Below are 288,358 nucleotides of genomic sequence, written 5' to 3' on the forward strand. Positions count from 1 at the left end.
TTGCCTGAAATGAGCAGGAGCCCTTGCAACCTCGTTCTCCTGGCCTGTTGATGAGAGCTGATAAGAGACGAGATGGAGCTAAAAGCCCGCTGCTCTGAGGGGGCTTTCACGGTGAAGATTGATGAGCGGACCGCTATTACATGCGCTATCAGGCCAACACGTTGTTGTATTGTTTAGTCTGAGCTATGATTGCATTTCAAACTTTTCTCTTTTATCCCAGCTGATGCACAATCCTGAAATGTAGTCACATCTCATGTAGGCAAAATTGGCTTTTACAGTTATGTTGAGTTATTTGTCACAGTAGTTAATTAATAGAGAAATGGCATTACGTGATGTGAACAGAAAGCTAACAGCTCCAGAAGTGGATCATTTGGATATGCACTCACAGGGCGCTTCATTAGATAAGACTGCCAGAATGACATAACGTTTGATGATATCGGATGCATGGATAGATGATAAACAGGTGATAGATAGAACGCTAGACAGATGGATGTTCGCATATCTACAGCCAGAAACTATAGTGTGGAATCTAGTAACCCAGATTTGCTATTGACACTAATACAAATACAATAATATGAAATAGGGATGGGCAAATACCAATACTAGGTCTCAATCACAGCTCCGCTTCAGAAAACAGGTGAGCTGTGATTGGTCATTACCTGAGCAACATTAATGTCATCTTCCTTCGATAGCAAGTTGCAAAATGGCCGCTCCCTGAGATGGACAGAAACGGCTGGATTTTGTTGTTTAACTCAAATTCCACTAATGCAATATTAACCAGAATACCATATTTAGACCAGTGGGGCTGCATAGACCATATTGTCAAAAAAAAAAAAAGGGTTTGACTTCCGCTTTAAGGAATAACATAATTGGGCTATATAGACTCTTTAAAATTATCTTACATTGTTTTGGGGAAATTTCATGTATCACACGTAGCCTACTAATGTTGGTACATGGTATCGGTATCAGTGAGTTTGAGTACTTGTACCGGCTCAGTCTGGGAAAAAAGTGGTATAAAAAATCCCTAATAATATGAATGATTAATGTAGTTATAGTAGTGGATCATACTGAGAGCTGTGTTGAATATTTTGCCTTGTTTATGTAGCCAAATAAGTTAGTTCCTAGGGATGTAAATCTAAACTTGTACTGAAAAAAATGTTCCAATACCACGACGCCAATACCACGACACAGATACTACTTCACGTCAGATGTGAATACTTTAAAGTCAACATGGAGGACAGCACCTTGTTAACCTACTTGCAAAGTATGCTCTGTAAAGTGATGATGTCGAGCAAACACCAAATTTCACATATAGGAAATGCATTGTGTTAATTAAAAACTACATTTTAATGAAATGTGAGGCAAGACTGTTGGAAAATCACGAGCTGTTAAAATATCAGTAAAGAGAAATTGCTACTCTAAAAAGTGTTAAAATTGAGGGAAACTTTGGCCATATTCAAGGAAAGTATTTTTCTGAACAATAGTTGATTAATTATGAAGACGTGTTCATCTCAGGTGCAAGATAGCGTTACATTATCCAGTATTGGTACTTGGGATTGAGGACTCATACTTAGTATGGGGGGAAAAAAAAGGCTCATCAGTGCTGCCCTTGTATTATCCAATCAATCAATACTTCATGTTTATTTTGGTAGTTTTCCAGTGGCGTAGAACTGTGCAGTTTCACACTGAGACCCGTTTCTAATATTTTGTTTTTTTTGTGAACTATGAGAAGGAATCTCATCTCCACAGTTCTGTCAGAAGATCTTCCTGCAAGATGAATCCGTCCTTCAGGTGCTTGCACATAAATAATCAGGATCACCCCGTGAGCTCCACGTCAACGGCGATCACTGGGAGGTTGCGTTGCACGTTAATTGCAGTTGACGCATCGCTGAGGTGAGAGAAAAACGCTTTGCTTTTGAAGTGCTTTGAAAGGTGGCGAAGACGCGTGGCGTTTTCCTCTGCTAATTAACGGTGAAGAAGAAGAAGAAGAATAGTAGCGGGAGGAGGAGGAGGAGGGGGTGGACTAATCGTGGCACTTTTGCGAGGCGTCCAACTTTGAGGCTGTGTGAGCGCACACACAGCGGCCTGCTGGGATGACAGACTGTTGCGCAACGGCGAGGTCACGGGTCTGACCGTGGTGACCCGTGGCGGTCGGCAACACCTGCACATTTCGCGCCGTACCCTTCAGCGGAGTAACTTTTTGGAAGTTCATATGACAACACAATGGAGACAAAAGTCTTGGGACGTCATTCAGTTTTAAGGTCATAGGTGAGCTGAAAACTACACCATTTGTAAGTGTTACTTGGCAACTCTTTTAAACATCCATCCATCCATTTTCTTAACAGTTTGCTCCTCACAAGGGTCACGGGGGTGCTGGAGCCTATCCCACCTGGCTTCAGGTAGTAGGTGGGGTACACCCTGAACTGGTTGCCAGCCAATCGCAGGGCACACAGAGACAAACAACCACTCACACTCAAGCACACCTAGGGACAATTTGGAGCACACAATTAACCTGCCATGCACATCTTTGGAATGTGGGAGGAGACCAGAGTACCCGGAGAAGACCCACACAGGCACAGGGAGAACATGCAAACTCCACCCAGGAAGGCCGGAGCCTGGACTCGAACCTGAGTCCTCAGAACTGGGAGGCGGACGTGCTAACCAGTCAACCACCGTGCCCCCCTCTTTTAAACATCATCATCATCATCATCATCATCATCATTATATGTTTAAAAGCAATGTTCAAGAGCATTAATAAAATTCAGACATGAGCTAGTAAAATTGCAGAAATGTATTTTTTTTCTATGTACCATTATGAGTGTAATGAAAATTGTGTATGCCTATGAATTTCATGTACATACGCTATTGGCAAATGTGTTAAAGTGCAGTTGTATACACGAGCAGGATTACACAATTTCTTTTCTTGAAATGTATTCATTTACTGAATTAATAGTGAAATAAGTCAAAAGATACAAAGAATAAGGGGTAGGACTAGATACGTTTTTCCTACTTCTTCTTACTCCCTTTGAAATGTAAACTATCACTAATGATTGCATCTTCTTTTAATTTTTATTTGCTACTTGTTTATGTGTTTATATGTTCAACAAAAACAAACTCTTAGATTTGTTGATAAATATTCATAGTTGGTTACTGATTAATAATTTTCATGTTGTAAATTACTAAATTTTATGTAACACAAAAAAAAAAAAAAAAAAAAAATCATTTTCACAAGGTCGAGCTGCGCTTGAGTCCGGAACCTTTATGTCCACCTGTTTATGCTAATGCTAGCGCTCATGCTCCCAGTTATACTGATATTACAGAGACAAAGCACTGAAAGAAACATATCTCTTTTCACGGCAAGTGGCCAACAAGGTATTTATTTATTGTTCTTTTATTTACTTTGTTGCTTATAAATGTAGTTTATAAGCGGCGTGTGCATGGCGATGTGCAAGGCCGTGTACGGTATATCCAAGAGGATTACAAAGTGCCTAGTTTCTCCCCACTAAACATTGTGTGCCAGACCAGAGGAGACAAATTCTGGACTGGTCACCAGTCAGTCGAAGAGCACATCTACTGCATGCAGTTGACGCTCACATTTGCACTGAGTGGGTACTGAACAGACATTGCCTGCAGCGTTGGTAGTGCAGATTGGTCCGTTGGACAAACAATTCGTTTGCAAATTGTGTAGCCGAAAAACCGCTACAGCTGCTTATTTGTGATGATCCTTCTGCTCTCGTTCCTTATCCTGTTCTCAATACTGAAATAAATACATTTAATAATAAGATTAACTGACAAAGACAAAACGGACATTCAATATAACTGTAGTTAGCTTTATAAACATTAAGTTTTAGTTTCTTGTGGTTCTTTTTTCCAATGCATTTTCATTTTATTTTGTTAACGAAAATGTTTTTCCATTTTTAGTTTGTTATTTTGTGCACTACAATAACCTTGGAGTGAAGAAAGCTAGCTTAGCACTGAGCATTCCCACTGGTAGGTCTCCCTAATATTATGCTTCCTTCTTCCTCCAACTGTCCTTGCCATCTTTCCAAATACTTTTATTGTATAACAACGACAACAAAAACGAATCCCCACTCATCTTCCTGACTGTGTTTTGACTCCAATATCGCATCACATTTAATTTACTGCCCATCATTCTTGGCTGCATGTTGTTTGGCAAGAGCAGAGTAAAAATTTTCCCTCTAATTGGATGTTTTTGTGGATGCCGGATTAATCAGCCGTGGGGTATTTAATGTTGTTTGGGCAGCTGAGAGGTAATACAGCCAAGCCATTAACATATCATTAAAGAGTCCTAAGCACTGTAATTGCAGGCAGGATGCTGACGCTTCAGTCTCATTAAGTGGACACGGCGTGGCGTGGCGGTGGCAGCTTTTCTTTAGTGAGCTGTGGAACAAATGTGCGCAACTCAGCACACGGGCTGTCACACCGGGATGTCTGCGGGTCACACTCCTGGCGGAGTGAGCCAGCACAACGGCTGCGCTTGAGGCCCACAGACATTATTAAGAGAAAGGAAGACTTATTTTCAGGGTTAGTGAGTTATAGGGAACATGTGATGCCCAACTTGCTTGACAGTCAGACAGTTAATCATTAATATTGCTTACAATTAGATTCTTTGTCATAACCGTGTAGAAAGAAAGTTATCGTGCTGTAAAAAACACACTTCATCATATTGCCTATTTTTGCTGCACAGGGGGAAAAATATTACAAACAAATCAATATATTGACAAAAATGAGAGGTATCTATTTAAATGGCAGAATGTTTTGTATTAATGTCAGATCGTGAAGATATACTAGTGGTGCCAGAAAATATTGATATTGTAATGTACAAGTTATCAATAAAGGACTACTACACCAACATCAAATACCCATATATGGTAGCTAGGCAACCACTTTGTCTCGCTCCTGGAAAACAGAACATGCTGATAACTCAGTTTTTATGGGAACACTGTGGGAGAAATTTGCATTCCTTTATTTTCTTATACTTTTTTGAATGGTTCATTAGCAAGATTGCATGGCCTTTTTTTGCCATTTTTCCCAATTTTGATGAGCCAAGGCAAATATTTGTCCCTGCTCTCGATGTTTGCTATAGTGCCAAAGGTGTGTGACTGAATGTAGAGGCCATGTTCATATAGTATTTTAGACTAAATGGTATTCAATGTCAAATGAGATAATGTTGGGCTAATTATTCAGCAGACTCAAGATCTCAGCATGCATTTGTGCATCACAACAGCTTTTCCACACTCGTGTTGAGTCATCCGCATCAATATTTGACCATCTCCGTGTTTTAATTACAGATTCTGTGCACTCGCCTAAATTTCGGGGATTATCCAATTATCTCTTGCGTGCCGACAAACACGAGGGTCTCTTTGCCTTTCGGTAATTGGAATGAGGAGCTAGCACTCAAAGGAGAGGCCTATCACTGAGAATTATTGAACAGAGGAGTTAAAAAAAAAAAAAAAAAAAGTGAGGGTGTGTGTGGTCTGCTTGTGGATTTCCTCTGATTTCATCAGAAAAAAAAAAAAAAGATGGTGAGGGCGATTCCCTTGCAAACGCTGTCCAGCTGGTGTGTGGGCGAGCAAACAATCCTCTCAAGGCTTATGCCTTAACTTTGTAGGCAATCATGTAGTGCTGATTAAAGGCTTCTTTATTGTTTAATGAGGCAGAAGTTTGAAGTCGATTTAGTGCACCTATCAACGTGTCATCGCACTGACAGGCAGACTGAAACGCAGCTCCTAGTCACCGTTTTAATAGCATGGACTCAAACTTCCTGTGCGTGCTGCTTATAATGAAGGCTGCCAAGCAGACAACCAGCGGACCGCATACTGGCATTTGTGAGGGGGGGAAACAAAGCCAAAACGTCACGTTTGAGTGACAAATGAAACAGGAGATATGCAGCAGGTTGAATAGGCATTGTTCATGTTTTATTGAACAGCACTGACATTACAAAAACGGCAACAAATGAAGCAGAGAACACAAAAGAGCATTATTTATTACAGGCAAATCAAAGTCGAGCCTGCGGGGGGTTTGATACTGTACACAAACATCACATGCCTTTGCATTTGTCACATGAAAATTCCATTTCTCCGCTGTTGACGGTCGCCACGCTTTTGATTTGAAGTGGCGGGTCATGTGACCTCGCACGACTTGATCAAGCGTCATAACTCAAGGTCCTGTGCCGCCTTATCGGCACTCTGCGTACGTCTGTGGAAATGCGCTCGCGTTGTCTTATTTCTCAGATCGTTTTTGACATTCTCAACGTCGAAAGCAGCTTCAGATCATAAGCAGTGAAGGCGCACACAGCCACAGGCAAAGCAGGAGGACATTTGCAATCAATCTCCTTTTCGTGCTGTTTTCGACAGAAAAAAAAATAAAATACACGCTGCTTCCTGCACTTCCAAGACAGGCTAGCGTTCCCACCTTTAGATTTCCCATAGACCCCCTGCTAGTCCGGGATCTAAACGACCCCTCTCGGCTCTGCTTTGGAATTCTCTCAGACCCCCACGCGTATGAAAAAGAAACACCACGTAGGAGCGGGAACCTGAAAAATAAATTAAACCGATAATGCAAGCGAAAGAAACTTCCCATCCCGCCCACTGAATATTAGATCACAACAACTCGCAGCGCTGAATAAATCATTAAACCCCAGCAGAGCATAGCTATTGCAATGTCTTCTTGAATATTAATCCAACCTTGCGTTGGTGCAGAAGTAATGTCACACAATTGGAAGCATGTGTCAAACCGGTGTAATATACATGGATTCATAATTCAGCCTTTTGGCTTACGACAACAGCATGTTTAGGCTTTATTCAGATTGCCCTCCCGGGGGTGGGGGAGTGTGCAGGCGGGCGGGCGACACGAACAGACAGTTGACATTTAAACCCAATCCCATTGCGCCAAAGCGGACCCAACAGGAATGGGGTCATTTGAATTTTACGCTTAATTGGTTGGAAGTGAACTCAGCTCAAGGGGAGCTTTAAGGGAATAAATGCCACTCTTGGCAAAAAGTATTGAAAGTATGTATGACAATTGAAGTTTTCAGCAAAGTCTATCCAATTCATTTGCATTTTTTAACTTTAATATTGGACATGTGTTGCGTTTATGACCATTTTACAATGTTTTTCCAAGTCTGTACACAAAAACAATGACGACGACCTACCTCTAAGCATCTCATCTTTGGTCCGATTTTGTCATGAAAACTTTCCACTTCCTGATTGAGGCAGAATTATGTATTAAGGTGCATGTCGGTAGAAAATAAATCATAAGTGATGATAAACCGGACACCCACCATTTTCCTATGCACATTCACCAAACCCTTCTTCATTGATAAATCTGGCACTCTTGACCTTGAATTCAGAAAGTGTTGTATTCTTCATGCAGCGTTCTTTAGTTTTGCTAGATAGCTATGTGCTGAACTAGAATTGCTCCATTTGGCACTGCAAATCATGCAGTTCGGACTCTAACTCCCATCACTCAACTCTATTTATAGAGCACTTTAACAACCACTGCCGTTTTCTTAAGATGGAACCCAATGAAAACAGTAGAGGCCCCAGAATTGAACCCTGTGGAACACCATGTGTTAAATTATACATGTGAATTCATATTGCACATATTCATCCAATCACTTTCTTTTTAACCTCGACATAGTTTGTATGAAGGGATTACAATAATAAAGAAATCACACGACGTACCGTAACAACCATAAGTCGACTACCGAGCGCACCAAATTCCCTGCAGCTCAGATAGGCCAAGCTATTTAGTGCCATCCCCAATCATATGAGTCACTTGTGTGTTTCCACCTCCGCCGAGACCCTAAGACTGACTCACTAAACTCCTGTGGTTCGACTGTGCTAAACATTTAGCGCATCCCACCCCATTACGACGAGTATAGAGGGAAAAAAATAAAATCATTAAAATGTGCGTGACGTCAATGTTCGCTGCATGATGTCGGCCGTCGCGTTGAGCGGTCACCGCGTGTTTAGTGGCTTCTGCTCCTACATGAACCCATCGACCATCACGTAGGAATAAAAAGCCATAAGACACAACAGCAATCTCACAGGAGGGAAGAAAGAGAGGCTGGAGGCGGGAGGGAGGAGGAAGAAGCGTGGTGGCAACCAGGGGATGAGTCGTGATGCTATTAGCTAGCGTTAGTAAAAAGAATTCCAATTCTACTGTTCCTGATGGCTTTGATATTCAGCGATGCTTTGGTTGGTGTGTTATTGGCCCTAGCTATGAGCCCCAGGGACTCTGCCTAGCAACAAGAGGCCAGGAATGCAAAAAATTCAGCAGATCTACATAGCAGTGTGTTCTCCAGCTTGCTAAAAATGTTTATTTAAATGCCAAGTTACACAAAGATGATGCATTTTATTTTGGACTGAACAACCCCTCTATAAAATGCCACTGGGAAAGTGCAAAAGAATTCTACTTCGCAAACAAGGAGGGGGTTGCGCAATCAGGCTGAAAAAGAGGGGGGGAAAAATTGGGAAAACAGAGGGGGCTGGTACCCAGGAGAGCGAGGAGACAATGATGGCGTGGTTATAAAAAGTGGATTTTGCAGAAGCGGCGCCGCTCTCCCACTCATGCACAGCTAACCCACAGGTGACACTTGTAGTATCAAAGTCCCTGTTTGATTATGCGCGCGAGCAGATGAATATGTATTTGATTATCAGACGCTTGTGTGGAAATTACATTCGCTATGCTTGAAACAAAGCGCAACGACGAACCAGAGCAAGCATCCGTCTGGTGTTTTCAAATATGCACATTCCCCTTTACAGGGCGGCATCCTCCCGATAAATATCGACCCCTTCAAACCCGGCATGCTTCAGCTAATATCCACTTCACGGCGGCCGAAATGTGCCGCCGCCCGCGACAGATAGCCGGACACGCTTTGGCGCGCAAAAGGGGTTACAGTGCCAACGCGAGCCAGGCACGTCCGGATAAATATGTATGACTGCAACGCTGTGGGTTTCCTGCTTTCTATGCTAATGATCTTATACAAGTTTAATAATGCGACTGTGCTTCACCGGGGGTGGGGAGATGGAAGTGGTGGTGGGGGTCGGCACGTGGGAGAGCGGCCGCGGCGAGGCCTCATAAGACGTGAGACGTGACTGGCTAAGTAACGCTTCTTCTTTCTAAACGATGGACAGAAGATATGTGGGCTGGAAAGTGTTCAACTAGCTTTGTAACTGAAAAGGATATTGAAAGTTGACTTTTTTTTTTTTTTTTCCCCCACCGAAGCAACTATTCGGAACAGCTACAATTTTTGCTTTATTCTGAACACAAGATTTGCCTACCACTTATAGTAGGAAATAATGCATACATACCATACGTCCATGCAGATGATATTAAATAAAGTTCTTATCAGTTTACAATTTGTTTCTTCCTGATTCAAATCGGATTCGGAGGGTCAAGTTCAGGGTTCATGCGTAGCAGTGGAAATCCCATCCTGGAGGAGGAGCCTGTGACGACGACAAAGAAAGAGCACAAAATAGCAGTTAAGGTCTGTGTAGTGTTCAAGGCAAGCTGTGAATGTGAGACAACGCTAACGCCTTCTTGGCAAAGAGCTCAAACTGCGACTTCGGAGATAAACCCACATCTAACGGTTTCAAACCGCCATTACCCACCAAGCAATTATATCCCTTGTTGAGCAGCAACTACTTCTTGATGACTTGCACTGTTTGTGGCGTCTAATGAAAGGTTGCCAGCGCGCCGACGTCCCAGTGCCTTCTGAGTTGAAAACCGTCGCCCGCATGTTAAATTGGGATTGAGCCCGTGACAACTTGGAGAATAATACGGGTAGGGGAGACTGGGCCTAGTTGTATCATGGGAAAGTTGTCACGTTTCAATTTTCTTCTCCACTAGAGGACGCAACGAAAAAGTAGAAGACCAGTTTTCTTCGAATAAATGGTCAGGGGTTTGTTTACTGTCTGAGAAGAGAATAGCACATTGTGAGCTGAGATGAGGGCCAGTTAACCGTTTTTCACAACCCAAAGTAAAACAATTTTTACGGCATACATAGACAAATTATAGCAGCAATTCATGTGGACGTGTTAGAGGAGAGATTCAGGCATCTTGTCATGCCTCAGTCACTACCTGCTCCGTTTTAAGCTCACTTTAAACTGGAGCAACTTGTCTCACTCATTTTGAGGTTTGTTGTCACACATGCAAAGAATGTGCCAATGAAAAATGCACATCTGGCAACTCTATTTACGTTTGCAAGAATTGTTCTTCAGATAATGAGTCCGAAGAGTGGGGAATTTAGTTTGCTAGCTTTTGCATCATTGTTTAAAAATGGATTTTCCAGTTGTTGGAACTACAGTAAACCCACCTCAGGACTGGTTTAAGCTTCATGAGGAACCATCCATCAATCCATTAATCAAAATGCTTTATTATACATTTTTTTAAATTCAATTTAATCTCAAATTTCCAGTTCATGGGAAGCAAGACAGACATTCGAGGCTGAGAGCTATGGCCTACATGCCAGCAGTTCCTGAGTTTGCTCACTCACTATGGTACATTGTCAAGATAAGTAATAATTTCTCTGGCTGTAAAAACAAAATAAGTATGAAAATGATGTGAATACAAAAAATATACCTAAGACTATGGCCTTTCATCTAGTATACATTTTGTTTAAAAAATGATGTATTGATTCCACGCAATATATAAAAGTATAAAAAGTGCTGCAACAAACCTCCTCTCTAAGTTTAGCTTTGACTTTATCATCTCTAAAAATGCGGCGAGCTAACAGTTGGGGGTGGATCACACCTCACACAATGAGCTGTGACATCCCCATTGAACAATGATGGATCGTGCTGCCGGACCGAGCGGCTGTTTGAGAGGCAGATCACTCAAAAGTCAAGATGTAAAAGCCCAATCACATGATGAATGGTCTATTTAGTCGTCAGATGAGGACAGACCTGCACAGAGACACAACGCATGCTTCACCACCTTGAAGGGAGGGAGGTGGGGGCTTTAAAAAAAAAAAAAAAAATGCATCGATTGAAAAGAATTTGGACCGCAGTAGAGGCCCTAAAAGACCAATGAAAGTGTCAGCTCATTTGTTGTATTACAAAAGAAAGCCCGAGTTTGAGTTTTGGCTCAAAATGTCATCTCTTCACATTTTGCGCCTCTGTCGTATCTGCAGTTCAATCGCCGATGAGGAAGCCAAACAATTTCTCTTCGTGTTGAGTGAATCGACAAGGCGACCCGTAATTGATGGGCAATACATGTCGCCACCTTAGATCTGATAGGAAGAAGGCAATGATGGATCTCCAGATGAGCTTATGTGGAATAGGTGGGTGGTGTTGGCGGGTGAACAGATGTAGGGTGGCGCATCAAGAGAGGGATGGGGTTGCCTGTGATCGTTTCCACCCCGCAGCGAACAAAATAGCCCTCATATATCCCTGTAATCTGCATTAGCAGTGGAGCTCCAGTCAGGAGACAGCACAGAGGGGGATGAGTAATGGGGCTACTGCTGATTTGGCAGGCCTATATTACACCTCAAAAAGTGAGGCAACTGGCGAGAATATGAAATGTTGCAAATGAGCATCCTTCCACCCCCTCAATGTACAGTTTCAACCTCTATTACACCAATATCATTTTCACCTAAAGCTACAGCCTTTCTAAGTCGCTTTCCCCCCAGTGCTTCAGCAATATTTAATAGTTCCTGTTTTGACGGGTGCATTTTATCCGGCTTGCGGTCCCATTTCCGCCCAGCAGGTTGTGGAATGATCAATAGCGTCGGCTTTTGGATGTGGATTGCGAGCAGCCCACAGTGTAGGATGCCTCTGTTCATTTGCCACAGTGGGAAGTTTGTCCTTAAATATCAAAGCCAAAATAGAACTATTAAACAACACAAAGGGAGTCTTTTACTTACTTTCTCATTTATATGACACTGAACTTTAGTTATTTTCAAACTGGATTCTATTAGTTATATTTTAACAAAAGCAATAGCAGAAGTCTTAATTGCATCTCGAATGGCTAACTCCCAAGATGTGCGCCTATATAGATTGAGCAAAACAGAGGCTGGCATTAAACTCGTGTAATGGCTTGTAACAGGATATGCTTACTTGCTATCTGAAATTAAAATCGTAGATATCGAGTCCCTCTGGGCCAATCAAGTGGCTCGGTGTATTCCCGTGAGCCGCCTGTTTGTGTGTCGCTTTGCACATGTGAAATTGGCTTCATTTCCTCTCATTATTCAAGGTTTCCCGCCTTCATAGATTAGCGATTGTGGCACGCTCTTGTTTCTTTTCACAGATTAGCTACGCTGTTATTTTTAGTTTTACTCCACTTGGGCGGGAAACGCAATTAATTAATCAGCCCGACTTTTTCCCCCTCCATCAAGATACAGGCGACTCATTTAATCAGAGTTGGAGCCTGCAAACATTGGCATATGGTGACATTAAAGTAACATTATGGCATAATGTGCAACAAAAGCATTTGCACTTAAGCGGGCGTTTTTAAAAAGGCTGAACAAGCGTGCAGCAGCTGGTTTTCTACTAGTGGAGCGACAAAACACGAACTTAAGTGCTACCTTAGGTAATAGCTGGTTCATTGTGAATCAACGCGCGTCCATTTAAACTAAAACCCTCCGTTGACATTTCAAGGACTTTCATTAGACTTGCAGCAGCTGTGTGAGAAAATTCACTCTTTGCGGGCTTTATTAAGCTTTGTTTGTGGAACATAGTGCCACTGCAGGTCCCGGTGTCATTAAAACACTGCAGGATTTCCATTAGGTGACACGTGCATGTGCATGGATGACACTCTCCTCGCAGTAAGCCTTCCATTCTAGTTGATAGCCTCCACGTTTCTGCTGCTGCTGCTTTCCCACTGCAGGGGTTTTAGCGAATTGCTTCACCCGGTTCCTCACGTTGCTATCACGAAAAAAGTGCTGGCAGAAGCATCTGGCATGCCAGTAAAAAAGATTAACCCCTGAATAGCCAATCAGGCACAGCAGCTACCTGAGCAGCTATTCCAAGTAGAATAGATCACAACTTTGTCTACGCTCCGGTTGTTGAAGAAGCAACTTTTATCGCATTGATGGATTGATTCACCTCCCACATAGAGGCAAACCTTCCTCCTGGCACTTCAGGCAGCCGCATGTCAACAAGTCAAAAGTGAATCAGATTCTTTTGCATGCAGATTAAAACTTTCAAGCCTGCAGGGGGAATGACTTTCCACCAAGTCTCAAACTTTGGATGAGAATACATCACTTGTTTTGGGTAGTTTACACTGTGACAACAAAGCATGGTTGGTAGCTTAAGTGGACTATGAACACTAAGTCTAAATCTAAGGAATTGAAACCGAAATTGACACACAAAACCTTCGGATTTGAAATGGTGGAACTTTGACATGTCTTTTTCCAACCCAGATACCTACGATTAAAGATATATTTCCTGTATGTCATATGACTTTTCCCATTGATAGTCATCTGTCCGGAGTGAGCAAAATTGTGGCTACGGCTAATGCTAGCTCTGTTCAACTATGTGAGGAGGGTGAACTAGTGGAGATGAAGAAATATGGCTAGTCCGACTAGTAAGTGTGAAATTGCTGATCCACCAGGTTCATTTAGGTCAACACTATGGGAGCATTTTGGCTACCAGGAAATCGCATAGTTGACAAAACTCTCAACTACAAAACTTCCTCGAGTCACGACAATCTTGTTAATACACATTCAAAGACACCATCCCAAAATTGACATTTGGCACATTAGGAAAGGGTAAAAACAAAATAATCGTTAAAGCCGTGCGTAGGTAAGAAATAGAGATACGATTTGTATTGTTACAGCTCTATTAGTTATATGTTAGGATGTTACTATATGACTAAATTGACACAGAAATAACGGTCTTGAAAAAAAAAAAAAAATCTCCGTCAGCTTCTTTGTTGGCCCCTTTCACGACCACTCTCATTAATGGTTGAAGGTTTTCTCTCCTTATCGCTCTCACTTTCTCTCTGACTCCGTTTTCATGAAGGCAATAAAATGCTCATCAGGAAAGGTCTGAAATGATTGTTTTTAATATGACGACTTTTTAATGGGTACCGAAGGAGACGGCGCGTTTTTATCAACACGTGTCAGCGAAGAACTAATGGCACTAAAAGCGACAGGTTAGCAAGCTCGCCCTTGCTCTCTGATAATAAACTCACACACACTCACTCTATTTTGTTTGTTTAAACCGCAGCACACTTTATTTAGCTGTCAAATGTTGCAAACATGCATTTTGCAGCCTCCTGCCATCCGTCACTCAAACGTAGCTGCGTTTGACCTTTTATTGAAGATTTCTGCATCGGCCTCGTCTCTTTCATCTGTACGTGCTTTGTCATTGATTGGACGCTAATCTGAGGACTTTTATGGTTTAGCTGCATGAGGAAACCTGTCGGAGGCGAGCACAAAGAGCGAGCGTTCTGCCAAAAAGGTCACGGTATTGGGACTGGAGAGGTTCTGATAAAATTACAGATAAAGCCTGACACGTTCAGCACTCCAAAGAGTCGAGAGATTGCGCACTGCGGGGCCAAAAAAAAAAAAAAAGTACCTACCGCTTTATCGGGATTATGAAGCGGCTTTTCCTGTTTAGTGGAAATTGCCTGCCCTTTGAGAAGATGACCTCACATCTATTATATAGCAACCATGAGGTAAATTATTACCTTGAAAAGGTGAATGTATAAATTTGACTGGCGTTATACGAGTCAGACCTAATGGCGTGAAGCAAAAAAGATATGTTGTGATAGCGGCAACGATGCTCTGCTCATTACATCTGCATTATATAATGTGATGTGATGTGCCTATTACCCATTATACACACTACATTGCTTCATATTTTTTAATGAGGCGCTGGGTTTATGAGCTCTCCTCAACGAGGGTTCTGACTTGGCCGACTTTGCCGCCCAAGGTCAAGACGAAGGCGGTTTGAGCGCGAGAGGCCCCCTGCCCACCAGACGCTAAACAAAACCACTTATCTGCCTCCTTCCTTTTACCATACAAGGTCATCTCATGCTGGCTACGCCTCCACAATTAGCATGCAGCCTGTGGCGTGGCCTGTCTGGCAAGCGACGCGCGAGCGTGGCGCTCATCTAATGACATGCCAGTCAGGAGGGTGCCCTGATGAGTGTTAAAAGTTAAAGAAAAAAGCTCCCGAGGGGTTTTTGCATCACCTCATGGGCTGTACAGAAAGGACTAGACGAGGGCAGGGAGTTTATTGCATATGCAGCATGCTATTTGGTTGACACTTTCATCCAACATGTGCTCAACTTGGGTCGTTGATTACCAACACTTTGTCATGTGCCACGCGCCTGACACCGACATAAAGCACCTCATATTCAATGCAGAGGGCCATCAATTAAAGCAGCGCAAAGCCATTAATTTTAGAATGAGACGATTACAACATCAAGTGCATGCACAACCATTTGAATGTCACAGTTTGTTGGGCTAAGGACTGGACTGTAACTTAGAAATGACAATTTATGATATTAATTATTCACAGCAATAGGTTTCTAATGTTCTGCTCATCAATGAACACAAATGATTCCCGTACTAGATTACTTATGCCCCGAAACCTAATCACAACACTGAATTCCCACGCATGAAAGCAGCACTTGCAACATGGCAGAACACATTCCCAGGGTACGCAATCCAGGAAGTAATTACAATTCTCCACAGACATAATTGGGAAAACAAATTAGCATTAGGTAAATGTAATTTCCACTTGACAGCATTAGAAATTTCACCTCTGAGCCACGGTGGTTTGAGAGGCAGTGCGCGGGGATGCGCAAAGTCGTATCTATGATCACTGCTAACAAATCAAATCAAGAACGGGCAATGTTAACTTAGGGTTGTGAGTGAATACTCGCAGCCATTTTCACTGCAGCAAACCCCTTCGCTCCCGGCTGTTTCACTCAATTTGGACTGATTTTGCAAGTCCCCACAGAATATTGTTCTATTGCTATAAAAACATGGAGCCTAACAAAAGAGAGATTAGAGTCTCTTCTCTCATCAGGAAAAGTAAATTTCCTATCCATTTACGTTTTGTAGCAATTAGCATTAGAATATAGCCAACTTTAATCATGATTCACACTCCTGGTGAAAACTGTCAAAAAGAGCTTGTTGCAACATGGCCCGGGCTACTCGTACTCTTCTGCCACCTGCTGGCCTATTTTTGTACTAACCTCTATTGCTTTAAGCCACCTCTTCAGATCAGAAGCTGCATCAAAGCCTTCTGTCTGCTCTTGGATAGAAACAAATGAAACAAACGTATAAACACATTTTTGGGAGTGAAGGACAGTGTTTAAAAAAATGTACGTTTTGGGGTTTGAATGAGTTAATAGATTAAGTCAAAATATGAAACTGAACAAAAACCGTCACTGGTGTTCCAGTACTTTTTCGTAGTCGAGTTTAGTTTGATCTGACAAGATGAAAAAAACTGAGGAACCAGCACCTATGGATTTATTTATTCATGCTATGATAAATCGGCCATGCGAAATGCAATTATGCTTGCAATAAGATCAAAGTCGCTTCTTCAGTGTTTACCTAAAATCTACGCTCAGCCTCTTGTTCAACTTCGTCACCCGATTGTGTGCCCTGACCCAAAATTATCATGGATGACATCAAACCACACATCCCTGCGGCGTAAAGGCGTGAAGCTGCGACATGCTTCACAAAGCCGCCCCGCCTGCTAATGGCCCCTTCTCCGTATAGCACCGCTTGACGGGCTGCCAAGGGGCGGGGTGTTGTGTTATTGCGGAGCCAATCACCCACTAAGTATTTGCTGGCTCCTATTTCCTTGCTGCTAATGTGTGAGCCTCCCCGATGCCGCCGCTAAATCGACTCTTAACGCCCGACTTGACACCGCGCAGCGCCACGCGGAGAATCCCAAAGATGCATCGTCGGCGGGCAGCCCGACATCCTCCGTTGCCCCGGTTACGTTTATGGGCACGGATGCGCTTGGGCGGCTCATGATGCTTTTACTGCAACCCTAAATCACCGAAAGTGATGGCGGCCGATGATTAGGATGATGACGCTGACATGACCTTTGCAAGGGTGTTGTTCGGCGGTGATTGCTCAATTTAATGTCTCTTTGGACTTGAAGGTGTGAAGCCCTCTGTGTCAGTTCTTCAGTGAAGGATGGATGAGTCGGAGGATTTTTAAATAGCTTTTGGTGCAGGAAGAGGAAAGAAAAAAAAAAAAAAGCAGCTCGATGTGACCACTTTTAAAAATATTCTCATGTGATACAGATCTTCTGAGCAGTTTCATATGTCCTGCCAAGTAAGAAAAGGCTGCTTTGCCAGCAGGTAGCAACATCATGCCTGGACGTTCATCTCAATGGAGGTCTGCTAAACAAAGCTGCAGAAGCAAATAAAGTCGAATAGAGTCCTCAAGCGGTCAATGGGAATGGAGTATTATGTGCACGGCCAGAAAGCCCAGACACACTTTGCCCCCGCCGTTATCGGCCCGCGCAGATGTGCCTCAGCCTCTTCCACGGCGTTCCCGCTCACCACATCCATCAAAGAAGTGCATCTCGGGACACCGAAAGAATGGTGCAAGCGCCAAGCCCACCATCTGCCGTCATTTAGAAATAAATGACAGGCCCAAACCTCACGGGAGCCCGTCTCATTCCTCTGCCAACATCGTTACTGTGACGGGTACCGCCCGTCATCCGGCCTTCCCACTTTCCCTGAAATCGATGTGCGAAAGCACTGTGTGCTGGAGTGTGACTCCAGGAGAGGCTTGGAGTGGATTTGGTCGGTGAAGCACAGCCGTTTACTCAGAGGAGCCGGCAGGTGGAACAGCATGGTGAAACCAGCTGTCTCCCCGCTGATTACAGGAGCCAACACGGAGAGTTGGGAGGACTTGGGGCCTGCCAGTGGATTTAGCTGGAAAGTAGCTCCGTGTCCATTTTGATTTGATTAGGTTAGGAGTCAGTCAGGAGATGGGAGTTTACAACCTGTCTGCAGGCTGTGCTCCATTGCAGTACTAATAATTAATATTTTACAGTCAGGCAAACAATATTTACAAAGTCCACTCTAGAGGAAAGCAGGACTGCAATTTAGCAGCTCTCCCCAGGTGCATATTAAGGAAAATGAAGTAGTTAACCAAATGAAATTAACAATACAACTGTGGCGTGCCTGACAAATGAGCCACATAAAACTTACCTTATCATTATGGGGGGAAAAAACAAAACAAAAACTATAGCCCAAATGAGCTATCTCTCCCTAAAAATCTACCAGAGAAGAATTTCCCTTTGCTATGCAAACTGTAAGAACAGGCTAAAGTACAGTACTACTTCACGAGTGCTTGTACGTGACAGCTAATATAAGTTTGCACTCATAACTGAGATGGAAGGTGGACTTTATTAATTTCATGGATCTGGAAATGAGCCGTGGTGATAAGGCTATCATTCTCTTATCTGTGGATAGCGGAGGCGTAATTAAGCCAATAGCCAGCGATGATGAGGAAGTCATGTGAATAAAGACTCTGAGATATGAGAGTGGAATTTTCAGGGCTGGTTTACCAGGGGGACGATTAGATTGGCACTTAATTGCCACCTTTACTATTTATAGGGTGGGAGGTTCTCCCGCGAGGTAGCTCACACCTCCCTCTTCCAGTTATCCTCTTTTTGTGGCCAAGGTCAGCTCGCTGAATGCTTTGGTTAGATGGGCGGAGGTTACGTCGCGGGACCAAGTGGCAGCTGAGATTGAAAGCGGGAATCCCTCCGCCCTTTCTGTCCATGTGGATGTCGAGCAGATTGAGGTCAAGAGTAGGTGGATGGCTGTCTAACAGCACAAGATGCTAGAAATCTTCAATTTACACCTTTGGTCAACTTTTCTCTGAGTTCAAAATTGTTTGGCGGCAACAACAATCATTTCTATTGATCCGTTGCTGTCTCACTGCACCACTTGCTAAATTGTGGTGACAAAGACAAACAGCCCGGCTTATGGCCCGGACAAATTGTTTTTTTTCGACAATGCTATTTGAGTTGCCAGACATCAAACGCAACCACGAGAATTTGGTCCTATGCTTAGCTCGGTCCAAGTTACTGGCTAATATGCTAAAGGATATGATATGATAGGATATGATAAAGGATATATATTAATTCGGGTTACACTGATGCCCATGCCAGTATCAGTGCTCCGATATAACACCAGATACCCTTTAAAGAGTGCAAACAGTTTTTCAAATAGAGAAAACCCGTTTCCAGATACTAAATGATGCTCATAGTTTAGGATTACAGTAAAACTATGGCCTAATAAAAACGATTACAAATAGGCCTATGTGGAACCCAACACACTGGAGGAGCTTCATGCGGCAAAAGTATGCTAGCACTGGCTTAATGCTAACAAGGCAAAATGCTGACGAACAGCACATTGTCACACTATAAAAAGTTTAAATCAGGGGTCACCAACCTTTTTGAAACAGAGCTACTTCTGCTAATGTACAGCGCTACTCGTTTCATACACACTCCTGAGCAAATTTGCTAAAATTTGCGGGTAAAATGTTTTCATCCAAGTTTGCTAGCTCGCTAGCTAGCTAGCTTGTTTGCCTCCACGAATGCTATGGTTTAGTTGTGCACTACAGTACCGACCTTTGAGTATACAATACTGAAATATAAACATGAAACATTGTTATTTACAAATTTAAAACGCAAGTAAAAGTTAAGAATCAAACAGATGCAAAGTGACATTTTTTTCTTCTTAAGATGGGCTACTGAAGTTATATGCCATGTTTGGTACAAGTTTGGGTTTTTGAACATTTGATTATCATCAGAAAAAACAATGCCATTATCAAGTATTGGTACTTATATCGGTGAGTATACTAAAGTGCAAATAGGCCTACTTGTGCGCAGTCTCAAAAACATGATACTGGTGCACCCCTAATATAAAGCTATAAGACTAAAAGTGAAGTAATTGGTCTCATAGGTGCGAGAAATGTGCTGACTACTGTATTTGAACATATCACCAGTTGAAGTCCAACGTGGCTGCACAAGCTAGTGGAGCTATAGATTTCGATATCTACTATATTGAGTGTAGACAATACACGACAGAGGCTATACAGTAGCTCTTATTATGACACCACCACCTCCGGAGCTCTTGCCTCCATTGGGAGCAGTTAGCAATTGCTATGGCGACTTTAAATTGCCTGTCCACCAACACGAGGCAGCACACGTCAAAATTAATAAAGGCCTTTGCGCAAGACAGATACGAGAGTATTCTGTCATACCCGTGACACCTCTCTGTGTAAACCTCGTGCAAAGGGTTCCAAATAAGCAAAAGCCCGCTTGTAAAAATTGTAATCCGTGCTCCTCGGATAGACGCGCGGGAGAATAGAGTGTTATCACCCTGCTTGACACACTCCTGTGTTTTCTCCCTGGATCCTTGGGGCTTTATCACACCAGCATTTCATTCCATTATCCCGAGCACACCGGGACAGTCCTCCGAGCAGGGGAATGAGATGGCTTGTCAGGGTCGCAGAACAAAGAGGGAGCATGTCGAGCACAGGATTAGACCGACAGAGGCGAGGGAAAAGGAGGATGGAAGACGAGAGGGAACATGAGGGATGGAGGAGCTGCACTGGGATAGAAGGGAGATGTTTGGGGGATTTCCCTTCACACTGAGACTTTGCTATCTAGTAATTGGCAGTTGTGCTTGTTGGGAGTTGTGGCACACAAGAGGGATGTTTGTCCTAATTTAGTGGAAAATTAGTAAATGCTGTGCTTAACTCATTCACTGCCTTTGACAAGTATACTTGTCAATTGTATTTTTTAGAGCGGTGCTAAATGGGGGCGAATCTGAGCATGCTCCACTGTAAATATCAAACTTGGAAACAACTTTACTGATGCCCAACCACCGGTAGATGACATCATTGCCCCATTTTATAGGAAATAAACACAGTTTCAGAGTCCATGGGAGAAATGGCTGTATTTTGGCAAACCTACATTTTTCTGCTGTCAATTATAAAAGAACGGGACGGGACAAAAAGTAGGGAGTCTATTCTGTTATTTGGTAGATTCGGTTTATATATAATTATTGAATGTAATATCACGTGAGTATTGGAAATGTAAAAATTTTCTATAATGACTGGCAGTGAATGAGTTTTAATATATGGTTGTGGATGAGGGTTCATTGCTTTGGACTTGACTACTTCCTGCACCATCTAAATAAGTTGCATACCCATAGTCAAAATTTGACCCGCAAATTAGAAAAGTCCATTTGTGGAAAGATTCAACTTGGAGGGGGGGGGGGGAAATGTCAATATGTGTACTTGTTTCTATTTTTTGCCTGATTTTAACATTTACCTTAACTTTTTTTTTTTTAGATTATTTAATTTTTAGATTATATAATATATCAATTTACAGTGGTGTGTTGAGATAAGAGTGATGCACCACATTTTTCACATATGAGCCCTTTTTTGGTCTATTATTTTTTAACTAAAGATGTGAACAATTCTGTAAAAAAAAATAAAAAAAAATTAAAAAAAATAAAAATAAAAAAGGGGCTTGCCACTCCCGTTCAAAAAAATGGTGCTTCAACACAAGATAAATAAAAGAATACACAGACGTTTTCTTTATCCTCTGTGAAGAACGAATATTACTACGGTTCCTCGAGCCAGTTGTTGCTGATCAGGAGTCTTCATTTGTCGCCTCGACTGCATTATACTGCCCCCCGGTGGCTTAAATTCTTTATTGTATTTATTTATTTGTAATGTAAATAAAAAAAAAAGTGCCGTTTTGAAAATATACATTAAACGTTTTTGTTCTTTGAAACATATTGAATCTGTTTTGTAATGTTTCAAGATGTGCACGTTTCCAGCCAATGAAATATGGATCATAGTTACCATCTGCTTGTAAGGCACACACACATACAGTACACATTTAATACACACAGGTGCCGCATCATGCCACCGTGCATCCTAAAAGCTATAAAAGCACAGACAAGTGCACACGGCAACCCCAAGATCCCACACTTCATTAGGCGTCCAGCCAACCCTGACTGGAGTAAATCGATGCCGGATAATACCCGGCGCCCCTCATTCCGCCATCTCACCTCCATTCCAGCCTCCCATCAACATCCATCCCTCCTTCCAAAGCCTCACAACATCATTCTTGCTTACTTCTGCATCCCCATTCTATAATCCCGCCTGTCTTTGTGTTTCCACCTGACGACAGTCTTGCATCACCCCTGCATCCACCCATTTGTCTACATTCTCCCGCTAACAGCTGCCCCCCCCTCCCCCTCCCACACTACCCTCCCCTCCCCTTTCCTCTCCTCTCCTCTCCATCTCACCTGTCTGGTTTCATCAGTAGTATGGATCATTCCTCTTATCAGGCTCCCGTGCCTTTAACGCTGTTGTCGTATATAACACGTCTGTTGTGATCACTGACAGCTGGGCTGTGCAGCGTTGACAGCAACAGGGATAATAAGCTCATTTTGCATGCAGTTCTGTGTCACTTTTCTCTGTCGGGGCTGCTTCCTATAATTTAGGCCCGCTCCATCTCTGGGGAGGGACGCGTTATTACTCTGCCGGGGATTGGCCGGGGTGTTTAAGGATTCCATTTCATTAAGCATGTCGGTTTACACTCGCGCTACAACAAGTTGCCGCCGCTATTCCGCTTTGTAACGGCGAAACTGCCCTCATTTGACAAACTGTGCCGATGACGGCAGCCAGAGGAGGCGGGGTATTAACTGGGATGGTGAAAGTTTTAGCCATTTTTCAAACTAGCTTTGGAAATAATTTACTATGCTTAATGGCCCGCTGCAGGCTTGTTGCATGCAATTAAAGATGTAATCCATTACAGCTAGGGAAAAAAAAAAATCCAAATAGGCCTGTCATACCCACTTTATTCACTTATATGAGGCTGAAAAATATTTGAAATCAACAGTCCATATCGCTGCTGGACAAAATGGTCACGAGGGAAGAAGTTAATGCTATTTGTATATTCAAATTATGCTCATTATTATCAGCAAGGACTACACTTTGAAGTAACTTTTGAAAAACCACAAGAACTTTTGCCGTTTTTATACCAAGTCCTTTTTTTTGTTTTTGGAAAAGCAGCATTGTGTACAAACAAACTATAAAAGTGTTGTGTTTGTTGTGACGCACAGCAGGCAAGGCATCAGCCACTCTTCGCTCGGTAAAACCAGTTCTAAAAAATACTGAATTATTAATATTTACGCTCGAAACAACAACTCCATCTGTGATTTGCTAGATTTTCTGGTGACTAAACAATGATAGTGGCTTTAGAGCTGAAAATTGAAAGAAAAGAATTGGGGAAGTGGGGGGGTGTACGTGTGAGTGCATGAAATATTCACGGAAGCAACGATGAAAGGAGGTTCAAGCTATTGGAGACAGACATCTTACCGAGATAAAAGAGCCGAAAGCACACCCCTGCAATATTTCTCCCATTCACGGTGCAAAAATGTCCTGATGTGGCCTCTATTACAATCTCTATTTGCTGAATTATGCGCATGACTATACAACACAACAAAAGGACACTGGAATATGTGTTACATTGGAAAGGTAACGGCTTGAGAAAAAAAATAAAATATATATATATTATATATATATATATTGGAACAACAATATTTATTAAATTGAACTGACTAGGGGTTGAAACATTTGTCATGTCTCAACTTTCAGCATCTTTAAAAAAAAATTGCGGCCATATCACTCAAGGAATCTCTATTTTGAGTATAGTTTGAGGAGGCCAAAGTCCATTAACTTTTCACAACTTATCAGTTGCAGACATCATTTTTGAAAGTGGCAGGGAAAATGTTGTATATGTGGCTAAAGCAATTCCCCATCAGTCCTTGGCGTGATGAGCGTGCATTACCTCGTTTACCTCATGGAGGTTGGGGCCATGCTGGGCTCTTATAGCCGGAGGCGACGACAAATCAGCCTTCACGCTGTCGCAGCATGAGCAGTCTGCAGTGGGGGAGAGGGGGGGGGGGAAAAAAAAAAAAAAAAAAGGAAATCTGATCAACGACAGGAATATTTTTGGATATAAATGACAGCAGGTAAACCAACTCAAACTTTATGAATAGATGTCCCTGCCAACGCGGATATAAGCAAGCGTTTTTGGCGTGAATGTGACAAGCTTGCCATCTCGTCTTGACTTCACTGGAGGTGATCGCCAGTCAGACTTGATCATAAATTGACAAACGCAAGCCCCCGTGATACATGAGCCGCTTCACTCCATGGCTCAGGTGGCAGAGTGGCCATCTTGTTATTGGAAGATTGCTTGTTCGATCCCCCAGCTCCTCCAGAGACTCTCTTGAATGTGACGCCGAACACTTAAATTGCGGTGGATGGGGATGAGCATGGCTGACTTCATGCAATGTCAATGGATGAATGTTCTAAGTAAAGCGCCAATAGTGGGTGGCAAATCGTATTTTTGATGTTGGGTGTACATTCCGCGCGTGAGATTGATATTCCTTACAATAGGTTTGACATCCCAGCTCTCAGGAGATGAGACTATTACACTATAGTAGCGACTTCAGATTCGAGTTACCCAGCTTAATGCTCACACATGAGAATTGTCATAAAAGGGCTGAGGAATAGTATCGATGTGGTTCTGCTTTAATCACTTTAAGCAACAGATATTTGAACACAATTGGTGCAACACAGACTACGCACAATCAGGCATACATTCTTTATCCTCTGCAACAAACCACTTAGGTTTTTAAACTCTACTTCATTCGCTTCGGCACTATATTAAACTGCCCCCTGGTGCTCAAGTCACACACACCAGGAGCCACAATAAAAAAAAATAAAAATAAAAAATTCATTCTATTAAGCTATTACTATCTATTTTATATAGTACATTATTAGAAAGGGTTTTTTTTCCTAATGAAAAACACTTTTTGTTGGTTTATTGCAGTGTCTGGAATGAAAATTAAACTTGCATCTCAAGTATTTGTGTGCTGCATAAATGTCATTTTCTACAGTGCGCCTTAATCTGTACTTAGCACCACACCTTCCTAAATTCTGCCAAAAGCTTTGAACCCACTCTCAAAATTCTGGCTTGCTTCTCCCCAAAATGGAATATTGAATGTTGCACCATAAGGAGGCTACGCGGCTCATTCACGCTGATGCTAACATGGAGGATATGAAGTAGATGCATCAAGCAGAGGCTGAGGCAGAGCAAACACTGCGGCACCAGCTGCTCTCTGCAGCACCACCATTAAGCCTGGAGGAGGTGACATTCGTTGGAGGGGACTCGCATCAAATGTTGGATTGCTGGACCGCCTCGACATCTGCGCACACTCTGGGAGGAAAAAAAAAAAAAAAGTTTGCAAACATCTGTCCTCTACTGGCTTCCCTTTATTGTATTGACCACAGCACTGCCTCATTTATTTGCTCACATTTCTTCACTTTGTGTGATATGGAAAAATGGTCAACGTCAACTCAAAGAGATGCTGGGGACGACAAAAAGAGGGTTGAAGGAATAGCACCCTATGTCCCCTTTACAAGTTTTCTTTGGGGTCTTCATATAAACCAACCATCTATCTCCATTATGCCCCCGAAATTGCTATTTGTCGCTTTGCGGGGAAGAAATAATCAATATGTCTTGTGGGGGCAGCGAGCGCATTAGAGGAAGCAAATTGATGTCTCTCGCCCCAGCGCTCCTCACTTTGCACACTGCACCACAACTAATGGGAAGCCTCACTGGCTGCCAGACAGGGACCCGGCGAGTGTGGATGCGTGTGATTGCATGTGTGTGCGTGCACAGCAGCGAGTGGTGAGGCAATAGGTAATTTGTTAATGCAAAATGAATGCCAGTTTGTTGGCGTGCGCGCGTGTGTCCACTATAGCGTGTTTGTGTGTCCAGTGTTGATGCCGCCTTATCTGTCCCAGCCATCCGGCTTTAGGTCTTTGGGCTGTCAGAGGCAGATAGCCCTGTCACCAGCACAGCGTCCCCATTTCCCCGAGGGCCTTGAAGGTTTCCTACAGCGAGTGACACTTCCAGAAAATCCCCAGCTGATAAGTGCATCGCAGACGGACGTCACGTGACCTGCCCAATAGTCCATCTCCTCGCCCGGGCTTTTATTTCATTACACCCTCTCCATCGCCCTCAATCTCAGCAAGCAGGCAGTAAACACGATTTTAAGTCAAGACACCTCTTTTATTAAATCGGCTTCAAACTGCTAAATCTTTTTGTCACCAGCTTTGAGATATCAACTTAAACATGACGGGCACGATATGAAAGATTTGAAAGGGGATTGCAAACCTGGCGACACAAGCATGACAAGTCATGAAAAGCCCCAAAATGCAAAGCAGGATACGCAGAAGGAGGCAGCAGCAGCAGAATAATATCAGTGCCACTGCATTATAACATGAGAAATGAATATTTAAACAGTGTGGCTGATACTGTGACAGCCGCAGAATAAATTCATCTTTCTGTCATCCCCTTACAAACACTCACAAAATCAATCTCCGTCAGCGACATTGGAGTGCTCGGACAGCATCTCAAGACACAGGCGGGGTCGGGTGGGGGACTGCACAGGTCAAACCGGGATTCTTGATTATCTATTTGTTCGCGGTAGAGGGCATTAGGGGCACGTCAGTCTTCATTTAGCCTAGCAACGCTTGCACACAACTGGAAAAATGTCACACACGCTTGGTTACTTTCAGCACAAAAATCACCTGAGAGAGAAAATATTTGAATATGCTTGTTAGTGATTTATTCAGGTATATAAACATGGAATACATTTGTGGGTATTAATAGATTTTTTGTGTGTCCCAGACGTCATTCAAAATTGTTTTTTTCTTGTCTGGCACATTCCCAAAGCTAACAGGGATGTCAGAAAGGAGACGCCACAAATACACGCCATTTACCTGCAGACTGTGTGAATGAATGTGTGCGATAAGGCTTTTGTCACGGCGGACGCTTTAAGCCGTCATAGCGGAAAGAGCAAAAGGTGTTAATAATACGATTAGGCCGTATTCAAGTGTCCCACTAAGCCACGGCGGTGTGACATTGAGCCGGAATGTACAATGCAAAGAGCCGGAGTCTAAGCTGCTTAATGGGATTCAAACATCATTAATTTGCTTTTTTAGACTTGTGTTTTTCCAACTGCGACGTGTCAAATGTCTGAAAGATAGAAGCCCCGTGGCTGCTTATCTGCACACCGCAGCCCTGTGACAGCGTGGCGGCCGGTCCAAGGTGAACCCCCTGCGCTGTCCCTGCACACAACAGCTTGCAGATAAAGGTGGGATGTATAGAGGTAAGTCCGTGTCTTCTTCAAAAGCTATGCTAGCCATCATTCTCAGTTAGCTTTTCCCTCAAGCGACTTATTCTAATACATTTTCTACAGTTAAAGAGAAAAAGAGAAAGAACGAAAGAAAGAGAAAGAAAAAAAGAACAAAAGAAAGAGAAAGAAAAAAAGAACGAAAGAGAAAGAAAAAAAGAACGAAAGAAAGAAAAAAGAACGAAGGAGAAAGAACGAGAGAAAGAGAAAGAACGAGAGAAAGAACGAGAGAAAGAACGAGAGAAAGAACGAGAGAAAGTAATGTTTATTTGGGGGAAAACAGTTTTTTTTTCCACTCAGAAGTTCTAATACATTTTAAAAGGAGAGTTTTGAGGACATTTAATCTGTTTATATATTACAAAAAAAAAAAAAAAGACAAGTTGAGACAACCACTCTACCACCTGAGCCATGCCATTCCTGCTTTGTGTTAGTATATTGATGGTATCAGGTGGAATCTTCGAACCGCCAACACCCGTTCTTGGTCTCATTTGGGACGCACTAGCAAAGCAGTATAGACCCCTTCAAAGTTTGTAAACAAGGTGGTGCAATTTAAAGGGCGGGGGTTAGCTGGAGGCAAAAACACCTCAGTGGCGTGTGGTTCTAACACCGGTCAGCATACTTTCACAGAAAGTTCACGTCGAAATGGACGCGGAAAACGGCCATTTGAGTTAATGTGAGTAAACTGACTCCCCACGACAGTGAATATTACTTTAAAAAGTTAACTCTGACTGATGGGCTGATATTTACTGACCCCTACGCACTCACGCACTGGATAGATGATTTAACGGGACTACCCATCGTGCAATGGCCGGACATTTAAATCTACCTTATAGAAAAACTGAGCGTTTATACTAAAGATAAACTGAAGGCCTATAAATCAGTAGATGTCTACAACTACGTCTTGAATGGACATGTTAAAATTTAGAATATAACAACTTGAGCGAGGACTTTTGTGTCGCGGTCGCAAGTGCTGCCAAGTCAACGACAGGGACAGAAGACGAGGATATATGAGGCATGTACTTCTCCTAAAATTTTTTTTACAAGAAGTTATCGGAACCATTGCGGGGGCTGTCGCCTCGACAAAACTGAAACATACAGCTAACGTTTGGTTAGCTAGCGGTTAGCATTCGCGCATGTAAACACGGACTTTTTGTAACTCCGTGCATGTAAAAAGAATCCCACAAATAATGACTAACTTAAGTAATTTCAATCGCAACTAATTCTAGCCCATATTGTCCAGGCTGAATCTGATAGTTAAATTTACCTGATATGAAGCGTGCGCTGCAAACACGAGCATTGTTGATAGCCTCAGTCCAGTCCTGTCGCCTAATCGCGTTTAACCAAAGCGATTACTTGACTGGCAGAGACTGGGATGCGATAGAATTTCAAGTTTTTGTTGGTGCCTTTACGGTTCTGGCAACCAAAAACACAACAAAACGACATTTTCTACAGACAACCAGCGTTGTTTACTTCTAGCTGCACTTCCGTTGCCTGCAGCGGCAAGTTGTTCTTGCATCCAGTAAACACTGCGACGTCATTGTGACGTAGGCCATGAAGGGGTCCATAGTGGCAAACGGCAAGAGTGGCATGGCTCAGGTGGTAGCTGACGGTTATGAGTTGTTCGTTCCAATGCTTAAGAAACTTGGTAAAAATGTTCCGTACTCAAAAGTCTCCTTGTAAAATGTACTTAGAATTTCTGAGTGAAAAAAACATCACTGTTTTTCAAGTAAATATTACTTTATTATTATTATTTTATTTTTTTTTTTTTAAAGTGTCGAATCTTTGGTGAGAGTAAGATTTGTTTTTTTAGCACAACAGCAGCATTGCCAATTTCCATGAAATTTTGTATGTGTAAAAAGTTGAATTGGCTAAGCATTTTTCTGTTCATGTCTGCAGTGACGGGTCGTCTGGCGCAAAAATGAACACATTGTAGGAAACTGTTGGCTTACGCGACCTTGAGATAAAGCTCTGCTCGAGCTATTTCTGTGACTTTTGAATGTCAAGTCGGAACCCGCAGGGGCTGCAGAACCTGCCTACTAAAAAGAGCAAAACATCTCAAAAGTGTCTCTCTCTCTCTCTTTCTCTCAAGGCAACAATAACCACGCAAAAATAATTCCACTACCGGCGGCGTGTGACAAACAACAATTGCGTGGTGCTGCAGGTTAATTCAGTTCTTTGATGGATGCGGAAAGTGCGGGAGAAAGCCGTGTCAATTAGAAAAAGCCCAGTGTGAGAGTGCCGGCTGCTGCATGCACTGCTGGGCATAAATGAGTCTAGCAGCCAGGGCAACACAGGCAGGGCTTTAACACAACACCGCAGACACGCCTAAGACTCCCATTGTGCCGCTCGCTAATCCATTTCCACCCTAACAAGCTGCTGCCTTCGAACACAGGCATCCAAGCGCACGCTTGTCCACCGTCTGCTGGGTTTGGTTCAGATCCAGTGTGTTGACTTTCAGCAGCCATTTTAAGCTCCCTCTGGCAACACTCGCCCTCCTCCGTGTTGGAACAAAACGGGGATGTTTTAGGACGCTGCGTGTGCCCCTCTATTGTATTAAAGGAGAAGTCAACCCCCCAAATATTTCTTGACAATAATATATGTGACCTCTAGGGGTGTGAATTGCCTAGTACCTGACGATTCGATTCGTATCACGATTCACAGGTCACGATTCGATTCGATACCGATTAATCCCGATACGAATGGTCACGATTCGATACCGATTAATCCCGATACGAATTTATAAGTCGATTGTTGCGATTTTTTTTCATTCATATTTAGAAAATACTAATCAGTAAGCTTGTAGAGTGTAAGATTTATATGAAAATGTATTATTTATTTATCTGAAATTTCAGTCTTATAGAGGTTGTAATCTGTTTCATGTTTGAACAGCATTAAAATAAAAATATTAAGGCTTAATGTGCCGTTCATATAACATTCTTCCATGCTCAAGGTGTGAATCCTAAAAAAAGAAGAAGCTATCCGTTTGTTCAAATCTAACCTCCAGTGACACAAGGATGCTTATCACCTTTAGTAGTTTCCACTATCGACGCCCGCTAAGACAAAGTGTGTCTCACGGTTTGCCCCGCAACTGCGCCTCTTCTCCCACCTGCCATCAAAGTGACAAACTCGCTGGCGGGCTGCAACACCCACAAGGAGACAATGTGCGAGATGAGATAAAAATGCGAGAAGGGATCAAACGTGATTTGGGAACTTGAAGATAGCATGACCAGCTTCAGGTGTTTGCTATGCAAGAAAAAACTTTTAAGGACGTTAACATTTTGAGAGCCAAATCCTCAACTTCACTAATCTTTCAAAATCACTATCCTGTCCGGCATCCTCCTCTTGCCTGTGCTCATCTGTTCCTGATTTTGCCTTCCTCACCCGCGCCTCGTTATTCCCGATTACCTGTATACCTGATGTATTCAACTTTGTGTTGCCAGCTCGTTATACCTCACCTGCCTCATAGAAAGCTTTGACACCGTTTGATTTTTTACCTTACCACAAGGTCGTTGGGACTATCTTTTGCCTCAGAGTCTTACATTTGAGGTCCTACCTCATGTCCTGTTCTTGACGGCTATTTTCAATAATGTATTAGTACAAAACAAGAGAAAATGTACTAGAACGGGTGTCAGACATACAGCCAGTGGGCCAGAAACCAGCCCATCAGGGGGGTACAATCTGGCCGGTGAAGACAGAACACAAACTGCAGTTTTTCACTACAATTAACTGTTACTAATTTTCTGCATTGGAGGGTGCACTGAGAGCCATTTTCAGCAGTAAAGCGTTAATATTTTGTCTATAATTAATGTGGTAACTTCATTATTTTTCATGTACAATTCATACCTTTAAAAATAATAATAATAATAATGCTTGTACTTGCTGTCGTCAACGACGTCATCACCTGTGTTGAGGAAACAGGTAAACAATCATGGCTCAGTTTACTGGACAAACTCAGAAAACAAGTAAGCCATGATTGGCCGTTACCTCAGCACAGGTGATGTCATCAGTCGACAGCAAGTAGAAAAATTACTTTTTAAAAAGGTATTAATTGTACATGAAAAATAATGTTATAAAAGTCATTCTGGACAAAATATGAACTATTCATTGCTGAAAATTGTTCAATGAGTATCCCTGAAAATGACATTCTGAAACGTGGCTATTATTCATTATTTGATGTAAAAAAAAAAAAAAAAAAAATTATATATATATATATATATATATATATATATATATATATATATATATATATATATATATATATACACACACACACACACACCCCATCATCATCATCATAATTATTATACTTATATTTGTTTGCATTAATAATAAATGGGAATATTTTCAGAATATACGTGTAGTTATTTGCAGCGAAAAAAGAAATATTTTCATCTGTTATAGCTTATTCGGCTACATACTGATTTGGCCCACTTGAGATCCAATTTAAAATGAAGTAACAGAAATCAGAGTTATCTCACTGTAGTGTATTTCGGTAGGCTTTGCAAATACTAAGCTCTCTCTGTGGTCTGAATAGTATTTGATTGCATTGATTATGTAAAGTAAGTACAGAGCCTTGGACTGACTTTCACTACATCCCAATCTCCCTTATTGTTCTAAACCAAAGTGTTGCCACTAACACATTTATTGTAAATGTCTTTTGTGTCTCACATTTTGAAGCTTAAAAACGACTTGCTCCGATCAGCAACATCCTTGTCCCTTGAGGCGATTTTTCTCTGAATCCTCTCAAAATTAAAAAATTAATGGCACAGTTTGCCAACAGCTGAAGAATTCATGAAAAATACTCACAGGCGAAACACATGCGAGCATTAATAAGATTTCCACAGCATGTTCTTGCCTGGAATCCCACAGTTGCTTGTGTGGCTCCGAGTCCTTCACTGTCACATTGTTGAATGTGACTGTGCTGGCCCAAAGGCAGACACAGTGAATATGAGCAGAACAAAACTGCACACAATAAGAAGGCTGCACATCAATAACCGCTAGGCTGTAGCTTAGCGGGGGGGGGCTTATTGGTTTAATTCTCAAAAATAAGCAGAGATGGGAGGCTGCGTAAGAGCAAACAACTGAGGGGATTCGAGGCATTTATGTGTGTAAGCGCGTGCTCAAAATCCAATCTACCATATTTTTCCGCACGTACAGAAGGCCTCGTGCAAATATTAACACTGCATCTATTGGGAGGCAATCTGGCCATCACCATATTGTTGTTTTTTCTTGCAAAAGCGTAAGCAAACAGAGCTGAACAGACAGCAAGCATGGGCTGTGTTGTTTTTTTTGCCGCTCTTGGTAATCAGCAGTCAGTTCAATGGCTTCCATCCTTTGCTGCTGCTGCTGCAGCACGTCTGGCTTCTTGCGCAGCGCCCGGGAACAATAGCACGGTTTGTGCCGCGTTTCTATTGAGCGCCATTTTATTTAGAGCGTCAGTGCCGTGGAGGGCGGGCGGCATGGCAGGCTAATCTCATTATTCTTGTGTGGCAGCTAATCGTGTTTTATTTGAGTGACTTTTTTTCTTCTTACTGTGGACCGTTTTTAATTACACTTTTACATCTTTTTCCCTTCCCTTAGGTCATACATCCGTTTCATCTATCAAACAAAGAGTATTCCTCAGAGGGAGTTTTGTGTGTTGAAACACAATTGGAGGTAGATGAACTAATGAAGATCCTGCAATTGATCTTCGTTAGACGTTTAACACACAAAAGTGAACAAATCGCAATTATAAACGTCATGTCACTATTTTGACCAATTGAGCTCCTAAGATCCGACTCAATCCGCAACTATTTTCTTTTAAGCCATCAACGTGAGACCTCTTAATGAATATAAATGATGCTCACAACATTGCTAACACGCTGTATAAGTGCAAAGACACACGCCCACGTCTTGCTAAAGTTGTCGTATATTTTTACCCTGTTGAACAGATGACTTTGCCTCAGCGATAATGTGAAGCCTCTATCTTAGGCGGGAGCTGTGACGTCTATTAGATCTATAAATCATGTTAGCCGGTGGATGGGAGGGGGGCGCGCGGCGCCGAGAGCTCAGGGTCGTAAATCTCATTACCTGAGACGGCTGGCGAACCCCCCCGCCGCTACCTCACCCTGTCCTCAATCTCGCCCATTATCAGCTGACCTTGACCGCCAACGCAGACACTTACACTCAATCAAGGCTGCACACGTTTGCGTGTGCGCGCGCGTCTGCGTGTACCTGTCATATTTGTGTTGCGACATGAAGGGGCCCATTCCTCCACACCTACTCTTATCTTTAACGAGGCTGCAGGATACTTTAAAATGAAAATAGTTTATTTCTGCTGCTGTCATCTTGGGACTGTCACACAGTTGACCAATCTGTTTAAGCAAATGCCGTTCACGTTGATTAGTTAGTTCAATGAGCAAGGAGAGACTGCAACCTGAAGCGTACAAGTATACAGTTTCTATTGTCATCTTTCAACAGAAGGTGAGAAATTATCAAACATCATGGTAATTATGGGACGTCTGCTGATTGTTAATACTTTTACTGTCAGTGCAAAAATAAACGTGTGAGTAAAGGCAGCAATCACGCAGTCATTTTCTTCCTTGAAAGACCATCAATGGCTATTAGCGTCTCTAAAAATACACCACACATTGTTAGGTGCACTTGCATAAAACCTGTTGGTAATTCACTTGTGGAATAAGTTAGTACAACGTGTTGACAGGTATCACCATTGTAAAACATTACTCAAGCGTATTTTTTAAAAAGAAGTGTGGATCATATTCAGAAATATGAAAAGTACACCTAGACTAACGGCCAAATATTTATTATATGTAATGAAACTATCAAATCTCAAAAATAATCAAAAACATCAAATGCTGCATCGTTAAACGTTATATTGCTATATACAACGTTGTGCGCCAACAACACCATAATCATGTTCAATCGCTAATTTAATTTGCTACATAGTTATTACACTGTTATTGACTAGAACGTTACACGTCACCGCTGCCAGCCGTGCCCATCAAAGTTTGCACTTGTGTCGAGCCCCTGAGAAGAAAAAGGTTCTAGTATGCAAGAAACGCTAATGACTGTAGTTACGCCCTCCCCAAAATCTATTCCAAAGGCTTAAGATCCATAAGTGATGCAGTAAATAAATTAGGGGTGTCAGGTGATTCAATTTTTTATTATCGTAACTATAATTGCATGGCTGCAATAGTAAAAAGTGTAAAAAAAAAAATGTTAAGTAGAAATATGGCTGCATCTTTTAGTCATTGATACAGTAATTTCACAATAATTCATAACTTAAAATTAAAGATTTACTGTACCGTAAAAACCAAGTGGGATATTGATTTGTGTTGAGGTCCTTTTTCTGCCACTAGATGGCATAATTGCATTTGTAAAACACTCATATTAATAGGTGTCTAATCTTTAACATGAAGTAACTTGTGAAATTCTGCACCTTTTTAAAATTGTAAAATACAACTTGACCCCAATCTCCACAAATATATGCATTATTATTACTGCTAAATTTTGACGTGGATGTGTCTGCTGCGATGTGACTGGAATTCCCCCAGTAAAGGCTTTCCAAGTAAAGATTAATTGCGTGTTAAAACTTTAAATTCACTCATTTTGACACCCCTAAAATAAATAAATGCCTGACTGATGATGTAATAGGCGGAAATTGATCGGCGCGCTAACTTACTTTCGTAACTGATGGGCTTCCTTCTGGAAGGAAGCATTAATGCGATTGATTTTGAACAAAACAGGCCACTCAAATGTATCCAACCTAACCATTTTCACTGTTGAATAAAAAAAAAAAAAAAAAAAAAAAAAAAAATGCAGACTTTAAATCGAGACGGCATAATGCCGCAAGGCTTCTGCGGCATCAAGAAGAGGTGGAGTAATAAGACTTCTCAGGCAGTTAAAGTACCCAATAGAGTTAATAGATTTACTCTCAAGCTGTTTACAACACTTTGTATTGGTTATTTTTTTATTTATTTATTTATTTTTTTAATACAATGTGGGGATTCACTATAATATCAGTGACGTTTTTATAAATATGACTAGTCTCTCTCAAAATATTGTTGCAAAACAGTAAGTGGTTCTGCATCACGAGCAACACATTTCCAAAAGGTTTTTTTTTTTTTTTTTTTTTTTTACCAGATCACTGCCTGCTAGACAAAAACAGGAAGTAAATATGAGACTGGATGCCGAGGGAACATTGCAGTCAGCCGCATCGACACCCACTCAAAGTGCAGCAATATTTTTTCAGTCAGACCAGCGAAATAAAAAGTTAACAAAACTTTACCAAACAACAAATCTCATGTAGGTCACAATGGGTGAATGGCTTTTTGTTGTTGAAATAAAATTCTTGCCGATGCCCTTGGTCCTTCATCTGGCGGAGCCTAGCTCTCCAACTTCTCCGCTGCCTACAAGCGTCAGTCAAACAGTCATAATGAAGGTTCGACATCCAAACAGATGCGTTCGCCGCCTGCAGTCTTAATATCGCTTCCACTCTTCTGGCTCTGTTGTCCACTTCTGCATTGCCTATTTTTTTTTCTCTCCTTTTTCAATTTTCTTTGTGTTCTTCAGCTCGGCTACTCTCCCACTTAAAAGCATGAAAAAGATATTTTTGTGTGCCACTAGAAAATCATTGCATATAATTTCATCTATGGCCTGCGGAATATGATGGCATGCGCTTCTGCGCCCAGCTATATAGTCTATAAAAATTGAAATGATTTGACTGAAATGGAATGGGATTTATCAAATTAAAAGAGTCCTGGTGCAGACTTGGTGATAATTTCAGTCTTCCTCTTTACATCATTTCTCCCCTTTCCTTCCTCTTAATGGATTTTCATGCCTGGAGCACATTTGGGGCCCGAGCTGGAATTTTCAGCATTATGGTATATCTGTCTGTCTCCATAATAACTTATATGACAACACTCTCAGTTACCATCCATACCCCAAACTGTCACCGTTCCCCTACGGACCCTTTGGGAAGACGAGTTCACCCGTAATAATTCACCCGCAGAGAGCTCATTTGCCCATGGAAAGATGGTGGAAAGTGCATCGCGTCTAACTGGAGGCAACATTTGCTGGATGATGCCGACAACGTCCGTCAAATTTTGATGGCTGGACGATGAAGCTCCGTCGTAAATCCAGATACATGCCACCATAGAAGGAGTGCAACAAGGAACAGTGTTCCCTCGTTCATCGCGGGTGTTACGTTCCAAAAACTACCCGCGATAATGGAAATACGTGTTATTTAATTATTTTTTAAATTCCCGTTATATATATATATATATATATATATATATATATATATATATATATATATATATAGTTTTGGTATGAGTTTTAGTTTATTATGTATGATTTTTCATTCATCATTTAATTTTTTTCCATTAAAAGTATGTTTTTTTTTTTAAATTTACTTATACAGCAAAGTATGTTTTCCATCTCCGGAATACAATGTCTTGGAGCGACGGGACAGACACCATTGGAATGGTCTCGTCGAGACGAATGCGGTCAGACATAGGTTTTGGTCGCAAAGACCAAAAAAATAAACCAAAAAGCATGGAAAGAAGAGAAAAAAAATAAAGGCATGCTGTAAAAAAAATTTGCGAAACAGCGAAAGATGAACCTGCGATAAACGAGGGAATACTGTAATCCATGAACAGTGACATGCCAAAGGATTGATGAGGATTTTTGGCAATTTCAACGGTGGATGAGTTTGAAATATCGCAGAAAGAAGCAGACTACGAAGGAGATAATCCAGTGAGCTGTCTGATGAGAATCTGAAAGTGGCAGCCAAGTGGGTGGAGGAAAGAAGGGGAGGGGGGGAAGAAAACAAAAATCACCTGCCATTCTACCTTGTATGCCACTGATTCACATATCAGAATCATAGCATCAGACTCCTCCCCGAGTGCCACCACCTGTTGCGTGCCATCTACGATAAAGTGAGAACCTTGCTGGGATTCTGGAAAGCGTTTCTTTTGTCTAGTAGAAGTAAATCCCAGCACGCATCAAGCAAGGGTACACGTAATCACGAGTAACTTCCCCCTTTTTCCTCCTCCGACTATTCCTGATTGCAAAAGTCACTCATGGCACCATCATTCAGTTCCGCTCCGGCAGGCGAAGGAATACCTGAGGGGGCCCGAGTCGCTCATTTGTTTTTCCTGCGTCTCTTCCATCAGAGGGCAGCAGGCCTCATTAGCGTTTTTGCCCCTGTAGGGTCCCAAAGCCCTGCAACCTGCAGCAAACCAACCTCCAACGGGCCCTTGGGCTTGGCGCCCATAACACAACAAACCACCGAAAGAAAAGAATGCGCTAGCATCCCTAATGCCCAAATCTTTACCCTTCAAAAAGACAATTATGCTAATGCCAGGAATCATTTGCCATTCCATCTCTGATTTAATGCAGCCTTTTAGTGCGGGAAAGCTAATTAGAGGCTTTAATTAACATGTGCGACACAAACTGAAGAGAAGTGCGAAGGAGCCTGTCGATCACGCAGGAGCGCTGCAAGAGCCGGGTAAGGAGCAGGGAAAGGAAGTCTGAAAGCTATGCAAATGAGACGTGAGACCACCGCAGGGGAGGTGCGGATCGCTGCCGCTACAACGCTTTCTGTAAATATCACCGCGACCCGCAGACAGAACAGAGTCATTTCATTAACAGCGACGGAAAGGTGTCCCCAGCACCCTTGCCCGCCAGGGTCAACAGTCAATGATGCAACCTTCGCTAAGCTCGGGCGCAATCATTAAGCCCCTGTCAAAACACAGGATTCCGGGCTGTGATCCGTAATTTCGTTCAAATATGACATCCACGGGCAATTATCTGAGGATAAATGTCCAAAGTCACCAAGCTATAGCCACACATTTACAGATAACAGGACTGTATAAGACCTACCATGAGATACGTCGGTTTATCCGAAAATTGTTTCAGTGTTGTGGTCAGAACTAGACAGGTTCTTTCAGAATAAAATCATCCCACAAAACATTTTGAGCCTTCTATTTCAAGAATGCAGGGAGTCAGAGTTACGTCGGAGTTCCATTCCTATGTTAGCGGTGTAAGTCGAATTTCAACTTAAGTCAAATTTCCCCATTAAAGTCAAATATTTACATCAAAATAATTTGCAATAAAAAAAAAAATCATCTAAAATACATTTAAAAAAATGCTGTATTTACCATTACTGCTTAGAGGTGGATGGAAAAGAAGGGGTGGGGGCTGATGTGGAGGGGGAAACAAAGAAAAAAAGAGGGCAAAATAGCCAAAGATACTTCCACAAGTGCACAAGCGCTAGCACTAGCTAAGGGCTAAATAGCGGACGAGGGGAAAACACTGCAGGCTATGGTGGACCAGGAGCCAAAATGGTGGACCGGGCGTAACAGTTGTAAATTGAAAGGCCTTAGGTCGAGTGCACCTTAACGCGAGGACTCCCTGTATATATATTATTTTTTCCTCATTAAAACCCTGATGTATATTATCTGACACATGCATTGCACAGATAATCCATCAGATGGGAGTATCACCCAGCTGATGGCTTTTCCAGCAACTTTGCCCCGATTGAGAAAGGAGAGACATCCAATACTTAACAGTGGAAAATGTTTTTTTTTAAATAATATGTTTGATATGTCTGTTTATTATATTTTTGACAGTTATAAATGTACGAATTTGAAAGCATTGTGACCGGATGTATCAAATGTGACACAATAGTCATATGTGGAAGTTGATTTTCAAATTGTGTTTGTTCACAAGGACCAATAAGTACTCTATTTACAAAGAAACTGAATTTTCTCTCATACATTTCATGGTTCAAGCTTTATAGGGTTAAAATATATGGCAACACGTGGACACATGAATCATCTCAGTCAAGCAGTATTACTCACGGCAGTTTCTGCAGTGCTACGAAGAAATTAGATTGAGCCACAGGGAGAAGAAAGATTGCAGAAAGCTGATGAAAATAGGCAAAGTGGTGGAAATGTACCTTTTAAGGTGTCGGGCAAACAAATAGTCCGTTTTTATTTACTTTGACTGAGCTTTCAGCAACTATGGAATAGATTTACGCCTTCACTGGGATTGCTTCACAGGCAGTCTGATACTCAATTTAAAAGATATTTCAGCTCTTTATTCCCCTCCCTTTGTTTGCCTGCCTTAAGTGCTTTGTGTTTCTTTGGGTGGATTTCATTATAAAAAGGAAAGTGCAGAGGATTACATTTTCAGTTGTGCTGCTTCAACTTAGATTAGCTTAAGGAATGTGATACTTTTCTCGAGAATCTTTCATTTTCTTGTAAAGAAGTTTTATGGATATTAACTCTGTATTATGTTGGTTATTCCAATGAAGATTTACTTTTTTAAAAATAAATATTAGTTCTTTCACAGCCGTTGCCCCTCTGCTAAAGCTCTCTCGGCATAAATTTGTTTACATGTTTTCAGTTTTCGCATTTACCCTCCAGCTTTCTCCACTTGGGGATCCGTGCAGCAGCATGGAGGTCACCAGTGAAGTGAAAAGTGGAGATTCTTGGATGTTTGACTTTGTACCACTTTAAAATTCATAGAAAATTTGTCCCCTTAAGTCCTGGGTGTGGGTTGCTTTTTTTTTTCTCTCTCTCTCCCAGTATGACCTTTCAAGATACTGTACACATACAGCCAAAATAAATAATAAATGCATGTTTTCCCACCAGTACTGGTATTGAACGGAAGCCTGGGATTTACGACCTAATGAATACAGAAGCGGGAGACTCTTGCTATAAAGCATCATAAATTCGGCAAAGAATCGTTTGTCTTGTCACAACTGAGACGTCAAATGCTGCTCACACTCTATAATGGCTCATCTAAACTACCATCGATCATTTTGCATCCATTCCAGATTTTTCTCGAAGGAGCCAGTAAGGGCATTCAGGCCCACCTGTGTGTGTGCTCAGGAGTCTTCTCACTGGTTTCCGTTTCTTGATTGTGCTCCTTTGCAACACCTGGACCCTAATGGACAAAATTGCGCCGTTATTGCCATCATTTCATACAATTTGAAAAATGTATTTGTATGCAATTTTGTGTCAAACTTCAGTTTGGTGGCCGTTGAGTGTGATTTATGGATTGTTTGAAAATATGACAATCACGTCATACGTGTGTGAAATGTTCAACACTACTGTACAGCAAAGTGTACTTCAAAGGTATTTTCAGTTTATATTTCGTGAAATTCAGCAATAAATGGTACTTAGCTGGTTCAGATGAAAACTGAAGGGTTAGGACCGGTGAACCACTGGAGCAATAAGGCTTTCCTGTAAATGTGAAAAATGAGCTCTCGTTATGCAAAAATCCAATTTCCGAAAAAGAAGGCCCTCCTTTTATACAGGGCGCCTTCATTTTCATATCTGTCTGCGAGGGCAATAAGCTCAAGAGAATTCTCATTACATCGGTACACAGTATTTTATATAAAACGCTCATCTGGAAATCAATATAGTGTGCAGAGGCTAGGATAAAAAAAAAAAAAAAGGTTGTGTTGCTGCGGCTGGCGTCAGAAGGGCCTTTATAGTGAACTTGATTAAAAGAAAATTGCTTTCAAGTGCTCTCAGCAGGCCGGGAGGTTGAGTGGGTGAGCCCTTTCATGCAGTGCTGCTTGAGTTTCACAAACTGGGCTCGGGAAACAAGATGAAGAAATGCCGTGAAAGCGCCCAAGGACAATAAGTGTGTGCCGGCACTGGCGACGGGGTGGCGCAACATTAGCGCCGCCGCCGTCGTCAATACTTTTGCTTTGGTGTCTCACTACAGGATGTCGGGGAAATTGATTGAGTTTCTTCCTCCTCACATGAAGTGAATATTACTTTGTATTTATTTATTTTTTTTGCCTTTTTATATGAGCAAGTGTGCAGTTATTGTCTGATGCCCTCTGCAATATATTGGATATTCCTCAATCACTGTCATTCATCAGTGGAATTGCAGGAAAACAAACCGCAGGAAGACGTGTGCAAAGCAATATTTGTGAGCTTGTCACGAATTCACCTGACAGGAATATCAGATTCAAGGGGCCCTTAATTTTCTAGCTGTCAAGAATGTGGAATTTATTCCCCCTTAAAATCAGAATGACAGCGACATATCAACCGTCTCCCTGTTTTCCCTGAAACGTTCACGCAATTGGCTTTTAAAAAGGGACGGCGCACCAGTGAATAATTCAACTACTTCATTTTAAAGGAGTCTGATATCTTTCTTTTTTTTTTTTTTTTACTGCGAGCTGCCCTTTAGTATTTGAATATGATTGTAAATCCATTACGGCGCTAGTTTTAACTTTTACAACTGCTTTTAAAAAATTACTGGGAATTGCATTTGATTTAAATATCAGCCCCAGCTGCCATAACCGCCAACAGAGGGAAGATAATGGACTGTGACTAACAGGTGCTTCTGGACCGTTAATCTGCATAAAAATGCAGATTTATTAACACGTTTGTTGGCTTGTGACCTCACAAATAGTCCCTGCAAAACGCCTGAAAATAGCGATACCGCACCACAACACATTATCAGTACTTACCAGTCATACAATCACCAACATGCATGGCGGCCCCTATGAAAAAATTGGCACCCGCTGTTGGAAAGAAATACAAAGGACGCGAGTTATTTTTTGGCATGTTAATTTCAAAAGAATGAAAAACATGATGGCAGGGTTGAGCATCTAAACATGCTAACTGTTTCTCGTAATGCTAGGATAAGCTAACAAGTGGTTCGCATTCAGTGTTACGGCTAAGGAGAATGAGCATCCAAGTGTGAATCCAAAGCCTCCTGGCACTTGATTTATTTCAGTGGGCAAAGATCTTATTTTGAGCTGACACGATGCGCGCCGGAGCTGACAGTTGTACTGACTTGACATTAAGACAGAACACGTAGCCCGGAGACAGACACGGCGTTGGGGACACGGCGGGACACTCGAGTGACCACGCTCAGACGGGTGAAAACGCCCGCCCTGACAAACTCATCCCGCACGATCGATAGCTGCCGGGACGACGCGCCTTCTCGTCACGGGCCGGCGAACACGCCGCCGCCAAGGTCTGCGAATGGAAGATAGGCCCCCGGAGGGGAGGGAGGCTTGATTTACGAGCCAGCGTCAAAATGGAGGCACACTTGCCCACGTACGGCGGACCGTCTTCCTGCCTCATCAGTCTTCCCTGCCGTTGTACCCGTCGTACGCCGTTTTTTGTTTGCCTGGCTTGGTGACAGCGGGTGTAGGCTGAGATGAGATAGTTGACATTTTGAGATCAATGGACGCAACCCCGTTGTTGGCCTCATGTTCGAGGAAATGAAACCTAGGAACGGGGATATTATAGTTTTGGAATTTTTCATTTCAGTTAGTTTTTATTTCGTCTTGAGTTTTGTTTTTAAAATTAAGTTTTCAGGGAGGTCCTGATAGTTTTTAAGAGTTTGAGTTATTTAATAAATGCTTAGTTTTAGTATTATTTTTAGTTTTTTATGTGTATAATACTGTTTTTAAAAAACACCATGGGAACGACATCATCTGAAGGTGCTTTTGTATTGGCTGCTGTGAGATGACGTCACATCTGTGTGACACTTTCAAACGGCATTATTACGGTTAATGTCAAAATAAATCTACTTAACATGTAGAATCATCCCCAGTGGCTCATGCATTAAATTACCAAAGACTAAATCATAGGACAGTTTTGCTATAATCATAGTTTTAGTAAAATTAAAATGTAGAGTTTTCATTTTTTTGTTTATTTGTTTTTATTTCGTGAACGAAATTTGTTTTTGAATTTTATTTTTTTCGTTAGTTTTAGTTCACTAAAATAACCTCACCTAAGGAAGCAGAACCACGTCCGTCGACCAGATATTCTAAGTGGCAGAAAACACATGAGGATGACAAACATAAGAACTAGCGGTGACACCGGACTACCGTCGCTTATAAGCAGATTCTGATAGTTCAGTTGGTTCAACCGTTTTAACCCTAAAACCCAATCGACGACAACTCTGCAAGTACATTCATTTCTGGATTGTACTCGCTTCTCAGCAGATTCTGATAGTCCTAGAGGTTCAATAGTTTTAACCCAAAGACTCTTAAGGATGTCAAAGACGTCTTTGCAGGTACAGTGCCGACTTTCCTAATCAAGTATCAACCACTGGATCTGTTCGTTTGCAGTCAATCTGGTGGATTAAACTGCAGGCTTAACTAAAATGTATATATAAGGTCCCAAAGGAACTGATCAGTAAGCATCCTTTTAAGTCCCTCCAATGTACTTGATACAGCCACCCCACACCCATGGTGCGCAAAGACTCCCTGCCTCCCCATCCCTCTCCTGGGGCATATCAATATTCATAGGTCTGCCGGGTGCGTTTGCGCGACGACTGTCTCATTAGCCTTTGATTCCCGAGCACGAGGGCCTGTCAAGCGCCGGCAACACATGAGCGGCGTTTGAAGTGCGCGGAACAGCTGCTCGCATTGATCTCCAGCCACTTTCTTTGTGCGCCCAAGTCCACTCGCGCGCAGATGCTGCCCCACAGGCAACCATGAATACATGCATCGGTTAGCGTCGCACGCCGGGCCCGTCGCAACAGCTGCCAGGGATGTATTCCCGCCTCGTGGCGCTGTCACTCGAGCACGTTTCGCTTCGACGTGTCAATCATCGCATCTCGTTTGCGGGATAACGCGTCAAATTAGCTACATTAGTCATGCAGATGTGCCACGCGCGGGATGATCTTGTTCATATTTCACAGCCTTATCATCTTTATCATCTGCTATTAATAAATACAGGCAAGAAAGAAGCTAAAGATTCACATGTTATATGAGGTTGAGTTAAAAAAACAACAACTTCATATTTAAAAACTGGTCCAAGTGACCATCGACACTTTACTACTCATGCCATGAAAGAGAGGGCAGCCTGATGACATCATGACATCTGCACACTAGCGCCAAGACATTGCGCTAGTCCGCTCAATAATTGCACAGTGTTGTGCGCAATTGTATGGGCTGCATAAAGAGCACAGTAATAAAGACTGATTGGGGTGCACGGGTTGGGGCCATTGCCTCCCTGCAAAACAAGTTGTGCGGATCAATACGGTTGATAACATTAGGGCGACTTTAATAGCACTAATGAAGAGAGCGGTGGACAGATCGTGAGACCACATGAATGGTTTGTGGGCTGCGCAAACAATCACATTTGAACCAGGAACATGCATATTTTAAGACTGCGGAAAAGCATGCATTAATCAATCCTAACAGTGGAGTTAAGTTAGCACACACAAAACAGACATTCATCATTGACTACAGTATTCTTAAAAGCACGAGCAACAATGCAAAGTTTTCCGCTGGGAATGTTTGACTGTTATAAAATGCTATCAGTCTTGAAAATGACAATTTGATAAAATCAGACATCTTTTGCAACTCCACAACATTAGTGCGTTGATATGAGAAGTAGTTCATACCTCAAGAGCGGATGGCATTGCTCCTTCTTCAGAGGCGGGAAAGGCTTGTCTGGGATGGAGACTGAGGAGGAGATGCTGCTCCTTCGCCCTCGCCTCCTCTTTGCCTCTGACTCGGCTTGCGTCTCACTATCAAACCTCCCTCCGATTCACCCCCCCAACCACCCCACCCCCCACCACCACCACCACCACTCCCCTCCTCCAAACACCCCCTCCCCTTCTATCCTTTCCACCGACACCGCCCTGCTCCTCAAACTCTGTTTCACATGAAACTTACAGAAGCTTTGTTGCATTGTATTGTTCGAAAAATCACACCATAATAGAAATAAGTCTTATTCATTTGTAAAAATACAATGTTTGAGGGTTGGTTGCATCTTTATAATTAGTATTATATGTATCTATTGTATGTAATTGTACAGTATGTAACATGCCTGTTTTAATCAAATGGAGAAAAAAATAAAATAAAAATGACTTAAATTATCAATGGTCAGGGTACTATAGAAACCATTCTTGTATTTCATTTTCATTCAAATATGGCTCGATATAGTGGTGATAATTTGGCAGTAGAATTGCATAGGAAGTACAAAAGAGGTTGGAATCCGTGTTTAATGGGCTGAAAATTGGTGCTTGCATGGATTAATATAAATAAATAAAAGGAGTAAGGCAATTAAGGTTAAGCAGCAAAGTGCTTTGGGTAAAAATAAACCTCACTGCTGAGCCTTTCCTCGGCTATGAGTGGTGAATAAAATTCAGTTGTTACCTCCCAAATTTTCAGTCCAGATGTCCGCTGGTAGATTCCACAGCCCATCTCTTCTTTTCTGCGCTCCCTCTCTCCCATCGAGAGCCCTCCCCTGCCTCTGCCCCCGTTTCCATAGTGACACTTTCCCCGACTCCAGCTCCACATAATCAAGTGAGCTGGGGTGGGGGTTGCATGCAGGAGCGGAGAGCTGAAGGAATGGCAAAGATGAGGAAGATGAAGGGGGGGGAGAAAACGGGGCAAACAGCAGCAAATAATGAACACAGAGAATGTCAATGACGGTTTGTCTGCAGCAAACGGCGGTTTTGCTTCCGCCGCCTCATGTTGGGGTTCAGATCAGGTACTTAAGATGTTGCGGCATATGGCTGACATAATTATCATGCTCATCAAACAACAGGACGGCCACTTGCGCGCGGTGTCAATGCTCCCAGCAGCGAGGAGATAAATCATAGGACGTGATCAATCTGAATATTAATGACAACGCAGCTCAGCGTGCGTGCTCGGCGCCAGGTGGAGACGAGTGGAAACCTCCTCCAGTGAGAGGAATAAAATCATGCACATAACATGCAGGCAAGACTGATTCCGCTGCACCATTTCAAGGGACAAAATGTGGTTAAGTCACTCATGGTCCCCAGGAGAAGGACTCCTCATGACTCCTGATGATTTTTTTTTTTTCTAGCTCCTGGATGGATTGCATTGAAAATGGGGTTTGACATTCACAGTTTTAAGACGTTAAAACCCAATGACTTTCTGTGAGCTGCCGAGTCCCATCACCGGGGCCATCATCATATAAAAATGTTCACTAAAATATCAGCATTCATATGATGGGCTAAAAGCTAAATTGATACAGATGTGCTCAAGTCAGATTTGAAGTAGCATCACAAATTTTGAGTGCAACTAATAGCATATCCCCATTAGCCTCAGACTTTAAGTGAACGATGATGCATTTTGTTAAGTGCTAATTTGCAATCATGGACTTTATACATTTAAACCTATCGCAGTTTAGAGGTATTTTTGTAAGCTCTATAAAGAGTAGATGGTTAAAAACCCTGGCAATTCAACTGGAAATAATAATAGGAAATACCGGTAATATCAAATATGCACGCGTTTATAGATGCTATACAATTAAACTTACCTTTTAATCATTGTTGTTTTGGTCGTTTTAGAAAGTGTGACTGAGCTGGCTGCTTTGACTGAAAATCTCCGGGTAGAATCAGGGGGCGCTGGAGAGCACAGAAAAAGTCCATTAGTTGAAGAGGATGATAGGAGAAAACAACGTTGTCTGAAAAATACAATATTGACATATGCCAATAAACTTATATACATGCTTATTTTGGTTATTTGACAGTATTTACCACATAACCACAAACATGCACACATTTATACATTTCTATGAGTTGTAGTAGCTGCTATTAACATGTAGGGATGCAACGATAACGACAATGTCTGGATATCACAATATTCAAATTGCCACAATATATCATTGTCATGTCGCGACACTAAAAGCAGCCCATCTGTTCAAAAAGACAGGCTGATTTCCATTTGTGCAGTTCTAGCACCCTCTGGTGGTGAGTTTTTGTAGCGCAGTTTAATTTTCACAAGGCATGTTTTGGCCCTTCTACGTTTCAAATCCACACTAATGGTCAGATGAAGGGAATCGTAATATGCTTGTGAACAGAGTCAACATGTGGAGGAACGCAATTTATTGTATGTATTAATTTCTTAATTAAATTAATTATTAATTTTAATAAAAAATGTATTACTTTATTGTAATATGTGTATTAGTGCCTCAATATATATATAATATTTATATTCATATTTTTTTTATTGCTGTAATGTACAAAAACACAATTTTGTGTGTGTGTGTGTGGGGGGGGATTGTATGAGCTCATTTTTTTTTTTTTTATTATAATATTGTGACCTCCTCCCCACAATATCATGATATCGTATCGTGATGTTTGGCTATTGTTACATCCCTACTAGCATGTAGCCGCTAACATTGACCGCCCAGTACAGGTCACATCTCTCCTCTGCTAAAAGCTCCATTATTTACCACCACAGGAGGCCATTCATCTACTTTAGATACCACTGCTCCCCTTTTAAATGTGTCTCCGGGAGGAAAGGGAATGATTGTGTCGGCACAGATCATTATTTCGCCGAATTAATCACCGTTGGAAGGGATTATCGTCAGGCACCGGCTTTTCCGGCGTGATTAACGATACCGCGAGTGAACTTTTTCACTGTCGATCGATAGTACCGCGCGCACTAGTGTGTGCGTACGTGCCCCCGCCAGCAAGGTCAGCGTGGGCACGTGTGGGCCTGCAGGTGCAGATTGAGAGCAGCGATTAAAGAGGAATTTGTGCAGCGTGGATGCCAGGGGTTGTACGAGTATGTGCGCACGGGGATGCCGCAGTTTGCTATGAAACATGTCCGTTTGCAACCTTGAACGGCCAGCAGTGCCTTTACAAGCCGGGATGGACGTTCGGCATACCCTTGGTGCAATATTAAAACTGTTCACGGCTCAAAGTAGGCTAACAAAACTGACTGCAGCTCAGAACGGAATCATGCATCTTCAAAAATGACCACCTTCAACAAAAGAAAAAATTCTGGTCATTAAAATGATGTATTATTCACCAAAAAGTGGACAAAATAATTACTACAGCCACACCTTTTTTATTTTTTTTATCCAGATGCCCAAACCAACTGGCGAAGAAATTCACCTTGGAGGAGATATTAATGGGGAAATTATTCTTCCCCATTAAACATAATTAGCATTTTCCACTACTTTTGGGCACTCAAATTGGATTTGCATAGCAATAGTGTAAGTGTTGACACTTGGAAACAAAACAAAACATGCTGAACATAAAAACTGTTAAATGTGATTACAACCAGATTTATAGTTTTGCGTTTTGTTTTGTTTGTTTTGTTTTTCAAATTAAATTAGGTTTTAGGGTGGATTTCTCTCGTATTTTTTTTTAACACTTCATGTAGTTTCAATGTTCATTTTTATTATTATTTTTTTTTAAATATGAGTATTTGTTGAATGCATGAAAAAAAAAAAAAGTTTTGCTATAGTTAAGGGACGGGCATGTGACGATACTAGGAATCATTATCAGGCCACTACCTGGTCTTATTTTAGAGCATCAGTACTTGCTATCGGTACCCTCTTGCGGCCATGTTATGATCATGAACTACAAATTAGAAGAGAAAATTGCATGCAACGTCACAGAAAAATGCAAAATTGGGATGTATAGGTTTTTCTTTAAAATTATCCATCGTCGTTTGGAGGGGCAATTATGCCTTGTATCTTAAAAGTACTATAATATAATAGTATCCTATCAAGAGTTGAGTTCTCATACTGGTATTAGTCTTGGGGAGAAAAAAAAAAAGAAAGTTGTATCGAACATCTCTAGTTATAGTATGATATTTAAGTATGATTAAGTGAATTATCTGTCAAGAAAGCTACACACGTGACATAAGCAATCTCAATCCTATTTCTTTGGATTGGTCAGAGCCTAAACATCCATTTAGGCTGGGGATGTTGTCACTTATGTATATTTGCAGGAAAATTGCCCAAACGACAGGCAGAATTGGATGCCGGGCTCCCCACCCCCCAAACCAACAACATGGCTGTCATCCACTCCAGTAATAGCCCGACTACCTGGCCCAGTACAAACTTGTCTCTCAGATTTATGTCTGTCCAACTCCAAATCCCAATCTCAGCCTGTTAGCCATCCCCGGCTTTAGTTTAGCTGGCGGAGTGACTGACAGCCGGCTGATTGGGGCGCCGCGGATTCCGGTGCCCTCCAGTCAGATCGCGGAAGGATTGGACCAATTACCGCTCAAGGGCACAGAGACGAGGCACGCCGGGGTTGCGTGTACCCTCGGTTCACGCGAGGGATGCAGCAGGGAAGAGATTACAGGAACTCCATCAGCAACGGGCAGGTTATGTTCCAACGTAATTGGGTGGAAAAAGTCATCAGTGTGGCGAAGAGAATAAAGAAACAAAAGGAAGAGGCGGGCAGGGAATTGCCAGATAGCACGGTCAGCGTTTTTCTTTTTTCCTGAGCGTTTCTTTATCAGGCCATAAATACAAACAGACCGAATTAATTAAGCGTATCGCGCTAAACACTTGACATTATCATAATTGTGTGACTATCTATTCAAAGAACAACATGTTACCCTCCTTTTGAAATGCAATGCTCACATGCCATGAGTCAATATCATAAGTTGCCTTTGAGACATCCCCACAGCCATTTCAGTGAAAAAGAAAGAAAAGAAAATCAGATCTTTACAGAAGTGTATTGCATTCACTTTTTATAGAAAAAAATAACTATTTTTTTCCAACAAATTTTTTAGGGGAGCTTTGTTATTACTGTTTTTCTGATTTATTTTTTTTTTTTCCTGTTAGTATAAGGCCGGAGGCGGGGGCAGGGGGCTGTGGCCCCAGGGTGGTCACTATTTTTTATTTTTTTTTAAACAAAAAAAATAAAACAAAGCTGAACAAATCACCCACCCTGCCTCCAGCCTTATACTAACTGCCTACAAGCTGCATATGTCTCATCTGTACGTAGACCGTATAGTTGTAGTCTGCTTGCGAGATGGGAGTAACAAGATGGCCGCCCTGTGACTTCAACGGCTTGCACTAGCGCGTATGGGCTATCGGCTATCCAGTCATATGCACAGGTCAGTGGTCTGAAACAAGTCACTTGGAGTTCAGAGGTCTAAAACAAAAACAAACAAAAAAACAAAAAAAACAAAAAATACTCTGAAAAACAGAAGTTGGTGCTCTGTTTTTTGAAATATTTTTTTTTGTTTTTTGGTAAAAACTTTTTTTTTTTTTCCCTGTTTTCCCCAAATATTTTCCCCTGTTTCTCTGAATATTTTTTTCTGTTTTTATGATCCCCCCCCCCCCCCCCCCCCGCATTTTCTCTGAAATTTTTTTATGAGTGAAAAAACAAATATTCAGTAAAACAGAAAACAAATATTCAGAAAAAAAATACTGCAAAAAAGCTCCCCCAAAAAATTTGTCTGAAAAAGTTTTTTTTTTCCCCAATTAAATGTAGGATTTTCTATTGAACTTGATATTTATTGTATTATATAGATGTTACGTTGTTAGAAATGCATCCTGAGCAACCTGACACTTTTTCTTCAAAAAAGTAACAAACTCCATGATGTGTTTTCAGCATGTTATCATTAGCCAAAAATGCTAAAATTAGAGAAAAAAAAAATTGCTTATGTCCAGCCAGTCATTATTCACCACATACTCCTTGATGGATTCTGATAAGGACACCAAAGGCACTTTATAGTAATATTTGCCCTTGAAATTTGAATGAATGCACATTTTAGGATACGCAACACACAATATACAGGAGTGGGTCAAATTCTGTCAGCAGCCCTTTTTTTTTTTTTTTGTAAATGTGCTATAATGACTTCCGTTTCCAACAATATGGCTGAATTTGGGTCAATAAATACATACTTTATATTCAAGGATAAAGGTATCATTAACAGTCCAAACATGAAGTCCATCTGATCTCTGTTTTGTATTTGTGTATTTACTGCCAGTTTCGCATTATGTGCGCACATGTGCGTGTGTGTGTCTTCTTCCAAATGATGTCTTTCATCTCCCGACTTCAAATGTTGCCGTCACCTTCTTCCATTATCTGGCAGGATGAAGTGTGACACACAAGGCAGATTGTGTTGAGAACAAAGGACAAGTATTCCCCAACACACACACACACAGGTTGGAATGATCCTGACAACAGAAAATGATAACGGAATCACAGTTCTTCCTTGAGCTCTTGTGTAAATGAACAATTTGAGGACATAAAGCGTGTTCAGTTGTAATAATTAAAAAAAAAAAAAAAAAAAAAGATGAAGAAAAAAAAAAAAGCAACACATCTGCCGTGTTGCCTTGAAGGACTTCAAATGGAGCTGCCTGCTGCTCGCTGGCCAACAGCAGCAGACTGTGGCTGAGCTCAGAGAATATGTCCGCAGCCTATAAAGAGATGCCAGGAAAACCCCTCTGAGGATTTTTTTTATTTTTTTTTATTTTTTTTAAAGAAATCTAAATCCAGCCTGTGTGCAGTGCGGGGGGGACTTGCAATCCATTGAAATCAAAGCTACCCAAATCCTTGGCAAAGTAAAAGTGCATGGGATAAAACTGGATATTTACAAGGCTAGTTATCCCAGATCAGCTGTAAAAAATTCACACGATGACAGACAGTAGCAATCTTTCCAAATACATTTTGAGCAGATCCAGACACTGCTGTATTGGAGCACATGTAAAAATAGTGTTGAAAAGCTTCCTAAGTGCATCTTGCCAGCCACGTAATAGGAGTCCATGGCACTAATGTTATGATGCTTAAAGGGTTGATTTTCAGTATTTTGGGTAACACTGAAAAATGTGGAATATCAAGTATTTAAAAATGAGTCAATAGTTCTTGTGGTAGTTTTGAATGTTTGTCATAATGGAGATAGAAATGACACAGGAAAGTAGCAAAAACAGCAAGGTGTTTAAAAATGTTTTCCTTTTTTGAAGAAAAAAAAAAAAAAAAAAAAACTCATTCACTGCCTTTGACAAGTACCGTATACTTGACAATTGTATTTTTTAGACCGGGGATAATGGGGGAGACTGATTATGCTCCACTGTAAATGTCAAACTTGGAAACAATTTCACTGATGCCCAACCACCGATAGATGACATCATTGCCCCATTTTATACGAAATAAAAACAGTTTCAGAGTCTATGGGAGAAATGGCTGTATTTTGGCAAATCTACATTTTTCTACTGTCATTTATAAAAGAACGGGACAAGGCAAAAAGTAGGGAGTCTATTCTGTCATTTGGTAGATTCAGCTTATATATAATTATTGATCGTAATATCGCGTGGGTATTGAAAATTTTTAAATGTTCTAAAATGGCTGGCAGTGAATGAGTTAAACTTCTATAGCTAAATTTTTTTGTATGTTTATTTTAGGGGTGCTAAAATCAGTGTGTTAATTTAAAGTTCCTTTTAACTCCACTAATTTTACTAAATATTCGAAAGCCTGTATTAGGGGAATTCAAGTTGCAACACAGCGGCCACATAAATATGGGCTCAAGACATCACCCTAAATTTAAATACAACTTGACCGTCAAGTTGCATTTTACCATTTTAAAAATGTGCAGAATTTCACAAGTTATGTCATGTTAAATATGAATTTATATGAAAAGAAAAATGCACTGAGCTGTCACCAACATCTTACAAATGCAATTATGCCATCTAGTAGCAGAAAAATAAATAAATCAGGTTTTTTTTACAGCGTTTCTAAACTTTTAACAAAATCTTGTGAAAACATTGTATCAATGATGTAGCCATATTTTTTTATTAGTTTAACTTTTTGCCCCCACTTTTATGTAAACAGGAGTATGATCATTTGGGGAAAAAAAAAATTATTGCACATTTAGAACAGATATAAAATTTGCGAATAATCATGAGTTAACTAATAAAGTCATGCAATTAATTACTATTAATTTTAATAAACTGACATTTATTTTTCCCTCTTCAAATTTTTTTAACAGTCAAATTTGACCCCAAAATATTAGTAATCCTTCTCAAGACACATACAATGACCTAAATGCTAAGAAAATTTTAAATGAAGTCTCAGTAACTGCAATAATGTTCTTCATTTTACACAGATGGTAAAGAATATACACCTGTCATTATTGTTATCTGTCTGTCTGTCTACAAGACATGTAGGGAATATAACAACTCTAGCAAAAAGTATGTCGAGGTAGTACTGTTCAACAATGAGGCGGCATTCTGCTTCAATCAGAGAGCTGGGAAAAATATTCGCGCAACGGTCTCGTAGTAATAAACAGCAGTTATAATTTATAAAGATAAATGGAGGCCCGGGCCCCTAATCCAGAAGGGACACACAAATTAGTAAAACATAAACAAAATTAATATTGTGGAGAAAGATGGATGGAAGTGCATCATGGGAAATCCACAGCTCTCATTACAAAGCTCATCCGATCCCCGAGTGCAACCACTTTCTCTTGACTGCACCGACGTGGAGCATCACAGTGGACGTTCCGCCGCGTTTGTACGACACCGGTGCAATCAAGATGCCCATTAGCTCGTGCCACCGCTCGCCTGTCGTGAGTAACGAGCTTCTGAAAAGTGATGACTGTATAAGCACAACAGCCATTTCCCATGATGTCATTAGGGTAAGGGCGTCAACAGCCAACATTTGCATGTCACCAAGAGCAAGGCGTCTTCTCATGCTCATGAGAGGCGGGACATGGCGCAACCCCCAAAAAGATCACCCCAAGGATGGTGAGACAGCTTCATTAAAAGCGCAGCGCACTATGGCTTGTCACTCCTGGCAAAAAGGGGCGAGGCGGCCAAAGGGATGGCAAACAACAACACTGTAATAACGTTGACATTTAAAATAGGCTTTGGGTATCATATCCAATTTCTCCCCGTGCACCCTTAATTCCCTTTTAATTGCTTTGCCGTGCTGGTCGCCGAATGAGGCTGTCTCTCTTCATTTATGAGAGTGAGAGGACGGGGACACGGCGTGGATGCGTGTTGGCGGTGTGGGGGGTTCATCCGCTAAATGGGAGGCGCTGCCAAATTGCGCTGCCAATGCAAAGATAATTGGTCGCCCTTCCAAACCAAATCAAACACTTTATAAAAGAGCTTTGATGAAACACTTTTGGAGAGCCAACTCCATTTGATGGCAGTAATTAAAGAATTAAACTGATTGGGATGAGATGCATAATTAATGATCATCAAGTTGCAAAAACACTTCTGCATCTTCCTTAAAAGGAGGTGACTTAAATGGCAATCAATTCAACATTTTGGATGCCAAGAAGCGCACGACAATGATCAGTTTCTTGATTTAAAAAAAAAAAAAAAAATTCCCTTTCACCACACAAAATAATGGTGATATTTGCACTGATTGAACTATTTTACTATTCTAAAAGGTAAAGCACCCTATCGTGCATCTCTGCTCACTATACATACCACCACCCACACTCATTCCAGCCGTTTCATAAAACTCTTCCTTCTTAAAGTCAGCACTATTTTTGCTTGTATCTTTTCAAATGATAATCTGTTTTGATTGTCTTACCTGGACAAATAAATGTTAAATATAAACATAAGCGGTCCACTATAATGTGATGAAATTCACATCTAATGATGCCATTTTTTTTTTCGGCATAGTACAGCTGTCCCCAATCTGTTTCGCCCCATTCCCTGGTTTCACATAAGACATTTCGGCATAGGAAAACAAATGATTAAAAACTCATTTGCTCCCAAAAACGTATAAATACATTCTATTTTAAATGTTTAAAGTGTTCCAAAGACGTATTTATACATTTTTTAAGCTATAGTATCCAGAAGGCTTTGATGCAGCCTCTCAACTGCAAAGAACGTTAGAAAAAAAAAAATGGTTATTACACAAACGGCCAGCAGGTGGCAGCAGAGCAAAGGAGATTAACCAATAGATTTGTAAATAATGATGAAACTTAGATATATTGTAATGCTAATGCTAATTGCTGAAAAATGGAAACTGATAGAAATATACTTTTTTCCTGATGAAAGAAGAGACTAATCTTTCTTTTGGTAGGTTCCATGTTTTTATAGCCATATACAGTCTTCCCTCGCTATAACGCGGTTCACTTTTCGCAGTCTCGCTGTATCGCGGATTTTTTTAAGTGCAATTTTGCATATTTTTTTACAGTAATATACCCATTTTATAAAATTTATGAAGGTTTGAACATTGTCAATGTTTGAACAAGAGAGAAATGTGAGAACATGTAAATGCCTCAATGAGAAAAGTGTATAAATTGTGCGGTCGGGGATTTTAGAGCCTTAAAACATTTATAAGAGTTGTAAAACATAAAGCTAACTACTTTGCGGATTTCATTTATTGCGGGTATTTTTTGGAACCTAACCCCAGCGGAAAACGAGGGAACACTGTATGCTACAAAGAGGCGTGACTGTTTTTGCACATCAGTTTGGTTCCGGTTCGTTTTGCGACGTGTGGGCTGCTTCAAAATACTTGTGCTTCCTACTTTGTGCCCCTAGGTTGCGCATTCGCAACACGGACCGGAACCAAACTGATGTGCAAAATCACGCCCCGCCTCTTCCGTGGCATATACCCCATATAATACAATATTCTGTGGGCCCTGCAAAATAAGTCAAAATCCAACCCAGGATTAACATCCGGGAGTGAAGGGGATTGCTTCTGTGAAAATGGTTGCGAGTAAATAAGTTAAAAATACAACTCACCAGTATGCTCATTGTAGGCGTTGCATTGAGTGTGTGTCCATCCATTTTGTATTCAACAGAGATAGCAATCACTGTGACATAAACTTCTGTTTTCCTGTGAAATATCCTGCCAACGAGGCGACATTCTTCACACGTCTGTGCTGTAATAGCAGTTAGCCTAGCTAGTTTCGGCAATATAGTATAAAAAGTTCATAACAGCGGGACTCTAGAACAAGGGCAACGATGCAATGTTAGTGAAACACCGAATACTAAAGTCGACTTGTTGGCAGAGGTCGCGGGTTTAGTGAGAGATAGATGTTGTGCCCTGTAGGTCATTTATTGTTTTGTATCTGTGCTGCAGTATTGTTTTTCCTCTTTTCCGTGTGTGTATTATATGCGTTCGTGTTTGGTTAAGTGAAATTGGAAGCAGGTGTTGCCCATTCAGCCTCCTTGATTGCTGCGACGCGATTGGTCAGGGAAGTCCACCTGAACAGCCCGCCACCTGCACCCTCGCCTGCCCTCTCTCCAGCCAGCCCACCACCAGGAAAGGACAGGGACCGAAAATGTATAGGGCACTCAAAATTACCCACAATGCACTCTGAAAAGTAGTGAATGTGGTGTTCTTTAATCGAACGAATAAAACCTCGTGGGACAACTGTGTGCTGGACGATAGCTTTTACCGAACACTCGGTAATATATAAGAAGAACTGCGCATGTGCAATACGCCATAGCGTCTAGTGCGTGACCAAAGATAATCTGTTACCAACAAGATTGTACACTCAATTCGTTTTCACCACAGTGAACATCGACGTTTACTCAAACCGGGTTGATTAGACCACAATGCATTGCGAGTATTAAAAAAAAAACAACAACAAGCAAACACGAGAATCAAAGCGATGCATTAATATATACTACGAAAAGAATTTATTTTAGTTGAAAATATTTACAACAAAGGAACGAAAATACACTTTTAAAACATTTCTATTCACAATAAATAGTCGGAGATTTATGCGCCGGTGCGTCGTAACAGTCACTCAAATATCCACAACTTCTTCTCACGCATGTTCTCCATTTGTATTATAATTAAAGCGTGCTTATTGTGTGTATAAACAGAAAAAGATTTAAACAGGTCAATCAGCAGGTCTGCGGCTGCGAGTCACATTTGTCCACTTACGCCTTGTTCAAGTCAAGCTGCTCTCTTTCCCGCACCTGCACCAATGCAAAGTTTTGGTCATCAATCCCTTGCTCGGTGAGTGACAGCGAGGCGTGTGCGCTCGCGCAACTTGGCAGCTCCCAAGTTACTTTTATCCAGTGGGGGAAAAAAAGTGTGTGCTGGTTAATCAAAGCCCATCATTTCCATAATTCATGGATGCCCATCTGTTTGCCACTTCCTCGCCTGCCCGGTGCGGAATAAACACATTCAGGAGAGGCGGCCAAGGGGCTATTTAATGACAGTGTCAGCCAGGCCATGCACACACGCACACGCGAGCGCCAGAGTTATCCATCTTCATTGTAAACACGGTAATGTAATCTATCTAATGAAGCAATATTTGTCCCGTAAGTCAGAAATTACTAATTGATTTTATGGGTTACTGTGTATTGACAATCCTAGAAGCCATTTGGCTCCACATTCATCACACTTAAAGAGGACCTCGAAGCTCACATATCTCAATTTCACAACATTGCTTGGATTTATAGGAAGGAAAATGTCACCGCTTGTTACTTTTTTGTGTCTTGTGTGCCACAAATCAAGAGTTTCCAGGGGTGAAATGGCCACAGATGCAATCCAAGGCCCTTTGACCCCCTAATAAAAGTATGAAATCAAGTCGCGCTGCAACAGCTATAGGCTGGTGTGATGGGCAAAGTTTTGTTGCACAAGTTCCAAATTGAGCCTGCGCTTTTTGTTTGCGTTCTTGTCCGAGAACTGGTGTGCGCTCGGAGACACATTAAAAATTAAGATGTTTTCATCCTTTGTCCACCCGCTTTTTCTGGTCGGGTCAACAAAAAGGTTACCGCTTGTGTCTACACACTTTCGGGAGAGACCTCGAAAGTGTTCCCGCTAAGACAAATGTTATTATCACTACACCTTATTCTTGTATATTTGCAACTTTTATTGAAAATCAACATAGATGGCACAACAGAAATCGAGAACATTTGTACATGTGGAAAAACACCCAGCTTCGCATAGGCTTCATTTTATTTTATTTTTTTATTATCTTCCAAAGCAAAATGATTATTTTTGCATATGATCAGGTTTATTTAATGCATACTTTTAAAGTGATGCAGCTGAAATGTTATTTACACTGTCCTCGCAGTAAGGCATGCCGTTATTCTCTTATTAGTAAGTTACAGTGTCCCCAGTCAGTCACAACTATGACTACTACATAATACTGGATTTGCCCTCAAAGTGGATGTTGTCCCATGTGTATAAAAAAAATACATTCATTCAATTACATTTTTTTATTTCACGTTTTGTCACACTAGCTTTGGTTCATTGTCGACATCTTTTGTTAAGATAAAAACACTACAGTCCCTGCTTTATAGTCATTACAAGAGACACATTAGGATGCACTTTAATGCCTAAGTCATTTCATTTCAAAGTGAATAAACTGAGCGTTCAAAAACTTGAAGTCTGCATAATCTTGGATTTGCTACCACCTAGTGGCCAATCTGGGATGTTCACGCCTACAGGCTAGAAAAGCCTTTCGTCATCAATCACTCTCGTTTCTGAACTTGAGAGGGAAAAAAAGAAGCAGAGATTAATGGCTCTGGGGCTTTGCAAACCTAACTGGAGTGAAGCTAAATCTGTGACACACAACAGAACTAATCATTTTGCTGGTTACCTCCATTTTTCTTCAAACTTCAAATCAATACAAAAATAAAGTGACGGCTAAAGTTTCCCCTGAATTGGCGCAAAACCCTCTTTTCTCCAAAACCATGTGGCTGCAGCTACCTTGAGTTCACTTGATGTGCGCTTTCAACACATCACCGTAAGGCAATCAAATATATGACTATGGTTGTGCATGCGCGTGCGGATATGCTTTTTTGACATCCTGATAAGGTTCTCCGCTATTGATGGTTTTTAGCATTCCAATAGAAAAAAACAAAACAAAACAAAAAACAACATTCCTATAGTCAACAAAAATACATCTGCTGGCCTTACTTATATGTCTTTTTTTATATATACAGATTACATATGAAAAGTTGCAAATGCACTGTGTATTGACATCACTTGAAGTCCTAAAGGTAGCCCAGAAAAGATGGAGTCGTGTCCCACTCGAGTGACATCGGCCTAACCTCGAGTTCATTAGGACAATGTCGACGCGTTACCGCTTTTCAAACATAGATGCCTTCAGGGTTGAGGCCGGAGGATGTGGTGGTGCTCTGCAGGGAGCGCAGGTCGCCGGGTAAAAGACGTCTCAACAAATTGCCGCAATCCTCCTCTGCTGAAGCAAAATACACATGATGAGTATTTGAAAAAAGGGTTAAGGGTGGTGTGCAATTCCGTTTGCGTAATGCGGTGACACACACTTTAAGCAGCAGTTTTGCCACATTGAATTAAAATCTACATTGTTATATTGTGTACGACCACAGGGTGGCACTGTGCACACACGTGCAAGAATTTCTATTTTAACTTGGAAAATTGTGGCAGTGTTTCTCACACATTAAAAAAATGCTCTCTAAGTACGACCATTATCACCTACATTAAAATATAATAAAATAAAAGAGGATTTCATAGTTGAAAGGTCGATGTACTATCCAGCACATGCTTTATTCTCACTAGTAAGATAATTCAGTGCACTAGAAAAAACATTTAAAGAGTAGTCACCCCCCTAAAAAAAAAAAAAAGATATTGACAATAATAATATGTTCAATGCAGCCAAATTGGTCTAAATTTGGTATTCTGGTTAATATTGAGTTAGAGGAATATGAGTTAAGAAGCAAAATGCAGCCATTTTTAATCCATCTCAGGGGTGGCCATTTTTCCACTTGCTGTCGACTGAAGATGACATCACAGTTGCTCAGGTCTCAGGTAACAACCAATCACAGTTCAGCTTCAGAAAACAGGTGAGTTGTGATTGGTTGTTGCCTGAGCAACTATGATGTCATCCTCCGTTGACAGCAAGTGGCAAAATGGCCGCCCCCTGAAATGGAGAAAAATGGCTGGATTTTGCTTTTTAACTCAAACTCCACAAATGTAATTCTAATCAGAATGTCATGTTTAGACTACTGAGGTCACATATATTGTCAAGAAATGTTTAAGGTTGACTTCCCCTTTAAGATTTTTGTTCCACTTTTGCCATAACCTTATAAGTAAACTCCTGTGCTGCCTACTAGTTGGTCCTCGTAGTGTTACCACTACGAGGACCAACTAGTAGACATTTAACACATAATATTAGCAGTAAAATGCAGACTGATAGTTTTGCCTTACTAGCAAATAATAGTATTTTTCCCACTATATATAACATTTTGTTACGTGCCATCATTGTTGTCACGTTCGTCTGCATGTTGCTGAGCTGGCAGCACGGTGACCTTGGTGCCTGTCTGCTGAATGAACTGCTGCAGGTTGACCTGGCGAAGCTCTTTGGTCAACTGCTCCAGCTCCTGCTCTTTCTCCTACAAGGAAAAAAAAAAAAAAAAAAGAAGTACGTCAGTGAGTGCAGCCGTAACCTAGTTAAAAGTTAGTTGTGCAACTGGCTTGCAGGCAAGGGATTGCAGACTTCGTTCAGGCTCTAATAAGGCAAAGAATGCTGCAATAATCCCCACTTCCCTTTTCTCATTATGACCTCACACCCAGCGGGACCTCTTGTGTACATCGAGCGCTTTGAATCAAGTGCAGCGAAGGATCCGTCAGAGGCTTCCTGCAAAGCGGAGATTGAACTTGGCTTCCCCCGTCTGTGACCTAATGGGCTTAGATTTGCACGGTTCCACTCCAGCGCGGGAGGACGGGGATTTCTACACCCCCCCCCGCCCCACCCGCCAGCACCTTCCTCAAACAACGGTCTTTGTGGTGGATGTGAGAATGCTTCACGGTTGTTTTGGGACACCGACCTGGAGTCTCTTGCCGGACTGGCCCAGCGAGCGTTCCAACGCCCTGCAGCCGCTCTCCAGGCGAGCCGTGTGCTGGCTCTGCACTTCCAACTCGGTCGCCACCTTTTCCAGTTGGGCCTCCACCTGAAACGCAACATTTTTGCAGGCAAAGAAAAGCAGAAGTTAATCCTCCACAATTTGGATGAGTACCAAATTGTACACAGTCTCCAGCTGCATATGAATGAATTCAGTCATTAACTCATGCATTATTCACTGAGAAATGAAGGGCAAAGTCCTGGCTCGTCATTGTTTCTCAGTTCAATGTCAATCAAAACAAGGTACCAAAAGGTCCTTTCATATTAGGCAGGAACAATTTAAATTCAAATTGACACTGCAATGTTGTAGAAAACTATTTTCAAATTGCTCTGCTTCATTTTGCTCGGTTGGTAGGCTGAGTTATGTGCTTTAAAGATAAAGTCAAGCCCAACATTTTCTTCACAATAATATATGGTATGTATAAATGTGTCCCCACTTGTATAAACACGGCTTGCGTTTGTGTAATATGAGTTAAGAAGCAAAATCCAGCCGTTTCTTTACCCATCTCCGCAGGCGGCCATCTTGCCACTGGCTGTCAACTTTAAAAGATGACATCACAGTTGTTCAGGTCTCACATAACAACCGATCACGGCTCAGCTTCAGAAAACAGATGAGCCAATGAAACGGGTAGATTATTCTACTTAACTCATATTCCACAAACGCAATATTAATCACAATACTGTGTTTAGACAAGTAGGGATGCATAATAGATATTGTAAAGAAAATTTGTGGGTTGACTTCCCCTTTCAATGCAATCCACATTTTATTGTTTCATGAAACCTTCACCTAAGTTAAGTTGATGTAATAAAGTTACAGACTTGTTTGCATTATTGTTGTAAATGGAATTGGTATAATTTTATCACAGTGGATGCTTAAAAGACTGAAAGTAGATGACTGAACTATCTTTTATATTAATTAATTTTCCTTTATTTTAGCCTAAGTCTAACCTATAAGACCAAAATATTTTTGTGTAATAAATCTGATCTTGTTTATTGTCAAACAGATTCATTTATTGCTTGTTTGATTTAAAAAAAAGTACATGGAAAGAATACCTTGAAAAAAAATGACCACATCAAATCACATCATAGTTTAAAGTGTTTTGCAGTCCAAAATGAACTCATGTTACCTCCTCCTCATTGATCATGTGACTTAGTTCGTCGTCCTGCAGTAGACGTTCTTGCTCCAGGCCACTCTCCATGCTCTAAAAACACAAACGACACAAAAAGGAGTCTTTTTTTCCCCCCCCCCCTGAAAAAAATGTCGCATATTTTCCACTGCAGGCACTCAATAAAAGAACCTGAATGCGTGCTAAGTATTCCGAAAGCTTGGCCTCGCAGTCACGAACGCGGGCCTGCAGCTCGGCCAGCTGTTGCCGGAGTTGCCGCTCGCTCTCCTGCTCGATGTGCAGCTCGTTCTGCCAGAATTCCTCCTCGTCCATCTCGGCATCGTTCCTCCTCACCTGCTGCTCCAAAAGCAGCAGCTCCTCTTCGAGGCTTCCTTCCTGGTGGGTGGAAAATTAATTCAACTTAATAAAAAAGATGGCATGCAATGCCATTAAGAATATGTGGGATTGAGTCGGTTGCCGGGCAACACGGGTTGCTAATGAAACCCTCACCTCGCTGGCCTCCTCCCATTCGCGCAGCTCGGCCTCGCAGCCCAGCAAGCGGCTTTCCAGGAGCTGCAGTTTGTCTCTCTGCAAGCGCACCAGTCGGCCCAGCTCTCGGGCCGGGCTCCCCGGTAGCGAAGCGCCCCCGCTGCTCTCGCCGCCGCCGTCGAAACGCCTCAGGTTCAAACTCACGCCACGCTGCTGGGAGTGCTTGGCTGTGTAAACACAGGTGGGATGTTGTGCTAATTTTTATTTGCCATTTTTAAACTTAGTCTCAGTTTTAGTCCTGTTTCAATCACGTTTGTTAGTTTATATTAGTTAGTCAACCTCATCCCTAGCATAATCTAGCATTTTAGTCCAAGAAAACATAATTTTATTCGCCTAGTTTTAATCAACAAAAAGTGTCACAAAAACGTTTTAGTCTAGTTTTAGTCAGGATAAGCATTTAAACCCTGTATTATATATATATATATATATATATATTTTTTTTTTTTTTTTTTTTTTTTCAAATTATGTTGAACATTTCGGATCTAAACCTATTTCAAATTTTCTCTCATCTTTTTGATGAAAAACAACTTCACACACAATTACAGTATATCAATAAATGGCATTGGCTACTATGGCTCCATGCTATGAGCTAGTAAATAAACCCGCATTAGTTAGCGGTCAGATTAACATTATTTTTGGATGGTTATAGCTGTTAGATTACCGGTAATGTCTTATCTTATATCATCTTTTTTTACTTAAAAAGAATAAACTTTTTAACTTCCTGTCTATGTTTCTACATGTTGTACTAGCTAGCTGCAGTGTCACTGAGTGTCCTGACAGATTAGCAGAGACAAGATTTTACAAAACCATATATCGTCTCATTTTTGTTCATGAACTAAAATGTCCATAGATTTTAGTCCAGTTTTTATTAACTCTTTGACCGTCAAAAACGTAAAATCACAATGTATACCGCCAGAAACGTTAAATGATGTCAACTATGTTTTTGTTTTGTTTTTTAAATCAATGGGCAGTGCAATGTCTAAGTGCAGCGCTGCCTGGTCAATGGGTTGTGAACCAAAAACACCCACTAATTATGGCCAGCAGATGGCAGCATTGTAACTTTTTTCAATGGACTGCCGATGAAATATAAGTCACTGTTGTGCACAAAATGTATCTTTTCACAAGCTGTTTCCGCCTTATCTTTTCAATTTCCGCTTAATGTCACTCAAATGACCTATTTTCAAATGGTGATTACTAAAGAACGGAATAAGGTAGAAACATACTTTTTTTTGTAATGAAAGAATGGAATGCCATCTTTCATGTGGTATGCACCTTGAATGTGTAGTAAAAACACACAACATTCTTTTTGCCTTGAAAGATGAGTTAAAATGCTCGAAATTGACTGGCACTTTTTTTTTTTTGTTTTGTTTAGAACCCGTGGCAATAAAAGAGTTAAGTGAAGTACATTTTTGTCTCCTCTTCATTAGTCGATGAAAATGCATACTGATGTAGTCACAATTATTGTTAATTAATTAGGGTTTTAATCTAGTCTAGTCTAGTCTACTGTATTCTAGTGATAGTCCTGTGAAAAATGTTGTGTTGATGAAATTATTTTTGTTTAGTTTTCGTTGACGAAATTAACACTCGTGGCATGTGCGGTTGGGTTGAAATGTCACCGACACAACTAGTAGACAAACAGCAGACTACTCTTCGTCTTGTGTCGTAATGTGTCCGCTACCTTCCGTGTCTCTGCTTTTTCCGAATATCTCCCGCAGACCTCTCGCTCCTCCACTGAAGGTCAGAGACTTGCGTTTAGGCTCCCTGCGCTTGAGCGAGCGGTCGGCCGCCGACGGGCGCAGCTTGGCCAGCGGCGGCAGGCTCTGGCGGTAGAAGGCGCGATCGGACCCGCGGGCCAGCCCCTCCGAGGGGGGTCGCTCACTGACGGACGGGCCGGTCCGCTGTAGGATGAGCTGCACGTCGCTGGCGTACTGGCCCCACTTGTTGAGCGACACCACGGGGTTCTCGTGGGGGGCCAGGTGGCGCTCCGTGTCTCTCCATTTCTCGATCAGGGTGTACCTGCCTGTGCGGCCTGGGACACAACGAACAAGTGTCGTGTTTCAAATCCTTGTCAAAATAGATACACTTTTTCTAATGTCATTTTTAACTCATTCACTCCCAACTATTTTCAGTGAAGCAAACCCTCTTCGCTCCCGGCTGTTTTACTGGATTTTGACTGATTTTGCAAGCCCCACAGAATATTGTGTTCTATTGTGATAAAAACATGGAACTGACCAAAAGAAAGATTAGACTCTATTCTTTCATCAGGGGGGAAAAAAAATAAACATTTGTATATGTTTCGGTTTTGCAACAATTAGCAATGGACTATAACTAAGTTTCATCATTATTCACATTCCTGTTGAAAACACTGGCAAAAAGAGCTTGTTGCAACATGGCCCTGGCTGAACTCTTATACTCTGCTGCCACCCACTGTCCGTTTTTTGTAATAACTACCATTGCTTTAAGCCACCTCTTCTGTCAGCTGCATCAAAGCCTTCTGTATGCTCTTGCGGAAAAAAACAAACAAACAAACAAATGTGTAAATGAGATTTTGGGAGTGAAGGACAAAGTCTTAAAAACGTGTTTACACGTTTTTGGGTTTGAATGAGTTAATGAGAAAAATATCCTAATACTGTACTATGTAAAAATACAGTAATGACTTAAGTAAAATGTAAAGCATGTATGTATGTGTACCACCTTGGCCACCGGGGGGCAGTAAAATATCTCTATTACAGAGTCACGGTTTGGCATGCCTATGAGTAATATAGTTTGTGTTTAAATGTATGTATTTTTTTTTTCAGTTTAGTGTTAGAACACACAAACAGATGCTATACATTAGCCCGTGTCAGCATTTTGCATTGTTTGTTAGCACTGCGCTAAACTGACTCATCTTAAAGCAAAGCTTTGTGGTTGTTTTATGTAACAGATTTCTCTTTATTGTTTAGTTTGCCTATCTCAAGGCACCACACTACAAAATAAAAAAAATGGAACATAAATCAAAGGATAGGTACAGTTGTTATAAGCTTTTCATTCTTGTCTCATACTTGAGCCATAACTGTAAATGGTCAAAACAGCCCATTTAATGGTGGCCTTTTGCACAGCTCAACCCTGTCATTTCTTTTTCCATTCAGAGGTAATAAGTTCACTGTTGAGAACTCTTTTGCTCTAATGTTCCCACTACTTGAAAGTGTAAGAAGGTGGGCTGTATTTCAAAGCAATTCTTCAGCTAACTCCCCCATTGCCATTGCAGCAACGGGAAAAAAAAACACACAGTAAACACTAAAAGGATTTTATAGTGGGGAAATTCCATCTCAACAAAAGGTAGGTACTAGGAACTGAGTTCAATGGTTCACAGCTCTGTGAATTCTCTGTCTGTGTGTGTGCAGATGAAGTGTATGTGCGAGCAAAAGAGGCACATTCATCACCACGGACGTGCACAAAGTGCCGTGCTGTGGACAAAAAGGCACAGGCTGCACAAAGGATAGTGCGCGCCATAACTCCTGCTCCGCAGTCACCATTGGGGCCACCCGGAAAACACTATCTTGAGTGGGGGGTTGTGAGGGGAAAAAAAAAAAAAAGATAGAAAACGAAACCTTTCTCGGAGCATTTTAGGCCTGAATTCAGAGTGTACAAATGAAACAAGATTTCGAGATTGCAGGGTGACACCTTTGGGTGATTTTGTTTTAAGTGTAGTAAGCCATTAAGTCCAGCAGGTGGTGGTGTGCTATAATTAAAAAAAAAAACTGCCAAACTGCCTTACATCTTAGTGGAGTGTGCATAATAGTAATCTTTGTTCAGTATTTTTCGGAGTGACTTCATGAGGATGTTATGTTCCGAACTCTGCCTAGCAACAAGTATTTAGGAGAACCAGTTGAATCCTTTCGCTTACCGATGGCCTGAGCGAGCGCGATGACCACTTCCTGACACGTGGTGAACTCGGTGACGCCACACACGATGCGCTGCACGCCGTCCACCCACACTTTCAGCTCCATGGCCTTCATCCAGACGCCCTCATTCCTCCACACCACAAGGGGGTGCTAAATGCTCACTCGCCATCCTGATAAAGAGGGGTGGCAAGGGCGGGGAATTAGCCAACTATTACGTTTACGAGGCAATTGGTTTGAGGACCTGTCAAAGTGTATACCACGCACAAACCTGAGCAACTGTGATGTCATTTTCAGTCGACAGCAAGTGTCAAAATGGCCGCCCCTTGAGACGGATCAAAACAGGTGGATTTTGCTGCTTCGTTCATATTGCACAATCACAATATTAATCAGAATGCGGTTGCGATTTTGTTGCCAGTATTCTAGAGCATTTTTAGAGTAAAGCAACTGGGTCACTGCCAAGCAGCAATGAAAAGTGACATGAAGATATAGCAAAAGCGCAACTGTTTTCCTGATGCTGTACTTAAACGAGTTCTCATGTAAACAGCTCCTCTCTTTAGGTACACGCAACGTTTTGGAACAAAACAAGCACACAACAAAGCACCTGCAGTAGAAACCACCTGAAGGCCCAGTTGTGGAAGGAAAGCGGCAAGCACCAGCACGGCTAACCACGTTTGCGAAATTGTCCTTCGGGTATCAGTAGCAGGAAGATGGTGGCGAAACATGTCGGCCTCTTATGTAATATAATTAGTGATAATTAGACTGATGATTGTACAAAAAATGTGATGTGATAGAGAACATATTATTGAAATCAATAGTGGGTTTTAAAATGAATTAATTGCTAGTTCACCACTAGATGGCGCTGAGTATTACACACCGTCCCTTTAACTCATTCACTCCCAACCATTTTGATTGAAGCAACCCCCTTCACTGTTTTACTGGATTTTGACTGATTTTGCAAGGTCCACAGAATATTGTGTTATATTGCTACAAAAATGTAGAACCTACCAAAAAAAAGATTTCTTTCATCAGGAAATAAAAGTATATTTCTATCTGTCTCCCTTTTGCGGCAATTAGAATTAGAATATAGCTTCATCATTATTCACAAATCTGTTTAAAACGGTCTTTTGCAACATGGCCCTGGTTGATCGCTTATACTCTGCTGCCAACTGCTGGCCGTTTTTATAATAACTACCATTGCTTTAAGCAGTCTCTTCAGTTCAGAGGCTCCATCAAAGCCTTCTGTATGCTCTAGCATAAAAAAAAAAAAAACATTTGGAAAAAATGTATAAATACGACTTTGGGAGAATGGTAATATTTAAAATAGAATGCATTTATACGTTTTGGGGAACAAATGAGTTAATAAGCGATTTTTTTCAAGGTCCTCTTCCCATGCATTTTATAACACACACATTCAATTAAATAATCTGTACAGGTAAGTATGAGTCAGAGAGCTATTTAAATATCTTTCCTTACAAAAGGCCTCCCCCTTCTGGTGTGATTTCCATGCGGCAAAGCTAACAGCAGTTGCATGCACGCAGCTGGAAAGCTATTTCAAACTTGCTGACACAAGCATCTCGGCGGACTCATTATCAACCCGGCAGGGGCCGCACACAGCGGCGGGCCGAAGCGGCCGTACGGACTGCAGCGCAAGGCGGCGGTGCTTGACGCTCGGGCCTTTTTTTGTGTGTGCAAACCTCCCAGTTGGGCTCTCCATTGCAATGACAGGCTGGAGAGGAGTGTGTTACAATGGGCGCATTAGGCATCTGGCTCAGGCGCATTAGCGGACGATGTGATGATGTGTTGCATTTTCGCGAGAGCGATCAAAATGTCGGAGCTGGGTGTTTATTCTGAGGTGAACGGATTCACGTATCACAACGTGGTTATATCGGACAGGGAGAACACTAACTTATTTTTCACACATTTATAGTATGGACATACTGTATACACTTTTGCTTGGCTCATCTGTGAGAAATCATGGTCACATCCAAGGCTACAACTATTGAATGTTTAGAAAAGATTATTGTACTATTGATTAGATCAATTACCGTATTTTCCGCACTATAAGGCGCACCATCAATCAATATTGACCCGCAACAGGTCTCACTGTCAAGACGCTATCGGTGACCCTGCACGATCGGTGACGCGCATGCGCAGAAGATCCCGCCATCTTGGATCGCTAGCTAATAATACTTTACCTCAGAGAAAATAATAAAACAGCTGTTTATTCATTTGGGGAGTGAATGGAGTTGTCAGAAAGCTGGTTTGTAATCTATTAATAAAGTTTGACTGACCTATCTGACTGTTTTCTTGACATTCCTTTAGCGCAGCACCATCTAATGGATGCATAACGTAACCCCGGCCTCTACTGTTGCGCCTTATATATGGAAAAAGTTTTAAAATATGTCATTCATTGAAGATGCGCCTTATAATGTGGTGCGCCTTATAGTGCGGAAAATACGGTAGTCAGATAAAAAAAAATGCATTTTTAAACAATACCACTAGAAAATATGCATATAACATGTATTACTTTTGGCCATTTGGGGTTTCTAACTCATGATCTACACTAATATCTGTGACTGTGAATGTGTGTGGTTTTAAAAGGCGGGGCCTAGCCTGGTGAGTGACACGTGTGTCAGCAAATAGAGTGTAGTTGGCTTGATTTGCCCTAAACTTATGCCAATTGGCTTTATTTAAGTTTTATAGTGCATGTGGTCTATTGTCCTTTTTGACTTAAAATGATGCATATTGATAGTTATCTTAACCATATTGTGAGAAATTGTTAACGCTACATTGATGATAAGGTCATTTCAGAAGTGTGTATCCAAGTGGTAGCCTTTTGAACTTCCCGAGAAGTGGCTGCGACTTTCCAAAAAGTCGCTCGGTGATCCCTGGAAAATTGTGACTTTATGGCAGTTTTACCACCCACTTTCATAATAAGTAGTCATTTCAATGTGATTATTATTGTAGTGAGGTCAGCGACGTCTCAGCACCACATCCATGTTTTAAGTCAGCAAAGGAGAAAACTTTATTTTTTTAAAGCTGATGAGTAGGACTCAGGTGTTCTGTAATGTGCACAATAGGAGCCGTTAGATTCAATCAAACCAAACCGTCACTTTTTTGCCGAGTAGTTTATCGAAATTTGCTTTCATGAAACGTACAGCAAGGCCTGAAGCGTACAGGGAATATAAGCAGCTGTTGAGAGGCTGATGCTGTTCTTTTTTTCCACTTTATGATGAAAAGGCACTTTTATACCAACTAAATGGAAAAGACAGCACTCCCTTAAAAGACTCCCTAATCATATTTGTTGCGCGACATCACGAGCACTCCACTGTGTTTGTTCCCTTGCGGAAACGACTTTCGATTTTCTGCACTTGTGAATAGCTACACGCGCCTCCTTTAAGCCACTTTGATGCCAGCCAATGGCAGCCGACGGATAAATAAATCCCAGCAGACGTGGTAGTGAGTAAACAGCAAAGAACATGCTGCAGCGGCGTGCGAGTTTGTGAGTTCCTATTTTGGTGCAGCTTGCTTGTAAATCTATACAACCACATTTAGATGCGACGGTATGTCTCGGAACCTCAGAAGCTTCCGGCATTCCTCAAAGAAGACAAACAAAAATGTTTGGCTTAAAATGTTCAAATTAGACGTTTAATACTCTGGCCACAATATTAAGTACACATACAGAATAATACAACTCCAATCTGAAGCCATTATGAGGAAAAAAAAAGTCTTAACTTTTTTTCCCCTTCTATAATAATGACAAAAATGTGACATTTATGGCTGCCAGGTCAGCACGAGCCGGCCAGTATTTGAACACAATAGAACGAGCACAAACTGCATCGCCAGCAAAAAAGCCGCTACAAAATAGACAGCTGGACACACAGTATAGTACTTTGGACACATGTGCTGCCTGCGCGGTGAACAGAGTTAAACTTAGCTGTAACTTCAGTCTCCTTGCGCGTCATTCTCGGGATGCCACAGGAAGGCAGAGCGAGAGGGAGGGGAACAGTGTGTGGTTACTCTGCAAACGCTTATACAAGAAATGAAAAGGGGGTGATAATGACAAGAAATTCCCTTTGAATTATACCTTGGAATAGTTAACAGACACCGGAAATCAGGACACCAACCAAATATGAACGACTATATTCCAGGACATAAAGGTAAAGTTGTGTTAAATGTAAAATTCAATTCATCTACCGAGCAGAAATTGTCAATACAAGCGCTTTGTATTTTAAAGCACATAATTTTGTTTTAAAGCTACCCAATGCAGGCAACTGAATTTCAAATCACTATACTGCCACTTGTGGCCAGAAAATGAAACTGCACACATACACAATGCGCACATGACGTCACTTCCGTTAGACAGAGGGCGGGAAATTCGAACCCGAATCCAGTCTGAAAACTATTAGCCAGAAGCTTGCAGCAGTACCCGTTTTAACCAGCTATAGTGTTAATCTGCTAATTAGAAGATGTTTGACTCATAAACTGTCAAATAAAAAGGCAATTGTAAAAATATTTTTGGGCAAATTGCTACATAAGGCAGCTTTAAAGGCCGCTAGCTTAATGCTAACATGTAGGAAAGGCTAATGATAGCATATAGCAGTTTTACAGCGCTTTGAAGGTGCATTGTAGAGTTTAAAACACTAATATGCTTTTCTACATGCATGCATGCTGTCGAGTACTTCTTGGGGGTGGGGAAGGATGGAGTGGAAAGTCATGCTGGTCCCCAAAGACATGTTGTGTTAGCTAGCATATGACACAGTTGGGATGGAAACTGGGGGGGAAATAATAATAATAATAATGAGACTAGTTGCTAGCTTTGAGCACAGCCTCAACTCCTCCTCAGACTTCAAGAAAACCGAGAAAAAAAAATGACAAGAGTTTATTCAAGCACCAATACGGGCTTGACCCAGAGGCTGCAGTTTACGATTTAGACCAGAGGTGGCAGCTGCACGTACATTTTTTTTTAAACACAAACAGTGGTGCAGCACATCTAGACAGACTATACAACAATACTTGGGCATATATTCTTTATCCTCTGCAAAACACAGCCAATACAACCGCAGGAAGAAAAAAAACGCATTAGAACAGTTGTAGGCAGAAAAGCATGGCCGCAGTCAAAAACTAATGATGACATCACCATATCCCTCTTTGAAAAGGACAGCTTCGCTCCAAATTAGCAACACGCCGACAAAAGACACCACAGCAGCAGTGTGTGTGTCCACATGGCTAGCTCGCGGTGTGCCTGAATGCAAACAATTGGTCGCCATGGTGACGCCGCCCCCCCAGCCTTTTGTTCTGAGCCTTCCTCGCACAGCACAAATGACTGCATTGATTGTGGGGAAAAGTTGACCAAAAACAATTAAGAAGTAACCAGTACTGTCCTGTCACTTGACTACTGAAGAGCTTTTAACAAAAACGCAGAAATAAAAAAAAAAGGAAGCACATCACTCTGGTATGGGTTAGCAACACTTTTAAAAGAGTAATCTCGTGTATGTACACATTATTTTGGTGTAAACCTGTTCTTACTAAAAAACAAAACAAAACATATTTTACCATCAAAAACGTTTCCAAACAGGATAAATCAGTGTGTAAAGAAAGGATACAAAGTATTGTTCGAGAAACTAACATACACATACCTTAATCCGTGTGGGAAGTGAGAATGAGAATGCCACACAACTACAAGCACTATTAGGGAAACTTGAGTTCTTTGTACTCTTTCATGGCTATGATGTTAGCAGTACTCCGTGCCTTTTGCATATGTTTTGGGACAGTTACGCACATTCGGCAAGGATCCAATCAGACTGCTATGTTGTCAGTAAAGCGAGAACGCACAGTACTTGTCCTCCGGGGGACGCGTTTTGGTCATGCAAGCAATGTGGGATGACAGCAACACCGGGAATGTTCATGTCAGCAGTTGCTTGAATGTAAAATAAAATAAAGTCAATTAGATGAGATTGACCCGTGTCCCCTGGACAAGATATCAATTAGTTTGATGGAGGCACTCAGGCCGCCAGGGAAGTAATACACTTGTGACCTTGTCGTTTGAAGTTCAGGTTTATATCCCGCTGTTGTATCTCACATGAAACGGAGCAGGAGAACATACGGACGAGCACACAAAGATGACTAATGATATCCTTTGAGGATTTTCACATTCATTTACATTTTTCTAGCACAATTAGTATATCGCTGGCCGAAGTCACAATTTGGGAAATTTCACTTTTTTTTTAGGGGGGGTACAAGGTTTTGGCCCGACGCCAGCTGTATGCAGTTAGCAGCACTGATCAAGCCCATTTAACAGTTTTGGCCCATATTGTGGTCTCAAGTACTAAAAGTAAATCTTGAAGTGCATAAAACTTATCCGTGTTTGTAGCACCCAGTGAGAGGGCAAAATTGAAATAGCTCTCAGTAATCTCAGTGGAAGTGATATAATAAACAAATCAGTATAAAGTAGAATTTTCAATTGTAATGTCACACTTCTATTTTATATAATGTACATGATATTTTCAAGACCCAGCAATTTTTTTTGTAGTTAAGAAATAAGTCAAATGGCCTCACAACGGTTCCGTTACACAGTGCCCCTAGTGGCCAAACTGAGAAACCAAATCACTGAAATATCTTGTGCTACAGGCTACATATTAGTGACATATGTGGCAAGGTTCAGTAATGATAAGTTATTACTCTTATAATATGCCATGTTTAATAATTTTTTTAAACAGTATTTGATTAAAATGAAGCACATTGTTACCAGCAAGTATACTAAAATTTAAGTAATTGTACGTAGCATAACGTAAAGAAAAGAAAAAAAAAGTATTGATGCATCTAGCCACGAGACTATTTGGACTATGTTGACAGTAAACGACACCACGCAGCCTCGTAAGTTCAAACTAATCAGCTTGGTGGAGACAATAAGCCTGTAAGACTCGGAGCTTAACTTAGTGGGGAAGTCTGCAAAAAAGACACACTCCAACGGGATTAGTTACTCAACAGCACGACACTGAATGTTTACATTAAGTTAACCATTGGTTAAACAATAATAATTGTGGGAAGAGAATACTTTCCTTGAGTCATCATTCCCTGGTCATTTATGTTGTTTTAATGAGTAAAAACGTTAAACCAAATATATTTACATGAGGAGTTAAGAATTAGATGCATGTCCTCAACCCAAGGACAGATGACATTTTATTTAAAAAAATAAAAAATAAAAAATCAAGCAAAATATTTTGACTTATGGGGTCAATAGCAGCACAACACAACAAGGTTGCTCCTGTTCCAATTACTGCACAGCCACTCTGTATCATGCCATGTGCATGCAAAGTCAAAAGTATTTATATGGTTACAGAATGGATAAATATGCAGATATGAGCTAATCAGCCACCATAGGTTGACTTGGGCCCACCAAAACAAAACGTACCTTCTCACAGCGTCCCGTTATGCCCACGCATGCTCCCCTCTGCAGTTCATTTCCCCTACAGATTAAAAAAAAAAAAAAAAAAAAAAAAACGGTTCCCTGCTCAGGAAAGGCGGCAGGCTACTTTGCGGGGGATAGAGGCATAGATAGGAGGAAGGAGGCAGTGGGAGGGTATGTCGTCTGCTGCGGGCCGATGCGCGTCACGCTGCCGCCGCATGCGCATGTAAACACGGCTCGCTCGCTCCACTCACCGGACATCCGACACGGAGCGTTCAGTATCCGCAGCTCTCTCGCATTCTCTCACGCTCCCTCTCTCTGATGGTGTGTGCACGTTGGGGAGGGCGGCGGGATCGAGGGGGGCATGTAAATTACGTGGGAACAGAACTGGGGCACTGCAAGGCATGATGGACCCAGTTAAAGCTACAGCCACCGCTGCACTGGCCGGGACCTTTTCGACTGGAGACTGATGCAGCGGCGACAGATGGCGCCAGTTTGCAACTTTCTATTTTATATTCAATACAGAGCAGTGATTCATCCAGTGTTTTTTGGAGGTGTCGGTCTGACTATCTGTTCCTGTTATTTCATTGACTAGCATATTCAAATTTTATTTTTCATTGGAGGTGAAAAATTATGGAGGATCAAAACTGATTATTTTTAAATAAATACATAAATGAATAAATAAATAAATAAATAAATAAATAAATAAATAAATAAAAGCACAAATAAAAACAAATATAAAAATAAAAATATAATTCAAAAATGAAATACAAAAAATAAATACAAATGGAAATAAAAACAATATGAATAAAATAAAATAAATGTGAGAGCAGAGTTTGTATTTATTGAGTGATATTTAATTCTATTTACATTTTCATTTTTATATTTATTCTCTGTAGTTATTTTTTACTTTTATTTCTTTTTTTTTCATGTATTTTTTTAATTTAATTTTTTAGTTATATTTTTATATCCGTTTTTTATTTTCACTTTTATTCATTTATTTATTTATTCATTTACTTGTTTTTAATTTTGGCAGTTTGCTCCTCCATAGATAATAAGCTTCAAATTAAAAAAGAAATTATCACTTCTGGGCGGAAAGCACAATGTCTAAATCTGGTTATTATTTTTACAAATCAATACATTTCAACACAGTATTAAGTCCAAATTGTACAGTGAGTGGTTTACAATATTACTATTAATTTGGGGGGGACGAAAACCACTGTTTTATTTTTAATGACTACATACAGTAGGCTTCCTACTCTTCTGTAGTGAATGGTCATGATCATGGTACTTGAAAAGCAAAGCAAAAAATAAATAAAATCAAATTGCTGGTTCTGTCAGTGAACTTATTGGAACTATGCAAAACTTCTCAACTTTGATTATGTGGCATGAAAAAAAAAAAAAGATAACTACTCTTACAGAGGACGTTTTCTGCCTTACTTGCAGCTTTAAGTGCTGCATAAATATTGAAGACTTGAGAGTCCTATTGTGCACGTCTCAAAATGATTTGCCTCTCTGCATGTTAATTGATGGCTCAGAGATCTCCAACATTTGGAAACTTTCCGTGGATGTGAACGATGTGTTTAGAAAGATGACACGCTGAAAACAACGCATGTTTTATTAATGTCTACGGGACTAGAAGAGAACGGTAAATCACACTCTAAAACGAAATAAATTTTTCAGGACAGGAATGAGCTACTATGTATACCGTAACTTTAATTTCACTTGCACCCTCATTATCTTGACATTTTCCCTCTAAGCTTCTAAAATCAACCTCCCTTGAAGACAATCTGGTCACGAGTTTCTCAGACTAAAGCTTTAAAAAGTTCAAAAAGCACTCACTTTGTGGTTTCTGGACTGGTTGACCTGGCCAAACAGCCCAGCACGTGACCCAGGAGGCCCTCTGCATACCTTGGCTACTGTCAGTGGTGGTTATGCATTGGGGGCAAGATGGGAGATGTCCCACTAGATCCAGCAGATGGCACTGTGGTGGAAATAAAAGCATGTTACATAAATAATGATCATAATAAATATAGATAAAAGACCATAAACATGTACCTTTTTGAAGGAGTCAAGTCTTGATGTCACTCGACAACAGAAACAGACAATTATAAACATATTTAGCTCTTTTGTTTATTTATTAGCATATTCATTTCATCATTTGAAGTAATTTCACGTAACCCAACGTGATTTGGACTGAATGTGAAATCTGCCATCTTCTTTGTTGTTTATATTTGCCTCGAGCGCTTGGAGGTCAGAAGTGGGAGAATCCATTTTGGATCGTTGTATTGTAATTTGATTTATGAGGATTATGGTCAAGTTATGAGAAATCCATTTAAATTACCGTAGTCGAACAAATTTTGGGATTGGTTCTCAATGTTCTCCTCTTTAAAAAAGCTAATGTTCTTCTAATTCAAATGACTAATTGACCACTTTCTGGAAAATTATTCACTTTTAGCCACAGTAGCTAACTAACCATGCAGCTAATGCTTGGCGATTATTAGCCAATTTAGCATTTGGACTTTAAGTGAAGGAAAACATTGAAATTAACCAAGAACGAGTTGACTTGTTTTGAAAATTTAACATGAAATGTGTTCTCACTCATTTTTTATTTACATTTCTACTTTTCACAATGTAGGCTACATCAAAAGTTGTCACATTTAGCCATGATAGCTCACTACGCTAACCAGAACGTTAACACCCCAAAGTGGTTTCTGCCAGGGTCTGTCTTGACATTAAAAGGGTGGTTCTTCATTCCCCAAATTCTTGAGGGATCAAGTGGGTTCAAAAGACACAATTCCCTGGGAAATTCTCATTCCTTCTCCCATTTTCCTCTCAGTTCACTTTTTTTCCTTAGTGTCTAGACTTCATTAGCAGAGGATGAGCCTCTCCCCTCGCAAGCGGCCATGTAAGCTGCACTAAAAACAAAGAGGCCTATTGTTCAAAAGGATTTTGGACCATGCACAGCTTTTTTCCATCGCTTGCACTGGAAATCGCACACACACTGCACTGAAAGAGCTCTGAAACGCACACACAAAAAGTGAATTAGGAGATGATTAAAAGTTGACTTGAGCGAGTTCCGCAAATAGAAAGGCTGAAAGTTTAATCAAGAGTGTTAAAGCACTTCAAGCATATGAGATTCGGGGGAATTTATGCATTACGAGTTTAAGGCCGCTTGGGGACAAATTAAAGGACGCAAAAATTAAACTTCATTAAGAATGGTGCAGTACTGCTCTCTAGAGGATCCAAAAGCAATAGCATGACCTTAAATTGTGGGGGGATAGATCATATTCACATTTGAAAGCATTAGGGGGAAAAAATGCAAAAACAAGTCTACAGGACTGTCTCAGAAAATTAGAATATTGTGATAAAGTTCTTTATTTTCTGTAATGCAATTAAAAAAACAAAAATGTCATACATTCTGGATTCATTACAAGTCAACTGAAATATTGCAAGCCTTTTATTATTTGAATATTGTTGATTATGGCTTACAGCTTAAGAAAACTCAAATATCCTATCTCAAAATATTGGAATATTTCCTCAGGCCAAGTAAAAAAAGAAAGAAAAAGAAAGCCATAATCAGCAATATTAAAACAATAAAAGGCTTGCAATATTTCAGTTGATTTGTGATGAATCCAGAATATATGGCATTTTTGCTTATTTATTAGCATTCCAGAAAATAAAGGACTTTATCACAATATTCTAATTTTCTGAGACAGTCCTGTATAGAAATAGGTTTTCTAATTAACTGGCTGACCTTTTCACTGCTGTTATTCATTAGGATTTATTAAGTGAACACAATTGACATTAGCTATCACATACTTGTGTGCTTGGCATTTAGACAATGACATTAGGTGGTTGATTGTTTTGATGCACATCTCTGAACCTTAAAAAAAAAGAGACACTAGCTTGTTTTTAGTTGAATGATATAATATATCCGTAACTGTTTCAATGTGGTTACTTTTCTGTTGTAGTGGGTTAAAAAATAAAATAAAAACGGCAGTAATATTTTATGTAATATAAAAGGAGATAAAAATGACAAATGTCCGAGTCAACTACTGAATAAAATGTGAATTCACTTCTACGAAGCTATAAACAAAGAATAAATGTCCAGAGGTTCCACAAAAAAAGTGTTTGGCGTCTTGGCTTTAGCTCTAGATGGAGTTTACGGCCTTTGTGGTCCTTGCATTGATAAAATCAGATTTCCTGAAGCCACACTGTTGAATACAAGACAAACATTGTTAAGTACATGCCAAAGAGAGTCAAGGAATTGTTGCTCCTGAATGAGAAGGCCTTCACGAGTGCTCACCTTCTTGTAGGTCCCATGGAGGTCACTGTGATTCCACATGGAGTGCAGTAGGAGGCATGCTGCTACACCTGCTCGACTTGGGCCGTAACTAAAAAAATAAAATAAAATAAATAAATAAATAAAATAAAATAAATTATTTATTTATTTTTTACCCTACAACGCCAAACATCATACTAACTACAAGACATTTTGAGCCCTCTATTTAATGAGTGTAACTTTTTTTTTCCTATTAAAACATATAAATAAACATGATCTGACACATGCATTGCACGGATAATCCATTAGAGGGCAGTAATCACCCATCTGATGGCTTTTCCAGCGACCTTGAAGCTGAACAATGACTTAGACAACATTATAAGAAGTTAATGGGTGGGTATAATGTGAAAGTACTCAATATTTTTGGCTAAATGTTTTTGTAAAACCGTGTTAAAAGTATGCGCATAAAATCTGAAACAGTAGGTGTATGTAGTCATTTTACACTGAATCAGTCAACTGTTATTTTTTTTATAAATTTTTGCATACTAATAAAATTTTTAAATTACATAGTTGATCATTGATCATACATTGTTGATCATTTCCCAAAATGACAAAGACACGCAAGATGCAAGTTCTGCACAGGCCACTTTGCCTTTGTCTCCTGTAAGAAATGCAAAGTACACCTTTGCCTGAACATGAACAAACACTGTTTTGAGGCTTTCCACTATTCAACATAAAAAAAGTGAACCACAAAAAAAAAAAAAAAAAAAAAATAATAATAATAATAATAATAATAAATAAATAATAATAATAATAATAATAATAATAATAATAATAATAATGATAATGATGTTTCCAGTTATTTGGTGGAGTTTTCAAATCCTAATAGTTCATGATAGTTTTACTATACGAGTGGGAAATGTTCAGATTTTGGAAATAATATATTTGATATGTCTGTTTATGATTATATTTTTGACAGTTATAAATGTATGAATTTAAAGCATTGTGACCGGATGCATCAAATATGACACAAAATCAAAAGTCATATGTGTAAGATGATTTAAAAAAAACAATTATATATATATATATATATATATATATATATATATATATATATATATATATATATATATATGTATATATATATGTATATATATATATATATATATATATATATATATATATATATATATATATATATATATATATATATATATATATATATATATATATATATATATATATATATATATATATATCCATCCATCCATCCATTTTCTTGACCGCTTTTTCCTCACAGGGGTCGCGGGGGGTGCTGGCGCCTATCTCAGCTGGCTCTGGGCAGTAGGCGGGGGACACCCTGGACTGGTTGCCAGCCAATCGCAGGGCACACAGAGACAAACAACCATCCACACTCACACGCACACCTAGGGACAATTTGGAGCACCCAATTAACCTGCCATGCATGTCTTTGGAATGTGGGAGGAGACCGAAGTACCCGGAGAAGACCCACGCGGGCACGGGGAGAACATGCAAACTCCACCCAGGAAGGTCGGAGCCTGGACTCGAACCGGAGTCCCGATGGCAAAAAGGTGTCACAGCTGAGTTGTTTTTCTACATGACACCTTGCGAGTTTCTTGTTTTAGATACTTTAGTGATTCTTTTTTTGTTTTTACCTATAATTGAAATGTGATGAATCTTCAATATCAATGAAATGCTAACTAGCAGCTAGACATGGAATAAAAGTCAAACGTGAAATGAGATTTTACATGATAAACACAGAGGAGCTTCTGACTAACCCGTTGTCCTCCTTGCTGATGTTGCAGATCTTCGGGAGGGCATCCTGGCTCAACATGGCTCGGACGTTGTGCACGCCGCGCTGGCTCAGGTTGACGAGGATGTGACACAGAGACGCTGTCACGTCCGAGGGCAGGTCTCGTCCCATGTCGTTATTGGGCAGGAGGTCCACCACTTCTGGCAACACCTGTTTAACTGCAGGTCGACATTTGTAAGTAAGCTTCTAATGGTGACTTTTTTGATTCACGCGTCAACTAACCAATATCAGGGTGCAGCTCGGGGAAGCGAGACAGGTTTTTGATGAGCGACACGGCTGTCCTCTTCACGTCGCGCTCGCCCACCTGCAACATTTTTCTGACGTGCTGGAGGCCGTTTTCCCTGCGGACGATGGTGTAGGCGATGGCTTCGGTCACCTGAAGAAAAAACACAAACTGTTTGGAAAAAAAATACCTGATGGAAATTGGCTACAATGCTGTTAGATATGGTCTAATTTTTCCACTAGAGGGAGCCCAAACTTTGTCATTCTCTTTTGAATGTGCAACAAGATAGCGTCGGTATGAGCGCTCACCGCGCCATTCCCGGCAGTGATGTTCTGCAGAGCTCCGATGGCCGCCTCCTGCGTGTGGTGGCGCACGCTGCGAGCGATGAGCGACAGGTACATGCGGATGGTGATGGAACTCCACAGCCACTCCATGCCGCGGGGGTTGGCCTTCTCCTCCAGCAGCATGCAACGATGCTGCTCGTGCTGGGCACAAACGGATACATAATGACATTTGAGATCCAGTGGCATTGCTTAATTATCATTTATTTATTTATTGCTCCTAATTGCATATAGTGTATGGAGGACCAAAACTGCCTAAATTAAAAATAAATGACAAAATAAATAAATGAATAAAAGTGAAAAAAAATGGATATAAAAACCGTAATTTTACTTTAAAATTAAATACAAAAAATAAATATGAGTATAGTAAAAATAAATACAAAAATAAAAAACAAGATTCAAAAAAATAAAAATAAATGTAAAAATAACTTACAAAAATAAATCCATCAATCCATCCATTTTCTTGACCGCTTATTCCTCACAAGGGTCGCGGGGGGGTGCTGGCGCCTATCTCAGCTGGCTCTGGGCAGTAGGTGGGGTACACCCTGGACTGGTTGCCAGCCAATCGCAGGGCACACAGAGACGAACAACCATCCACACTCACAAGCACACCTAGGGACAATTCGGAGCGCCCAATTAACCTGCCATGCATGTCTTTGGAATGTGGGAGGAGACCAGAGTACCCGGAGAAGACCCACGCAGGCACGGGGAGAACATGCAAACTCCACCCAGGAAGGTCCGAGCCTGGACTCGAACCGGAGACACAAAAATAAATCTATAAATATAATTAAAAGCAATCAATAAATAAAAAAATGCTCTGCTCTCACATTTATTTCATGCTGCAGACGCTCTGTCAGGTTGAAATGTTATTTAAATGAGGGGGCGGTCCTAAGCATGTCTTGGGTTGGGCTCTGCTGTTGCAAACTGCTTTTCAATGGTCGAGTGAGCGAGTCGCTGCGATTGGCTGGCAACCAGTCCAGGGTGTCCCCCGACTACTGCCCAGAGCCAGCTGAGATAGGCGCCAGCACCCCCCGCGAACCTTGTGAGGAAAATGGCGGTCAAGAAAATGGATGGATGGATGGATGGAGTGAGCGAGTCGGCGAACCAGGAAGCTTCGCCAGGAGAGCTCCAGAAATGGATGACTAACGTTTCGTCCTGACAAAGTGTCTGCAGAATGAAATAAAGAAATGTGAGAGCAAACCGTCTTTATTTATTGCTTGATATTTAATTGTATTTATATTTAATTGTATTTATATTTTATTTTTTGTATTTGTCTACATTTATTTTTATATTTTTTACTTATGTATGTATATATATATAGTTATATATATATATATATATATAGTTATATATATATATATATATATATATATATATACATATATTTATATATAGTTATATATAGTTATATATAGTTATATATATATATATATATATAGTTGTTTTCCATTTATATTTTGTATTTAATTTTTTTAATTATTAATTTTATATCCGTTTTTTTGTTGTTTTTTTCACTTTTATTTATTTATTTAGTTATTTATTTATTTTTAATGTTGGCAGTTTTGGTTCTCCATAATAGTGTGAGTCCTTTCGTCACCTTTGATGAGCTCTAATCACCCGGGATTTACACCGGATGCGGTTGCGGTGCGGTTGCGGTGCGTTCCGGCGACGCAAGCAATTAGATTCCATTCATTCGAATGGTGCAGTTTACACCGCTTGCGTGTGCGTTGCGTGTTGACTGCGTCTCAGCTGCGGCGTGCCGCAGCCCTTCCGCAAGGATAGTCTATTTTCTATTTTTGCCGGACGCCGCAGCGGTAGGCCTCCAGCAAATGGCAAGCTAGCACAAAACACATCGAGCGGGACAGGAAGACCAACGCAGTTTCAAAATAAATTTCCGGTTACCTTTCAAGATAAAACACTCGCCAGCTCCTATTTCGCAAGCATGCTAGCAAAACGTGATGTGGGCGTAGACGGGCCTGGAGTTAACGTGCGAGGTGCTCATTCACGGTTTAGACACCAGCGAACATGGACGAGGAGAGGTAGAAAGCCACAAAATAATAAAAGTCCACCTCTCTTTCTGCTTCTCTGTTGAGCACAGACTTTCTGTGTGTTTGTCGTTGTTTTTAATGCCACATGATTGCGCGCGGTCATGCGAGACACGGCGGGAAGTGGTCGGCGACAGAGCTGCTGGACCGCAGCTGTGCGGAGCAGGTGTGGATTGGCCAAAAAAATTGACGCGTCCGGAGCACGCAGTCAAGACGCACCGCACCGCAGCCGCACCGCACACGCAACCGGTGTAAACCCGGAGTAATGCAAGAGTAGTGGGTTAGTGTCCGAGAAGTTTACCTCTTTGGTCTTAGCGCTGCGCTGAGCAAAACATCCGACCGCCTTGGTCTTGGGCGCCACGTGTTCTTGCGATTGCAGGAGATTGGCGGCGTACTTGTCGGGCAGCTCCGACTCGATCTGATAGGACAAGTTGTGCAGGATGCACACGCAGTTCTCTGTGGACTTTCGGGAATGAGAACAATAGTTTCAATATGAGAGGCGAGTGTCGAGAGAGGAGAGCGGTTTTTGACGCAACCTTGTCGTCAGCCTTGTAGTCGGACACGGTCCGTCGGATGTAGTAGACCAGAGAGTCGATGAGGTTCTCGCACTCCCTCATGGCTTTCCTTCCTTCTGGACCAGAAGAGCTCAGGTTTCTAGACACAAAAACTTAAGTGTAAGCAGCAAATGGCATTCTAATTCTGTCTGAAGCAGTTAAAAGAAATATAAATAAATATAAATACATATAAATTTATAATCACACGGGGATTTACTGGACCGGGCGTTTTACTTCCGCGTTAGCAAAACAACCTAATATGTCATAAAGAATTACATCTCCATGTTGTCAAAGGTAATATTTAATCATTATATGTCTATAGTTAACAGTTGGAAGGGCTTAAAATACCATGGTGTAATCTCTTTAAAACACATTAAAAATGTTTGATGTTTTTTGGGGGCTAGAATTGATTAATGGTATTTCCATGCAATGTATTTTCTCTTAACCGTTATTTATCCAGCAGAGTATTTATTATAGTAGTACTACCAAAGTCAATTTTCCAGGTATCTGCTTTCAACCCTATAAATTTCATGCATTGCGTTGGGATGGACTCATCAATAAATCACTCATGCGACGTACCTGAGGCAGCCGGTAGCGTTGTGGAAAACCTCGTCGTCAGCAAGCAGCTCATCTTTGGGGTTCTCCCCTTCGGAAAGGCCCGAGCTCGGCACCAGGACGGACTGCGTGAGAACCGACAAGGCCTCTCTCGACAGGTTTTCCTTCAGGAGGTCGTGAGAGGACAGGTTCCACAGGAGGCCTGGGAGGTGAAAGTTCGTCAGATATGGAACCGCATCCTGTTATCTCGGCAGAATTGCCACGAGGGAAGTTGACGACGGACCAGCAAGCTGTCTTCTGGTCTCTGTATCGCGGCTGCTCTTCAGCACACGCAAAATGACGGCCAGGCCGGCGTGGTCCTTCACCTCCATCTTGTTGTCGCTGCTCTGGTACACGACGTTGCGCAGGGCGGCGGCGGCGGCGCGCTGCACCTCTTCCTCGTCGTTGTGGAGCAGCTGCAGCAGTTTTTTGATGCCGCGCAAAAAATAAACCTGAAAAGATAACTTTTGTATGTAACACACACACTCACTTGGTCACAATATTATTTCGTATTATACAGCAATCCTCTGCATATTTGTGGTTCACTATTCTAGGATGGATTTTTTTCCCCCACTCAATTTTACAATTGCGATTTAATGGTCCTCTTCAACAATTTGACTTGCAGTCTTTGAAGTGTTTACTTCAACAACTCCACAAAATTTCAACCAAACAAGTGTGGTATAGTTACGGGTTCAATTATTTATAGAGGCAAGTAGAAACATTTTTGGGGGGTTAAATTACTGGCAGCTTTTCACTGTTTGCAGCCTATTAGTTTACTGTAAGTATGCGTGTTCTGTATATAACCCCGCCAAGGAACTTGTTTGCGTTTTGCCAAATATATAGCAGCCGCAGAGTGAGGTCAAAATAAATCTACAGGAACGTCTCAGCTGTCAGATATGTGGCCACTTGATATTTGGGGGTACTATGCTACACATAAAGGCGCTGTCTGCCAGTTTCACTCTGGAAAAGGCACTTTTTAAATACAGGATGCACAGACTTTAACTCCTTCTCAGTCTACTCCTCTAGGCTTAAGTTAATGTATGGTTGTGATTTTTTTAATTTACCCCCAACCTCCAGCCTATATTTTACCATTTTGTGTTTGTTTTGTCAACAACGGGACGTTTCTGGGTGGTGTCTGTGGACAGACGGTTGTTTCCCCCTCCACCCAATCGCAGAGCGGGGGTTGGGAGTGGGCGTGGCTGGAGCGGCGGGGGGCGTGTAGGCAGACGGGTTGTTTGTTTACGAGTAGAGTGATTAGAGTGATCAGAGGCAGGGGGGAGGTGGGCAGAGGCAGGGGGTGTGAACGTTGAGCTCGTGTGGGTTGAGCCATGGGAGGCGCCCATTTTGAATTGTTTGTTTACAAACAGAAACGGTTCGTTTACTAACAGAAACTGTCAACCTACTGACAGGCCCTTTAAAAAATGGTAATGAAATATAATCATCTATTTTATTTTTTTATTTTTTTTAATACATCTACTTAAAATGTGTTTCTGGATCTAGATAATTTTACACTCTAAAAACAGCTAATGGACTGATCCACTTGTTAATTTCGTCAACGAAAACTAAACAAAAATAATTTCATCAATACTTATTTTTCGCCAGACTAAAACTAGACTAGACCAGACTAAAACCCTCATTAAAATAAACAATAACTGGGACTAAATCAGTATGCATTTTCGTTGACTAATGAAGACGAGACGAAAATATCCTTCACTTAATAAAATCTAGGATGTAATGATATCCAAACGTCACGATACGATATTATCACGATATGAAGCTCACAATACGATAATTATCACGATATTGTGGGGAGGTCGGCGACATTTAAAAAAGGTCACAATATTGTAAAAAAAGTCAAATGAAAATGAGCTCATACTAAAAACAAAAACAAAAAAAGCACAATATTGTGCCTTTGTACATAACATCAATGTCATGTTATTATTATTGTTTTATTATTATTATGTTATTATTATGTTATTATTATGTTATTACAGTGGTACCTCTACTTATGAAATTAATTGGTTCTGGAAGAAAGTTTGTAAGTAGAGACGCATTTTCCATGTAAATGCCCTAATCCGTTCCAAGCCTCCCAAATTTCAGACATAAATGTTTTATAAAGCATAAAAATGCATCAAAACATGTAACAAATACATGTTACAATTAGATTATTGCACAATAAATGAGAGTTGTGCATAATGTAAATAACAAAGAATAGAGTAAAGAATAAAAATGATGGTCATTTACCTTTTTAACTGCTGTCCTCATCGGTTTTTTTTTTGCCCTCTGGTTCATGTTCTCCTCCCTCAGAAGTGTTTTTTTTTTTTTTTTTTTTTTTTTTTTTTTTTGCCTGGTGTTTTGTAAAGAACTGATCAGTGGATGTTTTTTTTTTTTTTATTTTTTTTTTTATTTTTATTTTTTTTATTTTATTTTATTTATTTTTTTAAACAAAACAAAACAATCCTTCGTTAATGTCCAATGCAAACATCATCTTAGTGAGCAAACGCCCGACTGGTGAACACTTTTTCTGGGCGATTCTTTTAAACAAATTCTGAAACTTCATGGAAACTTCCGGTATGGCGAGGCATCTTTTTTCCAAAAAAAAACAAAGGCCCGTCTCGTCGTAATTAAAAACTTACTGTGCCTTCATCAATCACCAATTGTTTGAATTTTTGCACAAATTCGTTGGCCGTTAGTGCATACATTTACGAAAAACTATCGGAACACCTCATGGGCCGCGGGATGAATGATGAGGACGCTGTGAAACCGATCTAGTATAAGCTCGTACCTATGGTAGCTCTTAGCCAATGGGATGCCAGAAACATGCACAAACACCGATCTAGTATTTACGCTCATAGGTACCTATGGTAGGAAATAGCCATAGCCGAAAGTATGTTGCGTTCGGTAATGTATTTTTACCTTTCGTATCTAGAAATTTCTTTCGTAACAAGAGGCAATATTTTCCCGTTGAGGAGTTTCGTAACTCGACAATTTCGTATGAAGAGACGTTCGTAAGTAGAGGTTCCACTGTATTATGTTATTATTATGTTATGTTATGTTATGTTATGTTATGTTATGTTATGTTATGTTATGTTAGTTCCTCCACATATTGACTCGCTTCACAGGCATATTACGTTCCGCATCTGACAATTAGTTTAGATTTTAAACATAGAAGGGCCAAAACATCCCTAATGAAAATTAAATTGCACTAAAAAAAAATTGCCCCCAGAGGGTGCTAGAACTGCACAAATGGAAATCAACCAGACTTTCCTAAACAGATGTGTTGCATTTAAATATCGTGAACATGACGATGATGATATTGTGGCAGTTTTAATATTACGATATCACGATATCGCGCTTATCGTTACATCCCTATTAAAAACTGGACTAAAATGTATGGACATTTTAGTTCATGAAAAAAAACGAGACGAAAATGATGATTTCGTAAAATCTTATCTCTGCTAATCTGTCACTGTGAAACTGTCATGTAACACACAGTGACACACCCCCTTTCAAATCTTAAACTAGCAAGTGCAACATGCACAAAAATATGCAACAAAACACGAGGTGGGTTCACGGTGAAAGGTAAAAAAAAAATCAAAAAAAATCATAGTTTTAATGTAACATTAATCCAACGGCTATAACGCTCCAATACTGTTAATCCGACCGCTCACTAATGCTGGCTAATTTACTAGCTAATAGGGGTGTGAATTGCCTAGTACCTGACGATTCGATTCGTATCACGATTCACAGGTCACGATTCGATTCGATACCGATTAATCCCGATACGAATGGTCACGATTCGATACCGATTAATCCCGATACGAATTTATAAGTCGATTGTTGCGATTTTTTTTCATTCATATTTAGAAAATACTAATCAGTAAGCTTGTAGAGTGTAAGATTTATATGAAAATGTATTATTTATTTATCTGAAATTTCAGTCTTATAGAGGTTGTAATCTGTTTCATGTTTGAACAGCATTAAAATAAAAATATTAAGGCTTAATGTGCCGTTCATATAACATTCTTCCATGCTCAAGGTGTGAATCCTAAAAAAAAAAAAAAAAAAAAAAAAAAAAAAAAAAAAATCGATTCTGCCTTTTATTGAATCGATTCGAGAATCGCGCGATGTAGTATCGCGATATATCGCCGAATCGATTTTTTTTAACACCCCTACTAGCTAATATAGAATGGAAAGCGAGTAGCCACTTGTTGTTATACAGTAATTGTATGTGAATTTGTTTTTCATCACAAAGAAGAGAGAACGTTTCATGTGAAATAGTTTTAGATCTGAAATGTTCAACATTATCTGCCAACAAAAAATATACAGGGGTAAAATATGATTGTCCTGTCTAAAAGCAGCCTAAAACGTTGACAGTTTTCGTTGACTAAAACTAGACGAATGAAATTATGTTTTCTTGGACTAAAACAAAGACTAAAATGCTAGTTTTATATAAAATGACCCTATTTTTCGACTCAAGTAAAGGATCTGACCAATATTTATGAGTTGTTTTACACTCAAGGACCATTTCTTGACTCAAAGTTGGGTCAAATAGAGGATCGGGTCATTTTTTACCCTTTCGAGTGTATTGTGCGCAACCACTTGATGAAATAAAAATGTTCAGTGGTTAACGGGGGATTAATGTATACGAAAGTGAGAGGCTCAAACCATCTTCCTGGCATCTCCGCTTTTGTAACACTGCGACTGGATGTGCGCAGCGGCGCTAATCAATGTGTCCTCGTTCTGCTGAGTCAGCAGGTTGACCGCCTTCTCCAGCGTCATCTCTGGAGGCTTCTCGGCCCTTCTGGCAGAGACAAGAAATCAGAATATCCATCCATACATTGAAATATGTCGAAAAAAATGAGCACGTACGAAGTTGAGACATTGTTGGCTTGGATTTGCTGAGGCTCCGCCCCCGCTCGCCCACCCATGTCCGCCTCCACGCTGTTGCCCGAGGGTGGGTACGTGTTCAGTCTGAGAAGTCTTTGACTTTTTGACATCCAGGGTATTTGAGGGGCGACGACCATCCCCTCGCTCTGCTGGAAAGCCGAGTCGTTCCAGCTGGACTCGCGCCCACGCTGGCGAAACGACGCGTCCGACCAAAAGCGGAAGCTCCCGTTAGCGGGCGTGGAGGCGTTGGTGGGCGCCCACCGTGACCGCGGGGCCTCGGAGAGGGCGTAGCGCTGATGCAAACCCGGCGAGCGGCCGAGCAGGGAGCAGTTCCTGTGGGACAGACTGCGGACGGGAAGCGTGGACGTGACCGAATGACGGCTGTTGAAATTGAAATGGCACCGAGCCTTGTCGGGCGTCCCCGGTGGGGAAACTTCGACTCTTCTGGATGGCCTCCGCACACGCTCGCCGCTTGACAGTGCGCAACTGAAGCCATTGACCTGTCGAAAACAACACACCTGTATCACTATGGAAGGTTCTTAAACTTGGGCTAGTTCATACTTAGCATTAAGAACAAATGGATAATGGATCCCACATGTCCGCAGTTTTTTTTTTTTTAACCCATCTCATGCTATCCCCTGAGAAGTCAGTTATCTGCTGTTTTTGTGCCATTTGGTGCTCAAGTAAGTTGAGGAGTTTCATTTAGGCAAAAGTAAGCCTTAACCGCCATCTTGTGGAATCCATAGATAATTACAGTACACTACAAACTTGTTTTTTGGGGGAGCGTTAAATGGCAGGGCTCAATCCCGCAATCAGCGAGGGTTTAACTGTACTGTATACAAAAAAAAGTCAAAATATGAATGTAAATATACTACAAAATTAATTAAAATATAATACATATTTTATAATGTATATCAAAACACATAAACTATATGAATATAAATACAATTAAAAACAATAAATACAATAAATAACATGAAACAATAATTAGATAAATAGTACCAAAAATTATATAAACACAGCATCAATTCAATTAGAATAAATTAGTAAAACATAGTTCTAAAATATAATAGAAATGCAGTGGCCCCTCGCAATTTGTAGGGAATAGGGACTGGGCGGACTGAAGTGACCAATAGTAGTTTTCCTTGAAAAACGAAAGATTAAAATATGTAAAAATTTGTTTTGGAGACAGCAAAAAGGTAAATATACTGGGGCCAAAAAGTGATAATGTGCTGTAAAAATAAATTAACTGAAATAATTAGAAAACATAATAAAATAAAGGATAATAAAAACTAAATAAAATAAAAAATCAAAGTAAATAATATAAATCCAAATATATAAATAAATCATAAACTAAATCATGTTTTTGACGGATAAATACATGAAGTGAAAAGTATCATTATCAGAGGCCAAAATACTCAGAAAAATCAGAAAAATAAAACATTTCCGCTTTCCAAGCAAATATATCATAAATATCTTTAGGTTTTTTTTTTTTAAGTCATGCTTTAATCAGTGATTAAAATACAAACACAAACATTACCGTGGTGTGAGGCCTCAGTCCGTCCGCGGCGTCGAAACTCTTGCCGGCGCTTCTCTGTAAGTGGACACCGCCTGAAACAAGTCGAGGAGGTTCAGCGGAGAGTGTTTGGTTACACATTTCTCTAATCACCTGTACGCATCACAACTTCCTGGGGAGCCAAATGTACGAATAAATGACCTAACACCTCACACGCTCATTTGCATGACAGGTATACAGCACACTAGATGGAATGATGTTCATATTTAACATCCAATGTGAATCAAATGAAGGTTACGTAGTAATTACACAATAATCAACATAGTATTAAAATAGCTCTGTGAAATTGTCAATCAACTGAGCTTTGGCTCTCGTTGCTGAACTGAATGTTGCGATGAGTGTGTTTAAGCGCAAGCGTCAAACAGGATGGCAAATAAACCAGAGTCCAAAGTCTGCTATTGCACAATCAATAAAAATTCCATATTTGATCCAGTTTAAGACAGTAAGATGCCTCCATGTTGCTTTTGGGCGGATGGATGAGCTTGCAGGAACCTGTTGGACCAGCAAAATACTATGTTGCGTGCATTCCACTGCAAAAATCAGCCTTGTGCTTGAAGTCAATGAAAGACCTCAATGGAAAGTGAAGTTTGCCTCTGCAATTAAAACACACCCCTTTTCAAAAGAAAAATAAACTTTTAGCAAAAAGTTCTCTGGCGCTGAGAGTGTGCTTCTTAAAAGTAAATCTGTGCACAGTATAACGTGATTAATTGCACTGTGCTTTGGTTAGTTTTGATAGTCTAATACTCATTTGGGCATGTGGAGGTGGAGTTTAAATGAAAGCAAAACTCAGCAGCCTGTGTTATCATCATAATTACAATAGTTTATGCTAAATCCTTCAAGGAAGTAGGGATTACCGTTGGAAAGGCTCCTCCTCGAATTCCGTGCGAGGGTGAGCTGAACCTGCTGCTGGACCCGCAGGCTGCGGTCACTGGAAGGAAGCCGAGCCGACGACCGAGCGCTCGGTTCAGCTGGCAAGGCCAAGGTGGTGTCGGTGTCCAGTCGGCCGTGGGCGAGCGCCGGCAGGGCCGACTTGAAGAACAAATCCTCCATTTTTCACCTCTTCACGGCCTCGTCGACATTATTAACCTAAGTACAGTACAGCGACGCCGTTCCCGGAGGACACTTTTTTTTTTTTAAATCCTGTTTGCCCTCCTGAAAATCCATCTGGTGACGTCATGCCGGGCGGAGCTAAATTTACCTGTGGTGTCAAGTGACACCGTTGTGGGCTACTTTGAGGTTTTTTGTTGTCGTTGTCGTCGTTGTTGTGAGTGTGACACGCCCAGCCCCAACGGGAAACGATTAACTGCTCAGTTTACTTTACTTTACTTTTATGTGCAAAATATTTGAAAGGAATATGAAATGAGAACGATCCACATTCTTACGTTTGGGGCAGATCAGATGGATTGATGTACTTTTTTTTTCTCTGCCAGATTTACTTTGCAGTCATTTCTGTAATATGGCGATATTACGTTGAATTAATTTTTATTGATTGTGTTACATACAGTATATTATTTAGACATGTAGCATTATTTATATATGTTTTAATAACATGTACATTTATTTTTACTCGTGACTGCATGGTGCATGTGAGGACATGCACTCAAATAAACCTTTTTTTTGGAGTCTGAGCTGGAGTTTGGGCTGTGCTTGAAGCCTGCCTCTTTTTGTTTTGTTGTTTTTTGTTTTTTTTTTGGTTGTTTTTTCGGTTTCCATCCCATTGTGTCATGCGCTATACACTACATGTCTGCAGTGATGAATAAGCCTTTAAAATCAATAATATAATTTAACAATACTTTGATATGATGTCACACCATACTGACTCTGGAGCCTTTCAGATTTTTATTTTTTTTTTATTCTAAATTCCTTTCTTAATTATTGACACATCCCAACCTCATTAAATATCTGACTGGATACGCAGTGGCCTTCTATCACCAACTTTGTAAGGTTCTCATGCTGAACGTTACTATTTTACTACAGGCTCCATTACTTTGTAAAGGGCCCTTGAATATTGCCCCTCCAATGTCATTGCCATTTAATACGGCGATAGAGTGTCAAATTTGTCCGCTAATAACAGGAACGTGAGAAGTGCAGAAATTGTTGGGAATATTAACCCCATCACAGGATGACATTTCCCCTACTATGAAGGGGGGGAGACAAACACCACAAGCGGTTACAATAAGAGTTTACCCCCATTTAATGTTTCTCCCCTCTCTGACACAATATTTCCAGTTTTCCACATCGTGGTGCATAAAAATCAATAACATGTCTCCGGGTTTCTTTGATTTAACATTCAAAGTTGCACAATGTGACAGAAAGAATGAAGCTTGCACCATCTTACATTCACTTGCATTAAATACATAAGATTTTAGGGTGACAGAAAGTTCCAGAATTGTTGCAAGGGGGATGTAATTTAAATGTACGATGCACTATTATTACATGATAGAAGTCATTCATTAGTCACACAGTAGTCTCGACACCACACTTTTTTCACATTATTGAATCAGTAAAAGTATTTTTTTTTTCTTTCATACATTACATGAAATGTTCAAATTTGGCACGATTCACATCTGTAGCAACACTTTCACGCAAACATTTTTGTGATGTTTCGATACTGTGCAAAATTAAATGTGTGTAACTCCAATTCTGCCAAATAAGAATTTGGATTCAAGGCTATTGTCATTCCATTAACGGCTTTTGTGAGTTTTGAATGTGACACATCCAAACCATCCTCAGGACTGTACAAAGCACACACGTGTGTTGTGTGGTGGTAGTGGGGGCTTCTCCTGTTATTTGCACATCGTTAAAAAGATACAAAACATTAAGTACAGGTTCATTCAAATTAAAAACGCAACTCCAATACATTTCCCAAGGCATTGACTAAACCGAGCGTCGTCATTCAGCCGTCGGTAGAAGCAACTTTACACTCTTGATGTTTGAAGTTTTCTTTATGGCAAAAAGTGTATCAAGCGCCTCAGAAGCTTCAAGCACCTCATGAAGGCTTCCTGGGCAACACCATATGATTAAAAACAAGAGCAGCTATAGTAAGTTGAGATGTCAAAACACAGGCCATCGATAAAGGTGTGTGAGTGTAAACACTCAAGCAGGAAGCAAGCCTGTGGCAAACACGCACATTTTATACTGCAGAGACCTTCAAATGATTTGAAAGGTGGGAACCAGGCGGCCTTTTTCTCGCGTGACATCATCGGCGGGCGCTTTGGCTAAAGTGTAACGACGAGCACAGGACAGCAGTGTTGTTGTCAGTAGACAGCATCCCCGACTCATCCGCTTGTTTACTTGGACTGAGGTAGTGATTCGCAGACAGCGGGTACAGCCTCGTGTGACCTTTGAACTGGACACCAACGGCCCAGAATGGGCCATATTTTCAGTTTGTTCTGTTAAGTATAGAAGCCCAAAGAAGTTTTAGGCCACAGTGACATGGCATGAAAACTACCGTATATGAGGAAAAAGTTGGGATTTTTGAAGGGAGGAAAAGTAAATTTTGGTAAAAGCCAAAAGAAGGGCTTGAGGAGTTTGTTTTAAACAAACTCTGTTTGGATTACAAAATTGTATTTTGTCATTTTTTCTTCTATTAAAAAAAAAAGAGAGAAGAAAACAATTTTAGAAAAATTGAAAGACATAAAGACTGACAATTTGGCCTAAGACAGTGGAGGCGCTGCAGTGTTTGTATTTAAAGCATTATATCTTAATTACAAAATGTTTTACTGTAGTTATTTTATTGAAGAGCAATGTTTTGGTTTTAGGAAGGTAAGTTTTAGAATGAAATAACCAACAGTTTAGTCTAAGATACAGAGGAGGCACTGCAGACGTTGTTTGACAAGGTGAAAAAGAACATTTTATTTTTTTTAACTTTTGTTTTTTTGTCCAACCTTTCTGCTCAGCACTTTGTTACAGTTGCATCTCCCCACCACTGAGTTGAGAAAAGTCAGATTTTTATATGATAATCTTCCCAATTTTTTTTTTTTACTCTTTTCTTTTATGAAGTATTTTCATAACTACTATATTCTAATAGAAGTTTGATTTTACCTTTAGAGACTTTTGAGTATAATAACTAAATGAAATGTTTTTTTCCTTTTCTTTTATGAACTGTGACAATTTTATTCTTATAAGGGTCCAACATTTAAATTTCCTCATAAAAATAACCACTTTATTCTCATATTATGACTTTTTTTTTCAATTTTGTTTTCCAACATGCCCTTAATACTGTTAAGTGTAACATCCCATATCTAACACCAACTCGCGGTCACTTTTAAACAGCTCCTAATGTAAAAAACAAAAACAAAAGTTAGGAAATCAGGTGCCTTTTATGTGGATGATGTCGCCACCATCCGCTAAAAGCCACCCTTGTGTCTGAAAACATTCCCCGCATGGTTATGCTTTGTGATTATTGACCACAGAGCGTGTCGTGTGTGTGTTATACCAACAGAGAACCGAAACATTCATATAAAGTACTGTAAGGCATGCCAGCTGAGTCTGCGGCGTCCTCTTGCTCGTCATGGTGAGGAAAAACTTGCCGCATTGAGCATTGCCATCTTAGCACTCAGTCGCGCGAGTCATTCTCAAGTTCTGGCAATGGCTTTGGTCCGTCCAGCAGTTAAGACTATGTACACACTTGTTGAAGAGTTCCATGCGAGGTTGTACAAAAAAAAAAAAACGTCATGGGTGGTTGCAGGCGGGCGGGGCTGGGGGTGGTGGTGGTGTCCTATCTGCGGGAGGAGGCCATCATGCCGCCCGTGGAGGGCGTGGTGGCCGTGGCACTGTAATGCGGGTAGTTGTCGTTAGCCGGCGGGCCGGCCAGGATGGAGTTGCCGTTGGTGGGCGAGCAGCTGAGCTGGAGCTGCTGAAGCCGCCGCAGGTACTCGGCGTGCACGGGCTTGTGGCTCTGCAGCACTTTGATGGCCTCGTCCACGGTGAACCACTCGCGCTTACGGCCTGCGGGAGGAGTGAGATGACAAACGTTGAGCAGCGTACGTCGACACCAATTACGGGCTGTGGCGCCATTTTGTGTCAGCTTAGAACATTATTAAAAGAGAACAAAAATAAGAATAGGTGAAGTTTTCAGCAAATTGGTGAAGATAAGTTGTAGATTTTTTTTGGGGGTTAAATTTCGGAGTGTGACAGTACACTGTGACGTCGAAAATGCACCTATGTTGACTGAGTCCTCCCAGGCCTCCAACGTCTCAGTGACGGTCAGCACGTACACGTACGTCCGATGCTTCCGATCTTGGTTTTGCTGTTGGGGATGAGAGCAAAAGACAACAGTTAGATTTCAAAGACACCCGGAGAAGTCTTTTTTGTGTGAATGCATCAATTCAGACTGTTGAGATGCTAAAAGGTCACTACTAGTGACAAAGGTATTTCCTGGTTCCCACGTAGCATTCCATTCTTACCTCAAACACGCCAAGCAGACGTCCTAGTTTGCCCTTGACACCAGCCTGGGGAAAATAAATAGAAAGCTTTTTATGTTTTGCTGCTTGAGTCCATTCGTGTTTCTCCAATGCTTTTGAAGATTTTGAAATTTCTTTTCCATTCACTGCCATTGACGGTTATAGACGTCAGAGATCCATTTTTACGGGGCTGGTAATGAATGAGTTAAAAACAAACAAACAAAAAAAATCAAAATGACATCCTCCCCAACGCCTGACATGAGACATGACACTTTGGAGAAATCAAGACGTGCTGTTCTCCGGGCGGGGCACTTGGCCGAGCTGGCCCGCGATCGCTCGGGAATCCTGCGAGGATCCAAGTTTAGAACGGCGTCATGCCTGAGAAGACAAGGGTCTCGGCCAGCGACACTTCGGACATAAATACTCTCAACCTCAGCATGCTCACCTCTGCAGCACCAAGTTGAAATGAATGTTTTTTTGTTTGTTTTTTTATAAATACCTCCACCAAGGAAATTATACACCCACTCATCTATTTTTTTATTTGCCAAGGAAAGGAACTAAGTTGAAGAGAGGGGAGGAGCTTCTATTTTTTTATTTAAGTGACATCCATCAGGAATTATAAACAGTTTTGGCGCGTGTGGCGTCAATTACTTTCATGGCGGCGCTCAGAGATTAGTGAATAAATAATAAAAAGTAATTTTTCTGTTGTTTCTCACCTCCTCAAAGACTTCCCGCACCGCTGCTCCACAAGGCTCCTCTTCGGGCTCCATCCCTCCTCCGGGCACAATCCACTGATCCGGGTGCCGACTGCTGCTGACCAACAACACCTGTGCAAAACAACAACAATTAATAAGCACAATATTGTTCAAAATGTGCTGCATTTGATAGACTGTACTGTTCATTTCTCCAACAGTTGATTTCCCAGTGCTGTGACCACCATGTAAACAAATGAGGCAAACCCATTATGGGCTGCCCAGTTTCTACCAGTTCATCAGGAGTGGGTGAGGGGGAGCAGGGGCGGGAGCTTGAATTACACTACAGCTGCAGTGTGGGCTGATGCACACGGATCACTTTCTGGGAGCCTCAGTGACATCGGCGGCACAATACAGCTGCTGTCAACATTAGCACACTTTGATAATGTAATGTAATATAATAATGTAATTGTACTTTAAAAAAATAAATAATTAAATAAATGCTAACAAGCATTTAACCCACCAAAATAGTGGTATTTCCGCCATGTCCTAGTTTTAAACACCATCGATTTCCACATTAATTAAACAATTTCACTTAATTGGTCCAAGAAATCTTTTAGTTACTCCAAATTATGCATATATAGTGACAGACAGAACCTGCATATCCATGTGTTGTTTTTCATAATACAGACTAATAGATTTGTGTTCACCTTAACATGAACTAAGCATTATTCTCTTTGCAAAGGCAGCAATTTTGCACCCTTATATAGTGCACATATTGACCATGGAGTGTATACACTACACCAGATGGGTCATGAGGAGCCAAAAATAGCTCAAGGACGCACACTTGCAGGCTTGTTACAAATTGCTGACTAAAGGATTTGCAGTGCAGTGTAGTGACAAATCCACTGTAAAATAGTACCCCCAAATATTCAAATTAAAAAGCAGCTTGCATAGAAGATGGTGATGTACCCACATGTGATCATACGTAATCAGAGGAGTTGGCGCCCTTAATGGAATCTGGGCCGGGGGGGTAGTTAGGGTGGCTGCAGGGTGCTTCCTTTTGGACACGTGCGGCCATATTTAGGAAAGTGTCTGTACCCTTACGGCTTCTACTGGAGCCCCAGCGTGAGATTCGGCTTGTGCGGTGGCCGGTGGGCCTCAAACTGGGGTCTGGGGACTGTAGCTTTCGGGTCCACATAGTAAGTTTGTTTCATGTGTGTGTTTCATTTTCGTGATCCTCGACATCACATTAATCTCACATCACCACATGAATATTCTTTAAGATTTATTTTTATTTTTTTAATACAGAATAAAGGCATCTAGTGCCTTAAAATGATAAAAATGGTTATGGGTTTAAAAAATTTTAAAATCAGCTTTGTTCTCATTACATTAGACTTTTTTTTATTCGAAAATAGTCAACATTTTAATTACAAGGCATTGCTTGCTATACCAATACCCCCTAAAAAAAATATGTTTACAAGTACACAATAGTGCAGGTCAACATGTTTAAAACAAAAACAAGATGGGTTTTATTCCTAAAAGTACATCTTAATGAAACTATAACGGATTAATTACTCAAGTAAAATGGATTGCAGTCAAGACAATTATAAATTGTTCCTACATAAACATTTAAAAACTGCAACTACAACTGATCTGTACTTGGACACTTACACATGCCACAAGAGGGAACCGCATACCACATTTTACCACCACTGTCCTTTGGCATTTATATTGGTTTTCATGGTAGTTCTATTTAATTGGTGTTAAGATTATAAAGTGGTGTGGAAATGGGGGTTCTTGGAAAACTTCCTTTCCCTGGAATCAAAAAGTTTGAGAAGGGCTAGCTGAGTGTGTGTAGCCAGATGGTACAAATTCCACAATGGTAGCACATACAGGTGTTTACAATGTGCAACAGGTGCTGTGTACAGTATTGGACAGGTGCACAATGGAAAAATGTGACCCGCACGGCGAGAATAAAAGGCCGCATTTGCCTTGTGATCACCTGTTCAAGTGCTTTCCCCTCGATGCATTCATTCATTTTTTTCCCCCTTGGGTTTTGGGTGTGTTCCCAAACACATTGTGTGTACAAAACAAAGACTGTCATGGACGGAACAAAACACAAACATCCGCTCGGTTTGTCAGGTGTGCGGGGACGACGTTTAGTTTGGCTGCAGGAATGTTGCCAGCCTAATCTACATACTACAAAGGGTGTTTAATTAGGACTCGCCATGTGGAGACGCATGCTGATGTGCGACATGGCTGGGATGCCCATTGGAAGCCAATTTAACGCAGGGAAACCTAAAATAAAACTTTATGATCATGGAAAAGAGGAGGAATGAAAAGTAAGACTCATTATGCAATACCATCACTAGACTGACAGTTGATGGGGATTTTTTCCCCCTCAGTATTGTGATTGCGAATTAATATGCAATTTTTTTTAGGCTAATGCTAAGAAACAATTAGTCTAATTGTTCAGTCCGAGTCGACAGTGTCCAAACTTTTGGTTGGCAGTGTACACACTGTATTCTGCTGTTAAAACGCTTTCGACAAAAACAAAATAACTCACACCGTCATGATAGATAGGTCAGAGGACAAGTGACAGCTGGGCAGAAACCCAGGTTAAATTTGGAAAGAGGGTCACCAAGGAGGGAGTGTCGAAAAAAGAAAAGAAAACGAAACCCACTTACAGTAAATCTCCTCAAGGGAGGGATGAAAAATGTCACTATAAACTTAGCGGGAACCACGTCACTTCTCACTATAAGCCACATACACATCACTGGCACTAGTGGAGGGCAGACAACAATACATATGGCGACATCTCAATGAAGATGTTTATCGAATTCAACACACTATACGATAAATGTCCAACTACACACACAAACAAAAAGTTGACTTCATATTCTATTTTCGATGCATCCAGCTATTTTATATTCCTTGTATCCCGTTGCAAAATATATCATTACCATTTAGTCGACTTCAAGATTTATAACGTTAGCTTTCAGTGTTATGCCGTTGATACTCAATTATTAACCTGCCAATTGTCACAGGCAAAAGCAATACAATATGTTGTTTGTTTTCACCATATAAAGGAAGCATTTGCATTGCCGGTACATTGCATTTGGTAAGTATCAGAAATGTCCGGATGTTCGGAATTGTCAATTGATTGAATTGTGATTCACTCAAGGGAGTTTTCCACAACTTCAATCTGGGACCGCTCCAATGCAATCTTCTCAGGAAAAGGCGGGACAAGCAGTACAATACTACACACACTATTGTGGCCCTCGTTTTCCTCTTGTAATACAGTATTATCAAGAAGAAAATGAGGGCGACCAGACCCAAAAACAAAGAGCTGACAGCAAACATAAAAAAACCCTGGGCTTCAAGGACCCCAGGGCAATGCCATGACGCATCGCAGCAATGATTAAGGCAAAGGGATTCCCAATCAACTACTGACGGTTGACATATACTTTTGAAAATAGCATCCATCCTTTTTTCCATGCTAAACACTGGAAAGTATGCATGATGATTTCTTCACAGTATTCTAATTTTTGGAAATCCTCTTTTCGTGGGTTTTACAAGCTGGAAGACCAAATAATATAAAGATAAACAAATAAATACTTGAAATCACTTAAATTGTGTGCCCTGAATCTATAATTTATCACTTTTTGAATGGAATTATGGAAATGATTCAACTTTTCAAGGATATTCTAATTTTTCTACATGCACCTATGCGTCCTTTGCCTATAACTAAGATTTGCAATGATTTTGTATAACTTGGACATATTTAGGACTGCCAACAAACAAATGCACTTGTACTCTACGGACACTGTTAAATCACAGCAGTTATACAACAACAGTGACAACAAAACTTCTGTGCAGGATTTTCTGGACGCCATAAACACCCCGTCCAATCAGATGAAAGGAACTGTAGCTGTCAAATACAAAAACGGGGCTCCTAAATGTCACACGGCAGGTGGAATAACGATAAAATCTCCACACTTTCACCTGGTATTTACAACTAACAACCCAACTCGAATAGTTGATGAATCAAGAGGGTTACGTTTTATTCCCATCATGCAGAGTAGCAACAGTCAATGTGGCTCTTCTTTCACAACATTTGCCTCTCGTGTGTCCAGGCCCGGGCATTGATGGGGCAAAGTCCAACATCTAAGGCAGCTTTGGCCTGAAAAGGAGCTCTTTGTTAACAACTTAGATCACAGTCTGCGCTGGCGTCAAAGCAAAGTCACCTCTGCGATTACATGAGAGCCAACTCAATGCCAGGCTCATAAAATCCAGGCGGTCACATGTCCAAACCTAGTATCCTCAGATCAGACCTTCCTTAAATTATTTATGTCCTATAGCAATGACCATAGCGTAACAATCCTATCTAAATCAATGAGGACATTGTCACTATACTTGGGAGTAGTATGATTAGATGTAAATGGGAAAAGTGGTCATTCTAGTTTGTGTGCGACTTCACTTTATGTCCCGAGGTTGCACAGAAAGTTCAAGCGCTTCTTCTGCCAGTTTACAAACGTGATGGACCGTCGACCACTAGGTTCTTAATGTCAAGGGAAAAGTTATTAGAATCCAGACGTGTCAATTGTTCATATGCAATAACACATACTCGCTTGAATCAGACAACAATGTGATTGTCTACTGCTCCATATTATGTTGGTGAGTCATTTTTGAGAGGGCGCTTCTTATTGTGAAATCTTGCTGTGAGTCCTTTATGGTTGCCTTAATAGAATTATGGCATACTGTATTATTACGTGTTGACATCCTCTTTCAGGGGTAACTACAGGTCAGAGATAAGAATATTGACGCAAGGGGACAGCTTTGAAGTCACAACAACTCCTGCCTGTCAGCTCATGTTCGTTATTTACATGCTACGGCCCCTTTAAATCTCCATACGCACGGACGCTATGCGCCAAACTGGCGGGTCGACGTGCAGTAAAAGACATGAATGAGTCTAACCACCAGTTACTACAGGCTCAGGTAATTTTATTATCAAGAACGGGTGACACATGAAATTACTTTTCAATTCAACACTGATATTACACGCTAATTACACGTCAGTACGTGAGAAACCCCGGTGGACATGCAATAAAGCGCCTCGCCCCCTCTTCCTCCGTTCCGACAAGTGTGCGACAAGTTTTCGAGGAAGTACAAGTGTCACTATTCAAAATAAAAGCTCTACGCCACAGCGAGACACTATCCCAATATGATACAAGCGGGGGGAAGTGGATTAGTTTGAAAATCTAAACAGGTAGCAAAGCGTTACCGCTTAGAGACCCCGATGACGACGCTCGTTTTTTTTTTCTACCGACTCCTCAAACTAGCCCAAACTGGATGGTCCAAGGCGCATCAGTGGAAAATGAAGGCAAAACATACATGAAAATGAATTAAATTCTGTTATATTGTACATTTCAAAAGGCTGTGACGCATTTAGTAAGAATCACACTTAACGTAGCCTACGAATTGATAAAACAAACGACATTGTTTCAAGTCACGACCCCAGTTTGTGTGTGAGGAACGGCACGTCGTCTGGGGAGGGAGAAGGCCCCAAAAGTAGAGCCGTGCGCGGCTCGTGTTCGTAGCGGAGGGCAGCGCACTGCCAAGCGGCTTCCCCTTACCTCCTCTTCGCGCTCGTTCTTGAAGCACAGGCACGCCGCCCGCTTCTTGAAACCGTCGCCGTCGTACGTCCTGGTCTGGTTGGGTTTCAGCTTCATCTTGAATGGAGTCTTCACCCGAGGTAGAACCGGCGACAATTAGCAAATAAACAGCGAAAAGAAAGGTTAGCAATACCGCCGCCGCATCACCATCGCTGTCTAAATCCGTCTGAGAGAGGGGGACTAGTGAAGCTCCAAGGCGCTTTTTAAGTGTTCCTCGGTTGATTATATGTCAGAAAGATAAGTTAGATCTCCAGCTGCTGGTGTAAGTTGTCTGGTAAGCGGTGAATGGAGACCCCCGCCCCCGGCAGGGATTTTATGTAGACGGTCCTCCTCTGGATCCATTTGCGCATGGCCGATGACTCCGTCCACGGCGGAGTGGAGTTTGACACATACAAGCCACGCCCCGGCAGAGATAAGGTGATCTCATTGGATGAGCTAATGAAAATGGGCGGTGCTCATGTCAATTTAGCGTAATCTGATTGGATGCTTCATCGAAGCTGTGCTCTCCCGGCGTTCACTGGTAAAATGGCCCAAAAGATGTCAATTAATGGCAACCATAGCAATCCCCGATCAAATCATGACAATAGAACACGCAAAATTACGAAAGAGATTTAAATGCAGTTGCACGTAATTACTACTCATTCAGTATTATCAGAAATTTAAACACAATAAAAAAGTAATATACCGTAAAGTGTCTGAGCATTCTGATTGATGTTTGACTCTAAGATATTTGACCAATTCCATGACATCATTGCAGCTTTGATCTTCTGGGGGAAAATGGTATTTCTAAATTGAAACGGTTCAAACTTAACTTAAGAACTTATTAGGAATGATGCATGGAAATAAGTGTGACGTCTCGTACACATCCATCAGCAATAAAAAGCTTTCACTTGCTTTGCCAATGAATAAGCCTCAGGCCCTGCTTGTGTGCAAATGCCAAGAAAATGACATGAGTAAAACATGTATTTGTCAGTCAAATGTGACATAATTAGCACTTTCTAATCAATTCTCCATGTTGGAAGAGTCTAAAAGTTTCACTAGAAAGCTTTAAATGTCAACTGCTAATATACTGCGGTACTTATTTTTGTATTCAGACACTATCATGCAGTTTGCTCTGTAACCCAGAAATTCCCAACTACTGTACTGTGAGATCATCGGCTGTGCCGCAGGAGATTATTCACTTTCACTGACAGTAATTGGTCCCAAAAAATATTATTTCATCCAAACAGTCTTTGTTATATATCGGTGCCAGCAATATTTAGCCAAAACAAAAACAAAAATTACAACTTGTTATGCTTGCAATGTGTGAAAATTGTACATACAAGCCACACTGTGTCATCTTGACTCATAGAATCAATGAGTTAATCACTGGAGTTGATTCGTCAACCTAACAAAAACAAAGGCTGATAATTGCTGTGTGCTATCTAGTCTGCATTTAACTACTGATGAGATCAGTGGCTCACATATGTGTCACAAGCGCACAGTCACCACTCCTAAAAAGAGCTCCCGCTGACTAAAGTTTAAATATGTCACACATGTCATGACACTCCCATGTTGCACTTAGTGTCAGGTAGAAGCTATGTGATAGCGGATGATTGAACAATGCCGCTGTCGCACTCATTAACTTCAGTCACATGTGGGCTGATAACAAGCGTGGAACACAGATGAAAATGTGTGAAGGTGCATGCCGACCCTAAACCTCTGTTAACCTTTCACCTGTCGGCTGAGGAGGATCCACATCATAAAAGTTTAGATAGGAGAAGAAGTAAAGGCAGACGGCCCCTGTGGGAGACAAATAATTGATCAAAAGCGGGCCATAGTGTGAGACGATCGACTTGTGGAGATTATGAAGCTGTAGGAATGTAGGCTACACAGAGAAAAGGCCTCGATAGTTATGAAAATAACACACTTGTCAGGAGTGTATGCACACTCCCCATCATCTATGATCCGATCAATTGTGGCTTTCTAATCCTCTTAAACTCAGCCTGTACGCCCCCGCAAGTATGTCTTGTTGACATTTTTTTTTTTTTATCTTGCTCTAATGCTTGTTCCAACAGGGAAGTGTTTTTTTTTCGCCCATTATAAAAACAACTGTGACATACTTGTGTGAAATATACAATAGACATCATTAATCCTATTGCATAACGGTGTAAGTCAGTGCAGATTCTTCTTTTCACTGTTGCCAGGCAGAATTCTTGGTTTAAAATCATGTGCGCCCACTAAAACTTGAGTCCTTGGAAATCTTGCCTCTGCTCACATCACAAGTTGCCAACACTCACAAATGGCGCATCATTATTGTCACTTTCGCTCAGCAGTTTTGATCTCATTTTGCGGCGATGATCCACTCGGATTGAGCAGCGAAATCCTCAAGTGATTAGCTCAGCCGTCCATCTCCTCTATGAACTCGGTGGCCTCGGACGGTAGGTATACCTGCATGATCTAAGGTCATTGAAAACATGCACAGGAAAACCTCTTTCCACGACGTCTGCCCTGTATGACACAAAACTGCTGACTGAATGTCACACTGAGATGCAGAATGTAGCGGTGGACGAGAGCTATGATGTTTGCACTATTTTCAGCGCGTTTCCCCGTGACATGACTTGACCTCTCATCAGTAATCACACGCTGCAGCAAAAAAGCTCCCTGTGAAGACATTTTGTCTCTGCCTCATCCCTCCCTGAGGTGTGGTGCTGATTTATGAATGAGCTGTTATGTAAGGAGGAAAAAAAAAGACTTGAATACAGGCGATGCATGGATGGAGGTGGAGGAGGAGGGGGCTTGAAAGTGTGTCTGGAATTCCAGTGACATGTTCAATTGGATTGCGTTTTTTTTTTTTTTTTTTTTTTTGGTAATTGTTGATTTGCAGCTTAGTGACAACACCTTTGTGCTAATCATTACTTGTGATAACATTATTCAATTTTCTTGACCGCTTATTCCACACAAGGGTCGCGGGGGGTGCTGGAGCCTATCTCAGATGGCTCTGGGCAGTAGGCGGGGTACACACTCGACTGGTTGCCAGCCAATCGCAGGGATGTCAACACAAGGGCTAAGAGTGCTTGTCCCTCTTTCACATTTGGAAAAGGGGTTAAGAAAACGTCAATTCACCAACTTCTCCACTCGGTGGTGCTATTCAGCGGCTATTCAGTTTATTTCTATTGCGCAAGCGTAGCTGTGGATTTGGAGCAGATTGGGATACCTTTACCTAATATTGGGTAAATTATTTTTGACCCAGCAAATTGGGTTGGGCAGGCACTGTTTGGGCATCTATTGGGTCCTTGTGAGTTTGGCGTAGCGGTCGAGCGAGAGAGGAAGAGACTAGAGAGAGTGACTGACCAGTGTGAGGGTCAAGACGCTATTGGTGACCCCTGCACGATCGGTGACGCGTATGCGCAGAAGATCGGCCATTTTTGATCGCCAACTACAGAGGTCCAAACACGTTCACACACGCAAAATAAAACAGACATTGCGAAAGGTCCAGAACATGTTTGTTTTCTGTTTATTTTTTAAATGAAATGAAACCAGTTTTGTACCCAACCATGTCTTTTAAGAAAGCTAGTTTTTGACACATACTGTGTTGGAGCCATATTACAGTGTTTATTATTATTATTGTTATTATTATTATTATTATTATTATTATTGTTATTATTATTATGCTTCTCTTCATGTGATTTCTGAGTTTGGCCGCATGGTGGCGCATGTGCCCCCAGGATTAAATGAAGATAAAAAATAGTATTAAAAATAAGAATAGGATGATTAATAAGAATTAATAAGAATAATGAATAGGATTAAAAAATACTTATTTACTTTAAAATGCATCAATAATCTAGTTTTTTTTTTTTCATGTTGTATCGTGTTTTTACAAAAGGCCGTTTGTGCCATTAAAAAAAAGTTTAGTTTGCGCTGCTCGTGTTTTGCAGTTTTAGCAATTATTATTATTATTTTTTTTTTTAGGTCATCCAGAGTTCACCTCCGTATTTGGTCTCTTCAACTATTTGGAAATCAAAATATATATATATATATATATATATATATATATATATATATATATATATATATATATATATATATATATATATATATATATAGAAATAATTTAATTATAAATAACGATGTGTGCATGTGCAGATTATTATCAACATTGTCATCTTTTGGGATCATAGTAACGCTCTTTTCTCAAAAAGAAATCACTGCATTTTAAATATCCATCCGTTTTCTTGACCGCTTATTCCTCACAAGGGTCGCGGGGGGTGCTGGCGCCTATCTCAGCTGGCTCTGGGCAGTCGGCGGGGGACACCATGGACCGGTTGCCAGCCAATCGCAGTTTTCAAATGGCACTTCATTTATATAGCGCTTTTCTACCTTACAAGGTCCTCAAAGCGCTTTACATTTTGACTACCCATTCACCTACTGATGACGCAGCATCAGGAGGAATTGGGGGTTCATTATCTTGCTCAAGGATACTTCGACGTGGTCACAATGGCATGGGATCAAACCCACAACCGCTGGGTTGGGAGACGACCACCATACCGTAATGTCAATGTTCTCGCTGAAAACAACCGTTTCAGCGAGAACATTGACATTACGAATTGTGCAATAGGGCCATCAAACCAATTCAGGAGAATAATCAAAAAAGGAAATCGTGTCTTTCAGCTTTCAAAAGTGATCACAAAAACAACACACACGCACACCTTGGAGGAATCGCTACATTTTGAGTGTGCACGACAGGGGGAAAAAATAAAATAAAATAAAATAAATAAATAAATAAAAATAAAAAAAAATAAAAAAAAAGAGTTAACAAATGATGCATGTATTAAAAGGACAACTTTAATGCATGATGATTTTGTACCAGTGTGCGCCTGGCTTTTCCATGATACTGTACAGTATATGAACAAACTAGGGCCCGACCGATATGCATTTTTTGAGGCCGATTCAGATTTGTGGCAGAAAAAAAAAAATGATTACAGATAAATCTGCTGATAATTTTAAATATGTCTAAAATTGCTCCCCCCATTCCTTTTCAATGGGTGTCACGCACGAACTTTCGCTATTAAGATTTACTTTGTTTTATACTTCATTGTTTTTGTCAAGTACAAATTGTTAACATCTGAACTTCAAGCCTTTTGCATTTTTACTACTCATTTCCATTATAAGCATGAACCTTTTTTTTTTTTACTTCTTTTTTTTTAATCTTGTGTTATTTTCACAAGTCTTGGGCCCTACTGGGATCTCGGTGATTGTATTTCTTGACATGTCATGTGGAAATGTGTGTTAAGAGTCGACATACATCCTTGAATTTTGAGAAAATAAATTCTTTCAATCCTGGAAATATCAACTTCAAATATAACTTAAAAGGACTATGACAAAATATAACAAAGTAAAATAATAGAAAATACTAAAATAATAACAACTGGGGGGGGGGGGGACAGAAGAACTACTGACTGCTCCAGTGAGTTTTGCCCTCTTGGGGGCAGTGTGGTCCCATGCAGCCATGGTGTACACACTAAAAGTGAGTACATTAGAATGTTACGATTGAATGTTATTAAAATAACTCGTTTTTCCACACATTGGGAAGAATTTGTGTCTTTGCGTAGTGTTATCTTACCTGTGGGTATGTGTTCCCACAGTACTGGTATGTGAATACTCATTATTTGAAGGGGGGTGTACTCCTGAAGTCGATGCTAATTTCCTGTTAGCATTTGGATGGGATTCTCCCTTCGCTTTTAGCATTAGTGCTAGGCTAGTGACATTTTAAAAGAAAAGAAAAAAAAGATAGATGTTTTGTATTTAAATATACCGTGGTTGTAATTCTTATTGTAAGGTTTAGTTTTACAGTAAACTCCAACTGGGGTGTCATTCAGCAGGTTAAAGGACGCTTAGGGACAACAGAATAACCAGAATTACATACGCTACAGTGCTACACACTTGCTAGTTGCTAATGCTACGCAAACAAAATAAAATGGTGTATTCAGGGTACTTTCACAGCGTCCGAAACGTCGGTTTTCTTCAATTATAACATTTTAAGGCGAATATAATCGACCATTTGGCCAAATTGGCCAATTGTTTTGGCAGATGTTTGGACAATAATCAGCCGATTAATCGGTCGGGCGCTAGTAGAACAAACATTATTCATCTTAAGACTGTAGTGAGGAAGGTGTCATTCTCTGGCCATGCATTTAAATAGCAACACAAGGGAAGGCTAGGGGTGGAAAGGGAGGGAGGGGTGGAGAGGGAGAAAAAAAAAAAAAAAAAAAAAAAAAAAAAGGGTAATACACATGAAACACATCTTACAAACGAGAAAAAAAAAAAAAAAAAGTCACCCCCAAAGGTCTGCAACAGTAGATTTCTTTCAAATAGATGTGGACTTATAATCTCATTTTGTCCGTCAAATTCATGTTGACAGTTAAAGGAGTACATGTCGTGGATCACATTCAGACGCCAGTGCTGCTACTGTGACGGTGGTCGTTGTTGCAGTTTGCGTACATCCTGGTCCATGCTCGGGCTGCGAAAAAGACGAGTTGGTGAAAAATGATGACGGGTTGCTAGTGAAAAAATTGCAGCCTTTTCAACTTAAAATGTATGTTCTACTACATTGTGATGTTGACTTAAAAAAAGAAAGAAAAAAAGACCTGTCTCAATGGCGGCGCTTTCACTCTTCTTCCACTGCTCGGCGACGTCGTTTGCCAGGGGGTCATCTGGATTGGGAGCGCTTAATAATGCCTGGATAGATAGCAACACTGTGCGGATTTGCAAGGCCGGAGACCACTTCTCTAGAGGGGGAAAACCACGGAGGAAGGGGAACAACCTTTAAAAAAGTCACATCCAAGAAAGCGACATGGCGGGAGGAGTAAGATGCTCGCGTGTACCTTTCAAAATGTCTAAACATATTCTCCCCAGTCGGTCGACGTTTGGATGGTAGATTCTGGTCATGAATCGCACTTTGGGGGCTGCCATGGGGTACTCCTCCGGGAGAAATAGTTCAAGTTTAAACGTGCCCCCTTCGAAAGGCGAGTCTTTGGGTCCCCCGATGTATACGTGGAAGTAGCGTGCGTTGCCTTCGTCGGGCGTCGCCGTGATGCCGGGTACGGGCTCCTGCAGCAGCCGCTGCGTCTCCTGAAGACGGGTCAGACGCAACTTAGGGATCACCGCACGGAACGCGTCATGTCCCGGGGACAGTATCAAAAAGATGCCACATAAGAGGGGTTTATGAAATGTATACGGTAAGGCTGGGCAATAAATCAAATTAATTTGATTAATTTGTCCATTTAAGGTACCACAATGTGAAAATTGGCTAAATCGTGAAATCGAGGTACTTATAAATACACATCAGCAAAAGCTGTAAGTAGCTTCTTTTTTTTTTTTTTTGCACAAGCTATGTGGCATTTAAGTTATGCAAAATCTATAAGTTACTTTTTTTTTCCCCATAAGCTATATATGGCATTTAAGTTGGACAAAAGCTATGAGTAGCCTTTTTTTGCACAATCTGTATGGCATTTAAAGTTATGCAAAAGCTATAAGTAGCTTTTTTTTGCATAAGCTATGTATGGCATTTTAGTTGCGCAAATCCTATGAGTAACTTTTTTTTGGCTCATGCTATGTGGCATCTAAGTTATGCAAAAGCTATAATCAATCAAAACTTCAATCAAACATTATTTATATAGCACCTTTCATACATTCAAAATGCAACTCAAAGTGCTGAACATCCATAATACAATGAAAAGTAAAAAAAGAAAAAGCCTTAAGTAGCTTTTTTTTTTTTGCACAAGCTATGTATGGCATTTAAGTTGAGCGAATCCTATGAGTAGCTTTTTGCTCAAGCTATATGGCATCTAAGTTATGCAAAAGCTATGAGTAGCTTTTTTTTTTTTTTGGAAAAATCTATGTATGTTAAATCTACGTTAAAACTGATTCAAAATCAGTGTGCGTTATTGTCTGAACAAATTACACAATATTTATTTTTGAATTAATCAAATCTTGTTTTTTTTTTTTTTTAACTTTTGATTAAAATCGATTGAAATCGTAATCGTCCAGAATGAGATCGAAATTTTATTTTGTGGCCATATCGCCCAGCCCGAGGAAACGGTTATCTTTGACGATTTGCAAATCATCAGCTGATAACAGGCTTGTTTGACAGCCAACGGTAGGGTGGTAAACTTCTCAAGATAATGCAAAGAAAGGTCTGGATTGCGATTGGCAGTGGTGGAAGTTAACAGCTGGTAACGGCTAGCTGATCAAAGTATCGAATATTTATCAAATATTTTATCATTTGATTTGTATGGATATTCTTCGCTCACATTCCATACTATATATAACTTCTGATTTAAAATACTAGTCAGCCACTTACTGGATTTATCTTTTTTGTATTGACAATTCTAAGATGACGTCACAAGTCAAAAATGGCGGTCAATTTCCTGGAACGAAAATCAGCCCGCTCATTGACGAGCATTGGACGTTGGATCGTTGTAATTTGATTTGTGAGGATTTTGATTTCAAATGTGATGTTGTTTGACGATGGTTACTTAGTATGATTGTTACAGGCAAAAGCAATACAATCCGTCGTTTGTTTTTACCGTGTAAAAGAAGCATTTGCATTGCGTTGCATTGGGAAGTATCAGAAATGCCCGGATGTTTGGAATTGTCACTCGTCACTGATTCGTGATAGTGTAGTACAAGGCAGTCTGGGCTTGAGTCAGTGTTAAAGAATCACCGAATTAAAATACTTATAATTTTGAATTTGAAACAAGAACATTTCTTGTTTTTTTATGAACGCTTACGACTCCTATGTTACTTTTAGTGTCATTATGGTGATAGTTGTAGAGTTAAGTACTGTTTTTAGGTAGTACTTGGTTTAAAAACAGTGACAACTCAACATGAATTCGACAGAATGATTTGAGCTTTTCAAAGTGCTAAACAGCAACAAGGAAGCGGATGTTAGATTGCGTTTGTCAGTTAGCTTTGTTACACTAATAATCGCCGTGAAATCCTGCCAAACTTGATTGAAAAGGCTGTAGTGGTGGAGTAGGCTGGTGGGCCTGGGCCAGTCCTCCCCAGTAAACTATCCCGACTGGGCCTTCATATTTAACGTGGAATTAAACTTTGCTTAGCAATGTTAAAATATCAGCAGTTATGTGAAGGCAACACAGTTGCTGGCCTGCCGAATCCAATTCATATTCATAGGTCCATTCGAAACGTGTCATTACATCCGTGTTCACACCGGATGTTCACGAGTTTATATTTCAATGATAAATGTTTAAAGTATATATAATCTGTCGTGGATGAGTGAGCGTGAGGGAAGAGAAGTGGCTAACAAAACATTTAGGCGAGACAAGCAGTTAGCTGCGGAGCTAACCGTGCTAACGTCAGGGTCTGCGTCCCGAGGGTAGCAAAAAATACGCCTTCTAAATATCACCGCGGCGACCCCCACGCGAATGCGATTACCACCCACGTTCAACGGCGTGTCGCTGGCGTGTACCTTGATAATCCTACGAGGCAAACCGGCCATTTTGTGTTGGCTATTTTTATTTTTTTGCTTGATATTTTAAGCAGAACAAGTCGCCTTCTCTTCAGGCTGGATGGCTTGAGCTGCCTGGGCGGGGCCCACCACGCCCGCTTCCGGTTTCGCGTGACGTCACATGAAAAAATGCGGCCTGTCAGGATCATCGGCTTCCTTGGGTTTTCGATCACCTCCGTTTTCTGATTCAACACAACTGCTTGTAAACGCGAGTAAAATGAGATTTAATAAAATAGCACAAAATTAACCGTACTTCTTTCTATACCGTGCCGTTCATGTTTTTGTTCTATATTTTTTCCTTCTTCCTCAAAACATGGATGAAATCTAGGTAAGATTAAAAAAAATAAAAACAGGTGTTGCATACTGGTATATCGCAGTTAATAGTCCAATTATGCAACATTAATATCTCTAAAATTTATTACAATTTGTGAATTTATATTGATAAGTTATAATATACCTAATATGTGCAGTGTATGAAACAACTGCTGATATGCATAAAAGTAATTCCTTTTTATTACTGAAGAATGTCAATAGGCACAGTGCGTAACATAACATTAGCATGGGGATCCTATTTGAAAAGCAACTTTTAAATTCATTTTTCAATCTAAAATTGAGCTTTTACTCGACTTTGTTTCGTAATACTAAAATTCTGAAAGTAAAATCAAGGTTTAAAAAAACAACTGTTGGGGGAGTATTCATTTATGTTGAGCAAAAAATTTTTTGCATCTGAAATAAAAATGTAATCGATTGTTAAATCACCCAACGTGGAGGAGTGTGGAGGAGCTGCTCCTCCGCGTTGAAAGGAGCCAGCTGAGGGTAGTCGGGTATCTGGTTCAGATGACTCCTGCAGGAGGAGAGGAGGCCCCGGGGACGACCCACGACATGCTGGAGGGACCATGTGGCTTGGCTGGCCTGGGAACCCACAGGAGGAGCTCGTAAAAGTGGCTGGGTAGAGGGAAGTCTGTGCTTCCCTGTGAAAGCTGCTGCCCCCCGTGAGCCGACCCCGGATAAGTGGTAGTTAATGGCATAAGGATGCAATGGATTATATCACCCCTCACACTGGTTCTTAATTTTTCTTCACCTTCAAAATGGCTGAGAGTGATTACTGTATTTTGAACTGCTGACAACAAATTTGACAGATCATGACAGACTAGGAACAAAAATGTACACTCAAAGCAAAATAATATGCACATATTTGGTAGTTTATTACATAGCAACATGGTCATAAGATATACATATTAACAACTATCTGTCCTTTGGCGTGTTCTTCTTCATGCGTCTCATCCGGTATCTGTAAACAGCGGGGGAAATCAACAGAATGCACATTTAAAAAGATTTGATTCCCCATGTTAGTGTGCATTTTGTGTTGACTTACTGTCCAACTGGATACCATCGGTGCTTGGTGGTGAAAAACATCTTGCTCAGCTCCTCAATGGTGGGACCCGGTTTATCTCTCAGCACCTCCTTGCTGAGGTGGGCCTTCAGCACCTGCTCGTGGGTCTCGGGCGGGCTGCACAGCGTGTCGGGCCTCTCGATCGGCTGCAACAGAGCAACGAGAAGGTACATTCGATAACAACGCAATGACTGTAATGTGAGTTATGTCGATTGTACTGTATTCCCCTCCTACCTGAGTGAGCTCATAGGGAATGTCCACAGTTGGATGGTAGCAAACAACGGTCTTCCCGTCTGACGTCAAACCGATCTCCACATCACTAATAAGCACAAGAGACTCAACCGATGGCAATATATTACAGTAAAAACAACACAACATACCTGCAGTCATCAATGGAAGGACCACGGATATTGGACCCTTCTCGAACTGGCATTAAACAAGCTACAAAACAAATTGCGAGATTACATTTATAGTTAAGATTGGTTAGTTTGCTATTAAAATGTAAATTTTCAGTATTACAAGTGTTAACGCCAACGTCTAGGTTAGCTACCGTTAGCTTCACTTGCAAGCGTTGAAGGCCTACAACATACTGTAAATACAAACGTAAATATTACATTAATATGAAAAACATAATTAGTAATTACCTTGGACATGCGGTAATCTGCTACAGTAGGCAACTCTCCTTAGTAGACTGTTTATTTTGCTCAAGTGACCTAACGCCATGCTGCTACTTCCCCGTGTACGTCACTATGTTTCCGGGTGAGGAGGGTTTACATTCGTTCCGCAACACATTTCGTTAAAAAACAAACAAACAAAAAAAACGACGGTTTTTAAGTTGCTATATAAATATAATTGGATCCGCATTAAAAATTGTATTTTTAATAATCACAAATTTAATTGCTAGTGAAAATGGTAACCAATTTAATGAAGCGATGTTGCTGCTGCGAGCCCACCCGGATAAACAAAACTGTACACTACACCGGGAAATTGCAGCATGACGTCCGGTCACTTAAGCGAAGAGAGAAAAAAACTAAGTAATCGTCTGTAAAGCAGAAAAAAAATGTTATTTTAATACGATTAAGTTAGCTTTTTATTTATTTACAAACACACTAATTGCGTATTTTGCGTGAAGAAATTCACTTACCTAGTTGTAAATGCACATTTATGAATACATCTTAAAATGTCTTTTTTGGATTTATTTACTTAAGTACCTACTTTACTAATTTAACTTTCATACTAAAAATACAATTAAACTGAAATCCATGTTATAAAAAATACACAAGAGCAATTTACTGCAATAGAATATTGATCTTTTTAAACTTGATATGCTTTTCAAAATCAGTAATGCTCAGATTTAGTTAACAGGATGATTTATAATTTAAACAACAAATAAACAAGGGTTTTATTGCACTAGAGAATACATTTCCATCTTTAAAAGAAATAAAATGTTCCTATATACCCTTGATAACAAAATGATTACAATGTATCCACTTGTACAGAGTATTTCATTATGACTTTTTTTTTGCAACTTTTTTCCCCCACTCTATGGCTCTACCACTGCAACAATATTGGTGATAAATTATATAAAAACTCAGCCAACAAAGAAGAAAACATGACAAAATATGAAGTTACAATATTCAAAAATTGTATTTATACACTGGATATACATCATTTTGTCAAACACTTATACCAGCAGCAAACATGTATGTTATATTACAAGTTTGGCATTTCTGGAAATGTACAAAGGATTAACGGCCTTCACCAACAAATGGGCAATTCCAGCGACGTGAAAGCACATATTCAAGACGTATCTTTGAGGGTCGAGCGAGAATTTTACCGTGACAAGCACTTTTTTTTTGTGAGAGGAAAAACTAACAAGAAATGAACAGATAGTTGCTCTCCCACTACAAAGTGTCCATCGCTGCTGCGGCTGCAGCACTGGATGTTTCAGATCCTGCATTCACCACCAAGCGCTCCCGATTGCCGAACACCGTAGCCACTAGAGGAAAATATCCAAAACAATTCAAGAGGATTATAACAGAAAGGTTGTTAAGTCATGAGAGAGACTAAATCTGAGGTTACGTTCACGCTGTGGACAAATGTGACGTCGTCTCTTCTTCTGCGCTTGTGAGCCTCTTTTGGGGACTTATTTGGTTCACAAAGCAGACAGATTGAGGACTAGGGCTGGGTATTGCCGCCAACCTCACGATACGATACGTATCACGATACAGGGGCCCACGATACGATACGTATCGCGATACATATGTATCCCAAATAAGACACATTTTATTTTATTTTTAAACAAAATATAGGAAAATTGGTACAATGAGACACGTGCCATGTTAAGTTTATCAATAAATAAATGTTGACATTCTTCCTCTGCTTTCATTTTTCTTAGCAAGACACAGTGTCCAATCACCGGTGAGCTATTTTTGCATTAATTGAAGGCAATTAACTTCAAAGACGCTTCTGGTTTTTATTTTTTAGGTACAATGCAAGCCGCAAAGGCAAACGTGAACTTCCGATTTAAAGTTAACAAGCAATATCGATTCTGGCGCCTGCGTATCGATACGTGTATTGTGATGAGGCCCGCAACGATATATTGCCGTATCAATTTTTTTAGCACACCCCTATTGAGGACGCAATTAATATGCAATATAAATAATTATACAGACACACAAAAAATCTGATTTAACCAAAAAATCTGAATTGAACATTAAGCCCTGCAGTGTGAACCTAGCCTGAGAGATTTTTGGTCAAACCTGCTGCGACATCGCTGATATCCCAAACCCGCAAGCCGTCCGTCTGTCCTCCGAAAGCATAAGTGAAGGGCCGATCGGGACAACATGCTGCGCAGAACACTACACCCTGCGCACACAAACATGAAATGTTGCACTTCTTCTTCTCCATCTGCATCATTGAAACGATTCCACAAAAAGTCCTACCATGTGCATGTCCCTCGAATGCAACATTTTGGGCTTGTCGCCCAAAATGTCCCAGATCTTGACGTGTTTGTCTGCTGAAGATGTGACCAAGCAGCCTTTAATCTGGCTGCTGAGATCCAAACCTGAAAATACAGAATGCAAAAGTTTCTTATAAAGTACAAATACTCCATTACTTATAGGCAAGTAGATTTTTTTCCCATGCATACCTGACACTTCATCATCATGTGCCTTCAAAGTGAAAACGGGTTTATCGGCACGAGCGTCCAGACAGTACACAAAGCCGTCTTCTGTGCTGGCCTGAAACACAACCGCAGGTCACCGCAGCTGTTCCTAATTCTTGAGACCTGAAATCACTCAGTGGCACCGACCAGGAAGGTGCATGGCGAAAAGTGATTCCACACCAGACGCTCGACTTGACCGCTGAATCGCCACGCGCGGCAGTCATCCGGGCTACGGCAATCGTACAGCAGGGCCGTCCTGCAAACAAAGCGTAGCTTCCAAAAAATGCACTCGGGCAACAAGTCGAACATATCACATACTTGTCGTAGGATCCTGACAAGAGAGTCTGCGCCTCGAATGGGTGGAAAGTCAGTGTCTGAACCTAGAAAGAAATAATAAGAGCAGGGTTAAGTCTATGGAGGACAAAAATGCCAAAATAAGTGATAATTAAAACAGATTAATTTTTTTTTTTTTTAAATCAAATATTAAATAAAAAAAATATAAACGGAAATAAAAACAACAAAAATACATACACGTAAAAATACAAAAAATAAATATACTTAAATATTTATCAATAAATAAAAATGCTCCACTCATATTTATTTATTTCATGCTGCACTGTCAGCCTGAAACCGCATCATGAAATGTTATTCAAGTGTGCCTTGGCTTGAACTATTCGCCTATTGGTCGATCAATATGTCAGTCTGTCAAACTTCGCCCATCCCACAGCATAAGACAAATCACAAAAATAATGTACTTTGTTGTTTACAGGAAGTCGTGTGAAGTTGTCGAGCAACTCAAGTCGCAAGTTGCGGTGGCAGTGGACAAGATAGTCGTCCATTCATGACCCATTTCATGCCAACGCAGTCTGCGGTATAAAATAAATAAATATGAGATCAGAGCATTTGCATTTGATTGATATTTGAATCTATTCATTTTCCTATTTATATGCACATTTATTTTTTGAATCTATTTTGGTTGTTTTTATTTCCATTTATATTTATTTCTTTGCATTTAATATGTGAATTATATGTATATATCTTTTTATTTTCACTTTTATTCATTTTTTATTTTAGCATTGCCCGCCAAAAACGTTTAATAATGTTCAGTAAAGTCATGATGTATGCCGCCATAAACATTAAATTCTGTTATCTACTTTTTTTTTTTTTCCTTTTTATTTTAATCAATGGGCAGTGCAACATCTAAGTACAGAGCTGCCTGGTCAATGGGTTGTGGAATCAAAAACATCCACTAACTATGGCCAGCAGATGGCAGCATTTTATCTCTTTTCAATGGGCTCAAGGTGTATGAAATTGCAATGAAACATGATTAATCGGATGAAATCAAATGTTTTCAAGGATGATGTGAATGATCAAAACCTTTGTAACATTAAATCTAATTCACAGAGCGTCAACCAAACAAAAAATATTAGTGTCAAAGTTACATTTTCACCACAAAAGTATCTTTTCACAAAAAAAGCTTGTTTTCTCATTTTCAATTTTCGCTCAACGTCACTCAAATGACCGATTTTCAAATGGTGATTACTAAAGAACGGAATAAGGTAGAAACATACTTTTTTTTAAATGGAAGAATGGAATCTTTCATTTGGTACTCACAATGTGAAATAATGTAGTAAAAGCACACAATATTCTGTTTGCCTTGAAAGATGAGTTAAAATGCTCGAAATCGGCTGGCACTGTGGGTTGTTTTTTTGTAGCAGTAAAAGACTTAAGGTCCTCCATATAGGTCTACGACTTGGATTCAATAAATGATAAATCCATCTATCTGTGTCATACTTTTCCAGTGTGTCTGTGTAGGGTGGTGGCGGGTTTGCCTTGCGACAGATCCCACAAGATGACCACGTCGTCAGCTGAGCCGCTGGCCAACACATTCCTGAGAAGAATGAAAAAACAAAACAAAAAAAACGGACGTCAAATATGCAATAATGGCATTTTGGAATATTCTCTCTTAAATCCAGATTGATCATGGCAACAATGACTTTTTATGCTAATAGGTTTTGCTTTATTGATGCCTCAAACATCTGAACAGTCCTTTTGTTCTATAAAATACCACCACCAATAGTGAAAATGTGCTTTTGATGACAAAATAATGCATTTTCAAAACAAGAATTTTACATTTGACAAACTTGACCAACGTCGTATTTATTTGGTCATGTGTGTGCATGAGTGAATGCGGGTATAATATGGATGTGCGTACGCGCGCTTATGTACATGTACATAACGTCATTCTTTCGATTGCTAAATTTAAATCATTTCCGCCTGTCTGCCATCTGATCTCTGTTTTTTTTTTTTTTTTGACACTTTTGGAAATAGATTTAAAATGACAAAAACCTCGATCAGTCACTATGTGCAAGAAAATGCTGTATTTCCTAAGTATCAGCATGTTTAGTTTTGATTTTTTGCTTTTGTTTTTTAGTAGCCAATGGCATTGCTTTGAGAGAACGTAGTTTCATCCAAAAGCCACAATGCTGCCATCTGTTGGCCATAGTTAGTCTTTTTAAATAAATAAATAAATAAATAAATAAATAAATAAAAACACAACTCATTTTGAAACCAGAGCTGCCCGGGACCCTTTTCTTCACCCAATGTTTAAAAAAACAAAAAAACAAAAAAACGTAGTTGACAGCTGATAACGCTCCATGTTAGGGTTCTGTTGACACCAATTGCCGTTGAAACACATTGACTTAATTATCTTGTGTATGATGAAATGTGCTATATAAATAAAATTGTATATACAAATGGACTGTACTGGATAAAAAATATTAATAAAAAAATAATAATTAAAAAAAAACAAAAACGTTTGAACTTTTAATTCAGAAACTAGAGGGAACCTCCCACAATTTCAGAATTACCTTTAATTTATAGAAAAAGCCATGGCAAAAATAAGAATAAAATGTCCATCAAAACAAGGCACCAAAAACATGTACAATTGAAGAAAATCTAAATAATAATAACAAAACAAAAGTAGGTGATATAAAGTGATGATGAGACAAGGTTGACGTTTGTCAAATTGTTGAATTTGAGTGACCTAAAATTAGGGATAGACCGATATTGGTCATTTGACGAATATCATCAGCCTTTTAAAAAAAAAAAATCTGATGGCCGATCAAAGATAAATCTAAAACCATTTTAATCTCAGGTAACTATTTAAATTTTCAGCTAACTTTATAAGAGATGCTGCATACTCTGAGAACATTCTGAACCTTTTGTTTTTGTTCAACATTTAAAAAAAAAAGAAAAGTGAAAGTTTAAGATTTCAGGTATTTTTAAATTTTTGGAAAAAAATATTTATTGTAGAAAACTATTGAGAGCTATGGTATTTACATGTTTAAGTTTCCATTTAACTGTTAAGCCGGACTGATAACCTTTGGGGCTCCCTAAGCGTTTTGTTAGAAATTTAAAAGGATATCTATTGTCTAAGATTAAAAAATATATATTATTTTGAAAAGTCTGAAAATTTGTTAAATAAACATGCTTTAAGACATTACAACAAAGTCAGGATTGGCATGTGTCTTTTAAAACATTTCAACGCCAAGATATTTTTACTGAAAACAAATATCGGCTCCAAATATCGGTTATGCCCTGAAATAACCAAAAAGGTCTATCTCTACCCAAAAGGCACTTGACTGGCCAAACGACTGCATTTAAAAAAATAACTGTTCAAGTAGACAACTGTACACCTTTATATTCCTATTTTACGCCATGTCATATTTACTGACCTGATCAGTTTGTTCCAGGACAAATCCAACACGGCATCGGTGTGCCCCTCCACAGGCTCTGCTGATGCACCCTAAAATCCACCAAAAGATGAATCCCACTCAAATAAAACACTTTTTGCTGGCAGAAAAAAAAAGTACTTGTACCTTCTTGCTGTTTTTCTTCTTCTTGGCCGCTTTTTTGCTGCCCAGAGTGAAGACGGGCTCCAGGCAGTCCACCACGTCCAGGTCCCACACGTCGATCTGCGGCGTCATGTTGCCTATGGCGGCGTAGTTGGCTATGCACACAGGGAAATATTCAACCTCTCCACAAAACCGTTTAATACCAAATGTGACAATCGAGGTTTTTTCTTTACATAGCTTCTCTTCGGGGTTGGGATCAAAGTTGAGCCACTCGATGCTTAGCGGGTACGCCGGCAACAGGATGTCGTGGTGCACGTACAGGGAGTCCTCTTCGGCGTTGTACACTGGCAATTTTTGTAATACAGATTAATTAATTGCTAGTGTTTGTTTAAAAAAAAAAATGGGAAGAGGACCTTGAAAAAAATTATCGCATATTAAATTTCAATCACAGTAAAATAAAGATTTTTTGTTTTTTTAAATAGATCAGTAGCTTGTAAATCAATGTATTATGAATGAGTTACCCAATTAATCATTCCAAATTTATTTGATTAGTCTCACTGGCTTTATATGTTAATTACCGTAGACTTCCAGGTTGCAGCAGTCTTTGTCAACCTTGCCAGACAGGATGAGGTTGTCGGTGGGCTTGATTTGGAAGTCCTCTCGCTCATATTGATCCTAAAAATGATGGTTTGTTATATTCAAAATGCTTCATATTCACTGAGCGTTCAACTCACAGTGTCTTTGAGCGTGATATATGGGTCATCTTCATTAGAGCAGAACACAGTGAGACCTGCCAGGCTGTCCCCAAGGTTGGTCGTCGCTATATTTTAGAGAAACAAGACCTAGTCAATAGACTTAAACAAATAAAAATAAATATTCTTAATTCTTCAGAACTGAAGAGGCTTGGCAGTGAAATCTTGACGCTTGTATTTCTTTAATATTTGTATGCATGTTCTCATAAATGTCTTTGCTTACAAAAGGTCGACAACAACCTTACCTATATCTTCCTCGTCATATTTATCCAAGCCATATTCTGCTAGTTCATCATCTTCATCATTTTGTGCTCCGGCAACATCCCCAGTATCATCGTCTGCTACAATGCCGCCATCCTCATCTTCCTCTTCATCTGCTGCGTGTTCCCTATTCGAAAAAAAATACACTACGTAATTGAGAAATGTCAGCACATCCTGAATATTTCGATTAAAAATACTGCACGTCAATGCACCCCAGCTCCTCTTTTGCCTCGTTGATGATGCGTTGCAGCTCCTCCTGGCTCAACTGAACCTGTAAAAGAACAATATAGTCAACTTCATATGACAAATTATAGATAAACCATTCAAGATTATGGAAACAGCGTCCGACTTTCTTGTTGACATTAGCGCTTGACAGGCTAACGCAAGCGAGCTAATCTTTCTGACTACTTTACTTACTTTATCCGGCGTTTCCTTGGCGGCACCCCGCTTCACCCAACCGATACAAGTAATTTGAGAACTCATTATGTATGGAAAAACTCTTGTAAAGCCGTAGCTAAACTACTGTATAGAAATGATAAATTCTTAACCAAAATACGCACACGGAGCTAAATCTGCCAACAAACCATGTGGTTTGTGCGCACGTTGATGACGTCAGACAATTGCAAAGGCACGCCCGTTTGATTATGAATGTGGAAAATGTGATTAAAAGTTAATATTAGAATTTAATAATGTATTTTGTGTTGTGTAAAACCTGAAGACCTCATACGCAATTAGTTAAAAGGACAATACTGGTCAAGGAAAAATAATATGAACCAAATGTGCTTTATTACCCCCATTAATGACATAAAAAAAATGACTTACAGCACACTTTTTCTTAATAAAACAATTTAATATCTCTGTATAAAAGAAGACAAGCATATACAGAAGCGAGAGGCCCTTATAGTGGTTATAGTACCATCATAAAATGTGGCAATAATACAGCACAGGTATTACAAATAACTAACACAGGTTCCAACATGCAGTCAAAAATAATGTGCAGTGCAGTGGTCACATAGTTGGAACTGTGTCCATTTAAAAAAAAAAAAAAAGTGCAGCAGAATAATTGGACTTTTCAAATACAAAAATCCTTATTTTGACAGAAACGTAAACTTTGGCAAAGTGACTGATCAGACTTCCTGTAAACATTCAATTGGACAGATTTCAAACAAAGACTATTTGCTGCTAAAACTATCCAAATGTCTCAACACTGATATACATTGTTCATATTATTACACCTTTCTCTCATGGATTGATTGTAAAGTAAAAACAAAGTGTAATCTCTATGGCTTTCAATAATACTGAAATATGTCAGAATTTAAAAAGCGTAAAGCTTATCATGTGACCTGTCTGTAACACAAATAGCAACTTAACATCATTTTCTGCTCGCTGTTTTCCAGCACATGAGTGTTTCTCCTTATATTGTCCAACTTGCTTGCTTAAATCGTCATTTAAAATTGTCAGTTTTGTTCACTTTCAGTCTTCAAAAGTCTAAATCCAGCGCAAGTTCCTCCTTTGCGGGCTTGCCGTGGGAGTTCCTGTGCGTGACGTCGTGGGTGGGCTTCAAGCGCTTGGTGACCAGCTTGAGGTTGGTCTCGTGCAGGATCACCTGGGTCAGGTACTTCTCCCGCTTGATTTGCTCTTTGACGGCGTACGGCACGTCGGGGATGACGTATGACAGGATGAACTTGGTCAGGTAAACAATGTGCTGTCGAAAGACATCCACCAGTAACTCAAAATGTTTTTTTGTTTTTTGTTTCTTTGTGTTGCTTACCTCGACAACTATAATAAACGCCATTTTGGCAGCAATCACATGCCAGTAGTAGATGTTGTACTCATACTCCTTCGGGTGCCCGGGAGGGTAGCGGAAATCTCGATACCTGAAAAAATGGGTTTGTTATGGTGGTGAGAACAAAGTAGAAATAGTTACTGTACTTATGCAGATTTTTCATGGCATGTTTGTTTGTTAGTTCCTCTTCGTACCTGCAGGTGGTGATATTGTACGGTGCGCTCAGCGGCCTGCTGTAGTTGGAGAAATCGCTGATGTTGAAGATGGACAGGGAGCTTTCGATGTAGCCCTGCATGGTTTGCGAGTCATGCTCCCCATACGGGTACACGGAGAAAGACCAGTAGTAGACCAGTCGCGGGATCATGTCGGAGGTGAAGGCGATGATCATAGCCTGGACTCAACAGCGAGGGAACCACGGTTGATGACGTCGCGGATCGGGGACGTCAAACTCGCCGGGCGGCAACTCACGTTGGTGGCGACGGCCAGGATGGCGACGCCTTGAAGGATGGGCTGCCAGGCGCCGATGTCCTGGGCCTTCTCGGGAACGATGCGGCGGAACTGCGTAGTGATTTTCCAGGCGTCCACGCGGATTTCGAACAGGTTGTTGACTAGCGCCAGGACCGGAGCCAGGGGGAAGGAGGCCACGAAGAGCGTGACAAAGCCAAACTGGATGACTAACGTGAGTGGGAAAAATATATTAGTGTGTCAGGCAATTAGAATTTTTAATCGTCATTAATCGCATGACTTCAATAATTAACTCACGATTAATCACAAATTTTATATCTGTCCTAAATGTACAACAAAATGTACAATACATTTCTTCTAATTTTTCTTTTTCTAACAAAAGTGGAGAAACATGTTAAACAACTAGAAATATGGCTGCATCTTTCAATAATTGATACAATCATTTCCTAATAATTAATAAAATTCAGTTAAAATAAAAAAAGATGTGCTGTACTGTAAAAAACGATTGTGATATTAATTTGTGCTGTGGTCATTTTCTGCCACTAGATGGCATAATTGAGTTTCTAAAACGCTGGTGACAGCTCAGTGCATTTTTCTTTTCATATGAAGAGCTATCTAATCCTGAACATGAAGTAAGTTGTGAAATTCTGCACATTTTTCAAATTGTAAAATACAACTTGACCCCAGTCTCCCCAAATATATGTATTATTATTACATTTATTCCTGCTAAATTTTCGATTGGAATTTCCCCAGTATAGGCTTTCCAAGTAAGGATTAGTCAGTAAATGCGCGTTAAAAAAAATTTGTGCCGTCAAAGGAACTTTAAATGAACTCAAAATTAACGCACTAATTTTGACACCGCTACAATATATTCATATCTACAGCATACAAACTATAGTAGACTGTATGAAGGTATTGCATTATTAATCGCTCAACACATTTATATCATCCAACCATAATTTTTCCTTATTGTCGAGTATTATACTTGAACTTCTTTATACAAATCTGCATTAAAAACATTATTAAGATTTGTTAGTACCTTACATGTGTCAGTCTTGAGTAAAAGTGCAAGAAATGAAACATAGTGATCTGATCGATGCTGTGGTAAATTATAAATGGGACTTGTCGATTGCTGCAGAAAAACCTTTTTCAACGAGTTTTACCACAGGGTCAGGATATTCCATATCAACCAATGAAGTGATAGGCAGTCCTCTAGTAGGCGTGGCTGAGTAGCTCTATTTTAGTCAAAATTATACTTGTCGTCTTTTACGCTTGAACGCTTCACTTCTTCTTACCCATTTCCAGGTACTCATAGAAGAGTCCCAGTTTGGACATGGACTGCAGCTGGTAGTCCTGCTCCCAACGAGGAATCAGCTTTTGCGACGACGCACGCGTGCAGTAGCGGAAGATCAAATTTTTCACCCACCTGTGAGATGCAAAGACGTTATCATACTTCAGCTGAGCTGGAATTGGCATGATTGGTGCTTTTGTGTATTTTGGCTTTCTTACGGTAATAGGACCTCTTGGATGTTGTTCCAGATGGCTTTGCCGCCCATGATGATTGACAACTGAGTAGTCAGTTCAATCAGACAACCACCAGGATCACACTGATTTAAAAAAAACAAAACAAAAAAAACAAAAAAAAACAGAACACAAATTCAAACATGTTCGAAGTGTAGATAGGCAACAAGAGGAAAATGAATCTTACCTCCTCGTTACGGTATTTTCCCACGAGGTACACGGGTCGTCCGGGATAGCCGACGGCTTTCCCTTTGGCGAAGGCGATGTAGAAACAAGACGAGTAGTAGTTGACGAATTGGAAGAGGAACATCTTGAGCGTCAGGCTGTTCTCATAGTCCGTCTTGGTCCTTGGCAGCTCTGATAAGTGAGAATAGCAGGTAAGGACAAAATCTGAGATTTGACCCTTGAAAAGTTGAGGAAGTTTGACCTCTCAACAAATAAAATCAGCCTCAAAGATTATTTGGGTCATTCCAGAATTGGAGGACATTTTACATCCCGCCCATCAAATTTTAAATAATCCACACACAAAATACTAAAACATGCAGTTTCTGAGTACATTTACTCGTCCTGAGACCAAATCTTAAAAAAATGAATAAACTTAGAGAAAAGAATGTTTGATAATAGTTTTTAAATTCCAAATAAATCCGGATTACCCCCTAAAATACAATTTTTTTTCTTGTTCCACCCCACCTACTGACTAGATGGAATATCAAATAAAACAGTTCAATTTTGATTTTTGTATTACCCGTACTTGTTTCATTGGTGTCTCTTGCAACTAGGGGGACATTTGTTTTTATAAGCATAATGTTTCAAATAATCATTATTCATGAAATGTGTGTCCCACAAAATGCACACTACCTTGTTACCATAATAACCTTTTTAGCAAGGTAGACAAGGAAGCAAGCTGTTAATAACATGATAAACTGGATTTAACAAACAGATTTCCAAAAGAATGGGCAGAACAAAGGTCTGTCCTCTCTTCGGTTTTTCAGATTTTTACACCATAGTTAGCCTTTATTGAATGTATCACTCGACACCATGTAAACCGTGTTATGCATAGGATCAGAATCAGACTTTTTTTTTTTTTTCTTTACTTAACTCATTTGCTCCCAAAAACGTATAAATACATCTTATTTACGTATTTATACTTTTTTTTTTTAATTTTATTTTATGCTAGAGCATACAGAAGGCTTTTGATGCAGCCTCTGAACTGAAGAAAATGGTTGAAGTAATGGTTGTTTTTACAAAAAACGGCCAGCAGGTGGCAGCAGAGTATAAGAGGTCAAGCAGAGCCATGTTGCAACAAGATGTTTTCCCCACAGTTTTAAACAGATTTGTGAATAATGATGATACTTGGCGATATTCTAATGCTAATTACTGCAAAACAGAAACAGACAGAAATATACTATTTTTTTTTTCCTGATGAAAAAAAAAAAAAGAGACTCTAATCTTTCTTTTGATAGGTTCTATTTTTTTATCGCAATAGAACACAATATTCTGTGGGCCTTGCAAAATCTGTCAAAATGTACTAAATCAGCCGGGAGCGAAGGAGATTGATTCAGTAAAAATGGCTGGGAGTGAAGGCGTCAATTTAAAATTTTTACTTTACATAAGTAAGTTTGACCTCTTGGTCAGCAGTAACATCTAGCTAAACAGCAATAGCATCTACTCCAGAGAGAAAGCTAACATTCATCCAGATTTGCAATCCAGTTACCTGGACCTGCAGAGGATAAAGAATACAAGCTTCAAGTATTTTGATATTATCTGTCGCCATGTATTGTAGTTTTTCACACCGTTTCATTTCAGCGACCCACCAAAGTTGGTGATCCAGATGGCGACGCGCTCGTATAACATGTTGAGAATCATGATGACCACGAAATTGATGAGCGATGCCGTGACAGACGTGGCCATCTGCGGCGTCACGTACTCCTTAAGGGGCTCCAGCTCCTTCAGGTCCTGCGCGCGCAGCCTCGCTGAGAAGGCAAAGAAGGCGGCCAGGCGGTACACGGTGATGGCCACGATGGACGCCACGATGAGCAGGATCTGTCAGGCAAATATCAAGACCTCATCAGGGAGGGATTTTGACTCGAAGGACCATCAATGGAAAGGATTATATTACCCAGAATAAAACTGTCCCCATTCCTATTGACACTCGAACACAGCGTCCACAGGCCGTGTATGGCACTTTTTCCTTCACCTAAATCACACACACACACACGCACGCACACACGAGACTACTGAAACTTCTGACATATTGTGATGACCAAGGTGAGATGAAACAAAGAGCGCAATTCACCCCCGTGACTGGGTTTTTCCTCTCGTATATACATTTGGCCTCGTACTCAGGCCGAGGCGGCTCCTCCTGCTCCAGGAACTCCACCGTGTCCCACTGGTATTCCAGCTCGGCCTGGTAGCGCTTCCAAAATTCCAGGAACAGTGTCACTGCAGCGGGGAAATGAGGACAAACACATCTGCTGATTAGAGGCACAGCTGAGTCATATTTAAAAAAAAAAAAAAAAAAAAAAAAAAAAAAAAAAAACTCAAGCCAGAGTGACTTACCCCAGATTGCCATGAAAACTGCAAACACCAGTGTGCCAAAATTGTCAAATATGCACAGTTTCTACAAAACAGAAGCATCACGGTTAAGACCAATATCCCTAAGCCAGTGGTTCTTATCCTGGGTTCAATCGAACCCTGGGGCTTCGGTATGGTACATCGTGTGATTCCAATATTATTGTAATCACTTCATACTGACAACGTCGAGCAAAACAAAAAAGAAAGTGGTCGGACAAATATGTGCAATATGAATTCACATGTAAAACAAAACGTATGGTGTTCCACAGGGTTCAATCGTGGGGCCTCTGCTGTTCTCACCGATTCCAACTTAAGAAAACAGCGGTGGCGGTTTTAAAGTAATCTATAAATGTGTGTGGGAAGTCCGTCGGGACTGACAGATTGTCGGGACGTCTAGTCTCGTCTATTCTTGTCCAGCACACCTCGATATCTAACAAAACTAAAGGAACACGTCTTTCAGCTGCATGGAGATACGGAAAAACTACAACACAACGCTTTTTGAATTCAAGTTGAAGAGAGCCAAATATAAGGAAAATGCAACTCTCTCTGTTCATTATGTTCACCAGTAAATTATATACCTATGTCTTGAATTTTGAGGGTGGGATCATATTTATTTTTAAATAGAGGATTCGGTGAATACGCATCGGAAACAGGCGAAGTTCAGTACCTCCAACAAGATTAAGAACCACTGCCCTTAACTTTTCATATCGTATAATATGAGCCACCAACAGCCATACAATTACTAACTGTACATATATGCAGTACTGTTTACTGACCTTTGAAGCTTCACAGGTGCTGTTTAAGCGCCAGTATTTGCACTCCTGGTCACACTGCGGGCACATCACTATTTTGCCGCCAATCTCCGGGTCGCACACCTCTTTACTGCAAACATCGCACGATTCATGTGCAGCAATTTGTTGACGAATAGCTTGCAAGCCACTCTCAGTAGAGATTAAGATATGTATACGCGTGATGAGTACCTCCATGTGCTGGTTTCTTGCGTTTTGTATCCGTATATGAAACAACTGAGACCAACAACAGCAGCAAGAGCCAGCATGATGGTGTAGAAGCCCAACCAGGCGAAGTAAATACCAATTTTCTCCCCGTAGTACTTCCTGTGAATTTTTTTTTTTTTAGAGCAGTGTTTTCTATCAAAACTTTCACATTGTAAAAATGACACAACAGAATGTCAAACAACAAATGACACAAAAAGAATTGTATACGAGTCTTGTCTCAAATTACTGATATATTTACTTTGTCAGTATCAAATATGTAGGCCTGCTGAGTTAAACAAACTATTGTTCAGTTGTAGGTCTATTGTATCAATCAGATAAATACTGATTTAGCATTATGAAGCAACAAAATATACATGAGGTGAAGGTTTTTCCTGCTGTCTACTTGGGGACTCCATCCTCACATTTCACACTGTAATATCTGTGACTGAGTGTGTGTGGTTTTCAAAGGCTGGGGCCTTGGCTTGATGAGTGACGTGGGAGCCAAGGTTATTATAGTTTTCAAAAAAGAAACAAAGTAAAGCTAAAATCTAAAACAAATTTAACTGAATGAAATAAAAATGTGTGCTTAAAAAAAACTAACTGAAACTACATTTTTATATTCATAAAACTAAGACTAACTGATTATTGCGATAATATCCTTTGGTTTTGTTTGTCAATTAATTTAATACATACTTCTGGGGTTTATTACATGCATTTATTTCGGTAGTACTGTGGCTATACAGAAGCAGGAAGGTCGAACAGACATGTTTGGGAATGTAGTTTACTTCACATTATTACATGAAGTGAAATTTTCTTTTCAGCTTTAATGCCACAAATTTGCCTTATAAAAAAACTAAAACCAATACTAAAATTAATAAATATGAAACCAAATGAAGCATTTTTGTAAAACTAATAATCATCTAACCCATACTAAAAACTAATGAAAATTAAGTGGATTTAAAAAACAAAAATCAAAACAAAATACAAACTAACAACAATGAAAAATCCCAAACTAGCAAGTGTATGAAGTCACCTGATGAGGTCTAGAGGCTGCATCTTGTAGAAACTTTTGGGGTGAGCCCATTCGCTGTAGAGGCGGAACCTCTCGTTGGGGCAGCCTTCCTCTTGCGACTTCACATTGAACCTGCACTGTATCAACACACAACACGGGATAATCATCCAAAGGAATGTCCTCCTGCGAGCAAAACGTCACACGGGTGACGGCCAACACTTACATCATGGAGAGGGTAGGCAGCTTTGTAAACGCCGCCGTCTAATAGCTTTCGGATGCCAAACTTTTTCACGCTGCCTCGTATCTCATAGGGCGCTCGACTCAGGATGTAATAAGCCTGGAAGAGAGCATCATTGCTTTTTTATTGCAATGCTGTTTGAACGCCATTTTGAGGCGCAAACTCACCATCCGGCTCCGCATGGACGACGTGAAGAAGACGTCCTTGTCCTTGACGTAGAAGTAGTCCAGGCGATCTTTCTCAAAGGGGGCGGTGAAGAACTCGGCCTCCTTGCTGATGAGGCTCTTGTCCGGGTAGAACGGCTTGGTGATGGCGGACAGCCAGTGCCACCACGGTGAGCGCTGCGACGACAGGTCGTTAGGCTGGATGGGCAACTTGATGTGCAGAACTTCGGCGTACGTGCACAGCGTGTCCCACGGCATGTGCACCTTGACGAACACCAGGTTGTCGTCCCCCACCTGGATCGGCGCCACATTCAAATTCAGGTTTGGGAAAATATGTCACACAGTCCACTTACAGTACAATATGCATGAGTCTTTTTATTTACTTTCATTGTGATTGTTATTGTTCGAGATGAATAAATATCAAATCAAATCAAAACGATTTTCTTTTTTTAAACTTCATTTACAGATGACAAGACGTAGCTGTCTGGTTTAAAGCTTAAATATGAATTGCCCACACCTGAGTTTGTACTGAAACTAGTCGACAGGAAGTCGCACACAAACAAGCAAACCTAAAAAAGAAGCCACTTACAGATCGCGTGGCCTCCAACTCCATTCCCATTTTCATCAAGCTGGCCTCAAAATACTCTCTCCGTCTCTGCAGAAGACAACAACGGACTTGATCATTACTTGTTTGAAGTGAATTTGGGACGAATTTAATCTTTTGACTTCCACTGTGGCCCAGGATATGTTCACAAGTCTTATTGTGATCATCCCATGAGAAGGAAGAACAACACAGAATACCATCGCTGTTTATTTTGGCTGGGCTGCTCTGAGGCAAGCCCTTTAAGAAATGCATTTCAAAAAGCTAATAAGTGGCTGAAGTAGATTCCGAATGGCAAACTTGGCCAAGAGATCTCCTTGAAGGGATGCGTTTGGCAACTCTGCTCTTGTACATAAGCACACAAGCTCACAAGTACTCTGCAATACCTTGCGTGCACCACCCTGTTATTTCATAACAATAGTATTCAAGAAAAGAGCAGGTTTTGGATGTTTCACCGTCTCCAACACAAAGGATTCATATGATCAAAAATACCTTTCGCCGTGCGAACGTGTGTCTCTTCTCAAACTCCTTCCTGTCCTCATCCTCGTAGACCAGGATGAAGTCGACGCGGCGGACGCCGTCGTTGAAGAACAGCGAATCGGGCTTGTCGTTGAACTCGGCCTGCGGGCAAAAGCGCGGCTCGTCGGGTAAGTCAGCAGACTGAAACTCGTACTCGTCCTCCACATGCATGTTTGGAGAGCAGAAGACGTCTACCCCGTGTGCTACGGGACGCTGATGCCACTGAGGGTTTTAAATGTCATTGTGGTTTATACAGGCAATGTGGGATGAGCAAACATTAGGACAGGCCTCCACCGCCACTCAAACATTCAAATGTGACAAAGCACGTGTAGCAACTTTCAACACTGTGGTTATTAGAGTGGATTTAGTGGTGTAAATCATCTAATTGAGATTTCCCCCCAACCCCACCCCAATATAGTGAGTGCAATTTAATATATTAATATTTAAATGATTTTTCTGCCTGTTAATCAGAATGCCATGTTTAGACTAGTGTGGGTGCATACAAAATATTATTGTAAAGTCCATTTTTGGGTTGGCATCTAACTATTAAGTAGGAATTGGTCTCCTGAAATGTTTTTTCGTATGTGTTTTAATGAATTGGTATAATATAGGATTGTAACTTTTTGTAAGTGAACTGGTGAAATAAAAGAACTTTTACATGATGTTCTGCTTTTACGGAGATGCACCTGACCTGTATGGAAATTTGTGATATGCAGAACTCACCAGTTGCACTTTAACGACCGTCGAGCCTTCCTGAATTCCGTGGTATGTTGGCAGAAACTCCTCGGGGTAAACTGTAGAAGGAAACCAAAGGTTTATAAAAAAAAAAAAAAAAAAAAAAAAAAAAAAAAAAAAAAAAGATGGATTGCTAAAAATCAGATATGAATGCACTTTGCTGTAGACGGCTAACGTGCATAAAATATCTACTGTTTCAGTAAATATGATTAGCTACAGAGACATGCAGCCTAACCACTTCCTCTCATGCACATCTGCTTGCCGCACAACAATCTCACACTAAACAGTGATGCAAACATATGCATTCTTTGAGTGTTGGTTATTTTAGCCCAGGTTGCATGTTCCAACATGCAGCATGGCCTGTTTGATGTCCTCCCAGGGACGTTTCACACTTTCACATTTTTAACGTACCGGGTGAGATGCTCTTCCTGCAATTGCTTTTTATTAAAGAAGCCTCACCTTTCATTTCATTAATTTATCTGCGACACGGAACTAAAACAGAAATGGATTTAAGTGATTCGGCATCAGAAAGATCCACATTTTATTATCAGGAAGGGCCAGCAGGCAAGTCTAGAATAACATTTTACCTCCGACAATTTTGTGTTGGGGTTAAAGTGTCAGATGCCTGAAATCCGAGGCTGTTCCAAGCCTTTTTCCTCGGAACAACTTTACACCGGATCCTACGAGGAAATCTATGCTTGATCGATGCTGCAACTAAACGAGCCCTCACCGAAAACTTAGTCATCCAATACATATTGGGATTATGACACGTTCAAAAACAGACATCACACATTACCATCATCATCATTGAAAACAGACGATAATACTTAAATAAGGTCCTCTATAGGGGGATCCTTTATGACGTCATTGTTTATGTTTTGTGCGTTGCATCACGGGAGCTGAGTGGCAAGAAACGGAGTGTTTTACATGTAGTTTGATGGTTTTGCACATTTGGAGTATTAAGAGAGGCAGATGGGTCATTCTTGTTGTGCCATCAATTGTAACCGTTGCGGACCTGATAAAAAACTTTATCGCATTCCCGTTGAAAGGGGATGCGAAAAAAGAAAGAAATGGCTGCAAAGTAGAAAAATGCATACCCTTTCGTTTTGTCTTCTTTATTTCCCGTGATGGAGTTTTCTTGTACAATGCTAGTTTCCATATGAGCAAAGGTGATTTGGGGCATATGCTTGAGATATTGTACAATATACTCTGCAATCCATCTTGCTTCTAGTGCTAAATATAAGGACCCGAAGTTGATTGAATTACCAGTGATGACGTCATTTCCGTTTTTTATGTGGGGGAAAAAAAAAAAAAAAAAAAAAGGTCCATTGTGAGTACTACTTCCTGTCTGTGTTTCAGCAGGGAGGGTCACACTTTTCTATACTGTTGTCATGTTTTCAGTCTTAATCATTCTTCCAGTGCGTGAGTGTGAATAATTGATAAGCCATTAAACCAAAGTGCACTCACTGATTTTGGTGGAGGAGGTGGATCAATAATACATATAAAATTTGTGTAAAATGAGCTACGTCATACAGGACATGCGCACAATCTCAACAACATGAGCTGTTCAGAAAAATTCAAAGAATGCATGTGGGTAGAAAGGCACAATTTATGGCACCAAAAATTGTCTGGAGCTTTTTATGTATTACAATGCAAAAGCATAATTCTGAGTGTAGTTGCGCGACATAGTTAGTAGTTAGAGAGAGAGCGAGAGAGAGAAAAAACATAGGTGCCACTATATCTTATAAAAAATGGTTTATATATTATAAAGCTTTTCTAGAAACACGAAGATACAAATCAACTATGTACAACTAAAAGTATATTGCGGTGAATAATTCAATTTTTGAAGCAAAAAAATGGTTTCTTCTACTTTCTGCTCTGTGTCATGTTCAATTTTTGAATTTTAATACCCCCGTTTCAAAAACAAGCAAAGGGCATCGAAAACGGCTCTTGTTTTGGTCCGGAATGTGGAGATGGGTTTTGGTCGCTGTTCAGTCCAGGGGTGGATCTAGTCTCGTGGGATATAGGCCCGAGGCCAGCCAAAAAATTTTGCCCTATCACTTTAAAGTCACAGTGTGTAACCTTTAGCTAATAGTGGCATCTAGCATCACAGCTGGGGCCTGCAGGTGGTCGTTGTTGAGTCCAGCGATTCGGACCCCCGTCACTTGCCACCTTCTGCTTTACTCAAGCAAGTTTTTACTAGCTTTTTTTTTTTTTAAACTAGCTTCTCCTGCTAGCCGCTCTTGCTCCCCACTCTAGCCCATTGTTCTGACTAACTCCCACTAGCCTCTCTAGTTAGCTGCACCGGCTAAATCCGTCTCGCTCGATCTTTCTGCGTTGTTTGCTGGGCTTCACATTGGCTGGCCAAGTCGCCGTCGCTCACCGAGATACTCGTTTGCTCACGCAAAATAAGAATTGGTCGTAGGCTTGCAGAGTGTGGTCTCTTCTGAGGCATCGTAGTGTGGCGTGCGTCTAAATGCATGTGCTTTGGCTGCATTCTATGCTATAGTGACATCTGGTGGTCACGTACTACACACTGTACCTTTAAACAGAAAGTTCCTATGTAGTAGTTTTCAAAAATATCTACAAAATATAAATAATACATAATTGATTGCTTTGAAAACAGATGGACGAGTCACTAACATGCCCACAAAGCAGCCGCCTGTCAGTTGCACAAACGAACAAGTTTCCTCTTTAAAGACAGGTTGGACTTCATTCTGTCCCACATCTAAGTAAGATGCAGAGCGGTTCCTGCACTCATGGAATGGAAGCAACAACAAACAAGCTGTTGCTAGGCAGAACCACAACATCCAAGAACATGTCAGAGGATTGACCCATGTGACATCCCTGAGGGACACGAAAGGGCTTTTTTTTTCTTTCTTTTTTTTCCCAGGGCATGCAGACACGCCCCCACTGGTTTAAAACGTACAATAGTTAGTGTTGCCAGCTAGTCACAACAACAGCGTTTACTGTAAATGGTAATCCACACTGATTTGATTTCAACACACGTTGATAAAGTCATGACTCACGGAGCATGGAATTGACTTCCCCTGCCACATCACATGTGCGCTTGCGTGGCCTATTGTCTGATTAAGTTTCCAAACAAAATAATATTCAATAAAAAGTACAATAAGCGTCTCAAGTGTTTGTCTCACCGACGTCTTCCTCTATCATTTCCAAGCGGGCATCTGCCTCTAGTTCTTCGGCGTCAGAGACGGACTCCATCTCCAGGATGTCGTTCTCCATTTTCGCCTCGGAAAGTTTTCGTTTACGCCCCCCGGGCCCTCCGTAGCTTGTTTGGATATCGCAGCAGCTTTAACGGCGCCGGCCCGCGTACATTCTTAAGTTAATTTGCCAACACTGACCAACCGTTCAGTGCACTTTGGACCAAGTTTAGACTTGAGAGAAGCGGTACGAAACGGGTGGGGTCGAAGGAGGAGGAGGCGCGACGTTCCATTTTCCACCGGAAGTCCAAATTTGGTTAAATACGATGACGTCAGAGCCAGTCGGACAACCAAGATGGCATCAGGCAGCCTCCGTGAAATCATTCGTGATTAGAGTGAAATATTTTTTTTTTAACACTTTTAAATGTATATTGCAGAATCACGCTCTAATTATAGCCATTTAAACTTGCTTCCCACAAAAATCAAAATTCGTTATTGACTTGATGATGCGTTGAAGCTGTATGCCATTCATAAAATGTAAAACATTTAGAAATTAAAGTGTGTGTACTATTTATTTTTTCTTTGTTGTAATTCTAGGTGATTCATGGGACATTATTGGATAGGCAATAGTAAGCCTGGTGCTTCAGCCTATTCCTTTTTCGAATATTAATTGATTGGTTCAAAAAGATGTTTGCGTTTTCGATTCTGTACTATGTGTGGAACTGAAATAAACTATTATTTTTTAATAACCTTTTATACCCTATAAATCCAAATTTGGAGTTAACATGACAGCAAGTTGGTTGCCAGCTGCCTCTGTGAATGCTCATAAGCTGTCTAACCCCCAACCCCCCTATAATCTATTCACCAAAATCCCTCCCAAATGTTGCTCCTGAACTAATTAAATTATATTTTCACAATCGTGGCTATCACTTCCATCTTGTTGGCTCCGTTTACTGTAGCAATTCTAAAGTTGTTGCTCCCACAGTTTAAACAGAATGTTCAATTCCCTATGTCATGTTTTGTGTTTGCATACATTTGATCACTGTACTTTTACTCTCTAATACAATATTTAAAATGAAAAAAAAAAAATCTACCTTTACTAACGTGACCTAGTTCAGCATACTAACTTTGTGGGAATGGCTTTCGCTAAAGTGATTGGGAGATATGTAGGGTGCATATAAAGAAGAGTGTGAGCATAACACAACCCATTCTCTAGTGTCCACTTTTATTGCAATGTATAATACATGAATGGTATATTTACAAAAATGGTTAAAAATAAAATGTGAAATTCCTCATTTCACTGGCATATCGTGCCTGGGTGAGCCTGACACCCAAGCTTAAAAGATACAGAGGCACCGCTGCTTGGTGAAAAAGCATCATCTGGAGGCCTTGCCATTTTCATGAACATCCATCCTGAAAACAGGAAAAATGCAATTAACTTCTTATTTCAATTTAACATCCAAGCATTTGCAAGTCCATTTTTTTTCATTTTTATTTATTTATTTATTTATTTTTTGTAATTTTCCCAACTCACCCGTTTTCATCTTTAAGGTGCTGGTACAGCTCAAACTTGCTGTTGACTGAGTGCGCTCTGCCCATTAACTCCCGGCGTTTCCTGGACTTGGCGGTGATCCTATTGGTCCACAGAGAGAGAAGCGAGACGGGACCTGGCGACAAACATTATTAAAGATGCAGTGTGGAGTTTACAATGTTAATGTTAAAGATTTTTCTGCATCGTTCATGCTCCAATAATGCCCAGATGCAGTTGGGGAAAGAACAACACAACCCTTATTCAAGTACCTTTTGCGCCCTCTAGTGACTCCACCTCGTCAGTGCACAGACGTGGTTTCTTGACAAGTGGCTCTGGTGAGTCCGGTGAATCCTTGATGACTTCCGAAACCTGATCCTCTTTATCCGGCGCACTTTTCACCCTAAAAAAAAAAAAAAAAAAAAAAGTAGAGTCAAGCGACGATTACTTAATAAACTGTCAAGTTTGCGTATGTGTTAAAATAACTTGCCTCTCTGACTCCTTCCAGCTTTTGTCTTCGACATCCTTGCCCCCGTTTTTGTCTACCCGCTCCTCCCGGTCCTCCCTCTTCCTGCCCCGCTTCTTCCTCTCCTCTTCCTCGGGAGGTTTGCTGCGGCAGGCGACGATGCAGTCCAGGACCCTCTGGTGCCTGTCGGTGGCCCCGGCGTGGGTTTTCACCAAAGTCTCCAGCTCGTTCCACATTATACGGTACTGCTCGTCCCTACAGGGGACAAACATCTTTTGAGCCCACGTCATTTCTTACATAATAAACAATGCAATTAAATATGTCACATTTGTTAATCTGTCATTATTTAAACAATGACGATTTCGCTATGTGAGCTTCATTTATTTATACTACCTTTTGGCTTGACCTGACTGTTGGCCGTACGAACAATTTTTTTCCACGTCTCACTCCTTTTTTTTTTTTCTTTTTTTTTCTTACTAAGCAAAAGTCGATCTTTTTCAGCGGATACCGATTATCTAGGGCCGAATGATTTTGGAAAAAAAAAAAAGAAGAATAGCAATTTTCTGACAGATATTGCAATTTCGATTCTTCAAATTAAGTGGCAGTGCAATAACATCACACAATCAAAAGCTTTTCTCAAGTTATTACTCTAATGCAGTGCTTCTCGAATAGTGGAGCCTGGCACCCCCAGGGGGGCGCCAGGCTCCATCAAGGGGAGCGCGTTTGACCTCGGGGAACATGCTTTTTTATTTTTTTATTTTTATTTTTTTTACTGTCCTAGAATAAAGTGCAATGCATCTCCACTACATTGGGGGGCAGTGGCGCTCATTATTGGCAGAGTGTGCACGGGGAGCATTCGCTCGGTGGTGTAGGGGTTTTGTTTGCACTGAGCATGTGCGTTTTGCACACAACAACAACAACAAAAAATCAGCAAAAATGATTTTATATTTTTGTTTTGCAGGTTAAAGTTTTTTTTTATTTATTTGAAATACTGTGCTCCTGAGTTAATGTTGGTGATCAGTTTGAATGCATTATTTATTGATTTTATGTAATTTTATTTTTCCGTATGATATAGTTTGACATGGTCAGTCAAAAAATGTTTATAGTTTAATTAAGGATTTAATTTTATTTTTGAATTTCAGATGCACTTTAAATCTTTTTTGTTACAGTTAATAAAGCTATTCTTTGTTCTAAGTTGGTCCATATGTCTTTCTTTTTTTATTCTCTTATACATTAATACGGATACAGTGTTATGGAGAGGTGTGCTTTTAACAATTTTATAGACAAATGATACTATTTATAGTCGTGTGGGGGTGGGGGGGTGGCGATGTTTTTTTCTTACTAAGGGGGGCATGACAGAAAATAATTGAGAAGCACTGCTCTAATGAAAGGACACTAAAGAGGTTGTGTGGGAGGTCGCCCATTTTCAAGCTTTTTAAAATGGTTCACTTAAAAAATAATAATAATAATAAAAAAATAACCAAAAAATGATTTGCATTTTGTACTAATGTACATTTCTTTGTAAATACCGGTATGTGTAAGGTCATATGCAAATATCTTTTCCCGTATTTTTGCTCCAGACTTTTCACTGCCTTTGACAAGTATACTTGTCAATTGTATTTTTTAGAGCGGTGTTAAATGGGGGCGAATCTGAGCATGCTCCACTGTAAATATCAAACTTGGAAACAACTTTACTGATGCCCAACCACCGGTAGATGACATCATTGCCCCATTTTATACGAAATAAACACAGTTTCAGATAGAGGTGGGAATCTTGGGGCACCTCACGATTCGATTGCGATTACGATTCAGAGGCTACGATTCGATTATAAAACGATTATTGATTTCCCCCCAGGCAGCAGAAAAAAAACAATGTATTTTGGTGCTTTTAATGTTTCGTACATTAGTTACAAAAATAGTACAAAAGTCCTCTCAGGCCTAAATAAACTACTATTTCAGTATCAAGTTAACAGTTCAAAACAGTAAATAAAATACTCAAGTCCTCATTCTGTAACAACAGCTTTTAAGTATTCAGTCTTCAACAGAATAAAACATAGCATTGAGCAAAAATATATTATTTTTATCCACTCAAAAGTGCACTGAGATATAAATGAAAGACAATGTGAACTACTACTTCAATACAAATGCCTAAAAAAAAAAAAAAAGTGCTTCCCTGCTTTTTAAGTTGTGTAAAGATGAACATGTAAACATTAAAGTTTCTCAGAGGTACAAAAAAAAAAAAACCCTCAAGTGCTTTTCTGCTTTTTAACTTGTGAAAACATGAACGTGTAAACATTAAAGGGATCGTTCGGCTTTTTTAACATGAATCTCAATTTGATCCTCACCTCCCGTGTGTGCGATCAGCACTGACTTCTTTCTGACAGCGTTCGGTGACACCAGTTCTGGTTCGACGTTGGACGAGAGGAAAATAGTCCAGCAAGCTGGCTGGGGTCTCGGAAATAAAGCGTTTTTCTTCTAAAAAAAACTATTTATTTTCAAAAGCGTGATACATTTCCACCACAATACTCTTTTCTGAATAAAGTCAGACGCCATTACCGCCAGCCACTACTTTTCTGTTCGTTCGTTCGTATCACTGCGCGGCGCCCTGTAGAACGCTAACCGACGCACTGCAGCCAGCTAGCTGATACTTCCGCCTGAAGTTGTTTGCCTTTTCGGAGCAGGTCTGATCGGACGAAGAGGTGGGTTGGTCAGCTCAGCCATGCTTGTTGTTGTTTTGAATGTCGAGGCGTGAGTTGTGGATGTGTACTCTCGGTCCGTCCCATTAAGCGTCCCGAAGACCGCGCGCGCTACTGCGTTTCAGTTCCGCGTACTTTTCGCTCCGGTCCACTTTTAGTTTCGGTTCCCTTGGCATATTTATATAATCGGAATTTGGACTTTTGTGAATCGTTCTCGATTGTTCCACGGCCGAATCGTGAATAATCTAAGAATCGGAAATTTTGCACACCTCTAGTTTCAGAGTCCATGGGAGAAATGGCTGTATTTTGGCAAACCTACATTTTTCTGCTGTCAATTATAAAAGAACGGGACGGGACAAAAAGTAGGGAGTCTATTCTGTTATTTGGTAGATTCGGTTTATATATAATTATTGAATGTAATATCACGTGAGTATTGGAAATGTAAAAATTTTCTATAATGACTGGCAGTGAATGAGTTAACTGCTTCAAACAGAGACTGAGGGCTTAGCAATATGGCCTGAAATTTATATCATGGTATTTTAACTGAATCTTTTGGTCGTCACAGTAATGGTGAGTTTAAGGGGCTCGACACACGGGAGGCGACGTCGCTCGCTCTCCATTCATTTCCTATGGAAGCAAGGCGACAAGGCGAAAATCGCCTTCCTCCCTCCCCCTTGGCGACACGCGACATTCGTGTAAGTGAAAAATCGCGCGCGGACACATAGACGTGCACGGTAGGTCCGCGACGCGATACTACAAAGTTGAAACATGTTCAACTTTTGTCGCGTCGCCGAGGCTGTCGCTGAGGCTTCAACCAATCAGCGAGGATTTTATTGACGAGCCAATAAACGCAGAGTATGCTAGGCAAAATGGGAGGATCTAATTTTAGCAGTGTCCGACCATCCAGTTTTATATTTCATGTAATGATTTCCGTGACGTGGACAGGACACTTAGCAACCAACAATAGTTCAGTTCATTCCAGTAATATTTTGTGAATCTTCATCCTCAAACTATGGAGTGGAACATTCCGTTTACAATGGTTCCCTCCAATTTAATAGCCAATTAAATCTGTTGTCAACAAGCCGCGCTAGAGGGTGACGTCAGTCGCAACTGCTTGTCGCTTCCCGTGTGCGGCGACAAGTACCTCGATACGTAATTCGCTGTCGCTTGTCGCCTAACGTGTGCCGAGCCCCTAAAAGTGTAAAAACCATAATAGAATTATTTCTGGTTGGGTTATTTAAATGTGAAAAGGTAAATATTTACTGTTAAAAAGGTCAGAAAAGCATCACATGCATTCTTGTCTGCTTCTTTTCGAATTTTGCATTTGTTAGGGATATCCTGATCTGATCACGTGATCAGAAATCAGATCATGTGATTTTCAGCTCATGCGGTATCGGGTGAAATTGATCGGAGATTTAAACACATTTTAAAAAGGTGACAAAGCTACAAACTAATCCAAATGTGCAAGTATCTTAACACATATTACAATTGCAATTTCCGTCCTAAAACGATCAATCGTTCAGCCTGACGATCTGCTCAAACTGCCGTGATTGTCCCTGATTTCTGATCATGTCACTCTTTATGTATCGTATATGAAAAACAGCACACAGGAAGTTATTTACAAACCGACCTTTTGGGGCCTTTGCCTCTGGAACCCACAGTTGATATAGGAAGTGGGTCGTTCTTCCTCTCCATGTCCACCAGGTTGTAGACTGTCTTCTGGCACGTGAGAACGTCCTCCTCAGTCAGAAGTTCCTTCACAATCAGGTTAGCCAGAGGAACCACCTAATAAGATGGGAGAGTAAAAGGCGAAAACATTACGCTGAAGGATGCCAGATTGATTCGGGCGGCGATGGCGATGGAAGAGGTGCTCACTGCCTGCATGTTGAAAATGGTGGTCTGGGAGATAATCATGGGCCAGTAACGCGTGTGGCGTTCAAGCTGAGCTTTGGCTCGCTCCGCCGGCAACTTCGCTGCCGGATGATGCAAGGCCTCAGAAACGGGAGTAAGGCGGTTTTCCTTCATGAACTCGCCAAAGTCCTAAAAAGAGACAAAAGGAATCAGAAAAAAACAGGAGACTCTTGGGTGGTATTCTTTAGATCAAACATACGGTGATGCGATAGTCTGTCACACGGCCGCCGCAGCCCTCGCTGATGGAAGGCGGGTCCTCCAGTGTGGAGCGATTGCTGTTGAGCACGTGCAGGAAGATCTCGCCGCCGTGGCTGCTGAGCATGTGGCTGATGATCTTGGACCCGGACTTCCTCGGCTGCTCCAGTAGCACCGATCGACCTGGAGACAACCAAAGCACATATGGATGGAGAAGATTGAATTCAACCAAAGTTCTTAAAGAGATACTTGACTCATTGAGCAATTATCAACAGTGAAAAGTTAATATTTTGTCCAGAACGAATTTGATAACTTCATTGTTTTTCACGTACGATTAATACCTTTAAAATGTTTTTTTCCTACTTGCTGTCGACTGATGATGACATCACCTGTGCTGAGGAAGTAGGTAACGGACAATCATGGCTCACTTTGCTGAACAAACCCAGAAAACAGGTGAGCCATGATTGGTCGTTACCTACTTCCTCAGCACAGGCAATGTCATCTTCAGTCGACAGCAAGTGGAAAATTTCCTTTTTAAAAGTATTAATTGTACATGAAAAATAATGAAGTTAGCAAATTCATTCTGGATAAAATATTAACTTTTTCTGCTGAAAATGGCTCAATGAGTCTCTTTAAATAGTTCTTATGGAATACATTCATTCTGTTGCTGTGAGGCAGAATCTCCATACCTATTATTTTTCAAGAAATAGAAAAAAAAAAAAAAGGCATCGCATTGCTGAAGTTCTCGTCCATGTGGTGACTGACAAATAGACAAAAAACAAATGTGACCAACTTTGGCCATTCACAAAAAGGTATTGTACTACAAATTTAATAACACTGAACTGTACTTAGGCAATGATTATTTGAAGTAACACTAGTAGTAGTACTAGTAGTACACTGTTGAGAACCATTGCCTTATTTGCAATTTAGCATTGGCTGCCTGTGAATTGAGCAAGTCACATGTTTTACATTCGAAAATTTGCACATCACACTGCCAAGCAAAAACATTTTAATTTAACAATGGTGTAACTGAGAAAAAATAGAGTTTAACGGTGTAATGGTGCAACCAAACCCGATACAAGGGAATCTTGACATTGCATGAAACGCAAACTTTGGTTTGGCAACGGACACATGTATCATGGACTCAGCCAATCAGAGAGAGTGAAGGACGAAAACCCCATCTTTATTGAACAATGAACACTGTAAAAAAATCCATATATTATATACATAAATAAATCCATATATTCTTGTGACTTTTTTTGTGTGTGCCATTATGATATACATTTCATGTCGGTCGGTTAAACTGGTGTTGGGAGTGAAGTGATTTTTTATTTTATTTTTTCCCTAACTGCCAAGGCCACACTAATGAGGGAGGTTTGGGGAGTCGTTACTCCCTTAAACATGTGTGCTTTTGAATTTGATGTGTTTATGCATTATGGCGATTTAAACAGCCTAATGCTTGAGCCCTAACAGACCACAGTAAACCACCATGGCGGCCGACTTACCATTCAGGAGAAAGTTGGTCAAACATGACGAGGGACGACTGTTGACGTCAGTGGGGGAGATGCGATAAGCTCCTGTGCAGTAATGCAGTTCTAAATGGGTGGAAAGTAGTCAAATTAGGACACCATTTCAAAATCATTCCACCCCCCGTGGTGAGGCTTGAACGCACCAACGGAGATGGTTCGCGGTGTGCACCATTTCAGCGTGACCGTTTCTTTCAGTCCATTTTCCCGTGTGCTGGTGCCGGCCATGTGTAAGTCTCCTGTGCAAGAAAACGACAAATGACAATGAATAGAAATGTGGCCTCGTAAAGTTTTGAAGCGATTTACGGTTACCCACCACTTTTAATGAACTCCATGTGGGCGTCCTTGTGATGCAGCAGCTCCACGTCGTAATTGGCCGACGTGTTGGCGTGCTGCTCTTCCTGGCCGGCCGCAAGAAGAGACACAAACAAAATACAACATGTTCGGATCAAGTTGAGGAAAAGAACACACGTTCGCACACACTGCTGTTTTCATGTTCTGGTTCAGGAATGAGGCTTTCAATTAGAGGAGTTGGGGAAGCTAAATATTAAGAGATAAAAGGTGTGTTTAAACACTGAATTGATGTAGTCAGGATCACACAGTGGGTGACGACTGTAAGTGGAAAGTGGAGGAGGAACAGACAGACACTGAACACACTTAAAGATGAAGAAGAGGCAACACTGGTCCCAATGATTTTGTGGATCACACAATGTATTTGCTAGATCAAACTCATTCCAGTTGAACATTTACTTTTTAGCACCTAAGACTTACTAGTTGCAAGACTCACAGCCTCTTGGGTGGGGGGGAAAAAAAAAAAAAAAAAGAGCCAAACCCGATTACAGGGGTGAATGATTATGTATGTATGTATATAGGGGTGTTAAAAAAAATCGATTCGGCAATATATCGCGATACTACAGCATGCAATTCTCGAATCGATTCAATAGGCAGCCAAATCGATTTTTTTAACATCCATTTTTGATGGAAAAATATTTTTTTTAAAACGTCTAACTTTCACACCTTAAGCATGGAAGAATGTTATATTAATGGAACATTAAACCGTAATATTTTGTTTCAATGCTTTTCTAACATGAAAAAAGTTACAACCTGTTTGTTAAATACAGTGGCTCACAGTTATAAAACTGAAGTTTCAGATCAATAAATAATACATTTTCATACAAATCTTACAATGTACATGTATAGGTTTACTGAACGGTATTTTCTAAATTTGAGTAGAAAAAATCGCAACAATCGGCTTGTAATCATATCGGGATTAATCGGTATCAAATCGAATCGTGACCTATGAATCGTGATACGGATCGAATCGTCAGGTACGACACCCCTGACGATTCGATCTATATGTATATATATTAGGGGTGTTAAAAAAATCGATTCGGCAATATATCGCGATACTACATCGCGCAATTCTCGAATCGATTCAATAGGCGGCTGAATCGATTTATTTATTTTTTTAAAGAGCTCAGAATTGTTCATTCGGTAGTCTTACCGATTCAACGTCTTATCATCATTGCCTTTTTTTTATTTTATTTATTTATTTATTTTTTTTTATTTTTTTTTTTGTGTGTGTGAATCGATTTTTAAACTTCCATTTTTAATGGAAAAATATTCAACAAAACGTCTGACTTCGGGTTAGGATTCACACCTTGAGCATGGAAGAATGTTATATGAACGGAACATTAAGCCTTAATATTTTATTTTAATGCTGTTCAAACATGAAACAGATTACAACCTCTATAAGACTGAAATTTCAGATAAATAAATAATACATTTTCATATAAATCTTACACTCTACAAGCTTACTGATTAGTATTTTCTAAATTTGAATGAAAAAAAATCGCAACAATCGACTTATAAATTCGTATCGGGATTAATCGGTATCGAATCGAATCGTGACCTGTGAATCGTGATACGAATCGAATCGCCAGGTACTAGGCAATTCACACCCCTAATATATATATATATATATATATATATATATATATATATATATATATATATATATATATATATATATATATATATATATATATATATATATATGGGCGGCACGGTGGTTGACTGTAGGGATGTAATGATATCCAAACATCACGATACGATATTATCACGATATCAAGGTCACGATAGGATAATTATCACAATATTGTGGGAGTGTTGGCGATATTTAAAAAAGATCACAATATTGTAAAAAAGAGAGCTCATACTAAAAAAACATTATATTGTGCTTTTGTACATAACAGCAATGTATATAAACCACCTTACAATCTCTAATAACAATATTGAGGCACTTACTTGGTAATGCAAGCACACATTGATCGCTTCACAAGCAAATTACGTTCCCCTTCATGTGACAATTTGCATAGATTTTAAACATAGAAGGCTAAAACATCCCTAATGAAAATTAAATAGCACTAATAAACTAGCCACTAGAGGGTGCTAGAACTGCACAAATGGAAATCAACCTGACTTTTTTTTAACAAATGTGTTCCTTTTAAATATTGTGAACATGACGACGACGATATTGTGGCAGTTTTAATATCGCGATATCACGATATTGCCCTTAACGTGATATCCCAAGTTGACTGGTTAGCTGGCACATCCGCCTCCCAGCACTGATGACTAATATAATATAATATAATATAATATAATATAATATAATATAATATAATATAATATAATATAATATAATATAATATAATATAATATAATATAATATAATATAATATAATATAATGGCACGGTGAATGACTGGTTAGCACGTCCGCCTGTCAGTACTGAGGACTCGGGTTCGAGTCCAGGCTCCGCCCTTCCTGGGTGGAGTTTGCATGTTCTCCCCGTGCCCGCGAGGGTCTTCTCCGGGTACTCCGGTCTCCTCCCACAGTCCAAAGACATGCATGGCATGTTGATTGGGCGCTCCGAATTGTCCCTAGGTGTGTCTCTGTGTGTAGATGGTTGTTCGTCTCTGTGTCCCCGCCTACTGCCCAAAGCCAGCTGGGATGGGCTCCAGCACCCCCGCGACCCTTGTGAGGAGCAAGCAGTTGAGAAAATGGATGGATGGATAATAACAGTGGCCAAAGAGTTCCTACTGCAAACTCAACTGCAATAATGAAGTATCCACCAGAGGGTGCTACAACTGCACAAATGGAATACAACCTGCCTTTTTTTTCTTTTAGAGATTTCTAAAACCTGCTGGCACTCTGCGACCAAGATTGGGGAAGTCTGTACTACACTATGCTATACTACCATTCCTAATACTGGTGGTACTTTACTGAACAGTAACTGATTTAAAAAAAATAAAAAAAAATAAAAATAAAATAAAAAAACTTGACAAAAGAAATTGTGTTGCTTTCGGGGGTGATGGATTGGATGAATGGATTTTCAATTCATTTCAATGGAGACAACCCAATTGAATCCGACAATGTGACCATAGTTGCCTTTCTTGGAACGTCTCACGTCATTCAAATGAACATTTGCAACAAAAGAGTCTACAACACACACACACACACACGCACACACAAAAAAAAAAAAAAGAAAAAAAAAAAAGATACACGACACATGACTCGGACACTGCCCCTTCCTCCTCACGTGCGTGTGTATGTGCGAGAATCGAGTACTAACCTGTTCGCAAACATTTAATGTGGGCTAGCAAAACAGAAAATACAGCATGAAACCAGCAGCAGGGTTCAGTCGCGTCAACATGCAGGTGAGATGTACCAAAACGAATAAAAAAAAAACAAAAAAACAAAAAAAACAGAGTGTGAAATAAAGCGAGTGGCTGGACTTGAGGAGGGGCTCGCGCGTAGAGAGCGAACATGCGAAAAGAGTGAGAACTCAAAGCGGACGTGAGTGGAGCAAAGCATGCAGCTCATGAGAACATGCTTACAAAGCAAAGACATAAAGTGATATTTGAATGTGCATGTGGGTGTGGATGCCGGGGGTTGTCAAAGGGCACGTACCTTCATGGGAATGTTAGTGATGGTGGTGGAGGCCAAGTCGAAGTGCTGCTGGACAAGAATGTTCAGCTTGGTGGCCAAGTGCCTCCCCGCGCGGACACTGTGAACCTCGGTGGTCAGCAAAGGCGACACCTGAAGGAATCAAGAATAAATCCTTTCCCATAAATCGTCATAAGGAAGCTTTTTAAGCACTGTCAGGGTTACCTGTTTGACATCTATTAAACACAACACAAAAATGAGAGAAGACACTCAGTTCAGGGCTTGCGAGCAGAGAGGAGAGGAACTGACTGACACAATTCACTCCTGCACTCTGAAGATTCCTCTCCTCACCCTCTCTATCTATTTGGTTTTCCACACCCCTAGTTACATGGGTGTTCCAACCCTAAAAATGCCAACGCAAGGCATAGTTGGAACACAGTGTACTTGTTTGTCTATGTGTTGTGCATGTGAGTGGAAGATTGCTGATTACATGTGTGGTCAAGTTTGCAATTATTTCTTAACAGAAATCAGGCGACCTCAGCAGTCTGGCTCGATCCATTCTGTTGCGTTAGATGTTGTGGTTCTTCAGCTTTTTGAGTCATCTTCAAATAGTCAGGGTATGTGAATGTGAGTGGGAACAGAGCAAAGCATTCTTCATTGCAGCAAATATATGATAAGATAACATATATGGCTAGGCTATGTGAATGTGAGTGCAAAGCAAAGCATTCTTCATTGCAAGCAGAAGCAGTTCTTCATTGCAGCAAATGTATGATAACTTATTATTCACAATTATTCCTACAAGCACCTACCTCTTTCTTGGGCCGGTCCGACACCAGCGTGTCGTCACCCTGGGGGTAAATGTGAATGAGGACCAGCTCACATTGCTGGATGGCCATCAGCCTGAAACAGACAATAAGGTGCTATATAATAATAAATAAAATGTAAAGGTGCGATGTACAGTGGCTATTAAAAAAAAAAAAAAAGACGTCTACACACCCCTGTTCAAATACCTTTTTTTTGTGGTATAAAAAATGAGACAGAGTAAAATAGCCAGGAGCCATTGAAAATGGCTGCTGGGAGGGAATGAGTTAATAACATGACAGAGGGAGTCATAACACATAAACACATAATATGGTTTTGGGAGAATTTGTTTTGGACTGATATAACCAATGCTGAACTTTTTACTTGGATGCAAACGTTGCTCATCATACAGAAAAAGAAGCATAATAATGGGTCCTTAAGTCAAGGGTGAGGGAATTATGAACAACTCAAAATTATAGTCACTGTTAACACAAAACCTTCAGGCATATGCTAGAAAGCAAAAAATAAACATGTCAAACGTTATCTGAGGTTTATCGGAAGCACTTGAAATGGTGGCAGCTGTGCACTGGCTCTCATTTAAATGAGTCGTAATGTTATTTTTTCTTGATCTCATTGTTTTATATAAAAAAAATTGCAAAAATTTGAACTTTTTATATCCACTGTATGTACTGTACAACTGTGTGCGTACAACTTTCCTTAACTATACATTAAGCCCTCGTTCATCAATGGAGATACACGACAAACTACTTGCAAGTTGCAAATAGTATGAAATGCATCAGCGACTATGGATGTCCAGTAAGTCAGCATGTATACAAAATAAACTGACCTGTCCGACCCTGCTGCCAGCTTGTTTTGCTCCATGATGGTCTCCTGAATGCAGTCTTCCAGCATGCGTACATGAGTGTCACTGTAAAAAAAACAAAAAAACAAACAAACAAAAAAAACACTAGTTTTCATTTTTAAATGATGATAATAAAAAACATTTCATCACTGTGTTAGTTTACCTTTTAGCATTCGTTAGACAAATAATTCGACCCCGGTTGGCTACCCACTCAGCCATGTCCATCAGTGCGATACGCTTCTCGTGTTGCAGCTCGGTGATTTTGCACAGCGACTCTACTGCTGCCACCAGCCCGTGCAGGATGCTGCAGCACTCGGGGTCCTCTCGCGGGTTGGGGGGCCCCACCGCGGCCAGCGATGACATGAGCTGTCCAACAAGGGAAAGTAAGTAGTCGTACGTAGTCCACATGTGAAGTTGTGCAAAATCGCGGGCTTGTGATTAAAACAACGCTGTGCTGTGAAGAATTTATTAAAATGCAGTACTGTACACTCAATAAAAGTCGAATGCAACTAACCTCGTGAGTGCTCTGGCATTCACGTTTCCAGCTATTCAAGAGGTGGAACTCCGAGTCACTCACAATGTAGTTAATCTGTAAAGAAATATAGATTTCACTTGAAAGCATCTGCTTTCTCCTTGCAGGAACAAAACCGAAGGACTCGCTCACCAATTTGTCCAACGGGTAAATGTCATAGAGGATGCGGCAGTATTCCATGGAGCATTCGACAGCGCACGTCCACAGAGACTTGGAGACTGGGGCCAGAGGGATGACTCCCTGGCCTCTGCTCTTGGTTAGCACATCACACTCCACCTGCTGACGACTGGACTCAGCCATGTAGGGACAGTGGTCCACGACAAAGACAGTCTTGTGGGCTACTGAGAACATCTTCATCTTGTAAGCATAAGGTGAATGCTGAACTACAAGAACAGTGGGACAACAATCAAATGTAACATATCTATATCAGACACATCAATATTTATGTTTTTATTACTCACGTGAGGAAAAACTTCTTAAAAGCTTCCCGGTCAGGAAATGGTCGCTTGAAACATAATTACACTTTTTACAGATAGATAGGTTTTACATGTATAAATCTCAAATTATTGTAAAGACATGTTAATGTCACTGACTACAAAACAGAGAGGCTACATGCTAAAGTGACTATCGCGCTAGTCATCAGTACGATGGCCGATCGGAGCTTTTTCGTTTCCCTCCCGCTCCGATTCACTTTTATGACCAGCGACTAGTGGATGCTCATCACGAAATTAAATATGTTCATTTTTATCACAGTCCTCCATGATGGTTTCCAAAGTGCACCGCAGCACAAAATACAGTAGTTAGGATTGTTATTAGCGGATATAGGGCCGGCGGTGGTCCGTCAAAAACCATCTCCCCAAAATAATGCCAATCGTTCCGGCCTCAAATGTTCCTACCGGAAGAGACAGAATGACTGTACGTACATTGATTTTGGAATGAATAACAGAAAAACCAAAAATAAATAAATAAATAAATAACGTAAATAAATAATAACAAACTAATTGAACAAACATTTCTATCTCATTTGTGTGTGTGTATATATATATATATATATATATATATATATATATATATATATATATATATATATATATATATATATATATTCTTCGATATGAGATGTCACTGTGTCTCCTTGACAACAGACAGTCCAGTCTGATGATTAAGTTACAAACTAATGTGGTCTCATACTGATAGCTGGCCATAATGACTGGGGAAGGTCTCCTGGGGAAGGAAAGGAAGTGACTCACTCCTTGTTGATAGTCCACTTGCTTTTTTTTTTTTTTTTTTTAAAGGCTAGCCCACATTATAGCGTACCACACATAAAACTAAGCATTAATTCAAACCATGCGTTCCAAAGCCACCAGATTCTCGCTCAGCGCGTCAAACTTCAAGATCCCTCTACTAAACAAGATATCTTTTTTTTTTTTGCAAAGGCCGGTTTTAATAGTGAGAAGTAGATGCAAGGGAGCATCAATTAAACATAAATGGCAGACTTGATTGGCTTATCTTGAAACCCCAAAGGAGTGAAGAAGGGGGGCAAAATGAAGGACTCTATTAAAATGTCATCAGGACAAAACATTTTAAGTGTTAAGAGGAGGATTGCCTCAGCTACAGCCGGAAGGATTAATGGTCAACGTCTTCAGTATGAAGATGAATGAGGATGCAAAATGACAACAATTATGTAATCCTTTGCTATAATTTTTAATATTCTAAGGTTACAGACATATGTGACAACTTCACCACATTTGCTTAAAAAAAAAAGAAAATGCGTAATACTATGACAATGAAAACTAGAGTCAGGTTACAGTTGTAATCAACACACTCCCATCTAATAGAAAGCAAACTCCGTTCCAAAAAAAAAATGCTGAATCAGAGCTGTGCCGTACTCAAATGTTAAGAATACAACACATCACAGTCAGCAGTCTCATGCACTGGAATATAACAACAAAAATTTTCAAACGTTTTATCTCACGTTTTGTTTTACAAATTAAAGTGATTAATAGCCATGCTTGCCTTTCATCTCAGTAATTGCGTACGAAAAAAAACGTTAGGAAAGAAAATCTATTAAGAAGCAAAGAAAAAAGAAACGCTAAGAAGCTGCCGATCTAACTATAAAGTTGGAAACCAAATGTCCGGTTAAGATTCTTTTTATGCCTTCACCTGGATATACCTCAAGTGCTTTACAAAATAAGAGTGATGCCTTGTGACACGAGTTGAATTTGTTCCATTCCACAATAAATCGCTTTAAAGTATATTTTAATGGAGGAGAAACAGCACTCCAAAATATTGTACTCTATACAAAACATACAGTAATGACATAAGTAAAATAGCAACAACAACAAAAAAGCTTTAGTCGCTGCATCCATTGAATGGACTGGCCTGACTTGGCCACTTAACTCTTTGACTGCCAGGCGTTATAAAAACAAAACAAAAAAATCCACAGTGCCAGACGCTTTTGAGCATTTTAACTCATCTTTCAAGGCAAAAAGAATATTGTTTGCCTTTACTACATATACAATGTGGCTACTCAATGAAAGATCGCATTCCATTCATTGGAATTTTACTAATCATCATGAAACGTCTTTGGCAGTCAAAGAGTTTTAATAAGGCAGTGTTCAAAAGACAGACAAATACTCATTAAGATGTCTCAACTTTTCTCTCAGGTCACTAGTACAACGCTAATAATAGTTTCTCTACGCAGAGGATAAAGAACAAACTTAATAGACTCAGAGCACTGCACAGTATGTTGCTGAAATGTTTTCTGTTCAATCTGTCACTTAAAGGGTCAAAGCACAGCAACACAGATGCTACTTAGCAATAGCAATAAGTAAGATATTAGTGGAATTCTCGATGGCTCGTATCTCAAGGCCCCGCTGTCCTCCTTCAATACTCATCGATGGCTTCCTCCTCCTCCTCGTCAAACTTCCTCTTGAGCGAGCTTTTCTTCGGCTTGCCCCTGTTCTTGCGCTTGGCCACGTAGTCCGGGTCGGCCTCGCGCAGGTGCACCAGCTCGTGGTTCTTGAGCAGGCCCGGCACGGTGAAGCCCTTGCCGCACGCGTCGCACATCCACGGCTTCTTGCACGAGTGAGTCCGTTTGTGGACATTGAGGTGCGACGCCAGCTTGTACGTCTTGCCACACACGTCACAGCTGAACGGCCGCTCGTTGGTGTGCAGCCGGATGTGCACCTTCAGGTTGCCCACCTGCGTGAAGCTCTTCTCGCAGGTGGAGCAGCGGTACGGTCTCTCCCGGGTGTGGATCCTCAGGTGTACCCGCAGGCAGTACTTGCTGGAGAACTTCTTCTGGCACACGGGGCACGGGATCTTGGCCTTGGGGATGTGGTCCTGCTGGTGGCGCTTGAGGTCCGACAGGTACACGAAGGTCTTGCCGCACTGCGAACACAGGTACTGCCGGTCGCCGATGTGGTAGCCCATGTGGCGCTTCAGCAGGCTGGGCACCAGGAAGCGCTTGCCGCAGCGCTCGCACATGTGCGGCCGGTCGCGGGTGTGCCAGCGCTCGTGGTTGGACAGCTTGAAGGCGGTGGGGAAACTCTTGTCGCAGTGCTTGCACGGGAAGGTCATCTGGCTGGTGTGGCACTCCATGTGCCGTTTGAAGTAGGTGGACTGCGTGAAGCCCTTGTTGCAGACGTCGCAGTAGAAGGGTTTCTGGCCGCTGTGGGCCAGCATGTGCTTGCTGAGGCTCTGCAGCTTGGCAAAGCACTTGCCGCACTGGCCGCAGGCGTACGGCCGCGCCGCGCTGTGCGTCTTCAGGTGGTTGTTGAGGAAGGCCTGCGTGCGGAAGCTTTTGCTGCACGACGTGCACGCGAAGGGCTTCTCGCCCGTGTGGATGCGCTCGTGGTCCATGAGTTTGGACTGGTACGGGAAGCTCTTGTCGCACATGCTGCAGTTGAAGCGGTCGGCGGGCGGGCGGATTGGCTTCTTTCGGCGGATGCTGGGCTGCGAGTAGTCATCCTCGGCGAACCTGTCGAGCGGGAGCGGCGGCAGCGCCGGGAGGGATATGGTGTTGGTGGCGATCTGTGACACCCACTGGTGCAGGGTGACGCGTTGCGTCTGGAGCTTTTGGCCGTCTTTCGTCACGGAGGAGTTGGCCGTTTTCGCCGGCACCGCCACCACTTTGAAGGGGATGGATTTTAAGGGCGGTCGCGGCGGGTCTGACTTTTCTGCCGCCACCGCCGCCTCGTCGACTCCTTTGCTTTGCCTCGCATTCCCATCGGGAACCACCGTTTTGGGGACGCTTTTTGCCGTGCCGCTGCTGGCTGCGTTACCAACCTGGGAAGTGGTGATGAGAACCACCTCGTCGTCCGAGTCGTTCGACATGTCGCCGGAGTCGTCTTGGTCGGCGAGCACGAGTGGGCTCGCCATCGGAGGGCTGACTGCGGGCGGCGGCGTAGGAGGAGGAGGAGGAGGAGGAGGCGGCGGCGGCGGCGGAGGAGTCTCGGCGGCTTTGGGTCGGAAGGCGAGTGATGAGAGCACGCAGTCGCCCACTGAAGACGAGATGGTTGCTGCACATGGGTAAGGTTTGATTAAGATCCACAATAAAAACAGACGAATACTCGAAAAAAAGTGAGTAATTTACTTTTACTCACGCCCACAACGGTTTAATTGCTTGTATTAACTCATTTGCTCCCAAAATCGTATAAATACGTTCTATTTTAAATGTTTGTGTCCCAAAGACATATTTATACGTTTTAATGTTTTTTTTTTGTTTTTGTTTGTTTATGCTAGACTAGAGCTAGACTAGGCTTTCATGCAGCCTCTCAAGTGCAAATAATGGTTTCAGAAAAGGTAGTTATTCCACAAACGGCCAGAAGGCGGCAGCAGAGTAAAGGAGATCAACCAGGGCCATGTTGACAAAAAGCTGAATTACTCAAAATTCTAAAGAGATTTGAGAAAAATGATTAAACTTAGCCATATTCTAACGCTAATTGCTGTAAAACGGAAACAGGTAGAAATATAAATTTTTTTCCTGATGAAAAAAAGAGACTCTAATCTTTCTTTTGGCAGGTTCCATGTTTTTAAAGCAATAGAACACAATATTCTGTGGGCCTTGCAAAATCAGTCAAAATCCAGTAAAACAGCCGGAAGTTAGGCTGACTGCTTCTGTGAAAATGGCGGCGAATGAATGAGTTCATAGTTTAAACAGGCAATTCAACACAAATATATTTTGAATCAATTACTCCATCAATAAACAAATTATGTGCTACTAAACAACATCAGCATGTGAGGTGCAGATGTTACTGTTGTCCACTTGGAGTTGCCATTCTCAACTTCCACACAATAATATCTCTGACTTTGAGTGTATGTGGCTTTAGAAGGTGGGGCAAATAAGTGTCGAGTTGGTTGGTGTTAGCTCAGGTTAGCGTCTGCTAACAGTTAAACAGTGCATATCAACGGGCTATTTGACTCCTTTAACCATTTTCAGCAGCAATAAGTTAATATCTTACAAACAGTAATTTGATAGCTTCATTATTTTTCATGTACAATTAATACCTTTAAAAACACATTTTGCCACTTGTTGTGTACTGAAAATCACATCCCGACCAATCACGGCTGACCTGTTTTCAGGGTTTGGTCATGTGACGTTAGCAAACTGAGCCATGATTGGTCATCACCTGATCCTTGAGCAGGTGATGTCATTTTTAGTCGACAACAATGGGCAAAATGTGTATTTAAAGGTATTAATTGGACATGAAAAACAATAAAGTTCTAGTTCTAAAGCGCTGATTTCATGAAGGCGATGTTGGCGAATGGGCAGGGGTTTACTGTAATGGTGCCATTTTGTGTTAAATCTGATAATGTGCAATGGAAGCAAGCTAGTTCATACCTTTCCCAGATATAAGTCCTTTGGACTGCTGGTACTGGAGGAGAGTCTTGAGGTCAGCACCTACGGGGATGACGCCCCCACATGCCTCCAGCATAGCGGGCTCCGATGAAATCATGGAACTGAGCTGAGGTGGAACAAGATGACTCTGATAACGTTACAAGGCCTTAAAATGCGAATGACCACATTTGGCATGGAATGTTCAGTTGAGGTAGTGCAGGCGACTCGTGGCCGGCCTCATAATGGAGAGGTCCTATGTGGTGTGTTTTCGTGTTTTTTTCCCGTTTGATGGAATGCATACCTGGGAGAGATTGGGAACAGGAAGCAGTTGCTCCAACTTGCACACCAGGCCCGCGATCAGAGTCTGCAGCGCCGTGTCAAACTTTGTGCCATACTGAACCGGGAACACTTCCTGTGCGAGGGAAAGTCCAAAGCGTGAGCTTCACTGACAGCGGAAAGCCTCAAAAGTGGGAAGGCTGAGCAATGCAATGCGGTTACTATGGAGATAGCTTTTGTTGCTATTATTATTTGTAGGAATAATTGGAAATATAAGTCATACATTTGCTGCAATGAAGAATGCTTTGCTCTGCCTCACACTCACATTCACATAGCCTAGCTATATGTTATCTTGACAGAAGATGAGTCAAGAAGCTCAAGAACCAGAACATCAACGCAGCAGAATGGTTAGAGCCAGTCTGCTGAAGCAGCCTGTTTTCTGTTAAGAAATTATTGCAAACTTGACCACACATGTACTCAGCAATCTTCCACTCACATGCACAACACAAAGACAAACGAGTACAGTGTGTTCCAACTATGTTTTGCATTTGAATTATTAGGGGTTGGAACACCTATGTAACTAGGGGCGTGGAAACCAAATAAAAAGAGAGCGTGAGGAGGGGATTTTTGTAGTAGTAGTGAATTGCATCAGTCAGTTCCTCTCCTTGCGAGCCTTGAACTGAGTGTCTTCTCTCCTTTTTGTGTCACGTTCAATAGATGTCAAACAGGTAAACCTGACATAATTATACACATTTATTATTATATCCATATTATCCATGGCAACTTGGACCCCAGCCCAACAATGTATTGTTTCAGTAAGGCATCGTGTACCTTAAAGAAGAGCTTCCTCTCTGCGGGGCTTTTCAGCAGATTCTGGACCAGCACCATAAAGTTAGTTTGACATTTCTCCACTTCCACGTCCTATTGTGACAGAAATGATTCAATGTTTCACGCTGCATACACCTCGGAAAGAGAGAGTGTTCGCATTCTTACCCCTGCGGGTGCAATCTTCAGTTTATTTATTAGCGTTTGAATAGCGCGGGAGTCGGGTTGGCCCTCCACCTGGAGCAAATCCAAAATGACCTAAAAGAAAAAATTAGTTATTAGTTGTTGAATAACTCGTAGCATTTACTCTAAATAGAGTCAAATTAACACTACAGAATTTACTGCGTACCTGCACCTCCCATGCACATTGTGTTTAACAATGCAAAATCAATTTGTATCCAATTACTTGGGTAGATTTATTATACTATAAAACTATTATTATACTTATACTGTTACATTTATATTTGATAGCTGCAGCCCTAATTTGTTGCCTTTCTTTTAAGTTATGAAGTCGCTTCAGTTGGGGCGACCGTTGTGGAGCAGATTAAACTTGTGAGTCAAAGTACCACTGTAGGCTACTATATAGTAGTTGGACTTGTGTACATATGGGCAATAAAGATACCATCTTACCCTTGCCCGCAAACCCAACACGAGCTGGGCCGTTTGCTTGAAACTCAAAAGCTCTGGAACCGTCTGCGTCACCATGGTGACAAATTCCTCCACTTTTTTGTACTGTCTGATGTTTCTCTGGCGGATCACCTGCCACATGAACGAGTACGTCAGCTGCAGCGGTGAGGCCATCAGTTGAAGGGAGGCCAGGGGGAGAGCACATCCGGCACCTGGGCGGGTCACACAACAAGGAGTTAGTGGGCAGAAAATATAACCATCCATGTACTTACTTTCCAGAGCACTTGTCCTCATTCGGGTCATGGGGAAAGACTTTGCTCAACAAGCCAATCACACCGCACATACACAATGGTGGTTTCTGGCATGTGCATTATGTGCGGCCGCACAGGGCACGTTTTACGGTCTTTTGGAACTCTTATTTTGTTTCCCCTTCTTTTCTCTTTTGGAACCCTAACACAGACTGGGCTGCTCGCAATGCCTTCAAATCCCCACATTACCTTTGATATCATGAATGTAGGCTTATGGCCAAGTATGTATACAGTATTGTACAAGTTAATTAAGTTAATTATGCAATGTAGTGACGTCATTGAGCATAATATGCGCAGACTCTTATCTTGCAAAAACCGGAAGCATAAACTGTAATCGTTGCAAATCATCGCAAGTGAGCCGAGCCATGCACGTTGAACGAAATTAGTACAAAAAATGCATACAATTTTTAATTAGCAAACAAATGTTCGAATTTTCTTTGATAGTGCATACAACATTAAGGGACGCAGCAAAACCAACCATGCAGCGGCCGATCGGAACATCCGGGCAACTACGTTTCATTTTAATCACGCGTGCAGGGACTTGTGTCGGGTTTTACTTCGCATTGCTGCCCATTTTAAAGAGTTCGGGCAACATTTATGGTCGTGCTTGGCTGTCTGTATCTAACGCCCAGCGACAGATTGAATGCGTCACATTTTATTCAACTGTTCTTGGCGGCAGCTGTTAGCTCGCTATGGTTAGCTTAGCAATTTACCGACACCCTCGGACCGCTTCTCCATTCTGTGGCCGCTGGTCAACGTTGCAAACTCACGGGAGTAATAATCCAGTTACATAAAAAACTGAATACGTGCTGTTTGTTTAAAAATATTCGATAAAAGTAAAATAATAGTCTTTTTCTCGAACGTCAAGCCAGGAAGAATAATGGCGACCGTGGCTAGTAGCTTTCCAAAACAAAAGCTCCAATGTTTCCGGCGGAAGTGACTGTATAAAATAAAAGCATCGCACAGTTGAAACAAAATGATGCGTTTAATGACTTCGGGAACTGGATGGCAGTACAGTATCAAGTTGTCAAAAAATTACAGTATTTTATAGTTCAAAACGGGAAAACCATAACGCCAAGAAAATTAATTAAAGTGTTTACAGACTTGTCAGGTGCTTAAAAAAGCTTACCTTTATTGTCTAATTAATTGGCTCTATTTGTCATGTAATACAATATGTATCAGTGGATCAATGACCTGTTTCACATCAATGACATCTCCCAGTAGTAACAGCAGATGATTACAATTAGCATTTAAATAAGAATACATTCAAAAACCATTCAGTCATGTTTTGCCCTTGTAAAGTCCCCCAAACACTGCAAAATAAAGCTCTCAAGACCAACAACAAAATGTTGTGTAGTTTCTGCAAGACGCGTGGTCTTGCAGAAACTACACAACACACGCTGTATAAACGTTTCAACCATGAAAGTTTTTATAAATGCACAGTTATGTAGTTAATAGTGTTAATGTTTTCCTTAAAGTCAATCCTAATTTGGCAATAAATACATCCAGTGAATGCAACACTTATTAAACCATCCAATACAAAGATAAGTTTGACACGTTCACTCATTGACTACCAACACTCCCAGTTACAATGCATATTTGGCATCTATAGCCGTCAATAGCAACAATAATAATCATTTGAATGCATTTGTCATTATTGTGGTTGTAGTTGACAGTAGTGTAGAACTGCACTGTATCAAACTTAGCTCTATATAATACTTTTATACTATGGTTAAATAATACAATTAGAATATTAGAAACAGAGAGTTGGCCCAAACATTGTAATAATTTCACACTTACCAATTTATGACGATACATGTGTCTAAAGCCGGTAAAACGGGCAAAAACAAAATAAAATAAAAATGGGATGCACAAATGTGCTCACAGTATTTTGTTGCTGAACGACTCACAATTACAAAAGTATAAAATACATTTCCTGGTACATTCAATAAGCATTGTAACTCATTTCAAGTAAAACACATTGGAATGTACACTAGTGACAAAAAGTTGAGGACATTGGGGTCAAATTTAAGGGTGAAACTGAAACATTAAACAATTGGACATTCCAAACTGTAGATGAGGTCAAATTTTGTTGACTGTTAAAGGTTACAGTGCATTTGAAGGTCATCGAGAAATTACACCAATATCCCGATTTTCTTTTTTTTTTTTTTTTGTGAGTAGTGTCGAAATTGTCTGTTTTAGCGATTTGCAATTTGATGACGTGGTTCCTTGGAAAGCAATCATTGGAATACTAAAAAACCTGTTATTGGAATATTAATCATCGGCCGCCGTTGCGTGCGGTCGGCGAAGATTCCTGGCGCGTTGATTCATCGCGCTCCGCCGACATCAGTCGTGTTGGTAAGTGGCATTTCCTTCCAGCCTACGGCCACGTCTTTTGTGGGCCGAGAACAAGCATCCCTCTTATGCTCCTCACTGAGCTCATCCGCCCTGTCTGTTTGTCCGTCCGTCCGGATCTCCTCGATGCTCCTGTGTGTGTATGTGACGCATCCTCTCTCCACACAGTCATGTTCTCATGACCGAAAACGGGCTTGACTCAGTGAATGAGGCATTACAAAGTCCAGTGCTCGGCGGCGGAGGAGAAGGAAGAAGAAGAAGAAGAAGAAGCGATACATGACGGGTGGAGAGGGCGACACAATGGAGGGGATTCACAGCCAGTCTGGCCGCGGCTATCTTTGCCATCTGCTCCGAGCTTTGATACACAAAGTGGGACCCTTGTTGAACCGCAGGCGCAGTGTTGTTTGCGACCGGCGGCTTTGCCATCTGTGACCGATCATCGCAATGTCAACAACAAGTGCAAATGGGCTCCAATGCATCACTTTGTATGTGTTTACAATATGCTGCAGGACATGCAGAATGCTATGCTAATGGCTATAATATTAGAAAAAATATTGAGAGACCAATATAGTACACTGAAAGTCAATTAATTGATGATGTCATTGCAAGTCCGACATAAGGGATGAATGACTCGAGTCAAGTCAATTAACTCATTCACTCTGAGCCATTTTCACTGAAGCAACACCATTCGCTCCCGGCTGTTATACTGGATTTTGACTGATTTTGCAAGGCTCACAGAATATTGTGTTCTATTGCTATAAAAACATGGAACCTACCGAAAGAAAGATTAAAGTTTATTCTTTCATCAGGAAAAAAAAATATGTTTTTATCTGTTTCTGTTTTGCAGCAATTAGCATTAGAATATAGCCATTTTTTACTTTTTCATTTTCCACAAATCTGTTTAGAATTGTAGGGAAATCAGCTTGTTTTCAACATGGCCCCGGTTGATCTCTTATACTCTACTGCCACCTGCTGGCAGTTTTTGTCATTACTACCATTTCTTCACCCGTTCTCTGCAGTTGAGAGGATGCATCAAAGCCTTCTGTATACGCTAGCATTAAACACAAAAAAACGTATAACTACGTCTTTGGGACACTTAAAACATTTAAAGGCGCAGTCTGCCAGTTTCACTCAGGAAAATGCACTTTTTAAATACAGGATTTAAACAAACAAACTACTTCTCAATTTACAGATCTAGGCTTTTCTTCACGTGTGGGGGTGATTTTGTCCTAAACCCCCATACCCCCAGCCTGTATTTTGCCATTTTGTGTTTGTTTTGTAAACAGCTGGACGTTTCTGTGGAAAGACATTGTTTACACCCCTCCAGCCAAGTAAAACATATTTATACGTTTTTGGGAGCAAATGAGTTAATGATGTTTATTGAAATCTCAAGCAAGTCCTACATAGGGTTTTAATGGCTAAAGACCTCGAGCAGTCGACTACAATCTGCCGAATGTTGAGTCAGTCGATTAAATTTAAGCAGGTCTTGAAGCACTCAAATTTTCAAGTCCACTATAATGTGCTGAAAGTTGAGTCAGAAGTCAATTTATCGATGACATCATTGATATCTCAAACAAGTCCTAAGTTGGTCTTCTATGAATTATTATTGTAGCTACTGTCAACTTCAAGCTTTAAATATCGGTGGTAAAGTCGGCTAATGGCGTCAACCCTTCGTCCCGTCATTTTACCTTGCGAAAAGTCAAATCAAGTTATAGTTTCTCTCGAGTCAAGTCAAGTAACCTTATTATTGCATTATCTGGTTTTCATGAAAAGAGAAGGTCAGGTGATGATTTTTTTTCCGGCCAATTTAGCTAACCAGTATGTAGGTAGACTCTAAAAGAGAATTGTTGACCAAATTAAAAAAACAAAACAAAATAAAAACACTTCAAACGGTAACACACGATTGAACTAAGTTAATCCAAAGTCAATATATTAATGTCAATATTTATTAAACTTAATATATTGACTTTGGATTAACTTGTGCTACCATTTGAAGCGATTTTTTTTTAAAGTTGGTTCAATAATTCCCTTTGTCGAGTGTATAATCACTCATCTTGTCTCAAGCTCCGTCTCGAGTCTTTCAGTTTTTCAAGTCAAGTCGCGTCACAAGTAATCAAAACAATGACCTTTGCTGACAGGACACTGGATTCGAAATCCGTATGTCCACTCCTCCAGAAGAACATCCAGTCCCGGCATACTTTACTGTACTTCCTGTGCCAGGAACAGAACGGGCCTTTCCCCATAGATGCGTGTTTTTTCAAAGCACCTTGTAGCATTGTTGACTGACGCTCTCACCTCCGTTTTTATATTGTGTCATAACTCACCCTGGTTGCTTGATCCATCTTGTTGCATTAACAACCACTTGGATAGTGGAATATGTAACAATTAAGTGGTGCTGCCCACTTCCTTCCGTCCATATATGATTTGTACAATATGCGGCCCAAGACAGTTTGTGCGTCTCGATAACCACACGCTCACCATGCGCAGCAGGTGGCGTCGCCTTGACTGACACGCCACATTTCGGAAGTGAGCCATCAGAACCTTACAGATCCTTCCCCCCCTTTTTGTCTTTATTCTTCATCTGCTTTCATGCCCGGCGACACCGACCTCCTCCGGGAGAGCATCGACGGCGGGCTTTTGAAGCGGGACGGAAACGGACACGCTCGGAACGGAGTCACAAGGTGCCATTTCGATCTCATCGGCGGGACGCGCTGGTAAATGTCTCGTCGATGTGACCTGAAGAAAAATGACCATTAGTTTAATCACCAGGCGGACATCATTAGGTGACCTCATCGGGGAGTCTCAAAGTACTGCTGAATATTTCATGAGCGCTTGTTAACAGGAATTTCCTTTCAGGAAGTAAGACAAGAGCACATCATCATTCGGGTTTTGTTGAAGTGGCCCTTGGAGATTTCATATAATGGGATATCTATCTATATCGACTGTATCCCTCTCATCCCATCCACCAACCCTTCCGTCTATCCATCATCCATCCACCAATCCCTCCATCTATCCATCCATCAATCCCTCCATCCATCCATCAATCCCTCCATCTATCATCAATCCATCCATCCATCCATCCACCCATCCATCCATCCACCCATCTATCCATCCATCCATCCATCCATCATTCCTTCCATCTATCCATCAATCCCTCCATCTATCCATCACTCATCCATCCATCAACCCATCCACCAATCCCTCAATCTATCCATCCACCAATCCCTCCATCTATCCATCCATCAATCCCTCCATCTATCCATCAATCCCTCCATCTATCCATCAATCCACCCATCAACCCATCAATCCCTCCATCTATCCATCCATCCATCCATCCATCCGTCCATCCATCCATCCATCCATCCATCCAGCCAGCCATCCATCCATCCATCCATCCATCCATCCATCCATGCATCAATCCCTCCATCTATCCATCCATCCATCCTTCAATCCCTCCATCTACCCATCACTCCATCATCCATCCATCCATCAATCCCTCCATCCATCCATCCATCAATCAATCCCTCCATCTACCCATCAATCCATCCATCAATCCCTCCATCTATCCGTCAATCCATCCATCAATCCCTCCATCTAGCCATCAACCCATCCATCAATCCCTCCATCTATCCATCAACCCATCCATCAATCCCTCCATCTATCCACTAATCCATCCATCAATCCCTCCAATCTGTCCACCATCCATCCATCTATCCACCAATCAAACCACCATCCATCCATCTATCCACCAATCTATCCACCAATCCCTCCATCTATCCACCAATCTATCCACCAATCCCTCCATCCATCCATCTATCCTCAATCAATCATTCCTCAATCAATCATTCCTCAATCATACCATCATTCATCCATCCATCAATCATTCATCCAATCAATCAATCATTCATCCAATCAATCAATCAATCATTCATCCAATCAACCAATCAATCAATCATTCATCCAATCAACCAATCAATCAATCATTCATCCAATCAATCAATCAATAATTCATCCATATCAATCAATCAATCAATCAATCAATCAATCAATCAATCAATCAATCAAAATCCATCAATCCATCCATCCATCCATCCATCCATCCACATTTTTTTTAAGAATGGTGTGGTCCAAAAAGCAACGATAATCTGCGTCCATTTTCTATTATTCAACAATTCAGCTCTGAGACATATTCGGAGTAGTAATTAATTGATATGAGCTCCAGTTTGAATTGAATGACATTAATTTGTGACATGTGTTCAATAGGCGACAGGCAGATCAGGAAAAACATCATCCACTTCATAGATAAACTGCAAAACGGCTTCAGGCAAAAGCTTTGAATTGTGCAGAGAGGGGGCGTGTCAACTACACTACAATAAATACTAGCGATGCCACAAAAAACGAGTCCTGTTTCAGTTTGGATGCTTTGAAACAACTGTTTGCAAGGCGATTATACTGTTTGCATAATGTTAATATGTTCCAAATCCAATACACACGGGTAAAAAAGCTACAATAAAAATAACTGCTTGGAATCATACAAGTCTTGCCTTGAGACATTCACATGGCGGTCAGGTCAGATCACGTGAGTAAATACGACTGACGCAATTCTATCCACTCACCCGCCATATGATGAGAATGATGCAAGCCGTTACCGGAATGAACACCAGCAGCAACGGCGTTCGTTTCCACCATCTGTAAACCCGACCTTCCATTTGACCCCCTGTGAGAAGGACATGTCATAAGAAAATATTCAAAGAAATATGATCACGGACAGATCAATTCCTCTGACCTGATCATTAAATATTGAACAACTGGTTCGAGCATCCATTTGTACTGTTAGGAAAATTATTTAAAAAAAAAAAAAAAAGTAAAAAATTTCTAATACAGTGGTCCCTTGTTACTTTGCGGTTTACTTATTGTGGAAACACTCTATTGTGGATTTTTATTTGGGTCCATAATTCATACATTACAGGCTGTACCTTGATATTTCGTGGGTTTTGCAGAGATTATTTATTTATTTATTTATATATTTATTTATTTTCGATAGTGAGTACCCCATAAAATTATTTATTTAGCTATTTTTGTCCTTTTTAAAAAAATAAAATAATATTTGAGTACATAAAAACAAGTCTCTCTTTCATTCAACACAATCTATTACATCTTTTATTTTTTTTTAAACAAAATATAAAATATTTGGTAAACTCAGAAACTTGTACCATGATAAGTTTAAAAAAAAAAAAAAATGTTGATTTTCTTTGAATTCTTCTCAGCAAGTAAGTGTCCCATCACTGGTGAGCTATTTTTAGAACAGACGCCAGTTACTCATATATGCTGGAACCAACCTACACAAGAAGAGCAATGTGAATGTCTCACTGACCACCATCCCACCCTCTTCCCACCTCCTCCCAGTCCTCCATGCACACGCATGTGCACTCGCAGGAGAAGTAGAAAAACAAGTTAATTGAAAACAATTAACTTCAAAGAAGCAACTCGTTTACATAACTCCACAACAAGAGCTCATTAAGGTGACAGACAGTGTTTTTTTTGTTTTTTTTTGTGTGTGTGTGTGACCTCTATTTCATGGAAATTCACCTATCGTGGGCGGGCATGGAATGTTATCACCCGCAAAAAGTGAGGGAACATCGTATTCATACTACTGGAAAACAATTTTAGCTAGTTAGCATGCACAGCAACATGGAATTCACCCGTCTGATACCCGTTACTGGGCAGAATTGAAGGCCTCAATCGTAAATGCACCTTAGACCGGGGTTGTCCGAGCTTTTTCATTTAAGGGCCACTTACAGAAAATCAGATGCAAGGGTCACATATGTTTATAAAGAGAAATTGTGTTTAGTCCTAAAAAATGTATACAAATAATTTTAAAAAATGCTACAGTATAGCGCTGTGGAATTCATCGAAATTTAATTACAGTGTCAATTATTACACTTCAAAATGATAAAATCAGCATAATCGTAAAAAAAAAAAAAAAGATTATCAATACAAATTTTTGCGTTGTTTATACATTTGCACCTTTTTTTTTTTTTTTTTTAACATTTTTAAATAACTAATTTAATACATTTTGTTTAATCCAAAAGGAGCTTGCATAATTATAGTGTTTCAAAGAATTGTATTTCTCTTACTATTTTTTTTTATGTTTTTTTTTTTTTTACATTTAAACATTTTCTTGTTTTGTACAAAAAATAAATAAAAAAATCGACCGAGTGCACAGTGCACATGCTGCACTCCAACTAAAAGTTTTTTGCCAACACACACACAAATAAATAAATAAATAAATAAAATAAATAAATAAATAAACGGTATTATAAATTTTGTTTGGTCCAAAAGGAACTTACATACAGTAATTATAGTGTTTCTATTTTATTTTTTTAATTTGTCTTAATATTTTTAAATGCTTTAACATTTTCTTCTTTTGGACCAAAAAATAATCATTTGAAAAATCACAATTTCAATTATTGTCCGAATAATTGTGATCATTATTTTTTTCAATAATCGAGCAGCCCTTGTTACCCAGGACCTTAAACAGGATGTTAGTAAGAAAAAACACTGCACTAAAAGGTCACATTTGGCCTCCATTTTTTTTTTAGGCACCTTCTGGAAACATTCATTCTCACCATTCATGTTTACCTGGTGCATTTGCCGCATTGAGACATGGCGGTGGCTTGCAGGAGAAGCTGGACGCTTCTTGACCTGCAGCCCGGAGGATCTTCTCAACGTAGTCGAAATAGAGTTCATTCTTCAAACTCCCCTCCTGGTAGTGACACTGGAAGACTTGCATCGCCGTTTCCTGCACGCACGACAATGCCTCGTGACTTCCCGCCAACGGCTGAATCGAGAACGGCGACTTGCTTACCAGTTCCTGGTGGTCAAATGTGAAGCGCAAGCTCTTCAGCATGGCGATGAAGACCAGGATGTTTTCCTTGTTGGAGGAGACGGCGCCAAACATGTTGGCCAGGTGGCGAAGACTTTGCTCCAATGGGTAGATGTTTAAAACCACCCAACATGCACCAGCCTAAAAATAAATAAATAAATAATAACGTAAGAAGAAAACAGTTGATTCACTGATAAGGTCCTTTTGCTGCATTATCCACCACGTACTTACCACTTTTTTGGGAATGTAATGAACAGGAATCTCATAATCGGAAGGGATGTTGTGTTTCTAAAGAAGAAGTAACAATTATAGTGCATAAGTTTAACACAAACTCACATTCATGTACATTGTAAAGGCTCACCAGTAGTGTTACTTTTGTCTGCCATTATTAGTTTTAGTCCAATTTGGTAGTTTTTATCACCATTAGACAACCTCATCCCATTTTTATTTAGTCTATTTTTAGTCGACTATAAAACTAGCATTTTAGTCTTTTAATCCAAGAAAACGTACTTTTATTCGTCCAGTTTTAGTCAACAAAAAATGTCAACATTTTAGTCTAGTTTTAGTCAGAACAACCATTTTACCCCTGTATATATATATATTTTGTCAGCAGATTATATCCTCCTGACGACCAGCAATTCAAATTTGTCCTCTGTAGTGGACCTTTTGAAACTTGAATATCTCCCACCCAGTGCATACGATTGAATTAACTCCTTTTGTGCTCTATAGAGGAAATTCAGAGCTTTCCAATCATACCAAATGTGTAGGGGTGGGGCATTGCTACTTTTGATTGCATCATAAAAAAAATGGCTTCCCTCAGTGCAAGCACTTTTTAAGGAAGAGGAAAAGTAAGTGTATTTTATTGAACAAATTTAGGCTTTAAATGTTAGCATGTTTTCTATAAGACTCTTAAGAACACATTGAAGTATTGTTTGAATTATTTTAACTGTATTTGAGCCTAGCATTTAAGTTTTAAAAAATGTCCTCTGTATTGGACACATAGCTTAATTAAAAATCTAAACTTTTTTTTTTTTTTCAAAAAAATGTTTTGCAGTATTCAAGTTACTTCACAAAGATTGGGGAATATCAAAATTAAACATGATTGGACAATATTTCTTTTCCTGTTAGTCAGGAGGATATTGAACCTTTTCGGATCTAAAACTATTTCACATAAAATGTTCTCATCTTTTTGATGTAAAACAACAACACACAATTACGCTACTGTGGCTCCATGCTAATTGGCTTCATGTCAAATTATAACTATAATTTACTTTTTTTTTAAACAGATGTGACAGATTAGCAGAGACAAGATCTTACAAAATCATATCATTTTCATCTCATTTTTGTTCAAGGACTAAAATGTCCATAATTTTAGTCCAGTGTTTTATGAAGTGAAGGACATTTTCATCTCAACGTCATTAGTCGACGAAAAGTTATTGTTTATTAATGAGGGTTTCAGTCTAGTCTAGTTTTAGTCCGGTGAAAAATGTGTGTTGACGAAATGATTTTTGTTAGTTTAAAGAGATACTTTACTTATTTAGCCATTTTTGGCAGTTAAACATGAATATTTTGCCTATATTTTTCAATATTTTCATTATTTTTCATGGACAATTAGTACCTTTAAAAACACATTTTGCAACTTGCTGTCGACTGAAAATGACATCACAAGGGCTCGGGTAACCAATCACAGCTCAGCTTGTGAATGTCACATGACCAAACCTAAAAAACAGGTGAGCTGTGATTGGTTACCTGAGCCCTTGTGATGTCATTTTCAGCCGACAGCAAGTTGCAAAATGTGTTTTTAAAGCTACTAATTGTACGTGAAAAATAATTAAAGTATCAAATTAATTATAGACAAAATATTATCTTTTTATTGCTATAATGGGCTAAATAAGTGAAGTATCTCTTTTAGTTTTTGTTGGCAAAATTAACACGACTCACCAGTAGCGACAGCTTGCTCACATCATCAGTTATCGGGGTCCCAAATTTCCCACAGCACAGATTCAAACTTGTCAACAGACTCAGGAGGACACAAGGTGCCTTGAAGATCTGCCAATTTGAGGGACGCAAAAAATGCTCATTTATTTTGGAGTTGTACTGGCACAACGAGTCAACGAAAACAGTCAATATTGTCTCACTGCAGGCTTAACACAAGCTCATCTGCTTTTGTCAACATGATGAGTGACAAAAACAAACGTCAGCTTTCTGCTTGAAGAGATACCCTTCTTTTTTTTAACACAGGACGCAATTGTCCACACATACTCCGATGACACAAGTACATTAATAGATACGATTCAGGCTTTCATCTGGCAAACAAATGCCAAACGAATCCAAACAAAAACATAACAAGCAGACTTACTTTCTCCCTCATATGGAGCACAAATGCGAGGCTGCCTTGATCCTCTGCATGGAGATGCGTCTTTATAATCCAAAGCTGGAGAAAACTGTGAACCCTGTTCGTGCGTGCGTGCGCGTGCGCGAGGTCCAAGCAGCGACACTTGAGGATGGGCCAGCCGTCTGCCTGCCTGCCTGCCTGCCTGCCTCCAAAGCACACAGACTTGGTGGAGACTTTTTTTGAAGGGCTTGAGGGGCCGCCTACAGGCTGAGTCACCGTGTCACAAGCTGACCACGTCTGAGAAGTCTCCCACGGATCCAATCGGCTCGTCAGCGGCGTGTGGGCGCTCGCTCAGCTCCGTGCGTGCATGCGCACACAGGGGTGTATTCCACTCGGGATATATGACAGGGTTATCCCCGAGACGAGCGCTCATACTCTTTTGAATGTAAATGAATGCAGGATGGAGGAATGTGGTGGCTTTGATATTCAACCAGGCTGTTCTATACTTCCAGCAGACACAAATTATGTCAAGATACATAAATGCACATTTGCAGAGTAGCTTCGTAATGAAGGATGTTACTAAATACAACTTTGCGCTCCACTTGAATCAATAGCAGTCAAAAATGAAAGGAAATCAATCCATTTTCTATATAACTATGCTACAAATGTGTATACAAAAAGTTATTGTAATTTTAATAAAACATCATAACAAGATGTGTTTTGATCATTTTGTGCGGAAACGAACCCAAGCTTTGACATTTACATGAATACATCTCAATCGAAACTGAGCATTCTTATCTTTGAAAGGTCGAAATGTTTGGAGACAATAGAGTATATCAATGTCATATTTGTATTGCACACAAACATGTTTCTCATGATATTTTCATCAATATAGTATTGTTTTACCATCTGCTCTTTCTCTGTGTGGCTTCCAGACCATTTTTCGTTCACCTGCATCCTATTAATTTAATGAGTTGCATTTGTTTGTCAAACTTAGTCACTTGTTTGTCTCTCTCTCTCGCATAAAACATGTCAATAATTTTTTAAGAATTGTGACGACAATCTCTCTCTCTCTCTCTCTCTCTCTCTCTATGGAGAAAAATCAACTGAATACACGGATTGAAATATATATATATATATATATATATATATATATATATATATATATATATATGTGTGTGTGTGCGTGCGTGCGTGCGTTTAGATTTTTTTTAATGTAAATTTCCAGGTGAAACATTATTTTTTTTAAATGCCAAAACCTTTTTTAACAGTAAAATCTTGAATTAAGTACTTTTTATAATTGTACATTTTCAGGTAAATCATTTTTTTTTTTTTTTTTTTTTTAATGTCAAAACTTTTTTTTTTTTTTTACAGTAAAATCTTGACTGGAGTATTTTTTATAATTGTAAGTTTTCAGGTAAATCATTATTTATTTTTAAATGCCAAAACTTGTTTTTTTTTACGGTAAAATCTTGACTTAAGTACTTTTTATAATTGTAAAATTTCAGGTAAAACAATTTTTTTTTAATGGCAAAACGTTTTGAGTTTTTTTGACAGCAAAAATCCTGAATGACGTACTTTTATAATTGTAAAACCAACAGTGTCAAAACATTTTTTACCGTAAAAGTAGAAAACGTGTTACCGCAATTTAACGGTACATTTTCGGCAACCACAGCTGCCGGTATTTTACTGTAAAATCTGCATTTTATTTTTACAGTGTATGTATAAATTAATCACATGACTTCGATAGTTAACTAACTCACAATTAATCCCAAATTTTATATCTGTTCTAACTGTACAATAAAACGTACAATAAAATATTTATTTTTCTAAGTTTTCATGCTGTTGTACACATAAAAGTGGAAAGAAAATTGTTAAACTAATAGAAATTTGGTTGCATCTTTTAGCCATTGATATATTAATTGAATTCATAAAATTGAAAAAAAAAAAGATGTCCTATGCTGTAAAAAATAAAATAAAATAGTGATCGGGATTCTGTGTGGTCATTTTTCTGCCACTAGATGGCATAATTGCATTTGTAAGACAGCTCAGAGCATTTTTCTTTCACATCTAATCTTTAACATGAAGTACCTTGTGAAATTCTGAACATTTTTTAAATTATAAAATACAACTTGACCCCAGTCTCCATAAATATATGCATTATTATTCCATTTATTATTGCTAAATTTTGACATGGACGTGTCTGCTGCGTTGCGACTGGAATTCCCCCAGTACAGGCTTTCCAAGTAAGGGGCGCTCATTAATCGTGTATTAATTTTTTTTTTACTGGCGATAAAGGAACTTTGAAGGAACTAAAAATGGTGACTCTACATGCATGTGTTCGTTCCTAGTTTTGATACCTTCAGTAAGAATCTACAATGTAAATGGTAAAGAGAATCAAGCAATTGACACATTGAATGAGGTGTAACGACAGCTATTCTGTCGCTGGGCAGAATTGCCAAAGATAGGTATTCAGGGGAAACCGGCTCCTATATCAACCTATAGCATATCATAACCAACTCCAGATTACATGAAATATGCCCACTAGTGGCTACAACAGGGATAACCAGGAGAGGTTTGTTGACGGACATGCAGCGACAACTTTTTTGTGATGCCGTGTCTGCATTTGTGCTATTGCGTGTTCTGTTCTTGGCGATGAACAAAGCCACTCAGGCATCGGTGACACGCCGCATTGATGACAGGCTTGCAGCCTCTGAGCTCACATGCTTTTCATGGCTCCGTCCACTTTGGAGAGCAGGCATCCCAAAAAAAGACGCAGCATCATAGGGGCCGCCACTTTTTGCGACACGCACCTCTGATCCCTCTCTTAAGGCCGGAGCGGCAGCTGGGAGAGATTAGACAAGTCAGTGACACCGGCGTGCAACACCAGCAGAGTTCTGCCTTAGACTGGACACCGTTTTTGACATCGCCCCTGCTTTTACAACTACATAGTCTATTTTTTTTCTTTTAATGTGACCATTCTGCGCTTGATCTCACTTTTGGTGATGAGTTGCTTCGGATACCGCCGCGAGCTGAGCAAGTACGAAGATGTGGACGAAGATGAGCTCCTGGCATCGCTCAGCCCCGAAGAGCTGGCCGAGTTGGAGAAGGAGCTGGTGGACATCGACCCGGACGCCAACGTGCCCATCGGGCTAAGACAGAGGGACCAGACCGACAAGACCCCGACGGGGACCTTCAGCAGAGAGGCGCTCATGAAATATTGGGAAGCCGAGACTCAGAAAATCCTGGAAAACGAAATTGCCGGCGCCAGCCCGAAAATGGTCAGTGGCAAAGAATGACGGACATTTTTGTCCTTTATTAAACTGGTTTGGATAAAATGTGTTTCGTTTTCAGCTTCTCACTTTTTGAATCTGGGCTCGGGCCTTCCCGCGTGGAGACGATCTGATCAGATACAATTCAAGAGCTGTATGGAAAATTCTATTAGAGGATTGTGTAATATATACTACGAGACTGCCTTTAGATTTTCTCTTACATTCCAATTAGGGATTTAACGATAACGGCAATATCGTGATTTTGCGATATTAAAACTGCCACAATATGTCGTCGTCGTCGTGTCACGATATTAAATGCAGCACATCTGTTAAAAAAAAGTGGGTTGATATCCATTTGTGCAGTTCTAGCACCCTCTTGTGGCTAGTGTTTTAGTGCAGTTTAATTTTCACAAGGCATGTTTTGGCCCTACTATGTTTAATATCCATGCTAATGGTCAGATGAAGGGAAACGTAATGTGCTTGTGAACCGAGTCAACCCAATATGAGCATGTAAGTACCTCAATATTGTTATTAGAGATTGTAGGTGTTTATATGCATTGCTGTAATGTACAAAAGCACAATATTGCGTGTTTTTTTTTTTTAGCACGAGCTCATTTTTTTATAATAGTGACCTTTTTTCTACCAACCTCCCCACAATGTTCTGATAATTATCGTATTGTGACCTTCATATCAAGATAACATCGCATCGTGATGTTTGGATATCGTTACATCCCTAATTCCAACTGACAAGACCAACTAAGAATGTACAGTAGGTGGGCAAAGGCGATGAATTTTTCACAAAAATGATTTAGTGCGTGCAGCACATTAGGATGGTGGTGAGCATGTTTGTGTGACAGTTCTGAGGTTCTGCGTATGAGCAAAACTGACCCATCGGTCAATGAAAAAAAAAAAATGCTTTGAATGTCAAACTAGGGCCAAGCTAGCACCTATATATTTTTTTTATTTGTTTTTTTTTTTTTTTTTCATTATTTTGTACGGTTACCTTGAGTGTCTTGAAAGGCGCCTATAAATAAAAAAATATTATTATTATTATTATTATTATTATATGTACACTATTATGCTCCCACATCCCCCATAAACATGCATGTTAGATTCCTTGCGCTGCCTTTACCCCTTGATATTTGGTTTTTGGCCTGTTTTACTACCTCTTCTCTTCTCCACCTTCCCCTAAGTTGCAATCAGTCAATTGAGGCGTTTACATTTGAGGTCCATTGAAGACTATAAATTGTAAATACAGTGTTCCCTCGTTTTCCGCTGGGTTTAGGTTCCAAAAAATAGCCACAATAAAAGAAATACGCAAAGTAGTTTGCTTAATGTTTTATATTTATTATAAACGTTTTAAGGCTCTAAAACTTCTCACCACTCAGTATATACACTTTTTTTTTTTTATACACTCATCGAGGCATTTACATTTTCTCACATTTCTATCTTGGTTAAACATTCTCAATGTTTAAACCTTCATAATTTTTTTTATATAATAGGTACATTACTGTAAAAAAAAAAAAAAAAAAATTGCACCAAAAAAATCTTCGAAACAACGAAAAGTGAACCGCGTTATAGCGAGGGAGCACTGTACAGTAATGAGTGTGTGCAAATGTTTGCTCTCCATGTGTGTATCATGCCTCTCGCCCCAAAGTTAGCTCGGAGAGCTCCAGCTTTTAAAAAGTAACCATTATGAAATGTGTCTTGACATATAGGATGAAGAAGACGAGAATGTGACAGACAGAAACAGCGAATCAGAGGACGAAAATAACGACGAACGTGAGAAAGAGCAGAAAAAGCCAAAAGAGGACGAAGAAGAGGAGGATGAAGATGAAGAGGAAAGCGAGGAGGAGGAGGAGGAGGTCGTAACGGAAGAGGAAGATGACGAGGAAGAGGAAAACGCTAACGTCGAGCCCGTAGCAGCGCCGCCGCCGCCGCCGCCTCCGATCAGCGCCCCGCGGCATCTGAAGCCGCAGAGGGCGGAGCCTCCTAGACTGACTCCTCCCCCTCCACCTGCGGACCCCAACGCCAGCGGGAACCCCACAGTTGTGGACGAGGCCCTGCAGCGAGCGCTTAGCGATGACCCCGAGCTCACAGAGGTCAACTTAAATAACATTGACGACATATCGCAGGTACAAAAAAAATAAAATAATAAAAAATAAATAAATAAATAAATTAAAAAAAAAAGAAAAAAAAGACTGTATGTCTCCAAAAATGGTTTGTCATATCTATAAATGACTAATAAACACTTGACTTGCAGCCTTTTAAACGTTTACTATGACAACTTGACAAAATTCTCTCAAACAAATGCAGCGTAAACACAAGTCAGATTACAATAATAATGCAAACTAGACTAAGTGCAATTTCTGGAGAAATTGCGTGGGAATGCTGAAAGCACATCGAGAGATAAATTATGAAATTATAACCTCCAGGTTACTGGACAATGCACTTTACCAACTGTGCCACAGAGCAGTATCCGACACCTGGTAATAATGATAAGTTATATACAGTATATGAAAGTGGGCGTGGAAAGTGATACTTAGAAAAAGTTCAGTGACTGTCCCATTGAAAATGAATGGAGAAAAGTTGATATTGCAAGTTAAATTGTGCAAATACTGTAAGCAATGTGGAATCAGGTGATTATATAGCCTGAGACGTGTGAATTTTTTAAGCTATTTGAAATTCGAACAATGTTGTTAGGTGGCAAAAAAGTGTGGAGAATGAAAATCACAATAACATATGTGGGAACGCTTCAGCATTCCCACAACAAACCTAGCTGCTCCGCTAAAGCACTGAATTTATTATATTTTTATTTAGACAAAATAAATACATAAAATATATTTAGAGATATATTTCTTTTTCTTTTTTAGTATTTTTATTCTGAAAACTAAGACACCTTTTGGGGATGTTGTTTTATTATTAAAACCTAAAATAGCAGCAAGCCGTGTTCATGACACATATTGTAAACGCAGTGGTTAGCTTGAAGTGGATTGAATGACATACACTGGCAAAATCATCAGAAATTGTTTAAATTTAGGGATAGACTGATTATCGGCTGGGTCAGTTATTGGTGCCAATATTTGGCATTTATGAATCTGAAGACCGATAAAGCTGGTATTTTACTGAATGCTTGCGAACATATTGAATTTAGGGTTTTCATCAGGATTTGTAAGATGTTTACAGACAGTTTTTACTTGTCGTAAAGACGTTTCAAACATATTCAGACAATTTTTCACTGTCTGCGAAGATCTTTTGAAATCTTTTACGAACCCTGACGAAAACCCCAAATTAGCGACGTTCACATGCATCTACATTCGCATGCATTTGTCGCTCAGTGAGACAGGGAACTTTTTCATTTGTGAATTTATTTAAATTTTCACTTTATAAAAAAAATTGACACTGAGAACTCCAGACACTTTTTCTTTTTAAAAATTAAAAAAAAAATAACAACAAAAATATGAAATTATTAATGAAATTAAAATTAAACTTAAAAATTTAATTATTAATCATTATTATTATTAAATGAAATTAAATTTAATTAAAAAAATAAAAAAAATCCAAGGAATAAAGTGTTCCCTGCATTTGTCGCTCAGTGAGACAGGGAACTTTTTCATTTATGAATTTATTTAAATTTCCGGTTTATAAAAATAAATAAATAAATAAATAAATAAATAAATGATGCTGACACTGAGAACTCCAGACACTTTTTAACTTTAAACATAAAAAAAAAAATAATAATAATAAAATTAAGAAATTATGAATGACATTAAAATTAAAGTTAAAAATATTATTATTATTATTATTATTATTATTATTATTATTATCATTATTAAATTTAATAAAAAAAATAAAAATAAAAAAAAGGAATAACGTGTTCCCTTAATTGTTTAGTTTTTTTTTAGCAGTACATATAAAGCATATACACTGCTTAAAACAATTAAGGGTACACTTTTGTTCCTTTAATTTTTTTGAGCAGTACATTTAATTGCTTAATTTTGAATTTCGCTTAACATTGATGATCATGGAAGCGACTTGTAATTTTTGTCATAATTATTATTATTTTTTTTTTTTTTTTAAAGGTGTCAATTCTTTATATGTTTGAAATTAAAAGAATTTTTTTTTTTTTTTATTGATTTTTGACAATTTTTCTCTAACTACAAATGAATATCGGCTTGAAATATCAACCTCCTTGATTATACTAATAATCAGTACTGATATCGACCTTGGGAAAAAAAACATATTGTCTATCACTATTCCAAACAACCAAACAAGATCATAAACAAACCGAAAAAAAAGATGACTGTTGCTTTCCTAGGAGACCCTAATCCGATTTGCGGAAGCCCTGAGGTCCAACACGCACGTGCGCGTCTTCAGCCTCGCCAACACCCACGCCGACGACTCGGTGGCTGTGGCCATCGCCAAGACGCTGCGGGACAACTCGTCCATCGTCAGCCTCAACATCGAGTCCAACTACGTGAGCGGGAAAGGCGTCATGGCGCTGGTTCAAGCCCTGCCCGGCAACAAGACCCTGACCGAGCTCCGGTTCCACAACCAGAGGCACATTTGCGGAGGGCAGGTTGGTTTTTTTTTTTTACAGCTCCTGCTGCTACAACTCAACGTCCCTTTAAAATCACAACGCGGCTTTCTTTCTCGACTTCAGGTCGAGATGGAGATGGTGAAGATACTTCGGGAAAACCAAACCTTGATCAAGCTGGGCTACCAGTTTAACCTTCCTGGTCCTCGGATGAGCATGACGGGGATCCTCACCAGGAACCAGGACCGCCAGAGGCAGAAACGACTGCAGCAACAGAGGCAGCAGCAGCAGCAACAGGGGGCGCTGTTGGAAGGAGCCGTCAACCCACGGACCACCGTGCTGGTAAGGTGACAGACGACAGCGTTAGTGGTATTGCAGTACTTGATCACAGGTGTCAACTCAAAAACTATGCCCAATTTGAACCATCTCACGATATGGAGATACCGTGATTATCGATATATTGGTCAGGTAATAAACGATAATCTATGATTAAACTACGCAAGACATAAACTCATGTTTTTTTGTTTTTAATGAGAATTCTTTTTTGTACCATCACTGAAACACAAAATATAAAACTGGTGTTTTCTTCACAGTGAGTACTTGAAGTGTATTTAAAAAAAACAACAACAACAAACAAACGTCTTCTTAATTTTCTGTGAACAAATTTGTTTCTTTATTAAACATTATTGTCATGCAACATATCAGTCACATAGTCAATTGTTTCATTTTATAAACTGTGACAATTTTTTTGTGTAACATTGCAAAAGTAAATAAATTTATAAAATTAATAAATATTAAAGTGATACTTGACTCATTGAGCCATTTTTAGCAGTAAAAATAAATAAATATTTTGTCAATAATTAATGTGGCAACAGTTTATAATGCCCTGTCGATGCCAAAAGAGGTTACCGAAGCACTACTTTTGATTAGACAAGGTTTTGGTCTCATAGAAGTGCCTCCCCTCACTTGAGAAGAGCTCGTTGGCACAAGATGATTCACGGATAATCTTGACTATTAGATGATGCTAAAAAGCACTAAAATGAGTACTTTGGTGCCATCTAATAGGTATTTTGTTTGTTTTGGTTGTTTGTTATTCCTGTTTGTAGAGAGCCACTCCCTCCAGCTCACCTCGATCCTCTCCTTGGTCCTCCCCGAAAGTCCCGCGGAGCAACCTGCTTAAGAAGCAGGCACCTCCTGCACCGCCACCACCACCTCCTCCACCTCCACCACCTCCTCCGCCGCCGCCTCCCCCTCCTGCGCCACTGCGTCCCTCTCGCCAGGAAAAGAAGAAGCCGACCCGGACCATCGCAGAGGTGATCAAATCCCACGAGGCCAGCAAGAAGGCCAAGAGCAAAGGGAAGAAGGGCAAGAAGGGCAAGGTGAAGGACGAGACCAGCTGCATCCTCAAGGAGCTGAAGAACGCGCTGAGGCCCGTGGCGGCGGAGCGGCGGGGGGACGAGGGCAGCAGGCCGTCCACGCCCATCAGGTCAGCCCACGACCAGCTGATGGACTCCATCCGCAGCAGCAGCATCCGGAACCTGAGGAAGGTGAGGGAAAAACGCCATTATGCACGTCTTTTTTTTTTTTTTTTTTTGCATTAGAAAAATCTTACCTTATGCCATTAATTTAAATAAATAGTCACAAAAGGACTGACAGTAGTTTTTTTTTTCATTATTAAATAAATTTAGTTAATTCCCCAGACCTTTGTGAGGAGTAGGTGATTACAAAGATGAATAAATTCAAGTTAATTAATTAAATTAACAGTAATTAATAAACATTCAATAGAATTGTACATTATAAAAAATAGTTATAACAATTATATTTATCTTAAAGAGGCAAATGATCATGATTTAAATAAATAAATAAATCTGTCAAAACCAAAATAGCAAATTGGCAATAACAGTTTTTAGAGCAATGAAACAATAAAATCAACGTATTTTTTAAGTAAGTCTTTGAATTTGTAGGAAAAATATTTTATTTTATTTGCATTTTTTTTTTATCTATTTATTAATCAGGGGCAGATATCACAAGTTTCATTTTTTTTTTTTAAAGAATGAAAAAAAATGTTTGGAATAGAATTGCAGTTTTTCAAGCCTTTCAGTCAAATTTGACTGATTTTTGCTCACAACTCAAGACAAAAAAAAGAAAAAAGAAAAAAAAAAGTAATGTCAGGTCACTCGTAAGTCAAGTTACTAGTGTATACTAAAATAATCTAGAGCTGTCAAACGATTCAATTTTTTAATCAGATTAATTACACCTTAGAATTTTGATTAATCACGATTAATTGCCTAATTAAAAAGGCTTTTTATCAACATTTTTTTTTTGCCCGCCAAATTTGAAGAGCACCTGCTATGTGTTAATTCTTTCTACATTTATTTAATGTTATGAGGACGTCTTAAACATTTTTTTATTTATCCACTACAGGCGCTCATCCTCCTCTTTTTCTAATCAGTTAATTACTTGCATAATTTAAAATGGGGGAAGAAAATGACCCGATATTTTGACATGAACAAATATTCGGAATGTCATACACAAACATTTATTAAATGCTTTAGTTTAATGCATGCTAAAAATTAATAGTGTGATTAATCTATGTTAATAAATGATTAATGCAACATTTTTTTGTGATTGCTTAATTAGTTTAACGCTTTAACTTAGACAGAACTAATTATTACATACATTTTTTTAAACCATAGACAAATGCATCACATACTGTCCACACATGTTGAATTAATGTTTGCCACTAAAATAGTTGGATCACTTTTCAATGGTGGCGAGTGTTTTGCTACCTCGCGTGTAGTTACTGTGGGGGAAAAAAAAAAAAAAAAAAGTCAGCTCTGCCCCCAGCCGTGAAATTCCTGCCACTTAATGCTGCTATTCATAGCAAGTGTTCGGCAGAGGTTTGATAAAGGCAGACGTAGCAACAAAACAAAACACTTTCAGTTGATGGTTAATGCAAAAGATTGCTGCAGAAATATGTGTAGCTGAGGGTATATATTTGTTTTACAGGTTGAACTCCCATTACACCTTCGATAATATATAGAAGAGGAAGTTGCCATGGTAACTGGCTGGGAAACAGGAGGAGCAACATTGGTAAAAAGAAAAAAAAAGTTGGAATTGTTTTGCACTGCTACACTGTCATGATTTCTTTTGTAATTTTATTTTTAAAACCTATTGTTTACCGATAATTGTTCCTTTTTTCTTGTAAACTTGTAAATATGATGTGCTGTTTGAATGATGAGTTCATTTCTAAATACAGATCATTTTGTTTGTCCATTGTGTCAAGTTACTATTCAAGACTCTCATATCCATTTTTCCCCCAATTCTATATTTAACAGCTGTGAGTCAAGTTTATTGTGATGCGGATGAACCATTCACACATCTCACATTTTCAGCTATTCACATTGTCTGATGAGTGACAGCCGATAACAATTCAACACCCCCATGATTGATGTAAAGGGGAGGATATTATCATGAGATAGATTTAGGTTGCAGGAAATAGGAAATTCTTTGTATCATTTAACAAGACTTTAGAAATTAGATGCACGAAAAGGATGCATTCAGTAGGTGTGAAGTGCCCTAAAACCTGCCCTGGACATGTGTAAAATAGCTTTTGAATTCTATTTCCCAGCGCCAACTACTGTATTAACTTTGCCTCCCACTGACTTGACAGCATTCTGCATGTTTTATTCGATACTTAAGGATTTGTAACAACACGCGTATACCCTCCCTTCAGCGTGCGTGCAATCCTCGGCATGAGTGCTCCTAAGAATAAAACTTCGTCGCAGGAAGTGGAGCACTTTGTCATAACAATCCGTCCAAGTGCCAATAAGGAAAACCCAGTGGGTGACCTCAATTAGATCGCCTGTAAAGTGCGGAGACTTCCTGATTCTAAATGCGGTCAATAATTATCCCTCATGTAGAATTCAGAGACACGATTGTGCATACATACAATTCCCCATTCCTTTGAAGCTGCTAAATGGAACGTTATATGTGGCTGTAGTTTACATGTTTGCGTGTCACTATGTGTCCAGAGTAAGCGGAAAGTGACATACCTTTGCTCTAATCCCGCTCAGAAGTTCCACAGCTGAGATGTGATACAGGGGCCATGAGCTAAAAATAAAACGGCACATAGAATTTATACTGTTGTTATTGACACTCTTGAGTAAACAATGGCAGGTCCAAAACATGGAACAATGAGTTCTCTTCATACTGTGCGGCGTGAATTAAGAAGTTACAACTAAAAAGACACTTTAGAATAGAAAATGTCCAAACTTAGTTTAAAAACAAGCACATAAGGCAAAACATGTCAGCAGTATGTACAATAGTACAATGTACAATAATGTAATTTCTGGAGAAATTGCGTGGGAATGCTGAAAGCTGAATACTAAGATTTGAATGCATGTGGAATGCTTATGAAGTAAACTGAGATATATTATGAAATTACCTCCTCGTTACTGGACAATGCACTTTAGCAACTGTGCCACCGAGCAGTATCAGACACCTTGTAATGATAAGTTATATGCATGGAAGTGGGCATGGAAAGTGATACTGTACATTGAAAATGAATGGGGAAATGTTATTAAACATTTGTGTAAATACTCTAAGTAATGTGGAATCAGACAATATATACCCCGAGAGGCGTGAATTTTTGAAGCTAGCTGAAGTTTGAACAGTGAAAATTGGAAGTATTATGTGGGAGTTGTTACGTGGCAAAAAAGTGTGGAGAATGAAAATCACAATATCATATGTGGGAATGCTTCAGCATTCTCACAATTAAGCTAAATTAGCTGCAAATCATTATTCCCTATGTAGGTATGTATGGAAATCTATACCAAAATAAATTCCTGATACTTTTAGCATTAGATACTACTTGTATAAAAAAGGCAAGTCAATCAACAATAAAGCATATAAAAGTTTGCTAAATTAATTGCAGCCTGATTTTGAATGTGTGGGAAAACTTACCACTGCACCACAAGTCTTCTTATAAACACAAATTAATATCCAATAATGGTCATAGAAAAGTCATTCATTTTGTTACTAGTAAATATAAGCATCAGGAGGTGTAAAACTAAACATGTCTTTATTCCTCAAATTTTACATGATCATAGACCCAATTCCAACAAATAGTCAAAACTCTGCTTTATATTGTAAAATAGAAAAAGATGAAGAAAAAAAAAAAGATTCTTTAGTGAGTGAAAAATCCACTTGTAGTGTCATGTTTTAATACAGTAGGTTAAAAAAAAAAGTTTTATGTCAAATGGTTTGAGATAATCATGGCATGACCGTGTCACAAAATATCACTTATTAAAATAAATTTTATTATAAGTGTCAGTTTATGTGATGGAGTCTACATCTGTTATCGATGCCGCGTTCGAAGCAAATGTACACAGCTCGATAACCGTCGATACAACTGCTTGCAACCACATTCTTCCTCTTTTCATGTGAGACAGACCTGTAACATGCAGCGAGTCTCCTCTTTCTGTGCAAAACAAAAAATATAACCAAGACTCACATCTGGAGCACATTTTACAGAGGACAGCAGCTCAAGCTAAAATAACCCAAATTAATTTGTTGTTTAAGAAAATCACTGCTAAACTAGAATCATTAGAGTAAGCAAAAATAAACCGCAATTAGGGTATGAAAATATTTCTTTTCCTTTCTCTCCCTCCCACCCACTGAAGACTTAAGAAGCGGATTTGTGGCAACTCGCCTACGATAACTGTCAAGAAGATCAATGACAGCTTGATGTCAAAATTGCACGTTATTTTGGGAAGACGAGGACAAGCGGGAGAGTGACAGGATGGCGGGAATGTGCAATGACAAGCGACAAGTGACAGATGGTCTGACGAGAGGCGGAAACGAGCCGAAGAAGCGGAAAAAGAGACAGACGTCATGCAAACAAACACATATGACACGACAACGTCCGACAGATTAAATGAGGTATTGCACAGATTAATACAAAAAAAAAGCATGAAGGCAACAAAAAATATACAGCAAATTGATTGAAAATTTACATTTTTGTGATTTGAAATTAAAGAGTTGTCTTTTAAGTAAGAAAAGAATTTTTGCGTCAATCATCCAAAGGTATGGGAGGGAATACGGGGAAAAAAAAAAAAAAAAAAAAAAAAAAAAAAAGAATCCCTAGTCATCCCATTCATCCTCATCTTCAAAGTCCTCATCATCTTCATCATCGTCGTCCTCATCTGTGAAAGAAAAGCTGACTTGAGTGAGGCAGACAAGACTGGACACTATGGAATTGTGGGAAATGTAAGAACAGTGAAACACCAAGTACCTAGGGCTGGGTACCGAAGACGGTAATGTTTTGGTGTGGACCGATTAATCCAATTACAAATATGCTAATGAGGACAAAATAAAAATAAATATCACTCCCAACATTTATTTGTATACAGTGGAGCCCACGCTTTGTGACAGCTCAGGCTGTTTGAAAGCGCTATATAAATAAACTTGAGTTGAGTTGAGATTATACAAGTCCCATGTACCCCATTGTGTGGGTTTATCTAGAGTTTATTGTTAAAGGGACAGCAACGTCAAAAATAAACCTTTTGGAGCTTTTAGCCATGTTAAAAGGCTAATTCCTCACCAAACATGACCACAGTGGGTGTTTTGTTCCATTCACACCTCTATGAGAAATTCTAGGTGATTCTGCTCTCCAAGCACTTGCCCCTCCCAACCCGAGAAAACAAACCCACTTTATGACATCATAAAGTGCGGATCCACCACCCTGCACCGCCCCTGTGGACTAAACACACGCACGTTTTCTCTGAGACCTCCATGGGATAATGACAAAAGTAGCACCTCACTGGTTCGAAACCAGCACAGGTTTATTTTATTTTTTCCTCCTCCTTTCCTCTCTCCTGTGCTCAAACACAGAGCTACAACAGCAGACTGCAGTTGGCTTGCCGGGGGCGCAGCAATCACACACAATTGCCATGGTGTCAAAAGGTAAGATTTAAACATTATATGGCTACAGTTAACTTTTGAAGGGCTTAAAATACTGTGGTGCAATCTCTTTAAATAAATTAACATTTAATAGCACAAACTACAGAACAAAAGTACCAAAATTTGCACCGTTCAGTACCGGTATCGATTCCCAGGTACCGAGCCGGTTCAAATGCAAAAGGTACTCATCCCTTCAAGTAACCGCCATGCATTTTGACAGAAACTTAAAAGTTACCTGAAGAATGAATGGCCTTGCTCCTCTTCTGCATGACCTCCATCAACGCCCCCACGATGCCAGCTGAGGGCGCCAGGGAGGAAGGAGGCGAGTCATTTGTTTCGTCCCTCTGAGGATGAAGAAGCAGGTTTCAAAGGTCTGACCAAGAGCAGTTGGCTCACATTTTAGCGTCATAGGAAGAACTCACAGGTTTGAGTTGGATTCCTTGTCGGATTTGGTCCAGAAGCGCGTCTCGCCCGGTGTTGGATGCGGGCTGGTCTTTGCGCTCCACTTTCTTCAGATGAGTGCCTTCGCGGATCTGACTCAGCAAGGCCGACTTGTTGCCGGCGAGCGGCAGGCCGCCATCCACAACTCCGTTGGCCTCAAAAGATGCCGGCGGGGGTCCCGGAGGGGGTGGAGGAGGAGGAGGCGGCGCTCCCCCAGCGGAAGGAATAGAGGATGTCGGAGGTGGAGTCGGGGGCGGCCCCGGCGCCGAGGCGTGGGCCGGAGGCGGGGGCGGGGGCAGGGAGCCTCGGCTGGGCGGAGGAGGCGGCGGTGGAGCGGTCATGCCCGGCCGGGACGGAGGCGGCGGCCGCGGTGTGGAGACAGGGGCTCGGGAGGGCGGAGGGGGCGGCGGGGTGCCTCGCCCGCGGGCAGGGGGTGGTGGTGGCGGGGCTGACCCATGGTGAGGGGGAGGGGGAGGAGGGCCGCCTCGGGATGGAGGGGGTGGGGGAGCTGGAGATGCAGAACAAAAAAAAAAAATTCAATCTGTGTATTCAGGAGATTTTTCTCCAGGTACTCAGTAAAAAAAAATATGGTTGGCAGGATAAACAGGATTTTTTTTTTTTTTTTTTTTTGAGGCACCATGCAGTTACACCGCCACACCACTCAAGGGCAGCATTCACTCATTATGTTTCATTTCATTGTTACCCAACATCTTCTGTGCGTTTTTTTTTTCCAGCCTGATGGGAACCAGCAAACGTTTCACAAACTCAAACTTTACAAAGCAGAGCACTTAATAATTTTTGTGCAATTTTATAGTTTTGTGGAATAGTTGGAGTTGACAAATGACAAGACTTCTTTGAAAAACATTTTCAAATTAGCCTGTTTAATAGCTTAAACAGGGGGGAATCCAAAAACTAAATTGCACTGAATGCAGAAAAAATGGAGATGTCTGCCTTTGCGTTTGAACATTTCTATTTTTTTTAATGAAAAATCCTGTGCTGATCTGAACTGACATGAGTGGTATGTCACAGCAGACCATGCATGGAAACGTACCACTGCACCTGGGAGGCCCAAAGGATAAACCCACCACAGCGGTTACGTCGCCGTCTTAAAAGTGAATGCCCGTGTCAGTTTTCATTTTTATTGCGACACACACACATACACCGCACCGTCTTGTGACCCACCTTGTCGCCGAAGCTCATTTTTGACTGCTTCCACTCCTCCCTTCTTCTCAATAAAGTCATAGATGACCTTGGAGGTCTCTTTGTCCTTGAGCTGAGCCTCGGAGATGCCGCACATGTCAAAGAGGTTCTTCAGCTCAGGGTCCAAGTTATTTAACTGTATGGACAAAACCAAACAGAACGGTTAACCATGTGAGTGTTATTATAACGTCTGGCTGCTGCATTATGTGACTACCGCAACAGTGATGCTAGTTTCGACAGCCCATCTATGTTGTTTTGCATTGTGCGTTAGCATTAAGCTGGTCGACTATCATAAGTTATGCAGTTTAATTAAATACACATGGAATTCTCTTAGTTCTACATTTAACTTCAACTGTGGATGGCAATAAACTGCTAAAAGCAAGCATTTTTTTTTCCAAGAACTGTTCACTTTCTTCTGCTTGTTGTAAAGCTCACTGCTGCCATCTAGTGCTCATATTTGTAGCGTACTGTTTAAATAAAAGCATGGTTAACAATGAATTTTCCTTCAACTAAAATTGTGCATTATTTTGTGTCAATCCACTTCTGTAAACCAACAATTCATTTGAACAACATCATCCATTCCTAATCAATTTCAAGGCCGTGAAAGCATTGTCTTGAAATGAAATGAAATCATCTGAATAACAGCCTGGCAATGCCAACGCTCATACTGGGGATGCGTTTTGGGAACAATTCCAGGGATTATGCAAACACAGGTTGCCGTGTCTCCCAAAATCTCCTTGTGTAACCGCATGGCGTGCAGCGAAGATTAATATTTTGGAGCCAATGGTTAATTTCAATCATTTGTAAGTCTGAGTGACACTTAGTGAAACGACCGGGGCTTGATTTAAAAAGCATGTGGAGTGTCACGCATTCATCATCTTTATTTATACACGGCAAAGTTACATTGTTATTGTTTTTTCTTTTTTTTTAATCCTTTACTTACGTCAAAGCCTGTGTTTGGGTCCCATCCTACGTGCCCAATGTGCCTGCACCAAAGCAGAAAGGCTTGAGTCAACAAAACCACAGGTGACACCTTCTGACACGTTGTTTTTGTATCCAAGTGTAAAACTCAAGAAACAAATGGAGCCCGGTGACTCACTGGAAATTGCTTGGCGTGCCGATGTCGGCCTTGGTCAGCCTCTTCTTCTTGCCTTTGCCCTTCTTCTCCCTTTTGGTGAATGTGGAGTGCATGATGTTGTTCACCTGAGAGTTGCTGTGGAAACGGTGCCCCATGCTGATCTCGGGGTTCTTGATGTCCACAGTGGCCATTGGCAGCGCTGGGCCTGGAAGAAACATTGAGAGGCAGCGTTATTTTTTTGGAAGCGCATTATTGATTCCCTTGCCCACGGCTTGCTAGGTGACTTTGGAGCAGGCTTTCGTTAACCATGGCTATTTTTTTGGAAACTGGATCAGTAAGGCAAACCACCAGCACAACACATACCTTTCACACTGTCACTACCGGGACTTTTTGGCGTTTTGCTCGGTAAGGGCGACGCGGAGCGACTCCGTCTCCTCCTCACCCTGTCCCAAATCCCCCCGCTGTCTCTATCACGGCACTCGCCCGCCCTCATGTCCAGCAGCATGTCGCCGATAAAGCTGCAAGCGCGCACTTGGCCGGAGGACGGCTCCGAGAGATTCGGGTACAGTTCGTCCCGGGGGAGGACCAAGCAGTGCAAGGTGGACAAGCAGCTCGCTGGGCCCAAGCCCCCGACGCCGTCTCCCGCCCCGTCGCCGCTTTCGCACCCAAGGTCCTCCGAGGGAGCCGATAAGAAGGTGGTGCAGAACATCATTGCTGCGAGGGAGACCCCGGGGAAAACCTGCACCGACTCCAGAGAGAGACCATTTACTCAAGTCAGAAATGAGGATTGGTTTCTGGTGGACGCATCACATCCAGGTGAGGATCATCTCTTGGGGGAGGAAAAAAAACAAACAAAAAAAACTCAACTCTGCCTTGTCTAAAAAGGTTTCCAAAAGACAAGAGCCACAACACGTCCGTGTAGGAAGCCAACTTGGATTTAGACCTTAATGCCCTGTTCAGACATCTGGGAGAGCGGGCTGGTGTACTGTCTGAGCTGAGGGGACGCGCATCCCGTTTGTTTGGACAAGTCCTCCATCGGGCAGCTGTACTCCCTGCTGTTATTGTCCATCTACACACATTTGGACCCCTTTTCCAACCGACTTTCCATCGCAGCGGGGCACACCGTTAAGATTATCACGCCGGCATTGGCTCGCCGCTGTCATTTCTCCGCCCACTTTCACTGGTTTCTCCTCCCTTTCCCCCTCAAACCACACATACTCGGGGCTCTAATCCCGGCATATTATTTGAGGATTTAGCAATGGGTTTTATGTAACTCTTCATGCCTGCCTAATCTCAGATTAATGCTTCGTTCAGGAAAACATGACGAAGGTCAGGAGAACGTAAAAGGACAGAGAAGATGCAAATTACGACGACTGGGGCGAAAATCAAGTTACCTAAAAATATCAAACAGTGAAAAATGTCACTGCTTGTATGTGTTGTGATGACAGGAAATAGTGGACAACGTACCATTTGGAGGCTCGCGTCTCTTCTCTGTGAACACAGACAAATCAAATAGTTACAACGTTGCGCTCAGTGGCGAGACGCGAAGGCAGACGGACGAAGAAGAGAGGTGGTGAAAACGAAGGACTTGGCGAAGTTGGGAGAGATAGTGAGCGAGGTCCTGAACACACACACTTATTATTATAGAAAGTGTGGGAAAATTCCAAGAAAAGATAACTGAATGAAAAGATTCTGCTGTAATATGGTATGTTTTCCAGAGAACAGAGGAAAGAAGCCTTGTGAGCAAAGAGCAAAAAGCTTGAAGAGGGAAGTGAAGGATCCATTTAAAAGTGTGTGGGACACTCTATGACACATTTTAATATGTTGTTATTAAACATGTTAGTAAAAATGAAAGGTTCCTAAAATCAAGTATTTGTTACAGCCACGTTACATGCTGGCACCATTAGGGCTGAATGATTATGGAAAATAATCTAATTGCTATTTTTCCCCCAAAAAAATTGTGATTGCAATGTCATGTGATTATTTTTTTCAAGGTCCTTCTCAATGATTTTTTTTACCCAGCAAGGAATTAATAATAATAATAATAATAATAATAATAATAATAATAATAATAATAATAATAAAAATAAAAAATTACATTTGGAAGTGCCTTTCAAGACCCCCAGGGACGCTGTACAACAGTTAAAAACTAAATTTAAAACAAAAATTTTAAAAATTAAACAGAATTATGACTAAAACAACTAAATTACATACAAAATAGAGTATCTATTATAGATCACAGGTCTTGTAAGCATTCACCATGACAACATAATTCTGACACCCACATGTACACTAAGTACATTTAATGAGCTGCTGCTAGAATGAAGATGGGGATGAATGTGTAGTATTTTGCTGTGCGATTACATGCTGGGAAAATAACACATTTAGATGTTAAAATCTTCAAAAGCACTTTGCAATTGATTGAGCTGATTCATAAACATAGAAAGTTAAAACCCAAGATAGGAATGCGAAGCGTGCCATTTGTGATGTGTGAGGTGCAATAAGGAACTTAGTACCAGTTTTCCTTTGCCTTTTGCCCAGGAGCTCTCCCAGGTGACCTCGGAACCGCTTGGCCTCCTCCTCACTCGCAAAGTTCAGGCCCACTTGGCTCGACTGAAGGTTTTGGGTGAGGATGGGAAAAACATTAGGATGAACACAAAAACAAAGCAAGGGCACAAGTCCTTTTCATTTCAAATCATACAACACAGATGACTGTACAATGAGTGCATTAATGTCCAAATTTGATTTTGATGATGTGCACAATGCACACAAGTGTAGAGTCCCTTATCACCACAATTTACTGTGCCACATACCTCATGGTCTGCTGTTGCATCACAGATAAATTGGGTCAAAATGTCAAGGTAGGCAAATCAGAAGTTAGAACATTGTTCTCAGGGTTTTTTCCCCCAACTATATACAGGGTGTCCTAAAAGTCACTTTAAACTTCCCTTTTCCGATTTTGTTTCATGGATTATTTGGACAATGTGAGGCAAAAACGGCAAAGACTAAAGTGGGGATGTAAAGTTTGGGAACCCCAAGTAAAAGTTTGTGAAAAAAGAAAAGAAGGTGAAAGTCAACTCACGTCTCCAGCAAATGTGATGAAGTATGATCTGGAGGGGTTTACGTTAAAGTTGTTGTACAGCTCCTGTTCAAACAGCAACTTACCATCCTGTTATAAGACAACTTCGTTAGGTGTCTGATGTGCTGCAGACGCGCAACCGTGACGCACGTGCATACCTTGATGTCAAAGACTCGGATGAAATAGGACCGCTGTGGGTTGTCCTTGATCAGACAGGCCACGCCGCAACATCTCTTGGTCCAGGTGGCGTTCCGGTCTGCGATGAACACTTGGACCACTGCCGAGGACAACGTCTACATGGGGGAAGGGAAATAAATAAACTTTTTTTTTTTTAAATCTTTAACTCATTCGCTCCCAGCCATTTTCACAGAAGCAATCCCGTTCACAAGGCCCACAGAATATTGTGTTCTATTGCTATAAAAAACATGGAACCTATCAAAAGAAAGATTAAAGTCTCTTCTTTCATCAGGAAAAAAAAAAGTATATTTCTACATGTTTCCGTTTTGCAGCAATTATCATTAGAATATAGCTATGTTTAATCAATTTTCACAAACCTATTTAGAATTGTAATTGAGCTTTTTTTCAACATGGCCCTGGTTGATCTCCGTTGCACTACTGCCACCTGCTGGCCGCTTGTGTAATAACTACCATTTCTGCAACCGTTCTTTGCAGTTGAGAGGCTGCTTTAAAGCCTTCTGTATGCTCTAGCATAAAAAAAACAAAAACAAACAAACAAAAAAAAAACGTATAAATACATCTTTGGGACACTTAAAAAGTTAAAAACATTAAACATATTTATAAGTTATTGGGAGCAAATAAGTTAATAAAATGCTGAGGTATCGGATCAGGACTCGGAATCGGCCGAACTCAAAATTGAGTGACTCAGATCCCAAAAAAGTGTGATTGGTAACATCCCTATTATTTATTTTTTTACTTTACAAATTATTCACCAATCTTGAGTGTTGAAAATCGCTTGCTTTGATGATGCAATGTCAATGATTGAACAAACATTCAGTTTGAGGATGACGACAACACAGCACATCAGCAGAACTCGTCACTGCATCACCGAAAGCACGACACCATTTAGTAAAACAAAAAAATAAAAGATAGCTGTAATATAAGTAGGGTGGCGCGGCAGCGCACTGATTAGCACGTCCGCCTCGCAGTTCTGAGGTGCAGGGTTTGTTTCCGGCCCCGGCCTCCTTTGTATGGTCTCCACGTGCCTGTGTGGGTTTACTCAGGGTGCTCAGTTTTCTTTCCACGTTCCAAACCAAACATATGCATGGTGGTAGGCCGACTGACCACTACAAATTGTCCGTAGGTGTGATTGTGTCTGGGCGAATGTATGGTTGTTCGTCTATGTATGCCCTGTGATTGGCTGGCGACCAGTTCAGGGTGTACCCCGCCTACCAGCATGCCCGCGACCCGCGTGAGGATAAGCAGTTCAGACAATGGACAGATGTAATAATAAGTAACAAAAGAAAATAATGATTCCTAATAAAAGAAAATAATTCATTCACAATTAATAAAACATATTATATATGAAAAATGTTGATTTCATCCCATTTATTAATAACATTTTAACTGAATGAATTTGAATTTGATTTGACTCTACCCCACAGGATGTTGAATTGAATTTGAATGACAGGATGAGGAATTGAATTCACAGCAATTCGAAGAAATTCTCATCACCTATCAATGGGAATGACACGTACATTTTTTTGCCCTCCCCATTGGAAGTACAGACACGAACATTAAATATAATTTTCCTTGATGTAGGAAAGCTTAGCATTCTATCTTTATTTCATAGTAAATGATGTTTTAGTAGTTGGGGGCAGTGTGGCCATTGGGAATTTCTGACGCCCGGTACATTTTCAGGATGGTTGCGAATTGGAATTTAGGGGTCATTCTCAATTTTGCTCAGCCCTGGTAAAAACACTGGACTAATACATTTTTGCACGTTTTAAATGACTATAAACCTTTTCTTGTGTGTCATGTTTGCTTGTTTAATATTTGTAATTTGCATTTATTTTGTAAATAATGTGTAAGTAAATAAAGTTCTTGAAAACTCGTAAACACATGCTGAGATGATGTAATTCACAGCATGCCTCATTCAAATTTGGAATAACAGGTCAAGGATGGGGGTGTTTTCTTCCATGAAGGCCACTTCCATGAAGTGTCATCTTATCTTGTGACTACTGACTAGAACAGCTTATAAGGAACACAAACATTGATTCCTGTTTTAGTCAAATATTGACAGACGTGACAACACGTACTGCTCATGATATCATTTTGAAGCATTAATTTGCCATAATAACAGTTGAATTGCATGATGGGAGTCCATGCATGACTGCGCACAAGGAAATGAGACGCAAGCTATAGCAGCACAGCCACAGACATTACATCATGGTCAGCATGAGTGAATCAGCTAAATTACCAAGCACCGAACAAATACTGAGTAATGAGTATGGTTCATAAACACCAATTTATTCTTGCTGATTTGTTTACATACCCCATTACAAAACATCTTCAGAAACGCCACTTTTAGCAATTCCTAAATAATATACTTAAACCTGATTCTCTTGGCAGCAGTGAGTACAAGAGCGTAAAAAGGAGGCTATTTTAAGGCATTTTAAATGACGTCAGGACTTAAGAGCCCGAGGTTTCATCTGTCCAACGAGTGCTGATAGTTCCTGACAGGGTCAAAGATGGCAGGAAGTGAAGCTACACGCGCTCGCTGGCTTCTTTTGTTCAAACCAATGACGGCAATTTTTCATTTCTATCCTCCAGTACAAGGAGACAAGAAAGTTTGACCTCATTTGTGCAGGACACAGAAGTAGATAATAACTGCAGTTATAATTAGTTTGTCTTTTTTTTATTTTTTAATGGGGGCAGGCAGGAAGAAGATAGGGCAATATTGAGTGGAATCCTGTTCCACTTCTCCAGCAAAAATCACCAAAGGGGGACTGACCACAGGACTTCCTGTATGATGGGGATTGCTGATCAAGCAGTCTGCGCACACGCGCACGCGCACACTGGACGTCTGCCATGTTTTTCCGAGTCCGGCCGTACTGCTAATGCTGGCGGTAAGAAGCGAAGGAATACCAATGAGCATCTCTGCACGTGCATGAGTCAAAGCAGTGAAATTGTGTTCCTCTTTTTTTTTTTTTTTTGCACTGACTAAGCAATGAAACCACACTTGACCTATTTTGCACAGTCAACCAGGAATACAATCAAGATGCAAGGATATATCCAGACAAATCCAAGAAACCAAAGTCAACAAAAGATACTACATAAGAAAATCATTAAACCACTGACGGCCATTTTAATGATATTGTTAAGGAGACTCACAATGTCAGAGACACAATACTCTCTCCCTGCATGCACAGATCGAGTAGGATTGTAAGGAATGCTCCCAAAACCCCCGTGTCATGCCGAGTGACACAATCGGCAAAGCAGCGCCCGAGGAATGTCGTTGTGGCATTTCTGAGCGGGCCTACGTCAACCTACGGCACACCCCAGAAAACCTGTGTGCTCATGGAAAAGGACAGAAGACAAAACAAGCACATGCACGTCTGTCGGGGGTCACGAGGCAGGAACTGCAACAGAGGTAGCTCACTGCTGTCAGGTGAGCAACAAAAAAACAAAACAAAAAAAAAAACTTCCTCAATCGTAGTACACTTCACTTTCAGGAATCAATGAATACTTTGAGGAAACAATCTCAGATGAGGCCACGTCAAAGTCAGAGCATGACACGACAAGCACAGTACAACACAATAGCGTGGCTGATGCACCAGGAAGACACTTTTAAACCTTTTTTATCGAAGGTAATTTTCGAAAACTTTGACATTCCAGATCAGTCATTCCCAAACACTGTGCCATGGGAAATTGGCCAATGTTTTAATTGATCACAAATAATGTATTTTAGTTCATATATTTATGATAGAAAGATATACTGACAGGCTAAACAATCAAACGCTTCTCTCACTAGAAGGAAGAAACTACAATCTACCTGGCATATTCACCTGCCATTCATACAAAAGCTTTGTTTTCAACTAAACAGACCCACATTCCACGAAGACAAAAGATTTGTGAATCAATAGATGATGACATCGTTACTATTTCAGTATATTGTATGTACTTTCTGTGATATTTTTGTTTTAGGTGAGAGCCTTATGATGTAAATGTGCATATACAGTTTGGGAATCACTGCTGTAGCACCAATAATTTTGACAGCGCCATTTTTAAACAAATTACTGTAAAATGGGCTAAAAACAGAAAAGTGTGACATATCCATCTTAACCAAATTAGCAGTTACCACAAAATGGGCTAAAAACAAACTAAATATAAAGAGTAGAGGCAAATATTCAACAAACCACATATTAGTTGTACTCATAGTGGTCTAAAAATTAAATTTGTGAACAGTGAAAGTGGTTCACCAAACAAATTTATTATTATTATTTTTAAGAAAACCTTTCTGATAAGCAGTAACAGGAAGCAAAATTACAGTATTACTTTGGCACCTTCGGGTGTCATCATGGTGCCATGGAACTGCTGTTGAGTTGAGGAGCTTCATTTTCACCAAAACAGTCCCTTGTTATCTTGAGGCAGTCAATTCCAATACAGTATAAACTAGGGATCAACTGATTTAATGTTTTAAGCACAAATACTCATATTTGAGCATGCATCGATGCAAAGTACTGTCATTACGTTTTGCAATTGTGAAGATAATTTTAACCAGACGTTCAAAAAACAAACTTTTCTTTGAACGTGGCATGAGATTCACCCACCTAACAACATTATTGATATTTTAACATACAGCAACATGTTTCTAAATGTCTTGACTCACATTTGACTTCAATGAAGCCTGTAAAACAAGGCATTTCAGTTATGTGGTGCCTCAGTCTAAACACTAAGGCGAGCGGCCGGCTTCAAGAAGTTTGGTGCTCGCCGCCCAAGAGGAAGGAGCTCATTATCCATGTTACAGAGAATAATTTCAAGTGGGTTAAGAAAATGTCGACCGCGTTAACCTCCACACGGCTGAAATGGCTCATGAGACACCTGCTCTTAGTTTCGTGTCCGGATGGTAACGTCGGAGCAGACGCATTATGTTTTTCCTGGCTCAAAACCAGGCAGAGGTCATATCATCCTGATGATAATGGGTGACTACTGACTATTGATACCAGGTATCGGTATTGGTGCCAATACCTGTCTTATTTTAAGGTAGTGGCACTCGCGGCGGTGACCTATACCATTATCGGCCGCCCTCCCACAGCCATTTTAAGATCAGGGAGTAGAAATGGGAAAGTATATCAAACAAAGTTGCCTTTTTTTTTTTTTTTTTTATAACTACAATCATTAAAAATTCATCCACTAGTACATATTAAATTGTAAATATAGTTCAGTGTTGTTGTAAAACACTAGAGATAGACCAATTTGTTTTTTTCAGGGCCGATACCGAAACCGATTATTAGTATTCAAGGACACTGATAATCGATTTTTGGAGCAGATATGCATTTTCATTAAAAGGGGAAAATATTGGCATCAAATTTAGAAAAAAAATGCAAATTCCAGCTCTTAATTTTTTTTTTTTTTTAATTTTGAAGCATATGTTTATTGAGCAAATTTTAAGGTTCATAAAATATTGGAGCTTTTTTTTTTTTTTCCTTCATCTTAGTCTATAGACATCTTTGTTTTTAAAATTTAACAAGTTCCGTGATGTCCCAGCATGTTTTCAAAACTTAAATAAAAACAAACAATTGTTTTCTACACTAAATAAAGTATTCAAAAAATTCAAAATATCTGAAGTATAATTTTTTTTTTTACTTATCTTAGTTTTAATTTCAAACAAAAACAGAAGGTGCAGAGAGTTCCCAGGGTCAGCAGCACCTCTGAACATTTAAATAAAAAATAAAATAATGAAATAAATAAATCTAAATTAGTTCCTTGAAGTTAAGTCTTTTTTTTTTTTTTTTAAATTGGATGTATTATCATCCATATGATTCTTCAAAATGGCCGATGCGGATTTTCGTCAAAATGCTTAATTAATATCAGCGCCGATAATCGGTCTATCCCCAACTATTATGTTTATTGTATATACCGTGTTTTTATGACTTTGGCGATGGCTGGCGTGTGCCACCTCTGCCTCACAACCAGGAAATGGACATGTGCAACGGTTGCTCCATGATCTGTTTTTTCTTTGGTTGTTGCTATAGGTCTTTCCGGTGCACTGCTGTTGATTATAGCGTCTATAATGGCGCAACACTGCAACTGCAGTTAAAATGTGCTGCTGCCAAGCTCAATCAACACAGCTGGAGTGCTGTGTTGAGCGATATCAGTGGCTCAGGCTGGAGGTGTCCGCCTCTGTTTTTTGTACACAGGAAAAACCCTGGTATAGTACCTACTTTTAAGTGGGGCTTGGTCCCCATCACTCACAGATAATGGAGTTTACTATAACTTAAAATTGAGATGGATCACTGCACTGCTTGTAAACTGATAGTGGTACAGTAACTGGGAGACAAACTGGATAAATTAAGTGTTGAGTAGAGACTTAAAAATGATTTGTTTTACTGTAACTTTAGAATGTGACTGATAGAGCAAGACTTTTTTTTTTTTTTTTGTGAGGGGGGGGTGAAGGTGGGGGCCCAGATGAGTTCTCACTAGTCAGCGTTGTCTCCTGCCAAGCCTTGTCGGCACATTCCTTCAGTGGACACGCTTCCTGAAAACAACCAAGTTCGGCTAACATTATATAATACCGGCACACAAACCTCTTTTTTTGCAAGCTGTTGATTGACTTAGCAGCAAACTGAGCACGGGACGCCATTCTCGCCATGTCAGCTCAGTTGCGTCGGCGCTAAATGAGAAAGAAACATTTTCCTGGGTGACTTCAGGTGTGTCAAGCGCCAACTTTGAGGCCTAAAGAAAACTGGATTACAACTCAGTGCGAGGCACTGCGAGCGTCCCGAGCGAGGTTCGACGTCGCCGCTCGGGCTGTCAAAACAACCCTCCCCTGCTCCCATAGGAAAAGAAAAAGGAACAGTAACTTCAAACGAGCGTTGTTAAACAGGAAGCGTGGCGCAAATAAGACAACATAGTGCAGGTTATAATTGAAAAAAGGCTTTGAGGAAAACTTACGATGCATTTCCTGCCAAGGTGGTTAAAAAGGTAGTCGTTCTCTTGAGGCGTCAGGAGTATGGAACCGACATTTGTTTGCCGTTGCTGCTTATGAGGTCCACTCATTGTTAACCAAACGATAACGTTTACTCTAAGAAGGTAAACTCAGTCCGGAAAGATCCATAAACAATCCCCGGGTCATTCGTGGTCTTCCTCCGTCCGATTGCCGCTCTCGAGTCAGTCTAAAGTCGCTTTCACGCGATAGTGATGCCAGACGCGTTGAAGAAGAAGACGCCAGATCTCGTTTTATGTGCGAAAAAGGCTCAAAAACAGAGCGGAAAATGACAAAAAAAAACTTTCCTGGGAAGTCCGGCTGCCTTAGCGCCCGCAGCCAGGTCCATCCAACATGGCAGTGTCAGGACGAGTACATTCTTGTGGAATGGGGGGAGGGGTCTGACGTCTTCCTACGGTTACGTCCCACGCACTCAAAAATAAATCAGTAAGACACAAAACACACTTTAACAATATAATTTTACAATGAAATATGATTATATCACACTTGAAGCTCGGTAGCTTTATAATTATACACAAAATAGCATCGGTGACGATATCCTCTTCGGTGCGTGTGTGGTACGGTCCTGTCCGCCCCTGGCTTTTATGACAGGAATGTGTGCAGTGCAGAATGGGAGGAGGTAAGACACAAGGTGCATGTTGCCAGCATAATAGTGTGAGCTACTTGAAGGACTTTGGGCTGCAATTAATGCAAATCCAAAAGCACTTTTGAAAGAGAGTTATTAAAATTCTATTCCTCAGATATGATTGTGTTGCTTAATTCCATCAGAAAGGAGGGTCTGTGCTGCGGTTATCTGGGCACTGTAGGATTCATTCTCCCTGGATTTAACAAGACTTAATTTTCTCCCTGGACCACCAATGCTGCTAGGATGATTCATCACAATGCACAAAAAAAAAAAAAAAAGTCCACAATACACTGAAGTAAAATTAAGACTGCTCCAGTTACTAAAGGTACCCTCAGGGGTATGAGGACCATGCTTGGCACATACATTAATACATTTCGTGAAATGGTCCTACAACATCCCCTAGAGTTTACATTTGTATCATCTTCGTATATTCCCCACAAATGATATTGCTCAATAGTCATTTGCAAATAGAAGTATACATTCTTACATGCATGACTCATACTTATTTCAATAATAAGCCTGCGGAGTGCAGATATTTTTGCAACATGCTCAGTCAGGCTCATCAATGGGTGTTACACAGAATGGTGGAACTTAAAAAAAAAAAGAAAAAAGAAAAGAAAATACACTCCAGATGTTTTTTTTTTTTTTTTAAACCACACACTTTATTTATGGCACTTGTAAAGACAGTTTGTGCTTTTGTACTCCTAAACACGTCGCCCAATGTCCCATTTCAAGTGGCTTTCAGTTTCTTGCCCAACAGGGGCCCTTAGGGAGGTAGGCAGAATGATTTTGCTGTGTTCCATATATGGTGACATTTACATGTACAGTACAGCACTTTGGATGTTGTCAGAAGCAGGCTAATGCCAAAACACACCAACTGACAGGTGGTGGTATACTGTACAATAGATGTAAAAAGTCTATACACCCTTTGTAATGCCAGGGTTTGGCGATATAAAAATAAGACCAAATAAATAATTTTAAAACCGTTTGCACCGCTAATGTCACCAGTACAATTAAAAATGAACCAAAATACTGCACATCCTCTTTTATGACTGGGATGGGATTAGAATTATGTAGACTGTTTATCCACTCTAAATCTGTTTTTTTTTTTTTTTTTTTTTGTCTGAATAACAATAAATAAATGTAATGTAATCAATAAACGTATGCTTCCACATGGTCTTTGGTCAACCCAATTTCACTGCACTGCACTAGATGCTTGAGCAACTTGAAAAACCTGATTTACAAGTGGGGGAAAAAAAAACCCAGGAAATGCGGCATTGCTCCACCTGGTTTGATTTATAGATAGCCACACCGAGTGAACACGAGTGGCTTCACTTCCTTTTTGATGTGTGGAAGTGACTTCTGAAACAAATTAAACTCTGCTTGGGTCCGCTTTCATCTTCGAATACCTCTAAGGTAAATTACGCAATAGATATAGTAGAGGTGATGCAGAACTGTCCACGTATTGGAAATAGTTAGTATGCACATACTCAGGCAGCCATGTAAAAGAAGAATGTGTCAGTTAGGGATGTAACAAATATTAAAATTGCCACAATATCGTGGTCGTCATGTCACCATCGTAAAAGCAGCAAATCTGTTAAAAAGGCGAGGTTGTACACTATTCCATTTGTGCAGTTCTAGCACCCTCTGGTGGCTAGTTTATTTGTGCAGTTTAATTTTAATTAGGAATGTTTTGGCCACTGTGGCCGTTATTATGCCCATAAATTAGTCAGGCCGGCAAATATTTTCCAACATCTCTGCCTGCTTCAACCAAACACAAGATCGTGAACTACACAGACATAATTACTTTGCACCGCTGACCCAATAGGAGCACATAAAAATAAACAATGTTGCATGACATAACACGGCCAAGCCTATTTCTTTGTCACTTCAGTTATTATGCACAATACAATATTGTGCTTCTTTTCGAATCTTTTTTTTTTTTTTTTTGAAAACAATATCGGGAGTTTTTAAACAGTATATTGTGAGCTTTTTTTTTTTTTTTTTTTAATATCACCAACCTCCCCATAACTATCATCATAATTGTCATCTCCTGAAGTTGATATCGTGATATTTACCGTATCGTGATTTGTGACGTTTGTGTATCGTTACAAGTGTCCATTGTGTGGCTGCTTGGTCGTGCTGTGTTTTAGTGGCGACACTTAGTATAAGGGTCACCCTCATGAAAAATGAGCCTGACCCACAAACAAAAAAAGGAGGGAAGATGGCAACATGAATATTATATTTTGGGTCGTGGAACAAGATGTGCACTCCAGGCTTTCACATACATATTTAATTAATCATGTTGGCATTCGTACAATTTGTCAGTATGCCGTACAATGGGGAAATGGGTCTTCAATAGGCACCACAATGATGGGAAAAACAAAAACAAAACTCCACTAAACTCTGAAAGTTAACCACAAGAGGGCAGCATTTCACTATAATAGCACAATTGTAGAAGAAAAAGACAGTTAAGGAAAACTTCAAGCTTTCTTTTGTCAAACATGCATTGTTGTTTAATTAAAATACATTATACACGTATATTTTTTTTGTATAGGATGTATGTACGTATTTTTTGCAACAGCATATTTGGGAATCTTACGGATAAATTTAATTTAAAGATTACATATTGTTACACCGAAAGTACTGCTCTCTTGATAAGCTTTTTATGGTTGTATAAAACAAGCCATACATTTAGTTAGTGAAATAGTTTGTGTTGCTCCATTTACAAATATCTTCAGGTGTTAACCTAACCACAAAAGAGCATCATTACACAAGGCAAACTGTTTTTGCATCAAGTACCACATCATAAATTACTCAGCTCTCCATGTATTGACCAATATTGAAATAAAGTAGGCCTAAGTGTCCTTTAAAAATGAGGCTGAGATTTTTACAGTAATCCTAAAAAAGTGCATTTAATATTATTGTAAGCCTGTAACATTATATACAGTTGCAACATATACCCACTTTTAAGGAAAACTAATAATAATAATTATAATAATAAATTCCACTAGTGATTAAATTCAAGTATTGCACATGAACACAATTGTACCTAAATGAATGTTTAAAAACTAAAATATAAAATAATTTGTGTTTTGTACGCTTTGCTGCATTGGCTTTCAGGTCGTGTTTCCACTGCTTGGTCATTTTTGTATTGTCTTCAGAGGAATAGCAACATGCAATCATGATTAAGTTTAACAGAATGTTTCACCAGAGAACACAAGAACATTTCACATTTTATTTCATTTCATTTATTTATTTATTTTTTTGCCACAGTGCAAGTCAACGTCATCACATCAAAACCGGTCTTCCTCACGTGGTCTTCAAAACAAGTTTCTCATGTTGGGACTTGATTTTGTGTTTGTAATGACGAGTAGCTTTATGAGAACAGATGTTACTGGGTGGCTTAATTCATGGCCCGTGCATGCAACGACAAGTAGTTAAACTGGATTTTCTAAGATTTGGTTTGATCACAGTGGAAGGTTTATTTATTTACTTTTGGTATGGATAGTATATCAACAAGTGGCTACAATGGCTCCATGCCATGAGCTAGTAAATTAGCCAGCATTAGTTAGCGGTTGGATTCAGCCATTCGATTAATGTTACGTAATAACTATAATTTACTTTTTCAACCTTTCACCGTGAATCCACCTTCTGTCTGTCCCATGCATTTGTACATGTTGCACTCGCTAGCTAAAGATTTGAAAGGTGATGTGTCACATGACAGCGTCACAGTGACAGATTAGCACAGGCAACATTTTACAAAATCATATGATTTTCATCTGGTTTTTGTTCATGAACTAAAATATCCATAGATTTTAGTCCAGGTTTATTAAATACAAGTACATTTTTGTTTCGTCTTCTTGAGTCGACGGAAATGTATACTGATTTAGTCCCACTTATTGTTTAAAACTCCTTCACTGCCTTTGACAAGTATACTTGCCAATTATATTTTTTCGAGCGATGATAATGGGGGATAATCTGATTATGCTCCACTGTAAATTTCATACTTGGAAACAACTTGACTGATGCCCAACCACTGGTAGATGACATCATTGCCCTATTTATACGAAATAAACAGAGTCCATGGGAGAAATGGCTGTATTTTGGCAAACCTACAATTTTCTACTGTCAAATGTAAAAGAAAGGGACGAGACAAAATGTAGGGAGTGTATTCTGTAATTTGGTAGATTCGTTTTATATATAATTATTGAACGTAATATCGCATGGGTATTAAAAATTTCGAATTTTTCTAAAATGGCTGGCAGCGAATGAGTTGGTTTTAGTCTAGTCACGTCTAGTTTTAGTCTGGTGAAATATGTGTGTTGACGAAATTATTTTTGTTTCATTTATGTTGATGAAATTACTAGTTTATCAAAGGCGTCAGTGAGGGGGTTAAAAATTCTACGACTTGACTCAGGAGCGGCAGATCTAACAGAAGCAGTAGAATGAAAGTCGACATCAAAGCAAACAGCCATATGATCAGATATCACGTTTTCCACTATTTCTAGATTTGACACCGGGAGTCCATAAACAAGAACCAGGTCTAGAGAATGACCTCTTTCATGTGTGGGACCAGACACACACTGCACGAGGTTAAATGAGTCAATAAGTCTTAAAAAGTCCTTAACCAGTGGTTTATCAGTACAGCACACATGAATATTAAAGTCCCCCATGATGAGGATATGATCATATTTTAGCATGATTTCGGCAAGAAGATTCACAAAGTCATTTAAAAAGCCCTTATTGTATCTGGGAGGTCGATAGATGACACAGCACAGCACAATGACGGTTTGGTTGACTTCAAAGAAAATGGCTTCAAAGCTGTTGATCGGTGTGGTAAATAGACATCGTTTACATTTAAAATAGTTTTTAAAAATACTCGCCGTTCCTCCACCTCGGCCCGACGCCCTCGGAACGTCAAAGTAAGCACAGCCAGGTGGTAGTAATTCAATCATAGCAGTGGAATCACCGGCGACAGACCAGGTCTCCGTCAGGCATAGGAAATCCAAGTTGTTGGAGAGGAAAAACTCCCTCAAAATAAGCGTTTTGTTTGTCAACGACCGCACATTTAATAGCGCGATCCTTGGACGGCTCTTCCGTTCGACGGTCTCGGGGAAGCTCCTTGATAGGCTGGAGGTCGGCACCGCAGTGAAGCAGAGGGGGGGCACCTCGAGATGGAAGGGGCGAGGGAGCTGGAGATGCAAAAAAAAATATTCAATCCGCGTATTCAGGCGATTTTTTTCCAGGTACTCAGTAAAAAAAAAAAAACTTTTGCAATGAAGTAATCACGTTTTCTCAAATCGTGATATTATTGCAAATGCAATTAATTGTTCATCCCTAATCTCTATTTTCAATTCACAAACATCACTTTATGTACACAGTAAGTAAATTTAATGAGCTGTTGCTAGACAGAAGATGGTGATGAATGTGTAGTATTTTGGTGTGAAAGTACATGCTGGAAAAACGACACGCTTAGATATTAACATCTTCAAAAGCACTTTGCCATTGATTGAGCTGATTTACAAAACATGGAACGTGAAAACCCAAGACAGAAATGCTAAGCGTGCCATTTGTCCACAGTGATGTGTGAGGTGGAATAAGGAAGTCCGTACCAGTTTTCCTTTGCCTTTTGTCCAAGAGTTCTCCCAGGTGATCTCGAAAACGCTTGGCCTCCTCACTAACAAAGTTCAGGCCCACTTGGCTTGACTGAAGGTTTGGGATGAGGGTGGGAGAAACATTAGAATGAACACAAAAACAAAGCAAGGGCACAAGTCATTTTCATTTCAAATCATACAACACATGAATCTGTACAATGAGTGCATTATTGTACAAATTTGATTTTTATGATGTGCACAATGCACACAAGTGTAGAGTCTCTTATCACCACAATTTACTTTGAGTCTCGCTAAAGACTTTTCTTTTTGACAAAAATGTATCAGAAGTTGGAACATTCTTCTCAGGGTTTTTACCTTTATCCTAAAAGTCACTTTAAACTTCCCTATTCCTATTTTGTTTCATGGATTATTTGGACAATGTGAGGTAAAAAAGGCAAAAACTACAGTGGGGATGTAAAGTTTGGGCACCCCAAGTAAAAGTTTGTATTACTGTATTGTATAGAAAAAGAAAAGAAAAAGGGATGGTCAACTGTTTTTGTTAGACATTAAAAACTGGTTTCAAATTGATGATGTGTGTCTTTGTCAGTATGATGCAAATGGTGTCTCCTTCAAGCATCCGGGCTGGAATCATAATAATACATCATCAATATGGTAGCGGGGAAAAAAAGAAAAGAAGGTGAAAGTCAACTCACGTCTCCAGCAAATGTGATGAAGTATGATGCGGAGTGGTTGACGTTAAAGTTGTTGTACAGGTCCTGTTCAAACAGCATCTTACCGTCCTGTTACAAGAAGACTTCGTTAGGTGCCTGATGTGCTGCAGACGCGCGACCGTGGCGCACGTGCATACTTCGGTGTCAAAGACTTGGATGAAATAGGACCCCTGTGGGTTGTACTTCATCAGCCTGGCCATTCCGCGACATTTCTTGGTCCAGGCGGTGTTCCGGTGTGCGATGAACACTTGCACCACTGCCGAGGACAACGTCTAGATGGGGGAAAGGGAAAAAGCAACAGAGTCAAGCCAAGCTGTCAACCCAAAGTGGTTCTCAAACTGTGGCACACAGGCACCGTCTAGTGGTAAGCTCGCAAATCACACAAAGGTAAAGTTGTTGTACAGGTCGTATTCAAACAGCAGCTTACCATGCTGTTACAAGACGACTTCGGCCGGACTCCTCGTCGGATTTGGTCCAGGAGCGCGTCTCATCCAGTGTTGGATGCGGGCCGATCTTTCAGCTCCACCTTCTTCAGATGGGTGCCTTCGCGGATCTGACTCAGCAAGGCCGACTTACCAACGGCGAGTGGCAGGATGCCATCCACGACTCCGTTGGCCTCAAAGGATGCCGGCGGGGGTCCCGGAGGGGATGGAGGAGGAGGAGGGGGCGGCGCTCCCCCAAAGTTAGGAATAGAGGATGTTGGGGGCGGCCCCGGTGTCGAGGTGTGGGCTGGCGGCGGGGGCAGGGAGGCTCGTCTGGGCGGAGGCGGCGGGGGAGCGGCCATGCCTGGCTGGGATGGAGGCGGCGGCAGAGGTGCGGAGACAGGGGCTCGGGAGGGCCGAGGGGGCAGCGGGGCGCCTCGCCCTCGGGCGGGAAGTGAAGGTGGCGGGGCTGACCCGTGGTGAGGGGGAGGGGGAGGAGGGCCGCCTTGAGATGGAAGGGGCGGAAGGGGCGGGGGAGCTGGAGATGCAGAAAAAAAAATGTATATATATTCAATCCATGTATTCAGGTGATTTTTCTCCAGGTACTCAGGAAAAAAAAAAACCCCAAAGGCATGTTAGACTCCTTGCCCTGCCTCAAACACTGATAAGTAGGTTTACAAATGGTTGGATGGATAAACAAGTACCCAAACTGCAGTCTTTTTTTATTTTTTATTTTATTTTATTTTATTTTTTTAGCCAAAGCCCGTGAAGGCACCACGCAGTTACACTGTCACGCCACTGAAGGGCAGCGTCCACTCATTCGGTTTCATTTCATTGTTTGCCAACATCTTATGCGCTTGTTTTTTTTTTCCAGCCTGATGGGAACCGGTAAATTTTTCACAAACTCACACCTTTGCAAAGCAGAGCACTTAAACATTTTTGTGCAATTCTATAGTTTTGTGGAAAAGTTGGAGTTTCGCAATGAAATGACAAGACTTCTTTGAAAAACATTTTCAAATTAGCCTGTTAAATAGCTTAAACGGGGGAAAAAAATCCAAAAACTAAATTGCACTGAATGCACAAAAAATGGAGATGTCTGCCTTTGTGTTTGAACATTTCTATTTTTTTTATGAAAAATCCTGTGCTGATATGAACTGACATGAGTGGTATGTCACAGCAGACCATGCATGGAAACGTACCACTGCACCTGGGAGGCCCAAAGGATAAACCCACCACAGCGGTTACGTCGCCATCTTAAAAGGTGAATGCCAGTGTCAGTTATTTTCATTGCGACAAACACACACATTTGTCTTTGTATTATTGTGGGGACTTTTCATTGACGTAATGCCTTTCCCTAACCTCAACCATCAAAAATTATTGTCTACCCCTATTCCTTACCATAACCCAATTGCAACCTAAACTGTAAAACGAAGTCTTAACCATCACAAAGAGGTCTGAATAGCTTGTGGGGACCAACAAAATGTCCTCAAAATTTCAACGCCGGACCCAAGCTGCCGACGCCGTCTCCCGCCCTATTGCCGCTTGAGAAGTAGTTTGTTTGTTTAAATCCTGTATTTAAAAAGTGCATTTTCCTGAGTGAAACCAGCAGACAGGCCCTTTAAGGAAAGGACGACGTTGCATTTGCTATACCAGAATTTGCAACTTGCACTATTTTACAAAACAGCACCTATGTATACAATAAGTACATTTAATGAGCTGCTGCGAGACTGAAGATGGTGATGAATGTGTATGTGTGGTATGTGATTACATGCTGGGAAAACGACACGCTTAGATGTTAAAATTTACAAAAGCACTTTGCCATTGACTGAGCTGATTCACAAACATGGGAAGTTCAAACCCAAGACAGAAATGCTAAGCGTGCCATCGGTCCACAGTAATGTGTGACGTGCAATAAGGAAGTCAATACCAGTTTTCCTTCGCCTTTTGCCCAAGAGCTCTCCCAGGTGGCCTCGGAACCGCTTGGCCTCCTCCTCACTCGCAAAGTTCAGGCCCACTTGGCTCGACTGAAGGTTTTGGGTGAGGATGGGAAAAACATTAGAATGAACACAAAAACAAAGCAAGGGCACAATTCCTTTTCACTTCAAATCATACACAGATGACTCTACAATGAGTGCATTATTTTACAAATTTGATTTTGATGATGTGCACAATGCACACAAGTGATTAGTCCCTTATCACCACAATTTACTGTGCCACATAGCTCATGGTCTGCTGTTGCATCACAGATAAATTGAGTCTTGCTTAAGACTTTTCTTTTTGACAAAATGTCAAGGTAGGCAAATCAGAAGTTGGAATTATTTTACAAATTTGATTTTGATGATGTGCACAATGCACACAAGTGATTAGTCCCTTATCACCACAATTTACTGTGCCACATAGCTCATGGTCTGCTGTTGCATCACAGATAAATTGAGTCTTGCTTAAGACTTTTCTTTTTGACAAAATGTCAAGGTAGGCAAATCAGAAGTTGGAACATTGTTCTCAGGGTTGTTTCCCCAACTATATACAGGGTGTCCTAAAAGTCACTTTAAACTTCCCATTTCCTATATTGTTTCATGGATTATTTGGACAATGTGAGGTAAAAACGGCAAAAACTAAAAGTGGGGATGTAAAGTTAGGGCAACCCCAAGTAAAAGTTTGTATAGAAAACGAAAATAAACAGGAACAGTCAACTATTTTTGTAGATATTAAAAACTAGTTTCAAATTGATGGTGTTTTTGTCAGTATGATGAAAATGGTGTCTCCTTCAAGCATCTGGGCTAGAATCATAATAATACATCATCAATGTGGTAGCGGGGGAAAAAAGAAAAGAAGGTGAAAGTCAACTCACATCTCCAGCAAATGTGATGAAGTATGATCTGGAGGGCTGGTTTACGTAAAAGTTGTTGTACAGCTCCTGTTCAAACAGCATCTTACCGCCCTGTTATAAGACAACTTCGTTAGGTGTCTGATGTGCAGCAGACGCGCGACCGTGACGCACGTGCATACCTTGATGTCAAAGACTCGGATGAAATAGGACCGCTGTGGGTTGTCCTTGATCAGACAGGCCACGCCGCAACATCTCTTGGTCCAGGTGGCGTTCCGGTCTGCGATGAACACTTGGACCACTGCCGAGGACAACGTCTAGATGGGGGAAAGCACACAGCAACAGAGTCAGGCCGCAGAAATCTCATGTGATCACACTTGATCTCTCAAACACAACACCATTTACCAAAACAAAACAAAAAATAAGATACAGTGTTCCCTCGTTTTCCGCTGGGGTTAGGTTCCAAAAAATACCCGCAATAAATGAAATCCGCGAAGTAGTTAGCTTTATGTTTTACAACTCTTATAAATGTTTTAAGGCTCTAAAATCCCCGACCGCACTATTTATACACTTTTCTCATTGAGGCATTTACATGTTCTCACATTTCTCTCTTGTTCAAACATTGACAATGTTCAAACCTTCATAAATTTTATAAAATGGGTATATTGCTGTAATAAAATATGCAAAATTGCACTTTAAAAAAAATCCGCGATACAGCGAGACCGCGAAAAGTGAACCGCGTTATAGCGAGGGAAGACTGTATAGCTGCTGTAATAATACGTAGGGCGCACTGATTAGCACAGTTTTCATATGAGTTTTATTTTGAAATGCAACACCAGATTTTGATCAAAGGACTTTGCTTGAATAACTGGGTTGGTGTAACAGCTTTTATTTTGAAGGTGGCCAACGCAGCGGCATGTGGGCAGTGGATGCTGGTCTGACCGCAGTGATGAATCGTCCCATTAGTCAGCACTGTCCCTTGCCAAGCCTTGTCGGCAAATTCCCTCAGTGACACATTTCCCGAAAACAACCCAGGTTCGGCTACCAGCACACAAACCTTTCTTGCAAGCTGTTGATTGACTTAGCAGCAAACTGACCACGGGGCTAACACCACTCTCACCATGTCAGCTCAGTTGCGTCGGTGTTAAATCGGAAAGCAACATTACCTGGGTGACTTCAGGTGTGTCAAGCGCCAACTTTGAGGCGTCGAGGCTTAAAAAACAAAAACAAAAAACTGATTACAACTCAGTGCTTGGTCGACTGCGAGCGTTCTGAGCGAAGTTCGACGTCGCCGCTCGCTCCCCTCGCCGCCTCGGCTGTCAAAACAACCCTCCCTACTCCCATAGGAAAAGAAAAACGAACACTATCTTCAAACGAGCGTTGTTAAACAGGAAGCGTGGCGCAAATGAGACAAAATAGCGCAGGTTATAATTGGAAAAACAAAAGGTTTAGAAGAAAACTTACGATGCATTTCCTGTCAAGGTGGTTAAAAAGGTAGTCATTCTCTTGACGCGTCAGTAGTATGGAACCGACATTTGTTTGCTTATGAGGTCCACTCATTGTTAACCAAACGATAACGTTTACTCGAGAAAGTTAACTCAGTCCGGAAAGATCCATAACAAAATCCCCGGATCATCCGTGGTCTTCCTTCGTCAAATTCCCGCTCTTGAGTGGAGATGTTACGCTCGAGCCTTCCTGCTCGAATCAGATTCGAGCAAATGAAGCGGAGGCGTGTCGAAGCAGTGTTCCGACTATGGAGTCACAGGAGTGACAAAATTAATAGGAAATAAAAACACATAATACAAAAGAAATTATAAAATGTGAAAATATGAAATATAAAGACATTCAATAAAAGAAGAATATTTACTAATGCAGACATACAACGGCATTGAAACTGCTTCAGAAATGCTGAAATTCACATGACCACTATAAACGAGGCCTCGAACGTCACAGACGTGTCAGCGACTTCACGCTGTTTCGCGGGAAAGATGAACTCGGTCTTTAAACCTGCCTGTAGTAATTAAGCCCTACAAATTACGAAAGGTTATGATCATTCGGCTAAAATATTTTTTCCATTCTAGGATTATGGAAATACGTATAATAAAAACAATATCCCTGTTCACAAGCACTGCACTATACACATTAAATTCTGTAGAGTAAATTTGACTCTATTTAGAGTGGGACCAAATAAATAGTTTAGAGTAATATTTACACTTGGAAGAGCATAAAATAAAGAATTTAAAATATAAATAAATAAATAAATAAAAGTAAAAAAAAAAAAAAGAATCAACTCGTTTGGGAGACAGCTGCTCTGCACCATCAGCCACGCAGCTCCTGACGTCAGTAATGTGTATTAGTATATTGCTGGTCAGCTGGAATCTTCCTCCAAAGTTTATGTGGTAGTGTGGCAGTCTCCAAAACTGAGGCCAGGTCGTGAGTTCGTTCCTCAACCCATAAGAGGCTTTTATCATTTATTTCTATAAATTCTTTATTGCATTCTCTTCCAAGTGTAAATAATAACCTACTCTAAAAATACTGTTTTGAACACCACAGACAAAAACAATACAGACTTAAAAAGTCAACTTTACTTGAGTAAATCACACTTTAAAAATACGACACGATCAGTTGAAAAAGATAGACAACTACTGAAACTTGATTAAACTTATGAAATGCTGAGGTTCATCATTCTTGATAGCAAGGAATGAAGCTTTGTAAACGGTGATTCTAAAAATTCCACGTGCGCAGGTTTGACCAGCAGATGGCGCTCTTGTAGTGTGCCTCGAAGCAGCGCATGGTTCATTTTGGGTCGTGGAACAAGATGTGCACTCCTTTCGCATACATATTTAATCAAGTTGGCATACAATTTGTAAGTATATGCCGTGCGATGGGAAATTTGAGTCTTCAATAGGCACCACAATGTGTATTAAAAAAAAAATAAATCCACTAAACTCTGAAAGTTAACCACAAGAGGGCAGAATTCCACCAGAATATCAACATTGTAGTCGAAAAAAACACTATTTTAAGAAAACTTTCAGCTTTTTTTGGACAAACATACTTGTTTAATTAAAATATATTAGATTATACACGTTTTTTTCTATAGGATGTATGTGTGTATTTTTTGGTTGCAGCTATGGCATATTTGGGAATCTTACTGATAAAATACATATTGTCATGTTTGTGTTTTGTCAGACTGCTGGGTCACATAGTTTTCGTCTCTCACAGTTGCTGGCACTCTTCTGGGTGGGCGGAGTCCCCAGCTGCACACCTGGCAGCCATCACAATCACCTTAGTATTTAGGTACAGCAGAATCTGAAGGAAGCCGTCGGATTATTCTTGTCCATGTGACTCCCTGTTTTTCCGAGTTCAGACTGTCCTATTCCTGTGACTTGTATATGCATTTTTGCCTTTTGTTAGACACTTAGTAGTATTTTGTATTTTTATCCGACGGCGTCCTTCAGCTGGGACTCCGCCCAGCCATTCAGTTAGTTTGGATTTCAGTTGTAGTTTTTTCTTGATAGTTGTCATCGCCGTTGGTGCTCCTTTTGTTTCATTTTTTTGTTGTACTTTGTATTGCATTATTCCCTCACGAACTCATCGTGCTTATTTTTTTTGTGTGTGTGTAATTAAACTATTGCTGATACTTACCTGCTCAGCTTTCGTCTGCTTTGGGGTCCAATTAATTGACTCTCACCCGCAACACATATGGATTACGTATTGTTCCACCGAAAGTACTGCTCTCTTGATAAACTCTTTATGGTTGTATAAAACAAGCCATTTAGTTAGTGAAATACATGGTGTTGCTCCATTTACAAATATCTTCAGGTATTAACCACATCAGGCAAACTTTTTTTTTTTTTTGCACCAAGTACCACCTCAAAAAAATACTCAGCTTTCCACGTACTGAACAACATTGAAATAAAGTAGGCCTAAATGAGACTGAGATTTTTTACAGTATTCTTAAAAAAGTGCATTTAATATTGTTGGAAGCCTCTAACATTATATACAGTTGGAACATTTACCCTGCACTTTTAAATATAGGAAATAAATAAAAAAAGAAAGAAATCCCAATGGTGATTAAAATTCAAATGTACAGTATTGCACATGAAAACAATTGTACCTAAATGTTTAAAAACTAAAATATAAAATCTGTTTTTGTATGCTTTGCTGCACTGGCTTTCAAGGTCATGTTTCCACTGCTGGGTCATTTTTGTATTGTCTTCTGAGGAATAGCAGCATGGAATCATGTTCAAGTTTAACAGAATGTTTCACCTGAGAAATGCAAAGTCAGACACAAGAACATTTCACATTTTATTATTTATTTATTTTTTGCCACAGTGCAAGTTGACGTCATCACATCAAAACCAGTCTTCCTCACGTTGCCTTCAAAACAAGTTTTTCATGTTGGGACTTGATGTTGTGTTTGTCATGACGAGTAGCTTTATGAGAACAGATGTTACTACTGTGTGGCTTAATTCAAGGCCCGTGCATGCAACAACTAGTTAAACTTCATTTGCTAAAATTTGGTTTGATCACAGTGGAAGGTTCGTTTTTTTTATTTTTTATTTTTTTATATGGTTTACTACACACATACATGCACAGAATCCCAGCACAAGTGCTCATTAAAATGTTCCAATAAAAGCGAGTTATAGAGGATTCCATTCACAGTGCATGGGGAAACTGCTGAACCTTTGCAATCTCGTCATTATAGAGTCTCCTTTTTTTTAATGACTTCCTCGTATGTCTGAATCATACTGAAAACGAAACTCTAGCCAATTGTAAATTTTAAAGTATTTGTTTCTGCGACCGAGGCTGTCCATTGACTTCACCTCGGTCCACGCTTGATCGCAGAGTGTCTCTCGTGCTCCTGACGCCGAGCAGGACGTTGGACAGCACATCCTGATAGAGACTCAGGCAGGCCCACCCTGGTAGGTAGAGGAGGGTGATGAGTCCCATGAAGTTGTGCGGATAGTGTGAGTAGTCCCAGGAGCAGGCGTCAAACTGCCTCAGGCCCAAACCCCAGCACAACTCCCAGGTGTAGATGAAGCAAATGTAGATGGGGAGCCTCCGCCAGGTCCCCCAGCCTCTTTTAAAGTGCAGGTGCAGGTAGAGGTTCTCCACCACATAGCTGCAGCTACCGTACATAAGGAAAGACCACAAGGACGTGTGACCTGTGAGGCTTTGCTTCTCCACCAGGTTGAACATGGATGTGAACACCACCTCGTCCAGAAAGCCGTGCATGCCAAAAAACAAGAAGCGGATGTACCCAGGGAGTCTTTGTAGAGGAGTGGTTGCCTTGGTGGGATGGTACTGCAGTTTAGACACCCCCCTGTGGAACACCTGACTAAAATAAAGAGCCAGGATGTAGTGGAGGACCAAGTGCGTCCCTGATATGACCCTCACTTGCTTGGTCAGTGCGTTGCTGATGCTCTCGATCACAACCTGCAGCCCGATGTAAACAGACGGATAGACGAGCAGATGGAAAAGCACAGGCCTCCGTGGAAAACGCTTCTTCTTCGAGTAGACCTTCTCCAGAGCAAAATGGGTCAGCGAATGCACCACGCACAGACACGGCGAGGAAAAGCCCACCAATTTGGGGTCCCGGTGGGTTAGAACCCCCCGCACAGAGGAGAGCAGCACATCCAGGCTCACGCCGTGCATTCCGTAGAAGTAGAGCCGCATCCATGGCGGCAGCCACCGCGCCGTCTCCTCAGCCTCAACGGAACCGCTGGACTCATCGGTCCTGATCCGAGAACCGTGTCTGGAACGACGGACCATCATTAGTCATCAAGTGCTTCCTTGTTCTGAAACATTGTTTTCAAAGGCGCTCTGCAGTAACCGCAGCGGCTGCCAGCATGCGCTGACTTACTGGTGCGTTCAAATACTTCCGGGAAAAAAATACTTTCCCTGGTGCTTTCTTAGAAACTTGTATTTATAGCAAGCCATTTGGTGTTTTCACGTGCATGTTCAGCTTTAGTTTGATATACTCCATATCGTGTTTGTTTCTATTATGATGTATATTTATTACAAATGAACTCACACAACAAGGTTTGACGGGGGACAGACTACTAAAGTTAAACAGAAGGTGGCAGCATTGTGAAATGTTTGTGACCTGCTTGGGCGTACCCCTTCTGAGCCAAAAATCTCCTTTTCATTCACAGAAACATGAGTAAAATGGTTGCGCATGTGTATCAGTGATGTACACTACAGGCATGTGATAAATACACCGACACAAACACTGCATGCACCCTCACCATCCTGTACTGCAAGGCATGGTGCTTTATCTAACAGTTAATATTTTCGTCCTTGTCAAGAGCAATTCGCCAAACGCCCCAGTCACATCTACATCGCATTAAGGTGCTCGACAGCCTGCCTTCAATAGCGTGACGACAACATTTTCTCATCAAATCCGTTGCATTAGGCTTATTTCAGCCGCCCAATAGCCGGAAGATGAAGCTGTCTTCGGGTGATGCTTGACTTATTAGTTCCTCCGGAAATTAATGTGAGTCTGCGGCCATGAACTTAGACAGAGGAGCCCAGAAAATGTAATTTCAGAACCCATTTCCTCCAATTTTTGCCATTAATGAATGGGGCAGATGGCCTCATGCAATTTTGTAGTCTATGAGTGGCCTTTATAATGTGTTTTTGGACAAACCCAATTCCAATGAAGTGGGGATGTTATGTGAAACATAAAAAAAAAAAAAAACAGAATACAATGATTTGCAAATCATGTTCAACCTATATTTAATTGAATACACTACAAAGGTTGAAACTGATCAACTTTATTGTTTTTCGCAAACAATCATTAACTTAGAATTGTATGGCTGCAACGCGCTCCCAAAAATCTGGGACGTTTTTATTTTATTTCGTGAACATTTTTTTTTTTTAATTGTAGTTGTTTTTTTGTTTGTTTTTTTTTCCGTAAGTTTGAGTTAAGTAAAATAACCTTGATGTTTACAAAGTCATGTTTTCTGCACTGGAGATATTTCCAAGTTGCCTGTTGCTCGGATAAGATTTGTGCCTCGTCCAGGGAGGAAAGGATGAAAGGAGGATAAAGACATTCCTCCCCAAAGGGGCTTTGCAATATTCCCAGCAGGCGCTCAACAGTTCCATCATTATGCATTCAAAGAAAACCCCCCTGACCGGGGAGGGTGCGCCCTGTCACAAAGAAACAAAAACACCCGCTTTTCCTTCTCCCCCTTCCTCTCCTTAAGATGATATTGTAATCAACTTGTCTGTGTGTCCCCTGTAGCGATCTCGTCCAGATCTCTCCTTTCTTTGGATTTAATGAAGTTCTTCAAATCTGGTTGCTTGTTTTTATTCATTACATGCAGCCGTGATAGTGTCTGTAGCAATATTTTAGACTAGCATTGGTCTCCAACCTTTTTCATCGCTGCAGGGGGGCCACACATAGATAAGTTTTGCAGACTTGGGGGTTGGGGGGGGGGGGGGGGGGGGTCTATTGTGAGTGTGGTGGTGGTGTTAATTGGTGTATTATTAAAATGCTACAACAACAAACGCGAACCCACTGTGTATTTTTATTATGTAAGCTGTATTAGCAGTACAAACGCCAACAAGGGTAAGAACAAGACTTTAATATGGTTACTATGGTAACGCTTACAAGTATTACGATACAGTACGAGGGGTATTTTTTAGTAGAATAAATGTGAAGCCACATTCTTATCTAACTATATTAGAAGTGCTCTCCTTATAAACACCACAGAACAAATACAAGGCCCATGAATAACTCATCATAATGTGATTTTCACCGTTGCCGTGAATAATCAAAACTAGTTGCCCAATCAGCTTGAAGTATTGTGCTGAATATTCTGCCTTTCCCGAGCAAATCATAGTGGAGGACTCCTTTGATTTAATCACAATTATCAATCTGGCTCGTGCCAGGTTAGTACCCGGCCTTATTGTAAGGAATCGGTACTCAGTGGCCACAAGAGGGCCACAGAGTACCAATTTTAAGAACAGCAACTAAAATTAGTAAAGAGAAGAATAGAATATTGTAAATAATTTCATGCAATGTTACAGTAACATGCTATAATATATCCATCCATCCATTTTCTTAACCACTTTTCCTCACAAGGGTCGCGAGGGGCGCTGGAGCCTATCCCATCTGGCTTCGGGCAGTAGGCGGGATACACCCTGAACTGGTTGCCAGCCAATCTCAGAGACAAACAACCACTCACAAGCAACCTAGGGACAATTCAGAGCACCCGATTAACCTGCCAAGCATGTCTTTGGAATGTGGGAGGAGACCTGAGTACCCGGAGAAGACCTACGCGGGCACGGGGAGAACATGCAAACTCCACCCAGGAAGGCCGGAGCCTGGACTCGAGCACTGGGAGGCTGACGTGCTCACCAGTCGGCCACTGTGCTGCCCTGCTATAATATATTTCCTTTAAAATTATCTGTAATTGTTTTTTGGGGGGACATTTTAGTGGTATCAAGTTGGTATCAGTGACTACTCAATCATTAAGTACTCATACTGGTATTGGTCTGGAAAAAAAAGTGGTATTGAACATCCCTAATATTTACTGCAATTATGACATTACTACTGTTAGCATAATTTAATGATAGAATATAGTACATTCGGAATTGTGTATAAATCTGGGTTACATCCTTGCAGTAAATGAAAGACCGGTTACATTGTGGTATTAACATTGTTAAAAGCAGAGGTGGGAAGTAAAGTGTTTTACATGAGTAATTTTTATTCTGGTGACATTTTACTTTTACTTGTTACTTTTCAAACTCAAATATCTGTACTTTTACTCCTACATTTCGAAAATGGGGTTGTTATTTTTGGGGTGCGTGCTGACAACGTAAAACATATAAAACTCATGGTGGGCTGGATTTTGACAAGAGTGATCTCACATTTAACTCTCTCCCATGCAGTTCCCGTGAAACTATCAGCATAATTAATCCTTTCTGGTTTCTTTGAGTTAGACTGTTGACCTTCCGTTTAACCTCATCATCTTAAATAGCCCAAATCACATAAATCCTCCTCACTTGTACGTCGTTTCAACCTCAACCTAACCTTCATTTTCACCTCTCCCCCTTGTTGATTGCTCTCCAATTAGCTCCAGTAGGCTTCAGTAAAAGAACTAGCTATCTTTTACTGCTGAAATCTTTTTGCACTCCTGTTGATGGAATCATTTTACAACATGGTATGGTTGTCACTCTCTGTCTTGATATCAATAGAAAGTCATCATCCTGGGAAAATCTAGTTAGGTTTATTTGTCACTATTCTTATGAGCCAAGGTCTGGTTGTCCTTGACAACTTTATAGCAACTGACATTTACAAGTCTTTTGTTCCACCTTGTTGACCTTTTCCTGGTAGCTGTCATATTGGGCGCCCGTGTACTCCCCCGCTTTGTTCAATCAGCGACACACACTGCCCGGCGACGTGCACCGTCCACCTCCAGGTTGCAACGAGTGATTGCTCAGTCTATAATCCGATTTATCTGAAAGGTGTCTCCTCTAAGGCGGGGCTATTTCTGCTTTTATTGTTACGCTGAAACTGTATACTGCCTTTTGTGCATCCCGTTCACCATCCTCTGTGGTGCCCCGAGGGGCTTGTGGGAGATTGTAGCCATGGGTTACGGCGACTGTGCTTGCGCTCCGATTGGTCGAACCCGGCGTCGACTAGTCATATGGACACTTGCTGATATTGCTGTTGCTCTTTCTGTCCTCCTCCGCGTTCACTCGGCCTCAGACAGGCGCGGCAGAGCATTGTTGACTATCAAGTGTGGGGTCACGAGGAAAGCATTTTAGTGAACAACAACATTGAAATAGTAACGTTTATTAGAAACACTAATGGTGTAATGGTTTACTCACCTGAATTCTGTGTAGGCAGTTCAGTTCCCCCTCATTTATGGTATGAATTTAAGTGTAAGGGGTTTAGTAAGTATATCCTCCTAACTACTAGGAAAAAATATTGTCCAATCATATATTTATATTATTTTATGTATTAGGTGATTTCCAAGTATTTTCATTTTTTAATATATATTTTATCTGGTTTTATTTTCCTATTTTTATGGTTCCCCTGTGGATTTTTAAATGTGCTATACAAATAAAGTTGATTGATTGGTTGATATTTATTTTGATATTCCCCAATCTTTGTGAAGTAACTGGAATACTGCAAAAAAAAATTGAAAAAAAAGTTTTTATTTTTAAGCTATGATGTGTCCACTACAGAGGACATTTTTTTTTTTTAACTTAAACGCTAGGCTCAAATACAGTTAAAATAATTCAAACAATACTTTAATGTGTCCTTAAGAGTCTTATAGAAAACATGCTAACATTTAAAGCCTTAATTTGTTCAATAAAAAGTGTTATACACTGTCAATCAAAGATAGCAAAGACCCGCCCCTACACATTTGGTATTATTGGAAAGCTCTGAATGTCCTCTATAGAGCACAAAAAAAATCAATCGTATGCACTAGGTGGGTTTAAAAAGGTCCACTACGGAGGACTAATTTGAATTGCTGGTAATCAGGAGGATATTACAGACTCTCCAATTGATTAACTGAATAAATAGATTAAAAAAATAAAATATTTTGCATCATTACGCAACAACAAGTGCATGAGGTGAAAATGCAGGGCTTGCCCTCGTGAGTGACATGGGTGCCTAAGAATGGAATTTTAGGTTTTGCTGGTTGTTGACTGAATAACCAAAATAAAAAGCCACCTGCGGTTATAGAAAAAGAACAGTTGGACATTTATCAACCCGAAATGATATTATCAGATGCCCATGACACCAAACATGAAATCCGATTGATGATGAATCTTTCTCTACAAAGTCTATTCTTAGCCCAAAATGTGTCTTTGTATAAACATCCACGCTGGAATAAGAGATGAGACACTGTCTTCAACTTTGTGATTTCAAAATAGCTCAGATCCTCCAAGGATGAAAAAAAAAAAAAAAAGACATATGAAGATGACTATCACAGCGGTATAGTTGTTACTTTGTTTATTATGCAATAAATAAACCTAATTAATGAGATCTCATGACAGCCTCCTCACTATGGCCAACACTTGAAACTCTTTATTTTACCTTGAAATGTGAAAACATTAGGACAATTTCATTATACACTTAGATTTGGCTTTCATTAACACTCATACACAACACACAAACACAGCCCAAGATCTACCCAGTGGGGGAGTAAAGAGCCTTTCTCTGCATATCAGTGACTAATATTAAGTTACATCATACTCTCCAGAGAGAGGATATGATCCAGTATGTCAGTGAAGAATGAGTTGGGGGAGGAGCGGAAATGGATGGAGTAAAAACGAGCGTGTGCAGATCCGGAGAAATGGGGTGGTAGAAAAGTTTAAAAAAAAAAAAAAAAAAAGAAGGCTTTTAAGGTTAATACAAATTTTTTCATACCAATCTTTTCTTCTTCGAGCCAACATTTCGATGGCATTTGCGTGTTTCGCAATGACGTCAGAGTTGTTCAACCGGGGGGCAGCAGCGGCTGCATTTGACTCCCTCCATCTGCGACTCACCTCTGCTCTTTTGAAGTCTTCTCCTCCCCATTGTGATCCTGGCGCCGACGCCATCTTTCGCACGCTTCTTTATCACATCCCACGCGACGCAGCACCCACGCACGCTGCTGTCTGCTCGTCTGTTGAGCGTGCGCAAACACATTCGCATGTATATGTAAACACACACTTAGCAGCACCAGCCCTTTTTTTTCTAACAGTGAAATGTCAAAGGAGTGCTAAGTTGGCACTTAATAGAGGCTTAAAACAGGGGTGATAAATACGTGATAACAACCTCTTGTCTCTATTTTTTCATGGTGGACGTGTGGTTAGTTCGTCTGACTGACAGTTTTGAGTCTCGCGGTTCAGATCTGACGTTTTTGCGCCCCTGAATCCTGAGTCATGGGCCTATAAGCTGTCAGTAAATGACTGTTGAATCTACAAGTTTAAAAGGTACAAGTCGAAGGTTGTTTGTAGGGTTGTTCCGATACCGATACTGGTATCGGCAATACTGCATAAAAACAGTGGTATCGGTATCGGTGACTACTCACAAGTTACATGCCGATACCAATAATGCCAACGCTAATATAGGATTTTGGATGCAGCATCTTGTGTCTTGCTCGTGCACAACATTCACTGATATGTGACATGTTCACTGCATGCCGATCTAAGATATCCTATTGGCCCTTGAATGCTCTAAACCAGGGGTGTCAAACTCATGTTAGCTCAGGGGCCGCATGGAGGAAAATATATTACCAATTGGGCCGCATCGGTAAAATAACGGTATATAACTTAAAAACGATTGCCGTCAATTATACGCAGATTTTTGCTATTTGTGTGCCTGCCCTAAATTACAGAGTTCAGCTGTAATCATATTGTTCCCAAAAATAATAGAAATGCAAATGGAACGCGGCAACACTGAGTTCTGGATGTGTTAAATAGACCTGTTTTGCATATATTGTTCCCAGAATGCATTGCGTGGCGCAGTTAATGACGTTATAAGGATGCTAATCCTTATATATCTATTTGTGTTACCAGTAATTTAATTTGTGTCGTATTTAAAACGTTCTATGATTAAAATAAATAAATAAATACATAAATAAATAAATAAATAAATAAATAAATAAATAAATAAATAAATAAATAACGTAACTAAGTTGTGTGTAAAATAATGACATCCAGGACGATTCTCCTGTACAAGTTGCATTGCTCATCTGAGGACTGCTTGTGAAATTAGAAATTTTATATATTTTGATTGTGGCCGGCCGGCTCATTAATTAGTCTGACAGTACCGTTTTTTTTGTGTGTTTTTTTTGTGTTTTTTTTTAACTTTATAAAATCCTCTCGTGGGCCGGATTAAACCCCTTTGCAGGCCTGATCCGGCCCACGGGCCTTATGTTTGACACCCCTGCTCTAAACCAATGAACCAACAGCTTTTTCATGCTGAGGAAAAAAAAACCTTAAGTATCGGTATGGTATTGCTATCGGCCGATACTGCAAAGCTGGGTATCGGTATCGGGAGCCAAAAAACGGTATCGGAACAACACTAGTTGTTTGTATTCACACAGTATTTTTTTATTTTTAGTTATTCTGGTGACCACAGCTTCCAGGTTTTGTTCTGTAAAAACACACATGTTCTTTACACATGGTTTTACTGTATAGTAAAACTGGTTACTGTATTGTAAATGGTTTTACTATACAGTAAAACCAAGTGTAAAAAAATGTTTACTGTATATGTTTTCCAAGCACATGCTGGTTTTATACTATTTTGTTCTGTAAAATTTACATGTAGATTGTGTTTATTGTTCATTGAACCAAGTAAAATTCAGCAGCAGTTACTGTTTATTGTACATTCACCAGTAGAATAAACAAGTTACTCTATAAAGTTGTTTACATTTTCCAAATGTATTTTTTACAGAATGTCCCTGGTAATCACAGCTGCCGTTTTTTCCCGTAAAAACAACGGAATTTTCTTTACAGTGTACTCAATTTTTTTTTCACAAATCGAAAATATGGGTCTTATATATAAGCAGAAAAAATAGTTAGGTTCTGTATGTTTGATTAAGAGGGAATCATTTATGTCCCATGCAACTGACTGGCGACCAGTCCAAGATACCTCGACTCTTGCCCTAAGAAAGCTGGGATAGGCTCCAGCTTCTTCGTGACCCTACTAAGGGAAAAAAAGATTGAAGAATGGGTAGTTAGACGGTGTATTGGGAAGCATTTTGCTCTTTAAATCTAAAAGTAGTAGAGGCTGTTTGTGTTTGTGTGAATGTAATTCAGGGCGCAGCTGTAATGTGCAAATTATTATTCATCTCATGCACACGGACAGCAGAGCTTCCATGGCCCCTCCTCGCACACGCCACTCTCTGCAAAAATTATTATTTTTTGTTTTTGCATGAGGACCAGCACACTGTCAATCAGTAGACAGGGTCAGTGGGAAATCCAAAAGTTCATTTTGGATTTGCATAATGCTAACCTTAATTAGGACGGGGTATCCATTTTGTAGATCGCGACAGCTGACGAAGTCAGACTACTTCACCAGCAGAGCTAACACAACAAGATATTTCAAACATACAAAATATTTAAAAAACAATTACATATACCACAATAAATATTTTTAAGATATTTCCTTGGCAAAAAGACCCTTAAAGCTGCTTTCATTTGTGTATCAAAAAAAAATAAAATAAATCTATGGATTATGAATCTAAGATGCTCATTTGAACGCACCAACGCCTGTCGCGCATGTAAACACTCTCTTGTGCTATCAGAAGAGCTAAAATGACACTTTTAACCTTTTGAAACGGCCCATTAAATGACCGGCCAGTTGTGTCATGGTTGTGGTTTCATATGCAAATGGTACATTAGCATTTTAGTCAAGCCTGATGTGCAACAGATTAAAAGAAATGTCACAATAAATACTGCAGAGTACAAGTATAAAGATCACTAATTTCCTGAACTTGTTTATTAACCTCTACTCTCTATGCAGACTGTGATGATTTTATGGTCTAATGGAGAATTAGGTGCTCCAACTGATTTTTGGTGCATCATTATTGGTAGCTAGGCAACCATTTAGAAGCAAACTGACAATTAAATTGAGGTTCAATTGCTTATAGCCTTTGGCACTTCATTTGGTATGTTTTTTTTTTTTTTGAGAAGGTTTTTCATTTGGTGCAATCTAATGACATCTAATACAAAAGTTGTATCATAAGTGATTCCCTTAGAAGGCAAATTGAATGCATCTGTGACCAAAAATAACATTTTTGGAATACATTCATATATATAAATTCATCAATTTTTGCCACATTTTATGCTTCAATTCCGTGGACATTGTCTGCTCCTTCTGGTGTCACGCCTTGGTCACCTATAATACAGGCAATTGATGTGCAAGGCGATTGTTGCAGTTCCTCAGTAAGTTGTGGTAATATTAGTCATTCTTTGCAGAAGATAAAGAATATATGCCTGTGAGTATCTGCTGTACGCTTAAAGGGTTATAACATTGCAGCACAAATACTATTCGTTTGCCTATCAATGTCTTTTTGCATTGTTGAAGTTATACTGACATTTTAATAGAGGTGAAGCTATGTGATTGTTTTAAAACGTCATTTTACCTAATGTAATGATGTACCCCAATAATGTGTTCATAAGCCTAAATTCTTCCCTAATGAAGCTAAACTGTATTCTGGAGTCCATTAGTTCTCATGAAAAAGTCAGTCCAGCCTGAATCGGGGGGAATCCGACACACACTAGTAGCCTTTAAATATAGCAGTCAATTTCCCCTCGGGGTTAATTGAGGTGGCAGCTGGCGCCGTGGTATCGACGTCTGCCTTTGACCCACTGACACACTTCCTTTTGCAGAGCCTGGACGTGAGCGTGTCGACTCGGGTGTTTACCCGATGACTTCTTTGAATAATTCAACCTTGGGCTTTGCTGTCCTCAGTGGCATGCCGCCCCTGCTGCTCATTTCTTCTGTACAGCAATGGGAAAGATCCATAAATCATACATAAATCTCTTTGCTGCCCATTCTTTAATCCATCATTCCCCTGCTGACCCCCCCCATCTGCTGCTGTTCACGTTCTAATTTTTCTTTCTTTTTCCTCCGTTCACCACACCACCTTTGCCTCCTTGTCTCGCCGTCATGCATAAATAACTCGCTTCTTTCCGCACTTTTGAGGGTGCATAATCTAGTAGTGTGCATACAGAAAAAAATCAAAGCGTTATTTCCAGCTCCATGCTCAGGTGCTAAAAGACGGGGTGCGGGGCAGCACGCTCGCTGACTTTGATTAATCATTCATGTAAGTCTTGCCTGATTCAACTTTTGCTTCATATTGACTTTTTCTCCCATGTTGCAGGAATAATATTCAGAATTGATTCATCACGAGCGAGAAAGACAGGAAGACGGAACAAGAGAGACAACAGCAGATAACCAGCGTGAGGGGAGGAGAGTTCATCATATCTAGCGCCAATGATCCCGATAATCTTCTAACACCCCCCGAAGAAATCTGCTGGATCAAAGTGTGTCTGAAATACATCCAGGCCTGAGTACAAAGTGTGTGTGCATGCGCGCGTGTGCGCATGCCAGATTCTTGTTGTTTGATACAGCAGAAATGTGTCTACTCTTTTTAGACGATTTGGGTCTTTTTTACAATGTATTCATGAGGCTCAAACATATCTATCAACAGCATCTATCCATCATTCCATTAGCCTTCAGAGACATTATATGATCACAGAACAGTACAGTACATCCAACATAATGTGTATGGAATAATAATTAGGGATGGGTGAGTACCAATTCTATCTATCTATCTATCTATCTATCTATCACATCAGTCTGTCCACCCATTCCATCCATCCATCCATCCATCCATCCATCCATCCATCCATCCATCCATCCATCCATCCATCCATCCATCCATCCATCCCATCAGTCTGTCCATCCATCCATCCATCCATCCATCCATCCATCCATCCATCCATCCGTCTATCCATCCATCCATCCATCCATCCATCCATCCATCCATCCATCCATCCATCCATCCATCCATCCATCCATCCATCAGTCCGTCCACCCATTCCATCCATCCATCCCTCCATCCATCCATACATCCATCCCATCAGTCTGTCCATCCATCCATCCATCCATCCATCCATCCATCCATCCATCCATCCATCCATCCATCCATCCATCCATCCGTCTATCTATCCATCCATCCATCCGTCTATCTATCCATCCATCCGTCCATCCATCCATACATCCATCCATCCCATCAGTCTGTCCATCCATCCATCCATCCATCCATCCATCCATCCATCCATCCATCCATCCATCCATCCATCCATCCATCCATCCATCCCATCAGTCTGTCCATCCATCCATCCATCCATCCATCCATCCATCCATCCATCCATCCATCCATCCATCCCATCAGTCTGTCCACCCATTCCATCCATCCATCCATCCATCCATCCATCAGTCCGTCCACCCATTCCATCCATCCATCCATCCATCCATCCATCCATCCATCCATCCATCCATCCATCCATCCATCCATCCATCCATCCCATCAGTCTGTCCATCATCCATCCATCATCCATCCATCCATCCCATCAGTCTGTCCATCCATCCATCCATCCATCCATCCATCCATCCATCATCCCATCAATCTGTCCACCCATTCCATCCATCCATCCATCCATCCATCCATCCATCCATCCCATCAGTCAGTCCAACCATTCCATCCATCCATCCATCCATCCATCCATCCATCCATCCATCCATCCATCCATCCATCCATCCATCCATCCATCCATCCAATCCAATCCATCCATCCCATCAGTTTGTCCATCCATCCATCCATCCATCCATCCATCCATCATCCATCCATCCATCTACTGTATGTGCATCCATCCGTGCACAGTACATGTTTATTGTTGTGCTCGGTTGCCATCATTTGCTCACACGTGTTTGTGTACAAATCATCCAGGCTGATGTATTTCTTGTCCAATTAGCCGGTGACCCCATTCTCCCCGTGACTGGCTGTCCAGCTTCGGCTACTTTCTAATGGATTTGCGGCATCATCACATCCTTTTATCTTCCCTACGCTGTCTGCATTTAGGCGACGCCCACTCTAGTCTACCAAGGGCGCTCGTATAATACCTGTGCATTCTCCTACTTTCACCCTCTGTGTGTGCATACTATATTTGAAAAATGGTATGGGGATATTGAGAATATGGACTTTACATTTGTGCACAATATTAGAAGCTTATACTTGCTCAACAAGACTATTTTCATTTAAAAGGGAGACATTTTATTTGATCTCTATCACAACTGGAGCATTTACTCCCTTTTATTTGTGTGCATCCATGCGCGCGTCCATGTGTGCAGGTTCATCCACACAGTTTAGACCACCTGTGTCCGACTTTCCTGTTGCCATGGTGAACTTGAACTTTAGCCCACAGCCAAAGGTGTGCGCTCCAGTGTGCAAGTTTGTCAACCACTAAGCAAACGTGTGCGTGCGTGTGCGTGCATGTGCGAGTGGATTTGGATGTGCTGGAGGGAAAAATAGAAGAATCAACCACAATTTAGCTGGATTTCGCCTGCCTCGATCCCTTGAACTATCTCTTGTTCTCGTCTACATCCTGCCTCTCTTAGCTTACTAAGATGATGAGGCTGTGTTGCATTGTTGACTAACCTACAGACTGCAGCTGAGATTCAACAAGATGCAGATGAACAAATGTGTCTTAATCCACGACACAATCAATAAACCATCACCCTGCACAAACCAATCCCTTGTTTTCAATCTGACAGGCGGAATGGGAGGAAAAACATGAATCCATTGGAGATGTTTGTTCTCTTTTTATTAGCACGGCTGCTGCTGCTCACAAGCCCAAAATCTGTGTAATTGACAATGAGCTTTTTGGGCAGCGTGTTGTCCTCGGAAAAGCTGTGTGTGAAGGGCAAAATAATACAGACCGCTGTAAGTGTGATGCAGTGCAGTTCTATGTAAACAAAAGCAATAATTGACACCTACGTCTGTAATGAGTTAGCATAACCACAACGACTCAGAACTACCAATTTTAAACTCTTTGCTTCAGAAATGCAGAGGTATGATGAGACGAAATGAATTCTAGCAGTGGACTCTGACAAGCAAAATAAGGCCAATATCTTATCGGTCACGTTTTGGCAACTTTCATATATTTTCTCAAAAATCAAACTTTTTGGTCAGTCCACAAGTGTGGGTGTCATTTTTTTAAAATTATTGACCAATCTAAAGTGTTGAAAACGACTTGCTCTATTTGATGCTGCAATGTTAACGGTTGAACAAAACATGCCATTTTGGGGGTCTCTTGAAAAGTGACAATTTTGGATGTACAAGGTTTTGGAAAATGCCAGGCGATATATTATATCAACACTTTTGGCTCCCAGCCATATAAAATTTAAAAAATTAGTAGTTTTGATCCACCCTACTACAGTATGTCCTTTTTAGAGCTCTCAAACGATTATTTTTTTTAATCAGATTAATCACATCTTAGAATTTTGATTAATTATGATTAATCGCTGAATTGAAAAGGCTTTTTTTTTATCAACTGGGTTAGGGTTAGGGTTAGGGTTTTTTTTTTTTAAAGAGCACCTAATATTTATTTTTTCTACATTTTGTTATTTTCTGGAGTTGGATCCCAAAAACGCAGACACAAATAAGATTTTAACTCTTTATTCGCATAACATCGCGAGACGTAGAACAAACTTGACGAGACAAGAAACAACGAGAATGTATCATGAATCATGAGACGCTAAACTAACTTGGGCTGTGGAGGTGCACAGAGGAACAGAAGTAATAATCTGACAAAAACACACCCTCCTCAAACAGGCTTATATAGACAGCGAATCGATCTGATTGGTTGTGGCTATACATGTGGGTAACAGTACTGACATGGAATTATCTGATTGGCTGTTGACCAGATAAAGAGATTAAAGATTCCTGACATCACATAGCTTCTGACATCACATAGCGTGTTACCAGTTGAAACTAGATGCTGGTTACATCAGTTCAACAGACACTTGAACACACGGTCATGACCCAAACATGACCCTTGCATGGCCCAAACATAAACCTTGCATGACCCTAGTCATAACAGTAAACATAACCCTTGCATGACCCTAGTCATGACAGTAAACATAACCCTTGCATGACCCTAGTCATTACAGTAAACATAACCCTTGCATGACCCTAGTCATGACAGTAAACATAACCCTTGCATGACCCAAGCATAACCTCTGCATGACCCTAGTGATGACAGTAAACATAACCCTTACATGACCCTAGTCATGACAGTAAGCATAACCCTAGTCATGACAGTAAACATAACCCTTGCATGACCCTTTAGTCGTGACACATTTAATGTTATGGGGACGTCTTTAAATTTTTTTTATCCACTGCACATGCTCATCATCCTCTTTTTCTAATCAATTAATTATTTGCATAATTTAAAATGGGAAAAATGACCCTAGTAGTTGCCATGAACAAATAATTCTGAATGTCATACGCAAACATATATTGAATGCTTTACTTCAATGCATGTAGTTATGTTTATTGCTCAAACTCAACCTGTGCTATCTTTAATATAAAGATTAGATAAAGGACCATCTGCAGTCAAAATAAATTAATAGCGTGATTAATCTGTGTTAATACATGATTAGAGATAATTTTTTTGTGATGAATTTTGACTGCACTAGTCCTTTTTGTCTAAAAATAGATAAACATATACTTCCAAATATACTGCATATACGTTAATCATCATTATTTTCATTTAATTTTCTGTCTTCACATAAAGTCATGTGGTGACCACTGCCTGGGGTGGTTTTGACCTCATTCGATTGTGCAGGCGTACTTTATATTATGGTGAGTGCCTCTCCGTCAAGCTGCACTAACAGTACGTGATCGCCCCTCTCTTTCTATGTGCACTTTTCTTTCCACTTCTCACTACCTTCTCTCCATCCTTCTTCTGCCATTGCTTCAACAACATGCTCGTCTATATTTTTATATCCAGGTCCACCCACAGGTGCTGCAGCGCTACAAGCACGGGAGCTTTCCAGCGTGCTTCAAGTGCACTTAACTCAGTCGAATCTGTCTGAAAAGCACCAGTGCGGCTCCACCTAGCAACAGCCTGCCCCCTCCCTCCCTCCCTCCCTCCCATCGCAAACTGCAGCTGGGAACACTGGGAGCGGATTTACATGCTCTCATTGATCTCCGAGCACATCTACTGACGGCTTCCACTGCGCGAAATCTTCTAAGGGATGACTTTCAAACTGAGAGCTTTTTTTTTTTTTTTTTTTTTTTTTTTGTGTGTGTGTGGTTACTATGGCAATAGCCGCGTTGAGCACATCTTTGTGTAATTATACCTGAGAGCTCCCTTTGGCATCCAAGGCAAATAGTGTGTCATTTGAGGAGCTCGGAAAGTGACCTCTAATTTGAATTATGCTAATGTGTGCACCACACATGTTCTCCCCGTGCCTGTGTGGGTCTTCTCCGGGTACTTCGGTCTTCTCCCACATTCCAAAGACGTGCATGGCAGGTTAATTGGGCGCTCTGAATTGTCTCTCGGTGTGCTTGTGTGTGCGGATGGTTGTTAGTCTCTGTGTGCCCTGCGATTGGCTGGCAACCGGTTCAGGGTGTACCCCGCGTGGGATAGGCTCCAGCACCTCCACGACCCACTTGAGGAGTAAGCAGTTAAGAAAATGGATGGTTGGATGTGCACCACAGCATAAGGAATTGAGAGCAGAAGCGTTAATAGGTGTGCATGATGTCGGAAAAATATTGAACATGAACATTTAAAAACTCCACAATGCTCCTTTAAAGCCTGCATTCATGCATTCACACTGACATGCACACAGGATACAAGGTAGTACACACACTGCAAAGGCCACAGAAGAGAAAGTGAACTCGGGTAGTGGCCAAGCCTCGGTGGAAAGTTACAGCTTCCCTTCCTGTTTTCCTTCGTCTTTGTCCAAGTGTGTGTTTTTTGTTGTGCGAACAAGAGCGGCTTTGACTCACAAACTGCACACTTGCCTGCCTTTGTTTCTGCACTGTACACTTGGTGTGTGTTGCGTATCGACAAAATCTACATATTGGTGCGAGTGGGCCGGGAAAGACGTGCGTGTGCATGCGGTGACAGGGAACTGACCGCTCTGGTTGGATCACTCCCACACATCCCAACACAAACACAGACACACACAAGCTTACATACGCACACAACTAATATTGTTCCATCTCGACCCTTTTGGCCGACTGTGGAAGTGACATCTCAAACCTTTGACAAATACATACAATACATTTGAGTACTAGCTAGTTCTGATACTTGCAAATTTATTTATCTGAATATTTTTTTTACGTTTAAACATTTTCTTGTTTTTTTTTACCAAAAAGAAATGAAATTCCTGATCGTGTTTTCAATTATTACCAAAAGAATATTAGAATTATTTTCTGTAATGCAATTAAATGAGCAAAAATGCCATACATTCTGGATTACTTTCAAATCAACTGAAATATTGCAAGCTTTTTATTGTTTTAATATTGCTGATTATGGCTTTTTTTTTTTTTTTACTTGGTCTGAGGAAATATTCTAATATTTTGAGTTTTCTTAAGCTGTAAGCCAGAATCAGCAATATTAAAATAATAAAAGGTTTGCAATATTTCAATTGACTTGTAATGAATCCAGAATGTATGGCATTTTTGCTTATTTAATTGCATTACAGAAAATAACGGACTTTATCACAATATTCTAATTTTCTGAGACAGTCCTGTATATTGCACTTTTGTTTGTTTTCACACGTCTATTTTACATTTATCTTGTTAATACAGCTCCAAAATATTACAATTAAAACAAATAAATCGATTTATGAAACCCCAGTTCAGAGCCTTTGATGTTGGTTAGTCATCTTAAAATGTGGAAAATATTTCTCTCAAGCCTAACAGTCCTTAAAACTGGCTGTTAACACTCAAGGCTAAGACTGCTTGATCAAACAAGGTACTTAAGTAATAAGTATCCTAAAATAAGAAGAATTATCTTATCTGACAATCTTATTTTAAGTAAAAATAACTTGTCAGACTCTTACAGAATTTTAACTTATTGTGCATAAAAAATTAACCAATTTTAAGATTTACAAACAAACAAATAAAAGACAAATAATCTTAAAACAAGATTAATAATCTTAGAAATTCTGCTCTTGCATTGTATATAATTCTCAATAACGAGACAAAAAAGACTACATCTTGATATACGCGTTTAAGTCTAGGTTAGATATCTGATTTTTGCAGTGTGATATCGACATTATGGCTTGTAATGTTGATGAAAATGTGTTTTATTTGAATGAAATATTGTTTAAAACAGAAACTTATCGAACATGTCATTCTCACTTCAATATAAGATTTCATTATGTGTTAAGCTAACTAGTGGAGATTTGCAAGATGATGCTAGGCGTTAGCTTAAATACACAAGTATCTTTATTTTTTGCTATTTTTACTGTAAATGTCAGCTGGCAGGATCAAATAAAGCAAGCACATGTCAGTTGTTAAATAACTGCTTGCACAAATGTAAGAAATGTATGGTGCTAGATAACCATGATATACAGTATACAACAGTGTTTCAATATTCAAGCACACTAATTGTGTAAATACACTATTAGGCTTCCATCAACCCTGGAAAATGCCACATAATTAATAACGAGGGCCTACATTTTGCAGCACCCGTAGTGAAGCGGTGAAACACAATCTCTCCCTCCCTGGTGTCAACAGTGACATCCCCCATGCATCCTCGTTTTTTTTTTTTTTTTTTTTTTTTAAACTCAGCTCTACACCAACTGCTGCACAATAATAAGAGCTGCACAATGACAGCTTGTTGTGTGTGTTTTTTTTTCCTTTCTCCTATAGGCTACAACAGGCAACAAGCTCCTGAGGGTGAAATCTGACGTAGAATCACACGACTGGACTCGTTCATGGAAGGTTTTCGTACTATACAGCAACCAGGAATTCTTCACATATTGAGGAAAAATGTTGAACTTGAATATAGGTTTTTATACGCTTCAGTAAATCTCCGCACCCCAGGCAACAGCCAGTCATTCTTCCTGTGACTCACACATGAAAGACATGTAAATAATATTATTTTTATGTGCATACTGCACGAGGCCGAGCAGTCAAATAACCTTGGACTGCAGCGCATACTACAAATTCCACGAAAGGCAAGGCAAGTTTATTTGTATAGCACATTTCATACACGAGGCAACTCAATGTGCTTTACACAAGGAAAGAAAGCACCTGAAGCATAAAAAAACCAGTAGTTAACAGCATTCAGAAGCAAAGAAAACGGAATGAGGTTACATAATTTACTAAAAGAACATACATTGACAATGTGAAAACAGACAGCAATCTTTAAAAACAAAAAATAATAATTAAAAGGGAAATAAAAACATGATTTAATTTTTTTTTTAAAGTCCTTAATCAAAGGTATGTGAAAAAAAAAAGTTTTTAACCTGGATTTAAAAGCATTTACACTCGGGGCTGTCTTCACTTCTGTTGGCAGCTTATTCCTGTCGCGCCGCCACCGGCGTGACGGCCCATGCTTTTATTTTTGTGTTCATGTTTCCTGTTTTGTTGTGAAATAATGATTCCCCTCTCACCTCAGGTCACTTACCCTTCCTGCTGCTTGCTAATTACCGGTCCCCGCCCATGATTACCACCACCTGCCACCAATCAAGCCACAATAAAAGCCACCTGCATTCGGCCCTCCGTTGCCCAAGTGTCACACACAGTCAGTGCATGGAAGCGGCCCACAGTCCGCGAGTCCTTGTTGTGTTGTGTTGTGTTGTGTTGTGTTGTGTTGTGTTGTGTTGTGTTGTGTTGTGTTGTGTTGTGTTGTGTTGTGTTGTGTTGTGTTGTGTTGTGTTGTGTTGTGTTGTGTTGTGTTGTGTTGTGTTGTGTTGTCTTGTCTTGTCTTGTCTTTGTGCCTTGTCCTCCCCAGCGGAGCGCATTTAGTTACCCCTTTTGCCTTGAGCCTTTTTCCTCCCTAGTGGAGCGCCTTTTGTTGTCCCCTATACCTTTTGCCTGTTTTTTTCCTCCCCAGTGGAGCGTTTTTAGTTCTCCACTTTTTGATTCCCCTTTCTCCTCTCAGTGTGATAGGAGACAGCTGCTGACCGGCAATAAACCTGTTGCCTTTGTGGCCTACCTTTATCCTGCGTCTGGGTCCTACCTCTCCTCGTCGTGACAATTCCATTTGTGTGCAGCATAACAGCTAAATGCAGCTTCACCATGTTTGCTCCGGGTTCCACTAGTTGGCCCAAGTCTGTAGATCTCAGAGCCCTGCTGGGTTCGTACTAGTGTTGTTCCGATGCCGATACTGGTATCGGCAGAGGTGCCGATACTGCATTAAAACAGTGGTATCGGTGACTACTCACAAGTAACATGCTGATACCATTAATTCCAATGCTAATATAGGATTTTGGATGCAGCATCTTGTGTCTTGCTGGTGCATGACATGCACTGGTTTGTGACATGTTCACTGCATGCTGATCTAAGATATCCTATTGGCCCTTGAATGCTCTGACCAATAGCAGGACAGCTTTTTCATGTTGAGGAAAAAAAAACCTTCGGTATCGGTATGGTATTGGTATCGGCCGATACTGCAAAGCTGGGTATCGCCGATACCAGTGATGGCAAAATGAAGCCCCGTAAAGCAATGAAGCCCTGCAGTGAAATGCTTCACACACACGTAGGGGCTTCAAGATGATTCATTTCCTCGACTACGCCATCATGTGGACAGAAAAATGTATAACATGCTTGGTGCATGCAATAAAATGGTGGGGTGTAAATCATGCTCTAAATACAAAAGAATATATATTTGAAGAGTGTTTTAACATGAATTGTTCTGTGTTACTTTGTCTATGTTTGTGCTTATGCAACAAGTGAAAATGTGAAAAAATGAGGTAAAATAAAGTGCTTATTCATTTTTATTTAAAAACAATATTTTTTCCAAAGTTTTTGGACTCAGGCGGTTTCTTTTTTTGCATAGAATTTCACCTGCTTTTGAAAAAACTCTTTCACATGGTACTGATGAAGCAGGGGTGCATCGATATGAGACAGCAAGTTTGTATAAACTTGGAAGCGCATATTTCTGTGATTCCCAGTACTGAAGGGGATTTTCAACTCTGGGGATATTTGGTTTTCCAAGATACCTTTGCACCTCAACTGTTGCATTTGCTGTGACATTTGTGGTTCTTGCTTGATTGATTGAGGTATCAACATGATGCCACAGTTTGCTTCCTAGAAAAGATAAACAGATATTAGTAATTATTATTCAATATTAGCACAATTAGGAAATATTAAATACCTCCAACAGACTGGTGGGAAGGTTCTGATGATGAGGATGATGATGATGATGAGGATGAAGTAGATGAGGACGCTGTGCGCCTCATAATAGCTGCGCATTCAATCGTGAGCCTTTTTTCTGCCTCTGCTGCTTTATTGGGACTAAAGAAGCCTAGTTTTCTAAACCTTGGGTCGAGCAGAGTAGCCAGAAACATAATACTCATCGACTGGAGGTTATTCAGCTTCTCTCTTAGTTGTCTTTGCAGGAACTCAACCATGGATGTGCTCTCTGGAGTTAGAAGCAGTCGAATCTCCTCTTCATCCAGAGAGTGATGCAACATGGACAAGAGTGGAATTACCTTTGACCCTGAAACCTTTTTCTCCTCAGACAGCTCAATTGTAGCATGGTTAAATGGCTCTAATACTTTTAAACAGTCAGCAATGATTCTGTATTGTTCAGCAGACAATGGTGTCAGATCAGTACGTAAACCAGCCAAAGCTGCTCCGACGGGCTCTCTCAAAGTGTACATACGCTGAAGCATGAGATAAGTGCTGTTCCACCTTGTATCAACCTCCTGAATAAGTTTAAGCACCGGAAGGCCCATTTGAACTTGCATCTGAGTTAGTCTCTCCTACAACAAAATCAAGAGTCAAATCAGTGTATAGAAAACAATCAAATATGTTACATATGACAAGTAAGGAGCTTACCTTTGCTGTAGTGCTGCTCTTGAAATAACCAACTATCTTTCGACAGTTTGTCCGGATGTGGAATAATTCTGGACATTGGTCAAGAGCTTTTTTTTTACCAAAAGATTTAGCGTATGTGCCACACAAATGGTGTGACGCATATGAAGCTCTCTGGCACAAGCTCCCATATTTGCTGCACCATCAGTCACTAGACATGTCACCTTTTCACTGATACCCCACTCAGACATTAGCGAAGTTTTCATAGAAGCCATGTTTGCTGCAGTGTGTGCCTCAGGGAAATGCTGCACCCCCAGTACAACTGATTGGAGGGACGTGGTTTCATCAATGAAGTGACATGTCACAGCTAGATAGGCATCAGTATTGATGGAAGTCCACATATCTGATGTCAAACTACATGCAGATGCTTTAGCCACAATGGCTTTTGTTTTATCCTTGGTTTCCTTGTACCTTTTTTTCCACCATGGCTTTCAAAGTCTAAAACAAAAGTATAGTTTATTGAAGTGAATAGTATTGAAATGGTTAATCCGATAATATAGTGCTTCATGTTGTGACATACATACCTGCCGTGTTGGTAGAATGTAGGAAGGAGCTAAAGCTTTCATAATCTTTTTGAATCCACTGCCGTCCACCAAGGTGAACGGCTGGGAATCCTCAATCACCATATCCACCAACAACTCAGCCAAGTCAACCTTGTCAGCTAAATTAAATTACATGTCAGAGTTATTAAAAAAAACAAAACAAAAAAAAAACACAGTGGAGTGTGGGGCTATGAATATAAATGGCCTACCTGAGCTGGGTTCAGCCTGGTTGGTCTCCTCGTTGCCGTGCAAGACTCTAAAGTGCCTTAGCATAGTTGAGGTGTTATTATTATAACTAAGCACCTTAGAACACACCAGACACTTCACCTAAAAGTATTCAGAAAAGAAAAATGTGAATTTTATGTGTTGTCAGTTGTCACATTTTAATTTAATTTAATTTTATTATTGGAATAGTGCAGTAATAATTGGCAGTGCATTACCTTCTGAGGTGAGATCTGCTCAAAGTGCTCCCAAACAGGGGAGAATCTTCTCTTTCTTGCTGGTTCCTTGAACTCCATCGCAAAAAAAGAAGCTCGTCGTCGTCGGTCAAATCGAATGCAAAATGCAAAGAAGTACCGCAGTAAGGGACCCGAAAACACAAAAAGTGAAGGGGAATCCATCGCGTTTCTTTGCCGCTTTTATTTCGAACTACACTCAAACCTAGCGAATCATTTCCTGAATCAGTCACGTGGTACACCCGCTTCGCGGGGCTTCAAACGTCATCACGTACGTCATCGACACACGCATTGAATCGCCGTTCATGAACCACTCATCTACATTACTCGGCACACGCTTCAGGGATTCGACCCGAGAAGCACATCACTAGGTATCGGTATCGGGGGGCCAAAAAAACGGTTTCGGAACAACACTAGTTCATACTCAATTAGCATTTCTTGAATATATTCAGGATCCAAACCATTGAGTGAAAGTGAAGTGGGGGGGAATAGTTATATGAGTGTATATGATTGTCCCCCAGCTTATAATTTTATCTTGGTCTCGTTGCGTGGTGGCGTTGGCAGGCCATCAACATATGCCATTTGGTGAAAGAATCAGTGTAAAGATTTTCGGGCATGCTCACAATCAAACAGATGAATGCGCTTCGACAAATGTCCGTCTTCAAACCCACCTCCACCCTCTCGTCGACAAAATCATTTTCAAGGTCATCGAAAACGACCCCTGCTATCTCGTGAGCTTCGCACGTTGCGAAGCAGTTGTATAGCTTGTTGTAATTAGAAAATAAAATCTGTTGGGGAAAAAATTAGTCACATTAAAATGACACATCTCTACATCTTATTATTTAAACAACATTCATACGCATGCATGTACACACCATACGGTTCGTCTATATTTTTTGTGTGTGTGCTGACAAGAGCAAAATCGGGGCAAATCACTTTCGTGCTAGGGCTCAAGGTGTGCGGAGAAGACAAATTGGCAGACAAACAAGAATGATGGTGATGATTTCTTGAACCAAAGGTGGTGGAGAAAGCGGTCGTACAAATAGTGGGTTCATTGATGCAGGAAGCTGAGGCACAAGCAAAAGACGAAGCGGGCAACCAGGCAAAGTCACAATCAGAAAATACTTGGCAGAAGTACGAGCAATAGCTAGATGCACAAACTCATAATGGTGTGCTGATCTGGCGACGAGGTGCAGCATTTGTCCAGATTATTTGAAATATCATTGAGACTTTGTTATAGTCTTCATTTGGGTCAAAAAGTCAGCTCATTTTCACTAATAGTTCTGCCCTCAAAGTTTAGATTTATTTTAACGAGCTGCCCTCTTTGTGTTGAGTGTTTTTTTTCCAAGCCTTTTTCCACTACGCGGCGTTGACGTGGCAACGGGAGCGCGCCCAGCCAAAACATTGCAGTTTAAAGCCGGAAGTGTTGCCACGAGAGCAGCTGGCGTGGGTGTAGGCCACTGCAAAAGTGAGGCCCCACAGGGCGGTCAAAAAGCGGTCGCATGGCAGCCAATGTGTTTTCGTATGGTTATATTTGCAAAAAATGCCACAATTATATTCAGGTGGGCCTTAGATGTTGATACTACGTGGCTGTTTTTGTGACTCATTGGGGTGCTGATGCACATCCAGATGTATTAACATTTACATGAACAATGAATACATACAGTCTTCTGCCTCAAAACACAACACAAAGTACACACAGAGTACACGGAATACTAGGTCAAGCTGTCTTTCAACACACGCAACTCAACGCTCATTTTCCTCCATTCTACAGGACTGTCTCCGAAAACTTGAATTGATTATGGCATGTTTTTCTAACTTGGTCTGAGGAAATATTCTAATATTTTGAGATAGGATATTTGAGTTTTCTTAAGCTGTAAGTCATAATCAGCAACATTAAAATAATAAAAGGCTTGCAATATTTCAGTTGACTTGTAATGAATCCAGAATTTATGGCATTTTTGCTTATTTAATTGCATTACAGAAAATAACTGACTTTCTCACAATATTCTAATTTTCTGAGATAGTCCTGTACTTGGCAGTGTGTATGAACATTAAAAGTGCAAATATCAATAGAATCCGATTCCCTGAAGAAAAGTGTATGCCGATGTGTGGAAAAAAAACAAAAGGCATACCCTGTATGCTGCCATGTTGGACATTTTTGTCCAGTCCGCATCATCGCTCTGATGAACGTGTCATTCACTATTTTGGACTTGTTTCCTGGTCTATTGTGCTGTAAAAATGCTGTATGGCATCGTCAAATATTGCCATCATTTAGATGGCACTTTTAACCATCTCAGGTTTCATATTCTTCAAGAAAGAAAAAAAACAGACAATTGTGGAAGTGGCTGGCGAACAAAACCCAGTTGGTGGCATATTTACGAAAACCATGACTGGTTGTAGCCATGTCATAGTCTGAAAATATGAGAATAAACTTGCCATATTTTTTTATTCAACTCACGTCGTAACGTTGGCTCCCCTCGTTGCCTTGTGGACATAAAACATTACATCACATTATGTCCAAAAATCATGACTGATTATCACCAAAATTTACAAGTACATGTGTAGTTATGTGATAGTCATAGTCTGAATAATCTTGGATAATATTAACGTCAGAAGTGTTATGCATATGCATATGAATGTGGCAACGCTTTTGACGTAGACATAAAACATGATGTCACTTTATGTCCAAAAAACGTGACTGATAATATTAACGTCTGAAGCGTTGACACTTTCATGTGCATATGCATAGCAACACTTCCGAGTACCGACGTTTTTATTATCTAAAATATTACGAGCTTCATACAAATAGTTTCAGTTACAGTATTTAAAGTTTTGTTCTAATATTTTCAGACTATGGTTAGCACGTGTGCACATGTATTCATACATTATATTATAAGACACCATACAACACTTTCATAGCATAACAGACCAGGAAACAAGTCCAAAATGTACAGTGCCATGTTTATGCATGCAATATGTCACAGCGACGACGTGGATTGGACAAAAAATTCCAATGTGGCAGCATACAGAGTACAGTTGTGCTTGAAAGTTTACATAACCTTGGGGTATGTAAATTTATGAGCAAAGCTGTGAATGTGCAAAAGCTAAATGTTGCTAAATGTCACAATAATGCAATGATTTTTCATCAAAATTTCCATACATGTCAACTTCAATCTCTGAAAATATCAAAACAAGATAATTTTATGGGCATTAAGCATTTTTCTCACCATACAGTGCACTCATACACAAGTTAAGCATAACTGTATGTCATTATTTTTATATTTATCGGCTTCAACCTTTTTTTCAGGGAACCAGATGTCATCGATATTTGCACTTTTAATGTTCATCGTCTGCGATTGGCTGGCAACCAGTCCAGGTTGTCCCCCGCCTACTGCCCAGAGCCAGCTGAGATAGGCGCCAGCACCCCCCGCGACCCTTGTGAGGAATAAGCGGTCAAGAAAATGGATTGATGGATGTTCATTCTGCCTCATAGAATGAAGCAAAAGTGTGTTCCTTTAAAAATGGAGAGCAGTCGTCTGTCTGTGTGTTGCTATGAGGCAGCTTCCTTTTCATTGGCCATAGTCCCCGAATCCCTGATCCATTTTGCTTGAGTCATTGGCATCTTTGAACAGGAGATTAGAACTCTGCCTGTGTGTGCGCGTGTGTGCGTGCGCGTGCATCTGGCTTTGACTAATCTGTTCAAACGGTGAGGTGGAAGGTAAACCAGAGAATGAAAGGGAGATTTAGGATGAGCTGTGAGTGTAATCATTGGTTTATGGTGAAGAATACAAATGAACGTAATCAGGATGATAAAATGATGAAACCTAATCTAATAGTAATACCATTGACGTGAGTCCAAATGGACTGGTATTGCTTTTGTAAGCCAGTTTTTTCTAAATGTATTATTAGCATAGTTGCCCAAGTCATTTTTGAACATTTTCTGAAAACAAGAAAAGTCCATTAGCCTTAATTCAACCTCAACCAATTACCACAACCTGGATGATTGAGAATTGTTGAAAAATAACAGAGGCAAATATAATATTAGGCTTTTTTTGTGGCCTATGTGTGACACAGAGTAGTTGTCTCAACCCTGAGGTTCTTTCCAGCCTCCTTGACATTTTAAAATATTTGGAGTATAATTGTATAAACAAGATTTAAAAAAAAAAAAAAAAAAAGTCTCCCCGTTGTCACCAAGGGGTTCCAGTCCTGGCAAACAGCACTAGCGGGGAGATCATGGCCTATTTGTGTTGACTCTGATTCCCCCCATTAGCGTAAAGGCTATGCGCCATGTCACCGTTTTTCAACTCTAGCTGAACCAGAGTAGGACAGAGTGAGTGGGTGGTTGCAAAGAGTCGGGGAGATGCAATGTCGCCCTGTCAGTTTTTGACTCATTGAGGCCAGTGATAAAATGGCGGCAACGCTTGGACCAAAAATTAAAATCAGACGCAATGATAGAACGATTGCTCAGGGTAGTAATTTTTTTCTTGAAATGTGCCTTTGGAGTACGGTTGTTTGTGCTTTGTGGTGCAACCATGCTCACAACTCCATCGAGAGTTTCCTGTTATTCCCTCGCATGCTGACAGGTGACGTGGGCAGAGATGCGGGCGTGCGCTGGCATTTTTCAGGGGAGAGTATGCAAAGATTCCTCCTGACATTTGTGTCAGGCCAGAGGAGATGGCATGCGTGTCCTTACGTCTTTACAAGCCGAAATTGGCAGGAAACACACCAGTATTGCTAACGATTCTGTGGTAGTGTCAGGCATTGGGGTGGAGGTTGTGAAACCAAATGCAAGCAACGCAAGCAGTGGCGCTCCTGCCATGAGGCGGATTATGCAGATGCTAGGGGCGCTCTTGAGCAAAAAATGTGACAGGGAGAAGTTTTTTGTTTTGTTTTATCCTCAAAGCTCTGCTCATTCACGGATTTCCATATAGTACACGCGTGTACAACCATAGTTCTTTAGCTAAGAAAATCAAATGATAACGCTATGCTGTCCTGGCTCAAAGCTTAAAAAAAAAAAAAAAAGGATCGCGGTCAGACTCAGGTGGATGCGCAGGCTGATACAGCATGGACGTACTAATACACTGGGCTGCTCATGCTAGCGAAAAGTGAAGCCGACGGCCATCTTGCGTTGCCACACTTACAGTAAGTTGACTTTTCCGCAACATACTTTCCACATTATTTTCTTCCTCTACAGCGAAAATACCACCGTGTGACGTATGGTTGTACCATTAAGTATAAAATAAGTGTGGGAGATGCTCTACATGCAGATTTCATCAGTAAGAGTGTGAATATAAATGTTCTGAGTGCTACTCAGATTGGTCTGCATCATCAGTACCAGTTATCAGAACCATCAACAATGGAATGAAAGCAAAGCACACAAGAAAAAAACAATCTTGTGAAATGTAAACCTAACTTCTGCAAGTCCCGATTCACTATACTGAGATAATACTCTGAATGGTTGATGCAAACAGTTAAGTTCGTTCTTTGCTAGGCTCTCATTATCCCATACAGGGATTTATTGTAGCACAATTACTACATTATTAATTTTGCACTGCATCTGCGATTATAAAATTCCAGAGACGTGAAGATACCGTGTGCCCTATGTGAGTTTATGATAAAATATTTTGTGGTCCGTCTAAGGAGTTGCGCGGGGTCGTGTTTGCGGTTGGTCTAATAAGTTGTGCACCCTTGGGGGGACACGACCAGAAATCCTGTCTAGGGTGCCAAGTTGCTTAGGAACGCCACGGAACCCAAGGCAGGGATAAAGTTAAAACAAAAAGGATTCAATCAAAAGGCAAAACATTAAATGTCCAGAAACAAAATAAAAAAAATGTCCAAAAAACACAAGTCGAGGGTACAACTAAATCAGTAACAAGACGATGCAACTAACAAGACATGGCACAGACATGACACCAACAAACAACAGACTATATACACACTCACACTGATTAACGCATCACAGGTGGACGTGGTTACACATGACGAGACAAGGAACACGTTTCAAAAACACTAAACGTCTCAAAAACGAAAATACAAAGAAAAATCCAACCCCACAGAACCGAAACATGACAGGTAGACTAAGCCTTGGTGCGCTCAGGGGATTATTTAAGACTTCTGCATCAATAACACATGGCAATATCCCACTCATCACTTGAACATGGCACCCAGTGGTCATTGGATAAAAAAATAAAAGCATTAGTTGATATAAAAGGCACAAACCTAGTTCAGTCATGAAAGATAAAAGGCTCATAGGTGTTCAAAAAGGGGATTAAAGAGCACTCATCTGAATTAAATCTGATGTCTTCGTGTCCGGTGATGCATGACACTCATTTATGAGCGCTCTTAAAAGGTATGCTGCAATTTGTCTCACTCAACAAAACTCACCTTGATTATAAAGTCAATTTGAACAGCAGCACTGGAATGTGACCGTAAGACATCCAAAATGCATGAAACTCGATTTACAATGCTGCTTAATCCCTTGTAAAAAGCACTGGAACTCAACATTTTCTTGTAGCGGCTTTGTTCAAAGATGCTGCGTAAGAAAGGAGTGCCAGTATGGAGAAACAGTCTTGCACTGCCAAGTTTTTCCATCATGCTTCAGGGAAGACCTATATTTATTTGCGTATGATTTGTTGTACACTCAGTCAGAAAGTCAATGTACATCCAATTAAAAAAATCACCGGGAGGACCAAAAACGGGGTTAACCCACTGGTGGTGCCCTTCAAACTACTTTGCTCTCATGTAGCCTTTACCACTGGGCAGTTACAGTTTTGTTTGATTTTAACTTTTCACTTTCTGTACACTCTAATCACTTATTGAAAACTCCAAAACCAAACACATCACATTATTGTATCTCCTGTTCATCTTGCTTTGTCTGAATCTTCAACCATCATGAAGAGACTCGATGGTCTGAGGGTGTCGTCACACTGTACTGGACTGCTGAAAGTCTCCTTGATTTAATGAGTCTTCAGTCAAATTCCCGGGCAGGAGATCCAAGCAGGATTTAACGCTAGAAAGCATTCATGGTTGAGTAAGTCAACCGCTTCTGCAACACTTGGAAGTCAGACAATTCCTTACTATTGGCAGTCGTTGAAGTCCCTGACGAGGTGGCTCATGGTGATGAAGGGATGTTGAAGAATCTGTTTGGGTCTGATCCTCTCACTGGGATCCAGCTGCAACATCTTCACCAACAGGTCAACGAAGGTGCACCTGTCAAGGTCATCAGCTTTCGCGTCTTCTCCGGTCAGTTCGTTGTATCCCTCATGAAGAAAAAAAATGGCCGGAATCACATATAACTCACTTATTCATGGTTGGTAAGACTTTCAGTAGCTTAAGGCATCTTACCTCCAGAAGGTCATATAGGCTGTTTAGAGTGCAGGGCATGCAAGATGAACTGTACAGCTTTGACTAAATAAGATATGTTTTATTTTTATTTCTTAAAAATCTATACTGAATACAAGAGTTCGAAACATTCCATACCTTAAACATCCAAAGGGTCGGTTTCTTTTTTTCACATCTTGCAAAATAATGTTGGAAATAATGTCTCGTGAACTTTCCAGTATTCAGCAGATGGACGGGTGGCTTTCCTATGACTCGAAGTATGTGTCTCATCTATTGAAATAAGAATAACTGCATTCACTTTGCGAATGTTGTGTGATGTATCACTTCCTGTGAGGTTTCACTGGACTCACCATGTCAAACTCATCGCTGCTAGGGAATAATGCTCTGCCCATGAAGAGTTCTGCCGCAATACAGCCTAGGGACCAGATATCAACAGCCTCATTGAAGGAAGCACCCAGAAGAATCTCTGGAGATCTTTACCAAACATTTTAACATTTTAATACCATTTAGTTGTCACTTTTTTTATTTTCCATCATAGTGATCACTAGCTCACCTGAACCAGAGCGTCTGAAGTTCTGAGCCCTTGCGCCTCTCTGAAATCAAAATGGCCGTACCAAAATCAATGATCTTAACCCTGAGTGGCTGAAGTACATGGTCCACTAGCATGATGTTATCTGGTTTGAGGTCAGTATGGGTTATTCCTAGGCCCTTAAGGAGTTGCAGAGATAAAGCAACCTGAAATAATGAAGAATAAATGGTCATTGCACCTTTGCAACTGATTCAACAATCCTACGTCCACGAGCGGAAGCAAACCTGCTGCAGAATTGGACGTATCTCCTTGAGCTCCAGAGCGTCTTTCTTAGTGGACTGGTACTGGTAAAGACTCATGTCTAGCTTCTCAAACTCGTGACAATAATGGCCCTCGTGGACAAAAGAGCTGTACCATTTGACGATGTTGTATTTTTCCAAATCAAAGTGCCGCAGCACCTCCAGTGTTTCCATCTCTTTCTGCGCGTCGCTGTTGTATTCTTTCTCCATGATGATTTTGAGAGCCACTGATTCGTTAGTGACCACCTTCCTGCAGTGGAGAACCTTTCCGAACGACCCGCACCCCAAAACACTCTCCACCATGTATTCTCCAGAGGGCGAGCATATCAAATCTCCTATCTCCAGATCTATTTCTTCACCAAAAACACTTTCAGATGATGAACTTGATTCATCACTCCATGCTGTAAACTGGAATAATATTGACATGTTATCGGGCGAGGCAAGCTCATTGTGAAACTTAATTTCTTTTGCCCATTCAATTTATGAATGGACTCGTACTGGACGTGAAGGTTATTTGGTTGGATTCAGGCCACTGGAGGTAGAGAGTATTTGAGGGGGAGTCTTCCATCCAGACTATGCAGCAGCGGGGACCGGTCGAGGCCATACTCACGCTTCATGATAAAGCAGTCCAGGAGCTTGTAAAATGGTGTCACTGACAAAGCTAAAAACTAGACAGCCGCAACGGGCTTCTTTCGATCACAGGAACGTGGCCACTCATAGCTCTAATATGTCGTGTCATGACATCACCCACAGCGTTCCTCCGTGCTGTTGCGTTCAGGATGCAATCATAGCATGATGTCGTCAGCTGAGGCAGCATGGGTAAAGTTGCGCATATATATATATATATATATATATATATATATATATATATATATATATATATATATATATATATATATATATATATATATATATATATATATATATATATATATATATATATATATATATATATATATATATATATATATTTTTTTTTTGAAAAATGACATTTATTTAAAGGTTGAAACAGGTTTAAGGTTTCCAATTCTGGTTTAAAGGCCAGTATAAGCCAGGGTTTCAAATCCATGGGGCCCTTCCTTTATTCATTAGTTCCTTATCCTTAAATGCTTATTCCTTCATTGTTCCTTGCTTTGACTCCATCCTTGGTTCCTTACTTCCTACATTCCTTCCTACCTTAAATTGTATATCTAGGGTTGTCAGGTTACTAAAATTTCAAACTCGATATCGATGCCCAGGAAAATACTCAATGCTCAATACCATTTTTGATACCGCAGAGATAAAAAAGAAAAAAGAAAAAAAGAAGCTAAAATTGAAAAGTGCAAATATCTATTAAAGTGCACTTTATTCTATGATTTTTTTTTGTATGATAGCACAGTCGAATTTAGTAACTGACCAACACCATAAAATCTTTTTACCGCATAAATGACAGCGGCGGCGGCCCAAATTAGCAGATGCTAAGTGGCTAACGGAGACTTGCGTGAAACTTGCTAACTTCAATGGCATTTATTTTGACCACACATAAAGGGGAAATAAATTTGGATAGTACAAACTTGTAAAGCCATTATATGATCAGATTTGCAAGCACTCACCAGTGTAAGAGGGGGGTCATTCCACGTAGCAGCGTCCTAGCAATAGCATTCAACCTGTCCACCTCGTACATTTTTTTTTTCCCTGCCAGAAGGGAGCGTGTTTAGAAAAATAGACACTTGACATCCGGATCGCTGTGGTGCATGGTGGCCTGTTCTTTCTGTCTCCACTAGAGTGGAACATTTGTCGGAATACCGTTGATTCAGAATCACTTCTGTCGGTTGCTGACTACATTTTTTGTGTGTTTGTGTTGGGAACATGTGAGCCAATCCAGAAGATGCCCAGCTGGGTATGCGGTGATCATCAATGCATTTTTTTAGTCCTTGGTTGATTTTGACTGTAGGTTTGCAGAGTGAATGATGTGGAAGGGCTTTCAGATTATCCATGTGTGCGTCTACTAGTGAATCTGGAAAGAAGATAGCAATGAGCTGCACTCAACACGGGGTGGAGAAGAAAAAGAACCCCCTGCTGCGTGCATGGGGGTATTGGTATGATTGTGTGCTGCTTTATGTCTCGAGATGGCAGGTAGAATGTACTTAAGTCCGCCCCCCCCATAAATTTACATTTCATTCATGCATTTTCACATGACAATCATCTTCTGCTTGAAGTCTTTGAACAACCTGAATTTGGTACAGCTAAATATTCATCACTGACGCATCCTCTGAATCGAGCTTTTGTTGATGTTGTCTTCCAGTGCAGTCCTCACGATAGATTTTTTTTCCCTTGTCCTGGCACGAATGCATGCTTTCTAGAACAGATCCTGTTTTGAGAAACTTTACATGAATAGCATAAACTGAGAGCTATTTGAATGATAACTGAAATCAAATGGAAAAGTGTATAGTGGCTTTTGGGACATTGTGTTTTTTGTTTTGTTTTGTTTTTTTACCTGTATCAACCTCATAAAAAATAGCACCTTACATCACAAAATGAAGGTCATTCCATCCCATAATGTGATGATGTCACCTATTGTGACATCCAGCAGCACATTATGATGGCATCCGTAACTAATCAATCCCAATGTGATTATATCCAACTAAAATCCACTTCATGCAAATTGCATTAGGGTTCCACGGCTTGATATTTCCCTCCTGTTAAAACTCATTTCATGCAGCTTTGCTATCGCCATGGTAATCGCCACGAAAACCACTGCATTTTTTTGGGACTCCCTCACCTCACAACATACTGAGTTGAGCCATTTGTGAGCATTATCCCAACTCATTTGCAGTTTAAATTGACCGCCATAATTCAGTTATGCATTCCGCAGAGTAATCACTGCAGAAAATTTGCCCAATGATGAAAACCGGATTTTCAAGCAGCGTGGTCGCTCCCTCTCTGCACTGACAAGTTGGGAGGGCATTAATTGGGGTTTCAATTAGTCCTCTGTAATTACAACTACCAAGGGCAATTATTGATGACACGGTGAAGCGGCGGAAGGGGAACATAGATTAAGGCTGAGGATGCAAACGATAGAGCAAGGAAGTAAAAACGGGGGCAAATGATGGATGTGTGCAAGATAAAACACGAGGAAAAGCACGGATGCTCGTAGATTCAAAGGCAAAAGATAATCTACAGAACCAAGGGGGTCGGGGGGTCTTAAGAGGAAGGAGGAGATGTGAACAGGGTGAACAAGGTAGAAGGATCCACCACTCCCTAATGATCAGTTTGTCAGCTGAAGGGTTTCCATGGCAATGAAGAGGCACTCGTTAGAGAGGGCTCATCTTGTAGTCAGCAGCAGGTGTCCGTCTGTGCTTCTTCTGATAATCAACACCCTCCATGTTTGCATATTTGACAAACACTATTTTTTTTGTTCTATGATTATTGGGTAGGAGTTGTCACGTTCGCTAATTCAGTATAAACAGTTGCATGCTGCATTCATCCAAAGGCTTGATTGTTGTTCACATTAATGCCGGGAAGATAATATGCATCACTTGTGTGAGGTCCGTAAAGGAAGCTGCGACAGCTTGGGGGCAAAAATAATTGCGGCACAGTCGGCTGTTCGATCGGCTGTTTTGCTCATCTCTTTGGCAGCGTCGCAAAGATTTATCCGAATTCTACAAGACAGGCCAGCTTTTATCACAAGTTCATTCACCTCAGTGGCAGAGCAGTATCGATATGGTATCCGTAACAGTAATGTGTCTCCATAGCAACAGTCCTACTGGCATGGCGGTATGGATTATTGCTTTGCTTGAAATAGAATGAATAAAGACTTCAGAGGGAGCTGCCAGAGCGAACTGATAACAAAGAATATACTCGTCTGAGAAAGTAGTGTACAGTGTACACACATACACTTATACAAGCACTTTAGCATTTGCTAATTTTGTATGTTTTACTTTGCCCATGTTAGCAAAGCTACAGTATGACATTTTTTGTTCGTGTGAACACACTGAAATTTAAGATACAATATAACCCTTTCAAATGTGATTTTTTTAATGATGCATAAAAATGAAACCAACATTGTTTTCAAGATCTTTTCAACACTAATGTGGCCTATAACCTGCACAATTCAACTGGGGGGACAGGGAAGTAAAAATAAACAAGTAGTTGCAAAACTGTGACATTCAAACTCATTAAATGGGAACACGCACCTCCCACCATTTCGAATGTCTCTGATTAACCCCAAATAAACTTCAACAACTGCTAGAAGTAGACTTTGCCGGCTTTTGTGGGGTTGTGAAGAAAACCAGACCCTGCCGCCATCATCTGCTCATTTGGGAGCATATTTTTTGGTTAGGGTTAGGGTTACTCATTGTTTAACTTTTTTTGGCAGGAAAAGCCTACTAGAACCTCTGCAATTTAACTAGGGTTTATCTGAGGCACTTTAACTTATTTGCGCCTAAAAACGTATAAATATACGTTGCATTTTAAATGTATTGTATCCCAAAGACGTTTTTGTTTTGTTTTTTTATGGTCGAGCATACAGAAAGACTTTGATGCAGCCTCTCAAGTGCGGAGAACAGGTGAAAAATGGTACTTATTACACAAACGGTCATCAGGTGGCAGCAGAGTATAAGAGATGAATGCAGATCTGTGAATAATGATGAAAGTTAGCTATATTGTAATGCTAATTGCTGCCACCTCTGGATGAAAACAGCAGAGGTAACAAACAGGAAACTTAAATTCTGATTTCAGGGTTTTAATGCACAGTTTTCCATTCTTGGATAGACAAAGGGACAGTTTTTGGCTATATAAAAAGCTATTTAGAAACCAGTGAGCGGGGTTGAAGACAACAGTGCATATGTGCTTACATTGGCAGCCAGCAAGTATGGACAAGAGGACATTCACACAGTTGAGAATACTGTACATACCGTATGCCACAAGAAGCACTTCATCAACAGCTTGAACCACACAAAACTACACACAGAGCCACTTAGGATCCACCCCGTCCCCCACGTAAAATGTTGTGAAAAAAATTCCGGCAGGTCAGTTTGACTTCAGTGACAAAATCCAGACTTGAATTGAAAGAATGAGCTGTGATTTGTGCTCAGCTTTGCACATAGCACCTTGGGAGTTAATGGCACTGGAAGGTCAACTTTTAGGATTGTCAACATGATAGCCAAACTGACCTTGCATGTGAGCGCGAGTGCAACAAACGGTTGCTGCTACCACACGACATAGAAAGGTTTTTGGCAGTGCAGAATTGAACTGATTGAGATACACAGACATCTAAACATTGCACCTGGGTCATAACTATGATAAGGCCGGCATAATTCATTTTGGTCAATCCAAAAGAAAACATGAGAGTCGTCCCCATGAAGTGATCACTAATTAGCAGTCGGGGGGAAAGAAGATACTTTAAGCATCTTGGATTGCATCAGTGGTGTCCAAACTACGGCCCGGGGGCCATCTGCGGCCCGCCATACATTTTTTGGCGGCCCGCGGCAAATACTAAAAATAATTTTTCAATGCTGTTTAAAAAAAAAAAAAAAAAAAAAAAAAAAAAAGAGGGTGGATTAAACATTTATAGCTACGCAAAGACACAAATTTGCAGCTAATAATTCAGTTCCAGAAATAAAAATAGTTTCATCCACTTGTTTCTTAGTGTCAACGTCCAATTTGTGAACACATCACATTAATTAATGGTTAATTATTAATAAAAACAAATGTGAAAACATCACATTAATGGTTGTTAAGTGTGGTCAGTTCACGACTGATTGTTCAGAATGTCAAGTTGGGATCAGCTGCTGCTCAGTGGAGAGGCATATCTATTATAGTGGCACACAGGGGTCACTATTTGCCTTGTGACTGTTAATTAATAATTGCTTCATTGATTTTTACCATGTTTAACTCATTCACTGCCATTGACGGAAAAAGACGTCAAATGATGCATTTTTTTGGTGGTCTGGCAATGAATGTGTTAATTAAATAACAAAAAAAACAAAAAAAAATCAAAGTGGCCCTTGCAGCTTCCTATTTTTCTGTATGTGGCCCTCAGAGGAAAAAGTTTGGAAAAGTTTGGACACCCCTGGATTACATGTTGTCCATAATCAATAAGGTTCTTGCTCTGACATGGACTGATAATTCCCCAAAGTGAAAAAGTGCAGACAGTGGAAAGAGCATGATTTAGCATATGTGAGATATGCTTTCAAAACCAATAGGACATTTGTTCGGACATATAAAAATAAGCACTGTTTGATGAATGTGAAAAGGTAAATTTATGATTGTTGAAAAAAAATCAAAGGTTTGATTATGGGACTTTATGGGGACGACTTACTTAAAAATGTAAACTTTCTTTTGGCTGTTTCAGTTGTCTTGATTGTAATGAACGACAATATTTTCAAAATGACCTTGATCCAGATCTTTAAGGGATTAAAAAAAAACATTTACAGTACAATATTCATCATTTTTAGACATTTTCAAAGTTGTCACTTCGACGCTGTTTTACATGCTTGTGGTAGCACTCTACTCTAAGTTATTCCAACATTTTTTTTTTGAATCACATCCATTGTTAGTATAACCACCATTTGCCTGCTTGACCAAAAAAGGAGTGTGCAGTTCAATTGCTCTCGATTCTAAGTGGAACTGATTGATTTTTTGTTTACAGCGCATTCATCATAAGAGCACCAAAGAGTGTATTTTTATATATTTTTTTAAATACAGCCCCCAAGTGCCAGGCATCATATGATACAACAATGTAGTGGGTAGTCTGTGTTGTCCATGCTGAGTGCGTGTTTTGTATTCCATCGCGCTCCAATTGATGAGTCCGTTGAGAACATTTTTTTTCTTTCCACTTGTTTATGCTTGCTTCTCTGAGACCAGCCCAGTAATGTTCGGTCACGGTAATGTTTCATATGTACAGTGTCGACGCTTCATTAAGTACACTTGCACAAGCTACTGTATTGACATCCTAAACTATCAAATATTCAGCCATTTTTAGACACAGCTTTTTGTTGCAGATTCAACAGAACGTGCAAGCTAAAACCACAACGATCTCCTGTCACAAATACGAGGAAATGTGCATATACCAATGTGAACAATTACAGTAGATTTCCTATGTAAACAGAGTCCTGTAGTACTGTCAGGCAGTTTCAACTTACTGGATGTTTTTATTACATGGTTGCTTGGCATAATATCAAACAGTAGGAAAAAAAAATGTACAGAACGTTTGGCAATGATAGATCCGTACCCAACTTTGGTCCAAGAAGGCAAACAACATGTATGACTCACTTATGTTTTTATTTTACAAAGGATTGTTTGTAAAAATGAAACGAGCTGATTTTAGTATCGCCACACTGCATTATTAACTCATTCACTCCCAGCCATTTTCACAAAAGCAAATCCCCTTCACTCCACTTCACTTCACTGGATTTTGACAGATTTTGCAAGGCCCGCAGAATATTATTCTATTGTTAGAAAAACATGGAACCTACATAAAGAAAGATTAAAGTCTTCTTTCATGAGGAAAAACAGTATACTGTATTTCTATGTTTCCATTTTGCAGCAATTAGCATTAGAATATAGTTAAGTTTCATCATAATTCACAAATCTGTTTAAAACTGTGGGGAAAACAGCTGTTTTGTAACATGGCCCTGGATGATCTCTTATACTCTGCTGCCACCTGCTGGCCGTTTGTGTAATAACTACAATTTCTTCAACTGTTCTTTGTAGTTGAGGCTGCATCAAAGCCTTCTGTATGCTCTAGCATAAAAAAACAACAACAAAAAAACATATAAATACATCATTGGGACACTTAAACATTTAAAATAGAACGGATTTATACATTTTTGGGAGCAAATGAGTTAACTGATCAGCAGGGATTACAATTGTGCGAATTTATAATGCTAACATGCAATGTCAGTCAGTGCACCTTAGACCTCCGCCAAGGCAAAACAAAAGTACGCTTTAACAGAAACACAAGCTTTAAACGAACCTTGAATATCAAATCAAATTTCCCTATTGAAATGAATCGAAATGTAATTACAGTAATCTGTTCCAGCCTCCAAAAAAACAGAGACTATAAAAAGGAATTATGGGCAGGAATTGGGAGGGTCGATCACCAAATGCAGCCCCTGCTGCTACTCACTCCTCTCTTAGTAGATCGGTCAAATTCGGATATGTTATTTATATTGGTTGAAAACACATACCATTCTAGAGTGGTTGGATCTTTTAGACACACCAGCTAGATTGGTCAAATGTAACCTTTTTTTTTTTTTTTTTTTGGTAGACTTGACCAATCTGGTTTTAGAGTGTAGCTTTGGGGACATGGAACTCCCCCCCCCCACCCCAACCCCACACACACACACACACACCCACACACACACACACACATACCACCACCACCACCACCACAATGTTTTATGATAAAGTACACATAGCACTGGATTAAAAATATAGATAGAAAACAAAATACAGGATGATTAAAAAAAAGAAAGAGAGACCCTATTTCATGATCAAATAATCTATGAAGGAAAAATAGCAAAAAAAATTATATACATATATACTTATAATGAACGTATTCTACTAACAGCCAAGTTTTATTTCACATGTTACAAGTGCTCAATATGCCCCCCCCCCCCCTTGCACGAACAACATCAATACGATATGAGAATTCTTCCCAAACACGTTGAAGCACATCGGGATCAATTGAATTGATTGCTGTTGTTATTCGATGTTTTAAGTTTTCCAAGTCAGTTGGTAATGGCCGAACAAAGATTTTATCTTTTACAAAACCCCAGGAAAAAAATAAATAAAAATCACAAACTGTGAGGTCAGGAGATCTAGGAGGCCAAGCACAAAGAGAATTTTATATATTTTTATTTTTTTTTGCTGTCACTGCCAGACGCATGAGTGTCAGCGTCACGTGACAATTTTCGAAAACTGGGAAATCTGATCTTTCAAACACCCACTCCCTCATTCTGATTCATACATTTACTTATGAAATATTTGATCATGAAATAGGGTCATTCATTTTGAATCACCCGGTATGATAAAAGAGAGTAATGAAATAAACTTTATTATGAAAAGTAATTAAGACTGCACACAAACACCCCAAAACTCACTTGACCTGGTGTGGCCTAGGGTTGCGAGTTTCATCACTGTGAGTTCAGCGTTAGCATCTTCTCCATGCTCGTTGCGGGTGCTTTCATTTTCTGTGTATGTAATGGCTGGAAGTACGTCAGCAACTGTCGCTCTCCTTTGTTTTTCATCTGGGCCAAGAATGATGAACCTCGATATACCGGGGGAACACTAAAGTCCAATTCACAATGACTCCGGAAAGGACGCGGTGCGTTTTCTATATGGCTTCTGCACGACTTCCGCAAGGACTGCAATTCACACTACGTTGCGTTGCGTGTCCGGAAATCTGCACCCGCCAGACCAAAAGATCACGTGGGGTTCACGCTGGAGAATTGAGTTCACCCAATAACAACTGTGCATATAGAGTCCTATTTGTAAACAATAGCCACGTTTGCCTGTTGTCACATCGATAAGATTTTTGGACATTGTTTCTGGGACTTTTACCATGGCTATTCTACCATAGGTAAGTACTTTTTTTTGTTTAAATAGTATTATTTTGTCATGTTTAACTCATTCACTCCCAGCCATTTTCATGTTGTATTGCTATAAAAACATGGAACCTACCAAAAGAAAAATGTGTCTCTTCTTTCATCAGGAAAAAAAAAAAAAAAAAAAAAAAGAGGGTACGGTATATATATATATATATATATATATATATATATATATATATATATATATATATATCAGTTTTTATGTTTTTTAGCAATTAGCATTAGAATTAGCTAAGTTTCATCATTATTCACAAACTTGTTGAAAATACTGGGAAAAAGAGCTTGTTGCAACACGGACCTGGTTGATCTCTTATACTTTGCTGCCACCTGCTGGCCGTTTTTTTTTTTTTTTTTTTGTAATAACTACCATCGCTTTAAGCGACCACTTCAGGTCAGAAACTGCATCAAAGCCTTCATACAAAAACTCTAGCAAACAAAAACCTAAAAAACGTATAAATATGTTTTTGGGAGTGAATGAGTTAATTTAGTCTGAGCTGATTTTTTTTGTCTTAAATGTCCGATTCATGTCATGCTATGTAGTTAGCTAGCTTGCCTCCCAAAAAAAAATAAACGAGTTCGCAAACGGTTTTATTTTGAAATATTTGACACGATTTGATATTTGATTTGATACGAAACGCCCGACTTCCTGTCTGGCTTGTGTAATTTCCTCAGCTTTATGAAAATTTGCATGCGGTGTCCATAAAAAATAGAACGCTTGCGGAAATCTTCCGCATCCCCGCATTCGTTCCGCACCACAGACGCACTGTGCCGCACCTGGTGTGAATTGGCACGTAGACTTGAACGCGTTCTATCCTTGCGGCGTCCGTATGGCTGCCCTACGGAAAACGCACCGCGTCTGTTCCGCAGCCAGTGTGAATTGAGCTTAATGCTTTTCTGCTTGTCGAACGTTTTAAGAAACAAAGCCTGAACTGTGTCCTCCACCACGTGCCCCGGATGGGCTTGGATAAGGCAAACGGACGTCCATCTTAGCAGTGAGAGCCGGCTGGCGTGTAGTTGCTCAGCTCCCGGCGAATGGTACTGAACGGCGACAGCTCCAGCTCAGTGGTGCACTCGTGTTCGTTATCGTCACTGGCTGTGGTGGAGGAGGGCGTGCGGCTGCAGCAGCAGCAGCGGCAGCAGCAGCAGTCCAAGAAGGCCCTGCCCAGCGGGCGACACAGCAGCAGCAGCAGCACGGGCGTCACCGCCGCCCGGCAGAACAGCAGCAGCTGGGAGAGGAGGTGGAGCACGGACATGGTGTTCTCGGGCACGCCGGCCGCCATGTACACGGACACGATGTTGCAGATGTTCTCGGGCACCACGCAGGCGCCGTAGACGATGGCCAGCGCCACCACCGTGCAGTTCATCTGGCTCTCCAGGCGGATCTGCTTTTTGTTGCTGCGCACGCTGGCCTGCTCGGCGTGGCGGATCTTCCGCGCCGTCACCAGCGAGCACCCGATGGTGAAGAGGGTCGGCAGGCAGAAGTAGCAGCCGAAGCACCACCACAGCCGGGCGCCCTCGTACGTCAAGCCCAGCACGTAGAGCATATCGGGGAGGCCCGTGGAGATCCGGATGACGCAGCGTTCCACCGGAGGCTCGTCCGGTATTTCGGCATCTTCCACCACCAGTTGCCGGATGAGCAGCTCGGGCAGCGCCAGCAGGAGCGCGCCAATCCAGATGACGGCCAGCTTGGCGGTGGTGGAAGTGCAGTTTTCGATCATCTCGTAGTACATCTGCACGTTGGTGGCCGCCCGGAAGCGGTCGATGCACAGTGCGCACAGGGTGAAGGTTGTCACGCCCAGAGAGGCCACCTGAAAAGGAGCGGAGAGAATGCCTGAGGATTAGAACGTCACATTTAAGCCAACATCCATTAGCCGACGCATTGTTCCTCCAGAAGGACAAATGCTAATCTGATGTAACACACCTCTGAACTTGCAGCCGAGCCTGTCGGATTCCCATTCTTCATTGGGAATGGGATAACAACGAACAGGAGCATTTATTCCATTTGGCAGAATCTTAAAGACAATTTCCTCACAGCATAAACAGGCACTAAATAAATAGACAGGGTGAAGATGTCTGACACTTAACAGAAGGCTGCAAGCTGCTATTAAAGCTCACAAGGAGCATTGTTCCTCATACAAAAGGATCTGTTGGATTAACAGCCCGTTTGGCACCCTGCAAAGTATTCCTCTTCAGCAGCTGGAGTGTGTATTCGTGTGTTTATGTGTCCTTGCATCGACTATCTCATGAACTGGCCTGCAGCAACAACAGCCCCAATCCAGACTCACCACACCCCCTTTATTCCCAACATCCTCATCATGCCGTCTGGCTTTTCTCCCACTGACTTTTACTTCCTCACCCTCTCTTTCCACATTAAACATCCCTTTCTCTCAAATAACCCGTCATCAGCACTGCCACCAGGCACCCCCCATCCCTCTTTCCAGAAGTCCCTCCTGTCACATCAAATATAATTATCACAGGCAACATCCCAGATGGCCTCAATGAGCCTCGGCTTTGCTCCTTGAAACACAAACTTCTTGGACAGAGATGGATATATACACATGCACACATGATGACTTCTTTACATGCATGAAATTCTGTCATTTCACTGAAAAAAAAAAAGGTATTCTATGTTAAGAAGTTAAGTGAAAATTAACCCCTTCGGATCCATAGATGGTTGCAGTGGACAGACATATTTGTGTGTTAGACCAATAAAAACGCATAATTTGGATGGGATCAACACTTCTGGCTCGTGATTGGATCCTAGCTAACCAATCACAATCACAAGTTGATTTTCATAATGTTCATCTTAACTCATTTGCTCCCCAAAACGTATAAAAACGTTCTATAGTTTAAATATCGTCATGGTCCCAAAAACATATTTATATGTTTTTTACGCTAGCACATACAGAAGGCTTTGATGCAGCCTCTGAACTGAAGAGAACGCTTAAAGCAAAGCTACTTATTACAAAAACGGCAAGCAGGTGGCAGCAGAGTATAAGAGAGTTGCAACAAAGCTCTTGCCCCCGGTGTTTGTGAATAATGATGAAACTTAGCTGTATTCTACTGCTAATTGCTGCAAAATGGAAACAGAAATATAATTCTTTTTTCCTGATGAAAGAAGAGACTCTAGTCTTTCTTTTAATGGGGTATATGCCACGGAAGAGGCGGGACTGTTTTTGCACATCAGTTTGTTTCCAGTTCAGTTTGCGACGTGTGGGCTGCATCAAAAATACTTGTGCTTCCAACTTTGTGCCCCTCAGTTGCGCGTTCGCAACACGGACCGGAAACAAACTGATGTGCAAAATTACGTCCCGCCTCTTCCGTGGCATATACCCCATAGGTTCCATGTATATAGCAAGAGAACACAATATTCTGTGGGCCTTGCAAAATAAATCAAAATCCAGTAAAACAGTCGGCAGCGAAGGGGGTTGCTTCAGTGATAATGGCTGGGAGTGAATGAGTTAAAAATGTTACATATAAGCTTGGTAAGTTTACAACACGTTATAGCCATATTATTCTGGCGTCCACTATGACAAATAAAAACATGATATAACCCAAATTTTTTCCCATGTTGTTCTAACGTGGTAAAAGAGTCAAAATTAGTTTAAAAAAAATGCCCAGCAGAAAAAAATGGGTTCTAAATTAGACACACAAGAGAGACAAGTTAACCCGAACTAAGCCAAATTTGTATGATTAAAAATAACATACAAATGAGACTTCAAAATCATGAAAAAGCCATTCTCTCCACTCACAATTTTCCCTGGAAAAATGGATGCTAGGTGAAGCATCTTTCGGCTGGAGTACATCTCAGCGGGTTGTCACAGGGCATTTCCACATTACAACGAGGCACTCTAAAGCGGCCGCAAAGCCCCAGTCCACACATTTCAAGGTTAAAATGCTACCTGCCAATTCGGATGAAAAAAAATCCATCTGCACATCACGTCACTTCTGACAAGATGCTCGAAAGCGGAAACAGTGCAGGGTCAAAATCCCCGTCACCCGACAACGAGGCTTTGCTGCGATGCCCATACAGGCACCCACTTCCTCCCTTCACCTCATCTTCTTTCGCAAATATGACAAGCATGCAAATACACGGTGAATATTTCATGCTTGCATGAGTGTCTTTTAAACAGCGGCACGGAGGAGCAACTTTGATCAGAGCATTGGGGCGGAGCAGGGAGCCGCCACAAACAAGCTTTGTTCTCTGGGGGGGTGTTGAGCTTTATAAGAAGAGTCCAAAAGTCAGGCCTGGTGGCGTGACAAAGCCGTGTTAGGGGATGGGATTTCATGCAGATGAGGCAGGGAAAACAGCCACAGAAGAATGGAAATGGGAAGAAAGGAGGAACGCCTGCAGACAGAAAGTCACTCAAAAGTGTCAAGACTGAGAGAAATGAGCTGTAACAAGTGATTCACTTCACTTCTTGAACCAGCTCAGGCAGGTTCAGTGCAAAATGGGACCCCCATCTTGGCTCAGTTATACATCCATATTTAAACAGTCATTTTGGTTCATGTATAATTTATATGTTGAAAAGGCTATTATTACACAGGTCTGCTGCAATGGTCTGGCCTGGTTTTCAATTTCAAAATTTCTCATAAATGACTAATATCCAAGCTCCATTATGAAGGCTGCATTGTATAACGTCAGCCTTAAAGGGATACTTTACTTATTTAGCCACATTAATATTTAGCCTAGAATAAATTTGATATTTTCATTATTTTTCATGTACAATTAGTACGTTTAACAACACGTTTTGCAACTTGCTGTCGACTGAAAATGACATCACAAGGGTTCAGATAACCAATCACAGCTCAGCTTGTGAATGTCACATGACCAAACCTAAAAAACAGGTGAGCTGTGATTGGTTACCTGAGCCCTTGTGATGTCATTTTTAGTCTACAGCAAGTTGCAAAATGTGTTTTTAAAAGGTACTAATTGTATGTGAAAAATAATGAAAATATAAAAAAAAAAATATTATAGGAAAAATATTAATGTTTGACTGCCAAAAATGGCTAAATAAGTAAAGTATCTCTTTAAACTAATGAAAGTGAAGATAATGAAAGTATCAAATTAATTATAGACAAAATATTAACTTTTTATTGCTAGAATGGGCTAAATAAGTAAAGTATTCCTTTAAGCTTGGAATAAGGCTGCAACATGATTTCATGTTGTGGTCTATATGAGCAGCTGGTGATACAGTGCAGCGTCCTTCTTTGCGTTTATTTCGTAAAAGGTCATTAACTTTATGATTAAAGTTCCGGTGCGACGGTGCCACAATGGCTGCGAGTTATTAATTGGCTCCTAACAAGCACTGGTGGAGCCTGCCTGGCCATGTGACTGCTGTCACTGTCAGCGTAATGGGACTTATCAGCTGATGAATGGGGATAATGTGCACACACACAGCACATCTTAGTTTGTGTGTTGCCATAGCGACTCCACCAGATCCTAACTCGACCATCATCCATCTGCCAGCCTGGGAGTGTCTGACAATAGGCTGCTTCAAATGGGTCAACTCGAATGGCCCCATTTTTTCTGCGTGCAGCATGTACCGTCATTTTTGTTTACTTTTTCATTTGAGGACTTGGTTGTTTTAAGAATAAATACTACAGGTATTGGGTTATACAGGTCTTTCATCAATAACTTGTAGTTTTTGTGGGAGAGGGAATTTTATTATCAAAAGTACTTGCGGTATTGGTACTTGGTATGTTTTTATTGGTGACTAGTAGTGACTACTGAAGAGTTTACTTGTACTGGTATCCATATATAAATAGTGGACAGCATTCAGATAACTTTTGGATAGATTTGAGGAGCTTATGTGGTTTCTTCTGTTGGCAAATATTTGCCCTGCTTTGTACCAAGGTTATTTTAGTTAACTAAAATTAATGAAAAAACTAAAACTAAAATTCAAACAATTTCATTAAAAAAATAAAATCAAAACGAAAATGCTTTTTAAAAAACGAAAACTAACTGAAACTTCATTTTATGTTTACAAAAACTAAAACTAACAATAATTATACCAAAAATGTCCTTCGTTTTAGGCTTTGGTAATTAATTTAATGCACGAGCCTTTGGGGATGATTTTAAATAGATTTATTTTGATGTTAACCGGAAGACATCTGGAAGTGCGTCACACAGAAGTGACGTCATCTAGCAGCAGCCAATAGAAAAGCACCTTCAGATGACGTCGCTCCCATGGTGTTTTTTTTTGTTTTTTTTTTAATATTGTGCACAAGTTATACACACTTAAAAAAAATAAATAAAACTAAGCATTTATTAAATAACTAAAACTAATAAAAAACTAACAGAACCGCCCTAAGAACTAAATAAAAGTAATAATTTAAAAAGCAAAACTCAAAACGAAATAAAAACTAAAATGAAAATTCCAAAACTATAATAACGCTTCACTACTTTTGTGTTGGGAGTCGCAGTTTTGCGAGTCAGGGATTATTATTAACGGGGATCAATTTACAAATTTTGACGAGCAAACCGATGGAACTCGCTTAGTTCGAGCTTTGATAAATTTATAACAGCTCTTAATTGACACAAAGTTAAGCTAATGAAGTCGATGCAGGGACAGCACTACGAGTATTGGAATGCATGAAATTCTGCTCATGTACTGAACCCATTAGCTGACTAGTCGACTAGACTTCACTACTACATATCAAAGTTCAAAACTTTAAATTGAGTAATTGCCAATCACGTATTTTTACATCTTGTCTTCCACTCAAGATGGCTGTGGTTGATAATAGCAGCTAGCTTGGCCATTTTAGGCTATTCCAAGCTCAGCTAATCTTAAAACAATCCCATTGTTGTACTGTGATCAAACAAATTAATGACGTCATTGATTTATCGATGTCGACGCGACTCTAATTAGATTATAATGGGTAACAAAAAAGTCTTTAGTTGTTCAACCCTTGCTGAGGGTGACCTGGCGTTCCATTTTGGAGGTGACTGGAACTACAACTACTTCCTGTTTTCTCATCTTACGATCATGGGAAATGTAGTCCTTTCTAGCTGTACGTTTCCAATGTTACAAGATTGATACTAGCGATGAAATGTGGTGAAATGTATTGTATATATAGCATGCCGGTTTTTAATTTTGCAAATCTGGTCACCCTACTCTTACCACACACTTTTGGAAATTTTATTACATGCCTAATAATGTTTTATTTGAATTGCCGTGAGGGTTCTCACAGTGTGCAACAAAATGAAATACAATAATTAGCGTAAGTAGAGCCTCTCATGAGAGCAAATATCAAAAGGCCCATTTAGTGATGCCGCTCCCTGTGTTTTATTGCATCTCGCAGGCACTTTCTTCTGGACAATAAATTCCTCCTCTGTTAAATGACATCACGGTCTGGGGCATATTTCCCTCAGATATGAAGTAAAAAACATTTGCCTCTCAGCCTTCAGCCAGGCTGCCACTAAAGTCACTTTTCCAGGTCGTTGGAGTTTGTATGGAGGTGCTGCGACGGACAGATGCGCTTTCCAACTTTATTCCTCACTAATCTGCGAGGCCTCGTTTATTGGCCTGTCCCTGCAGCTGTTCAATCAACCGACTCAAGCACGCAAATCACCTCGTGAATATTTCACAGTTGTACTCTCGCAATTATCAATTTGCCATTTAATAGTAGGCCCACGTGTCATGTTTTGTTTGAGTCATTTGCAGCAGTAAGAACAAAATATTTTGTCTATAATTAATGTGCTGAAAAAGTAAAAAGAAAATAACGTGTGTGGCAATGGACAGCCACTAAGCTGAATGATTGAAATCCTGTCCAATTAACAATCAATGGTGAAGGGCTGCGATGCAGTGAAGGCATGACATCAGACATAATGTGTGTCTAAATGAAGCGGGTGCCACAAAATGCTTCAATACTATCCTGACTGTGTGCGAGAGCGTGTGCGTTCCCCCGAGGCTTTTGTCTAATCACAGATAGCTGATGCAGGGAGAATAGCTGCGGGCAGCGATCAGTGGCGGGAAGGCCATTCCAACCATCTGCTGGATAAGCCCGCCCCACTAACTTTGCATGTGTGTGCGTAGAAAAGATGCTGAACTACATGGTCCTACATTGAAGAAAAGCAGGACGTGTTACACAAGCCAAAATTGCAATTATCTGCAAGTGTGCAGAAGTTGTTGGTATGAAAACCACATCGCATACCTGTCGGTTACCCGCATGCATGTTCTTAAAGGCACAATCTTCCGTTTTCACTCAATAAAATGCACTATATAAATACAGGATTTATACCCATGAATTCCTTCACAATCTACACCTCTGGGCTTCTGTTAATGTGTGGTGGTGCTTTTTTCCTAAACCCCCAACCCCCAGCCTGTATTTTGCCATTTTGTGTTTGTTTTGTCAACAGCGGGACGTTCCTGTGGACAGACAGTTGTTTACCCCTCCAGCCAATCGCAGAGCGGGGGATGGCGGGGGGGCGTGTCACTCACTGTCTGCAGACGGGGCCGGGCGAATTTGTCGGCTGCATGACGTCACTCCCGTGGCAACTTGACAGTATGCACGGATTCTTTTTTTTTTCACTCATTCACTCACTCACACATGTAAGCTTGCGTGTGAACCCTAACCCAAAGTAAGACATTTTGTTAAATATTTTTTCATTAAAAATGGAAGTTTAAAAATCGATTCAGCCGCCTATTGAATCGATTCGAGAATTGTGCGATGTAGGATCGCGATATATTGCCGAATCGATTTTATTTAACACCCCTAGTGAAAACTAATGAAAAAAAAAACAAAAAACACTAAAGTTGAAACACTGTTTTGCTGTTTAACAAAAAAAATTAAAACAAGACCACATACGTGCTTCATTTTTGTCTTTGTCCATAAATGTTATAAATTAGCTTTCAGGTTTTACTTTAAAATAGTGCTGTCAAGCAATATTTTTTTAAACTAATTAATTGCACAATTTTCCATAATTAATTGCAATGAATCACATTTTTAGATTTCTGTTCTACTTCTTCTACAAAGCTTGTAAAAGATACTTGGAAATTAATGTAACATCATCAACTAGAAAGACACAAAGCCTGTTCTAATAGCTTTCTTTGATCCTTGAATGGAATTCGTCTCCTGTAAAATACAGCTGTTGAACAAAACGATCAAAATGGACTCAGCTTTCCAGGGCATCTTTTTTCTCAAAACTTCTCACTTCCATGTTTAGTTGTGCCACAAGCAGCACACTTCAGAAGGGTTGATTTGCGAGGCCCCGTGGAGGAAACTGGAGCAGGATATTTGGTTCAGAGATGATATGCCAAAGACTAATCCATCCATCCATTTTCTTGACCGCTTATTCCTCACAAGGGTCGCGGGGGCTGCTGGCGCCTATCTCAGCTGGCTCTGGGCAGTAGGCGGGGGACACCCTGGACTGGTTGCCAGCCAATCGCAGGGCAGCCAAAGACTAATATGCTATTGAATTGAGCTTTGTAACATGTGCAAATTACTTTCTCCAAGCGTCAAACTACCTGTCATGTTGCTGGGTTCTCAGTGTGTTTTCCTTGTCTCACAGTGCCTGATTAATGAGAGGGGCGTGTCCCCTGCACCACACCTGCAGTGCATCACCTATTGGGCCTTCATAAGGACTGGGACTCCTTGCAGCCACTGGCGGGTCGTTGCTCCCTCTGCTCACAGCCGTCGTCTAGTGTTTCTACTGTTTTTCGCCTTCTCTAATTATTATAGTCCAAGATTCTCGATTTTCATCTACGTAAGTTTTGTTACGTCTCTTTTTATTCCCACTTTTATGTGGCGTTTCATAGCTATAATAAGTTGTTGCTTTCTTGTGTTTGCGGTTTGTCGCCTTCGGGTCTTTTTGTGTTGTGTTAATTTCCCTCCTTGCAATTTGCAAGCACCTTTTGTTAACCTTTTTCCTGGCTGTGTCCAGCGCTTTATGTTCATATTCACGTGTTTTGGTGAATAAAACCTCTCGCTTACTCCTCTGTGTTCTGTGATTCTGGGATCCACTCTCCGGTCGTACCGGAACCTTAACACTACCTATACGCCGTTTTTGTCCATCTTCGCGCCAGTAAATCAAACAGTTTTTTTTTTTTTTTTTTTTAAAACAATTTAATGAAATTAAATTAATCTTCAGAGTTAACACTTTAATTTTGACAGCCCTACTTTAATTGCTTTATTTTATATGTATTTGTCTGTATCAATGTGTGGCTGTATGGAAGAAGGCAGGCCAAACAGTCAAATTGTATTTTATTTCGTTACACAATCCTACAGTGACTTTTTTTTTTTTTTTTTTTTTTAAACTTTGCACTCCACAAATACACTATATATTGAGGAAAAAAAAATAAAGCTAACACTAAAACTACTTCGTAGTGTTGTTCCGATACCATTCTTTGGCCCCCGATACGATTCCGATACCCAGCTTTGCAATATCGGCCGATACCATACCGATACCTAAGGTTTTTTTTTTTTTCCTCAACATGAAAAAGCTGTCCTGTCATTGGTTCAGAGCATTCAAGGGCCAATAGGATATATTAGATCGGCATGCAGTGAGCATGTCACATATCAGTTAATGACGTGCAGCGTTAGAATTAATGGTATCGGCATGTTACTTGTGAGTAGTCACCGATACCACTGTTTTAATGCAGTATCGGCTCCTCTGCCGATACCAGTATTGGTATCGGAACAACACTACTACTAAAACTAAACAAAAATTAATAACTAACCAAAACGAAATAAATCATAGAACTAACTGAATATAAATACAAAAGTAAAAAGACAAAAAAGAAAGAAACTATAATGCCAAAAACCCAAACTATTATAATCTTATTTTCTAATCTAATTATCTGAACAAAAGCAAAGAACGAGCTTTTCTTCTCCAACAATACGTTTCACTTGCAACTACATTATAACCACAAAAAAAAAAAAAAGCATTATCTCCAGATTTCGAATGCATCTGCTGTGTTGGGTCTCATTACAATATGTAAGTGTACTTAATAACCTAATGAAACATCAGTTCAGTGTATATTTATAACATTGTTGACATGCAACATATTGATTACGTAGTAAGGCTGTCAATGGCTAAGTGGCAAAAGACGCACTTTGGATTTCGCACTCCTTGAGGGACTTGTTAGATTTGTGTTCCGTGATGATGAGAGACAATTAGCATTAAGCCAGATGGAAAGAAATGTGTCTGGGGGAAACCACCCCCAACCCCCCATTCATCCAAAGGGAATAGTCTCCTACTGTAGCTTCCAAAATAATGCGTGACCATGTGTGACATTGCTGTTTTAAGGCAATAAGACATGGGGCATTTACTTCAATTAAAATCTTCCAAACAACTGTGCCTTCATGGTCTTGAATGCCAAATGTTTGTTGATGTAGCCTACTAGTATGGCGTGCTGTATGCTTCAAATTAGGAGTTTACTAGCTATTATGTTTCCTTGATCTCATTTTGTCAGTAGTGGGTGTAGGAATAATTGTAAATATAGGTTATCATGCATTTGCTTGCAATGAAGAATGCTTTGCTCTGCTCCACACTCACATTCACAAGGCCCAGCTATATGTTATCTGAACAGAAGATGACTCAAGAAGCTCAAGAACCAGAACATCTAACGCAGCAGAATGGTTAGAGCCAGTCTGCTGTTTTCTGTTAAGAAATAATTGCAAACTTGACCACACGTACTCAGAAATCTTCCACTCACATGCACACACACATAGACAAGTACATGTGTTCCAAATACGTTTTGCATTTGCATTATTAGGGTTGGAAAACCTATGGAACTAGGGACGTGTAAACCAAATAAAAGGAGAGGGTGAGGAGGGGATTCTTTTTTCAGAGAATGCAGTAGTGAATTGTACCAGTCAGTTCTCTAATTGCGAGCCTTGAACTGAGTGTCTTCTCTCCTTTTTCTTGTGTTTAATAAATATCAAGCAGGAAAACCTGACAGTGGGCCAGAACACAGTCTGTCAACGTGCTTCCTGCCCTGGTTGATATTTTGGGGTCTAAAACCTCCCCCCCAAAACAACACACTGCTAATGGCAACTCGCTAGCTTCACCCGAATGTATGAGGGACATGATTCAGGGTTAACCATCAAGGAAATACAGATTTATTTATTTTTTTTGCTCATACAGTAATGAAACATGCTCATACATGCAGCTTAAATGCACTTTTTCATTATTTCTTCAGCTATATGCACTACTAAAACGCTCCCATACACACTATTAAAACATGTATTTTACAATACACACATTAAAGTATTATATGTGAAAGGATTTCAGTACTGTCTGAGAGTGTGAGAGTATTTCAGAAAACCATGAATTATGTCTAATAGCCAACACAACTCAAATGCAGATTTCACTTTATTATACTGATAACAGTGCAATGTGTGAAATTCTAATGGTAAGGTGGGAGCGTTTTATGAGAGTTTTAAGAATGCGTGCATGTCTTTTGATACTGTATGAGAGAGTTTCGAGTGTGTCTGAGGGAGCAAAAGCTCAGTAGTGTGGATCAGGGTTATAACACTTTTGGCTTATTCATATACTGTAGTTTTTGTTTTGACTTTTGTTGTTTAAACTCAGTTTTAATTAGTTTTTAGAGTGGGTTTGTTCATTTATTTTTTGAAAATGCATTGTTTTAGTTTTTTTTTTTAGTTTTAGCATTAGTTTTATTTTTATTTAAATATATGGAGTATTTGTCAAGTGCAAGATACAAAAAAAAAAAAAAAAAAGGTCACTAAGTATTGTGTAATTAAGTAAACTATAAATCTTAAACAACTGTTTGACCTGGTGTATATGAGAGGTAATCGTAAATGTTGTCCCTAACGGCCCCTCATCCAAATGTGCTGCTCTGTGCACAACTGTCTGGCTTCGGCATGACCACGCGGCTTTTCTAAAATAATGCAGGCTGGCTACATCCCAAATCTTTGCTGCGCCTGTCGCACCTCTCCATTGAATGCCGAACAAAATCGGGTTCACTGAAGGTGTCGTTATCTACGGCGTAGAGTGTGCTGACAGTGTTTGTGCATGCGTGCCGTCTGCTTCTGTGGTTATATAGGCCAGTCGCTGACATTCCCTCACACTGAATTTACTGACGGCTGCAATCGCTGTTTTGGGGTGTTTGTTTGTGTGCGCGCGTGTGTGTGTTCCACTGGGAGACAATAAGCCTTTGGCTATATATCAAATTTCAAACTTGCATGGACGCAAATGCATTTTTTTGTACGAGACGCACATTGTTTTGTTTTGTTTTTGGTACACTGAAATTTATACTCAAGGTTGACAACGCCGCATGTATGATTCTGAAGCCCGTAGGCATCCCACTGAGGGGTAGAACGTTTGTGACTGTTTGCGAAGGAAGGTTTTGTTGAATGCTCATCATGGTTCGTTCAAGGTTGCAATGTTTACTAAACATTCACTTTAACATTCGCTCAACATTTCTTTCTTTTTTTTCTTCCATTTTTATTATGTTTTTTGTATTTTTATTTATTTTATTATATTATTTATTTATTTATTTATTTATGTATTTAAATTTGTATATCACATTTTATATATGAAAGTTTTTTTCTTTCCGCAAGGACATTTTTAATATGTCAAACAAGAACAAACACAAAAGCTGTTGGTGAACGTTTTGCAAATGTTGCGACTTTGAATGAATCCTGACGAGAAATCAACATTTGCTACTTCTCCCAGTAGAAACATTCGCAAACGTTTGCACCCTCAGCAAGAGATATGGGCTTTTAGTTTGGTCATTCGCAAGCTGAGCCGTGACTGGTCGTTATCTGAGCTCTGAGCAACTGTGATGTTATTTTCAGTTGACAGCAAGTGGCAAAATGGCCACCCCCCTGAGATGGATTAAAACGTCTGGATTTTTGGTGCTTTATTCGTGTTCCACAAAATACAATATTACTTAGAATACAGTGTTTCCACTAATTGGGCTGCATAGAACACATTATTGTAAAACATTTCCTTCAATTGCCTCTTTTACTACCAAATAGATTTATCTTCATTTCACAAGGAAAGCCTTCAAACCCGCCTTCATCTGCTTTCCATCCCGGGGCACTTTATGACAATGGCCCTTCCAAAAATGAAACCCGTCGCGTTGAAAACACCCGTTCCAAATACAAAAGGGAAACGTCTTGTGTCAGGTGACGCTGATGGAATTGCGACGAGAGCACAAAGGGGAAGGAATAAACATGGTGTAAACAAGCTGTCATTCAAAAGGTGGCTGTCTGTGCAGGGAAATGACAGATGGGAGGTGAGGGAGTCCTGGATTGACGGTGTTTGTGCGAAAAGGTCGTATGTACTTTGAGGTTGCAGATGTGCTCCCAAACTACCGGTAGGTGCAAAAGATTACCGCTTTAAGTGACAAAAAGAGAAAGGCACAATGATTTACTTATTTTTGTTTTCAAACGTATCGTTTGTATTTGTCTCGAGGGCCAGGTGAGGCTTCTCACTAGACACGTGACAAACCAGGGTCCTTTTTGATCTGCTGACTTCCTGAGCCGGTTTCTATGCAGTTTTATGGCCAGTTAAGGAAACCCAACACCTCAAAGTCTAACATCCTAATGCAGTACTGCACTGCAAAATAATAACTTTGTCACAAGTGTGAGAATCATACATACACTTATGAAATGTATTTCATGTAATTATATCGTCATGCGATTGATTTTGTGTTCATGCGAGGATTAGAATGCAGACCTTGTTGCTTTCTCGCTGATTTGCATGATCACTTTTCTCTGAGACAAAGCAAGATTGGCATGCGAAAGATTTATGGGCAAAAAAGTGTATAGTCTAATGTGCAGTGTTAAAGCACTGCATAGATGCTATTTCTTGCTTCTTCTGTGTTAGGATGGAGGGTGGAATTACGCCTTATAGCAAAGAAGCACTTCTTCAAAAGCAGTACAGCCACGGAGAACTCGCCAAGCATTTGTATTTCAGACCATGCTACATGTGTGCTAAGCACGCTTTAGCCCCTATTAGGAGACCACCCACTGCCCCACCCCCACACGGAATGATATGAAACCGGACGTGCTGAGGATTTTACTCTGAACAGAATTGCCGCAGTATTTGGGATAGAAAGCAGTCCTTTTCTTGCCTGTTACGTCAGCAAACTCCCATTCAAGTGAACGACGGCAGCTGTCGTTTACGCACAGGATACGTCATCACGATCACGTGACTGGGCTAAAGGCGTTCACTACTGTATGCTCTTATTTTGATACGTAATCGGTTTAAAAGAAAATTCAGGGAATAAGATGCCAGACATATTTGCACTGCAACACAATCCAATACTGGGAAAGATTCAAAAGCACAACCTCCACTAAACAAAGATGGCGTTTGGCAGAAGAACACACCAGATCCGTCTGTTTATGCCGCAATTTGCCGGTGGAACAGTCACCTGTGTGGCGAGAACTCATACTATGTTGCAGCAATTTAGAAGTTATGCAACAATTTACAAGTTTGTTGCTTCATTTAATTAAACATACATTGCGTCATGGTACATTTTCGACAAAGATGATGTTGAATGACCTAATTCTTTTTTGTGTAGTTAGAAAAGGTGCATAAATGGCTCAAACTGGCAAAGGCAAAGCGTGTGTGTAGCTTTTTGTTTACATGTAAGGCTACAGACAAGTGGTAGCAGTCGTGCAGGTTTGAGATGTTTCCCTCCTGCAACGCACCTGATTCTAAAGATCAGGATCGTTATCATGCTTCTGCAGAGCTTGCTGATGACCTGATGGAGTACGGAAACATCTAAAACCTGCAGGACTCTGGCCCTCGAGGACCAGGATTGGGGTGCTTAAGGTTGCTGTACCAGTGACCCTTAAAAGGTACAAACTAAGGTACAAAAATATTTTTTTTTACCTCCATATACGGCACCACTCTGCAAGTGAACTCTCCCAGCAGCCAGGACTTGGTCAACTCGTGGAAGACCACCATGGGCAGGCAGAACAAGATGAGCACAAAATCCCACACAGCCAAGTTAGCCAGCAGCGAGTTGGAGATACTCTTCATGTAGTAGTTCTGGCACACGATGCACAAGATGGCGACGTTGCCCGCGATGCCCACCAGGAAGATCACCCCGGAGACGCAGGTGATGGCGTACGCGCCGTATGTCTCACTGGTCACCGGGTAGAACGGGTTCTTCAGCTCGTCCACGAAGTCCTGCGAGCTGGGCGGCGTGATCGGCGTGGCGTCCCAAGGGTTCTCCTCCCGGAAGGTGAAGCGCTCGGGCCGCTTGGTGAAGAGGTCAAAGGGCGTGTCGGTGGCTGTTAGGGCCACCGGCTTGGGGATGGGTTCCCATGGCGACGCATGAGGCTGAGCCAGAGCCCCCGAGCTTTTGTTCAGGCGAATTCTCCCCCTCTTCCAAGCTTTCTCCTCTTTTGTGCCCCTCCTGTGTCGATCTCCCTCCATGGCTCCCCCTCCTCCCATTGAGGAGGGCTTAGGAGCATTGTGGCGTCCACCTGCCAGCGTGCCCGCACCACTCAGCCCGCCATTCAACTTCATCCTCTTACTACGGCAGCACGTCGGCTCCCGATGCGGGGCAGCGTCCTCCACAGATGTCACCGCCCTATTCAAGTCGTGCTTGTTGTGTGCAAAGCGCCTCGCTTCTCCCGCGACCCCTCGTTTCCATGGATACGTGGAGTTAAAGCTCCCTCGGATGATTGCCTGCAGCTCCGCCGGGGACTCACCTGTGGCGTGGTGTCTGGCGTTGTTTTGGCGAACGTCCCGCGGTGACCCGTTGGAAATCCTGGCGGGGTGCCCGGCGTTTCTCATGGACAAACACACATGTGCATTGATGAAGAATAACACAAATAACATCCCGGGTGAGCGGTGCTGCATCGTGTGGGGGGGATTGCGGAGTTGGTAATCCAGAAAGTGCACCTTCATGTACCATTCAGTCAACAGCCATGTTGGGGACAGCGCGGAAGAATTGCCGTCTCAGTCAAGAAATATACAAACAAATCGTTGCATTGATGAGGCGCAAACTTGTGGGTTTATATCCAAATGTGTGGCCGTGCTGCGTCTGCATTCATCATCACCGGGCAGTGCGGGAGCGCCTCCTCATTTGGAGGAAACCAAGAGGAGATGAGGGAATTTGCTGCATATCCGTGGAAAAAAAAAAAGACACCCAAAAAAGACATCCAGAATCCAGCGTCCAACTGTTTTAACCCCCTGTGTGTGAGTTGAGTGGGATGGAGCAGCGTCAATGCGGCGTGAAGCCGCCTGAAGCTCACTGATGCACCGGAGTGGAGAGCGAGAGGGGAGGGAGAGCAGGAGGAGGGGTTCTCTTCTCTTCACGCCTTCCTCTCTTCTTGCTGTATCGCGGCGTTCACTGCAAAAGAAAATGGACTCCCCTGGCGGCTAACCCCGATCTGTCACTCTTCATCCATCACTGGAGCATCCACAAGCCCCCGCGGGCAGACCGCGGCTGCAGACCCCCACTCTTCTGACACTGCCTCAGGCGGACATGGCAGCAGCCACGCCCGCGTTAACATGTAAAAAAAAAAAAAAAAAAATGCGGGAAAAAAAAAAAAAGAGAAGGTTTTCTCCATATCACACACTGGAGGCTCTGTGATATCCATAAAGTGAGGGAATGTGATATTTACATGCAACTTGGGTACGCCTGAACATCCAAACAAGACTTTACTCAGCTGACATATTTGATTTTGAAATATGCATTTTGCATTTTTTAATTGAGTGTTTATTTCCAACATGTAGTACATAAAATAAAATTACATTATACTGAAATCCATTGGCTGCTAGCTTACAGCTAACCAGGAATACAAAACAGACAAAGAGTGACACTCATGTCTCGGCTTTATGACCCTTTTTTATGACACTTTTTAGTATGTAGAAACACAAACAATGGAGTAAGACATTGTTGACAATGTAGATTGAGATGCTCACAGGCATATATTCTTTATCTCCTGTGAAGAATGACTACTATTACTGCGGCCTACCATGGACGGTTTGTGACATTTCCATTAATTTTAGTAATAGAACCCCACACACATTGATTTATGTACGTATAACCAATCACTTAGTCAATAATTCAAGTGACTTTATAGGGACTAAATGAAATGAGCACATTATGTCTAGTGCTCTCAGTGCTTGTAACCACTCACCACAAACTCCACTATATGCATGGACATTAAAAAATAGTATGCATGCATTTGACAACGAATCATATCCCCCCCACAAAAAAACAAAAAAAACAGATGGAGGCGGATACATCCTATGAGGTAACCTTCTACTTCAAATAAGGCCAAATCCAATGAAGGCGGTTTAGTGTGGCGTTTGGGTTTGCCAATATCTCCAATTGATTTCCATCCAGTAGAAGCAATGGGTTGAAAGAAAGTTACAGTACTGGACGGTAACTTATACACTATTGCAAGAAGACAAAAAAGTCTGGGCAAAAAAAAAAAAAAAAAACTCCCCAGGTGCATTGTGCCATATCTTGTTTATTCAGCCTATGTAATCCTAAATCCTAGAAATAAAAGAGACAATTCGACCTTGAAATGCCTCCAGAGAACCTGAGAATGTGAAGGTGCAACAGCGAGGGCAACATCGCACATGTAATTATCATGTCTATTGTGTGTGTGTCTGGGTGTGTGTGTCCCACAGAAACCCCGCTTCTTGGCGTGTGTCCGGGTGCAGATAAAAGGGGAGAGGCGTTCTCACTCATGTGCTCATGCATAAAAACACGCATCAGGAATGAGTTCACAATGTGCACAATGGGATTAACACGGAGAGGAATCTTGAGTTAAAAAAACAAAAAACAAAACAAAACAGGGCCATGGTGGTTTCATTAAATGTGTTTTATTGCAATTCCACGCACGGATGCACACTCATGTACAGTGAACGTCAGGATATGAGCAAAAATGTATTAATTTTATGTATCCCTGAACCAATAAGATAGTACGGTTGTCCTCACCTGTTCATTTGTGGATGCTGCCATCTGCTGTTTCCTTCATGTAAGTGACCCTTTTATGTTATGTTGCGTTGGGATCATGTCATATGTTGGCTGCAACAAGAAAAGCACATTTTGATGGCAATGATTTTAATGTGCTTTGTGCTTTACATCATTTTAAGGCAAATGACTTCATATTGAAGCACATCTCTGAAAACGTTAGTTGAAAAAATTATTGTGATTGGCTGGTGTCGTATATGCTATAGTGAAGAATTTTGTAGAAGTGAAATATTCAAAGTACTCGTGTATCCCAGGTCAGCCTTGATTTATTTGGAAAATGACATTTTGACTTTCCCAAACAAACAGATCTGTGCCAAATTATGTAATTTAATGGTCATATTTTGTGCATTTGCGATAGCTAATTTACTTTATGCATTTTTTTTTTGCACATGGGATTGTCATGTTAATCTCTAGTTTTGTAATCAGGTGTTTAAAATATGATCTTAAAGGTTCTTCTTGAACAATTCATGTTCTTTATTCGTCACTTCTGCAAAAAGACTTGGTGAAAACAGGAAACTGCGGGTCTGAGAATGACTGGTCAAGGGACTGCAACAATCAAATAATTTTACAATCGAATATTCCCATCAAATAATTAGATATATATAAATATTTATAATATTGTATTATATATTTAGATATAAAGTGGTTTTGCATTATCAAACAAAAATACAATACAAATATTATGCATGTGATGATTTTTGTTCACTTGAGGTCACCATCACTTTGAATGACTTTGAATGTGTATGGTTTTAAAAGGCGGGGCCTAACCTGGTTAGGGATGTCCGCATCAGCCTTTTAGAGTGGAGTCAGTTTGCTCACATTGCTGATCTATGTGTATGAATGTGCTTATTTGACCATTTACCTTTTTTTCTTTTTTCTTTTTTTGCTGATAAACTGTATAAACAGGCACCTACTAATGCTGTCTACATGTTCTGGTCATTATTTTGACATTTTAGTGCACGTTTGTTTGTTGAAAGCTTGAATTTGTGGCAAAGAAAAAAATGTCTGTGTGGCGCCATCTTTAGGTTAAACTCTGGGATATGGATATACATACACAACGTGGCTGGTTGACCTCTCCTGACGAGGACGGACTACCGACGTCACTTCCATGACACTAACGTAGTCGCTTTGCCTTGATAGTAGGTTAACTGCTGTTGTCAATCCCAGCCAGTGTCATGACTGGGTCATGACAGGGTTAAGTTTGGGTCACGCAAGGGTTATGTTTGGGTCATGACCAAGGTCAAGTGTGTTCTGAGCTGATGTAACCGGCATCTAGTTTCAACTGGTCTTAAGCTATGTGTTGTCATGAGCGATGTGATGTCAGGAATCTTTAATCTCTTTATCTGGTCAACAGCCAATCAGACAATTCCATGTCAGTCCTGTTACCCACATGTCTAGCCACAACCACTCAGATTGATTCACTGTCTATACAAGCTGCCTGAGAAATGTGTGTTTTGTCGGATTATTCCTCTGTCCAGCTGGCCACCTGCTTCTCTCTTCCTCGATGCCTTCTCGTTGTTTCTGGTCAAGTTAAGTTAGTTCCACACCTTTTGATGTTATGCAAATAAAGTGTTTAAACTCTTATTTGTGTCTGCGTTTTGGGATCCAAATCCAGAATATAACAGCCAGATCATGCCCAACACAACTCACAAGCCCAACGGTCCTTAAGGCAACAACCCTTTTAAGCGCCATTTTCAAATATTAGGGGTGGACCAAGAGTCTGGTTTGGGGGTGAATTTCACTTTAATTGTCTCAGCCCTGGTCCGCAACTTCTTCCTAACTGTATCCACTTTTTTTTCACCGATAATCTTCACTCCCAATAATCCTGTTAAATCCTTCTAGAAGAGAGAGAATTTCGACTATCTATATCACCAAAATGAGGCCACAAAAAATGAGAGGCCGTGCTTGTAGCAGGCATCTGCCAGCAGCTTCTCCGCAGGACTTGTGTTGTTTGCAGAGATCAGATATCATTAGCTAAAGACTCGCTACTATCTTACGCCTAATGAGACACAATCTGTAGCGAACTGTCTGGCTCATCGCACTGATACGCCACGGCGGCGCGTTGTTTTAAGTGCTCGAATTAGCCTCCTGGAGCTTATTTTACAGCAACGTCAGCAAAGAGCAATGCGGCATGATGAAAAGGTTCGACTGTGATATGGTTAAGGGTCACCTCACACCAATTCAATGCTTATTTGAGTAGTCATCACTTATTTTATGGCGCTTTGTAGATGCTAGTTGGAAGCAGGAAAGGGTCCAAATCAAAAATAGCTGTGATGCGTTTGTGTATAAAGTGTTCCAATCAAGGTCGAAATGACACTGCCTGCCTCTTCAACGAGCACAAGGAGTCTGTTGACGCTATTCACCAGTTCCAAATGGCTCTCATCTCCTGCCTTCAAGATCACTTGTTCATCATACACATGTGGTTCTGTAGTTTGAAATCAATACACAATTCCAACGATGGTCAACAGGTGGCACTACATCACAGACGCATAGCATTGAAGTGTGGGATCCGAACGCAATCAAATTAGCAGCAGTGAGGTCGATCTCATACTAAAAAAAGCAATAATGCAATGACTGCCTGTGCGTGTGTGCGTGCTCCCTAGTTTCAGGAAGGAATTCACTCATATCCTGGATTGTAAACTTGGCCCGAGGTGAGGCTCTGCTAAAAAGCATAAACACCCCCAATGTGCGTGCTTCCTCCACTGTCTTAACAATTAAAGTGAGAGTAATTGTTTTAACATCACACATACTAATTAAGAAGAAGAAATACACTACGTGGACTAAAGTATGGGGTATGCTATATGCCATGGAGGAGGCAGGATTTCCAACTTCTGTAAGTCACACAATATGTAATATTGTGCTTTAAACAAAAATAGTAACAGTGATGGCATACAGTAACTCAACAGAAAGTATTAACTGTTTTTGTCACACTTATTGCTTCATTTCAATGGTTATTATGCTGTTTTGCCTGGCATGTGCGCTTTGTCCACTTGGGGGCAGTAACAATACAGGCCTACGGATTTATGTAGAGACAGTGCTATTAGTTGTTCTTTGTGGATGATAAAGAATATATGCCTGCGAGTATCATAATCATCTCTCTACTCTATAATGTGCCAAGGTTAGGAAGGAGAGAAAAAAAAGCAAAACCCCCATTCTTTGCAGCTTCATTAATAAAACCCTTATGCTTATTTTGCCCAAAAAAAATGTGCATACATACACTCACATAAACTGTGTCCCCATCCGAGCTCTACAGAGAGCTAAGTGTCAACTTGTTCTGAGACGTGGCCGTGTGTCAGCATGGGTTCAGTGTGGCGCATGCAGGTGCTGGCTCTGCAGCTTGTTACGGACCACCGGGGAGGCCCGGCGCTTCCTCCGGTGAGCAAGAAGGGGATGGCGGGCATGCAGGCGCTGGGATGGAGAGGCTAACAGCGGGCCTCCGAAGTCTTGCTGGGAATTCTGCCGACTGCCTGACAAGCCGGAAAGCACCAAGTGCTTAAAAAAAATGAAAACACACCAAATAACCTCTAAGAAATGTGACAAAATATCTGTCACCAAAAAGCCTCCAACGCAAACTAAACTCTCACACACTAAAACTCAAACGCTCACTTAAGAAAGCCTCTTACTTAGCAGAAAAACACACAAACCTCTCACTCTCCCCCCCAAAAACATAACTAAATATCATAAACCTCACGTACCAAAAAGACCGAAAACTCTCAGATGCACCAATAACCTCACATTAACCAAAAACCACAGCCACCAACAAACCTCTCACACAAAACTCTCACACAAAACAAACATACGTACTCACACACTTACATGAACAACTAATACTGGAAGAGCTCACACATGAGAATATATATATTCACGCCCGCCAAATCCAAACACAAATCAAAATCATTCTCTCACACTCTTTCTCTCACTTTCTAGCTTTCTCACTTTCTTTCTGGCTCTCTCACTTTCTCGCTGGCTCTCGCACTCTGTCGCTCACTCTCGCACTCGCTCTGTTGCTCACTCACTCGCACTCGTTCTCTCGCTCGCTCCCTCGCACTCGCTCTCTCCCTCGCACTTGCTCTCTCGATCTCTCCCGCGCACTCGCTCTCTCCCTCACACTCGCTCTCTCCCTCACACTCGCTCTCTCCCTCACACTCGCTCTCTCCCTCGTACGCTCCCTCGCACTCGCTCTCTTGCTCGCGCCCTCGCACTCGCTTCGCTCCCTCGCACTCGCTCTCTCCCTCGTACGCTCCCTCGCACTCGCTCTCTTGCTCGCTCCCTCGCACTCGCTTCGCTCCCTCGCACTCGCTCTCTCACTCGTACGCTCCCTCGCACTTGCTCTCTTGCTCGCTCCCTCGCTCATTCTCTCCCTTGCTCACTCGCACTCGCTCTCTCGCTCGCTCCCTCGCACTCTCCCTCGCGCTCTCGCACTCTCCCTCGCTCACTCGCACTCGCTCTCTCACTCGCGCTCTCGCACTCTCCCTCGCTCACTCGCACTCGCTCTCTCACTCGCGCTCTCGCACTCTCCCTCGCACTCACTCTCTCACTCTCCCGCACTCCCTCGCACTCACTCGCTCTCGCACTCTCCCTCGCTCTCTCGCTCGCGCTCTCGCACTCTCCCTGGCTCACTCGCTCTCTCGCACTCTCTCACTTTCCCTCGCTCGGTCGCACTCGCACTCTCTCACTCGTACTCTCCCTCGCTCGCTCTCTCGCTCACTCTCTCACTCGTACTCTCCCTCACTCACTCACTTTCTTGCTCTTGCACTTTCTCTCTCTCTTCCCCCCTCACACAATTTACAGACCTGTAAAACCAATAAACCACCCCAAAACTCTTAGAATAAACTGAAAACCTCACACAACCTCCCACAAAAAAAAACACTCCACCGTCTCTCACACATAAAAAAAAATTCTCACACTCATAAAAAAAAAACCCCTGTCCGACACACCAAAAACGTTCACACGAATGTTGTTTTGGGCATTTGAAATTCAAGTGAGACTTGGGTTCTTGGATGAATCATCACGTCATGCCCACCGCGCCCCCCCCTCTTTATTATTATTATTATTATTTTTTATAAGACTGACTGTTCATTGCAGCTGGATCCCAAATGGCACATGAGTAGAAGTGACGGCTCATGGGGCCGAAATAAGAAAACGAAGCTTGTTTCAGCGATGCGTGACAATGGAGCTCACGAGGCCCCCAAAGTGCTCATCATCCCTCTAAGCGCAAAGTATGAGGAAGCGCCACATAATAACGCTCGGAAATCCTCCATTATTCCGCCTCAGACGCCTGCTGGCGTAATGAAAGCAACAAACAAACATGCATAATTCAGCGAGCCGGCCACTTGTGCGTGGGGCCGTGGTAATGATTGCGCTGGAAAGTGATGAAGTGCCGCACTTAAACCTAAACGGCCTTATTTAAACTCATTTGTTTGGTGCAATTCAGAAGGGGGAATGCTTATTTGTGTAATGTGCGATGGCTTACCGTGCGGCAAATGAGGCGAAGGCTAAAGTGTGTCATTTATTTTGGAAAATGTCATCGCTGAAACAGCAGGTGGCGGCAAAGAAGATTTAACTGTTCAGGTTAACTCATTGATAATGTGTTAGATTGTCATGATAGTCCGACAGAACCGTCGCCAGAGCCCAGGCCTAAAGGTTCCCTCATATGAAATGTTCACTTTTGTTTTTTTTTTTTTTACATAAGTATGCCTTACCATAGCCTGACTAAGTCCCCAAAGTTGTGAAATAAACAACCCATGTTTCCCTTTCGTATGGGCGTTTGTATCACATTAGCTCATTCTCAAATGGGCTGTTTCAGCAGGTCGGTTTTACACGTCACTAATCCCACCTTTTTCGGTTTTATGCGTCACTAGCTCAGCGCGAACTCCCCCCTCACAATTTTAAACCCCTCCCCTCCGCCGGAGCAAACAAACAGCAGCAGCAGCAGCAGGAGGACAGCATGGTCCACGATTTCACGGCCCCATATCTCCGGTCCGGAGGGTCGTGGAGGGCCGGCAGCTACGCCGTTGGAAAGCCAAGTTCGAGCCGGATTCCGGGGATGTGTTCATTTTCCCCGTAGGACTTATGAAGTCGACCGGAAAATGTGCATCGTAAGGAGTATTAGCAGCCCTGACAGTTTGTGGCAAACATTTAACTGACGACTGCTTCAGGAATTTGGGACAATACAAACATGGATTAGCAGAACATCTTTCACTTATCCCGGGATCGATACTAACTATTGAAACTAATGAGCCAATATTACTTCAGGTGCAGACATGAAGACTGTTTGTAAACAGGAGCACACGGAAAAGATGAGACTTGGCCACGCCCAACTCATTTTGTAGTCCAAAACACACGGAAGTCTGGCGAGCCTTGGCCACGCCCACCCAAATCTGCTTGTTTGATGCTAGGCTAACGGTAGACCTTCCTCGTGGAGACTGCAACTCTACAACAAGGTACAATTCCGTGAACATTTCTTTTCATATTTAAAGGGTAACGGAACACATTTTTTCTTTTTCTTTTTTTCTTTTATTTTGCCAATAAACTGTATAAACAACCATCTTTGGTGGGCGGGCATGTACCTCTACGGCCTGCCCATGGTGACAGGTGTGGTCCGACAACTGAGCATGCAAAGGGCGCTGCGGTGAAAAAAATTCTTTCCGATGACCAATTTTTATTCATTGGCAGTTGACAAGGAAACAACATGGTGAATGTCAGGTTTACATGTTTGACATTTGTTAAACAACAAAAAGGAGAGAAGACACTCAGTTCAAGGCTCGCGAAGAGAGAAACTGATACAATTCACTACTGCACTCTCTGAAAAAAATCCCCCCCTCACCCTCTTTTTATTTGGCTTTCACACCCCTAGTTACATAGGTGTTAGATATTGTATATTGTATATATTATATTATATATTATTATTATATTATATATTGTATATTGTATTGTATATTGTATTGTATTGTATATCTTATACATTAGATAATACTAATAGATAATATATTTCTAAATAAAATAGATTTTAAAATAGAAAGTGGACTCCTTATTAATGATATAAGTGATCATCTTCCGGTCTTTGCAGTTCTTCATGATTATTTTGGAAAAAAAATTATGAAGCCGTCTACTTACACAATTGAAAAAAGATTAACAACACCTAGGTCCATGGCTGCCTTTAAGCTGGACCTAGAAAAGCATAACTGGTCTGAGGTCTATTCAAAAAACGATCCTAACACTGCATATAGTGAATTCCAGTCAACAATTAACTTTTTATACAATAAACACTGTCCAATAGTTCAAATTAAAAGGAAGTATAAAGGTCCAAATAAGGTATGGATGACAAAGGGGATAGAAAATGCATGTAAAAAGAAAAATATTTTATATAAAAGATTTCTTAAAACAAGAACTATGGAATCTGAAACAAAGTATAAGACCTATAAAAATAAATTATTAAATATTATACGTATAAGGAAGAAAGATCATTACCATGCATTACTAGAGCAGAATAAAAACAATATGCAAGAAATATGGAAAATACTAAATGATGTAATTAAAAATAGATCTAAAAAAATAAATTATCCAGAATATTTTATAAAAGATAAAAACAGTGTAATTGATAAAATTTCAGACATAGTCAATAACTTCAATGAATATTTAGTTAATGTGGGTAGTAATTTGGCAAATGAAATTCCAGAGACAAGAAATAAACATGAAATAGATAAGTACGTTGTAAATAATTCATCCACTATGTTCCTAAATGGTGTTAATGATATTGAAGTATTAAATGTTGTAAAAACATTAAAAAATAAAAAGTCTACCGACTATTTTAATATTGATATGACACTGGTGAAAAGTATTATAGAATATGTTGTAAAACCTTTTACATATATTTGTAATTTGTCTTTCCAAACTGGTATATTTCCATCAAAAATGAAAATAGCAAAAGTAATTCCTATTTACAAAAGTGGTGATAGACATATATTTAGTAATTATAGACCAATATCATTGTTGCCACAGTTCTCAAAAATTCTAGAAAAATTATTTTTATATAGACTGGATAATTTTATTGAGAAACATAAGATTTTGAGTGAATATCAGTACGGTTTTAGAGAAAAACGGACCACCTCAATGGCAGTCATGGAACTTGTAGAGGCAATAGCTACCAACATAGACAATAAAAAATTTACTGTTGGGATATTTATGGATCTAAAGAAAGCATTTGACACCATAGACCATTCTATATTAATGAATAAATTAGTGAAATATGGTATAAGAGGCTTAACATATAAATGGATAAAAAGTTATTTGGATGATAGATATCAGTATGTGCAGTTTAAAAATACAAATTCAAAACAATTGAAGATTACTCATGGAGTTCCTCAGGGGTCTGTGCTGGGCCCTAAATTATTTATATTGTATATGAATGATATCTGTTGTGTCTCGACAATACTCAAGAGTGTCTTGTTTGCGGATGATACAACTTTCTACTGTTCTGGAGACAACTTGAAGCAGCTTCTGACTACTGTGGAGTATGAATTAAGTACAATAAAAAATTGGTTTGATATGAATAAATTATCATTAAATTTAAATAAAACCAAGTTCATAGTTTTCGGTACTAGACCAATCACTCATCAAGTTAAAATTATGGTGAATTTAATTGAAATAGAAAGGGTGTATGAAAATAAATTCCTTGGAGTAGTTATTGATGATAAATTATGTTGGAAACCACACATAGAAAATGTTAAAAGGAAAATGTCAAAAATCATAGGGATACTCTATAAAACCAAGGAGGTCCTGAACATGAATTCACTATATACATTATATAATACATTATTATTACCATATTTGACCTATTGTGTGGAAATTTGGGGAAACACATATAAAACAAATACCGACACTGTTTTTAAATTGCAAAAAAGAGCCATAAGGATTATTAATAGATCAAAATATACAGAATCAACACATCCACTATTTATTAAATTAAATACAATGAAATTTTATGACTTGGTTGAGTTTAAAATAGCACAAATAATGTATAAAGTATACAATAATCTACTCTGCCACAGTACTCAAAAGTTGTTTGAAATTAGAAACTGTCCTTATGAGATAAGGGGTACAAGTGTATACAAAAAACCCAAAACAAGAACAAATATTAAGCAAAGGTGTGTCTCCGTTAAAGGAGTTAATTTGTGGAATAACTTGGGAACTGAACTGAAAAGATGTAATTCACTTGTTGAATTTAAAAGAATGTTTAAAAGTAAAGTTCAATATTATTATTTAAATCAGATATGAGTTAAGAAGATTGTAGAAATGATTTATTCATTTACTTATTTTTCTTTGATGTATTAATATGAGTGTAATGAAATTTGTATATATGTGTGTTACTATTGTGTATTTTTATTTTTCTATTTATTTTATTTTTTTATACGAGTAGCATTATATTTTCTTTTATTAAAAATGTAATTTATTATAAATAAGTGATAGGATATGAAGAATAAGGGGTAGGACTGGATAAGTTTTCAACTTCTTCCTACTCCCTTGAACATATACATAGATATACATAGGTGTTCCAACCCTAATAATACAAATGCAAAACATACTTGTAACACAGTGTACTTTTGTCTGTGTGTGTGTGTGTGTGTTCTTGTACATAATACATAGTGAGGACCAAAATACGTCTTTATCCAACAGAATGAGGACATTTTTGTGAAGTGAGGACATTTTGGCCGGTCCTCACTTTGCAAGACCTCTTTTTGAAGGTCAAGACTTGGTTTTAGAGTTTAGGTTTGAATTGGGTTATGGTTGGGGTTAGGGTAAGGGTTAGGTTTAGGCAATCATTTTTGATGGTTGCGGTTAGGGTAAGGCTCTAGGAAATGCATTATGTCACTGGATGTCCTCACAAAGATATATGTACAAGGAGGGTAGTGTGTATGTGTGTGTGTGTGTGTGTGTGTGCGCGTGCATGTGAGTGAAAGATTGCTGAGTACATGTGTGGTCAAGTTTGCAATCATTTCTTAACTGAAAACAGGCAGCTTCAGCAGACTGGCTCTAACCATTCTGCTGCGTTAAATATTCTGGTTCTTGTGCTTCTCGAGTCATCTTCTGTTAAGATAACATATTGCTAGGCTATGTGAATGTGAGTGTGGAGCAGAGCAACACATTCTTCATTGCAAACAGAAGCAATTCTTCAATGCAGCAAATGTATGCTAATTTATATTTACAATTATTCCTACAATGGGTCTGTATTAGGGCCCCACATATTCTGAAAACATGACCAGTTAACACTGGTAGTATATGAATTAATTTTTAAAACTGCATAATGTCATCGTGGTTTAAACTTTTTAAATCCAGTGCAGTATATTCATTAAGTTTAGTTTAACTTTGAAGTGCAATACATTTGCATTTAATCTTTTGGATTAGAATATTTATTTTGGTACCAAATTGAGTGGTTGGCACCATTTTTTTTTTTAATTTTTTTTTAAAACACAAATACTCCATTGCCCTTCTAAAATCTGAAACTATTGTTCCTGTCGATTATCCCCGTCTTTTCTTTGCTGTGTGGTGCAGACTTAAGGAACCAACATGGTGCACATGATGGGTCTGTTTTCGGGCCCCGCAGATTCTGGAAACATGATGAGGATTTCTCATAGCTCCCTCTAGTGGTATGAGACAAACTGCCTAATGTTACACTGCTTTGCGTATTTTTTCTTTTCAAATCAGTACAGTGCATTCTTTTAATTCAGTTCAGTTGTAGTTTACTTTGAAGTACTTTTAAATCCAATACATTTGCATTTAATCACATGGAACAGTTCATTTTTAAATTTTTACTCACTGTATATTAATTTCACAGTCTCATGGCATATACACATGTTTAAATGTTTGTCAAACATCAGTGAAGGTCCATTTGATCTCACAGTAGTTCGGTTACACTGAAAATGGGATTGAAGTTGACCTTTTTTGAAAGGCAGATTGAAGACAAAAGCGAGGGTGAGAGGTGAATTGTCCGCTGGCGTGACTGCGGGCAGAAGCAATCTGCGGGCAAGCGAGATGCCAGACGGATACGAATTGCACTTATCTTCCTCTGACCTTCTCAAACCTGCATCCTGATTGAGGGGGAGGAGAAAGAGAAGAAGGGGGGGTGGAAGTGATGATAAAAATAGGAAGAAATGCACACTGTTGCGAGTTGGAGATGGAGGACAAAAGATGCTTTGATTTGGATCAGAGGAGAAAAAGACATGATGATCATGATGAGGTATTACTCGCTCATGCCAGAAAAAGTATGATTCTGCCAGCTTCAATCCATCCTTTTTTTTTCCTCCTTAGGACGTATATTTGAGACTGGTCATCTGTCAATCCTTTTTGAATGCGTTCTGTTTGCCACTTCATTTTCATTCAAAAGCAATCAGATTGCATCAGCGACGGTGTGCATCCTTAACTCATCCACTCCCAGCCATTTTCATTGAAGCAATTCCCGTTGCTACCGGCAACAGATTTTGCAAGGCCCACAGAATATTGTGTTGTTAAGAAAAAAAAAAAAAAAAAGAAGGTATTTCTATCCGTTTCCGTTTTGCAGCAATTCGCATTAGAATATGGCTAAGTTTCATCATTATTCACAAATCTGTTTAAAACAGTGGGGAAAAGATCCTTTTGCAACATGGCCCTGGTTGATCTCTTATACTCTGCTGCCACCTGCTGGCCGTTTTTTTTGTGTGTAATTAACTACCATTGCTTCAACCGTTCTCTGCAATTGAGAAGCTTAATCAAAGCATTCTGTATGCTCTAGCATAAGAAAACATAAATACGTCTTTGGGACACTGGTAATTAAAATAGAACGTATTTATAAGTTTTTGGGAGAAAATCAGTTAAGGGCATTACAATATTTAGATTTTGCAATTCAAATTATTTTAAAATGATTATTATAAGTATACATTATTGTGATAGAATAGGCCTACAAAATAGTGTTGACCGTAACCAAGACATTATGGAGATCACAACAATATGACAAAGTGTTCCCATCTTCCGCGTTCCTGCTGCAACCGCATGCCAAAGGCAAGCCAAGTAAGTGGCTTTGCAAATCGTGCTGATTGCAGCCGATCCGTACCTGCTCGTCCTCGCCCTCTTAACGGGTTATTAATAAGCACTTTGCACAAACGTTACGTTGGTGTAAACAGTCAAGAGTCATTCACTGTTGAGCTGTTTATCACGTCGCACTAAAATCCTTCCCGGCAAGATGGCTAATATGCACCATTATACTTGATTCGCCGTGTGTGTGCAGAGCATTTGTTGTCATTTGTGCAGCGGCAGACTTACTTAATAACAACACCATCTGTGGGCACAAGTGGCGTTAGAGTGCATGCAAATGGATGATGGCTGTGCATCCCTTGAAATTAAACACGAGCGTTTTCAAGTGCTGTCTTCTTTACATTTGTACTGGCCGCTTTGTTGGGTACATGGGGCACAATCCACGGGACAAATTAGGGGAGGGAAATTTACAGTGTTCCACAGTACAGCCCCATCGGTTAATCAGCGCATGGATGGTCAGCTGTGACTTTGTAAGCAAAATAACACTACCGTGCTCTTGTGTCCCATGACAACGTGTTTTTGTGGTAAGTTCAGTCTCTTAATATATGAACAAAGATCTTTGCAACTTAATTCCCATGGCAACCATTATCTAATGTAAGACTATTATACAAACTTTTAAAAGATGTGTAAATGTGTTTTTCAAACAAACAACTGTTAATTCCCATGTCTCTTATCTAATGTAAGATGACTATTATCCAGCATAGCTTGCAGTCCTTTTGGTGACAGTGCTATTGATAAAAGTTCCTCATTTTAATTTAGTAGTGTTCTGCTTCTTTGTGTTGAATCATATTTTGTCTTTTAAAGTAGCACTAAGGAACTTTTCAACCTTGATAAAATATCAACTTATAACTAGGTGAATGGTAACTTTGCCATGCCCCGAGGGGGTCTGTATCATTTTTACTGGCACTAAGCAACTTTGAGGAGGATGGTAGGAATATTGTCGCATAAAAAACTACTAATGTGCTTTATGGCATATATCACTCCCCCTTTCACCATTCGTTAAAAAGACAGAAGTCAATTTGAATAGACGCATGATTACTGCTTTCCTGGCAGAAGCTGCAAAACAAATGAAAAGTTTTGTCTGAGGAGACAAAAAAATGAAAAGAGAAGCTACCTGGATAAAAGGAGAGTCAAGGATCAACATTAGCTGGGATTTCACTTACTACTTGAGCTAAAAAAAAAAAAAAGTCGAATGACGCAAGGCACTTGTCCTCATAGGAAGTGTGGTCTTCTTTCAGATAACAATACCACTTTTGCCCATATGGCACCGTCATAATCAATGTAAACTGAAAGTTCCTTAGTGTTGCTTTAAAGCAGGGGTGTCAAACATAAGGCCCGCGGGCCGGATCAGGCCCGCAAAGGAGTTTAATCCGGCCCGCGAGATGATTTTGTAAAGTTAAAAAAAAAAGTTGTAATGCTGGACTAATTAATCAGTCGGCCACAATCAAAATGTATAAAATATATAAAATTTGTAACTTCACAAGCAGTCCTTGTACGGGGAAATCGTCCTGGATGTCATTATTTTACACACAACTTAAAGTTACGATTTGTTTAGTTATTATTATTATTAGTAGTAGTATTTATTTTAATCATAGACCAACAAACGTGTTAAATACGAATTACTGGTAACACAAATATATGATATGACAAGGATTAGCGTCCTTATAACGTTATTAACTGTGCCACGCAATGCATTCTGGGAACAGTATATATGCAAAACAGGTAGATTTAACACATCCAGGACTCAGTGTTGCCATGTTCCATTTGCATTTGTATTATTTTTTTGGAACAATATGATTAGAATTGAGCTCCATAATTTAGGGCTGGCACACAATTAGCAGAAATCTGCGTATAATTGACGGCAATCATTTTACGCGACCCATTTGGTAAAATATTTTCCTCCATGCGGCCCCTGAGCTAACATGAGTTTGACACCCCTGCTTTAAAGATTCCCCCCCACCCGCATACTGCGCTTGTCTTGTGTATATCAATGTTCTGATTGCATTTATTTCAGTATCAGTATGTGCCCCAAAAGTCCTGTATAGGTTTCTGATTTTAATCCCACCTCCTAGTTTCACTTATTTGCAGATTAAAACAAAAAGATCTGTTATTGGCTGAAAAAATGATCAGGCCAAAATGCTGCCTTGTATGGGAGCCATCTTGTGGCATCTTGATGCCAAGGAACTTTGTTGAGGGGAGGAGCTCCAGATAGAATCACTGCTCTAAATGGTCCATTGTTGAGATTTTCGCGTAACGGCTTGACTGACCCAAATCCATTGAGCAGCAGCTCCCCCAGGACCAGAATAAACCAGCAGTATAGAAAATGGAGGTGTACCTAATGTAGTGGCCAGTGAGTGCACTCATCTCTCATTCGGAATGTTGGAGTGTGTAAAGTTACCAAGAAGAACGAGCGTGAGTGAAGCTCCTATTAGGAGCAAAGTCAATCAAAGCGGATGACTGGCTGTGGATATCCGAGCGGCTTTGCCTCCACTGTCTTAATAAGGAAGGAATCGAAATTCAATAGGAGTTCAGATTGGAAGGCTGTCGCCAATTATACGGCAGCGCGCGTTCCCCTCAGGACCGTTTTTTTTTTCTTTTTCTTTTCTTTTTCTTGCGAGTGCTGAATTTGTAGTTATGTGCCGTTCCCTCATGGGGATACGTGCGTGTTCGCCGTGTTGTGTAAGTACTTGCTAATTGTCAGTTGGGTGATTGCTTAATGATTGTAAATCAAGTGATGCTGAGGAAAAAAGGTGACCACAGCAGTGATGTCAACCAGTGTTATAGTTTTGGAATTTTTCATTTTAGTTAGTTTTTATTTTTTGTTTTTTAAATCTAGTTAGTTTTATATAGTTATCAGTGGTTTTGTTAGTTTTAAGTCGTTTGTTATTTAATAAATGTTTAGTTTTAGTTAGTTTCAGTATTAGTTTTAGTTTTTTTATGTACATTACTTGTGCGAAATATTCAAAAAGCACCATGGGAGCGGCATCATCTGAAGGTGCTTTTCTATTGGCTGCTGCTAGATGTAACTTCTGTGTGACACACATTAAAATGTCCTTATGCCGGTTAATATCAAAATAAATACTTAAAATCACATTTAAAATCTAACCCAAATGCTCATGCATTAAATTACCAAAGAGTAAAACAAATGACATTTTCCCAATAGTTATTAATTTTAATTACTTTTGTAAACATAAAATCTAGTTACAGTGTTTTTTTTTTTTTTTTTTTAAATAGCATTTTTGTTTCTTTTATTTTGCTAACTTTTTTTTGTGGTTTTAGTTAACTAAAATCTTTGCCAACACATCATCAAATTCCTATGACGTCACCTCAACTCATCATCCTCTTGAAAATGTTCACTTAAAAGCTGCAGCTGCCGACATTGTTTAAAAACGCTTTAAGCATCAAAGTGACAAAATGACAAAGGGCAAAAACACCACTGCAAATCTCCAGCTAGACGAAAGAGTACGCTTCAACCTCTGTTCATTCTTCCCAATTTCCAGATAAAGTTCTAAACGGATGTAATAGCACAAAACATCAGCTTTCCAGAAGTTGAAATGGTCCAAAATACTTCCTCTATTAGTTCTCACTAAAAAAAATTTGGTATTCGCTCATTGTCTAGTCGGTTGAATTCTTATCAGGCTGACAAAAAAAAAAAGCACTTTATCTTTGATTTCCATATAGAAGCTGGCAAAGAATAACAAAGTTGGCTATTACTGCTGTAAAGGAAGAGAAGACGGATTAATTATGACCTTTTATTGTAATGATAGTGTCATTCATTTAGGATTATTGTGAGTGTGCAGATCAGCAGGTGGTAAAACGGCGCCTTATTGTATTATAAGAGGACTTTCTCTCTCTCTCTCTTTTTTTTTTTTTTTAAAACAAGCTTTTGTATGCGCCATTGGGCGACATAAACATTGATTTCTTTCGGCTCCTCCATTGTTTTGTTTTAGCCGCTCCAGGGACGGTGACGCTACTTTGGTCCAAAAATCCATAATTTCAGAAATGTTAACCACGTTTGCGTATAATCTCCAGTGTTTAATGGCTCCTTGATCACTGGGTGCTTATCGATTGCTGAATGCTTTTTCTGTGCGAGAAGGGAATGACTGGAAACTGAAAATGTCACTCACTAACTGCAGAGAAAAACAAGACTCCGGTTTGAAGTGAATTTGTCACATTCTCAGTAATTGTCTCCCTTGTTGCTTTGAACTGGGCCAAATCTTCCATTTGTCACTCTGTTTGAATTTGACAGCCTTATGTAATCACCTGAATCCTACTACTCCTAAAAATAAAAATAGCTCCACATATAGTGTATGTATATTTTTAAAAACCAAAAGCACAGTGATCAACAGATGGTGCTGTGGGACCATTATTGCCTCTGAAAGTTGACGTCGCAGCCCATGAGATACTGCAGACATTCTGTGCACATGCACTCCCATCTGAAAGCGTTGACACCATTGGATTACATCATGAAGGCTTCCCCCACCTGCTTTTACAGTTTCCTTCACATATGCCCTCCGTTTTTGAATACGTTCTCATATTTGGGGATAAGTGTGTCATAAAGCCTATATAGTGCAATGTGCATTTAGGAACGTGTGATGCAGAAAAAGGTTATCAATACATTTGTGTTGGGATTATAGATGTGTAAATCAAATATTTGAACAAAACAACACACAATCCCAAACCATTGCAGCCATTCAAAATGAACCTGAAATTAGGATGTAGATGTAGGGCTGAAGATGGTCCAATTTATTTATTTTTTATTGGATAATACATTTAAAAAAAAGAAAAAGAAAAGAAAAAGCCATTCTAACGTTACTGTCAGGGTGGGGGGCGTAGGAAGCAGGACCCAAATGCAGGGAGCAATGGAACCAAGGCAGGGATGCAGTCAAAAGGTTGATTTAATTGAACAAGAAAGGCAAACAAGGTACTTAGCAAAAATAAATAAATAAATAAAATAAAATAAAAAATAAATAACAAGGTCCAAAAAACAAACTTAAGCAACCAGAAACACGAGGACAACAGGACATGACAGCGACAAGGACTGAACGAAAGAAGGGAACTAAATACACATAGTAACGAGATAACGAGAGACACCTGTGCAAGACACAAGAAGCTTGGGGAGCTGATTGGTCAACACAAGGGAACGGGATAACAAGCACAGGTGGACGAGGTTAACTATGACAAGACATTGACAAAAGGAGACACACAAGGAAAACATGACCCATAAACAAAACCAAAACACAGACCACGACAGTTACATTGTACATAATAAATGTGACCTTAAGTGTGTGTGTGGCTTTAAAAGATGGGGCCTGGCTTGGTGAGTGACATGGGTGTCAGCAAGTGTCGAGTTTATGGTTTATTCAGCCAGCCCATACTAGCTCTCATAAAATCATTAAATTTCTAAAAGATTTTTTTTATTTTTTTATACTAAAAGCAGTAAAATGTTCTGACAGTAATTAATGGGCTCTTTGCACAGCTTGACTACTTCCTGAACTGAATACCACTTTTTTGTTTCCTGTCTTTCATGAGTGGACACTGATTAATCCAGGTGTGTCTGGCCAGTGTTGTTGTA

The 288,358-nt window shown here is 40.4% G+C and overlaps 16 protein-coding genes and 1 long non-coding RNA gene across 34 annotated transcripts; 1 reads left to right on the forward strand and 16 right to left on the reverse strand.

Moving 5' to 3' along the window:
- Positions 1-5,917: 5,917 nt before the first annotated feature.
- LOC144004171 (uncharacterized) lies at positions 5,918-56,161 on the reverse strand. Of its 3 annotated transcripts, XR_013279220.1 has the most exons (8): positions 55,686-56,161; positions 46,539-46,626; positions 45,407-45,593; positions 41,750-41,803; positions 40,447-40,505; positions 40,136-40,206; positions 23,835-23,926; positions 5,918-9,473 (listed from the first exon to the last, which is right to left on the reverse strand). It is a non-coding gene; the product is annotated as an uncharacterized LOC144004171 (long non-coding RNA). The 3 variants fall into 3 exon arrangements; XR_013279221.1 differs by lacking the exons at positions 45,407-45,593; positions 46,539-46,626; positions 55,686-56,161 and adding an exon at positions 44,650-44,793 and having other exon boundaries at positions 5,918-6,556; positions 9,339-9,473; XR_013279219.1 differs by lacking the exons at positions 45,407-45,593; positions 46,539-46,626; positions 55,686-56,161 and adding an exon at positions 44,650-44,793.
- Positions 56,162-57,849: 1,688 nt separating this feature from the next.
- Positions 57,850-77,118, reverse strand: rassf8b (Ras association domain family member 8b). Of its 5 annotated transcripts, none has more exons than XM_077499234.1 (9): positions 75,580-77,118; positions 66,332-66,499; positions 64,124-64,474; positions 62,407-62,612; positions 62,089-62,292; positions 61,918-61,992; positions 60,717-60,839; positions 60,146-60,281; positions 57,850-59,110 (listed from the first exon to the last, which is right to left on the reverse strand). In XM_077499234.1, the coding sequence occupies exons 2-9, from the start codon at positions 66,441-66,443 to the stop codon at positions 59,001-59,003; spliced, it is 1,317 nt and encodes a 438-aa protein (XP_077355360.1). In that variant the 5' UTR covers positions 66,444-66,499; positions 75,580-77,118; the 3' UTR covers positions 57,850-59,000. The 5 variants fall into 5 exon arrangements, with proteins under 5 accessions (XP_077355360.1, XP_077355359.1, XP_077355358.1 ...); XM_077499233.1 differs by lacking the exon at positions 75,580-77,118 and adding an exon at positions 73,992-74,181; XM_077499232.1 differs by lacking the exon at positions 75,580-77,118 and adding an exon at positions 73,744-74,181.
- A 389-nt stretch (positions 77,119-77,507) lies between these two features.
- pkp2 (plakophilin 2) lies at positions 77,508-91,343 on the reverse strand. 4 transcript variants are annotated; one of them, XM_077499229.1, is made up of 13 exons: positions 90,934-91,262; positions 90,044-90,114; positions 88,486-89,003; positions 88,282-88,417; positions 83,858-84,065; positions 83,599-83,776; positions 83,002-83,119; positions 82,767-82,928; positions 80,388-80,564; positions 80,079-80,232; positions 79,822-80,014; positions 78,047-78,134; positions 77,508-77,954 (listed from the first exon to the last, which is right to left on the reverse strand). In XM_077499229.1, the coding sequence occupies exons 1-13, from the start codon at positions 91,127-91,129 to the stop codon at positions 77,892-77,894; spliced, it is 2,262 nt and encodes a 753-aa protein (XP_077355355.1). In that variant the 5' UTR covers positions 91,130-91,262; the 3' UTR covers positions 77,508-77,891. The 4 variants fall into 4 exon arrangements, 3 of the variants coding, with proteins under 3 accessions (XP_077355355.1, XP_077355356.1, XP_077355357.1); XM_077499230.1 differs by having other exon boundaries at positions 88,282-88,414; positions 90,934-91,258; XR_013278915.1 differs by lacking the exons at positions 77,508-77,954; positions 78,047-78,134; positions 79,822-80,014; positions 80,079-80,232; positions 80,388-80,564 and adding exons at positions 80,919-81,164; positions 81,248-81,587 and having other exon boundaries at positions 90,934-91,343.
- Positions 91,344-92,249: 906 nt separating this feature from the next.
- Positions 92,250-102,231, reverse strand: nudt4b (nudix (nucleoside diphosphate linked moiety X)-type motif 4b). Its single transcript, XM_077499237.1, has 5 exons — positions 101,816-102,231; positions 96,201-96,311; positions 95,488-95,532; positions 95,243-95,330; positions 92,250-95,029 (listed from the first exon to the last, which is right to left on the reverse strand). Exons 1-5 carry the CDS (start codon positions 101,909-101,911, stop codon positions 94,800-94,802), a joined length of 570 nt encoding a protein of 189 aa, XP_077355363.1. The 5' UTR covers positions 101,912-102,231; the 3' UTR covers positions 92,250-94,799.
- A 4,425-nt stretch (positions 102,232-106,656) lies between these two features.
- On the reverse strand, positions 106,657-111,474 carry ube2nb (ubiquitin-conjugating enzyme E2Nb). Of its 2 annotated transcripts, none has more exons than XM_077500558.1 (4): positions 111,324-111,474; positions 108,718-108,964; positions 108,481-108,621; positions 106,657-108,353 (listed from the first exon to the last, which is right to left on the reverse strand). In XM_077500558.1, the coding sequence occupies exons 1-4, from the start codon at positions 111,351-111,353 to the stop codon at positions 108,283-108,285; spliced, it is 489 nt and encodes a 162-aa protein (XP_077356684.1). In that variant the 5' UTR covers positions 111,354-111,474; the 3' UTR covers positions 106,657-108,282. The 2 variants fall into 2 exon arrangements, with proteins under 2 accessions (XP_077356684.1, XP_077356683.1); XM_077500557.1 differs by having other exon boundaries at positions 111,297-111,459.
- Positions 111,475-112,543: 1,069 nt separating this feature from the next.
- On the reverse strand, positions 112,544-113,533 carry mrpl42 (mitochondrial ribosomal protein L42). Its single transcript, XM_077500407.1, has 5 exons — positions 113,400-113,533; positions 113,136-113,196; positions 112,990-113,074; positions 112,738-112,901; positions 112,544-112,653 (listed from the first exon to the last, which is right to left on the reverse strand). The coding sequence occupies exons 1-5, from the start codon at positions 113,476-113,478 to the stop codon at positions 112,608-112,610; spliced, it is 435 nt and encodes a 144-aa protein (XP_077356533.1). The 5' UTR covers positions 113,479-113,533; the 3' UTR covers positions 112,544-112,607.
- Positions 113,534-114,378: 845 nt separating this feature from the next.
- On the reverse strand, positions 114,379-121,395 carry pwp1 (PWP1 homolog, endonuclein). The gene is made up of 15 exons (XM_077499980.1): positions 121,209-121,395; positions 121,004-121,062; positions 120,776-120,918; positions 120,513-120,598; positions 120,357-120,453; positions 120,012-120,122; positions 119,803-119,933; positions 119,659-119,729; positions 117,716-117,812; positions 116,240-116,301; positions 116,069-116,177; positions 115,907-115,997; positions 115,701-115,822; positions 115,518-115,623; positions 114,379-114,754 (listed from the first exon to the last, which is right to left on the reverse strand). The coding sequence occupies exons 1-15, from the start codon at positions 121,272-121,274 to the stop codon at positions 114,660-114,662; spliced, it is 1,446 nt and encodes a 481-aa protein (XP_077356106.1). The 5' UTR covers positions 121,275-121,395; the 3' UTR covers positions 114,379-114,659.
- Positions 121,396-121,558: 163 nt separating this feature from the next.
- Positions 121,559-134,851, reverse strand: ano6 (anoctamin 6). Its single transcript, XM_077500291.1, has 20 exons — positions 134,557-134,851; positions 131,390-131,460; positions 130,640-130,768; positions 130,136-130,201; positions 129,550-129,840; positions 129,368-129,481; positions 129,166-129,281; positions 128,118-128,252; positions 127,914-128,019; positions 127,123-127,183; positions 126,860-127,005; positions 126,683-126,760; positions 126,378-126,606; positions 124,751-124,920; positions 124,552-124,649; positions 124,338-124,468; positions 123,046-123,251; positions 122,772-122,968; positions 122,563-122,668; positions 121,559-122,496 (listed from the first exon to the last, which is right to left on the reverse strand). The coding sequence occupies exons 1-20, from the start codon at positions 134,645-134,647 to the stop codon at positions 122,272-122,274; spliced, it is 2,766 nt and encodes a 921-aa protein (XP_077356417.1). The 5' UTR covers positions 134,648-134,851; the 3' UTR covers positions 121,559-122,271.
- A 917-nt stretch (positions 134,852-135,768) lies between these two features.
- Positions 135,769-149,896, reverse strand: ints13 (integrator complex subunit 13). 2 transcript variants are annotated; one of them, XM_077501139.1, is made up of 18 exons: positions 149,491-149,896; positions 149,162-149,412; positions 149,012-149,086; positions 148,661-148,863; positions 148,483-148,563; positions 147,644-147,734; positions 146,859-146,987; positions 146,521-146,544; positions 143,204-143,288; positions 143,034-143,126; positions 142,867-142,956; positions 141,366-141,544; positions 141,131-141,295; positions 140,886-141,040; positions 136,584-136,814; positions 136,366-136,496; positions 136,100-136,232; positions 135,769-135,978 (listed from the first exon to the last, which is right to left on the reverse strand). In XM_077501139.1, exons 2-18 carry the CDS (start codon positions 149,384-149,386, stop codon positions 135,942-135,944), a joined length of 2,127 nt encoding a protein of 708 aa, XP_077357265.1. In that variant the 5' UTR covers positions 149,387-149,412; positions 149,491-149,896; the 3' UTR covers positions 135,769-135,941. The 2 variants fall into 2 exon arrangements, with proteins under 2 accessions (XP_077357265.1, XP_077357266.1); XM_077501140.1 differs by lacking the exon at positions 146,521-146,544 and having other exon boundaries at positions 149,491-149,895.
- Positions 149,897-150,709: 813 nt separating this feature from the next.
- On the reverse strand, positions 150,710-157,830 carry LOC144003093 (uncharacterized). Of its 5 annotated transcripts, none has more exons than XM_077498918.1 (7): positions 157,621-157,830; positions 156,603-156,811; positions 156,141-156,230; positions 155,979-156,068; positions 155,173-155,283; positions 154,875-154,998; positions 150,710-153,552 (listed from the first exon to the last, which is right to left on the reverse strand). In XM_077498918.1, exons 1-7 carry the CDS (start codon positions 157,643-157,645, stop codon positions 151,916-151,918), a joined length of 2,286 nt encoding a protein of 761 aa, XP_077355044.1. In that variant the 5' UTR covers positions 157,646-157,830; the 3' UTR covers positions 150,710-151,915. The 5 variants fall into 5 exon arrangements, with proteins under 5 accessions (XP_077355044.1, XP_077355045.1, XP_077355046.1 ...); XM_077498919.1 differs by having other exon boundaries at positions 157,386-157,830; XM_077498920.1 differs by having other exon boundaries at positions 156,603-156,731; positions 156,872-157,830.
- A 12-nt stretch (positions 157,831-157,842) lies between these two features.
- On the reverse strand, positions 157,843-169,057 carry LOC144003097 (uncharacterized). The gene is made up of 7 exons (XM_077498924.1): positions 168,508-169,057; positions 168,090-168,197; positions 166,380-166,436; positions 166,131-166,289; positions 165,905-166,064; positions 163,879-163,979; positions 157,843-161,998 (listed from the first exon to the last, which is right to left on the reverse strand). Exons 1-7 carry the CDS (start codon positions 168,517-168,519, stop codon positions 161,840-161,842), a joined length of 756 nt encoding a protein of 251 aa, XP_077355050.1. The 5' UTR covers positions 168,520-169,057; the 3' UTR covers positions 157,843-161,839.
- Positions 169,058-171,488: 2,431 nt separating this feature from the next.
- lmod2b (leiomodin 2 (cardiac) b) lies at positions 171,489-179,443 on the forward strand. Its single transcript, XM_077498926.1, has 6 exons — positions 171,489-171,764; positions 173,474-173,890; positions 176,074-176,334; positions 176,419-176,634; positions 177,399-177,839; positions 179,302-179,443. The coding sequence occupies exons 1-6, from the start codon at positions 171,489-171,491 to the stop codon at positions 179,326-179,328; spliced, it is 1,638 nt and encodes a 545-aa protein (XP_077355052.1). The 3' UTR covers positions 179,329-179,443.
- Positions 179,444-181,358: 1,915 nt separating this feature from the next.
- On the reverse strand, positions 181,359-196,637 carry LOC144003096 (actin nucleation-promoting factor WASL-like). 3 transcript variants are annotated; one of them, XM_077498921.1, is made up of 11 exons: positions 196,188-196,636; positions 189,212-189,346; positions 189,057-189,143; positions 188,491-188,587; positions 187,442-187,465; positions 185,996-186,179; positions 185,840-185,882; positions 184,879-185,032; positions 183,678-184,204; positions 183,491-183,599; positions 181,359-182,498 (listed from the first exon to the last, which is right to left on the reverse strand). In XM_077498921.1, the coding sequence occupies exons 1-11, from the start codon at positions 196,290-196,292 to the stop codon at positions 182,437-182,439; spliced, it is 1,527 nt and encodes a 508-aa protein (XP_077355047.1). In that variant the 5' UTR covers positions 196,293-196,636; the 3' UTR covers positions 181,359-182,436. The 3 variants fall into 3 exon arrangements, with proteins under 3 accessions (XP_077355047.1, XP_077355048.1, XP_077355049.1); XM_077498922.1 differs by lacking the exon at positions 187,442-187,465 and having other exon boundaries at positions 196,188-196,637; XM_077498923.1 differs by lacking the exons at positions 187,442-187,465; positions 188,491-188,587; positions 189,057-189,143; positions 189,212-189,346; positions 196,188-196,636 and adding an exon at positions 186,338-187,435.
- A 3,491-nt stretch (positions 196,638-200,128) lies between these two features.
- LOC144004173 (uncharacterized) lies at positions 200,129-208,141 on the reverse strand. The gene is made up of 9 exons (XM_077501191.1): positions 207,906-208,141; positions 206,624-206,758; positions 206,466-206,555; positions 205,542-205,638; positions 203,620-204,152; positions 203,330-203,464; positions 203,175-203,261; positions 202,480-202,573; positions 200,129-202,059 (listed from the first exon to the last, which is right to left on the reverse strand). The coding sequence occupies exons 1-5, from the start codon at positions 207,999-208,001 to the stop codon at positions 203,680-203,682; spliced, it is 891 nt and encodes a 296-aa protein (XP_077357317.1). The 5' UTR covers positions 208,002-208,141; the 3' UTR covers positions 200,129-202,059; positions 202,480-202,573; positions 203,175-203,261; positions 203,330-203,464; positions 203,620-203,679.
- Positions 208,142-210,736: 2,595 nt separating this feature from the next.
- tmem229a (transmembrane protein 229A) lies at positions 210,737-212,307 on the reverse strand. Its single transcript, XM_077500110.1, has one exon. It carries the CDS (start codon positions 212,217-212,219, stop codon positions 211,224-211,226), a length of 996 nt encoding a protein of 331 aa, XP_077356236.1. The 5' UTR covers positions 212,220-212,307; the 3' UTR covers positions 210,737-211,223.
- Positions 212,308-240,669: 28,362 nt separating this feature from the next.
- LOC144004190 (homeodomain-interacting protein kinase 1-like) lies at positions 240,670-243,810 on the reverse strand. Its single transcript, XM_077501208.1, has 8 exons — positions 243,794-243,810; positions 242,187-242,609; positions 241,927-242,108; positions 241,724-241,847; positions 241,512-241,643; positions 241,377-241,439; positions 241,110-241,291; positions 240,670-241,041 (listed from the first exon to the last, which is right to left on the reverse strand). Exons 2-8 carry the CDS (start codon positions 242,502-242,504, stop codon positions 240,954-240,956), a joined length of 1,089 nt encoding a protein of 362 aa, XP_077357334.1. The 5' UTR covers positions 242,505-242,609; positions 243,794-243,810; the 3' UTR covers positions 240,670-240,953.
- Positions 243,811-252,024: 8,214 nt separating this feature from the next.
- gpr37b (G protein-coupled receptor 37b) lies at positions 252,025-269,253 on the reverse strand. Its single transcript, XM_077501286.1, has 2 exons — positions 267,609-269,253; positions 252,025-253,602 (listed from the first exon to the last, which is right to left on the reverse strand). Exons 1-2 carry the CDS (start codon positions 268,632-268,634, stop codon positions 252,781-252,783), a joined length of 1,848 nt encoding a protein of 615 aa, XP_077357412.1. The 5' UTR covers positions 268,635-269,253; the 3' UTR covers positions 252,025-252,780.
- Between the last annotated feature and the right edge of the window lie 19,105 nt (positions 269,254-288,358).

The sequence above is a fragment of the Festucalex cinctus genome, chromosome 16, assembly GCF_051991245.1.
Source record: "Festucalex cinctus isolate MCC-2025b chromosome 16, RoL_Fcin_1.0, whole genome shotgun sequence".
NCBI lineage: Eukaryota > Metazoa > Chordata > Actinopteri > Syngnathiformes > Syngnathidae > Festucalex > Festucalex cinctus.

Bases quoted from the DNA above. Each gene is read 5' to 3' on its own strand.
- rassf8b (XM_077499234.1), bottom strand. From the start codon at position 66,443: ATGAAGGCCATGGAGCTGAAAGTGTGGGTGGACGGCGTGCAGCGCATC. The intron at 60,840-61,917 runs GTAACATGAGTT...GTTGCGTTTCAG, and splicing joins ACATGATCAATGAGGAGGAG to GTGGAGGCCCAACTGGAAAA. The intron at 60,282-60,716 runs GTCGGTGTCCCA...TTTTCCTTGTAG, and splicing joins AGTCCGGCAAGAGACTCCAG to GAGAAAGAGCAGGAGCTGGA.
- pkp2 (XM_077499229.1), bottom strand. From the start codon at position 91,129: ATGGAGGATTTGTTCTTCAAGTCGGCCCTGCCGGCGCTCGCCCACGGC. The intron at 89,004-90,043 runs GTAATGTTTGTG...TGTTTTCGACAG, and splicing joins GACTGAGGCCTCACACCACG to GTCAATGGCTTCAGTTGCGC. The intron at 84,066-88,281 runs GTTTGAGCCTCT...TTATCTTTTCAG, and splicing joins GCGGAGATGCCAGGAAGATG to GTTTATTTTTTGCGCGGCAT.
- nudt4b (XM_077499237.1), bottom strand. From the start codon at position 101,911: ATGAAGCTGAAACCCAACCAGACCAGGACGTACGACGGCGACGGTTTC. The intron at 95,533-96,200 runs GTGAGAAACAAC...TATTTTCCCCAG, and splicing joins TGCGGGAAGTCTTTGAGGAG to GCTGGTGTCAAGGGCAAACT. The intron at 95,030-95,242 runs GTGCATTTTCGA...CTCCTCCCGCAG, and splicing joins GGAGGACTCAGTCAACATAG to GCCGTAAGCGCGAGTGGTTC.
- ube2nb (XM_077500557.1), bottom strand. From the start codon at position 111,353: ATGGCCGGTTTGCCTCGTAGGATTATCAAGGTACACGCCAGCGACACG. The intron at 108,965-111,296 runs GTGGGTGGTAAT...ACCCGTCTTCAG, and splicing joins CCAGCGACACGCCGTTGAAC to GAGACGCAGCGGCTGCTGCA. The intron at 108,622-108,717 runs GTACACGCGAGC...TTCCCCCTCTAG, and splicing joins ATGTTTAGACATTTTGAAAG to AGAAGTGGTCTCCGGCCTTG.
- mrpl42 (XM_077500407.1), bottom strand. From the start codon at position 113,478: ATGGCGTTAGGTCACTTGAGCAAAATAAACAGTCTACTAAGGAGAGTT. The intron at 113,197-113,399 runs GTAATTACTAAT...TTTGTTTTGTAG, and splicing joins CAGATTACCGCATGTCCAAG to CTTGTTTAATGCCAGTTCGA. The intron at 112,654-112,737 runs GTAAGTCAACAC...CGCTGTTTACAG, and splicing joins CGATGGTATCCAGTTGGACA to ATACCGGATGAGACGCATGA.
- pwp1 (XM_077499980.1), bottom strand. From the start codon at position 121,274: ATGAGTTCTCAAATTACTTGTATCGGTTGGGTGAAGCGGGGTGCCGCC. The intron at 119,934-120,011 runs GTAAAGAAAAAA...CTGTGTGCATAG, and splicing joins CAACCCCGAAGAGAAGCTAT to CCAACTACGCCGCCATAGGC. The intron at 117,813-119,658 runs GTCAGTAAATAT...CATTCTTCTCAG, and splicing joins TCCTGGAACAAACTGATCAG to GAATGTGTTGGCCAGCGGCT.
- ano6 (XM_077500291.1), bottom strand. From the start codon at position 134,647: ATGGAGAACGACATCCTGGAGATGGAGTCCGTCTCTGACGCCGAAGAA. The intron at 124,650-124,750 runs GTAAGATTCATT...TTTTTAAATCAG, and splicing joins GAAAATACCGTAACGAGGAG to TGTGATCCTGGTGGTTGTCT. The intron at 124,469-124,551 runs GTAAGAAAGCCA...TGCATCTCACAG, and splicing joins ATCCAAGAGGTCCTATTACC to GTGGGTGAAAAATTTGATCT.
- ints13 (XM_077501139.1), bottom strand. From the start codon at position 149,386: ATGAAGATGTTCTCAGTAGCCCACAAGACTGTCTTTGTCGTGGACCAC. The intron at 148,564-148,660 runs GTAAACTAACAC...TTTTTTTTACAG, and splicing joins TGTCTAACGAATGCTAAAAG to TGACACTCATGTACGCATGC. The intron at 136,497-136,583 runs GCAAGTTATTTT...TTTTTTTTTTAG, and splicing joins AGCTGGAAGGAGTCAGAGAG to GGTGAAAAGTGCGCCGGATA.
- LOC144003093 (XM_077498916.1), bottom strand. From the start codon at position 156,902: ATGACCCGAATGAGGACAAGTGCTCTGGAAAGTAAGTACATGGATGGT. The intron at 156,069-156,140 runs GTAAGAATGCGA...CTGTCACAATAG, and splicing joins TGAAGATTGCACCCGCAGGG to GACGTGGAAGTGGAGAAATG. The intron at 154,999-155,172 runs GTATGCATTCCA...GTTCCACCTCAG, and splicing joins CTGTTCCCAATCTCTCCCAG to CTCAGTTCCATGATTTCATC.
- LOC144003097 (XM_077498924.1), bottom strand. The intron at 166,065-166,130 runs GTAAGCAAGTCG...TCGTGCGTGCAG, and splicing joins CATTTGACCACCAGGAACTG to GAAACGGCGATGCAAGTCTT. The intron at 163,980-165,904 runs GTAAACATGAAT...TCCTTCTCACAG, and splicing joins CAATGCGGCAAATGCACCAG to GGGGTCAAATGGAAGGTCGG.
- lmod2b (XM_077498926.1), top strand. From the start codon at position 171,489: ATGAGTTGCTTCGGATACCGCCGCGAGCTGAGCAAGTACGAAGATGTG. The intron at 173,891-176,073 runs GTACAAAAAAAA...TTGCTTTCCTAG, and splicing joins ACATTGACGACATATCGCAG to GAGACCCTAATCCGATTTGC. The intron at 176,635-177,398 runs GTAAGGTGACAG...TCCTGTTTGTAG, and splicing joins ACCCACGGACCACCGTGCTG to AGAGCCACTCCCTCCAGCTC.
- LOC144003096 (XM_077498921.1), bottom strand. From the start codon at position 196,292: ATGAGTGGACCTCATAAGCAGCAACGGCAAACAAATGTCGGTTCCATA. The intron at 185,883-185,995 runs GTGAGTCACCGG...GCTTTGGTGCAG, and splicing joins GGCACGCCAAGCAATTTCCA to GCACATTGGGCACGTAGGAT. The intron at 184,205-184,878 runs GTGGGTCACAAG...CTGCATCTCCAG, and splicing joins AAATGAGCTTCGGCGACAAG to CTCCCCCACCCCCTCCATCC.
- LOC144004173 (XM_077501191.1), bottom strand. From the start codon at position 208,001: ATGAGTGGACCTCATAAGCAAACAAATGTCGGTTCCATACTACTGACG. The intron at 206,556-206,623 runs GTATGCACGTGC...GTCTTATAACAG, and splicing joins TCCGAGTCTTTGACATCAAG to GGCGGTAAGATGCTGTTTGA. The intron at 205,639-206,465 runs GTGAGTTGACTT...CAAAACCTTCAG, and splicing joins TCATCACATTTGCTGGAGAT to TCGAGCCAAGTGGGCCTGAA.
- tmem229a (XM_077500110.1), bottom strand. From the start codon at position 212,219: ATGATGGTCCGTCGTTCCAGACACGGTTCTCGGATCAGGACCGATGAG.
- LOC144004190 (XM_077501208.1), bottom strand. From the start codon at position 242,504: ATGGTGGAGAGTGTTTTGGGGTGCGGGTCGTTCGGAAAGGTTCTCCAC. The intron at 241,440-241,511 runs GTATGGAATGTT...TATCTTATTTAG, and splicing joins CGACCCTTTGGATGTTTAAG to TCAAAGCTGTACAGTTCATC. The intron at 241,042-241,109 runs GTAAGGAATTGT...AATGCTTTCTAG, and splicing joins GACTTCAACGACTGCCAATA to CGTTAAATCCTGCTTGGATC.
- gpr37b (XM_077501286.1), bottom strand. From the start codon at position 268,634: ATGAAGGTGCACTTTCTGGATTACCAACTCCGCAATCCCCCCCACACG. The intron at 253,603-267,608 runs GTAAAAAAAAAT...GCTCCTTTTCAG, and splicing joins GAGTGGTGCCGTATATGGAG to GTGGCCTCTCTGGGCGTGAC.